At 45.2% G+C, this 274,650-nt stretch overlaps 30 protein-coding genes across 72 annotated transcripts in view; 16 read left to right on the top strand and 14 right to left on the bottom strand.

Annotated features, from left to right (window-relative positions):
• Nucleotides 1-14, top strand: part of proca (protein C (inactivator of coagulation factors Va and VIIIa), a) — a 2,383-nt gene extending 2,369 nt beyond the window's left edge. For both annotated transcript variants that reach the window (XM_054767331.1, XM_054767332.1), the window contains one exon: nt 1-14. This exon is cut by the window's left edge and continues 606 nt beyond it. The gene's annotated coding sequence lies outside the window, so the exon portion shown is untranslated.
• A 6-nt stretch (nt 15-20) lies between these two features.
• dusp28 (dual specificity phosphatase 28) lies at nt 21-2,719 on the bottom strand. 2 transcript variants are annotated; one of them, XM_054767338.1, is made up of 3 exons: nt 2,623-2,719; nt 291-653; nt 21-206 (listed from the first exon to the last, which is right to left on the bottom strand). In XM_054767338.1, the coding sequence occupies exons 2-3, from the start codon at nt 633-635 to the stop codon at nt 108-110; spliced, it is 444 nt and encodes a 147-aa protein (XP_054623313.1). In that variant the 5' UTR covers nt 636-653; nt 2,623-2,719; the 3' UTR covers nt 21-107. The 2 variants fall into 2 exon arrangements, with proteins under 2 accessions (XP_054623313.1, XP_054623315.1); XM_054767340.1 differs by having other exon boundaries at nt 33-206; nt 284-653.
• Nucleotides 2,720-3,032: 313 nt separating this feature from the next.
• Nucleotides 3,033-8,785, bottom strand: vcpip1 (valosin containing protein (p97)/p47 complex interacting protein 1). Its single transcript, XM_054769342.1, has 3 exons — nt 6,020-8,785; nt 5,576-5,662; nt 3,033-5,463 (listed from the first exon to the last, which is right to left on the bottom strand). The coding sequence occupies exons 1-3, from the start codon at nt 8,655-8,657 to the stop codon at nt 4,748-4,750; spliced, it is 3,441 nt and encodes a 1,146-aa protein (XP_054625317.1). The 5' UTR covers nt 8,658-8,785; the 3' UTR covers nt 3,033-4,747.
• Nucleotides 8,786-12,230: 3,445 nt separating this feature from the next.
• On the top strand, nt 12,231-14,215 carry LOC129177518 (transcriptional regulator Myc-like). The gene is made up of 3 exons (XM_054768742.1): nt 12,231-12,494; nt 12,676-13,180; nt 13,244-14,215. The coding sequence occupies exons 2-3, from the start codon at nt 12,685-12,687 to the stop codon at nt 13,684-13,686; spliced, it is 939 nt and encodes a 312-aa protein (XP_054624717.1). The 5' UTR covers nt 12,231-12,494; nt 12,676-12,684; the 3' UTR covers nt 13,687-14,215.
• On the bottom strand, nt 13,995-18,319 carry LOC129177517 (CYFIP-related Rac1 interactor B-like). 5 transcript variants are annotated; one of them, XM_054768736.1, is made up of 12 exons: nt 18,104-18,319; nt 17,794-17,890; nt 16,073-16,146; nt 15,886-16,007; nt 15,652-15,757; nt 15,448-15,584; nt 15,282-15,368; nt 14,982-15,191; nt 14,799-14,878; nt 14,588-14,714; nt 14,382-14,452; nt 13,995-14,307 (listed from the first exon to the last, which is right to left on the bottom strand). In XM_054768736.1, the coding sequence occupies exons 1-12, from the start codon at nt 18,228-18,230 to the stop codon at nt 14,238-14,240; spliced, it is 1,308 nt and encodes a 435-aa protein (XP_054624711.1). In that variant the 5' UTR covers nt 18,231-18,319; the 3' UTR covers nt 13,995-14,237. The 5 variants fall into 5 exon arrangements, with proteins under 5 accessions (XP_054624711.1, XP_054624712.1, XP_054624713.1 ...); XM_054768737.1 differs by having other exon boundaries at nt 15,291-15,368; nt 18,104-18,313; XM_054768738.1 differs by having other exon boundaries at nt 15,075-15,191; nt 18,104-18,306.
• A 12,384-nt stretch (nt 18,320-30,703) lies between these two features.
• Nucleotides 30,704-33,316, top strand: ptmab (prothymosin alpha b). The gene is made up of 5 exons (XM_054767028.1): nt 30,704-30,942; nt 32,235-32,300; nt 32,375-32,459; nt 32,541-32,626; nt 32,699-33,316. Exons 1-5 carry the CDS (start codon nt 30,898-30,900, stop codon nt 32,741-32,743), a joined length of 327 nt encoding a protein of 108 aa, XP_054623003.1. The 5' UTR covers nt 30,704-30,897; the 3' UTR covers nt 32,744-33,316.
• Nucleotides 33,317-37,938: 4,622 nt separating this feature from the next.
• On the top strand, nt 37,939-79,752 carry dlg1b (discs large MAGUK scaffold protein 1b). Of its 8 annotated transcripts, none has more exons than XM_054767847.1 (26): nt 37,939-38,338; nt 39,128-39,259; nt 43,500-43,666; nt 46,083-46,148; nt 53,779-53,946; nt 60,972-61,121; nt 70,266-70,319; nt 70,576-70,626; nt 70,766-70,890; nt 71,152-71,321; nt 71,397-71,533; nt 72,658-72,802; nt 72,941-73,079; nt 74,810-74,966; nt 75,040-75,142; nt 75,217-75,331; nt 75,416-75,592; nt 75,662-75,728; nt 76,320-76,416; nt 77,113-77,154; nt 77,236-77,286; nt 77,361-77,462; nt 77,532-77,704; nt 77,773-77,882; nt 77,950-78,041; nt 78,102-79,752. In XM_054767847.1, the coding sequence occupies exons 1-26, from the start codon at nt 38,320-38,322 to the stop codon at nt 78,206-78,208; spliced, it is 2,916 nt and encodes a 971-aa protein (XP_054623822.1). In that variant the 5' UTR covers nt 37,939-38,319; the 3' UTR covers nt 78,209-79,752. The 8 variants fall into 8 exon arrangements, with proteins under 8 accessions (XP_054623822.1, XP_054623823.1, XP_054623824.1 ...); XM_054767848.1 differs by having other exon boundaries at nt 37,940-38,338; nt 72,941-73,070; nt 78,102-79,749; XM_054767849.1 differs by lacking the exon at nt 76,320-76,416 and adding an exon at nt 76,666-76,699 and having other exon boundaries at nt 37,940-38,338; nt 78,102-79,749.
• Nucleotides 78,711-90,762, bottom strand: rasal2 (RAS protein activator like 2). Of its 5 annotated transcripts, none has more exons than XM_054767832.1 (17): nt 90,292-90,761; nt 87,379-87,672; nt 84,425-84,531; nt 83,937-84,049; nt 83,550-83,703; nt 83,374-83,472; nt 82,749-83,303; nt 82,535-82,679; nt 82,243-82,387; nt 81,893-82,132; nt 81,609-81,810; nt 81,138-81,340; nt 80,277-81,063; nt 80,065-80,217; nt 79,794-79,996; nt 79,651-79,738; nt 78,711-79,143 (listed from the first exon to the last, which is right to left on the bottom strand). In XM_054767832.1, the coding sequence occupies exons 1-17, from the start codon at nt 90,401-90,403 to the stop codon at nt 78,976-78,978; spliced, it is 3,768 nt and encodes a 1,255-aa protein (XP_054623807.1). In that variant the 5' UTR covers nt 90,404-90,761; the 3' UTR covers nt 78,711-78,975. The 5 variants fall into 5 exon arrangements, with proteins under 5 accessions (XP_054623807.1, XP_054623808.1, XP_054623810.1 ...); XM_054767833.1 differs by having other exon boundaries at nt 81,138-81,319; XM_054767834.1 differs by having other exon boundaries at nt 78,993-79,540.
• A 370-nt stretch (nt 90,763-91,132) lies between these two features.
• On the bottom strand, nt 91,133-113,642 carry lamc1 (laminin, gamma 1). Its single transcript, XM_054767831.1, has 28 exons — nt 113,036-113,642; nt 104,886-105,190; nt 101,970-102,100; nt 99,922-100,088; nt 99,644-99,835; nt 99,386-99,503; nt 99,220-99,318; nt 98,983-99,119; nt 98,562-98,684; nt 98,277-98,466; nt 98,074-98,186; nt 97,781-98,002; nt 97,510-97,698; nt 97,194-97,439; nt 96,969-97,122; nt 96,753-96,895; nt 96,475-96,653; nt 96,248-96,404; nt 95,940-96,145; nt 94,207-94,286; nt 93,988-94,125; nt 93,783-93,927; nt 93,560-93,709; nt 93,372-93,486; nt 93,096-93,295; nt 92,854-93,012; nt 92,682-92,781; nt 91,133-92,623 (listed from the first exon to the last, which is right to left on the bottom strand). The coding sequence occupies exons 1-28, from the start codon at nt 113,421-113,423 to the stop codon at nt 92,367-92,369; spliced, it is 4,803 nt and encodes a 1,600-aa protein (XP_054623806.1). The 5' UTR covers nt 113,424-113,642; the 3' UTR covers nt 91,133-92,366.
• An 8,791-nt stretch (nt 113,643-122,433) lies between these two features.
• lamc2 (laminin, gamma 2) lies at nt 122,434-133,950 on the top strand. Its single transcript, XM_054767846.1, has 21 exons — nt 122,434-122,597; nt 122,921-123,097; nt 123,177-123,294; nt 123,373-123,488; nt 123,582-123,713; nt 123,785-123,974; nt 124,403-124,515; nt 124,608-124,988; nt 125,073-125,306; nt 125,609-125,748; nt 130,315-130,471; nt 130,566-130,771; nt 130,869-130,948; nt 131,877-132,014; nt 132,093-132,237; nt 132,305-132,454; nt 132,533-132,647; nt 132,721-132,917; nt 133,016-133,171; nt 133,242-133,341; nt 133,412-133,950. Exons 1-21 carry the CDS (start codon nt 122,531-122,533, stop codon nt 133,663-133,665), a joined length of 3,366 nt encoding a protein of 1,121 aa, XP_054623821.1. The 5' UTR covers nt 122,434-122,530; the 3' UTR covers nt 133,666-133,950.
• On the bottom strand, nt 133,940-141,138 carry nmnat2 (nicotinamide nucleotide adenylyltransferase 2). The gene is made up of 11 exons (XM_054767857.1): nt 140,869-141,138; nt 140,383-140,471; nt 140,168-140,235; nt 140,035-140,113; nt 139,835-139,961; nt 139,693-139,773; nt 139,576-139,620; nt 139,434-139,510; nt 134,774-134,875; nt 134,635-134,702; nt 133,940-134,528 (listed from the first exon to the last, which is right to left on the bottom strand). The coding sequence occupies exons 1-11, from the start codon at nt 140,951-140,953 to the stop codon at nt 134,426-134,428; spliced, it is 924 nt and encodes a 307-aa protein (XP_054623832.1). The 5' UTR covers nt 140,954-141,138; the 3' UTR covers nt 133,940-134,425.
• A 261-nt stretch (nt 141,139-141,399) lies between these two features.
• Nucleotides 141,400-152,449, top strand: smg7 (SMG7 nonsense mediated mRNA decay factor). Of its 8 annotated transcripts, none has more exons than XM_054767840.1 (23): nt 141,410-141,580; nt 142,201-142,232; nt 143,540-143,669; nt 143,762-143,894; nt 143,956-144,127; nt 144,205-144,276; nt 144,349-144,499; nt 144,580-144,715; nt 144,823-144,967; nt 145,040-145,199; nt 145,275-145,345; nt 146,864-146,924; nt 148,249-148,368; nt 148,451-148,874; nt 148,950-149,091; nt 149,159-149,529; nt 149,614-149,922; nt 150,113-150,259; nt 150,361-150,447; nt 150,667-150,817; nt 150,904-151,074; nt 151,153-151,304; nt 151,372-152,447. In XM_054767840.1, the coding sequence occupies exons 1-23, from the start codon at nt 141,555-141,557 to the stop codon at nt 151,483-151,485; spliced, it is 3,477 nt and encodes a 1,158-aa protein (XP_054623815.1). In that variant the 5' UTR covers nt 141,410-141,554; the 3' UTR covers nt 151,486-152,447. The 8 variants fall into 8 exon arrangements, with proteins under 8 accessions (XP_054623814.1, XP_054623812.1, XP_054623813.1 ...); XM_054767841.1 differs by having other exon boundaries at nt 141,412-141,580; nt 143,552-143,669; XM_054767842.1 differs by adding an exon at nt 142,748-143,112 and having other exon boundaries at nt 141,475-141,580; nt 143,552-143,669; nt 150,904-151,304.
• Nucleotides 152,450-153,509: 1,060 nt separating this feature from the next.
• On the top strand, nt 153,510-162,011 carry LOC129177093 (cytochrome P450 7B1). Its single transcript, XM_054767856.1, has 8 exons — nt 153,510-153,791; nt 156,387-156,455; nt 156,532-159,156; nt 159,456-159,592; nt 159,664-160,263; nt 160,606-160,812; nt 160,998-161,176; nt 161,241-162,011. Exons 3-8 carry the CDS (start codon nt 159,074-159,076, stop codon nt 161,538-161,540), a joined length of 1,506 nt encoding a protein of 501 aa, XP_054623831.1. The 5' UTR covers nt 153,510-153,791; nt 156,387-156,455; nt 156,532-159,073; the 3' UTR covers nt 161,541-162,011.
• si:ch1073-184j22.1 (erythroferrone) lies at nt 161,683-166,458 on the bottom strand. 2 transcript variants are annotated; one of them, XM_054767858.1, is made up of 8 exons: nt 166,080-166,458; nt 165,813-165,891; nt 165,599-165,752; nt 165,377-165,504; nt 165,204-165,303; nt 164,994-165,075; nt 164,842-164,920; nt 161,683-161,984 (listed from the first exon to the last, which is right to left on the bottom strand). In XM_054767858.1, the coding sequence occupies exons 1-8, from the start codon at nt 166,190-166,192 to the stop codon at nt 161,886-161,888; spliced, it is 834 nt and encodes a 277-aa protein (XP_054623833.1). In that variant the 5' UTR covers nt 166,193-166,458; the 3' UTR covers nt 161,683-161,885. The 2 variants fall into 2 exon arrangements, with proteins under 2 accessions (XP_054623833.1, XP_054623834.1); XM_054767859.1 differs by having other exon boundaries at nt 165,395-165,504.
• Nucleotides 166,459-167,165: 707 nt separating this feature from the next.
• pex5lb (peroxisomal biogenesis factor 5-like b) lies at nt 167,166-175,670 on the bottom strand. Of its 3 annotated transcripts, none has more exons than XM_054768131.1 (14): nt 173,972-175,670; nt 173,575-173,670; nt 172,726-172,840; nt 172,468-172,614; nt 172,179-172,278; nt 171,992-172,061; nt 171,783-171,881; nt 171,500-171,619; nt 170,771-170,914; nt 170,624-170,694; nt 170,389-170,547; nt 169,797-169,962; nt 169,576-169,733; nt 167,166-169,495 (listed from the first exon to the last, which is right to left on the bottom strand). In XM_054768131.1, exons 1-14 carry the CDS (start codon nt 173,984-173,986, stop codon nt 169,297-169,299), a joined length of 1,659 nt encoding a protein of 552 aa, XP_054624106.1. In that variant the 5' UTR covers nt 173,987-175,670; the 3' UTR covers nt 167,166-169,296. The 3 variants fall into 3 exon arrangements, with proteins under 3 accessions (XP_054624106.1, XP_054624107.1, XP_054624108.1); XM_054768132.1 differs by lacking the exon at nt 173,972-175,670 and adding an exon at nt 173,761-173,962; XM_054768133.1 differs by lacking the exon at nt 173,575-173,670.
• sft2d3 (SFT2 domain containing 3) lies at nt 175,008-176,543 on the top strand. Its single transcript, XM_054768134.1, has one exon. It carries the CDS (start codon nt 175,069-175,071, stop codon nt 175,738-175,740), a length of 672 nt encoding a protein of 223 aa, XP_054624109.1. The 5' UTR covers nt 175,008-175,068; the 3' UTR covers nt 175,741-176,543.
• wdr33 (WD repeat domain 33) lies at nt 175,840-185,618 on the bottom strand. Of its 2 annotated transcripts, none has more exons than XM_054768129.1 (21): nt 185,536-185,618; nt 184,690-184,908; nt 182,847-182,915; nt 182,423-182,527; nt 182,235-182,330; nt 181,908-182,059; nt 180,466-180,563; nt 180,174-180,300; nt 179,932-180,086; nt 179,786-179,864; nt 179,591-179,701; nt 179,403-179,497; nt 178,509-178,595; nt 178,221-178,357; nt 177,991-178,143; nt 177,354-177,908; nt 177,217-177,274; nt 176,847-177,144; nt 176,632-176,783; nt 176,364-176,543; nt 175,840-176,161 (listed from the first exon to the last, which is right to left on the bottom strand). In XM_054768129.1, exons 2-21 carry the CDS (start codon nt 184,891-184,893, stop codon nt 176,028-176,030), a joined length of 3,045 nt encoding a protein of 1,014 aa, XP_054624104.1. In that variant the 5' UTR covers nt 184,894-184,908; nt 185,536-185,618; the 3' UTR covers nt 175,840-176,027. The 2 variants fall into 2 exon arrangements, with proteins under 2 accessions (XP_054624104.1, XP_054624103.1); XM_054768128.1 differs by having other exon boundaries at nt 185,426-185,605.
• A 2,556-nt stretch (nt 185,619-188,174) lies between these two features.
• Nucleotides 188,175-195,672, top strand: LOC129177755 (myb-related protein B-like). Of its 3 annotated transcripts, none has more exons than XM_054769200.1 (11): nt 188,175-188,281; nt 188,594-188,648; nt 188,750-188,843; nt 188,919-189,002; nt 189,072-189,292; nt 189,359-189,542; nt 190,333-190,434; nt 191,558-191,653; nt 191,725-191,889; nt 191,999-192,172; nt 195,211-195,672. In XM_054769200.1, exons 2-11 carry the CDS (start codon nt 188,620-188,622, stop codon nt 195,244-195,246), a joined length of 1,185 nt encoding a protein of 394 aa, XP_054625175.1. In that variant the 5' UTR covers nt 188,175-188,281; nt 188,594-188,619; the 3' UTR covers nt 195,247-195,672. The 3 variants fall into 3 exon arrangements, with proteins under 3 accessions (XP_054625175.1, XP_054625176.1, XP_054625174.1); XM_054769201.1 differs by having other exon boundaries at nt 191,552-191,653; nt 191,814-191,889; XM_054769199.1 differs by having other exon boundaries at nt 191,552-191,653; nt 195,211-195,671.
• adhfe1 (alcohol dehydrogenase iron containing 1) lies at nt 194,987-212,320 on the bottom strand. 6 transcript variants are annotated; one of them, XM_054769185.1, is made up of 22 exons: nt 212,135-212,320; nt 211,403-211,575; nt 209,531-209,711; nt 209,360-209,455; nt 208,844-209,077; nt 204,723-204,745; nt 204,533-204,657; nt 204,230-204,459; nt 204,087-204,169; nt 198,053-198,090; nt 197,926-197,966; nt 197,800-197,853; nt 197,581-197,735; nt 197,314-197,510; nt 197,173-197,250; nt 197,007-197,112; nt 196,778-196,930; nt 196,607-196,705; nt 196,461-196,539; nt 196,250-196,346; nt 196,006-196,163; nt 194,987-195,923 (listed from the first exon to the last, which is right to left on the bottom strand). In XM_054769185.1, the coding sequence occupies exons 1-22, from the start codon at nt 212,195-212,197 to the stop codon at nt 195,840-195,842; spliced, it is 2,547 nt and encodes an 848-aa protein (XP_054625160.1). In that variant the 5' UTR covers nt 212,198-212,320; the 3' UTR covers nt 194,987-195,839. The 6 variants fall into 6 exon arrangements, with proteins under 6 accessions (XP_054625160.1, XP_054625158.1, XP_054625157.1 ...); XM_054769183.1 differs by having other exon boundaries at nt 209,531-209,694; XM_054769182.1 differs by having other exon boundaries at nt 212,152-212,320.
• A 307-nt stretch (nt 212,321-212,627) lies between these two features.
• On the bottom strand, nt 212,628-213,924 carry LOC129177757 (dnaJ homolog subfamily C member 5-like). The gene is made up of 5 exons (XM_054769204.1): nt 213,595-213,924; nt 213,406-213,526; nt 213,127-213,340; nt 212,873-213,047; nt 212,628-212,764 (listed from the first exon to the last, which is right to left on the bottom strand). The coding sequence occupies exons 2-5, from the start codon at nt 213,510-213,512 to the stop codon at nt 212,667-212,669; spliced, it is 594 nt and encodes a 197-aa protein (XP_054625179.1). The 5' UTR covers nt 213,513-213,526; nt 213,595-213,924; the 3' UTR covers nt 212,628-212,666.
• Nucleotides 213,778-229,565, top strand: dhx9 (DEAH (Asp-Glu-Ala-His) box helicase 9). 2 transcript variants are annotated; one of them, XM_054769177.1, is made up of 28 exons: nt 213,778-213,940; nt 217,200-217,356; nt 218,082-218,222; nt 218,295-218,415; nt 218,579-218,706; nt 218,772-218,920; nt 219,556-219,602; nt 219,686-219,822; nt 219,890-219,979; nt 220,055-220,216; nt 221,313-221,390; nt 221,460-221,651; nt 221,717-221,858; nt 221,918-222,000; nt 222,074-222,230; nt 222,770-222,870; nt 222,935-223,148; nt 223,212-223,306; nt 223,371-223,444; nt 223,508-223,660; nt 223,748-223,908; nt 223,998-224,109; nt 224,185-224,346; nt 224,484-224,611; nt 224,690-224,919; nt 225,112-225,227; nt 225,289-225,489; nt 225,583-229,565. In XM_054769177.1, exons 2-28 carry the CDS (start codon nt 217,252-217,254, stop codon nt 225,923-225,925), a joined length of 3,822 nt encoding a protein of 1,273 aa, XP_054625152.1. In that variant the 5' UTR covers nt 213,778-213,940; nt 217,200-217,251; the 3' UTR covers nt 225,926-229,565. The 2 variants fall into 2 exon arrangements, with proteins under 2 accessions (XP_054625152.1, XP_054625151.1); XM_054769176.1 differs by having other exon boundaries at nt 218,292-218,415.
• Nucleotides 225,862-227,985, bottom strand: ttc19 (tetratricopeptide repeat domain 19). 2 transcript variants are annotated; one of them, XM_054769196.1, is made up of 11 exons: nt 227,895-227,985; nt 227,573-227,814; nt 227,430-227,506; nt 227,241-227,354; nt 227,149-227,187; nt 227,018-227,074; nt 226,886-226,947; nt 226,716-226,810; nt 226,488-226,651; nt 226,263-226,425; nt 225,862-226,188 (listed from the first exon to the last, which is right to left on the bottom strand). In XM_054769196.1, exons 1-11 carry the CDS (start codon nt 227,972-227,974, stop codon nt 226,058-226,060), a joined length of 1,224 nt encoding a protein of 407 aa, XP_054625171.1. In that variant the 5' UTR covers nt 227,975-227,985; the 3' UTR covers nt 225,862-226,057. The 2 variants fall into 2 exon arrangements, with proteins under 2 accessions (XP_054625171.1, XP_054625172.1); XM_054769197.1 differs by having other exon boundaries at nt 225,865-226,188; nt 227,244-227,354.
• A 5,801-nt stretch (nt 229,566-235,366) lies between the features above and the next one.
• On the top strand, nt 235,367-237,278 carry LOC129177533 (dynein axonemal heavy chain 17-like). Its single transcript, XM_054768769.1, has 6 exons — nt 235,367-235,708; nt 235,779-235,954; nt 236,080-236,266; nt 236,346-236,445; nt 236,504-236,589; nt 236,659-237,278. Exons 1-6 carry the CDS (start codon nt 235,367-235,369, stop codon nt 236,830-236,832), a joined length of 1,065 nt encoding a protein of 354 aa, XP_054624744.1. The 3' UTR covers nt 236,833-237,278.
• Nucleotides 237,279-237,674: 396 nt separating this feature from the next.
• LOC129177758 (dynein axonemal heavy chain 17-like) lies at nt 237,675-238,342 on the top strand. Its single transcript, XM_054769205.1, has 3 exons — nt 237,675-237,829; nt 237,900-238,016; nt 238,085-238,342. Exons 1-3 carry the CDS (start codon nt 237,731-237,733, stop codon nt 238,337-238,339), a joined length of 471 nt encoding a protein of 156 aa, XP_054625180.1. The 5' UTR covers nt 237,675-237,730; the 3' UTR covers nt 238,340-238,342.
• Nucleotides 238,343-238,356: 14 nt separating this feature from the next.
• On the top strand, nt 238,357-240,657 carry LOC129177753 (dynein axonemal heavy chain 17-like). Its single transcript, XM_054769195.1, has 11 exons — nt 238,357-238,590; nt 238,658-238,804; nt 238,885-238,990; nt 239,064-239,167; nt 239,238-239,357; nt 239,422-239,565; nt 239,628-239,801; nt 239,859-240,095; nt 240,151-240,320; nt 240,394-240,529; nt 240,601-240,657. Exons 2-11 carry the CDS (start codon nt 238,667-238,669, stop codon nt 240,604-240,606), a joined length of 1,335 nt encoding a protein of 444 aa, XP_054625170.1. The 5' UTR covers nt 238,357-238,590; nt 238,658-238,666; the 3' UTR covers nt 240,607-240,657.
• A 1-nt stretch (nt 240,658) lies between these two features.
• tmub1 (transmembrane and ubiquitin-like domain containing 1) lies at nt 240,659-242,957 on the bottom strand. The gene is made up of 3 exons (XM_054769202.1): nt 242,108-242,957; nt 241,329-241,774; nt 240,659-241,258 (listed from the first exon to the last, which is right to left on the bottom strand). The coding sequence occupies exons 2-3, from the start codon at nt 241,736-241,738 to the stop codon at nt 240,910-240,912; spliced, it is 759 nt and encodes a 252-aa protein (XP_054625177.1). The 5' UTR covers nt 241,739-241,774; nt 242,108-242,957; the 3' UTR covers nt 240,659-240,909.
• ubtfl (upstream binding transcription factor, like) lies at nt 242,413-247,861 on the top strand. Its single transcript, XM_054769193.1, has 20 exons — nt 242,413-243,088; nt 243,789-243,917; nt 243,978-244,153; nt 244,229-244,312; nt 244,417-244,572; nt 244,642-244,706; nt 244,770-244,890; nt 244,950-245,060; nt 245,125-245,252; nt 245,312-245,453; nt 245,534-245,575; nt 245,647-245,760; nt 246,115-246,258; nt 246,335-246,445; nt 246,520-246,605; nt 246,816-247,005; nt 247,083-247,130; nt 247,203-247,340; nt 247,403-247,507; nt 247,598-247,861. The coding sequence occupies exons 1-20, from the start codon at nt 243,022-243,024 to the stop codon at nt 247,664-247,666; spliced, it is 2,226 nt and encodes a 741-aa protein (XP_054625168.1). The 5' UTR covers nt 242,413-243,021; the 3' UTR covers nt 247,667-247,861.
• Nucleotides 247,450-252,638, bottom strand: fastk (Fas-activated serine/threonine kinase). Of its 3 annotated transcripts, XM_054769180.1 has the most exons (12): nt 252,347-252,541; nt 251,843-251,930; nt 250,952-251,696; nt 250,515-250,824; nt 250,227-250,414; nt 249,996-250,144; nt 249,703-249,919; nt 249,460-249,619; nt 249,304-249,395; nt 248,478-249,135; nt 248,300-248,414; nt 247,450-248,219 (listed from the first exon to the last, which is right to left on the bottom strand). In XM_054769180.1, the coding sequence occupies exons 3-12, from the start codon at nt 251,655-251,657 to the stop codon at nt 248,133-248,135; spliced, it is 2,682 nt and encodes an 893-aa protein (XP_054625155.1). In that variant the 5' UTR covers nt 251,658-251,696; nt 251,843-251,930; nt 252,347-252,541; the 3' UTR covers nt 247,450-248,132. The 3 variants fall into 3 exon arrangements, with proteins under 3 accessions (XP_054625155.1, XP_054625156.1, XP_054625153.1); XM_054769181.1 differs by lacking the exons at nt 251,843-251,930; nt 252,347-252,541 and adding an exon at nt 252,569-252,638; XM_054769178.1 differs by lacking the exon at nt 251,843-251,930 and having other exon boundaries at nt 247,451-248,219.
• A 135-nt stretch (nt 252,639-252,773) lies between these two features.
• afg3l2 (AFG3-like AAA ATPase 2) lies at nt 252,774-268,210 on the top strand. Of its 4 annotated transcripts, XM_054769191.1 has the most exons (18): nt 252,871-253,004; nt 253,090-253,108; nt 255,055-255,139; nt 255,220-255,282; nt 255,618-255,757; nt 259,872-260,024; nt 260,106-260,180; nt 260,358-260,482; nt 260,554-260,827; nt 260,911-261,048; nt 261,663-261,816; nt 262,173-262,280; nt 262,357-262,482; nt 262,553-262,663; nt 262,756-262,871; nt 262,942-263,142; nt 263,328-263,522; nt 267,181-268,210. In XM_054769191.1, exons 2-18 carry the CDS (start codon nt 253,100-253,102, stop codon nt 267,418-267,420), a joined length of 2,313 nt encoding a protein of 770 aa, XP_054625166.1. In that variant the 5' UTR covers nt 252,871-253,004; nt 253,090-253,099; the 3' UTR covers nt 267,421-268,210. The 4 variants fall into 4 exon arrangements, with proteins under 4 accessions (XP_054625165.1, XP_054625163.1, XP_054625166.1 ...); XM_054769190.1 differs by lacking the exon at nt 253,090-253,108 and having other exon boundaries at nt 252,774-253,004; nt 260,361-260,482; XM_054769188.1 differs by lacking the exon at nt 253,090-253,108 and having other exon boundaries at nt 252,774-253,004; nt 267,181-268,205.
• Nucleotides 268,211-270,538: 2,328 nt separating this feature from the next.
• On the top strand, nt 270,539-274,172 carry puf60a (poly-U binding splicing factor a). Its single transcript, XM_054769194.1, has 10 exons — nt 270,539-271,272; nt 271,435-271,521; nt 271,598-271,639; nt 271,732-271,893; nt 271,984-272,076; nt 272,337-272,550; nt 272,617-272,786; nt 272,930-273,014; nt 273,214-273,395; nt 273,708-274,172. Exons 1-10 carry the CDS (start codon nt 271,189-271,191, stop codon nt 274,005-274,007), a joined length of 1,419 nt encoding a protein of 472 aa, XP_054625169.1. The 5' UTR covers nt 270,539-271,188; the 3' UTR covers nt 274,008-274,172.
• Nucleotides 274,173-274,650: the final 478 nt, after the last annotated feature.

The raw sequence follows: 274,650 nt of genomic DNA, 5'->3' as shown, positions 1-274,650 counted from the left end.
ACTCATCTCATTAAGTGTTTGCTTGCTTTATTTTTTTATCACACCAACAGAAGGACGTTTTCTTCGAGTTCTTTGTCGATGCGCTCGGAGGGAAGCTTCCATTGGAATCATTGGGACTCTCGTCTCTTCAGTTCATCTTCGTATCGCCGCAGCTGAGCCATAAAGCCGGGATTAGGATCGATAACATGACGGGCCGCCTTCACTTCCTGAGAGCAGTAAACAAGTAAAGTGCTGATTCGCGCAAAGAATCAGGTGTCAAACAAAAAGTTCCGCCCACACACACTTGTCACCTGCAGGGCGTCGGTCAGCGCCGCTCGCTGGTGCTTCATCAGGTATGCAATGCAGATGGCGGCTGAGCGGCTGCGTCCGTTCTTGCAGTAGACCACGCTGCGTCCACCATGTTGGGCCTCCCTCTGGATGGCGTTGGCGCACATGTCAAAGTGAACATAGAGGTCTTCGCTGGGCTCGTCCAAGATCGGAATGCGCATGGTGGCGACGCTGCATTTGGGAAATGGCTGCTGCCTGGTGACGTTGATGCAGAGTGTCACCGCCTCCCGTTGGATGAGCTCAGCGCTACAGGCTGAGCGAGCGTTGCTGATGAAGAGTGTGCTGGTCACCTGACATAGTTGCAGCATCCTCTCCAAGAAAAATGGCTGACCGGAAGGGGAAGGACATGAAGTAAGATAAAGTCTGTGCGTCAATTTGCGCACTTGCGTACTTACACTTAGTCTTTTGAGTGCATAAGTGCGCTCACACTAGTACAATTCCATTTCACTGACTCCATTTGAGACACAGCAAAAATTGATGAAGCCAAGCTAAACACCAAGGCAGTGTCTCAAATGGAATACTTGCGTCAGTGCCCTTCATGATGTACACAGTTGACAGTGTAGTGCTTTCCCAAATCCATTACTGTCGTTACAAACTTAAAATTACGATCACAATATTTACCTATTTTATTTATTTACCTATATTTACAATATTTACCTTCTTCTTCTTCTCTCTTTTTAATTGTGAGTTGCAGCCACTCAAGTTAGTCCCTCCCTTTCTGCTACGTAGCCAAGATGGCGACTATTGAGGGCGATTAGCGATTTAGCATCCAGGTACTGACCAGTGGACGTGCAGTAAGGGGAAGAAGGTAATGATGAAAAATAAAAAAGCAAATGATGATAGCAAAATAAATATAGTATTTGTCTGTTGATCTGTATTGTGGCCACGAGGACTGGGACAATAACAAATGAAGTAATTAATCACACAGTAAATGAAAATGAACGATAATTTTGCTGGCCTTAGTATATTGCCATGTGCATGTGTGTTTGTTTTCCTTGTCTCCTACCTCCAAACAGGCAAGTAGGAGTTCACTCTGTGCATTGGTTTCAGAACCTTAGCATGTTTGTTCCATATAACAATTGCGTGAACAGAGTGAGCACTTTTGCCAGTCATACAGTCTCTTTGTCTCAGTGGGGGTTTATTATACTTTTCTTAGAAGTAATGTTAAAATCTTATCTCATCTAGTTCTCGTAGACCCAATACCATGTTTCACCTCGTCTTGTGAACTGACTCGGGATACCCTAGCACTTTCTGTATAATGCCAATCGCTTTTAACATTTTCTTAAGTAAAAATAGCACATTTCCTGATCAAATACAATGAAGAAACTAGGTGAGGCTTCCGCAAGTCTCTTCTCAGCTTAGTGTGCATGCCCTGCCTATCGTCTGAGTGCACACTGAGTTGGATCATCGCGCCTGCCAGTTTGTCATAATGTCGCCAATAATATAATGTTGCAGAAACATTTATTATGCACCGTGACCTTCTACAGCCTGTGTAATGTTTTTAATGTAAGTGTGACATCATTATTCTTGCTCAACGGACAATAAAATACATAGAAATCTCATACGAGAGGCACTTGTAGTACTCGTGTCATCCTGAGGGGTGGGGACGTGCGTGGTGGAAGGTGGATGTCACTGCAGTTTTGTTTTTTTTTTACAGCAAGAGAGCAGCAAGTCAAATGCAATATATTTTTATGCTCTGTTGAATTAATTAATGAATTTGACTGTCAAGATGGAGGATTATATACCCAAGCTCACAAGGAGGTTAAATCAAAGTATCAGACCTTTTCCTGGAGAAGGATAGGGGTGCGTGCACTTCATAGTCAGATAAAAGATAAGGACACAAATGTTTTCAGTTAATATACTACTTTATAGGTTATACAGCAGTACATGTTACTTGTCAGTGTGAACGCACTTATGCACTCAAGTGTCAGTATGGTAGTATGTGAATTCAGACAGCGCCTGAGAAGAAGCAAGGAGGCAAACAGGAAATTAGCTTGATGGTTGACATAGCAACTAGAGGTGACGACAGCCAGTAAACTTTCCAAGATGTCATTAATGCTTTGAGGACACACATTAATTTATTAACTAAAGTCTTTCTACACCAAATCACTTCTTCGCGTCTCTGCAACAATCAAAGTAGTCAATAAGACGTTAGTCCTGTTTAGACAACATGCCAAGACGTTTAGTTTAATAACATGTTAAAGTTTAAGATCAGTGAGATGTAAAACATGTCAAAACGTGTTAAGAAAGACGAGGAGCAAGTTTCGTAGTCAAGAACTTGGTAAACACTCTCACGTTCAGTCAGTTGATCTTGGGTTCTACAGCGCAGTCACGTGGTTTCGCCCAGGACGTTCTACGTGTCCTCCATCTTTCTTTTCCCAGCCACTCTGCTGCTGTCCCCTGGGTCCTAAAGCCCGTCTAAATTGAAAGGTTGTCTGGACATATAAATAAAATACTTATAGCATATAATACATCAGCATCATTTTTAATGTAACTTATTAATTGTATTTATTTTATTTAAAGTACTATAGATATATAGATATATATATATACTTTTTTATTATTTCTTATGTATTAATTATTGATTACACTTTGCGGACATACTGTAATGTGTGTGGGTGTGTGTCGCCTGTTGATTGATGGCTAGACTCCAGTTCTTTTTACAGATGTTTATTTCCACCACACCACACCGTGGAACATCGTAGGAATAAAGTACATACATAAATAAAATAAAACGACAATTATACATCAATTGGACAACAGCACTGTTTAGCATCGAGGCTAATATTGAATATGCATAGACACTGACCACTTTAGCATGCTTCTAAATCAACGGCAGTGTCATTCCACAGAGACAATCTGTTTGCATACAATGCTGTACTTTACAGTGTTGAGTCATTTTCTTCCTTTTAACGTCTTATAATGTCGTTTTTACTTATTGTTCTCTTCGTAAGTGTGCATAAGTGCCACCTAACCGTCGTCTCTGTACTAAACTAACGGAGTTAACAGTAAAACTTCCCATTCGGTACATTTCAAAACAAAATAATGCATTTCAAAATAAACTCAACATTACAGCAGCACTTTGTGTGTGTGTGTGTGTGTGTGTGTGTGTGTGTGTGTTTGGATGACGACACATTTCCTGAAAACTGACAAACAAAAACCAAGTAGTTCTTAGAGGTTTTATTGTAAAGCTTAGTGATTTTATTGTAAATTCACCAAACAAACAAGCGGCAAAAGCAGATCAGAGCTGCAGTGAACAACCACGTTTGTGTACAAATGACTTGTTGACTCATCAAACGAGAGAAAACCTTGAAAGTAAAACAGCAAAATATTCAATGTTAATATCAGGGCTGTATTGTCGTGAAGTTTATGCTAACATTAGCTGTACTGTTTCATGGAAGCAACAATACAAAGTAAATATATTAATTTCAGATAATGCTCATTTTGATTAAACTTCATTTTCATACCAGTGTTTACTTTCACTTTGATGTTGTCAGTGCCCCCTTTGGTGACCGCTGGATACTACAAGCATAGATTTGCATAGGACTGTGGAGGAGTTCAGTAATTCCAAAAAAGTTTTAATTAGGTAGCTTTGTCTTAGATAAGACTTGGCTAACAATAAAGGACATGTGTCACACCTTTAAGTCCTTAACAAGTCCTCATCTTTTCTTTCAAGAACAACAGCAGAACATTTGGTAACAGCCTTTAATGGTCTTTTTCAAGAGTGATTAATTCATTAACTCTGATGAGCCACCATCTTGCTTGCTTCTTGCTCGTCTCCATGACAACACAGAAACAAATGCAGATGCGCAGCAGGCAACAAAGTGAACAGGCTGAGCTCATTAAACATCAATGTGTGCTGATAATGTTGGCAACATTACATTTGACTGTGTAGAGCCCACCGATCATCACACTTGGAGGGCACGCTTCATGAAGCTAATGCTACGTCTCTTCGGCTGCATGCAGTGCAGTTTCCCCGCAAGCTCCACCCCACCACAGATAACGAAACTGCATTTGTTAACCTTGTCAAGAGGGAGGTGATGCTACCTTCCCAAAAAAGGCAAATAACTCTTTCACAAAGCAGGAATCAAGTGCTGAACTTTCACCTTCTGACAGCTGAGAGGCAGTCTGCCACACGCGCGCACACACACACACACGCTCGCTCACACACACACACACACACACACACACACACACACACACACACACACACAAACACATACACAGTGCGATGTCAGTGCGTTGGCGAGCATCAACGGCCATTACATACAGTTCACAGGCTCCGCCCCCAGTCGGCCATGTGTCATAGGTTGTGGAGACATGCAGACAAATGAAGAAAAGACAGCGGACCAAAGCAGAGCTGACCTGCAGTCTTTTCACCTGCAGGTGGCAGTGTGGCATTGAGGAGGCGGGGCTAAGATCAAGAGTGGTCCATGGGTTCTCCCTGCTCTCCATCCTGGCTCTCCATCTCCTCCTCGTCCGGTTTGCACGACACCAGAGCGGCCGCAGCTTCCTCCTCCTCCCGGTCACCAACCGTCCGCTCGGGGGTGGCCTCACCCCTCTGCTGCTGGCGCAGGTGGCGCTCCATAGACGCCTGGATGGAGGAGACCATCTCCTGCAGCTTCCTGCGCTGCTGCTCCATGAGGGCGGGATCCAGGCTGCGGCCATCCTTCACCGTCACAAAGCCAGGCGCCATGCGCACCAGCTCCTTGGTGGCATCCTTGGGGATGTCCGACAAGTCGGGCGGGCCGCGAGACACGCTGGCGCTGAGGTCCACGCCGCTGCTATGCTGGCGAGTGATTGGCCGGTGATCAGAAGGGGAGGACCCTCTGCTACCCAGTGAGTGACCTTTGCCCTGGAAGGCGGTGACAGCGTGCAGTGGCTCCTTCTTGCGCACCACGCCTCCGCTGCCCAGCCGAAGCATACCATGCGATGGGCTGCCCTCTCTGCTTCCCCTGGAGGCCGCTTCCGAACTCAGCTGCGCCAGTGCGTCCTTCACACGCTCCTCCACATCGGCACCCACTGCAAAGTGACCGGCAGCGTCCACGCACAGCTCCACACGCTCCTCGGCCGCATTGTACACAAAGGTCCGGCCTGTCAGGTGAGGCAGCGTGCAGTGCTTCCCATCCATAAGCCCTGCATACACAACGTCATTATAGCCACTTTGTTATGTACACATTGATACTGCGTCAAATACGCATAACCGGCTTCAATGCAGGGAGTACCTAATGAAGTGGCTTTAACATACCCATGTCCTTCTTGACAATGTTGTAGAAGACACCGCCCTGCTGGAACAAGTGAGGCAGCTTCTTAGCATACGACCAAACGTCCTCACCTGCAACAAGACACTGCTAGTCAGTGCTAGTTAGCTAACAGCTGTTTATCACAACAGCAACCTTTGACCCTGTTGGCAGGCCACACAGGAGGCATCCAGATGGCTGAGTCAGCACACACACACACACACACAAACATGGACACACAATGACATACACAAACATACATAAACACACACACAAGCACAGACACACACGCATACTAACACATACATACACTCACCAACACACACGTAGAGGCATAAAAGATCATTTAACAGCAAGATAATTTGCTGTGATGAGAAGTGTAAGTGATCATGAAGTCATACTAATGTCAATCAATCAAACATTATTGCTCATCACATGACAAACATTCTTACCCATCAAAGTTGCTAGGAGACAGAGGGACGACATCTCAAGGTCAATGCTGTCTTGAAGGTCGCGGCCGCTTGTCCTGCCGGATGCCACAGCATCCTGGCTCTTTGCCGCGTGCGACCCGGAGGCCCCAGGTCCGGTGGTCGTGGGGTTCTTGTCGCCAGGGCCCCTCAGTATCTCCAGCGTCACTCGGTCGCCGTGCTGCAGCACCACCGGCTCGTTCTCTTTGTTGGGGCCAGGTGGCAACAGCTCTTTAGGAGGGAAGCCATAGCGGATGCACTGCTGGGCGGGCGGCACACCAAAGTGCTCGGCGATGCTGCTCCGGAGTTCTGAGAAGGACGTGCGGGCCTGCAAGGTCAGCGTGGCCGTCCTGCCGTCGCTGGTGCTCACGCGGATCTTCTTCTGACTGGTGGATGAGGCAGGGGCGACAGAGGACTTGGTGGGAGTGGCTGGCGCCAAGGAGGAGGCAGAGGTTTCCTGAGGACCGCCGGGAGACATGGGCCTGCCGCGGTCCTTCTGGTCCTGCTTAATCTTCTCAGTCCGGCGGCGCTGCATGACAGAGGCCTGCTCACTGATGCTCTGCTGAAGGCTGCGCTCAGCCTGGCTCATGGTCAGCTCCTCCTTGTGGAGTGTCTTGGCCTTCTGACCTGTCAGGATGATCTTGGTGGGTGGGTCCTGTGCCTGTTGACTCTCTGAGGAGTCAGTGAGGCGCTGGACATGGATGCCGTCCACAGCCACCGGGTTGTACTCGTCTGGGTTCTTCTTGGCAGTGTGATGCAGGATAGTGTTGACCACTTTTTGTACCAAGATCTCGCTGCCGAACTCGCCCGGGAAGTGCTTGGTGACCAACTTCATAGCCACGTCGTACACATTGCTGTTCAATGCCGGATCGTTTTCATACTGGAACCAGTGTACCGTCTCCCGGACCATCCGACCCCCCCACTCCAGCGTGATGGGGAAGGCCTCTGGGAGGTTGTCGTACTCCTTCCCTTCCCAGAAGTGCTTGAAGCCGCAGCCGCATTTGCCACCCTGGGAGCGGGTGTTGGTTCGGTCCCCGTCCAGATAGACCACTAGGCCGTCCCCACGGATGTGGCGGACCGACGTTCCGTGGCACCAGTTGCAGGTGTTGAGGGAGCTCAGCTTGTAGTCTGGAAGGAGGGCGTCGCTGTGGGGGTCATAGGAGCACACAATGTTGTTGAGTGGGAAGCTATAGTTCTTGTCAGGTCGCAGCTGGCCGTGTGTGGACTTGGCCAAGTTGTAAAGCTTCCCGCCCGGCACCAGCCAGTCGGCTGGCACATGCAGCTCGGAGAGGGCGCCACAGATCAGGCAGCGATGCAAGCGGTTCTCCATCACAGACTTCCTGGCCGCTTCAGTCACTTCTTCGGGCTGGATGCCAATTACGCCAGTGCGACGATAGACCCACTGGTGCATGTCGGCCACCAGTGCCGGGTGGATGCTGTGCTTCTCCATGAACACCTCCTCCATGGCGCCCACCAGCCGCATCACATATTTGTCCTGCAGGCTGCGGTCGCCGCCAATCACGCAGCTCCCGTCTGCCTCCAGCTTGATGTACTTCCTGATGAGCTGCTGGGGGACACCCCAGGCTTTGGGAAGTAGGTGGGCCGGCAGCCTGGGCAGTATAGTGTTCTTGATTCCCACCAGCGGGATGTAGTGATTCCGGCCGGAGCTGCTCCAGGCAATGCAGATGGGTTTGTTGAGCTTCCCGTCTTTGGCCCTGCATTGCTCCTCAGCAACCAGGCCGGGCAGGAAGGTGGCCGAATAATCTCCAGAGCTCCTCATGCCGCTGAGGGAGTCCAGCAAGATGATGGGCCGGTGCAGGACGTTGGCTAGTCCAAAAATGTGGATGTTGCGGAGTCCCAGTGGGACACCTTCGGGCGGGACAAACAGAGGGTCGCACTCATTGATGATATCCTCCCACTCGGCAGCGTCGATGAAATCCTGAAACAAGGCCTTATAGCGGTCCAGGTTCTGCTTGAAGTTCTGCTTCAGGTTCTCACGCAAGGCATGCCAGAACAGCTCTCGGCCCACTAGTGCCCTGGACACGGCATGGACCAGGCAGTGGCCGTCTCCGTCGACATGAACAGGAATCAGACATTCCCTGTTGCCGTTGGCTCTCTTGACCTCCTCCAGGGTGTCGTGGAGGTAGATGAGGCTACCCGAGCGGTCCTTACCATAGCCCATTGTAGACACGTGGTCCGGTTCAATCAGAAAGGCCCTGTCCCCCAGCAAAGAGCAGTCAAACATCTCACCTTGGTTCATATCTTTTAGTAGCTTGGCTCTGCCGGTTTGTTTATCCATCCCGTAGCGGGTCAGAACGGGAGACAGCAGCTTGCAGTGGTAGTTGGACAGCCCCATCACCTTGACCAGCTCGGTGCCTTTCTTTGGGGCGCCCGTGACGCCCAGCAGTGCGTTTCGGAGAAGGTTGTGGAGCACCACATCTGGATCGGTCACCTCCTGGACGTTGAGTAGATTCTTCTGTTCGTGCCGCTGGCCACACTCAGTGCACTCGATGCTAACGGAGCCGTGAGCGGGGAAGAAGAGGCTCGCCCGACACTTGGGGTCCGGACAGGTGGCGGACAAAATACGTTTGTCTTTCTTTTTTGAGCTCTGCAGCAGCGACATTTCGGGACGAGAAAGTTGTGGAAGTGTCAGCTTCACAAAGGCATGCTAGTCGCGAAGCTGTCAGACGCTGCTAGCAAACAAGAACAACACGGAAGCGGCTGCTTTCTTCAGCCACCGACTCTTGCGAAACACGTGACGTCACACAGTTACATTGTGGGAGTTGTAGTTGTGCTCGGACATCGACATTGACACACCGGACTACGACCACTAACATTGTGTCTGTATCAAAATATAATACAACAGAGGAAAGACGTGTCACTCGTTGAAACGTGTTGTCGATGATCACTTTGTGAGATGAGCAATCACGAGTCGGCCTACATTGACCAGAATGCAACGCGGCGCCGTGACGTGTTGTTGTGTCAGGAAGTTAAAACTAGAACTAAGCACACGCCCGCAGTGTTGCCAACTTGGTCGCTCAACCTGGAGACATTCCAAACCCTCTCGGCGACATATTTTCTCAAATGCTACTAACGACAAATCCAGAGTTTGTGGTATTTGGGAAATTAAAAGTGAAAGCACGTATTGTTCTACAGCAGGGGTCTCAAACTCAATTTCACTGGGGGACACTGGAGGTAGAGTCTGGGTGAGGCTGGGCCGCATCAAGGATTGGGAATAAGGCTGGGAATCTCAGGGTACCTCACGATACGATACAATTCACAATACATGGCTCACAATAACGCTAAAGGGCCACCCTTCCCCCGGTCTATGTGATAACACCACTGTTAGTTCAGTGTTGGTGTTTACTTGCCTCTGTAAGTATGTAACACTGAGCTTGCCCGGATGTTGCGGGCTGCAGTTACACTACTCTGATGTCCAGTCGCAGGCCGCAAGATACGATTTGGTGGGCCGCAAATGGCCTGCGGGCCGCGAGTTTGAGACCTCTGTTCTACAGTTTCTGTTCTCACTGAGCAGTGGTGGGTGCTGCTGAGAGGCCTGCCTTCGCCACAAAGCAGTCTGTAGCCGTCAGTGCACAGTCAGCTTCTGCAGCACACTCACTGTTGTTAACTTCTCAGTCAGGAAAGTACTTATTGGCTGTCCTAGAAGTCGCAATTGGCCAATTTGCATATTTATTTGCATGTGATGTAAGAGATGCTGTAGGAAAAAAACATAACCTCCTAGGAGAGCTTTAGAACTACTAATAAACTTGATTCTTGGTTTGTAGCTGGATCTAAAACATAAACGTTTCTTAATCTTCTTTAAATTACTACTCATTACACTTAAGCCTCATTTGGCCTCGGTCATTTACATGTCAGTGTGTCAGAATGTGCGATGGAAGCGAGGCCGGATGTAATTATTATGCTGGCCAGAGATGAAGAGGCACTGGCCGAGATAAAATATAAAAATAGTTTTATTTTAATGAAGTGATGGCCAATTGCAAATGAATAAACCAATACTCAAGTTCATTTGTAGTTCTAAATGTAATTAAGGTGTTTTTACTCACGGCTGGACCACCATGGTAATGAGAAGGTTATGAGAAGGTTATGTCCAAAGTTTCAGCGTAAAATCGGCTATAAAAGCGCCGCTGTTTCACTGTGTAACTCATTCTGAGATGGTGTCACCATCTATTGAAAACCCAGTGGACCCAGTGGGAGCAAAAATAATTTGGGAAGCACTAAATCATGAGCGGCTTCTTCAAGATCACACTCATCTGCTAGCATTCCCTGTTAAGAGATTTTTAGCCAAGGGAATACGCCACATTTGCATTTTGAGCTGAGCGTCAGGACTAAAATGCAATAAGAAATATTAATTTGGCTAATGTAAGCAGATGTACAGTGGTGTGAACCCCCATTATTAGCTGAATTAAAATAATTCTGCAAAGATGAGTGGGTCAAAATTCCTCCACAGCGCTGTAAGAGACTCATTGCAAGTGGTCGCAAACGCTTGATTGCAGTTGTTGCTGCTAAGGGTGGCCGAACCAGTTATTAGGCTTACGGGGTCAAACACATTTTCACACAGAGCCATGTAGGTTTGGATTTTTTTCTCCCTTAATAATAAAAAGTTTCATTTCAGAACTGCATTTTTTGTTCAGTTGTGTTTTTATTGACTAATATTTAAATTTGTTTGGTGATCTGAAACATTTAAGGGTGACAAACATGCAAAAAAAAAAAAGAAATCAGGAATGGGCAAATACTTTTTCACACCACTGTTATGTGTCGCAACAGTCCTTGCGTGAGCACTCAGCGCTCAAAACACACAACACGTTTCATTCTAAGAAAATGGAAGACTCGTCACAAAACATGTCAACACTGCTACCTAGTGGTCACCACGACGTACAGCATATGGCACATTTATTATTTCGTAAAATATGAAAACAATACATATTCCAAGATGAAAAAAGACAACTCCAGTTTATTGTTTTTAATTGATATGGCTCAATGTATAAAAGTTGCACAATGTCAGAAATTAAAACACTAAGGGTGTAGTATAGTAATCAGTATTAACCTGCGCATTTTCACGGTCAGAAATTTTATACCAGCAGTCCTCACTCGCTCTACTGGCGGCGAAATTGTTGTTTTTGGCAGTGATAATCTTTTTGAACTCCTCATAACACTCTATAATAATTACTTTTTCCTTCTGTCTAAAATACACTGGTTGGGATAGCTAAATTTTTGCGCGGAAGTCGAATAATATGACCAAAAAAACTTTGATGTGACCGCGCACTGAGGACAAAGCCTCGAACCAGACTTAACAAAGTAAACTTATAACCACAGTCGCAGTAGCATTTAAATCTGACAAATTTAGGTTTTGCTGAGCTGCATCCGAGCAAAAAAAAAGCCACTTTCGAAGTACAGGCCTCTGAAAAGTGGACATGTTTGGTGTCAACTGTCTTCTGTCAGTTAGCAACAAACACCCACCGCCATGACGTCACGATACTCTTGGCCTCACGCCTTTGTAGCGTTTTTTGGACTTCAAAGCCAATGTTATACACGCAACAATTCTACTTATCATTCTATTTATAGTTATGTCGATGAGTTTATTTATTTACATACCTAGCTATAATTCCATCTATATATGTATCTATCTATCTGTATGCATGTACAGTATATGTGGTTAGTGAGCCAGTATATGTACAGTATGTCATAAATTGTCATCATGTGTTGCCAGTAATGTCCGATAAATGTCGCTGTATAGAGAAGGAAACAACTGTATTGTCATGGCAACCGTGATCAGCATCATCTACAGTCTTCATTATTATTCGTTCTAATATAATAATATATAATTTGTTGGTCATATTTAATGTAGTATTTATGTATTCTTATATCTGAGGTCATTTCAACACAATAGTTAAAATTAACATGTTAAAATGCATTAGAATACAGATCTATCGATCAAATCGTTGTATTAATGGTGTTATTGTTTGTCATTTGTGTTTTATTCTTGTTAATTCATCAATTTCATCAATTTACGGAGTTACCGGATCTGCGTGTTTGTCACTTACAGTCGCCTGTCGCTCCCATCACGCTCCACTTAGCTTGTAAATGCGCGGGGATAAATAGTTCACTTCGCTGGTAAAAAAAAAAAAAAAAAATACCAATAATAATAATAATAAATATTGACGGATTAATGTAAAACTTTTGTGACAGGAAACAAAATATGGGAATTTTCCTGTAAGTTAGCTCAAAAGTTTCGATGAGGTCTTCACATTTTTGTGGTGAAAGTTAGCGCATGTGCGGATGAATACACGGCGACCACTAGACGAGACTATATAAACGTCTCGCGAGGCCGCTGGCCGTTGATGGTTTTGGGAGTTCAAACGGTTTGACGTTGAACTCCTTTAAAGAAGTTTTTTTAAACACAGCAGCAAAAGCTCTTCTACGCTCACACATCACTCAAGTGGTGAGTTGAAATCATATTTTTTCCCTCCAAATCCTGCCAGTTTCAAACTGTTTTATGTATTGGTTTGAATGAATGAATGTTTACTTTGGCAACCATTCCTGAGTATTTGCTATTGTTGTTGGAATCTTGTCATCCCATCCCAACATGATTCCCAGTGATGGTGATGATGTTTTGTCCTCAGAGCGCTGGAATGGAGTTCAGCAGGAATTGTGATTCAGACTATGACGTGATGAAGCCTTATTACTTCCTGGATGGCGAGGAAGAGTTTCTGTCGGGCCCCAGCAAGGACATCTGGAAGAAGCCTCTGTCTCCTAGCTGTACATCATCGGAAACTGCGTGGGACCTGCTGGACCAGGGCTGTCCGTCTTCCGTCCTCCTGCAGTCCTTCATCATCCACGATTGCATGTGGAGCACTAGCTTCGCCGCTGCTTCCAAGTTGGAGAATGCAGTGTCTCAGATGTTGGTGTCTCTGCAAGCGCGCTGTGATTCAGCCTCCTCCACTACTGACATTGCAGGCGACTGCCACACCCACGTCTCCCAGGTGAAGACCAGCCACAACCTGGACTTCCCGACGACCCCGACGGTCTGCATTAACCCCTCAGAGGTCCTTCCATTCTGGACGCTCTGTAAGAGGAGCTGTGAAGTGAGCAAGGTGGCTGTGGCAGGAGTCAACGTCAGTACGTCAGGTAGGAGAACTTTTTATTTCTTAAAGTAGATGTCAGGCTGATGTGTTCTTGTGGGTCCTCCAGAAGGAGAACCTGTGGAGGATGACGAGGTGGACCGGAGGCCACTTTCCGATGTCAACATCCAGCAGCACAGCTACGCTACCCGACAGCCTAGCGCCAACCACCAGCAGCCCGCTGGTAAACAGGTCAGCATTGCTGACACCCACTGTGTGCCGAGTCACAGCGCATTTGCTCCTTACTACGGTCGCAGCAAGGTCAGACGGAAGAGACGATACGTGAGAGAGTGCCAACGCAAGAAGGAGTTGAAGAGAAACCTCCTGGCCCTGAGGGCTCACATCCCGGGCCAGGCCCACAACCACAAAGGCTCCAAGGTGGCCATCTTGGAAAATGCCACGGAGCTGATCACCACAGTCCAAGTGGACAAGAAGAGGTTGGTGGCCAAGAAGGAGGAGCTTATGGCTAGGAGGCGGGAGCTAAAGCACAGACTGAAGCAACTCGCCTCTTGAAGCCTCACTTCCTGTTGACTCTGCTCATCCCCCGCATTGCGGCATGTTGGTGGCCATCTCTCACTTTTATTATTGAGAGTATTTATTGATACCAAAAAGACTATGCACCTCCCACATCTCTTTTTAGCATTCTATGCCTGACCATGTGACCCTCCTATCCTTCCGGCGCGTCGGAGACATCAACATAAAAACCACAAAGTAGAATGTGATGTCACATGACCACCACTATGCTCTATGACCTTCATGCTCTGTGACCTTCAACATCTCAGCATACAGATCAGTTTTGAATGCCCATGCAATTGCAGATGTTGTAACGATGTGATTTTATTCATTGCTTTCATAGACGTATAAAATATGAAAAAGTTGACGAGGCCAACACAAACAGCAGAGCAGAGCTGACTCATTCATTAGCGCTTGAGCATGTATGTGAGCTCATTTGTTCAAAGTGCCTTAGTAGACAGGCCTGTTTGCGTCCAGTTGAGCTGGTCTCACGTTTACATTATGACATCACCAATAAACCTTTACATAACCTTTGGTCAGTAGTCGGATGGTCAGTTTGGCTGCAGCATGTTTCTGATCTGCTTGGGGGTGGTGTCATCATTCAGGTGTTTGGTTGTGTACCTGCAGGGATGAAAGGTTACAGCGTTGGCCAATGACGGCAAACGACCAAAGCCGAGCCGAGCGCCAAGTCTGACCTGAGAGCATTGAGTAAACCCTCCACGCTGCTAGCCGGCTGCTCCCGCAGAACCCGAATGCATCCTTTCATCTGTACACAAGTACACACCATTAACACACACGTTGGCTGTGTGTGTGTGCCTAGAGCCCCAGTGAGGAGGACTAGTGAGGCACTCATTCATTCATTCACGCGTATATAATTGTGTCTGTGTGTGTGTGAGCCTACGTCAATGGTTGAGGTCTTCACAAAGGCACCGGCCGGGTGCACATGGTCATAGAGGATGATGACGCCAACCATCACACGCAGACAGAATAAGACTGTCTCATCGCTGGTAAAACGACTTCTGTACTCTCTGTGCACGCACACACACACACACATACTCTGAGGATGTGTAGGAGGCAGGTTGAGGGAGGTATTGATGTGTTCAGGGACTTACGGTGTTTCCAGCATGACTTTACAGACACAGGCCATGGTGCTCAGACAGTCTGTGGTGTTCTCAATGGGAACGTCAGGGTTCTGTAGCATAATTATATGTATTCAGTATGTAGCAGAACCCCTTGAAAGGACTATAACCTATAAACTTGAGTTTAACTCGTTTGCAGTTTAGAAATAAACTTACAATTATAGTATATCCCTGACTTAATGCGGGAGAGCAAAATGTTGAAATCAATATGACAAATGATGTCATGATGACATCATGGGGAGCACTGACATCAGAGACAAACTTTGAGGTGGCGTCGCTCAGTGTCTTCAACATGGGCGTGGCGCAGGCGTAGAACAAAGACATACGGTTGGCCAGCTCGTTGTTCACCTCGTTGTCTGCGTCTGCCTGGCAGGTCATCAGTGGGAAAACGCTTTGACATCACATTCCTCCTCATCTAACATCAGTGTGTGTGTGTGTGTGTGTGTGTGCGCGTACACTTCTTACACACATGTTGTTGATACGCATGCGACTGATTGTACGCCTGTAGTAGCTGAAGTCATTCTGGATGGCAGGGATGGTCATCTGCAACGCACACGAGGAGGAAGTAGGTGAGGGAAGAGGCTGAGAATGAGGAGGGACAAGAAATGATGAAGGTGAGGACCTTGAGCTCGTCAAAGCGCAGTGTGAAGTGAAGGATAAGAGCGAACTGACGAGCCAAGGCCTGTTTGTGTTCTAGCTGCTGAGTGGGCGGAGCATCAGGACTGGTGAGGACGTCCAGGAGACACGGCAGACTGCACTCTGATTGGACAACACGCACACTTTATTTCACATGTAAAACTAATGAATGAGTGTGTGAATGAATTACCAAGCTTGTGAGAGAACTCATAGAAAGTCTTCAGTTTGGTGACCAGAGGAAGGACAGCAGACCATGCCCTCTCTTGTACCCCTTCCTCATTGGGGCTCTGGATGGCCTGTGCACAAACACACACACATTTATGCACACTTATGCACACGTCCTGTGTTGTAGACTAACAATTGAAATGTTCACATGCACCACACACACACAAACATCAAAGAAGACGTTCCCTCCCCACCTCACCTGTCGGATCTCCTCTCCCGCTCCCGTGTAGCCCTGCAGCTCCTCCAGGATGACCTGAGACTCCGTCAGGACCTGGTTCACATTCTCCCACACCACTTTCTCTGATGACGACGGCTGAGCATCTACACAGAAGTCAAAGGTTGGCACCTTTAGGCTTTGTGTGTGTGTGTATGTTTGTGTGTCTTACTCTCGAAGTCCAAAAAGAAGTTTCCGCCATTGTTGTCGATATCTCTGGTCAGCACTTTGATCAAGTTCCCCATTCTGCACAAACATTAGTATGTTGGCGCTAAGAAGCTAGCAGTTAGTCATCATGATGACATCAAATGACCAGTATTAGTTTGACTAGTTTAACACAACCAAGTGTTTTAGTGAAAACAACATGTCCGTGGAAGAGGAAGTGATGGCGTTTGTCCAAAAGAGAGGAGGAAGTGAAGCCTACTGATCTCAGGTCAGCAAGATGACATGATGAAGTCACTTCACAAAAAAACCCCACCAGAATTAATTTTTAATTAGTGAATGATGACAGCACAACAATAACATCAACAAATGTCCCACCAGTCACATGATCAAGTGTTTGTTATAGGGGGGTTTTCAAAAGTCTGGACAAATGCATACAACAGACCAACATTTTCGAGCCCACGATCCTTGGTGTCGGCCTTTTGTCATTGTGCCTTTTGTTCCATTTTTACAATTTTAGTTGTTTTTTTAAATTATATTTTGATTCTGCAGTGATTCAATGACAAATGAGCCATGGGCCGCGGACGGCTCCAAAGTCGCACTTTAGCCACCGCTACTTTTGTGGATCTTCGTCAGCTTCGTCAAGCCCGAGCTTGTGGTGTCGGCTTTATGAACAAACTACAACTCGGCTTGTTGGCTCAGCGTCGTGGGCAAGAGATGATGGTTGAGGGGAGAGAGACTGGTTAATGCATTATAACAGTCAGTCGTAACAAGCCGCAGCGCAAAGGTTTTTTTGGAGGTGCACGTCTATGTAGTTATATTTGTGCGTTAATTTTGAGGTAGCAAAGGCAGATTTTGAGCCATATTAACGTGCAATAACTACTGTTGTGTTCCCAGGCACATAGCTACGCTGTGTCACTCACTCTCTCTTTCGCTTGTCGCTGAATGCTTGTTGTTGCAGGGCGAGGAGAGCCGGTGTACGTACGCTGGTACCTCCGTTTGGGTTTTGGGGACTGGGTTCCTGGCTGGAGCTTGCGAGTTGCGTGCCTGGAGGGCGGCGAGGCGTACAGGCGTGTTCAGTGGTCAAAATGTGTGCCTGTTGGTCACTCTCCAGAAGGGGAAGGCACTGATGTAATAGTACATTTTTTTTCTAATATTCTTGCGATAGACTGGCAGAGTCCCAAAGATCGACAAGGGGCTCGCAATCAACGGGTTGGTGACCCCTGCAATAATCAAGTATTAAAAATATTCATATTTAAAGTTTTATTGCATACGTATCTATCATATAGTGAAATATTTCCTTATTTATCATTTCTTGTATAATTCTTAAAATATTTGATTTATATTATTATATATATTTTTATGGACTTTATATTTTAAAAGGTATGTATTTCTATTTTTTAATTCATTATATGTATATTATACTTACATTATATTATACAAGGAACACCTGTATTTGTACTACAAAAATGCCATTGCCATCTTTCATGACTTTCTTCATGACTTCTCCTCACACACACACACACACTAGTAATAAAGTTTACTAAGCATGGACATTTCCCTCAAGTACGTCCATCTGGTGGACTTATTTAAAAAATATAATATTTATTTATATTTAATATAAATAATAATATTTTGACCCTCTGGTGTTGCGAATGAGGTGGTCCAAATATTAGAAATCGTCAGTAATAAACACATTGTTCAATGAGTACATCTAGTCCAGATGATCACCTTTGTTTGTGTACCCAGTTAAGTTGTTCTGGTGGTTTATGTCCAGCAAGAGTTGCTGGTACCGCTACAAAAAAGTCGTCGTTGTGGATGTTGATGACTGAAACGAAACGTCAGTTAACAATCAGAACCAGCTTCTGGTTGAACTTTGGACCATTCGTCTGAATAGTAAAAACTTCCTGCTCGAACAGGAGCTGGCATGTCAGAAGCGCCAGGACCCACCCAGACCGAGACCTAGACCCCCTCCCACCCTCCTCGTACCACCTGCCAAGTAGTCCCCCGCCACCGCCAATCCAAAATGCTCAGTGCTCACCTTGGCTGAGAGCCGATCGATGGAGGATCGAGAGGTGCGTGTTGGTGGGTCCAGGTGATCCTACATGCCGACACTGTGAACCCGGAAGTGGCCCCCTCGGCGCTCCGTTATCTATAAAAGGAAACATTTCCTGAAGACGGAGCCAATCAGCGGGCAAATAACGTAACCTAACAGAACATGAGCGTCATGCAACTCGACCCAACAGAATCAGAACAATTACAGTTACGTCATTATCTATGTATTATTTTGCATTTGTGTATTGTTGTTTCCGGTAGTTATTCTAACCACAGCAAACTGTGTTGAATGAATAACAATATAATATAAAACTAATCATTAGTGAACAAATCTATAGGATTTAAAAACAACAACATCTTTGTCTCCTGGGCTATGCTGACATCTGCTGGACTGAACCGACGTTACATGACCTCTGTGAGGGTGGAGGACAGAAAAGACACTTCAAATTGAATGCATCAAATATTTCAAATACACATGATCAAATTACACTACCTATTAAATGTATCATAATAATAAATTAATACAAAGTCAAAAATTTAAGAACAGCAGACACTGAAGGTGACTGTGAAGCACTACTTTTCCCACACTGCACCTCAATCCCGGAAGCAGATCATGGTCTATTGCTCGTTTGACTTTCTACCGCAGAGGGAGCATACGAATAAAGAGCGTGAGTTGTTAGTCTTTACAGCTATTTTTTGTTTTAGAACAACCTGAGCCTATACAATAACAAACTGTCACGTTTCTTCCGTTAGTTCGCCGAATGAATCGCTTTGTTTCGCTCTCTTTCAGCGGCGTAACTTCAAATGCAAACTTTGCAGCAACTCCTCGTGAGCTTCATTAGCTAGTTAACACAATTAAGATGCCCTCTATTACTGTTTCACCTTCATTAAACGTGAACTTGTACAACTAAACCCAACCACACCCTTTGACACCCAACTTGCATGCCCATCCTCCACAATACTCATGTGAAACATGAGTCTGTGCGTTGTAAAGATATAAAAATAGTCAAAATAGACAGCACAATACTGCATGTAATGGGATCCAACTATGCCGCCTACAAAGACCACAGTTAAAACACTTCCAAAAACCTCCAACAAGGTTTTTAATGATTTTCATGGCTCTGACCATGTAGTAACAGGTACATTCATCATAACATTTCATAATTACAGAATTTTGTCTTATTTTGATTGGTTAAAAACTTCCCGGAATGTCTTTCCTAGGCGCATTGATTTCACATAGCCGATAGGAGCTACTTTTGTCAACAACAGCAGCAAACAGACAGCGTGTCTGTGCTGACGACCAGGATCCAGAACCTTATCTTTTGAGTCTGAATATATGGAGGGTGAGCTACAGGTTATCAGGTAGCCCCCTTACTCCCCTTAGCACTAGTGCTAATTGTCACTTACAATGTCCGGTCTCATTGGGATGGCTGTGTCATTCAGCACAAGACTTGTGCTCACCATGGAACTGTTAAATACAACATAGTCCACAGGTAAAAAATGCTGACAGCATCTTGTTGAGTCTTCGTTGCGAAGTTGAGAGCCAGTAGTATCCACTCTTTTGTCTGTCTCATGGTTTAGTTGGTAGCGTGTGCGTGTGTGTGTGTGTGTGTGATCAACTTTTCAGCTTATTGCAACGTTCTATAATACATGTGCGAGGCATGATTTATAACCTAGCGTTAATATTTCAAACTCAAACAACACGGGCAGCTGCAGTGGCCGCTTAAGGCGTTGTGTTACTCCATCAGAGAAATATAATTCTTTGTGTTAGCTGCTGTTGCTTGGTTAATACACTCCTGATCAAAATAAAAGACCAGTTGAAAAATTGCTAGAATTTGCATTTTGCACATTTGGATCCTAATGAGGTTTTAAGTAGAGTTACAATATGCAAAAGCAAGAAAGGGAGTGAGACAAAAAGCACTTTGAAAAGTAATTTATTGAAACCAACAATTAAACTGAAATAGGCTGTTTATCAGCTGATCAAAAGTTTAAGACCATCGCTCAAAAAATAACAAAAAACCCTCCAAACCAGAACAAAAAATGTTCTCAGTAGGACTCAGTAATGAGTAGCTCCACCGTTCTTGTTAATCACTTCAAGAATTAGTTTGGGCATGCTTGATACGAGTGTTTCCAGGAGGCTAGTGGGAACATTGCTCCAAGTGGTGAAGATGGCTTGAAGAAGGGCATCAACTGTCTGGAACTGATGGCCATTTTGATCAGCTTCCCTTGCCATCCATCCCCAAATGTTCTCTATGGGATTTAAATCAGGGGAACATGCAGGATGGTCCAAAAGAGTGATGTTATTCTCCCTGAAGAAGTCCTTCATCAAGCGAGCATTGTGAACTGCAGTGTTGTCCTGTTGAAAAATATGGCATAATAATGGGAGTACATCATATCAAAAGCAATCAACTTTGATTTCTCAAGCGTATTTAACATTGTAATTGAAATGTCAAGAACTTTCAAATAAATTTAATTCCATAACATAATAAACAAAACAAACAGTGGAAATAAAACAGACTCTGTTTCTTTTAGCAAAAATGTAACTTAAATAAAAATCACAATCATAACCAAAGACAATAATAAAAAAAAAAGAGAGACGCTGTCTCTATTATGAAAAAAAACGTTGGACAGGATGTTTGTGTTTGAAGTGTGCATACAAGTTGGTTGTATGTATGTTAGCGCATGCTCGCTCATGAGGCTAACTTGCTGCTAGCACTAGTAGCGCCGCCTCCACCTACTGGGACAAAGGGGCTAAGTGTCTTCGTTCATTCCGCTGTAGCACCAGCGCGCACAGACAGATGCAGCGTGAACCCTCTTGTCATCCAGCCTGTGTGGTAAAGGAGACGAGGAAAACAAACACGCATGCATGAAGATGTCAATTTGGCAAAATTATCAACTTTTTTTTTTTTTTTTTTTTTTTGATTTATCAATTATCATGATAGACCTACACAAGAGGTTTATTTTTAAGTTAAGTAAAACTGCACCGGTTTCTCTGAAAAAAAAAAAAATATATATATATATACAGGGAGTGCAGAATTATTAGGCAAGTTGTGTTTTTGAGGATTAATTTTATTATAGAACAACCACCATGTTCTTAATGAACCCAAAAGACTCCTTAATGTCAAAGCTGAATATTTTTGAAAGTTGGAGTGGGGCTTTTGTAGTTTTAGTTATTTTAGAAAGATATCTGTGTGTGCAGGCGACCATTAGTGTGCATAATTATTAGGCAACTTACCAAAAAACAAATATATACCCATTTCAATTATTTATTTTCACCAGGGAAACCAATATAACAGCTCAACATTCACAAATATACATTTCTGACATTCAAAAACAAAACAAAAACGAATCAGTGACCAACATAGCCACCTTTCTTTGCAAGGGCGCTCAAAAGTCTACCATCCATGGATTTTGTCAGTGTTTTGATCGGTTCACGATCAACATTGCATGCAGCAGCAACCACAGCCTCCCAGACACTGTTCAGAGAGGTGTACTGTTTTTCCCCCTTGTAAATCTCACAATTGATAAGGGACCACAGGTTCTCTATGGGGTTCAGATCAGGTGAACAAGGAGGCCATGTCATTAGTTTTTCTTGTTTTAGACTCTTTCTTGCCAGCCACTCTGTGGAGTACTTGGATGCGTGTGATGGAGCATTGTCCTGCATGAAAATCATGTATTTCTTGAAGGATGCGGACTTCTTCCTGTACCACTGCTTGAAGAAGATGTCTTCCAGAAGCTGGCAGTAGGACTGGGAGTTGAGCTTGACTCCATCCTCAACCCGAAAAGGCCCCACAAGCTCATCTTTGATGATACCGTCCCATACCAGTACCCCACCTCCACCTTGCTGGCGTCTAAGTCGGACTGGAGCTCTCTGCCCTTTACCGATCCAGCCACGGGCCCATCCATCTGGCCCATCAAGACTCACTCTCATTTCAGCAGTCCATAAAACCTTAGAAAAATCAGTTTTGAGATATTTCTTGGCCCAGTCTTGATGTTTCAGCTTGTGTGTCTTGTTCAGTGGTGGTCGTTTTTCAGCCTTTCTTACCTTGGCCATGTTTCTAAGTATTGCACACCTTGTGCTTTTGGGCACTCCAGTGATGTTGCAGCTCTAAAATATGGCAAAACGGGTGGCAAGTGGCATCTTGGCAGCTGCATGCTCAAACTTTTCTCAGTTCCTGGGCAGTTATTTTGCACCTTGGTTTTTCCACACGCTTCTTGCGACCCTGTTGACTATTTTGAATGAAACGCTTGATTGTTCGATGATCACGCTTCAGAAGCTTGGCAATTTTAAGAGTGCTGCATCCCTCTGCAAGATATCTCACTATTTTTTACGTTTCTGGGCCTGTCAAGTCCCTCTTCTAACCCATTTTGCAAAAGGAAAGGAAGTTGCCTCATAATTATGTACAGTAATAGTCGCCTGCACACACAGATATCCTTCTAAAATAGCTAAAACTAAAAAAGCCCCAGTCCAACTTCCAAAAATATTCAGCTTTGATATTAATGAGTCTTTTGGGTTCATTAAGAATATGGTTGCTGTTCTATAATAAAATTAATCCTCAAAAATACAACTTGCCTAATAATTCTGCACTCCCTGTATATTTAGTAAGTGTCTCCTTAACAGAAAAGCTGCAACAGTACATCCGCTTAAAGTTTCATATTTTCTTGTTATTATTGTAGCTGACATTGGGATTTGCCTGATTTTGTCACACAATTCCTCTTTTTGTTTACTTTTGAGTAAGGTCTCTGCAGCAGAAGCACTCCACAACACTCCCGTCAGTGAAGGATTTTTTTGTTTTGCTCCAACATCTATACAATCCTTATTGAACCCTCATTTGCACGTTGCTGTGCTATGAATGAATGTGTTTTGACCCTCAGAGATTTTTCATCTGGGGGATCTAAGCGATGTTATTTTCCGCACTCTCACATCGCACTTGTGGATACAGTGGATATTTCCCCTCGAATTATGTGTGTTTTTTCAGGTAATATCGCATCACATTTACAGTTTTGACCAGCGCTATGATTTCAGAGCATCGGAGGCACAGCGGTTTGGCACTGGATTCTGGAAGAATGAACATATATTGGTCCATCCAGTCACTTTTAAATGTTCTTTGTGTTTTTTTGTTTTTTTTTACTTTCGAGCAAGCCATGGTTCCCATTCACTCAGCAAGTAAACAAACAATTTCATTGGCTCATTTTGAGCGACGTCACGGCGTTTGCTGTCACGTAACCGTAATAACTCAAGTAATTACTGCTGCCGCGATGGTCCGCAAGCATTATTATACTGTTATTACATTTGCCATTGACTTTAATTGGTCACATGTCCATAAAGGGCCATCACTGGGTCCGTATTCGGGCCGAGGTCGGCCATTTGATGGCTGTTCTAGACAATCAAAGTATGTACTTGATGATGCTTTCATCATGTGACCTAAACGACACGTGTCTTCTTGGAAGTCTTTTTTTTCTTTTCTTTGTTCTTTACTTCCTGTGGTGCATTGTGTTTATTCGAGACCTTCACCTACATGTGTCACATGACCTTCATTCTGCCCCACCCCATTCCCTCTGACGCTGAAAGCAAAAGCAACAAAGATGGCTGCTGAGTTATTAATAGCTGCAGTGAGGGGGAGGGGCTCTGGTGTGTGTGTGTGAGAGAGAGAAACAGAAACACAAAGCTAGCTCTTCAACATAAAGATGAGAGTCCCTCCACCACAGAGGGGGGATTATGGCATAGGTGGGGAAATTTTCGTGAAGGGTGTTGGGGGGCTGTGAGTGCGATGAAAAACAGGATTGGCTGTCATTCACCGCCCCCTCACACCTTCCAGCCAGCCACCAATGAGGACCCTTGCTGCCATTTGAAAGATGCCGGGACTGAAGACACACAACCACATGCACACACACACTCTTGTTTAACTGTTACCTAGTGGCAGATGTCAGGACTGCAGGTGACCTTTGACCCTGGTGGTGCAGACATGGATGATGAAGCTTGATGATTGCTGTCCTTTCTGTCCTTCCTGCATCGGCACTGCAGCCCCACAGGCCACGCCCCTTGGCCCGCCCCCACTTCCTGCTGCATCCCTGACCTCCTTTTTGCTCCAATTCATCAGCACCTTTGATCTCTGCACCCCCCAACATGAGCAAAGCAAGGACAGATTAGCGTCTCCATGGTAACAGTGACATCACTGCTAACCCAAATCTGGGCCGCCTGCCGCGGGGGGGGGGGGGGGGGGGGGGGGGGGTTGCTTCCTGGCGACCAGCAGAGGGCGACCAAGATTACACAATTATACTTTATTACTACGATTACTGTTACTACTGTAATTACTACTACTTTTAGTATTACTACTACTGTTATTAGTGCCACTACTATTCAAAAACTGCTACTCGACTATTACTACTACTGTTCTATCACTATTGCTGTTACTACTACTGTATCATTCCAACTGTCAACATTCAGAAGTGATCTTGGTGTGTATAGTAAATGAAGAAACAATTCAGTATATAAAATTAATAAAGTGTAAAACATTGCTCAGTCATCAATAGCAACTAATTATCAATATTGTAAAGATAATCTTTCATATCTTTTATCTGCAGTGGATCTAAGCCACACCTTTGTGTCAGCAAGCATCAACCTAAGACCAAAAGTCAGAGTTCACAACGAATGATTGGCAGAGAAAAAGGCTTTAGGATGCGTGTGTGTGTGTGTGTGTGTGTGGAGAGAAACAGGAAGTGAAGAGCAGGTGGACTCACAACTTCCTCGCGCATAAAATAAATGTTGAATATCTTGATTTTTATTTCTTCTCCCACTTTGAAAAGTTGATCTGTTTGACTTCATTCCCTTTAGGACCACAAGACAATTGGACATGAGGACAGCGTGAAGATGACTGTCAAAGCATCTATGGAAGGGGGAACGCTCAGGCCCACCCCTCCATAAACACAGAACACGCGCGGTGTGTAGGGTCCCACGATCCAAAGGGGGACCCATTTTGCGGAAGGGGGTGAGTTCTCAGCAAATGCGCAAAGATGTGCATCGCTGCCATGAGGCATTGAGCACCAAGTCATAAAATTCTGCTTCGGGCCCCAATTTGAGTAGGGGCGGCCCTGGAAACGCTCACCTCTTTTGGGAAATTCCCAGCTCACACACACACACACCATGCCGTAAAGTAACAACAATAGACACAAAACAACAGACGAGAAGAATGTTGGGGTGAATTTAAAAAGTAATCAGTGTTTACTTCACACACAGTAAATACACACTTGCTGTTTGGTTGGCTAGTGACGAAATTAACTAACACGCCAAGGAGATGATGAAATCCTCGCAAACCTAGTGCATATACATGCTAGTATATACCTATATACATATGATGATATACAGTCTATATATATATATAAATGTGTACTGTATATACCAATATGTGTATACCTATGTACATATTCGTATATACAGTCCATGTCTGATATAAAAAATATCAAAGTTGGCAATCATGCTAATAAATACATTTTGATAAATAAATGTTTATCATCGTTTGATGGCGCTTCCTGACACTTGTTTGTCTTTAATGACGTGACTATTCAATCCAGTCCATGTTGGTGACTTGATCCATTCATGATCTTCACTCATACCTCCAGCCGCCATTTCACGATGCATATACAGGCGCACGCACACACACAGTGGGTTTTTGTCATGGCTGCACACAAGCTGCTCTGTCTTTGTTCGACGTGCACACACAATAATTGGAAAGCCGACACTTGTTTTTTAATGTTTTAACTATTTACTAAGTCAACATGGAAAGGTCGTACGGTGCGCGTGTGAGAAGTTCAAATGAAGTATTTTTCTGACCAGTCATAAGTGTACTTTTTATTGTATTATACATATATACTAATGGAGTGTACTTTAATGTGTAATGCATCTTTTAATGCCGCGTCATACAACAGATGGTCGTGCGTGCAGCATAAAAACGTTGCACTGTCGCCCATGCGCCCACGTTCAGGATAAATCGTGGGATGTGTGTCGCCATCCAGTGGCTGCTTTGTGCATTACACCATAACGATACTGTTCATCAAGAACGTTTTTAATCATTTCATTTATTTTGTTTGCTCTTTATTTTCTCTCGCGACTGTAAAAAAAAGTATAACAGTGTGTTATAGAAATAAAATGAAAGTTGTGAAAGAAAATCAAACATTTTAAACATGTTCAGTTGTATAATGTACAAGTATTTGAGTCTGAATACGTCATAAAATGATTTTAAGTGCTGAATGGGACCAGCGAGGGGTATCAAAGCTCCTTACGACCAAACAATCATGCACCGTCCTTGTACGTGTGAAGACAAGTCATGATTGATAATGAGGTTCATCAACATGTCACCGTGACAATCAGCCAGCAGATGGAGACGAAGTTTAAAACATGAAGAACGTCACGCTCGTACAAGTCAGTGTATCATGCACGCCTAGTGTATGGAGAAAGAGTACAACATACAATGCTAGTGTTACTACGAGTACTACAGTGAGGTACAGCACATAGAGTTGTGTAAAACAGCGATCCAGATGGCCACGAGAGCAGACAATGGAGATGAAGAGCTTAGACTACTTTTGTGGACCATCCAAAGCATACCACATCATGAAGCCATGTTAACTAAAGTGAAGCTTTTTCAATTCATCAAGACAAAATAATCTATCTCACTGTCCAAACATGTAAACGAACGATACCTGCAGGAGTCAGGTGAGCCCCTCCCCCATTGAGAACTTGTATGGAGGAACATCTCCTATTGTCATGTGTGCTCTTTTCATGCTAATGTTTCTAGCCACAGTGGTGTGTGTGTGTGCGCGCGCGCGCGCGCGTGTATCAGTAGAACAGTAGTAGATCTAACAAGACTACTGTTTACTTTACTTTCCTAGTTTCTATGCGCACACACTCCGCTACTACTTGTACTACATCTATACTACTACTGAGAGGCTTTCCAGGACTGTTATGAGGAACCAGGAGACAGTCTTGGAAACACAAAGTTTTAGGGACAACAAGGAATAACGGGGGGTGGGGCCCTGAAGGAAACAGAAGGTCTGAAGGAGATGGTCTGAGGAACAACAAAGAGGTCCTGAAGTGTAGAAGGAGGATAGCTGGAATGTGTAGCCTCAGGCTGAAGCAGCACTTTTGCAACGTTACAGAAGACAAAATTCTGTAATGAAGAGAAGAGCAGCAAGATGATGATGAACATTTACTTGATTTGTTCCCTGAGGACTGGAGGGATTGAGACCACAACAAGTTAGGACATGATGCTCTCCTCCAAAGTGCAACATACACAGTGTACACAATGTAACATATACACTGTGTACACAATGTACCATACACACTGTGTATAGTATACACCAGGGGTCACCAACGTGGTGCCCGCGGGCACCAGGTAGCCCCCCACGACCACATGAGGTGCCCGCAAGCCTGCTTTTCATTCAGGTTTTCAGTTAATAATGAAAGAACAGTAGAAAGAAATGCATTCTGAAATACAAAATGTGGACACCAGCATTTTGTTAATGTTCTGGTAAAACAAGCATATTCGCTTTGTTTGGGTTTAAAATAAGCTCTGAAAATAAATGTTACAAAAATTAGTAGCTCTTGGCCATTTTCATTTTGTAAAAGTAGCTCTCACAAGGAAAAACATTGGTGACCCCTGGTATACACAATGCCACATACACACTGTATACATAACATCACATATACACTGTATACACCATATAACATACACACCATGTACCCAGTGTATACATTGTGTAGGCCTATCGTATATACCAAGGGTCTTCAATTAAAATCGAGTGAGGTCTGTTTTTGCAATTTTTTCACAGCGACAGTCTGAACTTCATTTTGCCTTAAATTGCATCAAACAGACTAGCTCATATGACTATGAAATGTAATGAACGTCATCCTATTGTTTCAATACAATTATCTTGGCACCTAAATTTCATTTTAAAGAAAACAGGAGCAAGTTTCACATAAATAATAGAATGTGTGACTGTACAAACAATGGATAAACACAGGAGGCTTATTTTTAAGTTAAATGAAATTACACCGGTTTCTCTGAAAAAAAAAAGTAAAACAATTTAATAAGTGTCTCTTTAACAGGAACGCTGCAACAGTACACTCTCTTAAGGTTTCAGATTGTCTTGTTATTGTTGATGAGTTTGGGATTTGCCTGATTTTGTCACACAATTCGTCTTTTTGTTTATCTTTGAGTAAGGTCTCTGCAGCAGAAGCACTCCTTCACAACTCTCCCGTCAGTGAAAGAGTTTTTGTTTTGCTCCAATGCCCACACAATCCTTAGTTAACACTAATTTGCACGTTACTGTGCTATAAATGAATGTGTTATGAAATGAATGTGTTATGACTTTCGTAGATTTTTCTTACTGGGCTCTAAGCGCCATTATTTTCCATGCTCTCACATCAGACTTGTTGGATACTTGCACTCGAATGATGTGTGTTTTGTCAGGTAATATCGCATCACATTTATATATATATAATTTCAGAGCATTGGGGGCATAGCGGTTTGGCACTGGATTCTGGAAGAATGAACTGTCCTTAATTTTCAGCAAGCTATGGTTCTCTCATTCACTTCTCAGCAAGTAAACAATTTCACTGGCTCATTTTGAGTGATGTCACCGCGTTTGCTGTAACGTAACCGTAACCATAATAACTGAAGTAATTACGCCCGCAAACTGCCGCTGCGATCAGTACGCGAGCATGATTATATGCTGTATTTCCCATTCACTTTAATTGGTCACGGGTCCGTAAAGGGCCATCACTGAGTCCATATCCAGACCGAGGTCTGCCATTTGGTGATGACTGGTATATTCAATGTCACATACACACCATATACATAACATCACATATACACGGTATACACAATATATACCCTGTGTATACACAATGTAACATACGTGTATGTCACATATACACTGTGTAACAAATATACTGTGTACACAAACCAATATCCGAAGTATAAAAATACATACAACAAGTGATAAAGCCTCATTTTCAAAGTAATCCATTCCAGACCTCCAAAATTATTAACACAAAATCAAGATCTTGCCTTGGTTTCATGGTCAAAAAGGTTGGTGACCATGGGTGTAAACAATGTTTACACAATGCAATATATGCATTGCACATTTTAACATATACACTATGTACACGCAATGCAACACATGCATTACCCAAATTAACAAATTAACATTTACAGTGTGCACGTATGTATGTGTGCAGTATATAAATTATATTTGTAAAGAAATCATTATCTGGTGTCCCGAATTAAGATGTCGTGCCTGAATAAACTGAGTAAGAAAGTTAACATGTTTAGTAAACTAAATAAACAAAATGGTTCTTGAGCTCAGATTATGGCAGGTACAGAAAGTGAAGCTGCTGGTCGTTTAAAAAAAAGGAAAAAAAAATTGACACTCAGTTCAGTCCGGTTGAGTCTGATACAGCGCCACAGTTTACGGCACATCGGCGGAAAAAAAGTTCGAAATGATCGACGTCAGCAGCAGCCAATCGGCGCTCAAAGATGGACAAAAGTGCGTTGACATTGTTCGTTCTACCAATGGGAGTCGTCGTGAGCGGCCGACTGCGTCATCAAGGTAGAATTTGACTGTGGGTGTTTGTTAGCAGAGTATAGTGTGCCCCATCCCCCAACACCAGCGAGTAATGGCGGCTGCGTCTTTGACGCTTTGTCCTTCTCATGTTCAGCCTTTAAAAGCCATGTAACTTAAGTCGGTAAGGATAAATCCGTGTTTGCCCTTGTGTGTCATAAGAATGCGTCAGCTCACGAGCACAAGACTTGTTCGGCACTTGTCTCGTCGCATGTGTGTCAGGTCGCACTGTTCCTCCCTCTATTTCTTCAACAAAGGAGGAAACGAAGCCACTGTTGTATACTCTCAATGAGCGCGCTTACTCACTCCCACCGTTTGATGTAACCTTTTCACTCACTTAATTTGGCGTATGCGAAGGCAAACGTGACTAGCGCAAGTCGAATGTTTTAGGTGAAAAGACGAAAGTGACAAGTGCGCCATTCGGAGGCGAGAGAGATAGTTTCCAAGATGGCTGCTGGGGAGGGGAGGGGCTGTGAGTAGACATGGCGGCAGTGCTCCACTTTCGTCTTCACCGTTTTCAGGAATGTTCTGTTTTAGCGGCGACAGATGAAGAGATGGAGCGATAAACTAGGGCTCAGTGGTCTTTAAACGGCCCAACTTGTTAATGTTTTTCTGCGTTAGCGCCAAACTCTTAGCCTAGTACCCTCCATCTCAGAGGGCGGGACTGGCAGGCTGTAAGACACCGCCTGACTCGACCAGAAGAGCATCAATCAATCAAATCGTGACACACATCAACCGCGCTATAGTTCGTCGATATAGTTACTGCGTAACTCGACGAAGACTTGTTTATCTCGTCGTCCAGCTTTAGTAGATGTTAGTGCGGTGAAGCAGTGGTCCATTTTGAGCACTTTATTTGTTCACAATGGCATATTTTGTGGCCAAAAACTGATAGTAGCAGCATCTGAAAGAGGGGGCGTGGCCTCCGGGTTAGTAATTCTAGCCATTGTTCCACTCGGATGCGTTGAAAGAACACCTCTGCCGCGCCGTCTGCCAATCAGCGGCAGCAAAACTGTCGTGCGCCCCGCCTACCAGTGTATATTAAAGACCGGCGGTGGGCAACGTCGGCCATTGGCACAATAACACAGTGATCGCTGTTAAAGGAGGGAATTACTTTATTCCACCTTTCTTTTCTACCGTCCTTTATTTTATTCACCTGAAACAATGGCAGACACGAAAGTTGAGTCTGGCTCAGACATCTCGGCCAAGGTAAGACTAATTTCTTCTTTTTTCTCTGTCCTCGTCACCAAAAAACCTTCTTCGAAGCAACATTTTTTAAAAGCCTCTATTTCGGTCCACTCGGAGCGTTACGCACCGGCCGGGGTGTGAAAGTGTAGCAAAATGTGTTGTTTACAGCATCTGTGCTGCTTCCAGATGTCAGCAGAATCAAGCGGGTCTCATTGTCTGTGCGGCTTCTTTGTTTATACAAGCTGCTCGGTTCTCCTCGTCCGTTCTCTTCGTCCGAACCGGCACGTCCGAGCAGGACCGGAGAACCAGACTCCCAGCATACTCTTTTGGCGGCGTTTGGTTTAAGAGAGACTCTCACTGAACGCTGAGCGCCAAATGGGTCCGAGTCCAATCCTGCTCAGCACCAGACCAGGGTCCCGGACTTGGAAGATTCGACGCTGCGGTTGTTGCTTTCGATAGACACGACCCGGTTTGTTTACCGTGACGGTAGACTAGACACGGTGCTGGTTCTGGTCCGGCTCTGCATTGTACAAGATCGGCAGCTTCCGCTTTTTCTCTATGGCGTGTTGCGTGTGCGTGTTGGCGGCGCGCGTGCGTCTCGGGAGGAAAGTTTCTTTCTTTTTTAGTAATGCAGCCCACTTGTGTGCGTGTACGTGCGTGCGTGGAGGTGTGATTTGCGTGTTCGTGCTTTGTTTCTTAATCTGCTTTGGAACTGAACCACCTTGTAGACATTTACATTGCTTATACATAGTTACTTAGTTGCATATCGATATAAAAATTATTAACTATCATTTTTATTGAACCCACTCTAGTGATAATGTATCACACTTCCATTTTTATTTGTAGTTAATGTAGTACAATCCAAGTTTTCCGGTGTGATATCCGCCATGTGTCTTCGTCTTCTTCTATTGTCCTCCGTTACAAGCAGCCGCGTGCAACGCGCGCTCACACAGCCGCCTCCCCCGCCCCCCACGTTACCCCTCCCCCTTGCTGGGCGCCCTCCTGTGTGGTTTAAATGGAGCGTTGCATCATGGGTATTGCAGTACGTCTCCCGGGCGTGTCTGGTGACATATGGCGACTTGCACTGCAATACCCACAATACCCTGGGGCCACATCGCACAAGTATCACATTACCACACTTTGGAGAGGAGGGAGAGGCCTACAGGGACCAATAGAAAGCTCCCAGCATGCACCGCTGCTAGCATAACATGAACTATGAATGTAAATGTTCAATTTAACGTCATTAATCTAAATGTTCACTTTAATCAAACTTTCAAGTTAAGTGTCAAACTAAATGTTTCATTTTCATTCAGGACTTGAAGGAGAAGAAGCTGGTGGAGGAGAAGGAGAATGGCAAAGATGCCGCGACCAATGGAAAGGTAGGGCGGTCTGCTTGTGTATATACTAATGCAGCACCAAATACTTTTATTCAACTGAACCGCTTGTGCTCCAGGAGAATGAGGAGAACGGCGAGCCAGACATAGATGACGAGGAAGATGAGGAGGTGGATGAAGAGGACGAGGAAGATGACGGAGAAGGTACCTTTTTTATGTTTTGAAGCGTCCTTGTTCCCCAAAATCTCACAGCGCATTTCACCATGGAAATTGTCGTTCCTACAGGTGACGAGGAAGACGAGGAGGAGGATGATGACGAGCTGGAGGGTGGCACAAAGCGGGCGGCCGAAGATGATGAAGATGACGACGAGGTAAGGCGACATTCTTACGGTGTCACCTTCAAAACACAGTGCACCTTCTAAGGTGTCATCTTTCTCTTTCAGGACGACGTTGAGACCAAGAAGCAGAAAACAGACGATGACGATTGATAGGTTTTCTCACGCTGTGTCCTGCTGTGTCCCACTTCCCGCTTCTTCACCTCAGGGGGAGGGGCTGGAGGACAAAGAATAAAATAAGCAACATGGTCATTTAGCAAGTAGAGTTCAACAGCATCCACAAACAACCCCAAACTTAAATTCTCTTGAGGAACCTGACACCACCCTGGCGCCGAATTCTGACTTCAACAATTGCGACTCCAGAGGAGAATTAGTTTGTATTTTTATTTACATTTTATATTTTTGTACATATTGTTCAGAGGAGGGTTTCTCTCTCAGACAAAATCGGTGCTTCTTTAACAGAATCTTTGACCATGTTACACCCCCCAAACAACAAACACACAAAATCTCTTCAGCGGTTGAACTCTTGACATTCCAGTAAATTTAATGTATGTACTTTAGCTGTACCATAACTACTTTGTTTGTATGGGAGGGAAGGCCAAAGAAAAGAGCCTCTTTTCTTTTTTTCTTTTTGTCAGCGACTTTTTGTTTTCTGGCCGCCTGTTTTGATGTATGTGCGAAGTTTGTTGTTTGACAATAAACCTGACTTTTATTTTGTGAGTTCTACCTATTTGTGCTGCTTCCTGTTGACCAACACACTGAGGGAGATGTGTGATGTTTAGATAATGTGTTATGGACCTGTCTACATGGGAAGTTCGTGGGATTTTTGGTGGTTGGAAAAAAAAAAGAAAAGACGAGTCCACATTTGTAAATAGTCGCATCCATACGGGAACGCATCACTGGGGCGAAAAACTCATGAGGTGCTGTATAAGATATCAGGTCATATTAGCGGCAATGTGGAGAACACTACCACTAGCTTTATTGCGTTGTCATCTGCTAGCTGAACACTAGATGTCACTAAAATACCGCTTATTCAATTTCACCCGCTGAAGGTAGTCTTTCCGTTACGTAGCCAAGATGGCGACTTTTTGGGTTTATTTTTTACTATTGTAACTGTCCATCACTCAAGATGACTAAAAATGGCATTGCTGCATATCGTGCTTTCTTTTAATATTTTCATTTTTATATATCCCTGCTGTTGTATACATTTTATCTGCATATATTTATGCACTTTAGTGTTGAAAACGAAATAAAAGTCGATAGACAAAAAACTGTCCATCACGCATGCGCAGTATTTTGAGAGTTTTGACTCCCAACATTCTGGCGTTGACAGTATTTTAACGTGCTTCTCGGTGTCAACGCACTCAAAGGGCTACGTGTAAGTAAGCAATTGAGTTAATTTAGTGCGAGTGTTTGTTCTACACTGCCCCCTTGTGGACAAGCTCAGAGTAGCATAGTATTTCCTCGGCTGACATTTACAATTATCACGAATTCGTTTTGACAAGTTTGGATAAATATCTGTATGGGATGATGTAAATGTTCCAACAGTTTTTCACATTTATGAGAACATGTGTGTTTACATCATCTCACACACTTTGTTGCTATAGACCCGTCCCTCGTGACACTGGATAACAATCGCTGGGAGGTGGGGGCGCAATACGTTGGTCTCAACCAGAAACCTGCCTAGCAACAGATCGTGTCTTGACAGGCCTTCAAGGGAGCACCACACACACACACACACACTTCAAAATATCTCATGTTCGAGAAATGTCCTCGGGTTTCTGATTTGTGCTATGTTATACTTGTAGAATAGCTTTTCTACAAATGTCTTCAAACCACTTGAGTACTGGGACATAGTGCCTGCTGCCACTAGAGGGCACCAGAGGGCCAAGTTTGAACAAAAGTTTGAAGACATGATTTGGATTTAAGGGTTTTGTACAGATCTATGGTGTTTGGCTCTACTTGGTACGACAGAGGAACACAGCAACCTATTGTGCCATGATGACATAATCACGTCAGTGATATCACTTCCTGTTCATCCTTTGGTTAGTGATGGTGCTGACAGTGGAGTGGACAGGAGAGACACAGCAGCAAAATGTTGTGTGTGTGTTAATCCTCTTGATCCCGCTGACAGCAGCTTGGTGGCAATGCACCAAAAAATCCAACCAATTGGACCTCCCGTGGTTTTGAATACCTCGGACCTGCATCATCCATCCATCCATCTTCTTCCGCTTATCTGAGGTCGGGTCGCAGGGGCAGCAGCCTAAGCAGGGAGGCCCAGACTTCCCTCTTCCCAGCTACTTTGTCCAGCTCCTCCTGGTGGATCTCGAGGCATTCCGAGGTCACTTGAGAGACGTAGTCTCTCCAACGTGTCCTGGGTCTTCCCCGAGGCCTGTCCAGGAGGCATCCTGACCATTTCCAACTATTGAGGGATCACACTTCTCAGCTTTCCTGGTAAGGTTTATTCAGAGGTTCTGGAGAGAAGGATCCGCCGGATAGTTGAATCTCGGATTCAGGAGGAGCAGTGTAGTTTTCGTCCTGGTCGTGGAACTGTGGACCAGTCCTTAGGGTGCATGGTCATTTGCCCAACAAGTCTACAAGTGTTTGTAGACTTGGAGAAAGCATTCAACATTTTTCCTCGAGGAATTCTGTGGGGAGTACTCTGGGAGTAAGGGGTAGCAGACCACCTAATTCAGGTGGTTCGTTCCCTGTATAACCGGTGTCAGAGTTTGGTTCGCATTGCCGGCAATAAGTCTGACCCGTTTCCAGTGAGGGTTGGACTCCGCCAGGGCTGCCCTTCGTCACCGATTCTGTTGATCAATTTTATGGGCAGAATTTTTAGGCGCAGTCAGGGTGTTGAGGGGTTCCAGTTTGTTGGCTGCAGGATTGGGTCTCTTTTCGCAGATGAGGTGGTCCTGCTGGCTTCATCAAGCCGTGAGTTTCAACTCTCACTGGATCGGTTTGCAACTGAGTGTGAAACGGCTGGGATGAGAATGAGCACTTCCAAGTCTGAGTCCATGGTTCTAGCTCGGAAAAGGGTGGAGTGCCATCTCCGGGTCGAGGATGAGATCCTGCCCCAAGTGGAGGAGTTTAGGTGGAGATTTTGAACACCTCGGACCTGCATCACGACGACAGGAAACAGCTGATGGAGGTGCTTTGTTTTGTTTATCATGACAACGACTTTGTTATTGGCCAGACGGACAGAGGGAGCGCTTGTTACACACACACACACACAGAGTAGTTTATTGACAACAATGTGTGTGTGTGTGTGTGTGTGTGTGTGTCTATGTGTGCATGAGGAGCTGGTTCAGCTGCTGAGGTCAAAGGTTGCAGCCAGTACTGAGCTGTCCCAGCGTCAGTGATCTGCAGAAAGAACAGGGTGGTCTTTCAAATCGGTCATTGTGTAGAACAAAGTGATCTTATTGGTCATTTTGAAGAAGTTTTGTGTTTACATGACCCATTCAGAGGGTGTACAGCCACCTTCACAAATACCTTCTCCTCTGATTTCTAACCAACATTTACAATAAAAGTGTCTGACGTAACATATTGATGAGTTTCACCTCCCTTCTCTCTTTAATTACCATTGTTTGCTCGTGACAAAGGAAGCTAACAAGCTAATAAATAGTTGACAAGTGTCATGGTTTCTCACTAGTTGACTCTCTAGAAAACACCACGCCTTGCCGCAAAGAGACACTGTGGTGTTTCTCCATGTCAGATAGATAATTATGTGTTGCAGCTAAGATGGGCAGTACTTTTTAAAAATTGGCTTTAAAGACAAGCCTGTTTATTTTGTGTGTTTGGAGAGATTATCAACAATGAAAGACTTCACTACGACACAAATCATAAAGATAAGTAGTGTCTTGACATAATTATTCCTTTCACTTCATGCTTTGTTGGAGATGTAATGCTAATCATCATTGTGTCACTGTGAAGAGCAAGTTGGTCTTTTTCATGTTTCATAGGTCTTTGTGAGGAACGAGGTGGTCTTCAAGTAGTCCAATGTCATTGTGAAGAACAAGGTGGATTTTTTCTACTTTCACAGGTCATTGTGAGGAAAAAGGTGATCTTCTAGTAGTCCTACTGGGCATTGTGAAGAACAAGGTGGTCTTCTTCTAGTCCCATTGGTCAATGTGAAGAACAAGGTGGTCTTTTTTTAGTCCCATCGGTCATTGTGAAGAAGAAGGTCATTGTGAAGGGCAAGGTGCATGGTCTTCTACTAGTCCTGCTGGTCATTGTGAATAAGAAGGTAATTGTGAAGAGCAAGGTGGTTTCCTTCTAGTCCAATTGGTCATTGTGTAAAACAAGGTGCTCTTCTTCTATGTATATTGGCGTCTGCAAGCTGTTGTGTGTCAAATGTGTGCAGGATTTATCATTCATCTGTCAACATGTGATTAGAGCAGCACAACATGCTCACCATCTTGTCACTAAGCTCTATACACACACACACACACACACACACACACACACACACACACACGCACACACACATATATTAACATGCAATATTCAAGTAACATGAATGTGTTTTTTCAGAGCACATCAAATAAAATAGAACACTTCCTAATTCTAACCCTAGCACAGCCTTTTATTTTGAAGGGCAAATAACACTTCCTGTCACAGCAGGATGACAAGTAACTGAGCATTTCTACTCTCAGGACAAGTAACTAAGCACTTCTCTTGTCAGGCCAAGTATTTGGGTAATTCGACTCTCAGGCCAAATACTGAGTACTTCTACTAACTGAGCATTGCTCCTTCCAGGACAAGTAACTTAACTGTGAACTCAAACAAAACCACACATTTTGGGAAAATAAAGTTGCACAAAACCTCTTAAGTTTAAACCTTTTAACTCTTATTTGCTTTTTGGTTGGCTTTTTTGGAACGTTTCATCAAAAAGAAGGATCAGCCTCAAGAGGAAGAAGAAGCATCACTTGGTGTGTGATTTTGCAGCGCTTGACTTCTTTTTCCACTTGTGTGCCAGTTAAAAGATGAATAAAGCTGTTCTGTTGTAGGCAGCTAACATGAAGTGACGATAAACATTCATTAAAGGTGAGATGTAAAAGTAAAATTCATGTGACTGACAAGAAAAAGACCAGGAAGAGGAGCAGACTGCTTAACCTCTCACCTCACCTACTTCACACTTGACAGCTACAGGCACGCACACAGATGTTCCAAAGTGGGTCCCATCAGCACCAGCTGGACGCTGTCATAAAGAGTCCTAAATACAATAGGACAACTTCTTCCTCTTCTTTAATCCCTCCTCCCGCCAAGGTGGGCAGTGCGGGGTGGAGGGGTGGGGGTGGGGTGGGGGGGGGGTCACATGGTCGACGCCATTTTGGAGGAAAGTTTGAAATGTGAGGAAGAGAAGGAGGAGGAGGAGGAGGAGGAGAAAGAGGAGGAGGGATTTACTCGCACAACTTTGACACGAACGCACAGCAGGCGCGTGCACGAACAGTGGCGTGCGCGCGTGTCTTGGCTTTGCGACAAACAACTTCTGGTTTTGGTTCTTTTGGGCCGGCACACACACGGACGGGCGACCACAAGGTTCGTCCAGGACTGGAATGACTCGGATTTGGGACGTGTCACAGCCGAGTTAGTTTGTGTCGTCTTGACAGCCAGCCGCTGTAATCCATCGTCCTGCGGGGAGGGGAGCAGTGAGTGCTGTGCGGCTAGCACGGACAGAGCTCCGAACGGAACCGAGCAAAGCTGAACCGGAGCGGAGAGCCCGCGACATGCCCGTCAGAAAGAAAGGTAAGCCGCTTTCTCCACTAACTAGCAAGCTAGCATGCTAACTGCTACTCGCCGGGGAGAAAGTCCAAGTAACGACACCTGTTCCAGAACCGGGTAGAAACTAACTCGAACAAAGTGCCACACAGGCCCACACCAACCGCCCTCACTCAGACTGGACGGAACCGGGCCTGGCCGGGTCGCTAAAGTGACCTAAAGAAAAACCGCTAGCCTGTTAGCTTGTCGTGCTAAGCAAGTTGGGAATGGAGAAGCTTGTTGTGGAGGCTTAAAAATGATCAGACTGAAAGTAAACTATTCCTACCATCACCAACACATGTTGTACATTTATTACCACATATCTTCTCATCCTATGCGGTTATTCAGTGCTTTAATGAACTTATTTCTATCGCTCCAATAGCGTTAGAAGTAGCCTAAAAGTATTATTTCCATGACAACAACTTAACTCCATGGAACTAATCAATAGTTTACTGACCACTGACCACAGTGGGGACATTATTTAAATGGCAAGCATTTATTTGTTTTTAAAATTGGCTTTTCAATTTTTCAGTTAAAGCAACTAAAGTCAGAATTATTGATAAACTTGCCTGCTTCATGATCAATAAAGTGAATTAAATAGCCACCCGATACATTTAATCATTTGTATGGCTGCTAATTGCAGACACCTTTAAGTGGAAAGTAGGAATCTCCCCAGGATTAAGAGTGAAATCAATTACTTGTCAGCTTGTGTGGGACGTCCCGCCTCAGCGTCCTGTCCCCACACTCACCTGGCCACTTCTTCTTTTTGGCACACAGACGCACAGCGGGCGCTGTCCCTCCTGGAGGAGTACCGGGCCAAACTGAATCATGCTGAGGACAGACAGCTGCGTGTCTCCATCCAGAGGGTCATTGACATCTTCCAAAGTAACCTCTTCCAGGCGCTCATTGGTACGTCCCTCAGCCAAAGTTCTGCAAGCTTTTGGAAGGTTGTGTGAGCACTATAAGCAGAACTAAGCAGAAAGTGAATGAATGAATGAATACATGAATGAAACCAAGACTTGCTAGTTTACTGGCTCACTGCCCACTAACGGAAAGCAGCAGGAATGTGGTCCTACATGTCTCCTTCAAACTATTATTAGGCTGAAAGGATGAGCAGGGCTTTCTGTGCCTTCTAAATTGTTATTATTTTTTGCTAAAATGCTTAAAAGTCCTAGCCAAAGTAAATTTAGAGCTGTCATTGAGCCATTTGGAGTAGAGACATGGCTTTTGGGCTGTTTAGAAAGCTGAGGCTTTCTCCCCAGTAGTCAGCATGTGTCTAAGTGCTACTGACACTAACAAATAAGAATTTGAATTTTGGTTCATCTGTATTTGATTACTGTAATTTGGAGGTTATGACTGGAAAACCACATGGTTCCATATTTTAAGTCTTTACCTAATCCCATTTTCAATTTATTTGACAATAATACTACAAAAAATGGATAATTAAAGTTAGGATCAGGTGTTCTCAAGGTGCTCCATTTGTAAACCCTTGCTCACACTAGTCAGTCTTCACTAACTTCATGCAAACAGCTTCATGGCTGCCTGAAACTATCTTGTTTTTCCAAGACCCTTTTATGGTGACTGTTTGTAAAATATAGAGAAAAACATCATCACCTTTGCCCCGTTATGCAGGAGTCCCTTGCTTTTATGGCAAATGTCAACCCATCAAGTAGCATATCTGTGTTTTCACAATTTCTTGGCTATTCAACGTGTCAGTCATCATTAAGATTCAATGTAATTGGTCAACGCCTTGTACTTTAGAGGGTCTGCTACTTTTTTACGTACAGAATTTTGTTGATTGTTGAAACATTTATTTCATTCAAGAAAGAAGAAAACAAACAAACAATATTAAAACAATATGGCATACACAAAAGCAATTTTCAAACCAGAATGAAAGGGAGCAGAAAGACAAGTCTTATTAATTCTGCCCCTTTTTTCAGCTGCAAAGAAGGTCATATTTAAAAACAACAATATAAACAAAAAGTACCTATACATATAGCAGCCAGCAACGCAGATGGTTACGCATCTCCTCAATTACAAGTCAACCAATGCCATTTCCCACAATAAAAATAACCATAGTATGACAGTCAATCATAACTAACATATTTCATATTTCCTCAACATACTCATTTTAACCATTCTTTTAAATTTGATGTCAGACTTGGATTCTTTAGTTTCTTTATTCAGATTGTTCCATAAACTGACTCCTTTTACAGAAACACAACGTTACATCATTTTAGTCCTGAATTTTGTTTTTTTGAAGATCACTTTTCCTTTTAACAAATACTTGCTTTCTCTTTTTTCAAATCTTTTCTGAATATTGATTGGCAACGTTTTTTTTTTTTATAAGCTTTCAGCAAAATTAGCAAAATATTATAATCTAGTAATTCCCGAAATTTCAATAGTTTTAACTGAAGGAATAATGGATTTGTTGGCTCTTTGTATCATTTTCTACTGATTATTCTTATTGCTCTTTTTTGCAAAATAAAAATTGACTGAGTATGTTTTACAAGCATGGGTTGATTGGCTATTGTGCCACAGTACCCATGCCAGCTGAATTTATGATCAATAGTATGTGGGGAAATATGCGCATCTATTGAAAATGATGAAAGAATGCAGCAACAGTCAGTGTGTCTCTGTGGATGCAAGGCTTGGTGTGGACTAACTGTACATTTACTGGATTACTGGATACGTGTATCATTTTAAAATGAGACAAAATTAAATAAACAATTTTTTAAATAATTCATTGAATCTTTAAATAATTACATGTGTAATTAATTCAACCAATAAATGCATCTTTAAATAATTTAATGTGTCAGTAAATGTGTCATTAAATAATGAAAAATGTTAATCTAAGGTAAAAACATATATAATTATTTCACTATTTATTTCATTCTGTAGTTAATTATTTTGCTAATTAATTATTTCACGGACCTGTGATTAATTAATTTTATCTCTCACGTCCACCCATCAAAGTCTTTGGGCAAGTCTAACACGAATCTAGTCGAATGGTCTGAAGCCCGTAAGTCGGAGAACATACCCCAACTTTCTCAGGAGTTTGTGAGCTGTATTTTAAACCTTGCTGATATCGGATTTTTGGGGCCGATACCGATATTGGGGCTGAAAAAAGCCGAAGTAACCAAGTGGATTCATGACTGAAGATAAACATAATCATATCTGTCTCATATCTGTACTCAGAAGCATTGGAAAAGAGAGCAATAAATTAGCCAAACGTAGCCAAAAATAAGCATATATTTTGACTAATACTAGGCCGTACTGAATAACAATACACCATAACCGCGATAGGTAGCAGCACCCAGTGTATCACAATATGTTGACTGGCTCTGTTTAATTAATTAATTAGTTAGTTAGTATTAAGTATTAATATTGAAATAATTATTTATGTTTTTACATTAAATGTACTGGTACTTTAATTATTTAATAACACATTTAAGTAATTATTTTAACAGTTATTTATTGATTTAATTAATTAATAACACATTTAATACATTATTTAAAGATTTATTTGTTTATTTCATTTTGTCCCATTTGGTCCTCCATATCATTTAAAATCTCAACAAACTAAGATAGACAGGCTAGTCAGGAAAGCAGTAGACCGTAAATTGTTAACAACTGAACAAGCCTTTTATTAGACTTGCTATGTTTTTGACATGATTGCAGCAGGACAGCATGTGTAGTTCATACATTAAAAAAAAACAACAACCGTTATGTGATGTTTGTTCCCAAGCAGCATACAAAGCTGGAGGTCTTGATTTAGGAACACAACGGAGCCATGCAAGCAAATCACTTCCTGAATGAAATCATTTGCTAGACTCTATTAAAAAAAAACAACAAAAAAAAAAGATGAGAAAAAACACTGTACTTGGAATGTTATTCCCAATATTCCCAGCACAATAGGTTGTTGCTCCTTACTGAATATGGTTCTCCCACATGAAGCTGCTAGGAGCTTTTAGTCAGACCCTTCTCGCTAGTGATGAGCAATGCGGCCTTTCGGGCGGCCATGTTGATCCATCAAAGTGTGGCATGATGTTTGATGATCACAGGTGTAAATCTACATTAATGAGCTGCTTTTTTTGTGCCGTGCACCACATTGGCACGAGGTGGCGTTATCCAGTGAATGCTTGGCACATTTTAAAAAACATGCCAAAACAAATGCTTGACTGCATACACAATATACTGTAGGTTGATACATTGTTCTCACTTCTTTTTTCATGTAATATTTTCATTCATGAGTACATTTTCTCATTGTCCAAGTACAATGTAAATATTATATAAGGCAATACATGTTTTTCAGTGGTTTATGTTTTCCAGTCAAATATAATAGATGATGGATTACTTTCTTTTTAATTGTACCTTTTAAACAACTTTATTCTCCGTGCAGGCCGTGTTTGATGTTTTTGTTTTTTCCCCCCCAAATATGCCGCAGACCAACAAAATACAAGCCGTGGGCTACAAATGGCCCCGGGGCTGCTCTATGGCACCCCTGCTCTATGGCATTCATGTGAAAATTGCCCTTGGAACATGAGGTGCATTTGTGGCCCTCACCATGATGTCCACCCCAAATGTGAGGCAGCAGCCGGCAGAGCACATTGTAATCCCTCTGTGGACATGACGATTTGACGATTACCCCCCCCACCCCCCAGTCCCCTTCATAATCCACCTCACCACCCCAGCTGAGATGCTTCAGTTTGTTTTTCTTGTCCTTCTTTCCCTGGCCTGCTTTCAGACAAGCAGATGGCCTTTATGCACTCTCACTTTAATACTGCAGTGGGCGGAACCACTGGAATCATTTTGTTAGTGGTCCCCGTCAGGTCATGTGATCTCTCCCGCGTGTCCTCATGTTTGGACTTCATAGTTTTATTAAGGCTGCAGATCAAGTCAGGCTGCAATGGAGGTGGGGGCTGGCTGTTAGTATTTTTACATCAGTATCAGAGTGTTGTTAATCTTTCATCTATTTTCAGTCAACACTATCTGAAAATTGACTCTGTGTGTGTATAATGACTGTGTCAATGTCATTCATTTTTTGTCTGCTTTATGATAAAACAAAAAGGTCACCAAATAAAGATGGGGCTCACCACATTAGCTGCCATGACAACACTTCTGTAACACATGTTCTTCTTGCTGTCAGACATCCAGGAGTTTTATGAAGTGACCTTATTGGACAGTCAAAGATGGGTGGAGTCTTCCAAGCCAGTGGATGTGGTGGTGCCGCCCGTCAACCTGTGGGACTTCTCCAGCCTTCAAAGCACAACCGTGACCTCCGACACGCTGCCCAGCCTTAGCACCAGCATCGAGGTAAGATGGCCGCCACACTTTGTGTGCTCATGTGTATGTGTGTGTACGTGTGTCTGTTTGTGTGGGCTGTGTCTCAAATGGAAGATTTCTATATACTTCCATAATTACTTAGTTCCTGAGTGCGCAAATTTAGACAGTGTAGTGCTGTCCCAAATCCATTACTGTTGTGCACTTATCGATAGGGGTGTGTGTCCTCATCCGATATTGATAGCAGAAAAAACGAGTATCGGGTTCTATTAGCCTGTATCTAAAATCTCAGATATTGGCACTGCGATACAAGCAGTCGATTTCAGACGTCGCCCCAGCATGTCTATCCATCAGCGGCTGCAGAGAGGCCCACCTGATCACAACAACAGAGGGTGCTAGCGTGTTAACATACACTCAATTCATTGCTGAATTTACTTTATTACACAGCATGACCAACAATATTGTTTGGCTTTTGTAACAAACTCTGTGAGCCAGGTCCCTAATCCAATAAAAGTTCCAATTAAAGTCCATCCAATAAAAGATAAAATTGGAAAAAATGGATGTGCAAAATATTTTTAGGTTAGGGCTAATCATTTGACATGGTTATGGATCAATTTGTGTTGTGATTTAGAATATATGACATTTTTTTAGCAAACTATCTTTAACGCAATAGTTTTTTATTGACTGTCCCTAGTATAAACAACCAGCGGTTGAGTGGCACTTCCCGTGCGAGTTCCCCGCACCATGACACAGCAGTCCGGGCACAGTGAGGGGGAACTAACGCTGTAGATACAGAGCTGAATCTCCAACATGAAACTAACTTCACTACTATACACCACGGACGGTGGTGTTTAGTTTTCTTCTTCTTGCTGGTGGCGGGAGTCGAGTGGCAAACATACGGTAGCCGGATTGGCCTGATCTCGTGACGCCGATTTTATCCTGAAGATCGGATCGGGACATTCCTAATATATGTTAGGGTTGGGCGATATGGACCTTAGCATGTATCACAATATTTTTGGGATGAGTCACGATATGACGATATAATTAAATTCAGTGGAGTCATGTATAAAAAAATAAATATATCACAAGAGAAAAATATGCTTATCTGTCAACGGCACTTCACACGGGACTGTTTTTTCTGAACATCGGCCAATACGAAGCTGGACTATCCGCCAAACTGTTTCTGAAGTCTGATGCCTTTCCCACGTTACTTGGTCGTGTTAAGAGTCAGCAGAACACGGTGTAAGTAACAATTTATCACTGTCCTAACTGTGTTTATTTTGTGTAAGTAATCAGACAAAAGGGGTTCGGCAGCTGTCCGGAAGTCCTCTGGAGCGCTTGAGAGTGTGACCAATCACAGCGGAGTGGCATGGCAGGAGGCATACCTGGAGGGAGGGCGTAAATTACACAGACCGTTTGATCTAGAAAGCTTTCTGTGTGGGTTATCGTGTGTAGCTGCTCTATATGAGTCCCGAACTCAATACAAAGGCCCGAAAATTAGTCTAATAGGCCCCCTTAAATATTTGAGATCATCCGACATATTTAAATATTAGTTAATGACAACACAACTGAACACAAAATGCAGTTTTTAAATGGAAGTTTTTATTATTAAGGGAGAAAAAAAAATCCAAATGCTCCTAATTGTGGCCCAACCAGTTATTAGGTTTACGGGGCAATCACTTTTTCACACAGGCCATGTAGATTTGGATTTTTTTTCCTCCCTTAATAATTAAAACTTAAAAACTGTATTTTGTCTTTAGTTGTCATTGACTAATATTTAAATTTGTTTGATGATCTGAAACACTTAAGTGTGACAAACATTTAAAAAAAATACGAAATCACCAAGGGGGAGGGAAACTCTTTTCACACCACTGTATCTATAGTCGACTATTGGTCGACTAACAAAATCTAACACATCACATTCAAAAATGAAAATTGAAAATCCTTAGTTAAAGACAGCCCTATGTGAATGATTCAACCTGATATTGAATTGATATCTGTGTCGGCTGATATTCAAGGCTGCAATATCGGTATCGGATTGGAAATGAAAAATCGGGACGCGCCTACTGACCGGAAATGACGATTGCAGTATTTATTCATTTCTGGCGAGTATTGAGGGTGTCAATTGTCAATCACTGCACACTCATAATGCCTTGTGAGTGCAACATCTGGGTACTGACAGTGCATTGCTGTACTTCTCAGTGTGAATGCACTTATGCACTCAAAGGTCCAAGTGTAACCAATTCAGACGCAGCCTGTGTGTGCGTGCAAATTGCTTTCAAGAGTTCAAATGCTTCTCTGCTCACTTCTTGTTGGTGGCTGTCAATAAATCATTTGTGTTGTCATGGTGATGGTAAAGTATTCCAAAATTTCTTGTGACATCAAACATGATGATAATGATAAAAACAACACCCTGTTTCTCTCCCCTCCCCCCTCCAATGCCACTCAGGACTCCGCCCTCCTAAACGAAATCCTCCACACGTTGGCCAAACGCTTGCCAAAACATGACACACGTGTAAGTAGTGGCAGGAGTTCATCCACATCCGGGCATGGAGAGGGTGGCGTTTGTGCTGGCCGGTGTCAGTTACTGCAGACGCCCTGTAGATGTCGCCACATGCTAAGTAGTTAGCATGGTGTTTGCAAGTGCTTCATCCATCAGGTTGATTTTGGCAGCTGGGTCCACTTTAGGATGTTTAAAGGGCCAGTTGACTGGAGATGCACTTCTGCTCACCACCCTCATGCTTCCTGTGCGTCTTCATGCTTTGCTCGTCATCATGTGAGAGTGTCCGCATGAAGCAGCTCTTCGAAGCATCCCAGATGGCGGCTGATGTATGTGTGTATGTGGGCTACACATTTTCAACATGAGGAAGCAGCAGTGTGAGGGCTTCTATCGGAGAATAAAAAAGTGCATAATAATTGTGGTCTGTTTTGAGGATTTTGCTTTCAATTGAAGACTTTTCTGACATGGACTCTGACCTTGTCTTGAGTGTGAAAATGTTACTGGTACTTCCTCTGTCTTGGCGAACGCTAGCTGAGGAGGCAGTCCCATGTGTCGTCATGGTGACAGACAAGCGTGATCACACTGACTTTTAACGGTCGTCACATGATCGCCTGACTTGCTGATGATGCCATGTGCTGGGGGTGGGGCCTGCGTGGCAGATGGACGGCGTGTAAAGTATTCGTACGTGTGCTTGTGTTCCACCCACGCAGTTGCTGATGAAGCTGTGACCTCAGGCCTCCGCCTCCTCGCTGTTTGAGTCACACCAGCAGCAAACCTCTATGGTAATGAGTTTGTGGTTCTATGTGAGGAGTTATTAACAGAACAGAAAGTAGAATGTTTGACTGTTTTGTCATGAAAAGATTTGCTGACAAGTGTAGTTGTCATTTACTTGTGGATGTAGGTAAGTCCTCATTGACTGTTGAAACACCTGTTGGAGTTGTTGCATTAAATGTGATTAAGTGTACTTAGTTTTAATTAGTTGAACACTCAACAAAGACAGAAGGTCCAGTCAAACCTGCTGAGATGAGCTTTTCAAAGCACAGTAGCGACCTCACCGAACCCCTTTAGATTGGGACAAACGTTGGCTGAAGTTTGAGATTTTCCACAGCCCTCAAACATCTCATCACTGTGCAGGAGGGCGTGCGGTTCGGTGGCCTGTCCCTGCTCAGGATGACGGCGGTCCGGGGGAGGAATGGGGCGGCTCTCTGCTGAGCCCACTCATTGCTGTCAGTGACGGTGATTGTGTGTGTACGCTGAGCTTGTCGGGCTTTCTCCCGGCTGTCAACAATGGATTGCATTTGTATCGTCACCACTAAGGTAACCTGAGATAAACATCGCCAAATGCCAAGACGCACACAGGAATTGAGGTGCACTTTTTTGCTTTACATTCGGTGTTTAAAACTGCCTATATCTGCTTCTAGTATCGTATCCTGATTTATGAAAATATCACATTTTTAAGGCAGTTCGCCTTTGATTGTGTGTGTTTTTGACTTTTAAAATGGTGTATTTTACCAACGGAGGCTGGCTGGATTTGGTTTGCACAGTTGAAAAACTTCATCTTGTGTACTTAAAATTGCTTATCTTAATGGATATGAGAGGCGCCGATTGGATGGTGTATGTTGTTGATTGTTCATTGGAGACTGCTGACTGTGTCCTATAGGGGTGTAACGATTCATTCACTACATTGATGCATTGATTTATAATCCTACGATCCAACCACACTGATGTGTGCTTAGCAAGTTTCTATTCTTGTTTCACAGTCACACTGGTTGAATTTTGGCTAAAAAGTTACTGAATCGATTTAAAGTTACTTAATTTGTGTCGGATTGTATCGTTCTAAATGAACCCAAATTGTTCTTGAATTGTATCGGCAACCACAAATCATGATATGAATCGAATCCTTATTAAAACAAATACTTACACTCCTAGTGTCCTGTCTTTAGCAAACTGATATTCCATAATTGTTTCATATGTGGAAACTTATGAAAAACAGTTGTATTATCAATCTGCTTATTGTTAACCTTTTGTTTCTAATGTACACACAGTTATTCATCACTTTTCTAATGGAAGTGCATCAAGAGTAATTGTTTGACTATATACAGTAAATAATAGCCCAGTATGGTGTGACATGTTAGTAGAATATTGACATTTGAAAGTCGTTGCTTGACAGGAATTAGTGCTCAGTTCTGATGTAATGCCTGTAGTAAGTGATATTGACAGTGTAGTTCTGACCTATCAGTTTACACCATCGAAAACATCAGCAGAAAGTATGTGGCTGCTACAAAGGATACTGTTTCTACATAACTTGGTTTTGCTCTCTTAGCCCAGTTGATGATGATGTGAAGTTGAGCTATGACCTCAAGTGCCCCCTCCCCACTACCTCAAGGTGACACCATCTGGGTAACCGTCGCTGCCAGTCTCATGGGACAAAAATACTCAGTTGGGAAGGAAGGGGTCGCAAGTGCAGGTGAGAGAGACTGGCCCTGGTTGTCATGACAACAGCAGGTGAATGTCTAATCTTTTTCAACATTACTTAAAGCGACAACATATTGTGTTGCCATGGTAACAATCAAAGCAGAGCAACTTGCTCCTGAGAGAGGGCATATATCTCTGCAGCCCCCTGCTGCCCAGTCTGTGCTAGTGCACGGAGTCACGTGTCCAGCAGGTGGTGTCCCTCCATAGATCTTGTACATCCTAGAAAGTGACTCACTGTACATATTATATACATGTCATTGTACGCATGTCACGATCACTGATCTTACGTGTTTTGATCCATGATGGCCCGGGTCATGTGAGGTTTATACAGGCATACGCACGCGCGCCTGCACGCACACACTTGGGATAAATTTAGCAATTGGTCCTCACATCTGAACCTGTCAGCTGCTATCACTGTCACTGTGTGTGCATGTGTGCTCGCACATTGCGCTGGCCGTGCACATCTCTGCGTGCGTGCATGCGTGCGCATCAATGTGTGTGTAGCCTGACTCACATTTTGATAATGAGGCGCTCAGACAGCAATGTGCTCACATGGAAGCTAATTGCTGCAAACTTTACAAAAGTAATGTGTGTATGAGAAGAGATGTGCAGTACATCTCCCAGGAGCCTGAGCTTCTGTGGATGGAGGCAGTAGGCGACGTCTCAGGCAGATGCATCCTGGGATTTGGAGTGTGGTGTCAGTCATGGTCAGAAAAGGAAGTAAATTTCCAACTATTGTCTAGTTCACACTTTTGCCACTTCCTGTCCATTTCCTCCTCTTCTGGTCCACATCAGTGACTCTGTCCTACATGCTCTACCTTCCCTGAGGATACACCCCCACAACCCACAGCCCTCCATCTTTCTCTTGGGTCATGTGACGAAGCTCACTCCCTCCCCTCCCCCTGAAGACCGATCACACCCCCACAGAGGAACACAACACGCGCGCACACAAACGCACACACACATACAGAGTGAGGAGGCAAACGAAACCAGTGAGAGACGAGGCGAGCGCCTGTGAGGAGGTGGACAGCTGAGGACTACATTGTACCAGAAGAAGAAGAGGAAGGAGGAGGTGGTGGAGGAGGAGGAGGGGGGAGGTTCTCCCTGAATGAAGGAAGAGCTCAGGGAGTCGTTTCGTCCTCGCCGCCATGGAGCGACGCGAGGAATGAGGGCGGATGGTGAGAGCAGAAAGCAGCAGCAGCAGCAGTGGAGGAGGAGGTGGCGAGGATGGAGGTGGCGTCGGAAGAAGTGTGGGAGGGGCTGGGCAGCGCGGGAGGAGCCGCCAACGCTCCCGGAGGCGGCGGCTGTCGGCCAACAAGATGTCGCCCGGCGCCAAGAAGCTGGAGTGTTTCTCACCCATGTTGTGTCACTGCAAGGTGGCCTGCACCAACAGCGCTATCTCCCTCATGTTTGGATGCAAGGTGGGTGCATGCGTGCCTGTGCGCGTCCTCTCAGAGGGGCATCTGGGAACCCGATGGTGAGCTCAAGTTGGAATCTGCTACTTTTACATTTCTGCTTGATTCTGAACCATCCGGCTTGCCATTCAAGCTTGCTCATGGTGGAATCTCCATAGTCGAACGGCCAAAAGTGGTACAATTTGGAGTTTGGCCAAAAAAATCCTCAAAAGTTTAAACAATCATCGTGTGTGATATCACGCAAGGCGTCAGCAAATCTTGTCAGACTTCAGCTCTGTGAGCTTGTTTTTTTTGTTTTTTTTTCTGTGATTCCAGCACAGAAGCGTACCTGTGATGGCAAAGCGGAAAAGTGTGTTGATAAAATAAAATAGATGAAACCTACCGTGACATAAGCCTGTGTTGTGACGTTTGCTATTTTTTAAAAGACAACCCTTTTATTACCGGCCATTTTAGACGATTTTGACTGATCTTTCAAGGCACACAGAATATTGACTTCTATGGCTATGTAGACATGGAACCTACTAAAACAAATATTAGACTCCCATCTTTCATCAGAAAAAAAGTTTGTTTCTACCTTTTTCCGTTCTTGTGCATGCGCGTGCGTGCGCATGTGCATGCATTAAAATTTCCCTTCAGTACGTATTTTTTGTGTGTGTGGAATGCGTGAAGAGTTGTTTGAAGCACTTAAACAGGATCCCGAATTAACTCTTTAGTCTTTGGAGTGAATGGGCTTAAAATAGTTTGACTTGTCAGATCGTTGAAACATTTGTTTGAAGAGCAGTAAAGTGTTCCCATCAGACTGAGATGAGGGTTAAATTCAGCCTATGTTGTCTTTAAAGCTGCTGCATTGTTATTGGTTGACTGAACTGCTCATCAACTCCTCGTGGGAGGAAGGGGACATGCATGTGTGTGTGTGTGTGTGTGTGTGTGTGTGTGTTTGGGGGGGGAGGGGGGGGGTCAACGTACACACTGGTAGTACACACAGCAGAGTGCATGTGCGTCATGCGGGAACAGATTAACATTACAGTTTGATCACGATGACCACCAACATGAGGTTGCAATGCCCCCCTAATCTAGTCTTAATTAAGCATTGATCAGCTGTCATTGACTGTTACAACCACGGTCCATAGATTATTTCTCTAAACCAAATGTTGTGGTGCAAACCCACACAGGTGCCTTTTAAAATAAATAAATAAGTAAAGTCATTAAATACCTACGAACAACTAAGAATAAACTCAGTATGAGTTCAATGTCTGTAGTAACAATAGGACAGTCCAGTGTCTGTGCTGAGTTAATTGTCCGTTCTTTCGTGGGACATGTAGAGCTTGTGTTTGTAGCAAACATGCAAAATTTACTGGTGTTTTTTTTTTTTTTTTTCCTTCCAATCATTTATTTGCGGAAGCCATGTTTTTGTACGCACTGTTTGAGTTGAATGTTTTTCTTCTCCATTTTTTTCCCCATATTTGCTGTGTTCCTTTTCATTCTCTTCCTGAGCATCCTGTTACATCCGCTGACGATGCTATTTTTAGCATCTTTTGGCAGCCAGCACAGCACTGTGCCTCTTCGTGCTCCTCATGCTCTCTGAAAGCAAAGGAGAAAGAGGAGGAAGCTCTTCATCGGCCTCACTCTGTGAGGGTGACGTCTATTGGCGATCTTCCTCATTCATTTTACATCTTTGCCAATGCAGAGATAGACAAATACTTTATTAATCCACAACAAGGGAAAAGCATGTGTTTGGCAGTCTATAAAAATCACAAACAATATACACAAAAGACAATAAAAACACAGTACCACAATATCAGTTATACTAGTGATATTAATAAAGGGCATACACAGTAAGTGAGCTGTTGAACCTCTCCTGAATCTTGCTGTTCTTCAATGCAGAAAGAGGAGCCTGTTATTGTGTCTGCTTTTCTGAGCTGCAAGAGTCTCATGTAAAGTGTCTGCAGTTGTTGAGGATAGCCTGCATCAGACACCTCACCCTCTTTTCCACCAACTCCCCCACAGACACACACTTACTGATCATCTTATGAAGCCTCTTACAGTCTTGCAGTAATTTTCCTGACAAAGATGCACTAGCTCAGTCCTTTTTTGGTATGCAATATTTGAGTGTATAGACCAGTCCAGTTTGTTGTTGATGTGGACTCCCAGATATTTACAAGACTCAACCACGTCATTGTTCTCTCCGTCAATAATAGGCCGACACTGGAATTTCTTCCTGCCGAAGTCCACAGTCATCTTCTTAGTCTTAGAGGTGTTCATAATGACACCATTACTTTGACTTTAGACAGTTACAGTAGATCCTTTTATTTCCCCTTGTGGGACTAATAAAGGCATATTTTGTCTTATCTTTTGCTTCATTTCATCTGCTCCCGTTACGCATGCCACAAAAGCTGTATCGTGAATGTGGCAAGATGTTGAACTATTTGTAAAGTCACCAATGTACAGGGTGAAGGGGGCACCATTGTTTGTTACCAATGTCCCAGAGACATGGCACCCGAATCCGGCCTACTGTGGTCACTCTGTTCGGTCGTCATGAATCCAAACAATCAATCAATCCTCTTCAGTTTTTTTTTTTGTCCACAACTGTTGTCTGCACGTGTGGGCAGACTTACAGTGGACTGCTTCACACTGGTTCTATTCAAGTGGGCTCACTGGGCCGCAGCCTCTTGACGCTCCTCCATCTGCTACTGTGGTAGCTTCATGGCTGACAGGTCACACGACCACGTGGGCAACTTTGATTGAATATTTGTAAGAGTGAGTGGTTGTTTGTCTATATGTGCCCTGCGATTGGCTGGCAACCAGTCCAGGGTGTACACTGCTTCTTGCCCAAAGTCAGCTGGAATCGGCCTCCAGCATACCCCCGTGACCCTAGTGAGGACAAGCGGCATAGAAAATGGATGGATGGATTCCATTAAAAGCCATCCTTAGAGGGCATTATTTGGACTAGTTAAAATGAAAAAATTATTTGTGGCATCTAAATCAAGGAGCCCTCCACCAGTACTCCCCTCCTTTTGTATGGTGAACACATGCTCAGACTGACAAAGTTATGCAAGCACATGCTGACCTCCACTCAAGGTTCTCGACTGCTAGCATGTTAGCATCTCAAATGTAACCGTTGTACCAGGTGGGGTTAAAATTAATTACAAACCTAAGTGTGTCAAGCAGGATAGGAGGTGAGGTTGCCATGATAATGTTGTGTGCTGCAGGATGCTGTGCCTATAGAAGAGCCTCAAGAAGGTCTTACTAGTTACATGACTTGAGCTTGGCATACTTGTCGTGGCTTGTCACAGAAAAACTCGAGTGGGTTCGCGGCAGATGTGCCAGTTGCTGGTTGCTAGGCAACGGCTCTCCTCCAACTGACCTGTTCAGTGCAGGCGAGTGACTGCTCAGCCTCCCACTTTCTAGCTCATCTAACTTCTCAGTCAGAACATATACAACCTGCTCTGCCAATCTCTGTGGAACGTTTCAAACCTCAAAGCCCTCTCTAAAAAACGCATTTGTCTTCACTATCACATCAGCTACAAGTCAACTGATGAAGTCCAATGTCAGTGTGGTCCTGTAACACCAGAGGTTCTGGATGTCTCCACATTACTGTCTGTGGACTTGCTAACATAAGCGTTTGTAAAGGGCTTGAACAACAAACCTATGGTACTATTGGCACCCTTGCTGATGTGTACTGATGGAATGCAGCAGTTCAGATGGTGATGATCCATCCTCTCCATATATTGACTGTTTCCTGTTTGCTATTTCAGAAGTACCGGCACCATGATGAGGACTCGTCCCCTCAGGAGGACCAGAGCTCGCCCCAGCTCACAGAGGAGGCGGGCGGCCCAGAGCTGGTCCAGGTGTCTGAGAAAAATCTTTCCCAGATTGAGAATGTGCACGGCTACGTCACCCACGCTCACATCTCACCCATGAAGGTACGACGCTCGCCTGGCTCTTTAGGCTTCCTTTTTACTTCACTTGCGCACTCTGCTTTCGTGGTTACAAGACCCCTTTATGTAAACTTCCTGGAAGCAAAACCTGTGCCGGTCAAATGACCCTGCATCTCTTTGTGTTGCGTTGTGTTTTTATTCAGACCAATATGTATACATGTTAGACAATGAATGCACAAAAAGTGACTGCGACACCATCAGTCCAAATATTATGTCAAATGTAGTCCTTTTTTTTTTCTGCCGACCACAACAGGAATTTCAAGCTCACGACTTGAGTGATTTTTTTTTTTTTTTTTTTAGACAGATCTAAAGCAGTGGTCACCAACCAATGATTACAAATTTTAATCAGATTAATCACGGTTTTCAAATGATTAAGTCATGATTAATCACCATGTCACACTATGTTACCTTATATTACGTTATCATATTATTAAATTACCTTATCATTTTCCTATGCATTTTAAACTGGTGAAGAGTACATTTGGAATACAGGAAGTGAACAAATGTATTGCAATTGATGTCAAACATGGGGGGTAGGATTAAATAAGCTTTGCTTCTTCTACTCCTTTTTGGACATGTAGAACAGTAAATTGTACTATGTGATGTATTCCAATGTAACTTGTATGCACGTTCAAAATACAGTCAAACTTGTCTACAGCGGCCACTAGAGGGAGTCTGCAAAAGTGGCCGCTATAGACAGGTGGCCTCTATAGACAGGTTGGCGTCCAGTTTGAATGTTTACCAGTAGAGGAAAAAAAAGGGGGGGAAAATAATAATGTTGACCAGTAGAGGGCACTGCGGACTGCGGATAAGTTGTACAGCACTACTAGGCTTGTTATTATCATGGTTCATGGTTTTAATCCTGAATATGCATGAGTCAAACAGTAGCACATCACATAGTAAAATTCACAATTTTGCATGTCCAAAAAGGAGTAGGAAGAAGCAAAGCTTATTTAATCCTACCCCTCATCAGTTTCACATCAGTTGCAATACATTTATTCACCTCTTGTTCTTCCAAGTGTACTTTGTAGGTCTACATGACAATGTAGTGCAATCATAGCCAAGGTTTTTACTTACTAAAAGGAAGCTAGAGGCTTAATAATAACTGATAGAATATATCCACGACCCACAGAACAAAGCTGTGCTAGTAATGTCTTACGCATGTTTTTAATATTTTGCTTTTTATACGGCAGAGTTTTCATTACAGCTTTAGTTCATCAGGAAGTGCCGGTGGGCGTCCCGAGCAGGAGAGCTAGGCTCAGTGCTAGCTGTGCGTTTCAAGAGAGTTGGGAAGTGTGTTTATGTTGACGTGGATGTAAAGTCCTGCAGTGTTCTCCGCTGTTAATAAAGCCATTAAAGTGCATCGGCGACGTGAGTCTCTCCTTCCCCACAACAAGCGGCATTACAGTATTGACCAGTGCACACCAGGAAATAAACGATGTCATTTCTTACAGGCATTGGCTGGACAGCTATGTAGTGGGGCTTGTTTAACCTTTGCCTTGTGGGCAAGCAGGAAGGAGAGACGATGCTGAGAGATGTGTGTGTGTTCTGAGCTGCTGTCTGGTGGCCGCGTTCAATAAAGTTGGCAGAAGCAACAGGAGAAGTTTCCTTCTTTGCTTCGGAGCTGAATAACACTGACAAGTTAACAGACTAGTAGCGAACGGAAAAGAAGACGGCTTTTTTTGTGTCGAATACAGAAGATGAGGACTTTGATGGATTTGTGGATGAGGATTGATAAAAAATAACGTGAGTACATTCTAAAATACTTCAATTACGTACAACCGAACTCAGTTTTGCTCCCGCTGCTGCATGCATGCTAGCGTATGTTTTTTTTTTTTTTATTGTAGTGTCGCTGGGAGCACGTCCTGTTCCCAGCCTACTTTGCGGTAATGTTTTGGTGCAAATGCTCTTAAAGTTACATGTTTGACCAGGAAAAAGCAAGCTCAAAAGAAGACGGCTTTTTTATGTGGAACAAGTGACAGTTTGTGTGAATCTTGTGAGTGATTGTGACTGAGCTAGGACTCAGTAATTAAAGTCTACACACGACGGCTTCATTGATTGAAAAACTAAACTTTTTCGTGCATGAAGCTTCTACTTGAGTTGGTAATTTGGCCGCTATAGCAGTCAGATATTGACCAAGGGAGACAAAATGGGTGGCCGCTGGCCGCATTGGACAGGTGACTGCTATACACAGGGTCTATAACATGTAAATTTGCTGCGGGGGATTTTTCAGGGGCTGCTATAGGCAGGTGGCCGTTCTATAAAAGAGGCCGCTAAGACAGGTTTGACTGTATATGAAACTATTACCATTATCATGTCTGAAATTTGCCTATTTTTACTGTATTTTATTGAAAGAAAGATAAATGACAGGGCAGGATTATTTATATATATACATATACTGTATATACATATATACATATATGTAGTTGTTGGCGCTCTTTTTCTTCTGGGCCAGAATATTCTTATAAACAGGCATGCCTCTTTCGATTATATTTGAGAACTGTAATGAATTAAACATCAGAGGGTCCCATTCTTGTGTAGCTCATTGGAAGTTCATTGGCCATTCTCACCATGGTTGCCAAGCGATCAAGTGTTAGTTCATCCTCCTCGTCCTCGTCCTCTTCTCTCTCATCCCCACTTGGTAGATTCGTCATCTCTGCCATCAGTCAGCGGTTGTGAGTGGGCATCAATGAGGGCATTAATGTCATCAGGAGTCATATCATTAAAGCATTAAAGTCATATCGTCGACCTTATGAGTTTTGTCGGGGAGAAAACTTAAAGCACAAAAACAAACATACAGCACTAAAGATCCACACTGCTAGCGATTGAACAATTCTATAAATTATGCAGTCCCGACAGTCCCTTAGCCAATCGGGAAGCAGAACGCAATGCATGTTCTCCCTTAGCAAATCAGGACGCAGAACACAATGCGCATTCATACGCTGTAAAAAAAAATAAAATAAAATAAAATTGCACACAAAAAAACCCTGTGTAACAACTGTGTACAGACCCTTTCCAAAAAATTAGAATGTCATGGAAAAATTGTTTAATTTCCGTAATTCCATTCAAAAAGTTAAACTTTCATAGATTATAGATTCAGGGCCCACAATTTAAACGATTTCAAGTGTTTATTTGTTTATTTTTACATAATTTGGGCTTCCAGCTCATAAAACCCACGAAAACAGGAATTCAAAAAATTAGAATACTGTGAAGAAATCACCATTTACTTCTCAGTTTTTGCAGGAAAAAAAGAAAGAAATTAGGATCACATCAAATCAATCAAAATATACTTTGAAAACGATATGTCAATCTTCAATACTTGGTTGGGAATCCCTTTGCCTTAATCACTGCCTCGATGTGACGTGGCATTGAAGCAATGAGCCTGTGGCATTGCCTGGGAGTTATGGAAGCCCAGATTTCCTTGATGCTTGCTGTCAGCTCTTCTTTGTTGTTGGGTCTGGTGCCCCTCATTTTCCTCTTGAGAATACCCCATAGATTCTCAATGGGGTTTAGGTCTGGTGAGTTGGCTGGCCAGTCAAGCACTGTGATGGCATGGGCATCAAACCAGGTTTTGGTGTTGGTGTTTGAAGCCCCAGGTTTTGGGGCCAGGTCCTGCTGGAAGATGAAATCTGCATCTCCATACAGATCCTCAGCAGAAGGAATCATGAAGTCCTCTAAAACATTCTGGTAGACTGTTGCGGTGACCTTGGATTTAAGAAAGCAGAGTTTACCAACACCTGCACCGGACATTGCACCCCAAGTCATGACGGACTGTGGATATTTCACACTGGACCTCAGGCAGCTTAGGTTCTGTTCCTCACCCGTCTTCCTCCAAACCCTTGGACCTTGATTCCCAAATGAAAGGCACACTTTACTTTCATCGGAAAAGAGGACCTTGGACCACTGGCCAACAGTCCAGTCCTCCTTCTCCTTGAAAAAAATGATGCAGCAGACTGGTCCATTTTGCCAAAATGTCATTGTAGCAACTCAAAATGATTCTCAGTAGTTTGTGTGGCCCCCACGTGCTTGTACGCATGCCTGACAACGTCGGGGCATGCTCCTAATGAGACTACGGATGGTGTCCTGGGGGATCTCCTCCCAGAGCTGGACCAGGGCATCAATGAGCTCCTGGACAGTCTGAGGAGCAACCTGGCGGCGCCGGATGGACCTAAACAAACTACAGAGAATCATTTTGAGTTGCTACAATGACATTTTGGCAAAATGGACCAGTCTGCTGCATCATTTTTTCACTTTCATTTTTGGGGTGTCTTTGATTTCCCCCCTCTATAGGATGATCATTTTCATTTCTATCAAATTATGTGGCATCATTTTGTTACTAATACATCACCCACTTATTATCAGGAAAGATATTCAAGATCATTTTCCCCGCAGTTTAGATCTGATGTGTTTTCGAAGTGTTCCTCTAATTTTTTTGAGCAGTATATATATATATAGATGTGTGTGTATATATAGATATATATAGATATACTGTAGATATATATATATATATATATATATATATATATATATATATATATATATAGATATACTGTAGATATATATATATAGATATACTGTAGATATATATATATAGATATACTGTAGATATATATATATAGATATATATATATATATAGATATATACTGTAGATATATAGATATATACTGTATATATATATATAGATATATAGATATAGATGTACAGTATATATGTATGTATGTGTGTGTGTATATATATGTATACGTATATATGCACGTGTGTATATGTACGTGTGTATATAGTGTGTGTGTGTATATATGTATATATACCTGCTCAAAAAAAGGGGGGGAACACTCAATTCACACTCATTCTTCTGGTACACACTCAGTCAAAAGTGCTGCGCCATTATTCAAACTGTCCACTTAGGAAGCAACGCAGATTGACAATCATTTTCACAGTCTTTTGAGCTAATGGAATAGACAACAGGTGGTGTGTTTTTCCACTTCAATTTTGAGCGTGACTCCCAACCCAGACTTCCATGGGTTAATGAATTTGATTCTTTGATCATTTTTGTGTGATTTTGTTGCCAGCACATTCAACTATGTAAAGATAAAAGTATTTAATAAGAATATTTCATTAATTCAGATCTAGCATGTGTTATTTTAGTGTTCCCTTTATTTTTTTGAGCAGTATGTATTTATATATGTGTGTGTGTTTGTGTACAGTATATATATGTGTTTCTTGAAGTGCTTGGTTCGGTCAATTTTTGGTACAAAAAAGGAGGGAAAAAATTTGTTAAAATGCTTTTATTTAAAAAAAAAATGCTAACAGAACTTTTTAAAAATAAATAAAAGCAACTCATTTGGCTGATAATTCAAATAAATTATACTCTTGTGTTTTTTTAAATAGAAAAATAATAATAAAATAAACAGTTGTATTTAAACAATTGTTTAAACATTGTGGAGAAATTTAATGGACAGTTACAGTTAAATTACAGTTAAAGTCCAACCATCTGTTGTAATTGAAATAGCGGACACATGTGATAGCTTGTGTCAACATCACTTTTTCATAAAGTGCTTTTTCATAAAGTGCTGGTATAACTGTCTGGCTAAAGTGAGGACGGGATGGTATTTCGTAGCGAGGTTCAAGAACTTTAATCATATACAGTCATGGAAAAAATTATTAGACCACCCTTGTTTCTTCAGTTTATGGATCCATTTTAATGCCTGGTACAACTAAAGGTACATTTGTTTGGACAAATATAATGATGATAACAAATATAGCTCTTAAGAGTTGAATTTAAGAGCTGTTATCTAGCAACTTCCAATGGTTTTCTTGATAATAACCAAAATCGCTTAAGTTCTTACATGAATAGCTATAGCATTGTACTGCCAAAAGATTTAACTCTTATGAGCTATTTTTGTTGTCATTGTTATATTTGTCCAAACAAAGGTACCTTTAGTTGTATCAGGCATTAAATGAACAAAAAACTGAAGAAATAAGGGTGGTCTAATCATTTTTTCCCTGACTATACTTAAAGCCAGTTCTCAACAACTGAATATGGATGTAATCTTGTGGCTATACATGCTCCAATACCATGTGTTACTGCTTTGGCCCGGTCAGAGTTGCTTGCTCGAGGTTGTTTATATGCTGAAAATATCGGTGTTTGCACTAAGCTGGTTTTCTTTCTTGTAGATTTAACATTCACTGCCAAATGATGCTGCTTTAAGTGCACAAAACATGTTAGACGTGTTTCCTGCAGCATTTTTGCTGTTTTTTTAATTTTATTTTGTTTCTGCAGTGCTGCAATGACAAATTGAGCTATGGACCGCGGATGGTCCCCGAGTAGCACTTTGGCCATCCCTACTTTTGGGGATCTTCATTCTGGTCGAGATTGTGGTGCCGGCTCTGTGAGCGAACTACAACTCTGCTTGTTGGCTCTGTGTTGTGTGCGAGCGATGATGGTTGAGGAGAGAGAAACTGGTCATTACAGTCAGCTGTAACGAACCGCAGCTTGAAGTTTTTTTTTGGAGGTGTACGTCCATGTGTATTTGTGCTTTAATTTTGAGGTGGCAATGGCAGATTTTTGAGCCGTATTAATGTGCAATAGCTACTGATGTGTGCTCAGTCACATAGCTGCGCTCTGTCACTCTCTCTCTCTCTTTCTCTTTCGCTTGTCGCTGAACGCTTGTTGTTTCAGGGCGAGGCGCTTGTACCTCCGGCCGAGTTTTGGGGACTGGGCTCCTGGCTGAAGCTTGCGGGTTGCATGCCTGGAGAGGATTGGTGACCCCTGATCTAAAGTTACCTTAGGTGTTGTAGCTGTTGTCACAGAAGTACAACATCAACTATGTGCAGGCTGGCTGCCCCCATGGAGCTATGATGCCCCCTTGTGGAGGACAATAGTTGTAAACAGACAGCAGGCGTCAGTGACGCCACCCAACAGCTATCTATTTGGTGACATGTGAAGATGCTACTTCTCTTTTGTTACACTCTGTGAGACTCCGCCTTTACTGCTGCCTGTGTCCTGCAGGTGGCATCTCTGGAGTGCGTCTTTGATGGGTCATCATTGTTAGGACACAACCACCAGGAGCTCTCCTCCCCAACACTCTCCTCCCTCTACCCTCATGGAGAGGAGAGCCCCCTCCCATCCTGCTCCTCCAACCCCTACCCCCCAATCCAGGTAACACCCCCATACCCTCGCATGACGTTTATTGCTGTAGTAACCAAACTTGTCATTGTATACTTGTGCATCATGTTTGATTAGATGAACAGCAGACCTGCCAACATGTCCCCATTTTCGCTTGTGCGCTTTGCTGCTGTCCAGGGTCCTCATCTATAAAAATGTGTGTGGAAATCTGACTAAAAGTCTGTGAATGCCAGAAACCCAAAATGCGCATATGGACAAAAATATTCAGACCTATAAAAAGTGTTGTACGCACACATTCACGTAATTTGCGGTTTACAGTTTCCACCTTGTGTGTACGCTACTCCGCCTCAAGTTATGCCCTTTTCACGCCTCCACTTCACCATAGAAGGTCAATGCAAAGTCACTCATGAATGTGGCGTCCATATTTAAAGAGCCTTGATTGTATTGGAATCACGGCTAAAGGTGGATGCACAGACTCAAAACAGGGATGTAGTTATGTTGAAAATTACTTGCTGTAATTCCAGATGGATAGTTTAAAAATATTTAACTTAATGATGTTATTAACACCATCAAAATATTAGGTATATTCTAATAATTTTTTGAGGAACTAATGTTGTGTTATTTCAAAGCACAACAAAAGAAAACCCCATCATTTGCGGAAAAGTAAAGAGTAAGTTTGCGCACATGGCCCTGACACTGTGCACACAAATAAAAACTGCATGGCAAATAAATGTTGCTATTGATGACATACTTGACATATGCAACGAAAAACTGTCCAAAGAAAAGTGAGAAACTGAGCACTAAGGACATATTAGCTCCGTGTCTTACTTAAACTTAAATCCTAGAATTATTTAATTGACAACCTAATGTTTGTCCTAACTAATATTAATCGAACACATAATATTGTCATGATTATAAATTAAATGAAGTATTCAAGGGCTGCGTTGTGTTTTTTTAATTTATCATTTAGTCTGGATACAATGCACTCATGCGTAATGGTGTTTATGATAAATGACAAATAATATCCATCAGTCAAATAGCAACATTTTCCACAAATGTTTTAAGTCAATAACGGTGTGATGTATTCATGCAATGATGGATAAATCCTTATTTGCTTCAATTGTATGTTTATTTTTAACATATGATTTCACCACACAACTTAAAATGTTTGTCGTTTTTTTTTGGCATGTCTCCAAAAAGTGCATACACCAGCTGCAAAAATGGCATACCAGTGCACACATTTTCATGCCAGGTTCTGTTTTTATAGGTACTATACTTTTCGTTGAAAATGGTGTACGCAACTTTTCGGCACCGTTTTGTGTTTATGCAAGCTTTATAGATGAGTCCCCATGTACGCATTTTGTTGGATCCCGGCGGTTGCAGTTTTGAGTTCAGTCTTTGAAACCTGGATTTATGCCCCTGTGTCAAAACACCAGCGTATGCTACACCGACTCACTCTTTCCCCTGCAAAACCTCTTGTGTAGCGTGACATGCACCTCCAAGGAAAAAAAAAAAAAAAGTAACCTTGGGGAAGAACATCACCTGTGTGTATAAGACTTTTTCAGAAGCCCATGTCCGCGAACGCGAAGTGTGTGTGTGTGTGTGTGTGTGTGTAGGAATTAGTTGCACCAACTGCCAAGGCTTGATCAACCTCCATTTCTGCAGAACAGTTTTAAATTGTTGACCCATTTTGTGGTCTCTGGAACAGGCCTTTTTGTATAATTCTGAAATACACATTATTTTTCAGTTTTGGGTAACCTTACCTTTTTTTCAACCTCTGGCACCTACCTTTGTACCACTTCAAGCTATTCATTGGACTTGAACGACTTTAATTTTAATAAATAACTGGAAACATTGGGGTAAAATAACTTTATTTTACACTCAGCTCAGATCTAGTGCATGCATTGTACACTGTTGTGCGCCAGCCCCGCCCAGCTCTCTTGCTCACGATCATGGCAAACTTTCTGCTCCATGGCGTACTACACTCTTGCATGCATTTGCGACTGAGTGGACAGTTTCCCCCTGCAACATCTCCACATAGCAGGCTTCCGTTTGACACCCTTGTACAACCTGAAGCTCCATTGCTGCAATGAAGGGAAAAGCACCCCAGATCATGATGGCGCCCCTTCCATTTTGTGATGTGGAAAACATCTCAGGTGGAATCTTCTTGTCATACCAGTAATGTTGGAAGCCATTAGGACTGTCAAGGTTTCATTTTTTCTTCATCAGAGAATAACATATTCTCCCATCTTTTAATGTCCCATGTTTGGTGCTCTCGTGCAAATTCCAAACGGGCAAATTTGTGGCCCCAGGATCGTTCCGTGTCTTGACGGATATCAGATCCTCTGAAATTTTTGTTTTGGGTCTACGACTTACTTTTTTGTTCCATAGCCCTCAGGATCTTTCAGTAAGTTTAAAATGACTGTCTTACTGCGTCCAACCTCAGCAGCAATGGACCGCTACAAGAGGCCTTGCTTATGCAGCTCAACAATCCGACTGTGTTCAAAGAGAGATGCTTATGACATTGAATCCACATTTTTGTCAAGATTTTGGTTTTTAAAGGCTTTAGATCAGTTGATGAGCAGCCTATTTCACGTTCATGGTTGTTTGCAATAAGTTGCTTACTCTTTTTTTTTTTTTTTTTTTTTTTTGTCTCTCTCCCATTTTTTCTTTTTGCATTGTGAAGCTCTACTTAGAACCTCCTTAAGATTCAACAGTGGAAAATGTAAATTCTTGCAATTTTTCGACTGGTCTAGTTTAATCAGGAGTGTGTTAAATTTGTCACATTCTGTGTGTCCTCATCTTCTTACTTCCTGGATCCGAACATGCGCATTTGTCCTAAAATGTCCTCCTTGTGGACAGGAGGTCATCCAGTAGTCAGGGTCCAGTCTCCAGAGAATAACATGTGGCTTGTGTGCCAACAAGAAGATAAATTGAAGGAGGTGGCGAAAAGACCTGCTTGAGCTTTCATACTGCAGTGAACAAACGACTATCTCTCTTCGTCTGTCTCTGTCACTCTCTCTCTGCCTGCAAAGCGATGCTCTCTCGCTCGCCCTGGCAGATGCAGATGGACATGCTCTCAGAGGCTCATCTCACTTTTTTCCATCTGCTCCTCCTTTAAAGAGGAGGACCAGCTCGACGTTTCAGCCTTCATTTTACTGTCTCTTTGGAGGGCGAGGAGGAAGGGGGGGGTGCAAGGTGGAGTGAGGCCCCCCCTCCTGTCTCTTGTCTGCTCCTCAGCTGGCATCACCTCCGCCAGCTCAAGGAGTGAGGAGTGAGGCGCACAGGATCAGCAACAAGCAGCATGCTCAACTCTGTGTGCTATGCCAAAAAGATGGGCCGCCGCATCATGACCACCCTGAGGACCACCAAGCGGCTCCACCGCCGCCTACTGGTAGGTCATCCCCCCGACCTCTCCCTTTTAATAAGGTGAGCAGGTAGGGGAGGTGCTGCACTGACCCTTCTTGGAAGAACACTTGTACGTTCATCTGAGTGGCGTGTTACATGTGTGTTATATGTCAGTATGATACATGCCTGTTGACGGTCTTGTCGTTGGTGGATGTACGCACGGAGAATAAATTGGTGAGCAGAGCTGCTGCTGCGTCATGTGAGGCATCAGATCACTTTTCATCCAAAGTACACATCTTACACAAACTGATACACACACCTCTCTCTTGTGACACGCTGTGTTGGTGCTGTTGCTAGCAGTATTCCTTTTAAAGGAATCTCAAAGGTGAGGTGGTGTGATGTTCTGTAGTGCGGAATCTTCAGTAAATGCTGAAGTGTAGCAGAGATGATGAGGAGCAGCACCAGCTACAATCGTGCTTAAATAGTGTGCGGAAACATTCTCCTGCATAAACAGCAGCATCATGTTGTGTGCAGATGTCAGGAAGCCCTGCAATAGCACACGCCTTCCCCAGCGTTGCCTAGCAACCTCCGGGCTCCTGACATGCAGCACTGGCCCTCCACCCCACGTCTCCCTGTTTATTGCATAAAACACACACACTATGTAGCATACCGACATTGCAGTCATTGTGTAACAATAACATCAAGCGTTCAGTCACATTTTCACACTGTCCAGTCAGACTGGTGTGGTCCACCTGCAGACCTCCACATGTTTAGGGTGCATGAACGTGCTCGCCATCTAGCCACAAGACGAGTAGTAAGTTGGCTGTGCAAGGCACAAGAAGAAACTTGACTCTACAATCATTTACCACTTTGGGAGTGAGCTGTTAGCATGTAGCTAACTTTGTGAGTCAATAGCTGAAACTCAGCAGTCGGCTGAGTGTTAACATTCTGTTATTGTGTGAAAGTTGAAGAGCACTGATTGATGCATATGTTATACTCGTCTGTACCTAAATTCTTGAGTTATTTGACTTATTCCACCTCTCTTTTGACAGTCAACTACATTTCTCAATTGTTTCAAACCATTACGACATGAAGACATTCAGCTCATTGAGGACATGATGGCTTTGTATTGACACATTCCAAAAATTCCCACTTTTCCCAAAATTACACATTTTCTGTAACACAAATTGCCTTTTAATCCTGAGAATTCTTACGACTTTGACATTTCGCAAATGATTAACATTCCTACATCAAAGCATATAATGGAACAACTTTTTACATCGCAAAAATTCCCACTTTTCCCGTAGTTCCACATTTTTTTCATACAGCATTTCAGTTCAGGTTCAGCTCTTCTGCTTTCACACACAGTTTCTAAACAAATTGCCTTTTCTGGTTACAGTAATCCTTCGTCACTTTGCGCTTCAAATTTTTGCGGCTTTACTATATCACATTTTTAAAATAAATATATTAATTGAGCTGTCATGAGACACTCGGTTCGTAAGACGATACACGAGATTGTGTCTACGAGGACGAGATGAGATTTTGCCATTACTTGTAAGAAAAGTACAAAGAAAAAATATGACAATATATTTCAGTCTACTAATTTTATTTCTAATACGTTACATTTCTCCTCACGAGGCTACACTCTTTTGCACTCTGTGTGTATGCTAGTGGCCACACCACCACCCACCGAGACAAAGAGACTGCATGACTGACAAAAGGTTCACGGGGAGGCACGAAAACATTTCTGTCACCCAGTGGGGGCATGACAGAAAATAACTGACAACCACTACATCAATGTAACATTACTGATGCCTAGTGGCAAGAATACTACATATAACATGTCTTCAATATTTTTTGGCTAATAAGAGACCACAGTCAGCCACCAAACAGCGATCATTTATTAATTAATTAGTTTAAAAACAAACGCGATAGAGTGTGGGAGCGATGTTCGAACTGCGATGCAGCAAGGAATGACTGTAATTCCTAATGTGCTAAATGGGCTACTGTTGCGGCCTTAACCCATGCCACCTAAAACTCAACTCTGAATGTTTGACGTCACTTTCTGTCCCCCCCCCCAGCTCCTTCAGCACCACAGCACATTTACATTGTTGTGGTCATACAGAATATTTGTTATGAATAGGGATGTCCGATGTTGGCTTTTTTGCTGATAACCGATATGCCGATATATGTGTATATATTGTCCAGCTCTCAATTTCCGATTCCGATATCAAGCGATACCGATATGTGTAACATCACATATCTTTTTCTTGAGTAAAATTGTTCTAAAGTAACAATACTCTTAAATGAGTGCAGTTGTTTTGTTGGCTACTCCACCCATCTATGAGTAGATAATTCATGTATTACATATTTTATATAAGAATACATTTGTGTTTCTTGTGCCTTGATTTATTTTCCGAAAGATTTAATTTAGTTAAAGGGGTATTGTTTAAAATACATAAAATTGCTGATTAGTATTTTGATTGATAACTTTCATGTTCTTATTTTATATTCATATTTTATTGCATTAAAACTACCCAATGGGATCAATAAAGTTCTTATCTTAGCCATATGAGAAGTTCAAATACATTGTTTTTGGTGCCAAACTGTTCCCCCAAGTATATTAGTGTGTGTGTGAATGTACAAACAAGAGGAATTAACTTTAATTTTTTTGTAGAAAGACGCTTTATGAAAGTAAGTATACTAAGTCCCCAACTAACGAACACAATTGGTTCCAGACGACCGTTCTTATGTCGAATTGTTCTTAAGTAGGGGAAAAGGTAATATTACCAATGATATAGGTACTACATGTACGTGTATACATATACAGTATATGCGTATGTATGTAAATATGAGTTTGGATGCAGTAGTAATATTAAACAAGGATAATTAATGAAAAAAACAATAATAAAAATGATATAATAATATGTAATGATAAATGTTATTTACCTTTGAAGAGGAGTGGTCGAGCATACGTCGTTGTGGTGGAGTTGGAGGAGATATTGGGAAAAAAAGGACAAATCGTCGTCATCGTTAGACTCTTCTAAAAGAGGTAGTGTTCTGTGGGTGGTGTAGAATTAAGCAGGCCTATTAACTCTTCATAAATTTTAATCACACACTCTGTCCGGGTTGTATCATACAGCTACAATGTAGCTTTATCTCTCCGCCCCGCCTCCCCTCCTCCTCCTCTTGTTCTCCCGCTGTTGGTCCCATTAGCAGTGTCACAGTGCCCTCTGCTGGTCAAGCATGTAGCAGTATAAATATGGGCTGGCTGGTCAAGCATGTAGCAGTATAAATATGGGCTTATAAGGCAAAACACATGAAAATATAGACTAGTTGGCTTGTGTTCGTATCTCCAAAAGTTCGCACGTCGGATGTTCGTTAGTAGGGAACTTCGTGTACATATATTTGTATTCACTTACAGCGCAGCCTTGCCACATCCAATATGGCGCCGATGTTGACGTAAGGCTCGGCGCTCGATGCTGCGTCTACATGTGTGGTTTTGACAACGGCACTTCCTGTTTTCGAGTGTGCTTTGCTGTACTGTTGTTGTAAATGGCTGCTAAGTTATATGTTAAGGGCTCACATAGCGTTGTTAGTGTCTTGTCTGTTATCTGCCTATTACGTTGCTGTGTGATATTTACTTATCATTACTCTGCTTGCGAAATAAATTGTTACTACCGTCCTTCTTGCCAGGCTTGTGAGCGGCACAGTATTAACTACATGATTCAGTGTTGTTGATGCTGATGTGGCAATTCTGCGACGTTGACTGTAAAAGCTCTATATAAGCTTTCAATGTAGGGAAAAAAATGATACCGGTGTTGGCCGATATCACATTCTTATGTCAATATCGGGCCGATAATTATCGGTGGCCGATATTATCGGACAACCCTAATTATGAACGTTACGGTAGCTTGATGGCTTGATGGTTTGTGTCACATGAGATGTTACCATGCAGCCTGCAGGTGCCGCTGCAGACACACTGACTTCCTGATAAAGCTCTAGAATGATACTTGTTGGAAATGAGACCTCTATCTAAGAAGATGTGGAACGTGCAGAACATGGTTATTTAATGGTGTCCAGTCATAAGGATGTGGCAGTCTATGAATGGTACATGCACGTTTTAGACAATGAAAGACACGTGAACATGCGGCGGCTCCACTTGTCACGTTCCTACGCCGCAGTGCCTGAAACATTGATTATTCATGCAGTGGGTGGACCACCCCCACTCGTGCTGACATGTAAGTCCACTCACACTTCAGGGGACAGTGTCACACTGAGCCAGCGTGTTCTTGTGACCGTCCAGAAACTTCAAACATCGACATTGGGAATCTACTCCATGTCCGCACGGCAGGCCTTCACGTCCAAGGCTGTAAACGGCGACGATGGTAAGCCGAATCGCGTCGACGTCGGTCCACACAGGCAGCACGGCATCCAACATGGCCGGCCACAGGTACACGCATCGCTTGCCACGTTCACCGCCTGCACAGTGCCGGCTTCCTGCCGTGCTCGCAGACGCTTCCTCAACCTACGCGACAGCGTCAAGAAAAGTCCCACCAAGAGCACAGCCAAAGTGGAGACTCGTCCGGAGATTCCATGGGTGCCCTTCGCCTACGGCAAGGTAGACTGAGAGGTTAAAGGTACAAACCTCATTGCTCTGTCGTGAAGTTGCTGGCCTGAAACATTCCAAATGTTCCTAGTTGGATGTCTTCTGCAACTTGGTCGCTTGTAATTGAAACGTGATTGCCTCAGGAACAGGGAATGCATGAAAATTATGTATTTGTGGTAGAATGTTCTTTACTCACTCATCTACATCCAGCCCATCTTTATGGCATTAATTGCTCCAAAGATAGTTTGAACTGGAGCAAGGCACGAGTGGTGTTGAAACGTTTGTGAACATTCTCTGGAATGATGAAGTTCTGTGGTTTGCTGCTCAGAGCGTGGCCCAGTGGATCAATGTATGTGGTCAATGCACGCTAATTTTAGCCACACTGGGTTTTCCATGAGGCCTCTCTTGAGCAGAGCAGAGCAGCGCTTCCTGCTGGCGGCTTGGTGAGTTCCTGCTCTTTCATAATAGAGGTCACCGTGATGAAGGCTGTTCATCCTCATCCTGCTTTTAGGTTGACAAAGACAAACTGATACTTATTTAAAGGTGCCCAATCCTACATTTGCACATGTGTAAGTGCCATACCATGAGGTTGGTGTATTATTAATTTATTCCTGCTTTCATTTTAAAATCTTGGTGGGTACGAGAAATTTCTTCTAAATAGATGTTCTAAAACTTCAAGAACTTGCTAGGTGTCCAGCTGTTATGCTCTGTCCCGTTTCTTGCTTTTTCCTGAAAATGGCAGGCAGAAAGTGTTCTAAGATGTAAGAATTGTGTATAATGGGAAGATGTTGTTTTCGGGGGAGCTAATGACCTACGGCATGGCACGTTCAAGGCTCCTCGCCTCTCACCACTTCACGGGCAGCTGTTTTATGAACAAATCGCAGTCCGCCAGATTCCCCAATATTCATTCAATTATATCCAATTCTTCTTTACTGTTTGCTGATAACCATTAGCACGTAACTCCTTGAGCGGGGCATATCTCTATGCAGCTCGCGTGGAGTGTGGGGGGCGACAACGACTTCTCCTCCTCCCAGTCACATGTTAAGAGGGTGAACAAGTTCCATCTTTTATTCTGCATGTTGCCATGTAAGTCAGGACTGGAACTATGATGTCACTGCGCCAGGAGGTGGAGCATTCTAACCAGTGCAACCTTTGAACTTGATGTTTTTATTGTCCATCTGAGACATGTCCTCTGATGCCGTCATCTCCTCTCTTTTCAGGCCAATCCACCTCCTGTGATGGTGAACGCCGACAGTCTGGACACGCCCCCTTACGTGAGTGTGTTACCTAAACACAACACGCCCTGCACAGGAAGTACACCTACTCCACTCGGTAGATATACTTACAGGAACTACACCTACATCTAGTACAATCATAGTAAATACACTTACAGGAAGTACGCCTACATGTAATACACCCATAGTAAATATACTCTCAGGAAGTATACCTACATGTAGTTTACTCATAGTAAATATATTCACAGGAAGTATGTTGTGTTTGTTGTGCGTGTGTGTGCATATGTGTGCGCAGGTTAATGGAACTGAGGCAGACTACGAGTATGAGGAGATCACATTGGAGAGGGTAAGTGGGCTGCAGTTCAGAACAACACCTCTTACAGCAGATTCTGGAAGGTTCTAATGGACCATCTTGTGACTGTTGACAATTGATGTATGTATGTATTAATGATTTGGACTTTATCTTGTACCTCTGCTGTCATCAGGGAAATTCGGGTCTGGGCTTCAGCATTGCGGGTGGCATAGACAACCCCCACATCGGTGAAGACCCCAGCATCTTCATCACCAAAGTCATCCCGGGGGGCGCTGCTGCACAAGAGGGACGGCTCAGGTGAGAGGAAGACATGGTGTGTGTTACTCACAACCCCCATGGCAGCGTGCTGCTTTCACTGGCTCATTCATGATTGAATAGCCCGGTATCGGCTGACCTGGGTGCCACTGCTGCTGCTGATGATAATGATGTTCTCAGGTGTCTTGGTTAGTGCCGTGGAGAAGAGAAGCTCAATGAGACTTTTTTGTACACGAGCACTAGCAGATTAGTTTGTGTCCACCTGGTGAATGTGAACATCAGTGAGTGCTTCTGGTCCTTCAGGGTCAATGATGTCATCTTGCGTGTCAACGAGGTTGATGTTCGCGATGTGACGCACAGTCGGGCTGTGGAGGCACTGAAGGAGGCGGGTTCTCTGGTTCGACTGTATGTGCGCAGGAGGAAACCTGTCTCTGAAAAAGTGATGGAGATCAAACTGGTGAAAGGACCCAAAGGTGAAAAACTGCACCCACCCAAAAAGCCCACTGTAGTGGTCTGTGTGATGGAGCTCTGCTTCTGCTGCTTGTCAGGACTGGGCTTCAGTATAGCAGGCGGAGTGGGCAACCAGCACATCCCAGGTGATAACAGCATCTATGTGACCAAGATCATTGAGAGTGGGGCCGCCCACAAAGATGGCCGACTGCAGATTGGAGACAAGCTTCTGGCTGTAAGGACTCTTCTTCATCATCACCATCATCACACATGTTCAGTGTTGTATGCTGTGTCACGTATATACATTTGTGTTCAAAAGAATAGAAGGATGTTAAACTTCCTCTGCTCTTCTTGTTTTTGTCTGAGATTAATGTCACAAGTTTTCTAGGATTTTCTGAGATTAAGTCCTGAGGATTGGGTTTTTGTTGGTCTGGAACCAAGATGCTGCTCGCTTTCTGGTGTTTTTGGGTTGTTGTCTTGTTGAAAGCGCCCTTTTTTGAGGACATTTCCTCTTCAGCACAAGGCACAATGACTTCAAGTATTGTGATATATACAAACTGCTCTATGATCACTGTTGTGCGACAAATAGGCCCGACACCATAGCGAGAGAAACATCCCCATATCATGATGCTTGCACCATATGCTTCAGTCTTCAGAATGGACTGTGGTTTGAAGTCAGTGTTTGGGGATCGTCTGATAAACTGTCTGTGGCCCTTGGACCAAAAAACAACAATTTTATTTTCATCAGTTCAAAAAAATTTTTCTCCATTTTCTTGTGAGGTCCACTGTAGCTGATAGATTAGCTCCACACAGGCGTGTCCTAATTGTCAGAGTACTCGCAGGTAACTTCAGACAGTCTGATCACCTGGAGCTGATCGCTGATTATTTTGCTTTATCCATTCCAATGGCAATCTGCCCTCTTTTTCTACATCTCTCTGGTTTTAAAGCTTTGGACATTATGTTAGCCGAGCATCCTATTTTTTAATCAGAGCACGCTGTTTCTCTGTGGAACAAGCCATTTTGTCAAGTTTTCAGAGAGAAATGCATCTTATGTACAACATGTGCTGGCTTCCTCCTTAAATATGGGCCACCTGGTTGACAACTGTTTTTTCAGGCAATGAATGACCTCACGAGTGCAATTCCACACTGCTATTATTTTGAGCAAGTCCCTTTCAATGAATTATTCAATTACACAGATTCAGGATGGATGTTGGTTTTCTATGACTCAACTACACCTACTGGTAAACTATTTGCCATGTAGTTGTATCCTTTCTAATATAAACATTGATCTGGTTAGTCATGTTGGACTGCTATTAACTGTGCGCCTGTTTTTGTGGGTGGGTGTGTGCGTGCTTGCAGGTGAACAGTAGTTGTCTAGAGGAAGTTAGTCACGAGCACGCCGTCACTGCCTTGAAGAACACTCCTGACGTGGTCTACTTGAAAGTGGCCAAACCCAACAGTGTCTTCATCAACGATACCTTCGGTCCTCCAGACCTCACCAACTGTGAGCTGCTTTTTCTTTGGTTCTTCTCATTTCCTTCATCTTCTTTTTTTCTTTTTTTCTCCCTTCATCTTCTTCTGTCCTTTGACTTTCCTCCCCCTGCTCGCTGCCACGCTGTGACAACGCCTCTTTGTGTTGCAGCATTCTCACAGCATCTGGAGAACCATATCACTCCCCCTAACTTTCTGGCTCAACCCCTCCCTCTGCCGGCCTCATCTGGACGTTACTCGCCGACCCCGAAGGGCATGCTAGGAGATGACGACGTTTCACGGTATAAAATGTAATTAATGAAATGTGTGTATGTAAATATGAGCACCAATATTTTTATTTTGTTTAAGTTTTTCTGTGCAAATGAGCGCACACACACACACACACACACACACACACACACACACACACACACACACACAGTGACAGTGAGCTCCTCCTCCGTGTTTGTTGTGCGGACAGCGAGTGTACTGCATGTGTCCACTAGACGGTAGGTTTGGGTGTTGTTTACTTATTATTCGATACCAATGACAAATTGGTACTTTTGAAACCATGCCAATGCCTAAACGGTGCCCAAAACGGTACCTTAAAAAACGGAAAATATACATGGAATTTTGTGCCATGCAAGTTGAACAGAATCCTTCCCTACATCACGGTTCACCTTTTGCGGATTTGGCTGTTTTGGCCTGTACAAGCATATTAGGAACCCACAGTAGACAATAGCCGGCTAAATATAGAGCCACAACAGTCCTTATTGGCTAAGGGAGAACCCGCACATTGTGCTCTGCGTCCTGATTGGCTGTAGACCATTGTCAATCACTCTCCTTCAGCCCTCATTAGCAAACTGCACAAGCTGCTTGTTAACCGCCAATAAAACAATAGCATTGTATTGTATTTGTACTTTATTTATCCCACAGCGGGGAAATTCACTTGTTACAGCAGCAAGCAAGATACGCAAGTAAAGAATACAGTGTAAAGAATACATCTACAACATGGTTCAGGTGGTGCAGGTGTTGTAGAGCCTGACAGCGGTCGGTATGAAGGACCTGCGGAACCTCTCCTTCTTACACCGTGGGTGTAACAGTCTGCTGCTGAAGGAGCTGCTAAGGGAAACCACAGTGTCATGTAGCGGGTGAGAGGTGTTGTCCATGATGGATGTCAGCTTAGCCAACATCCTTCTCTCCCCCACTTCCTCCACGGAGTCCAGAGGACCGTCCAGGACAGAGCTCGCACTCCTGATCAGTCTATTGATCCTGCTCCTGTCCCTGTCCGTGCTGCCCCCTCTCCAGCAGCCCACAGGATAGAAGATGGCTGAGGCCACCACAGAGTCATAAAAGGTCCGTAAAAGAGTCCTGCACACACTAAAGGACCTCAGTCTCCTCAGCAGGTGGAGGCGTCTCTGGCCCTTCTTGTAGAGGGCGTGGGTGTTGACGGACCAGTCCAGTTTGTTGTTAAGGTGAACACCCGGGAATTTGTAGCTGTCTACCAACTCTATGTCCGCTCCCTGGATGTTCACCGGTGTAAAGTGAGATGTTTTCCTCTGGAAGTTAATGATCATCTCCTTTGTCTTGCTGGTGTTGAGTTGCAGCTGGTTAAGCTCACTCCAGCTGACAAAGTCCCTGATGACCGTCCTGTATTCCAGATCATTCCCCTCTGAAACACAACCCACAATAGCTGTGTCATCGGACGAGAAGAAGATGCCGCTAACCGGCTAAATTAATCTTCAGTTCAAGGAGTAGGACGAGGAGGACGACGATGGCAGGAGCGGTAACAATACCTGACCTTTACCCCAAATGCAGCAAAATGAGGCACTAACATCATCTTAGTTTTTCCGTGTGGTTAGTACCGTTTACGTTGGCAATGGTGTCATTATGGTACATGGAGTTTTGCTATGCATCCCTAGTAGTGATGCGATGATGAAAAAAAAATAAATAAAAAAGTGGACAAATGTAGGCTTTCGTCTTATTGTGATAGTCAAGTAAGGCAAGTAAACCAATGGAGATTTTTTGTTTGGTCCTCCAGGGAGCCCAGGAAGGTGGTGCTGCATCGTGGCGCCACGGGTTTGGGTTTTAACATTGTTGGTGGTGAGGACGGCGAGGGTATCTTCATCTCCTTCATCCTGGCTGGCGGGCCTGCAGACCTCTGTGGAGAGCTGAGGAAAGGAGATCGCCTGGTCTCTGTACGTTAGTGAAGACCTTTTGCTTGTGGAATGTGACAAACCCTGACAGCGTTGTGCATGTGCTCATTTGCAGGTCAATGGCGTGGACCTCCGCAGTGCTACACACGAGCAGGCTGCCGCAGCTTTGAAGAATGCCGGGCAGACGGTGACCATCATGGCCCACTACAGGCCGGAGGGTGTGTGGCGTGAGTGGTCACATGACTGTCACGGCAGAGCCATGTTACTGACGTGAAGGTGCGCTTGTCCTCAGAGTACAGTCGCTTTGAGGCCAAGATCCACGACCTGAGGGAGCAGATGATGAACAGCAGCATCAGTTCTGGCTCGGGATCCCTGCGGACCAGCCAGAAGAGGTCGCTGTATGTCAGGTGAGACCTAAACACTCCAGAATTTGACTTCCCCTACATCAGCGCATTGCCACTGACTGCTTGTGCCCCCCTGCCGCCCCACAGAGCTCTCTTCGACTATGACAAGACGCGGGACTCTGGTCTTCCCAGTCAGGGTCTGGACTTCAGGTTTGGAGACATTCTTCACGTGGTCAATGCCTCCGACGATGAGTGGTGGCAAGCCCGGCAGATGACGGCCTGTGGCGAGGCGGAGGATGTGGGCGTGATCCCCAGCAAAAGAAGGTGGGTTGGAGGTCAGGTGACCGCCGGGGCCTTGTGGACGCTCTTGACCTTTGATGATTGACCTGACAGGGTGGAGAAGAAGGAGCGAGCGCGGTTGAAGACGGTCAAGTTCAACCCAAAGTCCCGTGAGCGAGGGGTGAGTGTGCATGTGAGTGACGCTGATGATGTAACCGCATGTCGCTGACCTGTCAGCGTCTCTGCTCCGCCTCCCAGCGGCGCCACGCCGACATGATGCCAAATGCTACGCTAGCCCCCGACCAAAACCTGCATGATCCTTCTTTCGACTGTCTGCCCCCTCTTTGACACTCACCTGGAGCATGTGATGTGTGATGTCATCATGTCACAAGCCCGCCCCTCTCATCTTACCTTACTGACGCAAAGGTTTACAACTGTTGCTATGGCGACTCTCGGCTTATGTCTGTGTGTGTGTGTGTGTGTGTGTGTGTGTGTGTGAGTGTGAGAGAGAGAGAAAGAGAGTGTGTGTGTGTGTTGTGTGTGTTGTGTGTGTGTGTGTGAGTGTGAGAGAGAGAGAAAGAGAGTGTGTGTGTGTGTGAGTGTGAGAGAGAGAGAAAGAGAGTGTGTGTGTGTGTGTGTGTGTGTTGTGTGTGTGTGCACACGTCTAGCTGTTGCTCTTCATCACCTTCATCCTCCTCAGCATCCCCCCAACTGACTGACGAGTGTTTGACTTTGACGTGACCTTGACGTGCTCTTCCTCCACTTCCTGTAGTCGCTCAGTGACAAGCGTAAAAAGAGCGTCTTTCCCAGGACATTCCTCTTCTACAAGAGTCGGGAGGCGAGCGAGCAGGAGAGCAGCGATGTGGAGCGTGAGTATGGTGCCACCGGGGGGCGCCGCGTTGGCCGGCTGACGGGTCAGCGACAGGAAGAGAGTTCAGCTGGTGACCTGGTTGTCACGGCAACGGGGCCAGCCCTCAAATCTTTTACAATTGGACGAGCTGAAAGACCCCCACTTCCCAAAATGGCCACTGTGCGTTGCGTCTGCTCTCTCGCTCTGTCGCTGAGACGCAGTAACCTTTTCTTCTTCTTTGTGCTTCTTCTTCTCTTGTCGCCTTCAGGACATCACTGACGAGCTTCTCGCCAAAGGCCACAGTAAGTCCCCAGAGCCCTGCCCACCTGTCTCCACCAGGGACTTATTTTATGAATTAGTCACATGACTTGCACATGCTGTGTCTCAAATAGAATACTTGCATCAGTACACTTCAAAAGGTATACTGTGTACACTGTGTACTTTGTTTTTGAGTGTTTGAGTAATTATTGAAGTACTAATGCAAGTATTCCATTTGAGACACATCCATAGTTTCTGGTGGACACCCCCCTCATGCCAACACCCCGCCCACCCCCACCCCCCACCTCTTCCAGGCGTCGTCTTTGTGGTGTCGTGATGCTGTCTCCAGGATGTCCTTCAGGCTCCACCTCCTTCTGCAATATTTTGACACCCACCCTTCCCATGTTGACATGCAAAGCATGATGGGAGACTTGACTTGTCTCTGCTTGTCTTTCAGAACACGTCACCTCAAATGCCAGTGATAGTGAAAGTAGCTACCGTAAGTGTGGCGCCGCCAGTATCGCTTCATGCAAATGTTGACTGTGCTGATGTGTGTGCGCATGCGCGTGTGCGTTCACAGGTGGGCAGGAGGAGTGCGTCCTGTCATATGAAGCAGTCATTCAACAGGAAGGTAACATTGCCCCCCTTAGCTTGTTTGTGTGCTGCCATGTTGGACATTTCTCATGGCGTTTTATTGTCATGTAGTCGGCTACGCACGACCCGTCATCGTCCTTGGGCCCATGAAGGACCGTGTGAACGATGACCTCATCTCAGAGTTCCCTGACAAATTTGGATCGTGTGTTCCACGTGAGTGAAGTGACACGCTGCGCTTGTTTGTGCACCAGCGTCTGACAGCCGCTTGTCTTTGGCCAACAGACACGACACGGCCCAAGCGCGACTATGAAGTGGACGGTCGGGATTATCACTTCGTGGTGTCCCGCGAGCAGATGGAGAAGGACATCCAGGAGCACAAGTTCATCGAGGCAGGGCAGTACAACAACCACCTATACGGAACAAGTGTCCAATCTGTCCGAGAGGTGGCCCAGAAGGTAGATGTCTTCTGCTGTAATGTCGCCCTCTGCTGCTCAGACATGCTAACACACTCTTTGCCTTCCAGGGTAAACATTGCATCCTGGATGTGTCGGGGAACGCGATCAAGCGACTCCAGCTCGCGCTTCTTCATCCCATTGCCGTCTTCATCAAGCCCAAGTCGGTGGAGAACATCATGTAAGTGACAGCCACATGCATGCCCCAACCCCCCCACCCCCGATGTTTCAGTGTTATACTTCTGCAGGGAGATGAACAAGCGGCTGACAGACGATCAGAGCAGGAAGACGTTCGAGCGCGCCGCCAAGCTAGAGCATGAGTTCACAGAGCACTTCACAGGTAGATGAGCTTTTATTTTTGAAACTGTCTTAAAATGTTGTGACGTGTGTATATGTGTAGCCATTGTCCAGGGCGACACGCTGGAGGAGATCTACGAGCAGACCAAGCAGATTATTGAGGACCAGTCAGGTCCTTTCATCTGGGTCCAGTCCAAGGAGAAATTGTGAACGCCGTCCACTTTTATTTTGAAAAGTTCACCTGCCCTACACCCTTTCCCCTCATGGGACACTTTTGGGCACCCTCAAAGAACTAAAAAGACTGATCTTTTTTGTGTGGCCAACACAAAAAGCAAAAACTTTGCACGTCAGAGCTTTAAGAGGCTGTCTCCCTCCAATTCTCACCTGTTCTCTTCAAAGCACTCCTCTACAGTCGCTAGAGGGGGCTGCTTTTACTGCTCACATTAACCCTTTAATGAGGACAAAAGAAGGACAAAAGTGGTGGAATTGAACAATTTACTATAAAGTTTACTAATGAGCTCTTCAAAGTCTGTGGCTTTGTTATTGTTGCAGTGACCTACTGGTGGCGTCTCAGCGCAGGACAAGGACATTCTGAAGCTAAACTGCCTATTTTATTATTGAAAAAAAGTCTATATTGAAGTCAGCATTATCACTAATCTTTTCTTTGATCACTTCCTGTCTTTTTTAACCTAATAAAATCTGTTGAATCAGTTTCCATGGAGACAACAAACACATTTACTGGCAGCTTTTATTGTGAACAGACAGGTGTCACCTTTGACACCCCAGCACAGTGGAGTGTTTTCAGTAGCTCGACAACAGGAAGTGGAGAAATAAATTACAACTCAGAAATAACCCCATAAAAATATCTCCACTTCAAACCTTAAAAGTTAGAAAACATTTTGTTGCACGCACGCACATACACACAGAGTCCTGCAGTATTTACACACTAAGCCCGCCCCCTGCCTGGGGTTGGCCAATCAGCAGCTGCTGTTCTTGAACTCTCCGTTCTCAGTGATGGACAGCTTCGTGGGGTTGCCGGGCGACAGGCTGTTTCGGAGGTTGGCCGAGCCGTAACGCTCTTTCACTTGCGTCAGCGCCGCCATCAGACGTGAGTTTGTTGCGTCCAGAGAGTGGATCCGCTTCTCCTGATTGGACAAAGGACACGAGAGGGCATGGCAAGACTCAGACTGACAGATGAAACAAAGTGTCAGGTTTAGATCTCATCGCAACTAAAAGACAAATTTGTTTTCCTTTTTCCTCAGAGATCCTGAACGCATCTTTATCTGCTGCGATGTGGTTGGACCCGAAAGGAAGTAACTTAAATAGTCAAAACAAACTAGAAAGCAATACAAGTCAAGCTGACCATCTGAGGTGGGCGGGGCCAAACACAAAAGAACAAGCCCACACACCTGAAACGTGTTCAACCAACATGACACTCGCCACTAGGCTGCTCTGTGATTGGCTGAACAGGTTGGAGGCATGCAGGAAGGGGGTGGGATTTCAATTACTTGCCTGCTTTGTTTATTTTGATCCGTTACTGACCTGCAATCAGTACAGAGACAAAGCAGCACTGCTTCATCACAGGTATAGTGAGTACCTCAGACCGCCATGTTGTGGCAGGTCATGTGACGATGTAATTTCCTTTGACGTACCTGAGCGTCAATGACTTCCTGTTTAGCTTCAATCACCGTTTGCATCTCTGCGTGGTCACGTTTTAACTCCTCCTCCACTGCCATGAGCCTGCAAGCACACGCTGTTAGTCTGGCAGTGGGGTCGGGTGGGGGGCGGGGCCTACCTGCAAAGGATGTTCTTCATCTGCGCGTCCTTCTCTTCTTGCTGATGCCTGAGTCGTTCCTCACTGTCGTCGAGTCGTGACTTGTAGTCAAGGAGAAGCGTCTTCATGGAGAGTTCCTGGGCGACTAGACGGCGCTCGTACTCCTCCAGGCGTCGCCCTGACGCCCGCAAACGCTCCTTCAGCCGCCAGATCTCCAGCTCGTACTGCCGAAGGTGTGGACTTGCGTTCAATGATTGGATCACTTTGGGAAGTTCAGTCGCTTCCTGTTTACCTTCTCAGAATTCTTTCCCTCATCACGGCTCCGCCCCCCTCCTTCCTCGTCATCAAGGTGGTCCTCCTGGTACTGACTGTTATTGAGTACCCAAGCTGCTGTCCTCTCCACAGGAGACATGGCCGCCGACTCCGCTTCCACCGGAGACGCCACCTGTCACATTCCAACAAATTTCCTAAAGGTTCGACAACTTGACATCAATCAGTCATTACCTGCTGTTTGGTACTGCCCCTTGGAGGCGGAGCCATGGTGTCAGCGCAGCAAGGGGACGCTGGGTTGGTGGTGGGCGTCAGCTCCGTGTTGGTGCTGCTGCGACGTGAGGCACACTGTGTCCTGGACCCGCCCCCTCCCCGGCTCTGCTGCTCCACCTTCACGATGTGGGCTGTGCCCGTCGTCGCCGTGCCCTGCCGAGGTACGGCAATGGCTGTGGCAGCACTCAGCGGGAGGTCAGGGGGCCTGCGACAGCACGGCGTGGAGCTGCGAGCACTGCGCCTGCTGCCCGACCCGTCCAAGCTGCTGTCAGACGCCACCTGATCTTTCACCCCTAGCCGTTCGCCATCCGAGCTTGCGCTGCTCAAGTTCTCTGAGCTGGATGCGGAGTGGGTGGGGTTACTCAGGTGGTAGACAGGGTTCTGGAATGAAAGTGGCTGCAGACTGCGTTGATGCTTGACTGGAGGCTGCAGCGGACGCCTGGCCTGCGGTGCGCTCTGCGGTTGAGCGTCTCTGGGCGGAGCTTTGCTGTGGTGCACCACCAACTCGGAGGGGATTGCGGGGGCTACAGAGGCCTGAGAGCCCGCCCTGTTGACACTGGGCGGGGCATCAGGCATCCTCTGAGCATCCTGCAGGTCCCCCATAGAGACACTGCGGCTGCCCACCTGTGTCTCGTCTCGCTCATCCAGGTCCGAAAAACTGGTGGCGCCCCAGAGATGATGCTGGGCTGGCTGGCCGTGGGACCCTCCAGCGACTGCCTCCGTCACCTCGCCGCCAGGACACGTCAGGCTGCACACATCAGCATGATCAGCATTAGCCCAGAGTAAAGACGCCATCGCTTAACTAGCCAGCTGATTGGTTACCTGTCAGACGCGTCCTCAAAGATTCGCTGTAGGCCAGACGACAGGCTGCCACTCATGTTGTGGGCGGAGCTAAGGTGGTCCTGGAAAGGGTGCAGCTGCTGCTGGATGGGCGTGGGGGCCACCAGGCTGCGAGAAATATCGCCCAGAATTCTCGGCAGCGGACCCAGTTTGGCAACGGTGGCCTGCAGGAAGGAATTTTCACGCTGGGGTGTCGTAGTTTGCGTGTGCGTGTGAGTGGACAGCACCAGGATGCAGTGGTGTGGGCAGCGGAGCAGCGAGACCAACAGACAGGAAGTGCAGAGAAGGGAGGGGGGGGCACAATGAAGGAAACTTAATGCAAGCAAACTGAAAGGTGGTGCTTCTCCAACATGCTGAGTCAGGTCACATGGTGGGAGTGGGAGTGGAGTTGGGTCAAGCTTTGATGAGGTTAAATGAATGAAGAAATGATCAATAATCTGTGATTACACCCACCTTGTCCAGCTGAGAGACCACATCCCACAGAAGAGCGTGAAGGAGGGACAGCTCTCTGCCAAGGTCCACGTAACCCTCAAAGCCCGGCGTGCTGGACAGAGTGTCTGCGTTGGAGATTTTTGTCAGGAAACGCATCATTCCGGCCCACTCGTGCTCCAGGAAGTCGTTCATGAAGGCCATGTACTCTTCCTTGTTCCCGAACCTGTATGACACATGCAAGAAGACATGCACAGTTACCATGGCAACCACTGGACGCAACAGGAAGGCATTCGTAAGCAACCTACTTGGCGAAGTTGGCCAGGTTCTGGATGACTTTGGCGATGAGGGTGAGGGTTCGAGACGTGCGCTCGTCGGGATATTCCTGCATGAGCTGGAATAGCGATGGCGACATGATGGCTGGACACAGGAAGCGCAGAAAGAGCGAGGCACTGATCAAACGCTTGCTGATGTCCTGCTGGTGACCGCGAGCCACACACTGCTGCGTCCATGACGCAAACACTTCCTTCAACTCACGAGGGAACACACTGCAACACACAGGAAATGACCTTCTAACGCAGGAAATCAGGATCTAAAACAGGAAGTCAGGTCCTAACGCAGTCATGTATTGCTTCTGATGTCATGGCTGCCATGGTACCAGTAGGAGTTGATGATCTTGCAGAAGGCCAACTCGCAGCACATCTTCAAGTTACTTTGATGCTCAGACAAGTTGCTGCTGGAACATCGGCTGGGATCCACCTCACAGTTCTCGTCAGACTCGTACAACGCTTTGATGAACTCACCTGGACACACACAGGCACACGCTCTTAGCTTTTGTTTCATACAATAGCATTTAAATTGTAATGACCACAGCCAGCAATCATGTGACTAAACAACCAGCTTACAGCTGAGGTCATCCACACAAAGCATGTGCCTGTACATGTTCTCACCGAGCGCGTCATGCAGGTACTTGTGTCCAACCAGTTTCAGGTACTCCTCGATAGCTTTGGTGGCCAGAGTGTTTTCCCTGAAGATGAGGACGTGGTGGTCGGCACAGCGGTCCACTTCTGACATCACCAAGTCAGTCAGGAAGTCCTGAAGGAGCGAGAAGAAAATGATTGTTTGGCGCTGCTCAGCAGACAGGCTCTGGGGGTGGAATCTGACCTTGGCCCTCCCCGTGCTGTGCAGGATGTGTACGAGGGCACTGGCCATCTCCTCCTTGTTCTTCACGCTGATGACTGGCTCCAGCACGGAGCACAGCGTCCCGTAACTGTTGGTGATGAACTCTGCGAACTCCTTGTACTGCTCCATGGGGAGGATGGCGATGGTCTGGAAGCGTGACTTGATACGGACGGAAGGCCCGCCCCCTTTGACCTTGGCGGCAGTAGGTGTGCTCACCGGGTACCACCTCTCCACAAACTGCCGCCCCGTCACACTCTCCACAGGAATGTTGACAAGGCCCACATAGTTGTTCTTGTCCTTCTTCTTCTTCTTGTCCATGTCGCGGTAAACATGTACGGTGATGCTGTGTACAGCAGGCAAGTCGGCCAGGTGGAAGTACTCGCCCCAGAAGAGGCCATCTTGGCGAGGCTTGCTGGTGGTGCGTACGTACAACACGTCGTCCAGACAGAGCTCGCAGAAGTATTTCTTCTTGGGGGGCAGGTCTTTGGCCTCGATGATCCACAGCCGCAGAAGATGCTCCGCCCTGCGACAGTTGTCCTGGAGACGCAAACGCAGTTTTAGTGAAAGTCGGCAGAGGCATGCGCTGACAAGGACGTAGTGGACTCACCTTGTTCGGCTGGACAATTCTCTTCAGGTTCTCCATCCACTTGTCTCGCTCCGATGCAGATGGGCAGCTGAAGCACTTGGTCCCGCCTGAGTATGTCACCTGACAGGAACGAGGCATGGCAAGCAGCTATGACATCATCGCACAGTTGTAACGAGGGAGATGACATCATAGCTAACCTCAAAGCAGAAGTCCTGACCCAGAATGCTGCTGTGCACAGGCTTCACCGTCACCTCGTCTTCCATGTTGAGGTCCAACGCCTCTAGTGCGCCTCCAGGGCTCAGCAGGGACTCATGAGACATCCACTCCTTCACCCTGGGAGGTCCATGTGTCCTGAACCAACAGGAAAACAGCTTTAGAGCTCACGTGGCTTCCAGAGGGTGCAGCCGATGTACAAACCCAAGTGGGCAGGGCTCCCCGAGCTCACGCTAATGAAGGTCACATGACAGCACCTACTGCACTGCCATGGTGACACACACTGATGGGACAGTGACACAGTGCCCCCGCCCTCAGGGGGAAGGTGCCATTGCCAAATAACGTTTCCTGAAAGGGCCTAGTCGGCGTACCTGTCAGTGTCAGCAGGTCGCAGAACTGGAAGTCTGAAGTTAGTGTTCCTGTCCGCTTTGTTTTGACTTTTTGCCCTCTTGACAGACCCTTTGAGATGCTTGCTGAAGAAGCCCTGGCACACACGACACAGCACTTTTCTCTGTAAAATGACTCAGCATAACTCGGTATACAAGATCGCTGCATGTAATCTGATTACATATAGACTGATATCACTGAGATCTAAACAGTCGTCTTTGTTCCGCCCATCACGCCATCTGAGAATAAAAGCTCCATGCACAGCAGCGGCCTCATTTCCTGCGTTATTAATATCCTCAAACGCACCCTTCAGTCTTCTTACGCTGCAGTACTCTGATTACTTTAGATAGCCACTGAGGCCACAGTGAGTGCTGCTGTAATCAGATTACTTTCAGGGTGCAAGCAGGAAGTGTCTCCATGTGTTGCCATGGAGTGATGTGTGTGTGTGTGTGTATGTGTGTGAGAAACTCACAGGAACTTTGAAGGGAGACGAGCTGGTACTGTCCACGGGGACGCTCCTCTCCGAGTTCGACAGGCCAGAGAGGCTGCGCCTCCTCGGAGATCGGTCAGATGGCACTTCTGCAAAGGAAAGCATCATGATCATCAGCAGCGTTTTGTATGTTAGTGAGTTTGAAGTGAAAAGAGGGACAAGAATGTCCCGGGACGTGGTCTGAGTTAGTGTGAAACGACATTAGGATGAAGCAACTCCCCCTTCATTGATCCCCACGCTAAATTTAGACTCTCACTTCCTATCCGTCTCTGAGATAACTCGTGTCTGATGGTGACGGCGTCGCCGGACGTGTTTGGAAGACGGCATGAAATCTGCGTCCTGACGACAACCTTGCGTTAACACGGCGCCGCAAAGCTCAGCAAAGGAAGTCAGCCATGACAGGTGGTCACATGACACACTACCTCTATCGCAGCTGTTTCCCATCATCAGAGGACCCCCAAGGTCACATACGACTGGCCACGCCTCTGCCACCTGTCGGCCAATGAGCTGAAATAGTCAAACTGGATCTTGTTCCTGTCAGCATCCTTCAGCATGTGTCCCACTGGCGTCCTCCCTCCTCCTCTCTCTCAGGGTGCCTTGGTTTTAGCGCATTTATTCAATCAATGCCTCAGCTGCATGCCCCTCCTCCTCGCTCGCCCTAGCTCACTTCCTCACTTCTCATATGGGACAAGCTTTGCTTCACTGTGATGTTGTCAGCAAAGAGCATGATGGGGCATCTTTTGTCTGTCCCTGAGCTGTTTAACAACCTGTGTTAAAGACACAGGTTGTAAGATGAGACAGGAAGTGACGTCACAAAGTGACTAAGCAACAACAGCGTCCTTGTGTTCACTTCAGCTCTCCCAAAGGACACATGGACTGACTCTTTCTCAGCGACTCCCCGGGGAGACAGTCTGTCTTACTTTGAAGACATGTCTATGGAAAGAAACTCATGACAGCATTTAGCCAGCAGGGGGCAGCCCACAGCGCCACCAGGTGAGAAAGCAGTAAAATGACTGACAACCATTTAGCTCTTCCTGTTTCTCCATCCTTAGATGACGTTCAGCTTGACATGACCTTGAAAATACTCAGTACAACACACCAACTTAGTGAGTAAAATCTTGTTAAAGAACTTTGTAACACAGGACGTGTGTCTCATTACCTTCATGAATGTTGTTCTGTTCAAACTTGTTTTTTTTTACTGCACATGAGATAGTTCTCTCACATGTAAATTAAAAGTTTAAAAGATTGCTGTCCAAACTACTAAATTATATCAGTTCCTTTAGTCTTATTTTTCACATTTTAAAAACAAGCAAAACCTGCACAACAGGTTACACTGCAGGCCTGATTTGAACAAAAAAATAAAAAGTGCACAGCAGTATTTTGCTTTTGGGTCAGTCTCCTGAAAGGGGGCCCAAAAGCGTAACACAGCAAGCAAAATTTAAAATTATTATTTTATTTTTAACAACAAAGAAATGATTACTGAACGTATATTATTCAATGAAAGTTCAGTAAAATGTTATAAATGCTATAAACTTAACCTTAAATTGTCACAAAGACGCTCCAAAATGGCAACATTTCTTGCAGGGAACACAGAGCAAGTGGATGGATGCTGCTTCAAACTCAGACTCAACACTGTGTTCTTTAAAACATGGTTAGTTGACACTGCAGTAACACACTTCACCTTCCATGGAAGCGTGATGTAAAGACAGTTCCCCAAAATGTATTGATTAGAAAGAATAGATCAATAGAAATCCTGATCCTATCATGTATACTCTTGATTTTGAATCAGTGTCACTTTAGTTATCGTCTGAATTCTGACCAAAAAAAAAAAAAAAGGTGAGGGGCTGACAAAAGCAGGATTTTTCAGTTGGGAGGGGCTGAGTAAAAGTGGGAAAAGTAATCAACTGGACCTGGTGCCATTTTGACAGTGATTCAGCCAACGCATACATCTGCTCATTTTGCACATCGGTAGAGAAATGACTGCAATAGAGCGATGATAAAACGTTGAAAATTTAAAGATGTTGAGAAAAAAAAAATAACAACAACCACTTTAACATTGGTGTCAATGGGAGATTTTTCTGACTTTTGTCACTTCAAGTGGCGACATAAGCAAATCCGCACACATGACACTGACATGAAAGTGAATTTTTTTTTAAACAGGACGAGTATGTCTGCGTTTTCACCAGAACACATTACGCTAGGCTGAACAATGTGGCCAGGAGGATGAATTGTTTGCACACACAAAAAAAAGTGTTTTTTCTGCTTCTCCATGCTGAAGCGCAGGGGTTGCCAACCCGTCGATCGTGAGATACTAGTTAATCTTTGGGACACCACAACAGTCATTTATTTGGTCTCCAAAAATTTAAACAACAATATCGTTCAGCGTCAATTTGTGGGTCAATAATCATTTCAAAATGCACCTACATTGTTTTGTGAGTCGCTTAAATTAAAAAGTACTTTTCTTAAAAGTAATGTTAAAATCTCGTCTTGTGGACCCAATCTCGTGTCTCACCTGGTCTCGTGAGTTGGGTGTCTCGTTACACACACACATATTATATATATATATATATATATACATATACATATATATATATATAAGCTACGTATATATAAGCTATATATATATATATATAGCTTACATATACATATATGCATGCACATTGCATATATATATATATATATACACACACACACACACATATATACATACATACATACACATATATATATATATATATATATATATATATATATATATATACATATACATACATACACACATATACATATACACACATATACATATACATATACATATATATATATGCATGCACATTCACACATGCTGTACATACACACACCTGGTATAAATGTGTAACTTTGTGTAGTAACACAACAGCTTTTCACAATAGAAGCATGATTTTAGGGCGTTTTACCTGACATGGTGGCGCCCTCTGGCGGAACGCCGGGGAACTGTCCCTCCGTGGGGACACTGACGGTCCTCCGGAGGCTGCGAGCATTAGCTGCGTCCTGAGCCTCCTTCTGTGAGGGTGAAAGGTCACGTTCAATCAGACTTGACTTGAAGACAACATGATGTCTCACCTGATCATCCTTGCTCACAACAAGAAGCTGGCTGTCCGTCAACAAGCACAACTTCTTCTCCCACACAGCGCCATCCAAATATGGACTCTGACCACACGAGAGGCGGTGGGCGGGAGGACCCTTGACGTCTGAAACACAAACACCGTATTTAATGCACTCAAAGAGGTAAAAGGCTGCAGCCTCGCCTGCAGGTGGCGCATGTCTGAAAAGATGCCTTCACTTTTGCTGGGAATATTCAGGGTTGGCCTGACTGCTTCTCTCACTTGAGAACTAGACCTCAAGATTTCTGGACCTCAGAGTCCATGCAAGAGCCTGACCTCATGATTCGACATAAGAACTGAAAATCAACAGTTCACGTAAGAACTGGAGCTGTGAGTCCTTGTCGACAAAGACAGGAAGTACAGGCATGACGTGCCAGATGGTCGTATCCCTAGTCTTACGAAACTAGGTGTTGTAGCGTGATGCCATGCCCACTTCCTGAGGTGTAGACACGGCGCTTGATGATGACTGGGCACACAACATGTGATTGAAACCTGACTCTTCTCAACCTCGCTGGGAATGTTGGCCACCTGTTCTCACACTCAAACACACACACACACACACGCACAGAGGCTGTTTTGTGTGACAACCTGCAGCAAGCAGGTCATGTCTCCATAGCAACCTGTAAACACAGCAGATATCCACCAGTCATAGCACAGGGACATTACGTCACAACGTTATCAAGATGGACCCACAAAGGGAGGGGCTGGCTGTGGGGGAGCTAAGAATAGAGACCAGTGTGACCCTGACACACACACATGCGCACACACACATTAAGTACTTTTCAAATGTGAGTGGTGTGTAGCAACAAGCATCCTATTGATTGTTTTTTCTTGTGTGTTGTGTGTGAGCGAATGTCACACAAGTCGCGTCACGTGGCACGAAGGGCATTGAAGGTAAGGTCTGTGTTTCAAATCAATTCTGTCTTCAGCCTCGTTTAGACTCAAAACAGGAAGTGACTTCACTCTGCCTTTACATGCTACCAGCTCATCACATGGTGCGGAGAGGCGGGGTCAAGAGTTCAAAGCTGGGATTCATGACACACATCAAATGAGTCATGTGGCCTGACGTTAAAGCTATTGTCTGATGTCACTTTGCCGAGTCATGTTTCATAGCGAGCGGCTAGCATCAGTCTTAGCAAGTTGGAATAAGAAAGCGCCAACATGACGTGAGAAAAGATGGCTGTGGTCTACAGGAAGCAGGTCTTACCAGACGTTCCTCCATCAAGCTCCACAACTCTGCTGTTTATTTGCGAGAAGCAACAGATGGAGTGTTCATCCGGGTCTGACTGTGCCTTCTGGAGCAGCGTCCTCTCCAGGGCAGATGAAGTACAATGCTCTGAGGGGAGGACATTCAGGATCGCACGTAGACATCCGCCATTCAATCTTGGGGGCTCGGTGGTCACCCCATCATTTCCTGTGGTGGCCATCTTGGCACATGTCACCGGACATGTGTCCAGTGGCTGCTTAGAATGCGATACCCTACTGAATAGGCATCAGCACCACTTAGTCCTTCCGGGTCTCTGGACCGGACCAAAACATGATAAGGCACACACGCATCAGCTGTCTTCAAACTGCTTCACACCGACAAGTCATTTGCCTGCTGAACGAGACACTTCCTGTCAAGATGTGTGGCATCAAGTGGCCAATCAGGTTCCATCAGACTGTGGTTTCCTGTGTGAGAAGAATGTGAGCATCACTTGCTGTTGATTTCATGACAAGAATGAAAGAAGGCACGTCTAGCCCGTCACGCAAAAAGCTACTTCCTTGCATGTGAGCGTCATCAGAGATTCTGTGTGACCACTCTGCATGGTCAGCTAAGCGAGAACGCCATGTGAGGCGGCCTCTAGCACAGTGTAAAGTCAAACAGGAAGTCAACTTCACATCTGCAGCCTCCACAGACGAGCACGTGATGAGCAGTCATCTTAGTGTGACATGCGCATCTGCAAAGCATCCATGCATGTGACGCGGTGCCATTGTTATTTCCTGTCACTTCCTGCTCCAGGAAGTCCCCTTGTGGCGTAAGGAAACACCAGGAAACAAAATAGGAAGTGTTGAAGAAGTGTGGGAAGGACACCGCCCCCGCAGAGCACAGGAGGGTCCAAGACCTTTATCCTGTTGGAAAGATAAAAATAGCCATCAACAGGAGGACTCCCAGAAGTATTTGCCGACAGCCTGGACCACTGACCACATGGACAGGAAGTTCCTCTCGTGCGTCAAAGGATGGAGAAGGATGAAAACGATGGAGAATTGTCACTAACGTTGTTTTTTGTTTGGGAAGGAAATCCTATAGCAACTTCCTATTGACCACTGCAGGGAATTTTCCACTTCCTGTCACGTCTCAGCAGACCAGGAAGTGGACGCTTGTGGTCATACTGGTGTTGTCCCTGCCATCTGACGGTGACTCATGAGCTCATGAGCTCATGCGGTTCTGGTTTTATGTGAGGAATGGATCAGAGTCCGGAGCCAAGTGAGAGGGAGGGGCTACATCTTTGAGTTCATTCCCAAATGTGACTTTACCATGGAAACCAGACTAAACTATGAGGACACAAATCGGAGACATCACAGACGTCATGATGTCATCAATCACTGAATCCAAGGTAGCTGACCTTTGACCTAAGACTGACAAAGGGCGGGGGTGGGGGTGCCGACAGGGACTGCATTCGGCTCAATGAATCGGACAGGACTTTCTCGTCCAGGCTTTCTTACCGTAAACTCGGAGCCATCCCTGCTGCTGGGACACAGTATCCGCTAGGATCCGGTCCACTAGGGGGTCCACCAGAAGAGAGTCCACGTCGCCGGTCAGGGAGTCCGAGTCCATGACTTTTTGTTCGTCCAACTTTTGTTCTTTGGACGAACACTTCCAGGCACCAAACAACAACTTTACAACTTAACTTTTGTCTACAAAGCGCGCTAACACTTTCGCCTGCTCGCTCTTGCCAAGCTAGCTGCTAGCCGCTCCGGTAGTCCGGACTGCCGAGGTCCGGCAGGCTCCGCCTCATGGTTCCGCTCTTTCGGGTCAGCTTGGCGGCCTGGAGCCCCCAGCAACCCACAGCGACGTCTTGTCTCGTCCCCAGGAAAGAGTGGACGTATGGCAGCCGCCAAGTCCCGACTAACTCGCTAGAAGTGAACGCTATTCTGCGCGTCCCCGAGAGACGTGCACGAGCCTGCACCAGAGCGCGCCCCTATGTCCTGAGGGGCACGAGGCGGTGAGAGAGTCGACTGATCGATTAATGGTCATTGATTGTTTGAATTGGAATTCGTCTACATTGTAAGTCAAATAAAATGGCAGATTTTTTGTGAAAACGTTGACACTTATACAAGTAGTAAATATAACTTAAATAACTAATAATTTGTTTTACTAATATCAGAACAATTCACTTTTCTACTTTTACAAGTTTTTTCTTTGCACTCTGCCGCCACCTGCTGGCCTTTTTAGGACTGCACGTCTTCAACTTATTGAAATCAAAAACAGTAATTTAGTTGTAAGTAATTATTATAGTATCAAAGTATCAGCTCTGTGTTGACACAGCAGCACACAAGCACCACCTCCTGTAACAAACTTTTATTATTCAATGTTATGTTGGCGAGGTCACACTGGGTCAGGTCGTTAACAGGAAACAGGAAGTAGATGAGCAGCACCAACGACCGGTACATAACTTAGAAATACTGTTTATTATACACTGTGTATACATATACGTGTGTGTGGATGGAGGGAAAAGTGTTAGTGGTCCAACATGATAACCTGCTTCAGTACGGAGACGGTGTGAAGGACCACAAGGACACAGAGTGTGATTACAAGTTAATATTAAGGCACAAACACTCATTAAAAAAATAAAATAAAAGGTTAACTACTTGTTAACTTCAGTCATGTGACTTCAGACATGCCATCAAACGATACAACAACAATACTCAATAGTAAGCTTAATGAGAATCAACAAAACTATGACATTTTGCCACAGTGAGCGTGCACCTGCAGGTTCTGCTTGAGAGGCAGCTGCTCCAGAATCACCGAGGCACATATTTACACAAATAATTATAAAAAACATTCACACAAATATCATCATTAGCACCAGTGTATCAGATAGCAAAATGTACAAAAGTTGCATAGTGTCCGATTTGACGGGATGTGGACTCGATGGTGGGGTTCACGCTAGAACATGTTGAGGGAACGTCGGTCAGTAGAGGCAGGACGAACGAACGGGGGACATCCGTGGCCTGATTGCTGTCAATCATGCTAATCAAGTGAGCGACCAAACGTGTTTAGCTTAGCATCAGCTAAATGAAGGCCGCCTCAAGATGGCTGCCAGTTTGTTCCCGCAGGATGTGGCGTGTTGACTGAGTGAATTTGCATATGCAAGAACAACAAATCTTACGAGGCTGCACACGCAGTGGTGGAGCTTCCTCAGACGTCACTTCCTGTGCCAGCTGCGTTGGCTTTTGCGCACACTCGCCGACTACGTGAATAAACAGGCGCCACTACCAGTGGCGTGCTGCTTGCTGACACTCATGAGCAGACGTTTCCCGGGGCATGATGGGTAATGGCAGCTTACACGCAGGAAATTGGCAGTGGGAGGGACTTCCTGTGTGCAGCCAATGTGTGCAGTCACGTCGGGTTTGTGGTTCTGGTTCTGTGCACGGCTTCTCTCTGCCGCTGAGTTCATTCTAGCGAACGCACGCCCGCAAGACAAAAAACAACAAACCAAAAACAAAAATAAAATAAAAGACGAAGTTTAAAAACTGCTTTTGGTACAAGTGGGTGTGTCTGAAAGACGAGGGCTGGGTTAAGGCCTCTCAAGAGACGGCGTGTTGAAGCAGCCGTCAGGTAACGTGTTCTTGATGTCGTTGAGGTTGGCAATGTCGGCACGGATCTCGCGGATCTGCCGGTCGTAGTCGCTGATCAAGATGTCCTGTGTGCGCGCCACATCGTTCAGCTCCATCAGCTTCCGGTCCAGCTCGCTGTCGGCCATCTTGCCTTTGGCACGCTTCAGCGACTCATCGATATGGTTGAGTTTGCTCAGGTCCACTTTGTCGATGTTTCCTGCAGGGACAGAGCTGCTTGGTCATATGACTTCACGCAATGCTGCTGCCTGACTTACCGAGTTGATCCAGTAAGGCGGCAATGGTGCCCAGGACTGTCTTGACGGCGCTCTTGGCCTTGCGGGCATTGTCTTCAGCTTCCTTGGCATTGTCTGACGCCTGCAGTCACAAAGTCAGCATTTTAAGACATGCGGAGAACATTTGAAAGACATACTGGTGGGCGGGGCCTACCATGGCGGCCATCATCATATCCTGATCTGCCTCCGCCTTCTTCCTGCTCAGCTCCTGCTCAGCTGCACTCAGCTGATCCATCATGGTGTCCACCTGGCTCTCCAGCTTGTTGGCGTCCTCCAGGGCCTTCTCTGCATCTTCCTTGGTCTTGGCCGATCCCTGAGAGCGTCAGGGGGAAACATACATGTCATTGTCACATTATCGCTCTCACAACAACACTCAAGTTGCACTGTCGCGGCCACCTTCTGCACGTTGCCGGCAATTCGCTCGGCCTCCTCGGCCTTGCTCTTTGCATCACGGGCATCTGCGGCCGCGTTGCCTAGTGCCGCCTCCGCCTGCTGAGTCTTCTCGTTGGCGGCCACAATGGTGGCATTGATGGACGGGATCCTCTTTAGCGCATCCTCTGCAGCGGTTTTGTTGTCATTGACACGACGGTCGAAATCTGAAGGAAAAGTTCCAAAGTGAATCGTCACTACTTTGAAATTTCATTGATAAATGACAAGGGGCGTAGTTGGCACCTCTGAGGTCATCCAGGATGTTCTCGGCCTCTCGGAAGGTGGACTGGCCTTTCTTGGCTGCCTCCTCGGCGAGAGCCTTTGCGGCGTCAGCTCGGGCCAGAAGCTGATCTGCAGTCTGAAGGACAGGAAGAGAACCTCAACTCATGCGTCACAGCAGCTGTGACTTGTGGCAGGCGGGGCAGACGTACCTGCTGCTCGCTATTTCCTTTCTCCAGAAGTTTGCGGACTTCTAGTTCTTTGGACCTCAAGTCGTCTCGGAGGTCATTGTACTCCTTCTCAGTTTTATCAATCAACTTGTCCAGGTCCGACGCCTCCTTCTTGATCTTGCTAGCATCCTCCTGCACACAGAAAGTGGAAGTGTGTAGAAACAGCATGTGGTACATGGCGTTTATTCTGGGAGGTGGTCATGACCTCCAGGGCTTGGGTGTCAAAGGGCGGCAAACTGGTGAGATTGGCGAAGATCTTCAGAGCTTGGTTTCCTGCGTCCTCGGCCTCCGCCTGAAGCTTGTTGGCTTGTTTCTCCAAGTTCTTGGCCAGCTCTACCGCATCGTTGTACCTGAACAGAAAGTCGTTGTCAACAAATGTGTTTGGTCACCTCCATGTGCGGAACACGCACTTCCTGTTGAGCTCGTCTATCTCCTGACTCGTCTTTCCCTCGCCGTCCAGAGTCTTGAGCAGCAGATTGTAAGCTTTGGTGGACGTGTCATTGGCATCTTTGGCGATCTTCTCAATCTGGTCAGCATCCATCTTGTGCCTTCGGTCGGGTAGAGAGGAACATGGTCACCGCCTTTATTTTCAAATTCATTACTAGAACTTAAAATGTCGATCTTATTACTTGTCTGCCAGCTTGCGAGCCTCCTCGGCAAGCAGCGTCATGTTGTTGGGATCCCCGCCACCACTTGGTGCTTTGATATCCTGCACGGAGACAAACAATTAGAAATGGACGCTTCTAGCGAGAAGACTCAGGCTATGTCCACACAAACACGAATATTTTCAAAAACGCATTCCCTACTCTGGGTCTTGAAAAAATGTCTGTACACATAACATAACACTTTCACCGACTGTCATGCACATTTTGGCCAATCGGAAGAATGAAAAAGTTACCACAGCTGACTTGGTTGCACGTTATAATGCATCTGTTCATCAATAGTTTTTTGTTGTTGTTGTTGGTAGGACTTGATGTTACAATCCCACGATAATCAGTTCAGTTGGGGGTGTTTCTCCGGATGTGGATGGATTAGAGGTTTGGAGGTGATTGGCTGATGCCACCAGTGTGACACATCATCAGTTGTGTACCTCAAACTCACACACACACCACAAGACATCCTCCCATGGGGCTGTCCCACCGCTGATCAGGCCTGGGTGTATGTCGCACTGGGTCCCCAAACTGTCTCCTTTTGCTTCATCCACAGCTAATGAATGCTTCTTTCTGCGATGTTGGTGAGTTCCTTTATGGTCTTTTATAGTACCTTCCCTCTGATGCTGATCTCCGTTAAGAGCCTTATGATAGAACTAGCTATAAAGCCTCTGCAGCCCACCTCTACTGGGCAAACCTTTACATTCCAGACCCAATCCTTTGCGTCAGCTGCCAGGTTGGCATATCGCACTTTTTTTCTTTCGTTAGCTTCTTCAATTGCCTCTTCCTACGGGACTGTCAGCTCCACAATGAAGACCTGCCGGCAGGATTTTGACCAGAGGACCAGGTCTAGGCGCAGGTTAGTGGCTGTGATTTCAGGAGGGAAGGTGAGCTGTTGACAGAGATCAACTCGGATTTCCCAATCTCAGGCTGCATCCAGTGGGCTTGATTCTGAAGGAGTTGGTTTGGTCTGCTGCTTCTCTCCTTCCTGAACGAATGATGTTCGTAGGAGTGTTTTGTGGATTTTTGGGGGCAAGGCGTTGGTGGTTACTCTCTCCTTCTCAACTTCTGCTGCTAAGCATTTCAGCACTTGATTGTGACGCCCGGTGTATCTACCTTGGGAGAGATGTAGGTTGGTTGGAGAAGGCGTTATTCAGGTATGTGGCTTGATGATAAAACTGATGCCGGTGGACTCCATGCTCCACAGCTCGCTCCAGGTGATTTCCCTCTTCTCCACGCCTTCCCATTTCATCAAACAACCTTGCTTGACTTGACATCATGGAGTGACACATTGGCAACTTCCTCCTGGCCGCGGACCTTCTCCACCACCAGATGCCGGCGTTCAATTAGAGTTGCCTTCTGCCATGTGGGTGTTGTTACTCCCAAGCCAAGACCCCCTCTGACTTGTTTAGTACATGTACAATTATGTGTACGCCCGAGAAACATGTATGTTTTAATCGGCCTTGCATGTTATAAGGTGCGCGCACACCGCTGCACGAAATGAAACCAAGCCCAAACTATGTTTTGCTCATCCACACACATATGTTGAAGCTGGAGTTTCTTAAAGTCTCCACTTCGGCTAGATGTTTCTAAAAGCTCAGTTTTAAAGACAAAAACCTACACTTGTGTGTGGAATAGAGAACAAAACGCAGAGAAAAATATGTGTTTGTAAAATATTCATATTCGTGTGGACATAGCCTAACATCACGCACCACTTTGCCGATGGCGTCTTTGGCCTTGTCTAACTCCTGGCGGGCTCTGTCAATCAGGTTATCTGCCTGGCGGACTCTGTTGCGAGCACGGTCCGCTTGCCCGCCTGTGTCATCCACCGTGTTGCGGATGTTCTGCAGACGGTTCCACTGCGTGGTCAGGGTGTTATTGATGTTGTTCAGACGCTCCAAGAGGCCTTTGTCCACATCTATCAGGGTCGTTTAAAAAACATAGCATGGTGTTTGATTCTCTCAAGACATCGTCAAGAAGATCAGTCGAAGACTGTAGAACGTGCAACAGGCAGCGTTACCCTTGCTGGACTGGGCCTCCTCCAGGAGGTCTACAATGGCACGCTCAGCCTCCTTCAACCGGTCCTCAAAGGCCTTGTCGCTCACAGTCTCTTGTCCCGATCCGAGGTTATCGATGAGCGTCTGCAGCTCGTGGATCTTCTGACGTTGCTGGTTGACCTGTCCGCAGCATTCGCAGGTTAGTGCCACATTCAGGCAGAGTTTGTACGTGCTGGCGGCCTCGACTCACCTTGTCCCTGACCAGGCTGTAGCAGGAAGGACACTGCTGGCATCCCGGCGCTGAGCGGTTGTAGAAGTAGTTCTCCTCGCACATGTCGCAGCGAGCGCCCACAAAGCCAGGCCGGCACTCACAGCGGCCATCCTCTTTGCATTGACCCGACTGGGCGCCCTCGGGGTCACAGTCACAAGCTGCAGAGTCACATACAGGTCACATTCGGGTCACATACAGGTCACATTCGGGTCACATGCAGGTCAGTATCGATGGTATCCAGGTGGAAGTGCACATACGTTTGCACCCGGACGAGCTGAAGCCAAAGAAGTTGACCTCGCAGCGTTCGCAGCGCGGCCCGGTGATGCCGGGCTGGCACTCGCACTGCCCTGACGTGATGTCACACTGGCCGTTGGTGGATCCAATGGGGTCGCAGTTGCACCTGCGGGATTGTGAGGAGGCAGAGCGTGAGAGGTGAGAGCTGACTGGCTGTCAGCGGATACCCAGCGCCTTACCGTTCGCAGCCGTTGCCGCTCTGCAAGTTGAAGAATCCCGGCTGGCAGGCGCTGCAGTCACGCTCAATCACGTTGGGAAGACACAAACACTGACCCGTCACCTGGGAGCATCTCGTCTGCCGGTCCACGGTGCCAAGCGGAGAACAGGAGCAGGCTGAGGAGAGCCAACAGGAGACTAAGACGCTTTGCCCGTAAAGTCAGGCGGCCGCCGAGTGAGCGACTTACGTTTGCACTTGTCAGCTGTGTTGGAGGCCAGAGCATTGCCAAAGAATCCATCCTTGCAGCGGTCGCAAAAGAAACCGGCGGTGTTGTAGATGCACTTCAGGCACTCACCCGTCTCCCGGTCGCAGTTGCCCACCGCATTGGGGTCGATGTTGTCGCTGCACTTACATGCCCGGCAGGCCAGCACCGGACCGGCCTTGCCCAGCGGGTCCCCGAAAAAGCCGTCATCGCACACCTCGCAGCGCTTGCCTGTGATGTTGTAGGACAAACTGTTATTGTTGTTGTGTTGCAATGGAGATCTGGCAGAAGTAAGACATACCTGTGGTGCCAGCAGGACAGTTGGTGCAGACCACTTCTCCTGTTTTGGGGACCACAGCGCATGTGGCTCCGGCTGGACACGGACATGCCTGACAGTCAGTGGACGTCCCTTTGGTGGCGTCGCCATAGAAACCATCCCTGCAGCGCTCGCAGCTCAGCCCGGCCGTATTGTGTTGACACTCACATGCACCTGGACACGTGCACGCACACATGCACACATTAGCGACCCTGACAGGCACACATCAGTAGTTCGAGGTCAGCAAGAGGTTCACCTGTGTCCGGATGGCAGGCGTCACTGTGGCTGTTACAGTTGCAGAGTTCGCAGGGACTGAAAGGTCCGAGGTCGGGGCGGGCTCGGCGGTATCCCAGAGTGCACTGCTCACAGTGCTGACCCTGGTAACCTTGAGGACATGTGCAGTGCTCCACCCAGTGGGCCGGAACGCCTGGACCGCGCCTCGCCGTCACCAAGGAGACGTCATCGAGGTAACCAGCACCTGGAGAAACAGCATTGTTAGCAAGAGTTGTTATAGGGAGTGCAACCGGAAGTGCATGTAGCATGGCTTACTCCTCTCGCTGTAGGTGCCGCGGATCTTGATGGCGGTCAGGTTGTGCAGAAGTTTCTGAAAGTCCGAGTGGCTAATTGTCGGCCTCCAGGGGTAGTCGGTGCTGTCGTGGAGTCTGAAAAACATCACACAAAAGGTGTGAGTAGTGTCAGCAACACCTATGGGGCTGCTCTTATTCGGAAGGGGAAATCGGAGCAAGTGTCACCTGAAAACGTATGTCTGCATGTTCTCGCTGGGGTAGGCATTGCCCTGGGCGATAAGGGGGACGGCCACACGCAGGTTGGCACCCTCCAGAACCAGATCTTCGGCCGACAAGCGTGTGTCCCGCCGGTCGACTCGGAAACTCAGGCTCAGATTCTGCCCGTAACTCAGCAACTGGTTGCCCAAAAACTTGTCTGGGACACATAAAAAGACACGTGTATTACGACTTTAGTGTTGAGCACGTGTCATGGTTCATGGTTCATGGGTTCATGTCCACTTGGCAGAGTACCTGGTGCCACAAAGTACATTGGGAAGTAATCTTCTGAGATGAGAGAGATCTCCTGTCCGCTAGGAGACCACTGCACCGACACACCTGAAGCATCCCGCTGCTCACCCGTCCACTGATCCTCATCTAGAAACATGCACACGTACACGTGTACACACACACACACACAAGTCAGACTGGGAAGACATAGGCTGTTTCTCACACGGAACACTTGCGCCAGTACACTTCAATACTATATACTAGGGTGGTAAATGTCCATCACTGCACACTGAACATTTTGAGCCTTGACAGCACACTGCATTTTGTAGTACTTCTGAGTTTGAACGCACTTGTGCACTCGAAAGACTAAGTGTAAGTACGCCATTGCACCCATTGAGACACAGACTTCTTTTTTTGCGAGAGTCCAGCCAGTGGGCGGAGTTACCTTGAGAGAAGGAGGAGCTAACAGTGTGTACGCTGAAGCCGTCGGCGCTGTCACATACAGATGAGTGCTGGAAGCAGAAACAGGGAGTGCAGCCTTGAGGGTTGCTGGGGTCCAAGTTAAAGTACCCCAACTTACACCTGCACATTATACACAAGGGTCAAAGGTAAGGTGCTGTTACAACTTTGTGTGTGTGTTTGTGTATCACCATGTGACCCACTTAGAGTGTGTGAACTTTACCTGTCACAGGAGAAGCCTTCCACGTTGTCTTTGCAGCGACATTGTCCCGTGTTGACATCACATTCCTGTGTGCTGCCCGATGGCGAGCACGAGCACGGCCTGGCAGGAACACGCACTCTCGTGCTTAGTCAAACTGTTGACACGCAAAGGTGTGTTGTTGTCTTACCTGCATCCAGCCTCAGTCAGGCTGTGGAATCCCGGCTGACAGCGGTCACACTTCTCTCCCATCACGCCCGCTTTGCAAGCACACCCTCCTCTGTTGTCACACTGAGGAGACTCAGAACCTGCGCGCACACACACATGCACACCCACACACCACTGCTAAGTAGCATGTTGCTACGAGGCATGCTTCCTGTCAGCCACCAGGAGGCCAAGTGGTCATGTGGCATAGGTTGTGGTCAGGAGACAGGAAGTGTCAACTCACCTACAGAGTTGCACCCGCATGGCATGCATCTGCCTAACCCTAACCCATCCCTGTAGTGATGGTCAAGGCAGCGCTCGCAGTTGGGCCCATCCGTGTTGTCGGCGCAGTTTGTGCAGTGACCTCCGTGACCGGTGGCCCGGTACAGCTCAGGGTCAAAGTAGCATTCTGAACTCTTCCCATTACACTCACACGCTGACACACACGCATACACACACGTGAGATGAGTACAGAGAGATGGAGACGAGCGTGACGTTACCATGACGTTAGCGTGTTCTTACGCAGACACTCGTTAGCGTTGTCGGCGGTGGCCCTCCTCCAAGGTCGGTCATTGTAGAAACTCTTGCAGACGTTACAGTCGTCGCCATCTGTGTTGTGTTTGCAGTTACACACCAGATATCCTCGACTGTTCTTCACACACTCGCTGGCGTGCCCGTTACACTTGCACCTGCAGGGGGAGCGCACAACTTACTTGAAGAAAAAAATCTCTTGTTGATTTCAAAACTTTGGCTGCTTTGTATTTGATTGTAGTGCAGTCATGTTACACCACAGTGGAGTGTGTGGTTATTACGTCTGCCTCACATCCAAGAGGTTCTGGGTTTGAATCTTTTTTCCAAAAATACTCCAGCTCACCTTTGACAGGATAATCTGTAGAAAATGGCTGAACAATCACTGTGAGGGCTTATAGCGCCACCTGTTGCTTTGACATGAACATGTTTTCATTTACAATAGCTGTGTGCATAAGGGTGAGTTCACGGCATCATGTAGATGGTGTGCGCTGTTGGAAGAAAGCTTAGTCGCGTCTCACAGGAGGACAAGACAAGACGAGACTCGCCGGAGGAAAAAAAAAACATGACTGGCTTGTAGCCTTTGATTGTCGTCTTTGTGTTTTTTTGGCAGGCGTTGTGGAAAAAATTATTACAGGAAGTCAGCAGCACGGTCTGTTCTCACAAATGATCCCAAAACACACGTGCGCCAGTTTAAAAGCGGAAAATACAACACACACAGTGTTGCGAATATGCCAACTACTCATTCTGATTTCCTTCTCTATTACTTTCACACGGTGTATAATAATAATTGTGTAATAATTATTGTTATTATTACATACTGTACACTTACATCTCCAAACACATAATTCCCACAACCGTAAGTAGAAATGATGATTTCATGAAATTAGGGCTGTGTCTCAAACGGAATACTTGTGTCAGTTTACATCAATAAGTACACTGTACTTTTGTTCCTGAGTGAGTGAATTTCGACAGTGTAGTGCTGTCCTAAATACCATTACTGTTGTTGTATATTTACCGGAATTGAAAATTACTCACTTCTTCTTCTCTCCTTTTTAACGGTGAATTGCAACCACTCAAGATGGTCCCTCCCTTTCCACTATGTTGCCAAAATGGTGACTACTGCATGCGGTAAGTGTGCGTTTGTGTGTCTACTTGTCCATTTTGAATGTCCTATTGTTGTGGCCGTAACCCAAGATGAAACTCAACTCTGAACCTCCAACGTCACTTCCTGTCCGCCACTCACTCTGCTCTCCTAGGGAACACATTTATAGCAACACAACACACAAGAACAAGTCTTATTTGTATCTTAAATGGCTTATTTAATGTTATTATGTCTACTATATATTGGGTAATACAAGTGTAAGGCTGACTACAGTGGTGTTAGTTCATGTCTAGAGGTATTTAGAAGGTTGTGAACAGGTTTTCTATGCTCTAACTACAAAAATATTCCATCTATAAATAAGGAATCCTGCTTCGCACAAATTCACTTATTACGGTTGGGTCTGGAACCAATGAACCGCGATAAACAAGGTATTACTGTACACAAGTGCACCAATTTTGTTGGTGCACAAAAATGTTAGCGTTTCCGCTTCCCAATGTATTTTCACAATGTGGGGAAAAAAAAGGCTGACGTGGTGCAGTGTGTTGGTCAGTAACCATCATTATCATCATCAGTGCCGTGTGTGTGTGTGTGTGTGTGTGTGTGTGTATGTGTGTGTGTGTGTGTGTGTGTGTGTGTGCGCGTGTGAAAATGGAGTCAGTGACTGCCGTGACTAGACTTTTGACTGTCATGAAGAAGATTCAGAGATGATAAATTCATGGTGACATTCCAAGTTCAACTGAAACAAGGAGGACATGTGCTAAAGTCCGGACTTGTTCCTTTCTTCCGCTTGTCACACCGCTCGTTCCGCCCCATTCCGGTTCCCCTGTAATCCGGGCCTGCTTGCCAGGAATGCCAGGAATGCCGGCTGTGTAATGGAAATGTGCTCCACATTTCAAAGAGATTATGGAAGCACAAAGACAACATTCCCAGTGGTTACCTTCCGCCCACGGCGAAGTCAGAGATGGCGTAGTAGTAGGACTTGAGGACCTTGGGGTCGTTGAACACCTCGTCGCCAAAAGTGTTGAGCCTGTTCAAGGTCACCCTGATGTCAGTGGCTGTCACCCAGTCCTACGACACAGACACAACTTTGAGGAAGTGTCAAGGTCACAGGAAGCGCGCTAGCATGCGCTAATTGCTACGCTATGGGAAAGACCGCTGCGTTGGATTTATTTACTTGAGACTCGCAGTCTCGTCACAGACGATAAAAAGTTTCACAACATGAAGTGGGAGAAGGCCAAGACTGACGATAGCTTAGCATGCTATCAGCAGGAAGCTTATCAGACCTCAGGGTTTTTTTTTCTGCAGCAGAGTGAGCGTTCACAGCAGCTGCTCAGAGATAAACAATCAACGTCTCCCAGGATAATTCACTACCAACACTGGGGGGAATGTGCGAAAGAAACGGTCCTTCCAGTGTCTGTCCACGTCCAGTGACCACCATGTCTTTTTGCACGCACTAGCTAGCAAGCAAATACGCACTAGTGTTAGCTTTGTTTGAGCAGGTGTTTCCACACTTTTGTTCTTCAAACGCTGTCTAAATAAAGCTTTATACAAACACAGCTAAGGCTATGTTGACTCCTGGCTATCACACAGACATGTCAATCAGTAACTGTGCAGGTTAAAGGTCAGCAGGAAGTGAGCGTGTGTGGACGATGGCTGATGTGCGTGCACGTATGGGTCTGTCATCGTTAGACACTGCAGCTGCTGTAGCACGTCCTCACAGGAAGAGCCCCCCCCTCCAAACTGCAGCTGCGCCTCTTCTAGCTGTCTGGCTGCTATCAATCACACAACTTTGTGGAAGCTTCAGCTGGAATGGAGCTGAACCCACCCCGTGCATGTACACATGCACACAGAGTGAGCACAGCATCACATGCACCTCCTGTTCCCAACAGCAGGTGGTGATGGTGTAACAGTCTGTGCCTCATTTTTCAGACCCTTCAGGCTTTTGAGATGTTGCAATCATGCCAGTTCTGGGAAATTCAACCAATCGCCGCAAATTATGCACAACTTTGCAACTTGTCCAGTCGCTGAAATTTTTTGGCCAATTGTCATCATTTTTGCAAATCAACTTTGCTCCTTTGCTCCTGAGTAGCATATATATATATATATGTATATATGTGTGTATATATATATATATATATATATATATATATATATGTATATATGTGTGTCTGTATATATATATATATATATATATATATATATATATACACACACATACATACATATATATATATACATATATATATATATATATACACATACATACATACATACATACATATATATATATATATACACATACATACATACATACATACATATATATATATATATATATACACATACATACATACATACATACATATATATATACATACATACATACATACATATATACATACATACATACATACATATATACATACATACATACATACATACATACATATATATATATATGTGTGTGTGTGTGTGTGTGTGTGGGCGGACATGAAATGCAATGATTGTTACTGACTTTCCAAAGTTCCTGTACTTCACAAGCACCGTACTGTATTCCAATATTATCTGTGTAGCAAAAATTGTGTGATTGTATTTTGCAAGCAGCACATCAGTAATGACTTCCAAGTCATTTTACAGGATCCAATTTCTATCAATTTCAATCCTATTTTGTGTGCCCATTTTTTCCAACATCCAGGATTACAGTAAATCATCAATCAAGAAAAGACCAAATGTTATGCAAGATTCACTTTATCATAACTGCACCTAAATAATGTAACAATTGCAACCATGGAATTTCCATTTCACCTACCAATAACAATTTCAAAATACATATAGAATACAAGATCCTTTTAAAGATCTCTGCAGGTTTGGAGAACGTGTCGTATTGAAAATGACCTTATGACCTGAATATGCATATGTGCATATTCAGTATCTCAATTTTGGGGGGAAAAACCCTGCAAAATCGACACCTCCCCTGGAGCGGACTAGCTGTCCATGTTAAAAAATGTGCTCTTCACTTGAGTTATTACCCAAATAAAGCATATTTTGTTAGATTTGTTGAAACCCTGTGCTTTTTTTGGTCTGATGCTACGTTAACGGGGAAAAAATCATTGCAAATTTTTGAAAAAGCTGCCGCTAAATCAGGCATTTTAAGTCGCAACAATCGCAAAAGCTCGTGAAATCCCAGAGGGACTGCATTTTACATTTTTTTTAACAGACATGGATCTTGATTGACAGCAGTTTGTCTTTAATGCTACCATGTTTGTTACAAGACAATGTCAAGAAGCTAACCTGGCTAGCGGAGGATAACGGTGGCACAAGATGGAAGATTGTTTTGATGGAGCGTTTGCTAAAAGAGCTAACAGGTGACTGGAGTTCTAGAGAAGACTAAAGCCAAATCAACAAACGTCAAAACATCCTTGAGAAGAGACATGCAACAAAAGTAGGAGTGACTAGACGCTGACGATCAAGCTGCTGGTTGGTTAACAAACATGGCGGCACAGTGGCCAGCAGGAATGTCACAGTGAGACACAGCCGTCTGACGCCCCCGACAGGCCGCCGCCTCTCCAGCACTTGGTAAAAATAACTTCATGTAGACGGGTCAAGTAAGGAAGTTAAGAGCTATGCCGCTAAACGTGGAGACCAAATATTCCAGCTGATGACTTTCACTCACTTTACAGTATGTCTCAAAAACATTATGTTGTTAAGTGTGTCGTCATGGTGACAGTCCAGCTCGCAACCACAGTGCAGAGGACAGGCATGGCCACATGACCTCAACGTGATAAGTACAACACACATGTTCAGTGAGCGTCAACACGGGTGTCCTTCCTGCGTGTAGACATGCAACACCCACCTGCAGGACGGGGCTGTGGTCAAAGTTGTAGGCGCTGGGCCGTCCCTCCAGTGTGGAGAAGGCCACGTTCCCGCCAGTGAGTGGCGAAATGTCACTGAAGTCGTCAGTGCAAAGCGCCTGCTGCTCGTCTTCGCCCGTGCGGATGAAGCCGCGGTTGGTCTTCTGGTACGTCTTTTCACACGAGCCACTGTAGTACTGGTACGGCACCCATGGTCCGGCCTCGCTGCCGCGCTTGTAGATGGCAAAGCTTTCCGGGCGGCTCGTGTGGAACTTCAGCCGCACGTATGTGATGTCGAACGCCTTACCTGCCGGGAAGATGCAACAGGGTCAAACGTCACGAATCATCACACAGTTACGTCACATTTCAACATCATGTTCTCGCCACTGGCAGCCATCTTGTGAGGAAGAGCAGCCGAGACATACCTGACAAGTCTGAGCAGGCCCGAGGCTGCACTGTGTGTGTGGGAGGAGATGTGGGTGGGGGGTGGTCAGAGTCAAAGAATCTGCTTTGTAAACAGAGGGGGGGGTGCTCAGCTGAGGCCCCTCAATGTGGAGTGCAAATAAAACAGAAGAAGCTGAGTGGCTGGCTTTTTATTACAGGAAACTGTAGAAGAAAAAAACAGCACACAAGCACACAAACACCCCCCCCCAAGTAAAGTTAGCTGTTCAATTATCCGGTGGCTATTTAGACAGCGTTAAGCCTCCTATTGTGGCCCCCCTTCACACAATCAGGCCCCGACATGAATACAGCCTCAAGGAGCTTTTCTTCTTCACACTGGTGGGCAGGGCCAAGCTGACGGCATGACACGCTAACAGCAGGAATGTGGGACGCCTGGTGAGAGAGAGGAGCATGCTGGGACTTTTCCTGTCCCGATTTGGACTTTTGACAGCCAACTGAGCACAAAGGAGGCAGCGAGCCATCCCAATCAAACTTCCTGCGTCAGCAACAGTTAACAAGCACTTGGGAGGACACCCTGCCCTCCCAGAGAACATTTTGACACAAACTTCCTGCTTGATGTCAAAAAGACTGCACATTTTCCTGCCGGTTTCCACACTGCAGCAAAGCTGGTGTCCAAGGGGGGACATTTTACAGTGCATTCCTGGGAACGCTCTTCAAGCCATGGGGGCCAATTAAATTTCCTCCCATGACCTCATCACATTCTTGAGCAGCCAAACAATGACTGCTTTTGACTGGCGGCGTGGGCCTGCGAAGCCTCACTGCAGCTCGCCATCGCTGCTGCAGGTGAAAGGTCAGCTTGGCTGTGCGTGCCCAACGACACCCGTGATGACCTCACGGACACACGCCAACGCGCTTCATCACCGACTCTGCCTACAACATTCTTTGTGCGGCGGCCATCTTGATTTGACATCTGTAGACGGAGGATGCCATTGCCTCACTTTCATCTTTTGTTTCATAAACAACACGCCAGCGCTCTGATTGGAGTAGACCACATTAAAGTGCTTCAAGTGACTACAGGTGACAACCAGTCTAGTGTGTGTGTGTGTGTGTGTGTGTGTGTGTGTGTGTGTGTGTGTGTGTGGGGTTGAGAGAGAGATATGTGCTGTGATAATTACACAGACCACCAAAGAAGCCCCCCACACCCTCCAGGTGTCACCTCAGCAGGAATTCAGGAACAAACACCAGCGGCCTCGTTATAAGTCTCAGCAGGACGCCCTTATCAAGACCCTCTCCCTCTAAACAAGCAAGTCCATAAATCCTGAGGACCGACAAGAACAGGGGGATGCAGACAGACCCGCATCACTCGAGTGTTAACATGTAGACGCTTCAATCAGCTCACGTGAATCACACTTCAATAAGTATACGGTGTACACTGTGTACTTGTTTCTGAGTGTCAAATTTAGTGTCAACAATGTAGTACTATCCCCAGTCTATTACTGTCATTGTACACTTGCTGCATTTGTTAATAACTAGGGATGTCAGATATTGGCTTTTTAGCCGATAACCGATATTGTCCAACTCTCAATTTCCGATATCAACCGATATCGATGTGTAACATCACATATCTTTTTCTTGAGTAAAATTGTTGTAAGTAACAATACTCTTGAGTACAGTACAGTTGTTTTGTTGGCTACTCCACCCATCTCTGGGTAGATAATTACATACAGTATTGTATTACATATTTTATATAAAAATTAGGGCTGTCAAAAATAGTAACTGCAGTCACTAATATATTTCATTAATTGTGTTAAATATTTTAGCATAGTTAACGCACACACATCATGGCAAGCCACGGCTCTCTATTATGACGACAGACGTCGGCACAGCATAGCTCCCCACAGAGTTACACAGTGTCGGACACCCTTTTATAACTTTATTCTTACCTGAACACATCAACAGCAGTGCAATTCCAACACCATACATGTATCTCCAACTCCAAACAATCATGTCTCTAGTCCATTCATTGCGACAACACTTCCTCACTGTCACGAGACACACCGCGTTCACGGACACTCCAAACATCACAACAACGTCTTTATCATGCGTGTATGGGTGGTCTAAATAAACAGAAATGCAAAGAAAATCAATAAGGTGTAACTCTTAATGCGAAAGTACAATTTGCTGCATTTAACTGTGCTCGGAAATACCAGAACATTCACTCAAAACATGTGATTTCAACTTAAATGACGTGGTGTCTTTGAACACCACTCCTCATTGCTCATAATAACACAGTTAAAAGTCTGATATATACTGTGTGTGTGTGTGTGTGTGTGTGTGTATATATATATATATATATATATATATATATATATTCTGCTATATGTAAAAATAGTCTTAGGTAAATAGATTTTCAGACGTGTGCCATCTCTTAACTTGATATAAATTTTAAGTTAATTTGGCGCTGTTAATACATGCAAATACATATAATCCTGCCCTGTCATTTATCTTTCTTTCAATAAAATACAGTAAGAATGGGCATATTTCAGACATAATAATGGGAATGTTTTAATTTATTTTGAACATGCATATAAGTTACATTGGAGTACATAACATAGTACAAATCACAGTTCTACATGTCCAAAAAGGAGTAGGAAGAAGCAAACTTTATTTAATCTTACCATCCCCCATCCGTTTCACATCAATTGCAATAAATTTGTTCACTTACTGTATTCCAAATGTACTTTTTGCTAGTTTAAAATACATCAGAGAATGGTAAAGTAATATGATAATATGATAAGGTAATATAAGGTAAACCGTGATTAATCTGATTAAAATTTTTAATCATTTGACGGCCCTAACAAAAATACATTTGTGTTTCTTGATTTATGTTATTTTGATATATATAAAGCGTATGGTTTTTCGACACTACTTTGTGCTCTATACAGTAACTAATGTAATGTGAACTACTGTGTGGGATCAATAAAGTTCTTATCTTTGTCATTGAGAAGATCAAATAGATTGTTGATTTATTTTTTATTTATTTATTTATTAGGGACAATGCATATTGATGAACATCTGCAAACAATACAGATGTAAATATGACAGATTATAGCACAGCTGCTAGTTTCCATCTGTAGTCCTCTGGCAGGTAACAAGAGATAACAATAAACAATGTAAAAGCAATACACAATAAAAAATAAACACAGAACATGAAAAGGCTAAAAAAAAAAAAAAAAAAAAAAGGGGTAAAAGTGGTCACACACACTTGGTTTTGTTTCATCCACTTTTTGAGCTTGGTTTGGAAGATTGTGTAAGTCTGTGTAAGTTTTTGGTGCTTAACTGTTTCCCAAGTATATTAATACTTGTATGAATGTATAAACGAGAGGCATTAACTCAAATTTCTTTGTAGAAAGGCGCTTTATGACATTCACTTACAGGGCAGCCTTGTGACATCCAATATGGTGGCGACGTTGACATAAGGCTCAGCGCTCGATGCGGCATCTGTGTATATGGTTTTGGCAACAGCACTTCCTGTTTCCCAGCGTGCTTTGCTGTACTGTTGTTGTAAATGGCTGCTAAATTACATGTCACATAGTTGTTGATTATTCAGCATTATTCGTTGGTAGTGTCTTGTCTGTTGTTATCTACCTATTACGTTGCAGTGTGATTTTTTTTTTTTTTTTTTTTAGCTCTTTCTTTAAAAGACATCCTGAGTAAGAATTAGGGGTTGGAGAAATAATTGATTCATAGATGCATCGCGATGCGGACATTGACGATTATTCATCGATTCATAAATGTCAATAATCGATGCTGACGGAACGAAAAAAAAAAAACAAAAAACAAAAGGACAAAAAGACGAAGTGCCTAAGTGTAATGGGCGCCACACACGAGAGACGACAAACAACTATGATTGAATATACCATATTATATAACCATATTCAATTCCACATAGAGATGTCCTGTTTCACGTTGGATATTTGGCCCCGTAGCTACAGCGGCAGTTTTCCCTCACCGTGCCTGGACTGCTGTGCCATTGTGCGGGGAGCTCGCACGCAGTGGTGGAGCTACGTGGTGGCTGTGGCCACCCTTGGTCACTTTCCGGCCACCCCACTGCCCATCTAGACATTTCAGGTATCAACTTATTGCCACCCCTATGTGAATAATGGTCTCACCCTTGGCCACCCCAATGAAAAACTCTGGCTCCGCCACTGCTCACACGGGAAGTGCTGCTCTAACCGCTGCTTGTTTACACTAGGGACCGTCAATAAATTACTATTGCGCTGAAGACAGTTTGTTAAAAAAAAAAAGTCATATATTCTAAATTGCACACCAAATTGATCTATAACTATGTCAGGTGATTAGTCCTACCCTAAAAGTATTTTGCACTGCCATTTTTTCCAATTTTATCTTTTATTGGATTAGGGACATGACTCACAGAGGTTTGTTACAAAAGCTAAACAATATTGTTTGTAAGTGTAAGTAAATCGGGATCAGATATGCAAGACTATAAAAAAACAATTCATCGAAAGCCAAAAAATGTGGATTGGGACATCCCTAATTCCACAAATTCATGTTCGTAACAAAAGCGTATTATTAAAAAAAATAAAATAAAAAAAAAAAGGATTGGTGCCAGACCGGATAGGCAAGACTAAAAAAAACAGATGTGATTTTTTTTCCAACACACCAATAAAAAATAAAAACAGGAAAAACAGGAGTGGTCCTGTGTGAACACAGCCTTAGCATATGCACAGTCAATGCCAAGGATGTGTTATAATTAGTTTTGCAAGTGCGTAAGTGCATCAAATGACGCACAGAAACACACTAATGGTCACATGACCAGAGTAGGATTTGAGGCCTTGTATCATCAGTGATGTCACAGTGATCTCTTCTGGTCGGCCTTCACATCCCCTTCAACCAGCTGTCCCTAAAAAAAAATCCCACACAGACTGTTCTTCCCAGAGGATAGGAAGTCCCCTTCAAGTGGAGTCAGAAGTCAAAGGTCAGCCTTAAATCATGACAACCAAGTTCATATATAGTCAGACGGAGAAGGGAATACTCAATCCCACAGACATACCTTCCATAGAGGAAGCAGAGTCTGAGGACACAAACGCGGACAGTTCAATCACCGTGGCTGATGTACTATATGTGGGGTAATGAAAACGCTCCCCAGTTGCAAAGCTCTGGGGCTGGACGAGTTCCTCAAGGCTCTGGATGTTGAGGGACTGTCTTGGCTGACACGTCTCTTCAACATTGCCTGGAAGTCGGGAACAGTACCTCTGGATTGGGCTGGTGGTCCCCCTTTTCTAGGAAGGGTGACCGGAGGATGTGTTCCAACTATAGGGGGATCACACTCCTCAGCCTCCCTGGGAAAGTCTATTCCTGCTGGAGAGAAGGGTACGACCGTTAGTCGAACCTCGGCTGCACCCTTGCTGTACACTCGCAAGGGTACTGGAGTGTACATGGGAGTTTGCCCAACCTACATGCGCTACATGGTCTACATGCGCTTTGTGGACTTGGAAAAAGCATTTGACAATCCCATTTGACAATCCCATTTGACAATTCCCACTGGGGGGGGGTGCACCGGGAGTACGGTATTGGTGGCGTGCTACTATGTGCCATTTGGTCCTTGTCCAACCGGAGCAGGAGCCTAGTTGGCATTGCCAGCAGTAGGTCGAGCCTGTTTCCGGTGAAAGTTGGCCTCCGCCAAGGCTGCCCTTTATCACCGATTCTGTTCATAATTTTCATGAACAGGATTCCTAGGCACATTTCTAGGGAGTCCAGTCTAGGATCTTGTCTCTATTTGCAGACAATGTGGTCCTGATGGCCTCTTCGGGTTGTGCACTTCAGCGTTTACTGGGGCGGTTTGCACCTGAATGTGAAGCTTCTGGGATGAGACTCAGCAATTCCAAATCCGAGGCCATTGTTCTCAATCAGAAAAGGGTGGATTGCACCCTCTGGGTTGGGAATGAGCTCCTGCCCCAGGTGGAGGAGTTCAAGTATCTCAGGGTCTTGTTCACAAGTGAGGGAGAATGGAGCATGAGGTTGACAGGCGGATTGGCGCAGCGTCTGCAGTAATGCTGTCGCTGTACCGGACCGTCGTGATGAAGAGAGAGCTGAGGCGGAAGGTAAAGTTCTCAATTTACCCGTTGCTCTATGTTCCCACCCTCATCTATGGTCATGAGCTTTGGGTTGTGACCAAAAGAATGAGACAAGCGGCTGAAATTAGTTTCCTCCGTAGGGTGGCTGGACTCACCCTAAGAGATAGGGTGAGGAGCTCGGTCATCCGGGACGGGCTCAGAGTAGAGCCGCTGCTCCTTCACAGGATCCAGTTGAGGTGGCTCAGGCATCTAGTCCGGATGCCTCCCGGACGCCTCCCTGGTAAGACCTAGGACACACTGGAGGGATTATGTCTCACAGCTGGCCTGGTAACGCCTTGGCATCCTCCCAGTGGAACTGGAAAAGGTGGCCGGGTACCGGGAAGTCTGGACTTCCCTACTGAGACTGCTGCCCTGCGACCTGGACCCGGATAAGCAGAGGAAAATGGATTGATGAACCAAGTTCATCTTCATCAAGACTGGCAGCTGTGATGACATCATAGAACAACATCAGGACACTGCACGTGAGAAGTCTTTCCTGTCTGCCTTTGAGGACGAGTCAGGACTGGTGTCGTCATGACAACAGAGTGAGCAGCTTCTAATTAGCGCTCGGGAATGTGGAGTCTGCACTTCAAAGCCAGCAAACAGACGACCTGGAGAACCTGCGGAAGTGAAGAAGTTCGAGAGCGTGCTCACGTGACCTCCGTGGGCCGAGCGTGATGTGAAGACACGGATGCTCTTCACTTTGAAGTCTGAACACAATACATTGACGAGATGCCAGAATTCCTCAGAGGACAAAAAAAAATTAATGCGAGTGAGACTGCAGAAGAAATGCTGCAGCAACCTTTGACCCTCAAAACACATACTAGTAAACTGGTCAGCTGACCAACCATCAGAGATGCTCATCCAGATGTTCAACATTACATTCCCACGCCGCCGCCCTCCCCCCTCGTCTCCCAGGAGAGGAGTGCAATTTACAGCAGCTGCTTAGCCAAGAAAACTTTCCCACACATACGACTTCCTGTCAGCTGACACGCCACCTGCCAATGAAATGACTCCTTACCACTAACTTGTCACAACTGTAAAGAAGCACCAAGGGGGACCATTCCATTCCAGCTGTGTCATGGGACACAAGTGTCTGTGGCATATCTGTCACCATGGTAACAGGAGGAAGGCCAGCTCATGTTGGGGGCGTGACCACCTGAGGCGCAGAAATAGATGTCTTTTTTTAAACGAAAGATGAGAGCTCCAATGTGGGCTTGCGGGACGCAAATAGCGACGTTCGTCATGTTCACTCCGACAAAGGCCGCACTCGCTTGTGCGGGTTAAAAAGTCACAATGCGGCGAGAGAGCAGCTTCTCTATGCAAAAAAACAACTTCACAAGCACAAGCGCTGCGAGTGGACTACACACACACACACACACACACACACACACTTTCTTAGTTCATGTTTCACATTAACATATTGGCTTATTGGTATGACCAGTCCAGAGTGTACCGCGCCTCTCACCTGAAGTCAGCTGGGATAGGCTCCAGCATACTCCGGTGACCCATGTGAGGATAAGCAGCATAGAAAAAGGATGGAAGGCTATTGGCTGTATGTACACAATGAGAGCCCTCACAAAGTGATGATGGTGGTGAGGTGGGTGTCTTACCGAGGTGCAGGGTGAGGTTGATGGCGTTGGGGTACTGGACTCCGGCCAGCATGGTCTGACTCTGCCACCAGGTGGTGTCCTGCTGGTTGTTGTAGTCGGTCAGGTAGACGGCACCGTGTTGGTTCCTTGGGTCGCGCGCGTCACAGATGTGGCACGACTTGGTGACGCCAGTGGCGCCGGTCTGAACGCAGTACTCCTCCGGGGGTATCCCGCATGTGTTGGTGGCCACCACCGTGACGTTGAAAGCGGCGTTGACGAACTCGGGCATGCAGCGCTGCGCTCTCCCGTGCTCGTCCGCGCACTCGTCCATGGCCGCGCCGACAAGCGCTACCGCGGCGCTGAGAAAAGCGGCTAGAACCGGGAACAGAACCCGGAGCAGACTTCGCATGTTGGCGGTCCTCCGCGTCGTCCTCTCGTTTGCGCAAAGTTCCAAAGTAGTCAAAAGTTGCCCAAACTTGCCGCGAAATGACTGTCGTGAGACGGAACGAGCACCGACGGCCTGTGGTTCATGCGGAGAGGTTCGGTGGAGCTCCTGAGTGGGTCGAAGTGAGCTCAGCTCTTTGTGTCCACCGCCATGAACACGACCCAGCAGACTACACCCAGTGCGGCAGCGCGCATGCGCAACAAAGACCCGCGCCCACTTCCGTGCTAAAAAAAAAAAGATAAGAGACTCTTTGATGAACTTTGACCGCGCCTGACTCGTTCAAAACAGCTTGTTTCCTCAAGTAACCTTTGACTTTTACTTAAGCGCAAAGTTTGCAAAACCAGTTCCATATTTTTCTATCAGATGTTCACAAAAACAATACTGCAGTAGCTACAACATGCTAGCTTGGAAGTCACTGCAATCGCTACCTTATGTTACTGTATTTGGTAGTAGATTATTATACTTTCTAGGACAGGGGTCACCAACGTTTTTCCTTGTGAGAGCTACTTTTACAAAATGAAAATGGCCAAGAGCTACTCATTTTTGTAACATTTATTTTCAGAGCTTATTTTAAACCCAAACAAAGCGAATATGCTTGTTTTACCAGAACATTAACAAAATGCTAGTGTCCACAACTCACATTTTGTATTTCAGAATGCATTTCCTTCTACTGTTCTTTCATTATTAACTGAAAACCTGAATGAAAAGCAGGCTTGCGGGCACCTCATGTGGTCGTGGGGGGCTACCTGGTGCCCGCGGACACCACGTTGGTGACCCCTGTACTAGGAGATAGTTATAATCACTAGTATATAATTACTAGTATGCACTATATCATAGACAGTGAATTGTGACTTCTTAGCTAGCGTGTTAAATCTAAACTAACCACAAGGTCTGCTGCTTTTAACCAACAGATGATCAAGAAGAAGAACATCAACAGCAACAACTCAAGGTAAAAAAGTAAGTCACTGTTTCTTTGATTTAAACACGTGACAAGTTCTCTGCTCAGGTTACTGACTCTCTCTTTCTCACACACACACACACACACACACACTTACTTTTTTTTAGTGAACAGCAATTAGATGTGTTACACTTTTACTTTTAAAAGTCAAGAAGACCTTGATCAGGATCTGGTAAGAGGTCTCACTCAGTGTTACCAACTTGGTGACTTAAATCTCGCGACATTCCAAACCCTCTTGGCGACATACTTTCTCAAACGCGACTAGTGACAAATCTAGCGACTTTTTCTGGTGTCGATGGAGAATTTTCTGGTATTTGGGGACATATTGTTGTGCAGTTCTGTTCTCACTGAGCAGCAGCGAGTGCTGCTGACATATCCTCCCCGCCCCAAAATAGTCACAAGCGTCAGTGCGCTGCCAGCTCCCACGGCACACTGTGAGAGCATAGTGGAGCTCTATGCATCCATGAATCGTGCATGCGCAAGGTGCAATGCCGCTGAAGTGGATCTTGCCCTGTTTTACAGAGCAGGATCTAAAATGTAAATATTTCTTAATCTTCATTAAATTACTACTCATTACACTCAAGCCTCATTCGGATTCTGTCACTTACTTACCTGTCAGTGTGTCACAATGTGTAATGAAAGAACGTTGTGTGATAAATTAAACAAGTAACTGCAAGATAAAGGGTGGAGGCTAGAGGCGAGTTTGGATGTAATTATTATGCTGTCTAGACTTTGGAGCTGGCTGAGGTAAAATATTACAATTGTTTCATTTTGATTAAGTGATGGTCAATTTTAAATGAACAAACCAAGAATCAAGTTTATTTGTAGTGAAACTAACTAGCTAAACATAATTAAGGTGTTTTTACTCACTTTTTTGTCTCTCATATGAGGTTACACTTGTTTCCTACAGCATATTACATCATATGCAAATAATATGCAAAGTAGCCGCTGACGTAATCTAGCGATTTATAGGACAGCCAATAGCTACTTTTCTTACTGAGGAGTTGGCAACAGTGGTCTCATTCTGACTTTTGGAGGCCTCTGCTGAACAAAAACAACATGATAGTACCTTGGCACCCCCTGCAGGAAAGAATCAAAACAATCTACTGGCTAGCTAAGCAAGATGCTGTAGTTTCTAAGTACATAAAGTGATAAACGCTACCTATTTCAAAGCTGCTGAATCTTCCCAAATAAAGATTACATTTTTTTCTGACCGAAATATAAGAACACCACCACAGGCAAGCATATGTTACCAATAGTGGTTTAAAATAACATATTGAACAAAAAATGTCTTTATTTTTCACAATTACAAATTAAACTAGATAAAAATGATGGTGAAAATTGTCATTCGGCCCAAGTAAGATGACTGGTCACCCACAGCTGTCAGACAGTCACGTACATGTCCGTAACACGTACACACACACACACACAAACACACAAAAAGCAGTCCCAGAGAAGCGATCAACAATTTTCAGTCATGCGGTTATGATAGGCTCTACGTACAATGATAGCTAACATTAGTAGTTAAACTTTGTCAAATCTACAGTCGCCGGGAAGTGCAAAACACATTAACAAACTGTGAAACGCTTTAACATTTTTGAAAACAAGATAGACAGATAAATAGCTACTTTATTCATCTCCAAGAGAAATTCACAATTTCACATTCCAGAAAACAAACAAATGAGCATTTCAGGAAACACATTAACAAAACTCAAAACACATTAGCATTTCAGAAAACACCATAACAAAAGACAAAACAAATTGCAATCACACAAACCGGAAAGGGAATGTACCAAAGCCCAGACTGACACAATGGAGGCCAAGAACAGTGCATATCATTCTAATGATTAGCTCAAAATGTGTGAGTGTGCATGGTGTGTTCACTAAAGACATTAAGTAGTTTTAAAACAAGGCGACAGTGATAAAGAATGTAGCAGATGAAAAAGTGCTTCTAACATCTCCTTTTTTACACAAAATCAATCTGCAGGAATACATATGTGCACGTGTCCATCATTTTGCTGCGCTGTTATTCCAAGGGGTTGTCATGTATGAATTTTTATTTGTTGGAAATTTTATACTGTAGTATAGTACAGTCAAACCTGTCTATAGCGGCAAAAGTAGCCACTATAGGCGGGTGGCCGTTATAGACAGGTTGGCGGCCATTTTGAATTTGTGCGCGCACATATTAACATGTCTGTGATTAGAAGCTTGCTGTGTTTGCAGATACATATAATTATACTGTTACATGTTGACCAGTAGAGGGCACTGTGGGACTGTGGATAAAAGTTGTAAAGAACTACTAGGTTAATAAACCGCTGTTAATAAAGCGATTAAAGTGCATCAGCGACGAGTCTCTCCTTCCCCACAACAAGGGGCATTACAGTATTGACCAGTGCACGTTGTCTCACACCAGGAAATAAACGGTGTCACTGTCTGCAACAAGCTCCAAAGAAGACAGACGACTTTTTTATGTCGAACAACTGACAGTTTGTGTGGATCTTGTGAATAATTGTGACTGAGCTAGGACTCAGTAATTAAAGTCTACACACGACGGCTTCATTGCTTAAAAAACTAAACTTTTTCGTGCATGAAGCTTCTGCTTGAGTCGGCATTTTTGCCGCTATATGCGGTCAGATATTGACCAAGGGATACAAAATGGGTGGCCACTGGCCGCGTTAGACAGGTGACCACTATACACAGGGTCTATAACACGCAAATTTTCTGCGGGGGATTTTTCAGTGGCCGCTAAAGGCAGGTGGCCGTTATATACAGGTGTCCGCTAAGACGGGTATGTACAGTTCATACTTTCCACCAAAAGATGGCACTATTGGCACACTGATGTCACAGTCTAATTTGTATGTATCAATAAAGAAGTACAGTACTGTAGAGCATTTAAATGGCATCCCATCTCAGATTGAAGTCAATACATAAACACATGATTGCAATCCTAAATTCATTAACTTGTATTGCTTTGCCTAGAAATATTTGTTTTAAACTGGGATGTTCAGTCAGGGCCAGCAAGGCCTTCTGTGATGGCCTAAACCAGGGGTATTCAATTAAAATTGAGTAATTATGATTTTTTTCACAGCGAAGGTCCGAACTTTATTTTGCCTTAAATTGCATCAAACAGACTAGCTCATGTGAATATCAAATGTGACATAACCCTGCATATCACCCTACAACACAATTATTTTGCCACCTAAATTGCATTTAAAAGAAAACAGGACCAAATCTCACATGAAGAATAACAAGTTTCACTATACAAACAATGAATGAACACTAATGAACAATAGGGTTATTTTTAAGATGAATTAAACTGCACCAGTGTCTCTGAAAATATAATATAAAATCATAAGTGTCTCTTTAACACTAAAGCTGCAACAGTACACCCTCTTAACCTTTCACTTTTTCTTATTGTTGTAGCTGACATTGGAATTTGTCACACAATTCCTCTTTTTGATTAACTTTGAGTGAAATCTCTGTAGTAGTACTCTACAACTCTCCCGTCAGTGAAAAAATGTTTTATTTTGCCCCAATATCCTTACAATTCTTCCTGAAGACTCATTTGCACGTTGCTGTGCTATAAATTAATGTGTTATCACTCTTGTAGATTTTTCATACTGGGCTCTAATTTCCGTGCTCTCACATCAGACTTCGGTGGATACTTCCCCTTTAACGACCTGTGTTTTGTCAGTTTGTCGCATCACATTTTTGCTTCTGACCACCCCTACAGATTCAGAGAATATGAGACACCGCAGTTTGGCACTGGATTCTGGAAGAATGAACATATATTGGTCCGTCCATTCTCTTTTAAATGTTCGGTTTTCTCGATCAACTGTTCTTTTTGAGCAAGCCATGGTTCTCATTTGCTTGGCAAGTAAACAAATGATTTAATTGTCTCATTTGAAGTGATGTCACCGCATTTGCTGTCACGTAACTGTAATAACTAAAGTAATTACGCCCTGAAACTGCCTCTGCGATTGATTCGCGAGCATGACTATATGTTATTATATTTCCCATTCACTTTAGTTGGTCATGGGATCTCTTTGCTAAGGAAAAAAGCAGAACCCTGAAAACTCCAAAGCAAAAACTGGAAGAACATCTGGAAAAGGCCCACCATGACACGAAAAGGCATGAACCACTAGTCATCCCACATGATATCCCAACTATGCAACCTCCTGAATTCCATCTGGTGACTGGCCCTCCAAAATGGAAGGAAGTGGAGAACACAGTATGGCGCGCAAGATCGGCATCAGCCACGGTCCAAATGGAGTGCCGTATAAGCTGTATAAAAACGCACCAGATGTTCTACGTTACCTGTTGAGGCTCATGAGGATAGGGAATAAAACCCAAGGCGTGGCAAAGGGCTGGAGGTGTTGTAATTCCCAAGGAGAAGGATGCAGAACACATCAGTCAATTCCGGCCAATCTGCCTTCGCAACGTTGAAGGGAAAATCTTTTTCAGCATGATAGCACAGAGACTGTCCACCTACCTGCAGAAGAACAAGTGCATTGGTACATCTGTACACAAGGCCAGCATTTGATCTGTCACCAGATCCGAACAGCTAAGAAGGACAAAAGAGACCTCCATGTAACCTTCCTCAACTTGGCTAATGCCTTTGGATGAGTACCCCACAACCTCCTCTGGGAATCCTTCTTCCACGTTCCATTATCCATCACTGCTCTAGTGAAAGCCTACTTTGAAGACTTGCAACTGTGCTTCACAACAACCAACTACACAACATTATGGCAGAGTCTAGAGGTAGGCTTCATGGCTGGCTGCACAGTCTCACCACTGGCATTCACAATGGTCATGGTAGTCACCATCAGGGCCACTAGATGGGTGGTGGGGGGCAAGCGAACTAAGAACAGAAGCCGCCTTCCATCTATCCAAGCAGTCATGGATGACATGACCACGATCACCACTACTGCAGCATGGAACAGGCAGCTAGGTGGAAAGCTGCAGAAAAACATCAGCTGGGCCCGGATGAAAATCAAGCCAAATAAGTCACAAAGCATCTCAATAGTTAAGGGAGAGCTAAAGAATGTGAGTTTCTGCATTGGTAACGACCCGATACCAATGGTGTCACAGCAACCAGTCAACAACCTGGGTAGATGGTACAATGCGAGCCTCGGGGACAAAGACCAGGTGCAGGTACTAAGGCAGGACATCACCAACAGTCTGGACACCATCAACAAGACACTGCCGCCAGGGAAGCTCAAACTCTGGTGCCTACAATTTGGACTTCTACCTAGGGTAATGTGGCCACTCACACTCTACGAGGTCCCAATGACAACTGTGGAGAAGATGGAGCAAACCATAACTTTGTATGTAATGGAGTGACTTGGGGTCCATGTCTGACCAACATCAGAATCTACGGCAAAGGAGTCCTTGACTACCTATCACGAGCCTCACCGAAGAGTACAAGTGCTCTAAATTGAGACTATAGATGACACTGAAGGACTCCAGAGATCAGACCGTCAGCAATGCTCCACTGCCTCTGTTAACGGGAAGGAAATGGACACCATCCGTCGCAGTACAGCACTCTACATCAGCCCTGAAACACAACGACACTGTGGGACATGTCCAGCTGGGAAGAGAAGGATTTGGCGTTGCACTGAATAAACCAACTTGGTGCAAAGCTTTAGCTTCAGAAAGGAGGAAAATGGTGGTAGAGGAGGTGCGCCATCAGGAAGAGGCTGAAAGAAGCGCAAAGGCTGTCTCTCTTGCCAAGCAGGGACAAAGGATGAGGTGCGAGGGCGTGGAGAGGAGAAAGCTCACCTGGAGGCAGCTCTGGGAAATGGAAGCAAGCAACATCAGTTTCATCATAAGAGCTACATATGATGTGCTCCCATCCCCAAAAAACCTTCACCAGTGGTATAGCGAGGACCCAACCTGCGCCCTCTGCCCAACTCCAGCGACTCTCAAACACATCTTGACCAGTTGTAGGACCAACCTCACAAAAGGCCTCTACACCTGGAGGCACAATCAGGTCGTCAAGAGTCTGGCAGCAGCCCTTGAGAGAAAAAGGAACACCGTCAACTCCTTGCCCCTGATAGCGACCAATTCCATCTCTGTGCCAACATTCGTTCTGGGACAGAAACAGCCTAACCATCCCCTTTCAAACCAGAAGCTGGGCTCAAAGCAAAGGGGGGCACACCTGGGACGCCAGGTGTTGCCAATGAGCTCTCTGGAGGTGTCATAGGCCTATCAGTGGGCCTACCATCGAAACACCAATGAAGGAAGGTACCCACCTGACGACCCCAAATGAAGGGGGAGGCTGAGCGATGATCCGGTGGGTGCGGCAGTTTTAGGTCCAGGTCTCCCCCCCCCAAACTCTCCCTCTACCTTCAGGCATTACTTTACTCATGATTGGGCATGGGACAGAGGCTCAGGCTTGATCACCCTGTTGTTGGCCGCCTCTGATGAGGGTGTCTAGTGTTGAAAGGCCGAAACACCCACTGATTCAAAAGGTACACTACTAATGATGTGTCCCAAAATTTACATCCTTCCCATAGTTGAGATAAAGATCCACGCCTCATGTGATTACCATCCACTGGCACAAAGGACAGTTTCCATCAGGTCCTGTGTATCACGAAATCTTCATTTAGTACCATGTCTCTTGGCTGTACTGCTTCCAGTACATGTGTCCAACCAGATTTCAGCTTGTACTGTATGTGTTGCCTATCAATATAATCTGCCCAGGCCCTTCAAAATCAGGAGTGCTGGCTCATGTCACATACATACTATTAGCAATGGGGCTGTTTTTTAAACCAGTCAGATTTCAGATTCACCTCACAGGCCCATGTGACTGGCCCACAGTGACGTCAACATTTTTTTCATCCAAAGCTTATTCCCTAACACTCAAATTTAACAGTGCACTTGAATGCATCGTTACATGAACAGCGGCACTTAATTGATCCGTGGACTTGTACATAAGTCTGTGTGCATTACATGAACAGATAAGGGAGTACAGTATCCCAACAAAATGCAAATGCTAATAGCTGGCATACTGACAGTAAGCATCGCCACAGGTTCAAATAAAATGCCTTTGGGTGATTTTACACACACCTGCTTGTACTATTGTACTGTTATACAGAGCTATAGCATTATTTTAGTTGTTGAAAAAACTTTAAAAACTGTAGCCAGACAGAAAGTCCAGAAGTGTGTGAACAAAATAAATAGCGTTTTGCTGCTTGAGCGACATGGCCCGGAAAAAGAGGCACAGCTCATCCTTGTCTGAGAGCTTCCCATTCATTTTCAAAGCAAATTGTATCGAATGTTTTTCAGGAAGTAAGTTGCCATGATTACAGTGAATGTTACACAATATACAGTACACTAATCACCGTTGAGGCACATCTTTTGATGTAGCATGTGGATCTTCTTTGCACCCTGTGACCGCAGTTATTTGTTAAAAAAATGGATAATGCTAAAGAATGATACTAATAATACTGTGAGGACTACTATGGGGAATAATAATATAATTACCATCATAACTAGGGGGTAATACTGACGCAAACACAGGTGTCCTTACTGCCTTACCACGCTTTAATCTGCAGATGGCGCTAACAACATTGTTTCCAACTCAACACATCAGCTGAATACCTGTGTGTATGTGTGTGTGTTGGCACAGTAACCAAGTTGGGTGTGCCCATGTTCTTTAGGCTTGTGGAAACAGAGAATGTGTGTGTTAGAGTGTGTACGCATGAGTAAGTCTGAGTAAGCGTCTGTCTGTGTGTGTGTGTGCGTGTGTGTGTGTGTGTGTGTGTGTGTGGCAGGATGATATGTACAGTATGTATGCGTGTAACACATGCACACTCCTTGTGAGAATGTTTCAATGTAATGTAACTTCTTGTAAAGCAGGGCGTGCTGGTGGACATGCTACACTCATGTCCATGTCCATGTCCATGAAGGGCACATGCACTTGAACGCGTGGTGAACACATGCAGACATCTTGGTGTGACGAATGTGGCGGAATCATCCAGAACAACGCCCAGCACACACTCATGTGTGAGTATACGCGGCGTGTCCAGACGTGCAGCAGCACTCCAGTTAAAAGTCGACTGCGGGAGAATAACCAGGATTTTGGATTGGCGTGCGATGAGAGGACAACATGAGGGCCAACTGGATGTCACTCTGCACACTTTTCTTTGAATTTTGCATTGTCATGGCGACCGACAGTAAGTCATGTTACCTGTTACTGCGACCGAGGGTCAAGCTAACTGTGTGTAGGAGTAGGAGATGTTTGACTTTGTGACATTTATGCTGTCGTCTTGAATGTCTTGAATGCACCACTGGTAGCATCTTTATAGTCACATGACATCTTTTCTTAACATACGTGAACTTTGCCCCAGGGCTGTGGCAAACAGACGCTCCTTGAACTTAACGACAGGTCTGCACTTTGGACCGAGTCTGCCAGTTGTTGTCCCACGGTGTCACATGGGTTTCTTGATAGGGACCAGAAAGAGGCCATCATGGACATGTTTATGTTCTATTTCTCCAGCAGAGGTCCGTTGCATGTGCAGTGGCCGATCTGGGTGGTGTCTGCGGGATGAGCTGGGCCTGCGTTGCATCGACTGTGAGGGGAACAGCGAAGGCCGTCGCTGCGAGCGTTGCAAAGACGGCTTCTACCAACAGGGGGCGTCACAGAGTTGCATACCATGTGGCTGCCATGCCGCAGGTGAAACCCCCACATACAACTTAACTGACTTACATGAACGCATGACAGATAAGGCATTAACGTGCCTCTGTTCCCCTAGGTTCTGTTGGTACCATGTGTGACCACAGGGGACAATGTACCTGCAGAGAAGGCATCACTGGAGAAAAGTGCGACCGCTGCTCAAATGGACCAATCGGACATAACGGCTGCTTACCTAGGTTGAAAAAATAACTTCCTTGGGGACGTTTGACCAGGACCTTTCTTTCACTGAACTTCCTGTTCCATGTTGATTCCAGGCGCCGACCCAGGGAAGATTCTGGTGCTCCGTTGTGTTTCTGCTATGGTCACAGCAACCAATGTTCTCCTCAGGCCGCCTACACAGTCCACAACATCACCTCCACCTTTGCCCATGGTAATCTTTCACCTTCGCAACCTTTGTTTCTTGATTTCCCTGTCACAATAAAAGCCCACAGGAAAGGTGGTTGTGACATATTTGTGTTTTCAGGACCAGAAGGTTGGAGAGTGGCGACTTCACACAACCTCACCCCGGCAGATGTCCACTACCGCTGGTCCCCAAAGCACCAGGATGTGGAGGTCATCTCCAGAAACAGCCTGCCAGTCTTCCTGTATGCACCAGGTGCGAACAACATCCACCTTCATCCCACTTCCGTCTCTCCTTTTGACCCCAGTCTTGTTTTTCTCCTCCAGCCTCTTACTTGGGCAACAGGTTGCTAAGTTACGGCCAGAACTTGTCTTTCTCGTTGCGTCTGGACCGCGGCATTCCACACCCATCCATCAATGATGTAATTCTGGAAGGTTCCGGTCTGAGAGTGTCCGCCTCACTGGGCGACCTGCGATCAGAGGTTCCCTGCGGACAGAAAATCAACTACACTTTCAGGTCAGAGCTCCACCCACTCGGTCAGGTTCTCGCTGCCACATGAAGGTGTTGTGAGCGAACATTCCTGGCACTCCAGCAAGTAGAAACAAACCAGGAATCTGCTGCTCTCACATTGTTAGCTGCATGACTCGTGGCTCTTTGGAGCTGAGTCTGCTGCCAAAACCAGAATCTGGTTTAACCTGGTTTAACTTAACTGGGACTGGACTAATGGTGTACATGACATAAAATAATATGATCTGAACCTCATGACTCCCTGATGTAGGTCAGAACCTTTGGGCCATCTGGAAAGTAAATTGAGAATAATATCGTCTACCATCGAGGCAGGGATCAAAATGACCAATCAGCATATTATCAGACCCTGTTGACCTTGTTTTGGACCTTCACGTGTGAACAAAGATAAACCACTGAGGTTTCTCATGTCACTTCAGACTGGATGAGAAGCCCGGAAGCAGGTGGCGCCCCCAGCTCTCCCGCCTCCAGTTCCAAACACTCCTCCAGAACCTCAGCGCCATCAAGATACGGGCCACCTTTGGAAACAGAGGTGAGAGTTACAGCCTATGTTTATCCAGCCTGGACCGGGTGGTACCCATCAAGTGGTCGTTTGTTGTCAGATGAACTGTTGCTTGTCTCTAGGACGAGGTTACCTTGACAACGTGAAGCTGGTGTCGGCAAGGCGAGGGGAAGGAACTCTGGCTGGCTGGGTCCAGGTTTGTGTCTGTCCGCAGGGATACGACGGCGACTTTTGCGAACAATGCTCAGCAGGTTTCAAGCGCCGAAAGGCGATGGATGGTGCCTTCAGCCCATGTGAGCCCTGCAGCTGCAGAGGAGGCGACTGCGACCCACACACGGGCGACTGTTACCCGGCCGATGAGACGCAGAGCTGCTCGGATGGGTTCTATTGGGACTTCTGGACCCGAGCCTGCATCAAGTGTCCCTGTCCTGACGGAGCGTTGTGCTCATTGGTTGCTGGATCAGCACAACCTCAATGTCACTTCTGTCCACCTGGAACTACAGGTTAATCCGAAATCCTCTGTATCCCAACCATCTGGGGGCGCAATATTCACGCAACTAACAAGGTTTGTCTCTGTGTATGTTTAGGTGTTCACTGTGATGAGTGTCAGGAGGGGTTTTATGGTGCACCTGCGGGGAGCGCTGGAGAGCGCCGAGGATGCCGACCATGCGAATGTAACGGCCACATTGACGTCAGAGTGGCGGGAAGCTGCGAGCGCACGAGTGGCGAATGTCTCAAGTGTGTCAACAACACCATGGGACGGCAGTGTGACGTCTGCTTGCCGGGATTCTATCACCGCAGAGTGGCTGACGCCTGCAGATGTGAGTTGGCGCCAAAAAATGTGTCAAAATGTGGCAAACATGGAATTTTTTAAACGTGGAAATTAGATAGCCTGGATGTCTAGAATGAGCTGAATATTTTCATGATGTAATAGAATCAGTTAAGAAATGTGGATATAGCAAAAATTCCTTAAGAATTTGTGTTACGGAAAATGTGGAATTTCAGGAAAAAAAGGGAATGTCCTGAATGTGCTGAATGTTATGGTATGGTTTGAGAAATGTGAAAGAATGAGGCATTCACACTAAAAGATGATGCTAACATTTGCTGCGTGTTGGCTCTGCAGCGTGCAACTGCGACCTTCGAGGCTCAGAGTCAGCACAGTGTGACAATGATGGCCGTTGTCGCTGCAAGCCGGGATTTGAGGGGTCAAAGTGTCAGACATCTCGCGAGTGTCCCATTTGTTTCAACTCGGCCAGAGCCAAGGTGAGAGATTGCGTCAGATTGATCACCTTCCCCCTGCTGGGGGTAGAGATTTTATATATATATATATATAAAATATATAAAAAATCCTCAAAAAAATTTGAGGAACACTTGGAAAACATATCAGATCTAAACTGGGGAAAAATGATCTTGAATATCTTTCCTGATAATAAGTGGGTGATGTATTAGTAACAAAATGATTCCACATAATTTGATAGAAATGAAAATGATCACCCTATAGAGGGGGGAAATCAAAGACACCCCAAAAATGAAAGTGAAGAAATGATGCAGCAGACTGGTCCATTTTACTAAAATGTCATTGTAGCAACTCAAAATGATTAGGACACCATCCGTAGTCTCATTAGGAGCATGCCCCGATGTTGTCAGGCATGCGTACAAGCACGTGGGGGCCACACAAACTACTGAGAATCATTTGGAGTTGCTAAAATTACATTTTAGCAAAATGGACCAGTCTGCTGCATCATTTTTTCACTTTCATTTTTGGGGTGTCTTTGATTTCCCCCTCTTTAGGGTGATCATTTTCATTTCTATCAAATTATGTGGCATCATTTTGTTACTAATACATCACCCAATTATTATCAGGAAAGATATTCAAGATCATTTCCCCCGCAGTTTAGATCTGATGTGTTTTTGAAGTGTTCCTCTAATTTTTTTGAGCAGTATATGTATCTCCAACTCCAAACAATCACAAGACACAGTGCAAGATGCGTTCATGGACACTCCGAACATTACAACAAAATCTTTATTGTGCGTCTACGGATGGTCTAAATAAACAGAAATGCAATGAAAATCAACAAGTGGATATGGTTATCACTCACTTTGTAACTCTTAATGCTAGTACAATTTGTTGAATTTAAGTGTGCTTGGAAATCCCAGAAAATGTACTCAAAATGTGAAGTCATGACGTGGTGTCTTTGAACGCAACTCCTCATTGCTGATAACAACACAATTAAAGTCTGATTCAAATATTCAGCTGTTAAAGAAACCAGAGTTAGGTAAGTGTGCCATCTCTTAACTTGATTTAAATTTTAAGTTAATTTGGCGCTGTTAATACATACAAATACATATAATCCTGCCCTGTCATTTATCTTTCTTTCAATAAAATACAGTAAAAATGGGCATATTTCAGACATGATAATGGTAATAGTTTAAATTTCTGCATGCATACAAGTTACATTGGAATACATCACATAGTACAATTTACGGTTCTATATGTCCAAAAAGGAGTAGGAAGAAGCAAAGCTTATTTAATCCTACCTCCCACCCATTTCACATCAATTGCAATACATTTGTTCATTTTCTGTATTCCAAATGTACTCTTTGCTATTTTAAAATCCATAGGAAAATGATAAGGTAATATGATAATATGATAACGTAATATAAGGTAACATAGTGTGACATGGTGCTTCATCATAATTAATTCATTTGAAAACCGTGAATTTGTAATAATTTGACTGCCCTAATTAAAACATGACCTGAAAGAGCTGTAGAAAGTTATATTATCCGACCGACAGCTTCACAACTAGTAGCATGTAGCTAACCACTATATGTGCGGATCGATACAGAAATATTGATACCTCTGTTAGCAGATCGTCAGGCTCTAAAATTGATTCTCAAATCAAAATATTGATACTTTTGATACTTGAGTCATTTGAGGTAATAACGGAAAGTAACTAACTTATTGAGACCATACATTTTTTTAGTTATACCTTTTAATAACGTTGTCCTTTAATTATCGGCCAGATATTGACATAAAAATGTGCTATCAGCCAACATCGGTATCATTTTGTAAGCCGTCGCAGAATTGCAACGTCAACATCATTGAATTATGTAGTTAATACAGTGTCACTCACAAACCTGGGAGGAAGAAGTAACTACAGTCAAACCTGTCTTAGCGGCCACCTTTATAGAACGGCCACATGCCTATAGCAGCCACTGAAAAATCCCCCGCAGCAAATTTACATGTTATAGACCCTGTGTATAGCAGTCACCTGTCTAACGCGGCCAGCGGCCACCCATTTTGTCTCCCTTGGTCAATATCTGACCACATATCGCGGCCAAATTACCGATTCAAGTAGAAGATTCATGCACGAAAAAGTTTCGGTTTTCAATCAATGAAGCCGTCATGTGTAGACGTTAATTACTGAGTCCTAGCTCAGTCACAATCATTCACAAGATCCACACAAACTGTCAGTTGTTCCACATAAAAAAGCCGTCTTCTTTTGAGCTTGCTATTTCCTGGTCAAACATGTAACTTTGAGCATTAGCACCAAAACATTACTGCAAAGTAGGCTGGGAACAGGACGCGCTCCCAGCGACGCTACAATACAATACTATACTGCCTGCACACTAAAACCATGCTAGCATATGTTTTTAAAAAACAGCGGGAGCAAAACTGAGTTCGGTTGTACTTAATTGAAGTATTTTAGAATTTACTCACGTTATTTTTGATCAATCCTCATCCACAAATCCGTCAAAGTCATCATCTTCTGTATTTGACACAAAAAAAGACGTCTTTTTTGCCGTTCGCTTAACTTGTCAGTGTTATTCAGCTCCGAACCGTAGTAAGAGCGACCTGACTCCAGCAAAGAAGGAAACTTCTCCTGTTGCTTCTGCCAACTTTATGTATTGAACGTGGCCACCAGAGAGCAGCTCAGAACACACACGCCTCCAATCTCTCCTTCCTGCTTGCCCACAAGGCAAAGGTTGAACAAGCCCCACTACATAGCTGTCCAGGCAATTCCTGTAACAAGTGACATTTATTTCCTGGTGTGAGACAATGTGCACTGGTCAGTACTGTAATGCCCCTTGTTGTGGGGAAAGAGAGACTCACGTCGCCGTTGCACTTTAATTGCTTTATTAGCAGCGGAGAACACTGCAGGACTTTACATCCACGCCAACATAAACACACTTCCCAACTCTCTCGAAACTCACAGCTTGCACTGAGCCTCGCTCTCCTGCTCGGGACGCCCACCGTCACTTCCCGTCACTTCCTGATGAACTAAAGCTGTAATGACACTCTGCTGTATAAAAACTAAAATATTAAAAACAAGCTTAAGACTACTAGCTTAAGATTATTAGCACAGCTTTGTTCTGTGGGTCGTGGATAAATAACAAGCCTAGTAGTGCTGTACAACTTTTATCCGCAGTCCCACAGTACCCTCTACTGGTCAACATAAATTTTTCTTTTTTCCCCCTCTACTGGCCAACATTCAAATTGGACGTCAACCTGTCTATAGAGGCCACCTGTCTTTAGCGGCCACTTTTGCATTCCCCCTCTAGTGGCCGCTATAGACAAGTTTGACTGTATTAATTTAGCAAGCAGAGTAATACCAGAGCTCACAGGAAACTTACCAGCTCCAATGAGATCGGAGGGATTGGAGGGTGGAGGGGTTTATCTTTCCACACACCATTCTTACTCACGGTGTTTTTAAAGAAAGAGCTGAATAATCAACAGCTACGTGAGCCCTAAACGTGTAACTTAGCAGCCATTTACAACAACAGTACAGCAAAGCACGCTAGAAAACAGGAAGTGCTGTAGTCAAAACCATATACGTAGACGTAGCATCGAGTGCTGAGGCTTACGTCAACACCGCCGCCATATTGGATGTGGCAAGGCTGCACTGTGAGTGAATACAAATAAATGTACTTACTTTCATAAAGCACCTTTCTACAAAGAAATTTAAGTTAATGCCTCTAGTTTATACATTCACACAAGCACTAATGTACTTGGGAAACAGTTTGGCACCAAAAACAATGTATTCCATCTTCTCAGATTAGAACCTTATTGATCCCATTGAGTAGCCTTAATGCAATAAAATAAGAATAGAAAATAAGAACATGAAAGTTATAAATCAAAATAATAATCAGCAAATTCATGTATTTTAAACAATACCTCTTTCACTAAAAATAAATTAAATCTTTCCAAAAATAACATAAATCAAGGCGCAAGAAACACAAATGTATTCTTATATAAAATATGTAATACATGAATTATCTCAGAGATGGGTGGAGTAGCTGTACTCATTTAAGATTATAGTTACTTTAGAAACATTTTACTCAAGAAAAAGATATGTGATGTTACATATATCAGTATTGGTTGAAATCCGAATCAGAAATTGAGAGTTGGACAATATCGGCATATCGGTTATCAGCAAAAAAGCCAATATCGGACATGCCTAATATCCATCAATCCATCCATCCATCCATCCATCCATCCATCCATCTATCCATCCATCCATCCATCCATCCATCCATCCATCCGTTTTCTATGCCGCTTATCCTGATTAGGGTCACAGCGGTATGGTGGAGCCTATCCCAGCTGACTTTGGGCGAGAGGCGCGGTAAATATCTTATATTGAAAAATAAATAAATAAAAATAGTAAATGAACATTTATTACCACATAAACACACACAAAAGTACGGAAAATTGGTACTGTGGAGTACCAGTATCGATTCACAGGTACTGGCTATCGGTACCGTATCAGTCAAATGTGAAAAGGTACCCATCCCTAACTGGGGGCGTCCTCAACATGCTGTTCTTCTTAGGTGGAGGAGTTTGCCATCAAACTGCAGCAGCTGGAGGCGCTGAACTCGCAGATGGGCAGTGGCTTCAAACCCACCAACAATGCCAACATATTGGCCGTGCTGAGTGCCGCAGAGGCACTGGTCAAAGACCTGGAGGGCGATGCCAAGCGGCTAACAGGTGTGACATCGTGCATTTACAACTAGGCCAAAGGAAAACATATACGTATACAGAAGCGTTTGTGTGACGTTTGAAATGCTCTGCTGTCCAACAGACATGGACAAGCGGGTGCAGGAAAATCTGTCCTCCATCGGCAGAGCACAACTGTCTGAGGAGCAAGACGTCCAGAATATGGCTGACGCAACCGGCGACATCAAACAACGGCAACAGACCTATGTGGCCAAAGTAGCTCAGCTTAGGAATTTAATGGATGACATGAAAGGCAAATTGGACCAGGCCAAGGCAGACCTTCGATCGTTTGTAAGTGCTCTTACAGTCTGTTGGTATTAGGTGATCTGACATGTGTCAAGTGACGAAGAAGAGGATTTTCATGATGAATCTTTTGTCCTTCTCACAGGAGGTTGCAGTGGGAGATGCCTCGCTGGGTCCAAATGTTTGGACTGCGTTGGCGAAGACAGCTTCTAGCTTGGCTGATAAGTGCGTATACCAGACCTAAGTACAATGCATTTATATACTTAGATAATATACTGTAAATATAGCGTCAGTGTAATAAATTTAGTAGTGTCAATGTAGTAAATATAAGGCTCCAGCATACCCATACCAATACATGCAGAAAAGCAGTATAGAAAATGGATGGACTGATGTAGTAAATATGTCAATGTAGTAAATATACAGGGTCAGGCAAAATGATCTGACACATTTGCAGGTTAAATAAAAGGCAAATAAAGTAAAGAAACAAGAAAGTGTTTTTATTTTTGAAAAGTGCATATAATGCCATTCTGTTTCATTATGTTTTAAAAATGAAATCAGTCAAATGGGATCCATTATTGTCCACACACTCAATGCAGATACAGTAGCTCTGAAGTTGGTAACCCATAACAAGATCGTGTTTCGAGCTGGTACGGTATCATGTCTACCAAGATTGAAGTGTAAACAGAATACTCGCTGTGCTGCAGTTACAGATTCGTTTGTTTTGATAAACGTTTCTGTAATAAAAGCACGATGCTCACCAGTCCAATTCATGGCAGCAACTGAAAAAGAAACGAAAAACAATGTCATTATAAAGAAACAAAGCAAAATGGCATTATATAAAAAAAAATGTACTTTTCGAAAACAAAAACACTTTTTTGTTTCTTTATTTTATTTGCCTTTTATTTAACCTACAAATGTGTCAGATCATTTTGCCTGACCCTGTAGTGGTGACAATGGAGTAAATATAGTTTAAATGTCATAAAAATAGTAGTGACAGTGGAGTAAATATAGTTTTAAATGTAGTAAATATTGTGTCAAGGTAGTGACTATAGTAGCGTCAATATAATAAGTAAATTCAGTAAATATAGTGTAAAAGTAGTATTTTAAAGGTAGTGATATTTATGGTAAATATCCAAACGTCTGGCTCTGTCAGACATCAGACAAAGGCGGGTGCGGTGGATCGGAGCGCCAGCGAAGCTCTGAGTGATGCCCAGAAAGGTCTGGCGCTGGTGCGGACGCTGGTGAACAAGGAGAACAAAGTGAAAGAGCTGATTGGAGACGTGAAAAACGCGTAAGTCATTCAACTGTCCAGTAGTGTCCTCCATCTTCCTTCCATGCGGGCGTTTTGACACTGTGTGTGCATGCTCAGGTACGACAACATGGCAGCCCAGACAAAGAGCTTAGAGAATCTAGCGGCCCATGTGAGTCACGAGGCCACAGACGAGAGAAACTTGGCGGACGGCATGGTGGAAGACATTGCCAGGATGGAGAGAGACATCCCATCCGATCTGAAGGTAACGCTGCCGCCTAGATGTTAGCAAACATTCTTGTAACATCACCTTGACTTCCCATCCTGCTCAGGAGGGGACAGACACCATGGCTGCCAAGTTAGATTTTCTGAGAGAGGCGGTGGACGGGAACACAGCAGATTTTGAGGTGTTTCAGGATGATGTGCACCGAGACAAAGTTGCCACACAGGATCTCTTGGCACAAGGCAGAAGTGCTCAGCAGGTTGGTACTCTGACCTCCAGAAGGTATATGTCAGCAACAGGTCAGGTGTCTCATGAGTTTTCATGTGACCCCTGACAGGATGTGGACACGCTGATAAACAGAGTGAACGCCGCCAAGGCTGACACTGAGGGGGCGCTGCAACGCATCAGCAGCAACACTGACAAGCTGGATGCCGCACTCAACACTCTAAGAGGTGAACTGAAGGTCACAAACATGTAAAGGCGCTACAGCGGCAACTGAGCGTCTTCCTGCCTCTACATTCTCAGGCTTCGACCAACAGATTGCCACCAACAAAGCACTGGTAGACAGCGCCATCAAGCGATTTCCTGTCATTGATGCGACCATCCAGAAAGCCGACAAAAACAACGCAGAGACGCTAGCATTGCTGGAGGGCGTGTCAGAAGACTCCAACGGTGTGATGGAGTCCATCAACCTGCTGGAGAACCTGATCCCGGGTCTGGAGGTGCAGCATGATGCGCTTGCCTAACTTAGCAATATGTGTTAGCCTTGCTTAGCAAAAAGTCCCAGTTGCTCTGTGCCAACTCATGTTTGACTCGTCAGGGAACGTTGGGGCCATTGCTGCCTCACAGCCTTATAAATAATGCCACCAAATTGCACGAGGGTGCCAAAGAGCTGCACACGCAAGCCGGTGATTTCACTACAGACCTTAAAGGCAGGCTACACCACACCAGAAGACAGGTGGCGGAGGCAGATGAGGTGAGAGGTCAACTGTGACTGACAAGACAACATCTAGAAAGGTGACATGGTGGACACCTTTGATATGCAGGCTGCTTTTGGAGCCGACACGGCCTGGATGAACGCCAAACGGGCAAGAGATGCTGCAGGAAGAACACTGCAAGACATCAACAACATGCTGGCCAACATCAGTATGACATGCAACACCTGCTGTACGGTCCTCCCTGATGGTGACCTCTCATCTTTTCTTCTTGTCTGCAGACCAGCCGGGCACGCTGGACCTGCAGCGTCTTCAGCAGCTGGAGGACTCACTGGCCATCTTCCACAACAACGTGGAGACACATCTGAGGCCGGAGCTGAGAGAAGTTGAGGTTCAGGAGGCAGCTCGGCGCCGCCAGCTGAACGCTATTAGTCGGGACATCGATGCCATCTTAGCAGACATCACCAACCTGGAGGACATCCTGAAAGCCATCCCCAATGGCTGCTACAATGGCTCCCTAAGAGAGCTCCAGTGAGAGAGGCGATTTTGTGTCCGCTTGGCAATGGACTTTTCTCTTTGTATGACAACAGGAAGTCACAATCCAGCTTCCAGTGTTAGTGCGCATTAGTGGACATCAGCAGCTGTGTGCACATTTTCGTATTTTTCTATTTATATAATAATGTGTACATACAACTTTGTCGCTTCTGCCAACTTATTAACAGATCAATCAATATTTAATTTGTAACGTAAGCTAACAATTGGAACGTAACAAATAAACACCGGGTAGAAAGTTCATTGGAACACACATATTTGACAGAGACAGTGTTGTATTTTATTCTTGCAAGTGTCATCTACAAAGATCCATGCCAGAAGCAGAACCAAAAGCAAAAAAGTGTCTGAGCATGCACACCACTGACAACAAACACCATTGCACTTTTATTTTGGAAAAAGCTGATTCTCTGGGTCCTATATGTCTCCACGTCAAAAATACCGGTAATCGATGTTAAGTGGTCAAAATATTCATGTTCCACTTTTTATGGACTCAACAGTTACACTGTTATCCACTGGGGGGCTATTGTGCATCACCTGAACAACAGCTACTGTCGCGTTGCGTTAGCCATGAGGCTAACAAGCTAATGTATGTCAACATAAACATGGGAAGAGGATACTGGACTGCTGTCACGTTGGCGAGCGTGTTGCATGCATCCACTGACTTGATAAAAAACAGAAAGTGAAGTGACCCTCACACCCCACCCACCCCCCACCCCGATGGCAGAGTCACATGACCCAAAGGTTTATCCCGAGGCCTTGATGTACAGCTGAGTCTGCAGGATGTAGTCGATGACCGGCTGGTTCAGGTAGTCCACAACATGGCCGTCACCGTGCTGCAGGGCCAGTCTGTGGAGGCACGGCGGCACAACACAAAGGGACCGTTTTACCCACAATGCATTTCACATGAAGACAGGATACTGCCGTGACATCAGCAGAAAGTGATGGCACTCACCTGCTCTTGGTGGAGCTTACGACAGCCATGGGATGGTTGGTGGCATCCTTCACCACCATGATGTTGTCCTGCAAACGAGAGGGGGAAAAGGTCAGCGCGGGGAAAGACCACGACAGACTTGGTCATGTTCTGACAGGACCTTGTGCTTGCGGAGAACGGACGAATGGTTCATGATCCTCTCTGTGTCGGCGCCGTCACGAGGAACCACCACTATCCCAAAATCGCCCACGATTACCTCCATCTGAGGGCACATGAAAACCGGCAGATAGATGTCATACTGTGGTTTCAACAAGAACACTGCGGCTGTGTCGCAAATGGAATACTGTACAGTGGAACCTTGGTTAGCGTCATTAATTTGTTCCAGAAGGTCTGACTCTAACCAAAACGGAGGCTAACCAAATCAATTTTTCCCTTAAGAAATAATGTAAATCGAATTAATCCGTTCCAGAAATCGAAAAATGTTACCACGCAACACGTTTTTTTTAGTTTTGCAATTAGTTGTATTTGCATAAAACAAGTCAAAATGCATATAAATACATAAATGATAAATGAAAAAGATAAATGAACATTTATGTGCTGGCGAGATCAACATGGACACCACCTTCCTGTTTAACCATGAGTTATTTCTTGAATTCAATAGTGTCTCTCACCGCAGTAACCCAAATTGAAGCCAAAGAAAGTTGCAAATGCCAGCTGTTTGATCAAGAAGACGAGAAACACAATTGAATTCAATAATAGGTGGTATCTCCGTGGAAGACGTCTCTGTGACACTCTCCCGTTTTTTTTCTATTATTGCTAAATTTTTTTTGTTGTTGTTGTTCATTTTGGACATTCAACACACTCACGCAGTACATTACAATAGAGAGACACTTTTGAACATCGTCAGGGTTCACCATGAACTTTCATTTAGCCTCTCAGACTTTGCCTTTCTTCTGCGCCGGGAGAACGCAGCAGCCTGCGGGCCTGCTGAGCTGAATACCCGGCGAGCAAAGCATCCGAGGCGTAAACGAGGCAAGCGGGCCGGCCTGCATGCTAGGCTAAAAGCTAGAGCGACTAGGCCACCGCTACCAAGCCTGCTGCTAGCCAACGTCCGCTCCCTCGAAAACAAGATGGACGAACTAAAAGCAAGGATTACAGCTCAACGTGAGATCAGGGAATGCTGTGTACTCACCTTCACAGAAACCTGGCTGACGGAGGATCTACCGGACTCTGCGATCCAGTTGGAAACATTTGCTGCTTACCGGGGAGATCGGACTTTAGCGTCTGGTAAACACAGAGGTGGCGGCGTCTGTGTTTACGTGAACAAACGGTGGTGCACAGATGTACAGACGATGGAAAAGCACTGCTCTCAGGACATTGAGCTGCTGATGGTGAAATGCAGACCTTTTTATTTGCCTCGTGAGTTTAGCGCTGTGTATTTAACTGCTGTTTACATTCCATCACGAGCTAACACCGCTAACGCACTAGGCCTCCTGCATGACATCATTGATAAACACGAGACCAAACACCCAGACGCTGTATTCATTATATCTGGCGATTTCAACCACTGTAACCTCAGGACTGTTCTCCCCAAATATTACCAGCATGTGAGCTTTCCCACAAGGGAAAATAACATCCTGGACCAAGTCTACAGCAACATGAAAGGTGCTTTGAAGGCTGTTCCAAGACCCCACTTTGGAAAGGCCGACCACGTCTCCATATTCCTTTATCCAACATACAGACAACTTCTTAAACAAGCTCCCCCTGTAAGTACAGCAGTTAAAGTGTGGAATGAAGAAACTGATCAAGTACTTCAGGACTGCTTTGGCTGCACAAACTGGGATGTGTTTAAAACTGCAGCGGGGAGGGAAGATTGTACTGTTGATTTGGATGAATACGCGTCTGCTGTTACTGGCCACATTAGCACATGCAAGGGAGACTGTTACCACCACCAAGTACTACAGAAAATACCTTAATCAAAAACAGTGGATGAACTGTGATGTAAGGGCTAAGCTACGTGCTCGTTCGACTGCATTTGTCATGGGCACCGCTGATGACTACAAAAAGGCCAGATATGACCTGAGGAGGTCCATACGAGAGGCCAAAAGACAGTACAGACAGAAGCTTGAGGGCTACTATTCCACCTCAGACCCTCGGCGCATGTGGGCGGGGCTCCAGCACATCACAGACTATCGACAGCAGAGTAGCGTAGCCACATCCAGCCAAACCACACTTCCAGATGAGCTGAATGAGTTCTATGCCCGCTTTGACACCCAAACTCCTGATGAGCAGAGAGGATGGCTGGACTTGGGGAGCACACAGGACTCACCTCTAATGGTGACATCAGCTGATGTGCGCAGGGTTCTGAACAAAACAAACCCACGAAAAGCAGCAGGCCCAGACAACATCTCAGGCCGTGCGCTTCGGGTTTGCTCATCAGAGCTAGCTGATGTGCTTGCTGACATATTTAACCTGTCGCTTGCACAAGCATCTGTACCAACCTGCTTTAAGTCTACCACCATAGTGCCCGTACTCAAGAAGAGCAACGTGACCTGCTTAAATGACTATCGCCCTATAGCACTCACTCCTATTGTTATGAAGTGCTTTGAAAGAATAGTCATGACCCACATCAAAAAAAGCATCCCGGCGGCAACTGTGGACCCTCTACAGTTTGCATATCGCCAGAACCGGTCCACGGATGATGCAGTCAACACTGCCATCCACACAGCCCTTTCTCACCTACAGGGCCAGGACACATATGTCAGAATGCTATTTATAGACTATAGCTCTGCTTTTAACACAGTCAGCCCCCACAAACTCACAAATAAGCTCCTCACACTTGGCCTGTCACCCTCCCTCTGTAACTGGGTGTTTGACTTTCTAAAAGGCAGGCCCCAGTCAGTCAGAGTCCACAATCGCACATCCAGCTCAAGAATTGTGAGCACTGGGACCCCACAGGGGTGTGTGCTGAGTCCGCTCCTCTACACGCTCTTCACCTACGATTGCGTGGCCTCCCAGAACAACACAGCATCATTAAATTTGCGGATGACACTACAGTCATCGGCCTGATCACTGGTGGTGTTGAAACATCATACAGAAGAGAGGTGGCAGACCTCATAGCTTGGTGTCATGATAACAATCTCCTTCTCAATACAGATAAGATTAAAGAGATGATCATCAACCCAAGACCAAGGGAAAAGGAGCCGCATAGACCCCTGTTTATTGATGAAACTGAGGTGGAGAGGGTGAAAACCTTCAAGTTCCTCGGCACACACATCAGCGAGGACCTCACCTGGTCTCACAACACCCAACAAATTATGAAGAAGTCCCAAAGGAGACTGTACTTCCTGAGAAAACTGAGGAAATTTGGCATGTCCACCAAAATCCTGAGTTGCTTCTACAGATGCACCATCGAAAGTGTCCTTACCGCCTCCATCACTGTTTGGTACGGTAACTGTACAACACGTGATAGGAAGGCACTCTAGCGGGTGATCAAGACCTCACAGAACATTGTTGGGGCAGCCCTCCCCTCACTGCAAGACATTTATAAAACTAGCACACAACCTCATCAAGGACCGCACACATCCACAACACTCATTATTCACACTCCTACCGTCAGGCAGACGCTACAGGAGTTGGAAGTCCAGGACCACAAGACTGGCAAACAGCTTTTACCCACAGGCCATCAGGCTTCTCAACGAAGCACTCACACATGCCGCATGCAACACACGCACACGCTCATAGCACTTTTATTTATTTACTTATTTATTTATTCATTTATTTGTATTATTTATCTGTATTAATGTCTCTTCTGTTATTGTTTCTTAATTAATTGGTATTTATGTTTCTTATGTTCTTATTCTTTTTCTTGTGTTTTCTTTCTTTTCTTGGGAGAATGAACAGAATAAGAATTTCATTGCATAGTATAACTGCCTGTTTTACTATGCATATGACAATAAAACTCTTGAATCTTGATCTCGCTGCCACATCGTGTCTTTGGAAACGGTCACATCAAGAATAAAGGTAAAATGAACCTTAATTGTTCCTTTATCCCTTTCAGTCGTCATTTACATGCATTTAGAATTGTTTATGCATGTAGAACTATAATTGTAAAACTATAAAAACATTCTGGGAGCCAACTGCTGATGACGGCAAACGGGCGACACAGCTGACTCCCAGTTCCTCTTTCCATGTAGTGGCAAGCTAATACGATGCTATTAAAGACATTTTGTCATTATAAATATATTAAGAGTACAGATGGACTCACGCAGTGTATTAATAACACGACAAGACGCACGCCATATTGTATGCTATCCATAGAATGTACACAAACTGAGGCAAAATTGATGCCATAAATTTTCTACGTTACCTGAAAAGGATGCTAATCGAGGGGGACGCTAACCACTGTACTGCAGTACATTTCAATTACTATACTGTGTACACTGTGTACACTGATCCTGAATGCATAAATTTTGAGTGGGTAGTGCTGTCACACAGCCATTACTGTTGTTGTACACTAACTGGAAATGCCGATTACCTTCTTTCCTTTTTAATGGTAAATTACAACCACCTGAGTTAGTCCCTCGCCTTGCACTATGTAGCCAAGATGGCGACTGCTGAGTGTGGTAAGTGTCAATCACTGCACACTCACTATTTTGAGTGCAACATGTTGGTACTGACAGTGTACTGCATTTTGCCATACTTCTCAGCGTGAATGCACTCAAATGACTAAGTGTAAGTATGCAAGTGCACCAATTGAGACACAGCCTGTAATTATGATTATACGGGGAGGTGAGAGGATGAGGGGATGGGGAGCTTACATCACTGTCCTTCCACAGGCCAGGGATGCAGAAAGATTCCAGGAGATCACTGCCACACAGGAGCAAGATACGGAGTTCTGGAAGGACAGTAGGCGGGGTTACTTGAGACACACAGGAAGGACAACAAAGAAGACAAACTCACCGATCTCTTCATACGTCATGGCGGGCCCCAAGTTGGCGTTTTCATCTGACAGAGAGCACATGACCATCAAACACACACATATACACAACGGAAGTGACGTTGTGTGTCAGCACTCACCAACGAAGGTGAAACGTTCCATGTGAGGACGCACGCAGCAAACCTTCCCCAGACTCTCGCTCAGCTTCCCCCAAAGTTTAACTGGGACACGCACAAACAGGCTTAATCTTCATATTCATCACGTCCACCAGCTTGAACTTACCAGAAGTAGGCATGTGCTTCATGTTATTGTGGTTCAGGTAAACAGGCGGAGCCTGGTTTTGTGGCTGACCAATGACAGGAGTTGATGACGGTGTGTTGACATTGGACAAGATACAGCCGGTCACTCTCTGAAGACAACAACAACAACATGTGATGAAGGTGGACTGTTGTGGATGTGGCCACTCAACAGATGGTACTCGCCTTCATAAGGTCTCGGTGGTGTTCCAAAACGCTACAGGTGGTCTGCCAGGTGTCCTGGTAACACTCCCAGGGGTCCACCCTGCCACAGGAAGCACTTAGAACAGCCCACTTCAAGACAGGTCACATTACTCACCTGATCCAATCGGAGGACTGCACAGCCAGCTGACACATGGTCAGACGATGCCTGCTCGACACCAGACCCTGCCCACAAACACAATGTGTGAAATTCAGACATTAACCCGCCTTCATGTTCCAAGAACCTCCAGCCAGCCTCAGGTTTCATGGAACCATTGCTCCTTAGTCATGTGACCTGGCGTGTTTTTGTTAGCAATGAGGAAAAATACTCACAGGTTTCCCATAGGAATCGTGCACTGGCGAAATGATCCCTCCAATCACGATAAAACGTCCTGTTTTATGCAGGTAGTCTCTTGCTTTCTCTGCAGACACACACACCCCGCAAGTCAAAAGGTACTAGGTCCAAACACAAAAACAGAAGGGTGTAATAAAAATGCAATTTCAAGCATTAGCTATATCTATTTGTAAACAAAATTTAAAAAAAAGACACTACAAAACGCTTGGGTCGTTAATATGAACCCGTCAGTGTCGTTTCTGTTCATGTTTGAATGACATATTTTTATCTAGGCTACGCCACACTTCGGAAAAGGGCGGGGGATGTACAATGACGCGGTATACTAAGGCCTAGCCAAACAAACCGCGTTAACGATCGTTCCAGAAGGATTTTGCTACCGGTCCATTTCAGCACCATCCCCAGGACAGCATCATGGTTTGTTTTTTTTTACCGAGACGTCACAATGTGCCAGTCCAAACACTCACCAAACATATGAACATGTCCCTTGGTGATGGGATTGAAGCTGCCGCAGGACAGCAGGATCACGTGACTTTTGCTACATTCCGGCATGACTGCTCGACGGCTCTGCCGGTCCGGTCCTGGTGCTGGTCCTGGTCTTGGTCTTGGTCTTGGTCTTGGTCCGTGTCCTGTTGCTGATCGGCTCAGAGCTTGTTTGTAGCAGCAGGCGATGCAGAGAGAGGCGAGGTCGATGTGTCTGCGGCAGGATGCTGAAGGAAGTGACGTCACTGCTTGAAGTCATCACACAGACACCTTTGCAATATTTCAGCTCACCGGACACATTGTGCATCATTAATGTTCACTAGTGCCCGTTAACAACCTTATTAAAACTTAGTGTTCCTTAACAACCTTAATAGAAAGAGCGGAATGACGTAACAGCCACAACAAATAAGATGAGCATTTTGACGTCAAAACAGTGAGACACCTTAGTCGTTACTCTTGTGACTTATTGCTGATCAAACACTTTATTATGACAAGTGTGTTGCATTTCTTTTGGCGTCCCTTCGTGTTCAAACCGAAAGCTTCCGATATGTGCCGAACGTCCTCCTTCTCTCCCCCGCCCACTGTGTGCAGTCAGACAGGAACAATATGGCTGCGGCGGCGGAGTTGGCGTTTGAGCTCGTCGTAGCCTGAAAGCAGGCGAGCGGACAGGATGAGCCTCTGTTCCCAGTACTTACGGTAGGTTGTGTCTGCTCTCTTGTGTCCTGTGGATTCGGGCTACGACAGACAACATAAAGTGATCTTTGAACGCAACATTTGTCGTTTTGTCGGTGTGCATAGGCTAAAGCTAGCGGCTGCTAGCTAGCATCATACATCAACAAACCATCGATGCTGGCGCCTGTTATCAGCTTACACATTATTGGCCACTTATGACGATGCATTACAATAAACCACGTGGGTTTTTGCTTTCATTTTAACTATGACCTCTAATTGAAAACTCAACATGTGCGTTCCCCCGCGGGTGGTACGGATGCTACGTAGCTTTAGCCTGCTAACATTAGCGTTTTTGTACATACAAGCCAAGGTTGTCATCGTCTAAGCCATAGTTTGATTATCACTAAAGTCATATATGTTCTAACTATGTTGTCAAGACACGTGTGTTGTATGTACATATGATTGAGCGGTTTGAGCTTGCAGGCTAATGTTTTGAGACTTCTGTGTCACAACAACGCTTAAATGACGTTGTGGCGGGTGACGTCATCATTGGCCCGCAGTCAGAAGCAGGAAGTGTCTTGTTTGCTTCATGTATGTGACTGTTGTCTAACCAGTTACTTTCTTTTGTGTTGACCTGTGAGCAGACAGGCAGAAGCCCTGAAGGCTGACATGACCGGTGAGTCTTCTTTAACACTGCACAGTATCAACTATAAACTCTACCTGTATATACACTTGTCCTCAAAATTTTACATACCCTTCATAGTTTTTTGGATTGTACGTTATTGTGATTAAATCAATGTATTTGTTTAGTTTGTTTCTGACTTTCATGAGAAAGTCAAACAAGTGAAAGAATAATAACAATACACAAATGAAGAAATTATTCATTTCATGGCTATTTTGTAAATGACTTTTCAAACTGCGTCTTGATGATTCTTGTATGTTTCCACAACCTTCCTGCATGTCTCCTGTGATATGGTTGTCCTCTCTCTTTCTTGGTGAAAGCCTCAAGCTTTCTCATGATTCCATAGACTTTGACCAGGTTTTCTTAGCCACCTTAAGAAAAGCATCTCCATAACATGTTTCCACCACCATACTTGATGGTGGGCAGCTTGTATGTCTCACCTTTCCTTCTCCAGATGTACTCGGCATCATTATGGCCAATAACTTCAACTTCCCCTCATCATACCACAGGATGGTTGACCCACAGCTGGAATATTGCTTCAGATGACTTCTAGCAAAAGCCAGGCAGATGTTTGTTGCTCAGCAGTGGAGTTATTTGGCCATATGGATATTGAATATGCCTGGAGAAAGAAAGGAGACGTATACAAGCCAAAGACCACTGTGCCGACCATCAAGTATGGTGGTGGGAACATCATGCTATGGGGATATTTCTCTTCCAAGGGCACAGGGAACCTCGAGGAAAACAGCCAACCTGTCCCAGCTTGAGACTTTCGTCAAGGAGTTTCCGTATTGTTGTTTTTGAATTTGTTGATCACATATACCAACTGCACGTCATAAACAAACTTGACAAAATGCATTCATTTCATCACAAAAAAGTAAGTAAATCATATGAGAAAATAAAAGGATAGCGAGCGGTGTGTCTTCTACCATTATGTTATCAGCCACACAAGAAGGTAAAATGAATTTTATTTCATTTGAATTTAATTTTTAAGATAGCGCCAGATAAGAGAAGTCATTTAAGGATACTGTAATTGTGTGGTTGTGGTGTGCATGAATGCACCTTGGCATGACTGATTAGTGGATAAGGAGAAAGTGAGGTTGTTTGTGTCATGTTTCTCCGGTGGTTAAGGAGAAAGCGAGGTTGTTTCTGTCATGTTTCTCGTTTTTGTGTGACCTTGAAAATTCCTGTAATGGCTTTGACATGAAAATGTGGTTACCATGGCGACAGAACACACTGTCTCACAAGAAAAAAATTATTTATACTTCTAACCAAGCATATTTTGAACATGTTTGAACTGACAGTGTGTCATGCAGACTCCAAGTTGGTAGCAGCCGAGGCGTGGACGTCCCGTCAGGCCCTTCAGGACCTGTACCAGAAGATGCTGGTCACAGACTTGGAGTACGCCCTAGACAAGAAGGTGGAGCAGGACCTGTAAGCAGCCACACCTCCTCTGAGTCATGATGGACATGGGCCGCTCCACACAACCCCTGAGCTTTTGAGTCATTTTGTGTGTCCACATCTAGGTGGAACCACGCCTTCAAGAATCAGATCACCACCTTGCAGAGCCAGGCCAAAAACCGAGCCAATCCCAACCGCAGTGAGGTGCAGGCTAACCTGTCTTTGTTCCTCGAGGCAGCCAGTGGATTCTACACACAGGTGAGCCACACTTTGACGTCACTTGACCTCACCCTGCTGTGTGACGTTGTGATGTGTGCAGTTGTTACAGGAGCTGTGCACTGTCTTCAACGTGGACCTGCCGTGTCGCGTCAAGACGTCCCAGCTTGGCATTATCAGCAACAGACAGAACAACGGCAGCGCAATTGTCACACCGCAGCCCAGCTCATGCTCATACATCTGCCAGCACTGCTTGGTGCACCTGGGCGATATCGGTTAGGAAGAGGAGCGAACCTCTTTGCCGTGTGCTGAAGAAGACATCTAACGTTCACTCTTCTTTTCTGCCTTTCAGCGCGCTACCGCAACCAGACCAGCCAGGCTGAGTCATACTATCGACACGCCGCTCAGCTGGTCCCATCCAACGGTGAGTCTCAACTAACCATTAGATTTGCTCATGGTTTGTTCCTCATTTGTCTGGACGTGTTGCGTGTTGCAGGTCAGCCTTACAACCAGCTAGCCATTCTGGCATCCTCCAAAGGAGACCACCTGACCACCATCTTCTACTACTGCCGCAGTATCGCTGTCAAGTTCCCCTTCCCAGCAGCCTCCACCAACCTGCAGAAAGCGCTGTCCAAGGCTCTGGAAAGGTAATGGTCATCTTTGCCATCTGATTGGCTGAAAGAGTGGCATGCGTCTCACAATGCCATCGTCCGCCATGTTTATACAGCCGTGAGGATGTGAGAAGCAAGTGGAGTGTGTCGGACTTCATCAAGGCCTTCATCAAGTTTCACGGCCATGTGTACCTGGGTAAGAGTGTGGATCAGCTCGATGCTCTGAGGGAGCGCTTGGAGGAGAATTTCCAGGTACGCAGCTTATTCCCAACATGTGCATGCTGTCAGCGTGCATGCTGTGATTGAATCTTTTGTGTGTATGCGCGCGTGTGTGCATGCGTGCGCGTACGCGTGTGCAGAGACTGATCCTCCAGAAGGCCTTCAGCTCTCAACAGCTGGTCCACATTACCGTCATCAACCTCTTTGAGCTGCACCACCTCAGAGAGCTGGCAGCCGACGGCGCAGAGCAGCAAGTCAGCTGGTTCCAGCTGCTCGGCCTCTTCAGTAAGAAGCACATGACCGCCGTGATGACCTTCTCTTGTATGTAGACTTTTACCTGACTTTCTGTCTCCTCAGTGTCCTTCCTGGGGATCATGTGCAGGCGGGTTCTGCTCAACAAGAACCGCGATGAGGAGGTGGCTGGAGAGTGTCCTCTGCCAGCCATCAAAATTTCTCTGGACTGGCTCAGGCTGAGACCCGGCATGTTCCATGAGGCCGCCGTGGATGAGAGGCAGCAGTAAGATGGCGCTCGCAAGGTCACGCTCTCCTCACGAGGACCTGTTCTCACAACTCATTTCTTCTTGTCCGTCAGCGTCTGGCCCTGGCTGGTCTCCATCCTCAACAGCTTCCACCCCAAAAACCACCACGTGTCCAGCTGCTCAGGTACAGGAGTAGTGTGGTTCTGCAAATTGGGGTCTGGATTAGTAGGCTACAGCACTGATATGGTTTTGGACTACAGTCATCCCTTGTTTATTGCAGTTAATTGATTCCAGACCTGACCACGTTAAGTACATTTCCGCAAAGTAGGATTCAATATTCATAAATGCGTTTTCATATCTGGAGCATAGAAAACCTATTTATGACTTTCTAAATACAATCTTTACTATTATTAGATCCCCGTAGACATGAAATAACACCCCTATAGTCACTTTTACTATTATTTTGTTTTTCACCATATTGCTCAACTGTAATGCGCAGGCTTCGGGATCACTACAGGGGCACAAGACGGCCATGGCTTTAAACTAGTTAGCCTCCAATTTATTTACTGTATTCTAAACTTTAGAAAGGGTTTAAAACGGAGTGGCAGAAGGAGGACAAAGAAGTAAAAACTTTCCTCCTATTCCACACCGAATAGGAGGAGAACTTATTTTCACTCTTACCATGTTGGTCATGCCATGGCTGACTCCATGCAGTGTGGTGGTAATCCAATCTCATGTCTCAATAATGGAACATGACTGACCGCTAGTGGCCAGAATACTACATATACACTTTGTCTTTCAATATTTTTGACTAATAATACGCCATAGTCAACCACAAAACAGTGATCCTTTACTAATTCATAAATTTTGGAAAAAACGTAATAGAGCGAGGGAGCAATGTTCGAACCGCGATATTGCGAGGGATGACTGTTGTCGAGCAGTGATTCCCAACCAGGGGTACATGTACCACAGCAAATTGCAGTGGGTATGTGCAAACATTTCATTTCCAAGATAAGTATTCTCTGTCATTGCATATTAAGCCAGACAATAAAGTGGACTGTGTGCCGTACATAGAGTTTAAACAACCAGGGAGACAATATTACATTCTACTTTTGGAGCATTAGCAACATGTGTGAGTGAGTGAGTGAGTGAGTGAGACTCGTGGTATAACAAAAAGGCTCTAGGGGTACACATGACAAATAAGGTTGGGAAACACTAGTAGTAGAGTACAGGACCAGAGGGGTTCAAACGTGGCCCCCCACAACCTTGAATTTATTTTTATTTTTTATATGTATATTTTAATTTTTTTATTTAAGAAATGTATTTATTTGAGACTTACCTGTCAGTTGATTGCAATTGCATTGTCATGCTCCATTTTAAAAATTATTTCATATTAATAGTAAACAATAATGAGAGAATTTGGGGAGAAAAAGGCTTATTCTTTTTTTCCACACAAAAACGTACCGAAACCAAACTGAAACAATGACCCCAAAACTGAGGTTCGGAACATACTGCGGGTTACCTGTACCGTTGCACCCCTAGTGTATTTGTACAGTATTAACGTATATGTATAGTATTAGTGTGTCGTATATTTGTATTTGTATAGTATATTTGTATCATATAAGCATGAGCATGTATATCTGGCTGATGTTTAGCAGTTGTGAAATTTTAGACTTACCTGGAATCTTGTTCTTCTCCTCAGTGACCCCGCTGCCAGAAGAGTTTGAGCTTCAAGGCTTCCTGGCCCTCCGACCTGCTCTCAGGTACCGATTATTGCCTAACTGGCCCACATGAATCAGCCTGTTTCCGTTGTGACTTGAGTAGGAGCGTGACGAAATATCCACATATCAAACTTTTGCAATATTTACCCCTACGATAGCTTGATACGCTCTTGTTTTTTATCACTAATAAAATAGCTGCTTTAAACTTCTTTCACCGTTTTTCCTCGGTGAGTCGAGTCACCATTTTACATGTCATCCAGCAGGAGCTCTTCACGACAGTGGCAGAAAATTGGGAAGTCATAGAAGAAGAAAAAACAAAGCGTTGCGCGCCATGGCGGACTCCGGCGGTGAAGTTAAATGGAAAGATGTGCCAGAATAGTTAAACTCAAAAGTGTGGACTCGCTTTGGCTTTTATTTATTGGGCCAAAACTGGATAAAGACTTTGCAGTATGTAGGGTGTCTCATGAAAATGTGACTCACGGGCGACACAGCAAACCTGCACAGCCTGGTTCATCACCACGCTTGTGGAGAAAACTGTGCCTACAAAGAGAAATGTTGAGCTTTCTTTTCAAATGCCAAATGTTGTTGTTCAATCAAGATATATGTGTTTAATTTACTTCTTTTATTGTCAGCATTGTCCTCCACCTCATATCGGTCATTCTGTCTCTTTTCGGTGATTACATCACTACAACTACACTACACAAAATATTTAGTTTTGTTATTTGATCTACTTGAGTGACTTGAGGTGTGTTTTTTTTTTTTATTAGTTTAAAATAGTGTCACTGTTTGTCAGGCACCTCGCATAAAACCCTTGTTATAATTATGTTCCACTAATATAGTGTCATTGTTTTTGCACTACAGTCCTCCATAGGTACATCGTGGTTCGAACAGCGCTCTATCGTGTTTTTTCAAAAATTAATTGCTGTTTTGTAGTTGACTATGGCCTATTAGTCAAAAAATATTGAAGGGCAAGTCATATGTAGTGATCACTAGGTTTCAGTAATGTGACATTGATGACACATTACCTTAGCTTACATTACCTACACACTGCATGGAGTCAGCCATCATGGCATGTCGGACATGGTAGAGTGAAAAAAAATTTCTCTTTACATTCTGTGTGGAATTGGTACGTTTTTGGCTTCTTATTTTGTTGTTCTTCCTCACTCCGTTTAAAACACTTTCTAAGTTTAAAACAAATAAATTGGAGGCTAACGAGTTAACCTGCTCTATTGTATGAGCGGCGGCCGTCTCTTACCCATCCATCCATCCATTTTCTCTGCCGCTAAATCCTCCCGTCTCTTATAGCCATAGTATTGTATCTTGATATAGCCTAAGATTCCCAGCCCTACGTGTGACCTCCTTTCAGGTCTCTGGACTTCACCAAAGGTCACCAGGGCGTCCCGGTGGACCGAGATGTTCTGCTGCTCCGCACCAGACATCAGAGGCTCATCACTTTAGGAAAGTGGGTTGCTGATAACCAGCCGGGGTAAGCCTCCGCTAGAACATTGGCACCTTGGCATGTTGGTTCAACTGGACAGAGAGATCACTAAGCTCCTCCCCTCCTACAGACTGATACAGTGTCGTGTTGGCGATGACGATCTCCTATTCTTCATCACTGACATTCCCGAGCAGGCCATCGAGGAGCCTGCAGAAAAGGAGCCGTGTGTGCTGCAGGAGGCCTCCAATGGCGAGCAGGTTATCGGCGAGGGTGCTAACACTGGCCTCAAGTCCGTGCTCTCAGTGGGAAAGGCTCAGAACTCGTGGTCGGATGGTGCCGATAGACCTGTCGTCACCTTCAAGGAAAACATCAAACCGCGGGAGCAAAACCGCGAGTCAGCTCGCGGCCCTCATCAGAAAGATAGTGGTAAGGAGCGCCGTGACTTTGCCAAAGGCAATGGGACTTCTGGGAAAAGCGAGCTGAAGAGAGATGGAAAGAGGAAGTGCGAGCTGAAGAAAGTCTGCCAGGAGAAAGTTTCAGATGCTGGAAAACAGGTACAAATATGGAAAAATCCTTTTCACACGTTGAATTGAATTTGAAGGATTCTTCTTCTTCTTCTTCTTCTTCAGGTGAAAGCTCAGACAGAACTTAGGAAGACTCCGGTCTCTGAGGCCAAGAAGACCCCCGCTACTCAAACTCAAGCCACATGCTCTTCCCAGTTCATTCCCATCCATCATCCCGGAGCCTTTCCACCTCTGCCTAGTCGACCTGGTACAGACGCACACACACACACACACACACACACACACGAGTTCTGAACACTAGTGTGCTTTTCCAGGCTTCCCTGCATCTGCCTTTGTCATCCCTCCCCCGGTGGCGTTCCCGGGCTTGCAAGTGAATCCAGGCTTCACCTTCTCTACAGGGGTGTCCGTGCCGGGACCTTTCCTGCAGACTGCTGTGCACACACAGGCGGGCTCGCAGGTTCAGAGTGGGAAGCAATCCCACATCCCTTACAGCCAGCAGAGGCCCTCAGGTCCGGCTCAGGGGCCGGGCTCCTCAGGCCAGGGCCCCGTGGCCCCAGGCCCCCTCCAGGGCCAGCAGCCCCCTTCCCAGCTGCAGGTGCAGGTGGTGAGCCAGCAGTCTCCCACCAAGCCTGTCCAGCAGGTCGGGATGGGCAAGAGTCCGCCCCACCACTCGGGCCTGCAGCAGGTCAGTTGTGCCTTTGTGCTTGATTCCCATGACTAGCACAGGTGTACTGTGCCACAGTCCTGATATTGTGTGCATGTGTCTCAGCCGTTCCTGCAGCTCCAGGACCAGCAGATGTGGAGTCAAAATCAAGCGGCGCTACAGAAGATTCCAGCCATACCAATGTCATTGAAGCAGCAGCAGTTCTACTTGGCGCCCCAGGACCCCGTCAAAGTGTATGATCACCAGCTGGCACCGCAGACAGCCACCATGGACAAGAAGATGAAGTTCCCGCCCTACTGGGACCCTTCCTTCCGAGTGGGCGATGGGCCGGCCGCCATGGTCGACAGGATAAAGAGGCCTCAGATTGCGTGTCCAGAGCAAGACGTCGGCGGGCCCAGAGGACCTCCGTTTGAGGTGAGTTGATCCTCTGGCCTTCCCTGTCTTTGCTTCCTCACTTCAGTCTCTCCTGGAGGGTCTGTCCATCAACCAAAGATCTTTTGTGTGGTAAGATGCTCCACTCAGACACATGAGTACATGAATCTTCTTTCCTTTCCTCTGCTTCTGTTTTTCCTCTCCCTGCTCTTCCTGCTTCCTCTTTCACCAGGACAAGAGCTCGCCTCTTCTACCTCCTGACCTCTTAAAAACGCTTGCCGATTTTGAGGAGGAGGAGGAGCTCGTCTTTTCTAAGCCTCCTGATTTCTTCCAGGCTTTGGCCGGCCCTCTTAGTACACTTCCTGGACCAAATATCTTTGTATGTAGTCCTGTCTCCTCATCCTGACCTCTGCTGCTGACCCTCCATGCCACTGACGACACCATTGTAGCTTCATCCCATAATGTCCTTCTCCTCTGCAGCTACCAAACCAGACCAGGATGGAGAGCGGCCCGGAGGTGGTCAGCCATTCGTCTTCCCTCCTACCCATGTCTGGCCTCCCCTTGCAGGTTAGCTACGTCCTTTGACTTCCTCTCTTTTTCTGCTCAGTTGAAAGTCAGCTAGCTCATTGGAATTGTGGCAAACACGACATTCCTCTGTGTGACCACCAGAGGACACTCTGTACTTAGCAATAATGTGACCTCAGCTCGGTCACGTGAGCTCCTTTTATGACTGGCAAACACGTTCAAAACATATTTCTAGTATAAAAAAAATGTGTGTGTGTTCAGGAATACAACCAGAACAGTATCTTCAGTCAAGCCTACGGGAAGAACCTGGCAGCCGGCTCCAAGTCTGACGCTCCCATGATGCACCAGGAGCCGTCACTCTACTCGCTCTTCGAGTGGACACCCTGGTCCCCCTCCCTTCACACAAATTCAGGTACGTCTGACCTGCAGAACGCACACGCACTCTTCTTGTGGGTCAGGATCACAGGGATGTGACAGAAGCTATGCTGTGATTGGCAGATCACTCCACGCCGGCCAGCCAATCACCTCACTCGTCCAACCCCAGCAGCTTGCCGAGCTCACCGCCCACCCACAACCATGCAGCCACACAGTTTTCCAACTTCGGGCCCATCGGTACACCAGACAGCCGAGAGCGGCGCACGGTGGACCGCTGGAAGGCTGAGAAGACGGGTGAGGGCGGGGCCTCGACCTCAATGTGTTGGATACTCGGCCTCCACACCCTGACGGACGCTTGTGTATGTTTGTCAGGGGGTATGAGTGACTTTGGTCTGGACTACCTGCCAACTTCCTCCGCTTCAGACACAAGCTGGCACCAAGTCCCGTCTGCTGGCAGTTCCTGGACCAATCAGGAGTCTCCAATGGAAGAGTCATCCTCCACGGTGCTGCTGGACAGCTTCAAGGTCCCTAAAGTGCTCTTTAAGGGCTCATGTGTGCTAGCGGTGTGCTAACTTTTGCGTGTCCCTTCAGTCCATCTGGTCCAGCTCCATGATGCAGCCTGGCCCATCTGCCCTGGAGCAGCTGCTCCTGCAGCAGAAGCAGAAGCAGCAGCGAGGTCACGGTGCCATGAACCCACCTCACTGAGGGACCGGCGAGGCAGCGCTCGGCGCTTGGAGACCAACCCCTCAACACGAGTTTGAAGAAGACCAGCTCCAATTAACACGCTAATCATAGCTGTGCAATGTGGTGGACGCTGGGGAGGCCATGACTCTCCTCCCACAGCCGATCTGGCTGAAACTCCACCCCCACGCTCCCTCGACTGTCGAGGAGTGGGACGCGTCTCATGGATCGCAGGATGTCAGATCACAGCCTGAGATCCCACCACACATATACATACACACACACACACACACACACACACACACACACTGGTGGCACCGCCCCCACCTTTCTTCATCCTGGACGTCCCCTCAGTTTGTTGTTTAGCATCTTTGCTGCCACAGGCTGAAGAAGTGCGAGGGGGAGCGAGGACCCTGTGGTGGTCAGGTGACCAGGGGGCCGGAATTCCACACTGAACTTGTCATTGTTTTTTCTTGGTGGGGAGGAGGATAAACACATGAGTTTCCAAGATGGAGGAGACACAGCGGCCTAGAAGGCGGCGGAGCAAGAAGAAAAGCACGTAGTTAGTCATTTGTTTGTAAACGTTGTAGCTGATATAATCCTGCTCGCTAGCTTAGCCTGCGTTAGCTTTTGTTGCTCTTCCGCCATTTTAGCTCATGCTCTGACAGGAAATTGTCTCGGTTGCCTTTTTAATGACTTGTCACTTTTTAAGCAAATGATAGCAGGACGGAGCAAATGGCCTCCAGTCAGACCAGTCACATAACCAGGAGAACATCTTTATTCTGAAAGGATTTGACCAAGGAAATGAAAGCATCCACCAGAAGGCAGTGAGTGACCCCGCCTTCATTGTGCAGCTTTTTCATGCATGATGATGTCCACGGTTAGCTTGCTAATGCTTTCCTGCTGCGCTTGCAGTGCATAGGGAGGAATGTGAGGAAGACGAGCGTCTTGTTCTGTTTTGTGTCGTTGCTGCAAATAAACATGAGATCATGTTCCCCCTTTAACGCTCTTGCTCTTCTCTAGTGCTACTGACAAGCCGAGTCCCAACAATGTACACACGTGCACACATGGAGCAGGAAGCAGCTGCTGTGTCTCTGAAATGTTCCACTTTTTACGACGACGCTCAAACGTAGCACGGCAATATGACTAAGCTGACATGCCTCACTTTTAATCACCTTCCTAATTAGGATACCAACTGAAGGTCCATCTGACTTATGCTTGAGGAACGTGTGTTCCTCAACAACCAATGACCAGCTTCCTCACACTTAGACCACGCCCCCTTGAGGAGGAGCTAAAAATCAATGCAGTTTGTGCTGAAGTGGCGGTGCCTTGAGCACAGCCAACATGACATGCGTTGAACAACTTTGAAAAGTGATTTATTTTTTCTGAACTTTGTGTTTGTGCATATCATCTTAGATCGTGTCTGTGAGGTCGGTGTTTTTGAGTGGTTGTCTGACCGCTGCTGTGGGCTACAAGAACATCTTTGGCAGCAGCACCTGCTTGAAGGATGAAAGCAGTAAGTTTAATTTACAGTTTGCGTGAGCATGCAAAGGTTCTCATGAGGTTCTTGTTCAGTTCACAGCCAGTGTTTGTCAGGAGGAGGCTGGAGATTACTTTTTGGAAACGGAACCAAACTTACAGTGGAAGTCAGTTTTACTGTCATGCTAGAATGTAGAACAAAAAGAAAACTTGATATAACAAATTGAAGGAGTACAATTAATTAAATTAGTAAATTAATCTAATGTTCACTAAACAGGACATACAGAACCAAACTGACCTGGTGAGAACAGACATGTAAGTCAAAGTGGTTCTTGTTGAAGTCACAACCAGTGTTGTGTCTGGACTCAACAGTACTTTTTGGAAACGGAACCAGACTGACAGTTTAAGTCAATAAATTCTACTTTCATGCTAGAACCCAAACTAGCGGCAATAAGCTCTCCTCGGCTACTTTTTTTTATCTTAGCAAACTCGTTAAAGTTGGCGTATGACGAACACAAAGTAAGCGTGCACGTTAGTGTGGTTGGCATCTTTGCTGTTGCGTGTGTGTGTATGGAGGAGGACTTGGCGCTGTCCTACAAGCTGCAAGAGGGTGACACGACGGCTTGCCTCGCGACGGGCTTCAGCAGACACAACGCCGCGTAGAAGTCGGGAAAAAGACGTATTCAAAGAAACGCATGCGGCGCTGCTCTTGGCGGAGCACGCCGACTTGTGCAAGAAAGGAAGGGGAACGGTGACCAACGCTATGAAGTCATCACCATGTGACGTCTGCCTCCTTTTTGCCGCCACAGGTGAGAGCGGCCCAGGGTGGGGCAAGGACGCCTTGGCGCCAGGTGGGTATTGAAGGTGAAGGGAGTGAAGTCTGTTAGGGAATGAGTAAGACCTGTGTGTCGTTGGCACACGACAACGTGATATGTATTTCAGCCGATCTTCTCCCAGAAAGCGGGTGGTGTGGTAGTGAAGAACAAACTCCACTCATGCCACTCGTTGAACACAGATAACTTTATTAAGCTACGCAGTGAGCATCAGTACAGGCCTGCAGCGTCCCGTGAGAGGGCTAAGAGATTGGAAGTATTTCTAACGAGAGTTCCGCCAACCGTCAAACTTATGGTGCAGTCATGCTAAGTTCATGCGCGTGTCAACTTGTGCTTTTGCTTCAGTTAAAAAAAATCATTAAGGTCGATAAACGTCCGGTCAAAAGTTTTAGAACACTCCAATTTCTCTGGAGGAAAAGGCTACATTTTAAAGTGTTAAGATGGCCTGTCTCTCTTCCATTGTAATTCCCCTTTCTTACCATTTTTGTAGCAACATATTATTTTTTCCAGTACAGTGCTGTTCAACTGATGTTCACAAGGGTATAGTACCACAGTGTGTTCCAAACACTGTTTTTATGCAGAGAGGAGGTAGTAAGTACTCCAAAACTCGGAACACCTGTAGGAATTAGTTGCGCCAACTGCCAAGGCTTGATCAACCTCCATTTCTGCAGAGCAACTTTAAATTGTTGACCGAATTTGTGGTCCTATAAACAGGCCTTTTTGTATAATTCTGAAATAAACATTATTTTTCAGTTTTTCGTATCCTTGCCTTTTTTTAACCTCTGGCACTTCACCACCACTTACCTTTTGTACCATTTCAAGCTATTTATTGGACTTGAGCGACTTGAATTTCAATAAATAACTGGAAAAATTGGAGTGTTCTAAAACTTTTGACCGGTCGTGTATATATATAGGGGTGAAACAATTTATTCACTACATCGATGCATCGATTCATATTCCTATACTATTCAACTACATCGGTGGTGTCCAAAGTGGGGCCTGGGGGCCATTTGCGGCACTCGGCTGCTTTTGTATTGGCCCTCGGCATATTCTAAAAATACGATTAAACAATACAATTTATTAAAACAGCAAAAATTGAAAAAAAGCAGAGATTTTACAAGAATAAAGACAAAATATTAAGGGAGTAAAGTCATTATATTAACAGAAAAAAACTGCATAAAGTTGAAATATATTATAGGAAAAAAAATGAATGGGTGTAAATAGTAGCAGGCGTGCTAGGTAGCTCGTCAGAACACCGGCTAACGGCTAGCTAGGTAGTGCGTCTGCTACTATTTAAACCCATTCTCGTCTTCAGCCTTGGCAAGCTATGGCGTAAGCGTGACAATCCTTTCGCCGGCAGCTCAGACTCTCGTGTTTATCATTGATGTCTGTTACAAGTAGAACATTTGGAACATTGTCTTACAGTTATGAGCAACAAGTAGTTGTTTTGTAAATATCATGTAATTTGGGCTGCATGTGCATGTTTGGGTGCATTTTCTGTGATTTCCAAATGTCTGTGAATGCAGCAGCAACTTGTGCCCGAGGAGTAACGTGATGTACCTGAATGCCCCATTCTTAGAAAAAAGCTAGCTCAGCACTGATAGCAGTTTGCTAGTTTTGATCCAGCTTGTTGAGTATGAACTGTCCATTTGTTTGCGTTGTGTGACTCAAGACCATACACCACTCTTTGGACAAAACCCCTCCTTTGGACAAACCCACGCTCCTCTGGACACACGCACATACATTGCTAAAAGAGTCCACTTGCATAATAAAGATTAAATGGTTCTTTGACCAGAATCTTTCTATGGTGTCCCAATTTTAAAAGAACCACTACGCCCTTCTTAACATATCACTTTGTTCGGCGGTTTTGAACACACCATGTGTGACACAGACTGAGACTTAGAGTAGCTATGTGTGACCTCCTACACTGAGCAGACAGACGTGTATTTTCCATTCTTCCTTTCACCTCGTCCTTGTTCACAAATGTTAATGCCATGCATAAATGAACAGAAGTTAGGTTTAACAATGTTACCTCTGTGTTGCTGTGCATTTTCACTTGGTGCATAATCTCATGCTATAGTGCTCATATGTCAATTTGGCTCAGTAATAAACCTCGTATTTCATTAATTTCTGTACATTATGTGCCTTTCGTCTGTGTAGGCTCTCAGTCGTACAGGAGTTGTCCATCGAGGAAAAGGCTTCTTGAGACGTCATCGACACCTTCTACACAGAAGTACAGATGACGTCTCAAGAAGCCTTTTCCTCGATTATGTGCCTTTGTTTTCATAATGTACAATTATTACGTTTACATGTGCCATTAGTTGCGTTGCACTGATTATTCCCATGTTGTTGCAGACTAAAGCACAACCAGAGAGCTGAGAGATCACAGTTCACCACAGCTTGTCACCACTTACTCAGTACACATACATATAAATTCACCAAACAGAAGACAAAACTGCCAGGACATATCTTCACCTCTAAAGCCATCTCCGTTTGAAATTAGTAGCCTTTGTGTGCAGTAGAAAAATAAGATGTGATTTTTAAAATATGTCACAATATATGATATTTAATAATATATCACATATGTCTCATTGTGCATGTGTGTTTTTTAAGTGTGCAGAAGTTGGGGGTACATGACTTCCAGTCAGATGTCTGAAGGGGTACACGACTGTGAAAAGTTTGGTAACCACTGCTTTACACGTTTCACAGTCTTTTGTCCTCCAGCGCCCTCTAATGGTCCTGTTTTGTTTTTGTGCAGGCTGCTGCTGTTTGCTGCCACTGTTCTCATCATGGTGCAGCAGTATTAAGCGTTGTCGTCCATCGTCAGTCTTGTTATGGACACGTTGTCGACGTCCGGGTGTCGTAGCGACGTTCAGGAATGTTGTGCTGTTGCTGGTATGAACCGAGGAGGCTGGCGTTCTGATAGTCGGTACCGGTGTACGTAAAAGGTACTCGCTAGGGGTATCATAGTTACACCTGAGCATGACACGTTCAACCTCTCGTTGACGGACATCATCCGTGCTGGGACTGATGTACTCCGCTGCCAAAATTAGATAAAATAAAATAAGATGTAAGATCAGATCAGTCTGAAGCTCACCACAGACCAGAGCAGCAAGTCTTCATGTCTGCATGGAGTTCCTCAGTCAGTTTTTAGATGTGTTAGCCCCGCCCCGAAAGTCGGTTCATCCCTCCTTGAATGAGTGGTCTTCTCTGTGAGGCCACACCCCATTTGACCTGAGGGCTTCCAGGTTTTTTTTGTGAGTGTGCAGCAGAGTTGTCAATTATTGTGGTCTGCAGGGCGCAATAGAAGATTGAGTGGTTCGGCTGCATGTCTTGGATTTCCAGAGGAGCTCGCTGGATTTTGATGCTGCAGTTGAACCTCTCGTTGCTCTCAGTCTTGCCCTGACCAATCCTGAAGCAGCTCAGGATGAACTCTGGTGCCACCTGCCTGACTTGTTTGGTTTCTTTCTTTGGAAGCTGCAGTTCACGCCTTGCATGTCCCCCGCCAGCTAGTGCGCCGTCTGGCCACTACTTCCTGTCGGAGGACAACAAAGGGGATCAGACGTCATTTGACCTGACATAGTTCACCTCACGTGACTTTACCAAGCCTCCAGGAAGCCATTAGAGCGCACACACACACGTTTAGAGTGTTTCCCCCTAATGGAGGCAGTGAGGTTATTGTGCATACACATGCACTGTCACAGTCACTATGGGCCGCAGAGCACAGTAGATGACAACATGGGGGTGCAGGGAAGACCACCTCAGGTCCACATGGAACGTCTTTGTACTTGCATAATGTCTGATCAGAGCCGTTTTACTTCTATCTCCTGCACCAATGATAACACAGAAAGGTGTTTTGATGGTCAAATAATACAGTGATACTATATATGGCATAATAAACTGTTCAGTTGAAAAGCTAAAGATTAATTCAAAAACACAGTGAGAAGGAAAATGGCATGTTTATGCATGGCATGTTTATGCATTCTATACACATGCAAGTACTGCTCTCAAAGCAGTATGTGTATAATATAGTTTGATTTTAGTTGACGCCAAGAGGTGACTCCTTATAGTTTAAACAAATACCACTAAAACACAATCAACGCAGAGGGGCAAAGTCTCAAAAGTCCGTCAACTACAGTAACAGCCACTGACACCGATAGACGCCGCACCGAGTGGGGTTTTCCACTGCTGCGATACGTCAACGTCGCCGCCATATTGAATGTGTAAAAGATGCGCTATAAATGACTACAAGTACATGTACTGACTTTCATGAAGCGCCTTTGTACAAAGACATTTAAAATAATTACTCCCGCTTATACCTTCAAACACGCACTACTATACTTGAGAAACAGTTAGGTACCAAAAACAACCAAAATCACATTGTCCGACAGTAACTTAGGTTTAACATTAAGTTTAATGAACTTCGACGGTGGTGTGCATCATAATGCGGTACAGCTACAGTAATAGAAGCACACCACATGCTAATACTTGTAGTTCGTGTGCTACTTAGCGTTTGGTAACGTTGACGCTCGATAAACACATTTTCAGCCATGCGGTCATCTTACACCAGAAACGAAGCCGTTATATCACTGAATTCACTTATATTTGTATTTTCAGTTAGAAACAGCTACATTAAGCACGTTAGCTAACGCTAGAACTGCTAAATCGTCTCCCATTCAGATAACTTTAGGGAGGGCCCGAAAGTTGACGTAAAAACAATGGCAATAACATTCACAGCGAGTATTATGATAAATTAAGCGGTTACTTTTAATATTTTCCACGCTTCAAGATGCTGTTGGATATGCAGACTGTTCTCCTGATGTATTCAACTGTCTTTTGCCCACTGATGACGTCACACGCTGACTATAGTAATTTCAAATCATGGCGCGTTTGGCCAGCGCAGTCCACCCTTTAACAGCCCCGAACCAATAATTTAGACTGTCAGCCTGACTGCCAGGGCCGCAAACTGTACACATGCGTATGCGTGACTGCTACGCGATTCTGGCGACTTGTGGGCGGATCCGGCACAGTATCAGCTGCTGGGAAGTACAAACATCACACAGTTCGATACACAAAAGTAGCTTTCATTTTTTTACAATAAATCTAAAATGTTATTTTTCATGTTGCTTAACGATGCCACCAACGCCTTCTACAGCTAGACTCTTTGAAATTCTGGGAATGTTTAGAATTGTGGTCGTCACTTCCTGTCGGGGGTAACGTTTCAAGAGCCGCCTCCAAGTATCCGGAAAGGACACCACGCCTTGTTCCTTCGTGTCGCTTGCAGTGTGCTGGTACCCAAGATGTTCCCGCCGCTTCTTTGGACACTGCTGCTCGTGCTCGGGCTCGTGCTCGTGCTCGGGCTCTTCGTCCGGCGTCGTAGGAGGTGCGTTCACGCGCGCCGAACACTTGCTAACTTGTCACGTGATTTGTCTCCATGTCAGAGTAGCTTCTTTTTAAAAAGTTCATGACGTGATGATGTCAGACACAAAAAGATCAATCAGCAAGGAAATGATTGACGAATGACAGTAAATACATGCTGACTTGTTTTCACTGATAAGGACTTTATTAATCATTGACAATTCATTGATCATCAAACAGATGAAACAGCTAAGTTAATGTAAAAATCTATTAACTTTATACTATGCAATGCTACGCTGTGTTGGTTTCCTGTGTCATTCACAGACGTGATGGTGAGCCGCCGCTGATCAATGGCTGGATTCCTTTCATCGGGAAAGCCTTGGCGTTTGGGAAAGATGCTCACAAGTTCCTTGAAGCGCAGAAGAAGAAGTCAGGAGACGTTTTCACTGTTCACATTGCAGGTCGGTGGTCGTGGTGCAAAGCTACACTAGCGTGGGAGGAAACTTAACTTGTGAAGGTTTGTGGCGTGCAGGTCGATATATGACCTTCTTCATGGACCCTCTGATGTACCCCGCCATCATTAAACATGGCCGACAACTCGACTTCCACGAGTTCTCCAACAAGGTGGCGCCGTTCACCTTTGGCTACCCGCCCGTCATCGGCGGGAAGTTCCCCGGTCTGGCCGAGCAGATCAGACGCTCCTTCCAAATGCTCCAGGGAGACCACCTGACGGTGCTGACGGAGAGCATGATGGCCAATCTCATGATGGTCCTTCGCCAGGACCACCTGAGCTGGGGCACCACCTGGAGGACGGCCGGACTGTACGACTTCTGCGGGTCCATCATGTTTGAGGCCACCTTCCTCACCCTGTATGGACGCCCGGCGCATGCTGTCCGCCACAGCCGCATGGCGGCACTGAGGGACCACTTTTTCCGCTTCGATGCTGTCTTCCCGCTGCTCATTGCTCAGATTCCCATCTGGCTTCTGGGGCGCACACAAAGCATCCGCGACGAGCTGATCCGATTCTTCCTGCCACAGAGGACGTCCAGCTGGTCCCACGCCTCACACTTCATCAAACGTCGGTCTGAGCTCTTCGAGCAACAGCACTTATTGCGGGATGTTGACAAAGCGGGTACGACGCCTTGACTTGGACTGACCAACGACACTAGTTGCGTTAGCATGCTGATCATTTATTTCTACTGCTTTGCGGCTACTCGCTATCTACATGACCATCTACAGTACTAACTACACTGTCAGCTACATGACTAGCTACAGGAACAGCAACATTATCAGCTGCACCAGCTACATGAACAACTGCATGACCAGCTAGAGAACTAGATACATAACCAACTACAAGACAAGTAACACTACCACCTACACAAATAGTTAGCTACATGACCAGCTACACAATGCTACCTCAGCCTGCTTGTTACCAGCATCAGTGTTTGCACCCACGTTTTCTTTGCTTTTCCAGCACATCACTTCGCCATCTTGTGGGCGTCTGTGGGAAACACGGTGTCAGCCGCCTTCTGGGCTGCGTACCACCTGCTGAGTCAGCCGGTGGCGCTGGTGGCAGTCCGTCGGGAGATCCATGACGTCCTGAAGCAGGGCGGCATGGACGTCAGTGGTGATGCTGATGTGATGATCAGCAGAGATCTGCTGGACAAGCTGCTACATTTAGGTACGCTACTTTCTGCAACTTGGCTTGCTAGTTCCTCCCTCTCTACTTCCGGCGACCTTGCTCGCTACTTCATGCAGCCTCGCTTGGTACTTCCTGCGACATTGCTCGCTACTTCCTGCGACCATGGTCGGCATTTTCTGCCTCACTACTTCCTGCAGCTTCCTTGAGCTATGCATTCTCCTCAGAGAGCGCCATTAAGGAGAGCCTGCGCCTGTCGTCGGCGTCCATGAACATCCGCGTGGTTCAGGAGGACATGTCTCTGTGTCTGGACGCTGAGCGCAGCGTGTCGGTCAGGAGGGGTGACATCATCGCCTTGTACCCTCAGAGCATGCACATGGACGCCAACATATACGAGGAGCCGCAGGTATGGCAGAATGCCGGCGGATCATCAGCTGTAATTACTTTGATGTCTGCTTGTGTCCCGTCAGATGTTTCGCTATGACCGCTTCGTACAGGACGGCAGGGAGAAGGCTGACTTCTTCAAGGACGGGCACAAGCTTCGCTATTTCCTCATGCCTTTTGGATCAGGATCGTCCATGTGTCCTGGACGCTTCTTCGCCATTAACGAGATTAAACAGTTTCTCTGTCTCCTGCTGCTCTACTTTGACCTGGAGCTGGAAGCAGGGCAACCCGCAGCCCGCCTTGACACCAGCCGGGCAGGCCTCGGCATCCTGCAACCCGCCAACGACGTGCGCTTTCACTATCGGCTGCGAAGCAACATGTGTTAGCATAATTTGTTAGCATCGTGTGTTATCATCGTTTACACAACTTGGACTTGGCAAATACACAAAAAAGGGATAATTTAGTTTTGTGCGTTGACAAATAGAAATGTGAAAAAGCCATGTGGAAACAGTTTTAATGTTTGTTGTATGTAAAATGTTTTGAATTAACAAATATAATCTGAGCTCTTTAAAGTACAATTAAACGAGCTGCAACGCTAAAATAACTTAATCTACCATGCTTAAAAACCTGGGGAGGACATACAAGCTAAGCTAATCGAATGTTGCTAATGTTAGCATGACACGAAAGCGAAGACTTGAGTGGGAAAGATTCTTCCAAGTGAGAACAGGAAATCAAGCTCCCAGCAGTATTCCAGAGAAGAAAGAGTCTGTCAGGATGCTGATGGCCGAGCCGGTGCCGTTGTCCACAAAGACGGACGCATACTCGCCAGCCTACAACGCAAATAAAATGGTGTCTCAAAGAAATATCTTGTGATCGGTCTCAGCATGGATGACATAAATGATGTAATGAATGTGCAAACATTAGCATACTGTATGTTAGGGTGACCATATTTTGAACATCAGAAACCAGGACACTTGGCCCGACAATGAGATACTCAAAGTTTACTCAAAGCCTACGCTCACACTACAGGGTATGATGCTTAGTTTGTTCGTTTTGTTCTCTTTTTATGTAGTCCTTCACATTACAAAAAAAAAAAAAGGCGACTTGTATTTATGTGAAATGTGAACGCAACAATGGTGGGTGGTCATTTGGTACTTTCGGAGGGGACTTAACTGGACAGAATTTTTTCAGCAAACGCTTTGAAGGCCAGTATCATTAAAAAAATGTCTGCATTTGAGTTTGCATACCATGGTCTCCCATGTTAAGCGCAAGCATTACCACTGCGCCATGGAACTACAATACAATAAGTAACTGCAATACCAGTACTCTATGGGTAATAAGTAAGTCCCTTTACCTTTGAATACATAGTCACTGATATGCCTAACTTACATTACTGCAAGTACCTTCGAGCATTAGTAGCTCATTTTCACCGGTGATCAGCGGCATGTAACAAGCGTAAAATGGAACAAGTCTGTGATTATCAAATTAATTAATGGCTTTATCTAATAACATGACAAAATATAAAACATTTATAAATAAAATACATGTCCGTTGATTCCTTCTCCTCAAGTCAGGCATTGTGGGTGCAACTTGGCTTGTCACCAAACAGTTTTGCTCTGACTAACCAGTCAAAGATCAGAAAAATGCTGTCACTGTGGGGCAGCTCGCTGCCCATGAGAGGCAAATCTGAAATCTGATTGGTTAAAACAACCCCAAAATTGCAAATACAGTGGAACCTTGGTTCGCATCATTCATTTGTTCCAGAAGGTGCGACAAAATGGACACTAACTGAATTATATTTTTTCCATAAGAAATAATGTAAATCCAATTCATATGTTCCAGAAAGCCAAACATGTTAACAGAAAACCCATTTTTAGTTTTATCAATTATAGCGTTACATGCAGTAAACAATTGCAAATGCATATAAATTCATAAAAATGATGAATGAAAGGGATAAATGAACATTTCAGGTTAGTTTTACCTTCACCGAAGACGTGATTCTTGATGTGACTGTTCCCAAAGACATGATGTGAGACCACACGGACACCAACTTCCTGTTTTGCCATGAGTTATTTCTTGAATTCAATAGTTTTTCACCTCAATAACCCAAAATTGAGCCAAAGAAAGTTTCAAGTGCCAGCACTTTGATAAAGAAGGTGAAAAACACTATTGAATTGGACTGAATTTTAAACATGTACATAAACGGAGGCAAAATTTTGGCGTATATTTTTTACTTTAACTGAAAAATATGCTAACCGGGGAGGACGCTAACCAAGGTTCCACTGTTTTGTGTATGTGACATGGGCAAGCACTCTTGATTCTGAAGGCCCTGGGTAGATTACATTGATGGCAACACAAAGAAGCTGAAATCTTCCATCCATCCATTTTCTATGCCGTTTTTCCTCATTTGGGTCACGGGGGCATGCTGGAGCCTATCCCAGCAGACTTCGGGCGACAGGTGGAGTACACCCTGGACTGGTTGCCAGCCAATCGCAGGGCACATATAGACAAACAACCATTCACACTCACATTCATACCTATGGACAATTTAGAGTCGCCATTTAACAAAAATCTAACATACACACACACTACTGGAAGCCAATGAAGATAAAAGACTGTTAATAGTATTACTGTTAATAGTAGTACTGTTAATAATAGACTGTGGGGATAAATACAGTTTTATAGAACAAATAGTAGAATTTAAATGTAAATGTAGCTCAGCACTTCTGATAGTGTTTAGGCCAGCACAGAAGACCTTGCAGGAGAGAAAAGAAGATCACAAGAATGCAGAGAAGAAGAAGATGGGGAATGCTAGCCCAAGTGACACACATGCACACAAAACAGTGACGTCACATGCGCGCGAGGGTGTTTACGGAAGTAAACATGTCCCCAACTTATTTAAAGGATTTTGTACAACTGGAGTCAACGATTTCTTAACTGAATTATTTCACACAGGAGATTAAGAAGGAAGAGGGCAAGAATTTTAGCTATGGCAGTCTGTGGGGCACTTGCTGCAACTTCTGTTCCGAGGAGCGTAAACACATACGAAAGAGGCCTGGGTCGATATTGAAAAAAATCAAAATTCATACTGACATTAAAAAATCACATACAGCCAAAAAAATTGGAACTGACCTGCAATGTGAACATAGCCAAAGATGCCTTATATTTACATTACATTTAAAGTATGCCTCTTCTGTATGGATAGAGCATTCTTATATTACAAAATATGATCTATAAGCAAAGACACAAATTCCAAACGTTCAAATACTGATACCAAAAACAGAACAACACAGAAACCTGAGGTCAAATGCCTGTTACGTTTCGGAATGTAACCAATATTTTTGGGGAAAATGTGACCCGTAAAGTCACAGCAACATAGGCATTTGTCAGAGGATTAACTCCGTGTATATGTTTTGCTTTTTCTGTGGTTTTTTTTGGCAACATTTATTCAAAAAGTCGCCCACACAGCAGTCACTCAGGGATTACGTACTTGCAGAGGAGTACCCTTATGGTGCTGATTTGAATGGCCCAATGAGAAACAATGAAAACTACGACATTTTCATCACTTCAATTTTCAGCAAAAAGAAAAAAAAGAAACGGGACAGCCAGGACAGGACCTCAAAACAGGACTTGCCCTGAGAAAACAGGATGTTTGGTCAACCTAGCATATGTTAGCAGGAATGTCACCTGTAAGAAGAACGTTCCCGTGAGGAAGATCCTGAATGCTCCTCCCACACTGGTCATGCCCATCACAGACTCTATAGACCTGACACACACACACACACACACACACGTTCGCTCAGACACGAGTGCAACTGCGAGTCACGTGCTCGACTCACAAGTTACTCTGACAGAGGGAGTCGAGGCAGATGGCAGCTCTCACGCTGTCTCGAGGTCGCATGTGGACACGGTCACCTGACTCTGCAGTGTTCACACACACACACACATATATTTATATATATACTGTATATATACACACATATATTTATAAACACACGCAGAGGTCAGCAGTGGTAGTAATGACATCCATCCACCGTGTAGTGACTCACGTAGCAGGAGGTTGGCGCTCAGCTGGTAGAAAGCGGCGAACGGCGCCACGAAGCGGCCATCGCTGCCATTGAAGCTTTGACCTCTCTGGAAGCGGATGGCCTGCAGGGGTTATGGGTCACAGGGGTCACAATCGGGCCCACCTCAAAAGAGCGCTGAGGGTCGGCGAGGTCACCTGACTGAAGCCGCGCACCTCCAGCAGACTGCGGCGACGAACACTGACGGCCTGCAGGAGGCGGCCCAGGAAGGAGGCGGAGACTCGAGGAGGGCCTTCACACCGCACGCACGCCTTTGATGTCACATCTGCGTGTACACATTTATCATCATCATAACATCATCATAACATCATCACTCGTATTTACTGATAGCCTAGCCTAACCAAGCTTAGCTTGGCTACCTGCCAGTTTGAGATGACGCTGTCCAGGTTGGAGGAGTCCTTGTGGGCCTGGAGGTCCCTGATGTTTTCTGGTTGTGACCTTTGAAGTTCTACTAGAAGCTTCATTGTTGGAGTTCTTGAGGAACATCAACCAAGAGCTGGCAGGAGACACGTCCTGCACCACACCAAGTCCGTAAGTCATACAAACAGAAGAAGCAGCAGAAGTTCTTCCTACCTGAAACTCCTCATTCTGGACCACAACTTCCTGACTGCCGCTCATCAGCATCATCATTATTCCCAGGAGGAGCCACATGCTAGAAGATTAGCACATTTAATGTTCATCACACACTAACTTCTCATCCTGTCAGGTTTCTTTTTCTTCTGGCTTGTCTTTGCTTTTTGGAGTCTATATTTATGCCTGTCTGTCAAGCACAAACTCCTCCCATGCCCCGCCCCCTCTCTGGCATGTTGTCAGTAAGCTGACACAAAGAGGCATGGCTACCTTGGTAGAAAGTCACGTGATCTCCTGTTGCCGCACAGAGGGAGATAAGGAGGGTGTGGCCTCCAGTGTGCAAGGATGATGAAAAGACTACTAACACACCCCCTTTGTTGCATCACTCACATTTCGTCATTTTCTGCTGAAACGTAAAAAATATTACTTCATATCACGTCACACATGTTAATGATAACACACATACACACTCATGGAAGATAGTTGTTGAAGTGGTGCTGTCTACATGACCTTGACCAGGTGTGCATGTGCAGGACATCCTCAGCAGAGTGGCCTCTATCAATGACAGCTTGGCTCGTAGACGTATGAAGCTGACTTTTTGTGGCAGTTACGTCTTCCTTTGACCAACTGGGAAGCCTCATCATTGTGACCTGTCCCCGCTGTCCTCTGCGTCCCCCAGGACAAGTAACAGGAGGAGCACAGTGATCAACGCCATGCTGCAGGATGGGTCACACCACCAACTGCTTCCTGAGGGTGGAAGGAAGGAAGTGCTTACCACACTTATCTCACTACCAGTGTTGGGCAAATTATTTTTAAAAAGTAAATATAGTAATCCCTCGCCACTTCACGGTTCAAACATTGGCCCCTCACTCTATAACGGGCTTTTAAAAAAATAATTAATTAATAAATGATCATTGTTTCATGATTGACTATGCCCTATTGTTTGTCAAAAGTATTGAAAGACGAGTCATATGTCGTATTCTGGTCACTAGGTGGCAGTAATGTTACATTGATGAGACTTGACACTGCATGTAGGCATGGCATGTCCGACATGATAGAGTGAAAAAACTTCTCCTCCCATGCCGTGTGGAAGTGGTAAGCTTTTTTTTTAATGTCTACAGTAATAATGGTACAAACCAGGGTAATGCCCCAACTAATGCACATGGAGCGCTCTTTCATTGTGTGCAGGGGTGTTGCTTGACACCAGACAAGGCAGGCCACTGCTTGGGGCGCCAGCTAGAGCTGTGTCATTTCATTGTCAAAACAAAACTCACCAAGAATCTGATTTCAGATGAATCATCTTTGATTTATTTTACTGTGTGATTGATAGAAATGAAAAGATAAAATTTCAGGCGGCCATCCAGAAAAAGGAGACATCTCAACTTCTCATGGCTCTTTCCAAAGATGTCTGCCCGCTTTCAGCTTAGAATCATCTTTATACTGTCCCCACCTCCCTCGGATTGAGGAAACGGGTAATGGTAATGGTTTAATTTATTTTGAACATGCATACAAGTTACATTAGAATACATCACAGTACAATTCACAGTTCTGTATGCCCAAAAGGAGTAGGAAGAAGCAGAGTCAACTCACTCCAGAATTTCCCTGAGGATTTCTGAATGGTCCAATGTTGACCGAAATGACTGATGATGATAAATAGAGCCCACCTGTGTGTACTCAAGTCTCAGTATAAATGCACCTGCTCTGTGATAGGTCTGTTTGAAGCGCAAACGGCATCATGAAGACCAAGGAACACACCAGGCAGGTCCAAGATACTGTTGTGGAGAGGTTCATAGCGGGATTAGGATATAAAAAGATTTCACAAGCTTTAAACATCTCACGGAGCACTGTTCAACCAATCATATTGAAATGGAAAGAGGATCAGACCACTGCAAACCTACCAAGACCTGGCCGTCCCTATAAACTTTCAGCCCAAACAAGGAGAGCACTGATCAAAGATGCAGCCAAGAGGCCCATGATCACTCTGGATGAACTGTAGAGATCTACTACTGAGGTGGGGGAATCTGTCCATAGGACAACTATTAGTCAGTCGCACACTGCACAAATCTGGCTTTTCTGGAAGAGTGGCAAGAAGAAAGCCATTTCTCAAATAAATCCATAAAAAGTCCCTATTGAAGTTTGCCATGAGCCGTCTGGGGGACACACCAAATATGTGGAAGAAGGTGCTGTGGTCAGATGAAACCAAAATTGAGCTTTTCGGGCAAAATGAAAAATGTTATGTTTGGTGTAAAAGTATCACTGCACATCAACCTGAACACACCATCCCCACTGTCAAACATGGTGGTGGCAGCATCATGGTCTGGAGCTGTTTTTCTTCAGCAGAGACAGGGAAGATGGTTACAATTGTCGGAAAGATGGACGGAGCCAAATACAAGGCCATTTTGGAAGAAAACCTGTTGGAGTCTGCAAAAAACCTTAGACTGGGACGGAGGTTTACCTTCCAACAAGACAATGATCCTAAACATATCCAGGTGTTAGAATGGCCAAGTCAACATCCACACTTGAATCGGTGGAATGATCTGAAAACTGCTGTTCACAAACGCTCTCCATTTAACCTTACTGAGCTGAAGATGTTTTGCAAGGAAGAATGGGCAAAAATGTCAGTCTCTAGATGTGCAAAACTGCCACCTGCCACCAGAGGCCGTCAATTTGAGCAAAGAATCAACAGCAGCAGTTTGTGTAGTTTAATCGGTGATTATTAATTATTGCCAGAGTTCAAAAAGCAACATTAGAAGGTGTATATGTGTGCATGGGGGTTATTCTAAATAAAGTCAATCAGCTAGATTGAACAGAATAATATTTCCAAAACAAATTATTTTAAAACAATTCAAAGTATAAATATTGCACTTCATGCTCACTTTGTGAAAAATAACACACCTGAGGGCACTCAACCAAGAGCTGCTGAGCTGCTGTTACAGCTTGGCGCCACCTACAGACCTGCCAACCTTAAAATGTGCATGAGTTGATTATATGAGTATTTTTAATGAGTATTTTATTAGTTTATGAATATGAGTAAAAATGCATACACATTGGCAGGTCTGTAACCCGTGGGTCAAACTGAGTCATGATGACTGAAGCCGCTCTCTTGTCGACCTGCAGGAGGTGCCACTTGTATGGCTTTGCTTGGAAGAAAGTGAAACAAAAACATGACATCCCTGGTCATGTGTCATCATATCAAACATCAAACACATTGTTCTGCCTTCTCGTAAACTTGTTTGGTCATGTGACAAACTGCCCTTAAAAAGCTCCTTACTGTCTGAGCTGTGACATCATGGTGGGCATGTCTCAGAGTGACATCACAGTGGGCGTGTCTCTTAGAGGTGTGACATCAAGGTGTATGCTCTGTTGGTTGACAGTGTGTGTTTTATCAGGACTTTTCGGGTTGGCTTGTGTTGTATTGTGTCATCTTTGGTCCAACCTCCAGCTCATCCAGAACCTGCTTTGCCAATGTCCCAGCATCGGGACATTGTCACACGTCTTCCACGTGGAACGCCACCATAAGCTGGTCTAAGTCCTCAACATCGGCGGCCTGGAAAAATTCGGGTTGATCCATCATGGAGACGGCGATCCGTAAGGCGGCCCAGATATTGGCCGACATCTGGTTCTGACTGCAGCTCTGGCTTCGTCTTTGCTGGTTCAACGCGATCAGGAAGTTAGTGATCGCCTCCCTGCGGCCATACCAGTACCACATGAATCATCGAAACTTGTCAGGAGTTTATCATCCTGTACAGTTTTGAAGGGTTGGTACCTGTGGGCCCCCAGGTTGATGTAGCTAATGCCCAGGTTGTACCGAGAACGGATGAAACCGGGCTGCAGCTCTAGAGCTCTCGTGTACGCCTCCACCGCCTCCTCACTCCGATTCCCATTGGCCAGCGTAGCACCAAGACGGTTCCACAGCAGATAGTCCTGCCGAGCAAAAAAAACATTAGGTTTTGATGTGTTCTGACGGTATGTGTGTGCTGATGTCACCTGAGGCGTGACGGACAGCGCCTCACTGAATGCCTCCACCGCCTTGTTGAAGTCACAACTCAGATTGAACAGAACGCCGAGTCCTGTCTGCAGGTCTGGATCCACACAGTCCACGTTCAACTCAACTGCCTCCTGGAAGACAAGCAACACGTCTTGCAGCGAAGGACTGCAAGCACGCATGCACACACACACACACACACACACACACACACACACACACACACAAACACACAATATGTATGTGAATAGAAAGACACATTTACATGATATGAGGATGGTCAGATGCTTACGTGCTGCGTTTCTGTGAATGGACAGACACGTTTACGTGATACGTGTATGTGAATGGGAAGACATTTACCTGATGTGTGTCTGTGAATGGACAGACATGTTTACATGACGCATATACGAATGGACAGAAGCTTACATGATGAATGTATGTAAATGGACATGCATGTTTGCGTGAGGAGTGTGTGTGAATAGACAGACATGTTCTCGTAATGCATGCCTGTAATGTTCACGTCAGTGAATGGACGGACACTTTTTTGATGGTAAGCATGCTATTTGCTGAGGTCACATGACATGATGCTCTCACCTGGTTGCTGCTGAGGGATGGATGAGGTGGGCATAGCGAGGGTTGTGTCTCAACCATTGGTAGAGGGCGCCGCAGGCGTGGCGTTGCAGGCCGCTGTTGGTGAAGCTTACCGCCACTGCCATAAGCGCCTGAAGGTTGTCGGGGCGGAGCTCCAGACACCTGCAGGGAGAGGGCGCTCCATTAGCTGGCCTGAGGAGCTGGGTGGGAGGGGTTATCGTACAGACTGTAGACCCACCTCTGCAGCGATGCAATGGCGGCCTGTTCGTTCTCGTTCTCGGCCTGAGTTGTTCCCAGAACCTGCCATGCCTGATGGGGGGCAAGGTCAAAGGTCAAGTCAAACACAGAGAGGATGTGCGCATTCAGAAGACCCCGATCAGCTCACCTCGGAGTCCAACGGGTCCTGCAAGATGGCCGCCTCCAGCAAAAGAACGGCGTCATTCAAATCTCCCTCAACAACTTTCTCCTGAGCTTCAGCAAAGGCGGCGCCGTGGTCTTTGTATGGATTGTTAGCACTAAAACTGTAAGCCTGACAGAGAAGTAGTGGCATGCTTTTACTATTTGTGAAATGTCCACTGTTTCTGCACATCACAAACTTGCCATAACATTTAAATGTCCCAATCTTACTTCAGATCCTGAACCCACCACAGCACTTGAAACATCCCACTCCGAGGAAGCCTTTTGGATTTAAGGTGAAACGTCTTCAACAAACAAGAAGAGTCCAATTGTCTTGATTGAACCTTAGCGGATTCCCATGATCTGGATGACTGACAATCTACACACGAAATGTCCAACTGTCCCACTACAGACTTTGAATTCACCCCAGCATGGAAATTTCTCGCTGTTACTACAGACCTTGAACTCACCAAAACACTGAAATGTCCCTGTGTTACTACAGACCCTGCACTCACCACAGCACTGAAATGTCCCACTCTTACGGCAGACCCTGAACACACCACACCACTGAAACATCCCACTGTTACTACAGACCTTAACCTAAAACGTCCCACTAAAAGACTTGAACTCAGGACAGATGGCTGTCACATGACCCAATGACAGGCCTACAGATACGTGTCGCCATGGTGACGTCAGACATTGTTTACTGGCACTGTACCTCTCCCACAGGTGAGGTGGTGGACAGAGTCAACCTCTGACCCTGTGTCTCCTCCAGCCAGTTCCTCCGAGCAAGCTCCTCCCACTCGGCCTGCATCTTGTCCCAGAATTGTGTGTCCGACTGAAACATGCGTGCACGCGCACACACACACCCACACACACATTCACAGGGGAGACGTGGTGAGGCGATAAAGGTGACAGGAAGTACATCATCAGTGGTGCATGTTTTCTAACTAACTGACAACGTGCTCACAAGATGTGATGGTATGTGCGTGTGTGTGTACCTCCACAGCAGCCTTGGCTCTCACAAACTCGTCCTCCAGCGACTCACTTTTGGCCAACATGGAGCGAGTCCGTCTACGACACATGGATGTGCCGCTGTCCTGTACACACAAAGCCAAACTGCTTTGTCCTAGGTTCTCTAAACTACTCACAGTTATGGACTATTGTAGTCTTGTTGCCCAGGCAACCGGCTTGTATCATGTCATACGACCTGTCTGGACGACTCTAAGTCCAAATCATCCAAACTGCGAGCATCCAACAACTTCTTCATGTGAGGGTCGCTTTTAAATGAAGACGGGAAGACGAGACAATCTGTGTGTTAGCTTATTAGCCTGTATAACTAAAGTAGCATCTTTGTTTGCAGGTGCTACGGTTTAGATGAAAGTCACGTGTTTTACCACAGCAATTCGCCAGACGTATGGCAGGAACGGCCTCGTGTCTCACACCCCCTCCCGTCGTCATCCAGGTACGTGTTGGACTCATGCCACGTGTCCAACACTGAAAAGACAGCAGATTAGGAAGTGCTGAAGCGGAATGTTTTACCGTGATCTGACTAAAAGGGTTGTTTGTCACGGGCCAGCGAACTGAAAGCCGTGATTGGATTACTTCCTGTCTGGGACTCCTTCAAATACTTCCTGACCTGTTCCAATAAGTCACATCACAAGCTCTCCTCCAGTAAAAAGTTACCGGAGTCCGCTGAAGTCTTTTCCGGTGTTCCGTAACAAGCAGGAGGATGATCTGCCTCCAACCGGATTGGTTCGGCGCTTTCGACCCTCCTCAATGGGCTCCTCTTGTCATTCCCGCCTCCGTCCTCACCTTCGCTGAGATCCACAACTGTGGACATGAGCATATGACACTCTGCCAGTTCTAATCCTGCACGCCATCATTTCACAGCGACTGGTCACATAACATAGGCTAACCCACTAACAAGGACTCAAAACTTACCTGAGGTGTCGGAGGATAGGGGGCACACAGAGGTGGAGTCACCGCAGCTCTCCGACAGGAAGTCATCAATGGAGGGACTCAGCAGCGGTCGGCTCTCTTGATGCTCAGCGACCAACTGGAAGTAAGAAGTAGAATCACATCAACGACATTCCCAGACAAGCTAGCACTTCAGAGCTTGCAACCAAGTGGAACAATAACCAAACTTCACTGTGAATCTTCTTGGGTCAGTGCACTAGTTGACTTTCAAAAGGATGTTTAGATGTCCCTGTGAGCCTGGATGAAGTGGCTGACTGGTCATGAGGACGGGGCTTCAATCATCAAAACAAAACTGTGAATGTTTGCCAAATGTTTCATCTCTGGAGCTCCTGGATGGAAGTTTAGATGATTCCTGATGGTCTAAAGTTGAGAAGGCCGACAAAGACGCAGGTCACCTTGCTCGTGACACACAAGTGCTTCAAAGTCTGTCCACATGGAGACAAAAATCTTCAACATAGACGATTTTGTGTGGCGAGACAATAAAGTCAGCAAAACGAAAACAGCAAAGACAACAGAGGACGGAGACATAAAAGTGTGTGTTGCTCATCATTTTCTTCTTCTTCATGTTCTTTTGCTTATCCTTGACAGGGTCAAAGGTGAGCTGAAGCCTTTCCCAGCTGACTGGTGTGGGGGAAGTGAGTGACATATGGACAGACATGTGGACAATGAGGACTGGCATCCAGTCAAGCTAATGTGTTTTTGTACATGTTAATCATCTGAGTGATGAGCAGAGGAATCATGCTATTTGCTAATCCACCTTCAGTGCAGAAAATGAAAGAGGAGGACGTTAAACGATGCTGTTGTCATGCCAACCTTGGTTGTCCCGGCGAGGAGGGGGACTCCTTCTGCAGACCTCTTTTTAGCAGGACGCTCCATCAGCACCATGGCAACGACACGTTGCCCTTTCCCCTAGACACATGGACACCACCCATCCGTTTTACTATGCATTTGACAATAAAACTCTTGAATCTTGAATCTGTCTTCACGTATTTTCTTGACCTTGTCCGGGGGCCCCGCGCCCCAAAAAGCAATGCAGACAGCGACAGGAAGTAATGACACCAAACAGGAAGTAGGCTCAATGATTTCATCACTAACGTCATGAACTGTGACTCCTCCCACGCACGGGAGGCGTGGCCTATTATCAGCTGATCAGCGAATCAAGTGATCGATTAAAGCAAACATCGATAAAGTCATGTGATGATGATCTCACCTGGACCTGGTACATGGTTCTGTTTCACGCGAGCTCATTCATTGAAAGCGAACAACCTTTCCGTTCTGGTTTGTGAATCCCACGAGGTGCACTCTAAGCCTTCCGTTTGGTTCCGAGCTGTTCAACCGCGCCGATTCTTCTGCTCTTGCTCGGCTGCGGAGGGCGGGATGCCAGCAAACCGACAAGAGCCGAGTTCTGCCGAACTCTGTCGGAAAACCCCGCCTCGGTTCGTAGCGTCACTTCCTGTACGGAACGTCACAGTACAAAGTACTGGAATGCGACGCAATTAGAAGCTATTTAAAAGATGTACAGTCATAGCAAAACATTTTGGAAGAGACTTAAATGTTTTTGTGAACCCCACAATTTTGTTTTTTAACAGACATGTGAAATCTAACCATCCATTTTCTTTACCGCTTTCCCCAATTCCTGAAAGAATACTGAGGAATACAGAGCTATTCAAACATTTAAGTCAAACTACTGCACGTTCTTATTTACATATTAAATACACTGCTCAAAAAAATTAAAGGAACACTTCGAAAACACATCAGATCTAAACTGGGGGAAAAATGATGTTGAATATCTTTCCTGATAGAAAGGGGGTGATGTATTAGTAACAAACTGATGCCACATAATTTGATAGAAATGAAAATGATCACCCTATAGAGGGGGGGAATCAAAGACACCCCAAAAATGAAAGTGAAAAAATGATGCAGCACACTGGTCCATTTTGCCAAAATGTCATTGTAGCAACTCAAAATGAATTAATTTAGCTTTCTGCCGAAATAAAATCTGGCCAGGTAAGTCTCCACTGAAGGCCCAGGTACACAATGTGCTGCCCACCACTGCATTTAAATATAATTTAGGTATAAATTCCAGTTTACACTAAAACTCCACTTTCATCGCTGTTGCATGCATGTCAACAAAAAATACGATAAATGAAAAGCTGTGATAAATGATTTGAGAAAGGAGCTGTAATGTTTCTTCCATCCGCTGGAAGTCGCCAAACAGAATGTCTTTAACCTTGTAAAAGATTCCACGAAAAAGAAGCTGAGCGGAAGACGTTAGCAAGTTAGCTTTCCTGCTTGTCTAGACGCGTCATGGCGGAGTTGAACCGGCAGCTGCAGGAGTATTTGGCCCAGTCTAAGGGCGGCGGTACCGCCAAGACAATCTCCCAATCTCGCTCCAGTACCACGGTGGACCTAGACGACCCGGAGCCGGTCCCTGGGAGTTGGTTCGGCCGGTGGTCAAGTACTTGGTCGGGAAGCCGCGGTAGTACCGCTGCGGCGCAGAGCGGCAGTTGGCCGTGGTCTGCCGAGCCGGACCCCTGCCTTCCCGGCATGAGCCGAAGCCAGCGGCTGGTGATCTTCGGGATGTGCGCGGCATTGTCGGCGCTGTGTTTCTGTCTGTCGGTCTTCTACGCGCCTTTGCTGCTGCTCTACGCGCGCAAATTCGCGCTGCTCTGGTCGCTCGGTTCGCTTTTCGCCATCTTGGCCGCCGCGATGCTCCGCGGACCCAGCAAGCTGGCCGCCAGTGTGCCTACTTCACCCGGGGCTGCAGTCTACTTGTGCGCCCTTGGAGAGACTTTGTACGCCGCGCTGAGCCTCCACAGCACTGCTCTGACAGCGCTCGGAGCCGCCGTGCAGGTCACCGCCATCGTCTGCTACCTGGTGACGCTGCTGCCCGGAGGTAGCGCCGGCATTCGCTTCGTGGGAGGGATGGCAGCGTCCGCCATCAAAAGGACCGTGAGCGGCAAAACGATACCGATATGACGTCACAGCGGCTCAGAGTTGATTTGTGCACAACCAGCAGTGGATATTGGACTTTTTCGATAGTTGACATTTGTGCTTCCAGAAGTGTGAATGTTTATTACGTCATGAAAACATTTATTACAAAAAGCAACAAGGAAAGAGGAGACTGACTGATAGCTCAAGATAGGTTTGACCAGTCACATGATCAGTGTCACATGACCTGCCTTCAGTCAGCTGATTTCACAGCAGCACATTGACAGTCACATAAGAGTCCTTTGTTGGACCATGAAGGAGGGGGGAGTCCATGACTACCGACCTCGGCTACCGCCCCTCATCACACCTCTGGGTGGGGGGCCTCCTCTCCTGAGTGCTGGAGCCCAGCCGCCCCGTCCACCCCTCCCTGGTGGACCGTAACTGTTATCATCCCTCTGAAGAGGTCGCCCTAGCGGGGGAACAAGGCATAGCCTACGTCAACACAGTCTTTATAAGATTGCTATCTATGGTTATCATTATTGATCGTTATTATCAACATTATTAATGAGTGATTTATGATGGAATTAAATGACATGATTCTCAGCTGTGTATGTATTTCTCAGTCAAGAGCACCATTCTAAATGTATTGTGTAAACGTAAACAAAAGTTACCTGTGTCGGAAGCCGGCGAATCTCTCTCTCGAGGGTCTGCAGTCCCCGGGCCGTCCTGCCACGGCCTTTTTCGTGGAGGCAGAGACGCCATGTCCATCCCCTGAAGGGATAAAGAGCGTTCACGGCCTGCAGGGGATGTCCCGTCATGCATCTGGGGTCCATCACGGTAGCCGTCATGACCTGAGGACATTAAATATGTTTCATTGACATGGAGGTTGTGGTGTGGGCGTGGCCAAGTCATGTGACTCTCAGCTAAGTGGGACTGTACCTCCTCCCCTGGGGGGGCCTCCGCCTCGTGGCCTGCCCCGACCTCCAGTGTCCCAGCTTCTCACGTCTTCAGGGTTGTCAAAGACCTCCTCCTGGCCTCCATACTCATCGGGGTAACCTCGACCTCCGGGTCGACCTGGACCACCTCTGAACCTGAAGCATGAGAGTTTTTGAGTGCTTGTGTCCCCAGTCAAAGAAGCAACAAGTCAAGCTCACCTGTCATCTCGTCGTCCTCGGAACTCCCCTGAGTCTCGAGGGGGCCTGTCATCAGTGCCCCAGTTCCCTCCGCTGCCTCCTCGATGACCACCACCAACCCGATGCCCCCCGCCTCCCTGGTAGGCGTGTCCGTGTCTCCATCCCTCCTCTCCTCGGCCATGAAAGTCTTGGCCCACATCAAAGTCCTGTGCCCCATGTCGGCCCTGCTGCTTGTCCCCCCAGTAATGCCCCTGGTCGGGCCCCCCACCTTGACGGTCCGGAGGTCCCATGTGGTGGTTTGGTGATGGCCCCCGGGGGTCTGCTAGGACAAAAGAGACACCATGACCGTGTTCTTCCTTTGATGCTTCTTTGACTCTGGAATCAGACTCACCTTTGTTGTTGGGGCCTTGCTGGCCCCTGCCATGCATGGGAGGGGCTGAGGTCTGACCCTGTGAGGACCATGGCAAGTCACAAGTCAGGAGGAGAACCAAGTCAATGTGTATAATGTCTATATACACGTTGACTTACCTGGTGCTGCATGTATGGGGGGCCCTGCATGTTCCCTGGAGGCCCGTGCATCCCTCCTGGGGGACCCTGTATGTTTCCCATTCCATAGTTGTTTGGCATGTTGCCTTGTGTCCTGGAAGGGGGCCCTATCATCCCCCCCTGAGGTCCAATCATACTTCCTTGAGGTGGCATCATGCCCCCCTGAGGCGGAGCCCCCTGTAGGTCTCGAGGACCCATTCCTCTAGAGGGGGGCCCCATCATCCCACCATGGGGACCCTGCATTCCTCTGGGTCCAGAACCCATACTGTGAGGTCCTTGGGGGCCCATGTTCCTGGGGGGTGCAGGATGTCTCTGCATATCCATAGGTCCCATCATGCCCTGAGGGGGCCCAGAGGGTGTCCCCATCTGACCAGGGGGCATGAAAGAAGGTTGCATGCCTCCAGGGCCCATGGGGGGCCCCATGCTGTTGGGCATCTGCTGAGGACGAGGGAAGTTCTGTTGACCAGAAAAGGGGCCAACAGGGCCTTTGCCTTGCATGTTCCCCTCCGTACTCATCATGCGGTCTATCTTCAGCTGCTACTCCAACAAGCAATAACAGCAGCCAATCAGCATATGACCAAACTGATACCCTTCAGACACCCCACCAACATGCACTCACCTCCAAAAGCATGGGATTTGTGTACTGGAGAGCTGCCATCTCCTGCTCAATCTCCGCCTGAGTTTTCTTCTTCATATCCAATTTCTCCACGTTGCGCTCTTTGGGCCCATCTCCAGCAGGGGGCATCATGGGAACTTTATTCTCGGCCCAGGCCTGCAGTGCAGTGCAAGGTGGACCCACTTTAGGAATCCTGACAGGTGTGCATTGTTAAAAGCTGAGTGAGCACTCACCTGTTGGAATTGGGCTGGGATGGGTTTGGCGTAGGGGACTTTTTTCTGAGGGACCTTCTTGTTGTCCTTGCCCATGACCTCGTCCATACCCCAGTCCAATCCTGGGATAGACATCTCCTCTGAAGATGCCTCTTTATCTGCACACCACACAACTTCCACAATCACTTTCTAAATCAAGTTAAATGTTGATCAATAAAAGCACATCTGTGTTAAAATGTCACTTTTACATTTGAAAATGCGCCATGCAAGACTGATGTCACCTGGCCTACAATCAGGAAGTGGACTTACGGCTCTGCTCCTGCTCCATGGCGGCCTTCAGCTGTTCGGGGATGCCCATTCCAGGGATGGCGGCCACGCTGTTTGGCTCCAAATCATCTGTCATCACAGACACTTTTATGTACGCACCCACATAAATACATATGTACATACATACAGTATACACACTCAACAAAAATATAAATGCAACACTTTTGTTTTTGCTCCCATTTTTTATGAGATGAACTCGAAGATCTAAAACTTTTTCCACATACACAATATCACCATTTCTCTCAAATATTGTTCACAAATCTGTCTAAATCTGTGATAGTGAGCACTTCTCCTTTGCTGAGATAATCCATCCCACCTCACAGTGCCATATCAAGATGCTGATTAGACACCATGATTAGTGCACAGGTGTGCCTTAGACTGCCCACAATAAAAGGCCACTCTGAAACACACACATATACATACATACATACATACATACATATATATATATATATATATATAGATATATATATATACACACACACACACACATATATATATATATATACATACATATATACACACACACATATATATATATATATACATATATACACACATATATATATATACACATATATACACACACACACATATATATATATATATATACATATATACACACATATATATATATATACACACACACACACACACACACACACACACACACATATATATGTATATATATATATATATGCGCATATTAAACCCTTTGAAATGAATGATGGCATCTAGACTAAACTAGCGTATATATTTTTTTGGGAAACCTTGTTTAATACACCTCTATAGAAGTGAAAGACCATTTATCATTTAATTAACAATTGAGTAGTCCAGGTAATTACTGCCATTTAAGTAAGTTGTCATGTGACTCACCGTACTCCACGCCATCTTCTGACATTCCAGGTAGCAGGTTGAGGTTATAACGGTCCCTCATCTTGTCACCAGGACGATTCCTTGTCCAGAATTTACTGTTAATCACAAACATGGAGGATTTGTTTTTTCCAACTACACTATATGTGCAGTAAGTATGTTGCAGACATGTTACACACACACGGTGTTACCTGGTGTGGTCATTCGATCCAGAGCACAGGATGTGACCCAGCGGGTGCCACGCCAGACTCCAGATCATTCCCTCGTGAGCCATCTCCATGCCTCCCACCTCCTTCTCCACTCTGACAACACCCAACACCTTATTTGCACACATGCTCAAACCTTCCTAATAAAAGCATCACTCAATTCTCCTGTGTTGTTCCTACCCTGTGTGCCAGAAGAGCAACGAACCATCAGAACCTCCACTCGCAAACAGGCCTTCATGGATGGGATGCCAAGCCACCGCTGAGGAATAGGAAAGAGTCAGGACATGGTGTCACATCTGTGTAGCGTCACGTGTTGTGGTGTTCACCTGTGGCTTCCTTCTTGTGCCCTCGGAACACCTGCAGCTCCTCCTTCAGGTTTCGGATGTCAAACAGTTTACAAAGGTGGTCACGTGAGGCGGTCAGCAGCCAGTTTCCGTTTGTGTTCCACTTGACCTCCATCACCGTGTTCTTGTGGGCATGTCTGGGAACATGTATGGGTAAAATGTCAGGCACTCACTGATGACATATGGAGGTCCCTGCCAATGTCCCACGTACGATTTAGACTCACAGTGTTGCCAGACTCTGTCCAGACTTTGGGTCCCAGAATTTGATTGGCTGCTGACTGTCTTTGCTGCCAGACACCACCAGACCTTTAGTGGGATGCCAGTCCACACACTTCACATCAGCACCATGACCTACACATACACACACACACATGCGGTTAGTTCATGCATACATGTAGACAAATGAAACCTGTTTTTGTTTTGTTCATTGCGCTGCACAAGATTAGCTCGCTCATTAGCACAAAGGTGGAAATACTTAAAAAGGTCAAAGGGGGCGTGGCTAGTGAACGGTCCTACCTCGAAGGATGCGCTCCTCATGGCAGCGCTGGAAGTCCCAAATCCGAACAGTTCCGTCATCGGAGCATGTGGCAAATTTACTATCAGTGGGTGAGAAACTAGAGAGGACACACAGGAAGTCATAAGTCAACCTGAGAAAAGACTATGTCCTCAACCCCGGCATTCCAGCCACAGCACAGAAGGTCCTTGGAGACCAGTGGGAACAGTGACAAAGTGTCCATGTTCTAACAACTTTCTATGCCATTGAACTTTTTCTTTAAACTCAACTCATAGTCAAACGTCGTGTTTACTCAGCTATATTTACAATTGTGTGAAAAATGACCGGTGAAGTAAAGCTGCCAATCAATCAATAAATAATCAAACAAAAGATAAAGTTGTGTGACAAAGTGAACGTTTGACTTACACGATAACTAGCACCCCCTGCTGGACGCCAACTATAAATCACCTCATATTCATACTTTTTCTGTTAATTTGTACAACTATTTTTGTACGTTCCCCCATAATAAAACAACTGCATCATTAAGTGGATAATCAGTGTTTTTTTTCCAATAAAAAAAAAAACTCAAACAAAGCCCAACAATCCTTGTTGGGATCATCACCACAAAGACACACTGTCCTTATAAATTTGTCATTAACATTCAGATATTATTCACAGAGGAATTAAATAAATAAACAATAAGACGTTATTATGTACTGGACACATGAAATCCTACATAGACCTCATTCAAAATCTTATTTTGGGCATTTGTTGCTTTTTCAAGTGAAAATTATGGAATTTCTTTCAAATTAATTATATGCAACGACTGTGACATCTCAGCACTAACATTTTGGTCACTGCAGTCAAAGGCAGGGATCACACAACTTGTGATGGCATGAAACAATATCAAGTACACTCAATTTACTCAGAAAAAAAGTTGAGTGTCACTCAGTTTAGACGACATAACACGCTAAGGAAGGTCATTGTGGTGAGGAAGAGCTAGTTTTCTCTGCTGGGAGTGATATACACTCACAGCTCGGTGGCAATCTAACTGGTGTGCATGATGGCAAATGTAGGCTCTGGGCTTCAAACAGGAAGTCTCCCATGCTTTTAAAGAGTCACCGTCCAAAATTCCATTTAACACCTAATAGTGCTGCTTGTCTTTCTTCTCCACCTTTATTGATCCTTGATGGAAATTTATTGGTTGAGAGTGAAAGCCTGGGCCTTTATTGGTTTATTGCAAGTCATCATGCAGCCACATGGCCTGGCCAAAGCACTTTAATCCATTCTAGATGACTTTATTAGGACACAAATCAACAACACATCAGTGCAGTGTTGCAACAGCACACACGTACATCTGTCATCAAGCAACCAGCGCCCCTGCAAGGCCGCAGCCTGGTACTGCAAGGTGGCCAGTATGCAGAGAGTAGACAAAACTACAGAAAGGTTGAGATTGGGTATAAACCTGGCTTCTCTAACGGCCTCCTTGTGAGCCTGGAACATCTTCACGTTGTTCATGTTGGACTGCCAGTACTTCACATAGCCGCCATGGTCCGCCGTCAGCATCCACATGTCGTTGTGGGACCACGTCATGGCACGCACTGGACTGTCATGGGCCTGCGGCATGAGGGGGAGGGCAGAGGACACATGTTACCATGCCGTCACATGGACGTGGCAACAGCTACAACAAGTATCATTTAAAGAGCATCACAGTGTAAAGCACACCACTTCCTCTTTACATCTTTATATGTTCAACTGACATGGATTCTACCACAAAGACACACGTGTTCACCTGTAAAATGGTCTCAAAGTTGAAAGTCAGTCCATTCCACAGCGTAAACTCGCCGCTGGATGCTCCAGTGACTAGGCGACGCCCCTCAGGAGTCCACTGGAAACACACACACACAATAATCAATAATGTCATAGATCACACAAAAAGTTGGATGAATTTCAAATAGAAAGTGACACACAGCAACTCACCCGGATAACAAAGACGGGACATTTGACTTTGTTGGTGGACGTGCGCACAAACTTTGTGGTGACAGCGTTCATTGGATTGTTCATCATTCCAATGGGAGGAACCAACTGTGGGAGATAACTGTAGGCATCAATTGGATTTCTTTATAAATGTTATCAGGACACACATTAACGTGCATTGTAAACAACTCTAACCAGGTTTTCATGACAGGTCTGTCTTAAACCAGTACTAGTAAATGGTGACAATAAAAGAACTACACACACACACACGCACGCACGCACGCAATCAGAACACAACAGAGGTGACTCTCTGACACCCCCCCCCCCCCCCCCCCCCCCCACACACACACACACACACCACCCATCCCCACCTATCCCAACCAACCCACCTAAATCAGTGGGACAGAAAAGTGCAGAATTCACTCACATCATTGTAGCATCCAGCATCAGGTTGGATGGCTCGCAGGTCACGATGATCTCGTTGCCACTGACGATTCTGTGAGCAAAGAGAGGTGGCAGATGGTGACCACTTGACAAACCAGTCCAAAGAGATGGACAGGAACAAGAAGATGATGTGATGTCTAAGGTTGGGTATCTTTTACATATTATCCGATAGTGCTGCAAAATCTGTATTTTTGAAACAGTCAGTATGTTTACATGCACTAAAAACACACTTTGACTGAGCTTTCATCGGAGCAAACTTGCACCAGTCTTTGTGTAGTGTGATGACGGCGCTCTTTACAACATAATTCACAAGCAAATAAGACGAAACCAGAGGGAGTGGGGTTGTTTACAAGAAGACAAATGAAAGATACAGAAGATAAATAAAGCCAATATTATTGCATATGGATGCAATATAAATTGTTGAACAAGTGTTGTTAGCATGTTCTCAAAGAAGACACTTTCAATATTTGACATGACGTTTGAATGCTTCCCGGTGGGCAGAGTAGTATCAAACAGTATTTTAAAACCAAAACTCAATTTTTGTATTCCTGATTAAATCAAAATTGCCAAAGAATTATACGTGTGCATTTCATTAGTCAGTGATAAGTACACAGTAACATAATCAACCTCTATATGGTAGATAACATAAAAAGTATGTGAAAAAAACATTAACAAACCAAAATCCTTAAATCATACTTTATTTAGTAAAATAAGAATGGAATATCCATACACAACAATTTAGATGTTATTGACATGTAATCCAACAATTAAAAATATTTCACTATGTACCAGAATTTTTGTATCACAGTGGCAATTTCTTTTCTATGCCTCGGAGGTAACCACAAGGAACCGAAGGAGATGTAATTTAAAAACATACTAAAACATTACCGACAACACAAAGGTGTTGTGGAAATATATATTGTAAGTTATAAGAGATTATATTTCCCTACACTAGCATCACTGCACTGGCTTCCTATAACATTTAGAATTGAGTTTAAAATTCCCCTGCTCACATACAAAGCACTCCATGGCCAGGCACCAATGCATCTTTAACAGCTTTCGGTGCCTTATCAAACTAGTAGAACGCTAGGCTCCCAAAGCTTACATTTACTTTTGATTCCAAGAATTCTAAAAAGTAGATTGGGAAGAAGCGTCTTCAGCTATCAGGGTCCTCTCCTGTACAACCAGGGTGCACAAAACTGAAAACTCAACTCAAAAAACTGAAAACTCGCTTTTTGCCAAAACTTAGTCAGGGCTGACTCAGGCATGTCCAGGGTCATATTATAGTTATGTTGCCATAACCACAGACGAGGGTTTGACAACCTTTTTGGCTAAGACAGCCGCATATTAATTGAGCAAACTGAAGTTACTGACACAATATCACCTTCAAGCACTTGTTGCAGGTGGCTGAGTCTGCATTGCTTGGTCCTGAGTATTTTAGCTAGATGCTCACCAACGGCTGTGCAGGTGAAATGCTAATGTCAAGCACAACATCTTCAGGAAAGTTGACTCAGCGGTAAATATACCTCATTTTTCATTTCCTCATTTCAGTGCCACTAAATTAATAGTACACATTAATTAACAGTAACTATAAATTAGCACCAAAATCAGGCACCAAAAGTTACTTAGTTTTTCGGTCCTGTTACTAACGTTTATGTCAGCACCAGTGCCATTATGATACCAAATGTGACTTATCAGTACACTTAGTTGAGCTTTTGATAGCCACAGTTTGACCCTGGAACCCTGGAGTTATTATTATCTATAGTTTTGAAATCTGAGCAAAATGGGAGATGGTGCGGTTTGAAGACATTAAAAAGTGAAGTTACCTGCAGGTATCTGATGACAGACGGGTTGTAATCGATGGTTTTGCGGTTGACGGCCTTCCTCATGCGTTTTCCATCGAAGGTGAGCTGCTGCATGGCTTGCTGCTGAGCGAAATCGGGTCGCTTGTAGAACACCTGCCGCGGCGCCTGATGCTGGAAGCGCGGCATGTGGAAAAACCGCTGCGGTGAGCTGACGTCCGTCGCCATGTCGACTGGCTAGATCTGCAGAAGAGAGATGTTTTGTGGCACGTGTGACTGAAAGCAACTTTGCTAGCACCAAACTAGACCTAGATGTGGTCAACACCTCGTCAAAACACTGCTCCTGAAAGCCCGAACGGCATAAGCCGTATGCAAAATTATTATTGGACAATGCTTAAACTGTATGTTTTGCTGTACCAATGACCTTACAGACACTATAAATACAGATGTTGACATGGATGTTTGTGTACAACAGCACGTCGACATTCCTTCTGGTCACAGAGCGCCTCATTAGCTAGCTAGCCGTGTTAGCATGAGCGACTAACTTTGATACCAAACTAACAGCGAGTAAAAGAGTGCTGCTAACGACTAAAACAGTCAAATGTTTGCGGAGCGGGTGCATACTATCTTGTTGCGGTCCTACACAATGAACCTCGTGAGCTTTTTGTTTTGCTTGTTTTGTCCTGTTAGCTAGCGTCAATGCTAATGGGGCCCATTGACACAAATGCTGCATCCAAGTAGTTTGATCTGAGCTACTCACCAAACGTCTCCACAGCACAGTTAACTCGTAGGCTAGCTAGCAGACATGAGCAGCTTAATCACCCAAGATTTTCTCCCGATAAACACGTAAACTCCACTAAAATCACTCACGTTTGTGCCGCTTTAGCCACTAGCTAGTCACTAGCTAATATGAGCCGCGACTCAAACATGGGGTCTGACGTCATCACGTCAATATGTGGCGACGTTCCGCCCAGAGTACGCACACGTCTTTTTGCTCGGAAACGTCACTGAAAAAGTAAACACTAGACATGTGTACATTACAATCGCACGTGGAAATGGGAGGTTTTATTAGGCAATTACAATATTAATAATGTTTCTTATGTTCTTATTCATTTTGTTTTGTTTTCTTTCTTTTTGGGGAGAATGAACAGAACAAGAATTTCATTGCATAGCAGAACTACCTGTTTTACTGTGCATATGACAATAAAACTCTTGAATCTTGAATGTATTACCTGTTTAATTACATTAAACTACAAAGCATTGTGAGTGTTGTACATAACTAACATTTCTCTTTAAATATAACATCCACCCATCCATTTTCTATACCACTTCTCCTCTTTAGGGTCGCGGAGGGTCGCTTTTAAAGCCTGAATTACTCTATCTGTGCTGAATCGCCGGTCATCATTTTTTAGAGACAACTGATTGGTAGGTAGGCGGGGCTTTTTTAGGATTTGATCTCTTATTGGTCAGTGGACTGTGCTGTTTTTGGCTCTTATCTTGCCAGCGTATAAATTACCGTAGATACCATGGTGGTATCCTGAAGTGAACCAGCTTCGTGGTACAGTATGGCATATGCAGACTTAATCCTTAAACTCATCCAGGATAAGGAGAAACCCTGCTTTGTAGTACTGGCCCCTGTTGTAAAGCAAAGCTGTTCTTGCAAAACAATCATACAGTTCAAACAATCTAACAAATTAAACAATCATGGATGACTAAGCTGCTATAAACTGCCAAACAGAACTTTTTTTTTTAAAGATATGTTATATTCTAGTGGTTAGCATGTTGGCCAACACAGTAACAGCCTGGAGATCGGGAAGACCTGGGTTCGATTCTCCTCTGGGCATTTCTGTGTGGAGTTTGCATGTTCTCCCCGTGCGTGCGTGGGTTTTCTCCGGGTACTCCGGTTTCCTCCCACATTCCAAAAACATGCATGTTAAGTTAATTGGCGACTCTATGAATGTGAATGTGAGTGGTTGTTTGTCTATATGTCACTAAATTGTCAACACAGTTCTATTCTACGTATGAGGTGTCTTATGAGTTGTGGTCGCCACAATACGATTATTAATGAAGAAAGACACCCACTTAACCCCTTATCTTCCAAAACGTAGTCACCAATACACCTGGCTTACATTTCTGCAAGCAACGTTTAGAGTATTAATAACTAACTTTCTCTGGCCATTGCCAATGCTTGCAAAGTTGGCGCTCAGCCAAATATAATGAGTATAAATCAAGTGGCTTGGTGATAAAGTTAAGACAATGCCAAACCTCCAAAACGTATGGCACAGTTCAGAATCAACATTTATGCAAAACATGACAAAACCCTAAAAATAATGGATGTCAACACTGATGTCAGCACTCTCCAGTACTCCCTCTCAGGACTCCAAAAAGGGCGGGTATTCTGAACTGCTGTTCGGCGCATAAGCACAAACAACAGTCAGGACCTGTCCCCCCACCCTAAGGCGAAGGGAAACAACCCTCTCGTTCATCGGGTTAAACTTCAACGCACAGGCCCTGAGCCAGGGGGCAACAAGAATTGCCACCCATGCCCGTGCAACGCCACAGTGGAATAAAAACCAACCCCTCTCAAGAGTACTAGTTCTAGAGACATTGCTGTGCGTCGAGGTGAGTCCGACTATATCTAGCCAGAACTCCACCTCACGCACCAGCTCAGGCTCCTTCCCCACCAGAGAGGTGACATTCCACATGCCGAGAGCTAGCTTCTGCAACCGAGAATCGGACCACCAACGCTCCCGCCTTCAGCCACCACCCAGCTCACTCTGCACCCAACCCCTTTGGCCGCTCCCACGAGTAGTGAGGTCATGGGAAAGAACATGGTTAGAAGGATGTCAGACAATAAAAACAAGAGAAGAGAGAGAAAAGACATAAGGGCACATCATCAACTGTGATTGGAGTCTGAGTGGGGGATATTGGGGAAGGGTCTGGGGAAGAGAAGGGACCAAGATGTAATCACAGATGGTGAGAGCATCCACTTCATTGCCTGTAGAAGTAGTGATGGATGGGGCATATAGTCATCGGGTGCAGGAATAGCAACTTTACATTTCTGATGATGACCTCAAACAGTGCCAACCTTTGACCACAGTGTGACCTTTAACCTATTAGCTGCATTAAATATGGTATACTAGAAACTGCTGTCAATATAAAAGATATAGACATCATAGAATTTTAGACTAAAATGATTATTTTTCTAAAGGCATTTTGGATATTGATCTCATTAGATTGCGTAGCTAAAGAGTATGTAAACAAGATGAAATAGAAGAGAATATGAATAATTACACCAATTATATGTGTTTCACTCTAGTCTGTTACTTCCTGAACCATAATTAATTACACATCAGGAGAAACAATAATCATATTCGTATTCGAGATGCAGCTCCTCAGTTTGCTTGTTTGGAAATGGAAAACATCAAAGCTTTTCAGCACCTTCGTCATAGAGCCTACGTGACGTCGAAAGGATGACGTTACGCACTTGGCTGACCAATCAGGGAGGTCCTCTTTCAACCTGCGGAGGTTGAAGGCATCCGTTAAACGGACATCAGTTCGTGCTAACAACGTCGTGCTAACAGCTAGCTTAGCCAAGACCTGTTGGACTTTACAGGTGAGTCAGGTCTTTGTCCAAACGTCAGACAATTTGAAAATGTTGAATTAGCTCACTAATCACTTCAAGAGAAATTAGATGCACTTTTTCATTGGATGTTGATGGTGATTCATTGGCTCAGATACATTCTAGTCCTCTTAAAGGACAAAATACAATTTAAACTGACGAGTAGATCCTACATTCTAGTCCTAGTTAAAGGACAAAAGATTAGTACATCCTACTGTGAGGATGTAAAAATGTGAGGAGTTGTTTTCTTAGTTTGTTTATTCTTTATCTTTGGTGACATGATGTCATTGTTATGTTTACTTTCAGCACCACTGACCAATCTCACCTCTCAAATGATGAGCGCGAGAAGCCACAGATCCTGGTCAGACCACACACGCGCACATACACGCATACACACACAAATGTGTCACATCCTGTGATGTCATCAATCTATGTCACGTGCGTTGTGTTGTCGTGTCATAGCACCAAGCGATGTTGTAGCTGCGCACAAGTGAAAGACGTGCATGGACGATTGTCGAGAGTGACAGTAGACAAGACAGCATGGATCAAACATGAGGTAACGATAATCAAATATGAAGTATCACAACTAATTGTATTGATAAGCTTGTTAAAGATGTTTGTATGCCCACAGGGTGAAAGGTCAGATGTGGACTGGCAGCGGGACAAGAGTCCAGAATTGGTCAAAGGTCCGTGGACCCTGGAGGAGGATGAGAGGGTGAGTTCCGCCGTGGTCGGCAGCCTGTTAGTCGGCCGTGACGCGGAGTGACGCGGTGGCGTGTCGCAGGTGGTGGAGTTGGTGCGCAAGTTTGGAATGAAGCACTGGTCGCTCATTGCCAAGCACATGCGCAGCAGGAACGGGAAGCAGTGCCGCGAGCGCTGGCTCAACCACCTCAACCCCCTGGTGAACAAGAGCAGGTGGACCCCTGAGGAGGACCGCATAATTTGCCAGGCCCAAAGGCTGCTGGGAAATCGCTGGGCCAACATCTCTAAACTGCTGCCTGGCAGGTACGTGCTCAGCCCCGCCCCCGCCTGCGCCTTTCTCACCCCAACTGGCATGCCGGTGTCTCTCAGGCCCGACAACGCCATCAAAAACCGCTGGAACTCCACCCTCAAGAGGAAGATGCAGAAAGAAAGCGGGCGACTCTGTCTGCGTCACACTGACTCCAGCAACCTCCTCGACACCACCTCCAGCTCTTCCTCAAGCTCTTCCTCCAGTGGCCCCGCCTCCAGCACAGCTACCGCCACCACCACCAAGGTGTGTGCATCTCTGCTTTCCCACATTTAACATTTGAAGGGACTATGCAGCAAATTGCTGTATCAGCCTTATCTAAGTATTATATCCCACTGTCTTCCTTTGACAACGCTTTCAGAACATCCTCTTCTTGCTTTGAGTACAAAAAGTACACCCCGTGTAACACACGCACGTGTATTAGTTTTGTTTGATGTCAGCTAATGATAGAGATTTAACAAAGTTTAGCTGCTAACGTTAGCTACTGTATAATTGAATGTACAGTATAGCCTATCGTAACAACAACATGACTGCAAATGCTCTCTGCTTCTCTCTGTGTGTGTGTACGCGCTCCGACATGTACATGAATGCCAGACAGCTGTGAGTGACAGCCATGACAGCCAGTTGTTCAAGGCGAACAAAAATTTACAGGAACTTTTATGCAGTTTTATGCTGTTTTAACTTCTAATTGCATTAAATACAGACTTTTTTGTACAATCTGTTCTTTTAAACCACTATTGGTAACATGTGCTTGCCGGTGGTGGTGTTCTCATATTTTTTGTCTGAAAAGAAATGTAATCTTGAGCGAGTTGCTTGCAGTCTCTTTGACATGTTACTGCTGACATCTGTAACAATTGACATAACATTTAGCATGTAACATGTTACATTTAACATGTACCAATTAGCATGTAAGCTGTAACATTTCTAACATTTAACATGTTATATGCAACAACATGTAACATTTAACTCTTAAATGTTACATGGTAAATTTTAATATGTAACATTTAACATGTACAACATCATGTTTGTTGTGAAGGATCAGCTGATGAGCAGTGAGGTTCTCACCATGTTGACTGACTGGAGCCCCACCCACAGCAGCGAGCACAAGGAGAGAGCTGCCATGCTGTCACGCTCAGAGGTAAACAAAGCTCCACATTCCACATAAGCGTCACACAAGTTGTGTGTGATGCCCATCAAGACCTGTGATCCATTGCTTTTGTCTTAACAACATGCTGTGCTGATGGACACACACTTTCTTTTGATTTTATTTCTTTCAAATTATGAAATGGAGGCTGTCTGTACAAAGTGAATGAATTGCTAAATTGACTCACACATTACTTGTTAATGCTAAGCATCAATAACCTAACTGGACATGTAGCAACAGTGGTGCCCAAAGTGCCGCCCAGGCGCCATCCGTGGCCTGCAGCTAGGTTTTTATTGGCTGCTGACACATTCAACAGACAAAATTAAACACAGCCCAAATGACAACTTTACAGTCTCCCCAAAAATGGCACCTGCAAACCAAAATGGCCAACTACGTTTGTCTTACAAAGTATGTAACCTTTGATGGTTTTGGTGCAGACTGTTGTGATAAGTGTGAACAATTTTTACCAGGATACATATGCTCACAAGATTTGCCAAATTTTCCAGTTTGTTCAAGCCTTCAAAAGCGTGATTTGCCAAAACAATAATACTAATAATGGTAACTAATAATAATAATAATAATACAAATAATAGTAAAGAATAATCGGAAGGCTGGTGATTCAATCCTCACTCCCTCATTGTAGTCACCGTCGTTGTGTCCCTGGGCAAGATGCTTCACCGAAGAAGATGCGTCCAGTGCCCACACTGGTGTAGGAATGTGAATGAATGTTTGGTGGTGGTCCAAGAGGCCGTATGCATGAATTGGCAGCCACGTTTCCATCAGCCTACCCCAGGGCAGCTGTGACTACAGATGCACATTACACATCCAATGAATAATCGGTTCACTTCATTGTAAAGCGCGTTGGGTGCCTTGAAAAGCGCTATAAAAATCTAATCCATGGTCATTTATTATTATTAACAATGTAAAGAGTGTCACTTATACCACAAAGCTGAGATGTTTTTTTAAGATTCATTTAATACGTTAGCATATCTTCTACAGTGTTTTTAATGAATAAAAATGTATAAAATATCACAGTGGCGCCCACACCCTTCACCCCTGCTGTCCAACACACACATTATGTGTTCAAGTGACGCAGTGTTGTCTTGTCAAGGATCAGCTGATGAGCAGCGAGGTGTTCACCATGTTGACTGACCGCAGCCCCGCCCACAGCGGCGAACACAAGGACAGAGGCGCCATGCTGTCACGCTCAGAGGTAAACACCAGTCGCACACAGCTCTGCAGTGATTGACAGATTGATGGATTGATGGATGGATATGGCATCAGTTCTTCAGTCGAGGGGGCGTGGAGGACATGAGGATGGGGCCTGTCAGCTCCACCCCCACTGAGGAGTTGACCTCTCGTGATGTGTTCAGGACCACGGAGATGAGATTGTTATTGACGTCAGCTCCCAAGATGGCCCCGAAGACGGACAGCGTTCATCAGGAGGAGGTGAAAGGGACCAACAGTGCTGTGTCAGCGTCGTCTCCCTTTTGTGACCTTTGACCTGCTGTGGCACACACAATACAGCAGATCATTCACACATGGCTGTGTTGTCCAGGTGCACGGGGACAGTCCACTGAGCAGTGTGCAGCCAGTGCATCGGTGTCTCGGCTGGGTTCTAGACGACGGCGAGCCAGGCTGCTTCCCCATGGTGGGACAAGAAGTGTGGTGGTGCCTGCAGCCACTCGACACTGCCGAAGAAAACCTTCAAAACATAAGCAACCCTTTTGAGGTGAATGCCAAAAACTAATTTTGACCTACAGTGCTGTTGTCACATAGAGAAATTGAACAGGGGGGTTACTAGACAGAACACTACCTACCATCACGGTGCTAAAACAAGAATGACAGCACAACATGTAACATGTAAGTAAACACATATAGGGTAACTACTACTATAGAGAACAATTAAAAAAAAAAATTCTAAACTAGGGCTGTAATAAATAACGTGTTAACGCCTGTGAGTAATGTGACAATCGTAAAGCATTAATGAAATATTGCAATTTAATTTTATCACTAAGCTTGGCCACAACGTTATCCCGTAGTCTTCCTGCGCGGATGTTTACATTCCTCGAGTTGAAAGGTGGGGCAAATGCAGCCAGCAGCGAAGAATGAGAAGGACTCGGCTCTGCTTCATGGCGAATTTCAGTTTAAAAAGCTACCAAATGGAAGTCTGGGTAAAACCAAAGTGTACATACTGCGGTGATGAACTGCTTTTTCATCGAAGCACAAGTCTGAAGTACCATCTTCGGGCGAAGCATATCTTTGCTAATGTTAGCAAAGATGCTAACAACGTGGGATCGAGCTGTGGTCGTCAAGCTACACTCGCTATTAAATTTTGAATAAAGAAATATTTAACAAAACAGCATTTTGAAACTTTAACAGCTATACACAAAGACAATAGAATGTCTTTATTTGCTGAGCAATGCACACAAGTTAAGTGCCCGTTTGGGACATTACTGGTTGCTGCCACCATATTTGGAGCACTATCTGTCCCTATAGTGGTAACCTTGTCTATTATCCCCATTCCTTAGCAACATCAATAAACTGAGGAGCACATGCTTCGGGTAAATGTCTTTCGTCTGATTTCACTACACCTAGTGCAACTGAGTGCAACCGCTGTTACCTGCTGTTATCTCGAGGTAGTTAGGGTTGCTTACTGCTGTTCAGTGGCCTGTGAATGCAGCAAACGTAGCTTTGGCCAGCTGGTCCAACTTTGTTGCCTTTTCGTACAGTTCGTGAATTCTTGTGATGACAGTTCCCCTTGAAGGAGTTCTATATAATGGGCCACCTGTGGCTGTCTGAATGAGGTCATGAAGCCCCTCGTCTTCAACTATGTTGATGGGTCTGCAGGCTCTGGCAACCTATTCAGCAACTGCATTATTTAAACTATTTATCTTTTTGTTGATAAGTCCGAGCCGGGTGCATGGGCAATTGTGTAATATAAGGTTTTCATATTGCTATTAATATACACTGCTCGAAAAAATTAGAGGAACACTTAGAAAACACATCAGATCTAAACTGGGGGAAAAATGATCTTGAATATCTTTCCTGATAATAAGTGGGTAATGTATTAGTAACAAAATGATGTCACATAATTTGATAGAAATGAAAATGATCACCCTATAGAGGGGGGAAAATCAAAGACACCCCAAAAATGAAAGTGAAAAAATGATGCAGCACACTGGTCCATTTGGCTAAAATGTCATTGTAGCAACTCAAAATGATTCTCAGTAGTTTGTGTGGCCCCCACGTGCTTGTAAGCATGCCTGACAATGTCGGGGCACGCTCCTAATGAGACTACGGATGGTTTTCCTGGGGATCTCCTCCCAGATCTGGACCAGGGCATCACTGCGGTACCGGGACGCATGGAGGAGATTCCAGGAGACGGGTAGTTACTCCAGGAGAGCTGGACAGGGCCGTAGAAGGTTCTTCAACCTTCAGCAGGATCGGTATCTACTCCTTTTTGCAAGGAGGAACAGGATGAGCACTGCCAGAGCCCTACAAAATGACCTCCAGCAGGCCACTGGTGTGAATGTTTCTGACCAAACAATCAGAAACAGGCTCCATGAGGGTGGCCTGACGGCCCGACGTCCTGTAGTGTGCCCTGTGGTCACTGCCCAGCACCGTAGAGCTCGATTGGCATTTGCCATAGACCATCAGAATTGGCAACTACACCACTGGTGCCCTGTGCTCTTCCCTGATGAGAGCAAGTTGAACCTGAGCACATGCGACAGACGTGAAAGGGTCTGGAGATGCCGTGGAGAACGTTATGCTGCCTGCAACATCATTCAGCATGACTGGTTTGGTGGTGGGTCAGTGATGGTCTGGGGAGGCATATCCCTGGAAGGACGCACAGACCTCTACAGGTTAGATAATGGCACCCTGACTGCTATTAGGTATTGGGATGAAATCCTTGAACCCATTGTCAAAACCTACGCTGGTGCAGTGGGACCTGGGTTCCTCCTGGTCCACGACAATGCCAGACTTCATGTGGCTAGTGTATGCAGGCAGTTCCTGGAGGATGAAGGAATTGATACCATTGACTGGCCCCCACGTTCACCCGACCTAAACCCAATAGAACTCCTCTGGGACATTATGTTCAGGTCCATCCGGCGCCGCCAGGTTGCTCCTCAGACTGTCCAGGAGCTCACTGATGCCCTGGTCCAGATCTGGAAGGAGATCCCCCAGGACACCATCCGTAGTCTCATTAGGAGCATGCCCCGACGTTGTCAGGCATGCGTACAAGCACGTGGGGGCGACACAAACTACTGAGAATCATTTTGAGTTGCTACAATGACATTTTGACAAAATGGACTAGTCTGCTGCATCATTTTTTCACTTTCATTTTTGGGGTGTCCTTGATTTCCCCCCTCTATAGGGTGATCATTTTCATTTCTATCAAATTATGTGGCATCATTTTGTTACTAATACATCACCCAATTATTGTCAGGAAAGATATTCAAGATAATTTTTCCCCCAGTTTAGATGTGATGTGTTTTTGAAGTGTTCCTCTAATTTTTTTGAGCAGTATATATTGACAGTTACAAGTGGCCCTCTGAGGATAGCCATAACCTTTTAGCGCTTTTGAGGGAGGGAAAAATTATGTACTGTAAATAATGTAACATTTTAAAAAGCCGACCAATCACAGCTCTACAGTTTCCATCACCTTTGATGCAAGGTTATAATTTTTTGGTCATTTACACCTGCGGAGCGATGCTGAAGCATAATTCAGCCTGGACACTAATTATCATTTTGCTAATTTTTTGGCAGAGGAACACAGTGGGAGGAGCCAGCGAGTCATCGTGAAGTTTTCCTGCTTTTATTTCTTGAATTTGACAGCTGGAGCTCAGTTTTACCAAGTAAAGACTTGAATTTTTACATTGAACAGAATGTTTATTGGAAACTCAAAAGGACTTTTATTGATTTCTTGTCTTCACTTTAAACTGTTAGACATTTATTGATTGGAAGTGGTCATTTATTGATTGGAAGTGATCATTTTAACTTGCATACTTTTAACTTGAAGGTGAATATTTTAATTTACTCCACAGAAACATCTTTTAATGACAATCTGAAAGAAAATTATAATTCTGTAATAAAAAATCAGCATATCATTTATTAACATGAACTATGTTGTAAAATGAGGGCCATCTTTGATTATTAATTTTAAACTTCTTTCTTGGTGTTTGTCTCAAAGTGCACTTAAACATTTGCTGCTGTTTGTTATGTATGATTATTTTCGAATTAAAGAACATTTGTATTTGTTGTTGTTAGCTCATTCATGTAGTAACAGCATTAACTGTTAGTACTGATTCACATTTTGTCTTTTTGTCTCATGAGTAATTTAAGGTGTCAAGATGCTTCTCTTTAGCAGCCAGTAGGGCTACTACAGGAGTAGTATGTCAGTACAGCTTCATGGAGGCCTCAAAGAGACGGGTCAAGTCGTCCTCGCTGTGCGCTCGAGGAGAAAGTTTGGTCACTCGCTCCTGAAAGAGCAATCATAACGACTGCACATCAAGTTGAACCTTCTGATGGGAACCCAAAGCTAACCAAGGAGCTGATAAGAACCTGGGGGATGGTTCCTTGGACCAGCGCCGGGATGTCGTCTTTGTTGTAGCCCACAGCGGCCAGGCCATCCTCCACCTGCAGCTCAAACAGGATTTGGCGCAGTACGTCGGCCAGCACGGCACCAGCGTCTGCCCTCTTCACATGTCTGATGTCTGCACCTGAACACAACACATAATTTCCTGAATGTCTGCACTTGAATGCAACACAGTCCTGCAACGTTGAGGTGGTCGTGATTGATCAGTACCAAGAATGTGTGCAGCTTCCAGGTGACGTTCAGGACACATTGGAGCTGTGAAGGTGAAGACAGCCGGCGCCGTCAGAACCACAGAAAGGCCGTGAGGCTGAGGACGTGCATGCACGTGCAAACAGACAAGTTTTCATTAGTGATAGCTGCTTTGTGATCGAATTCATTCCTTTGAGGACATCACAGGAGGTCATGGCGGCGCCTGACTCACCACAAGGGGGTGGTCCACATTGTATCCCTCGGCTTTGTGAGTCTTCACATTCCCAGCGATGGGATAAGACATCCCGTGACTGCAGAACAAATGGTGGGTTTCGTTTCAGATGTCAGCTCATCCCCAAACCCACAAGAATTCCTCACCACAGATGGACGCCGGCGTTTCCGAATCCGATACCAGCAAACACGCTGGCTAGGTGCATGCTGGAGCGAGCTTCCAGGTCCTCGGGATCCTGCACCGCACTGCCGCCACACGCACATTAAAGATCATACCCACAAAGAGGAACTCCACACACAAGAATGAAGACGTTTTACCGTTTCATGTACTTGGCGACCACGTGGAGGGCATGGCGCGACCACACGTCACTGATGGGGTTGCTGCCCTGGTAGGCAGGCCGGTTGATGGGGTTGGTAGGGCAGGGGGCACGTTGGTGGTACGGCAGAGCGGTGTACGACTCCAGGGCATGGCTGTGACAAGCACACGGTAATCGTGTCAAAATTGTCGGCACAAATACGAGACCATTGTTTACGAGCGACCACTGACCAGAGCACATCGAAGCCGCTGTTGGCTGCAACTCTGCTAGGCATGCTCAGTGTGTGTTTGGGATCCACCACCCCCAGAGTGGGTCTGATGGCTCTGCTAGCGATACCTGAGCACAATCAGCCAATCAGAGACGTGCTGGTCGCAGGTGGCTACATGTGCACTTTACCAGTTTTAGCCCTCAGAGGCTCGTAGTCAAAGATTGCCACGCCTGTGGTCTCGCTGCCGGTGCCGGCGGTCGTAGGAACTGAGGGGCAAAAGAGATCAAAGGTTGACAATGTCCCACTGGTCACCATGACATTGCTGTTACCTGCAATGAGCGGCTTCAAAGCGCCTGTGATGGGTTTCCCTTTGCCAATGGGAGCGTTGACAAAGTCCAGGAAGTCTGCATCAGGGTGACATGAGTACAGATTGGCTGCCTTGCACGTGTCAATCACAGAGCCGCCGCCCACTGCCACGAATACGTCAAATGAGTCGTTTTTGGCAAAGGAGATGGCGTCTTTAAAACTACAATGCAAATGCACCTCGTGATAGTGGCCAATCAGAAAGCAGGGCGGCAGCAGTGGATGTGCCTCACCTGCTGTCAGTCGGCTCCACACGCACGCTGTCATAGATTTTGTACTCAACGCCGTTCTTGGCGAGAGACTCAAGGACCACCTTGACTGGCGGGAGGCAGGACAGATTCTTGTCGGTCATTACACACACGTTCCGAGCTCTGAGGTTCTGCAAATCCTGCACGAGAACCGCGGTGATGCAAACTTTGTGGAGACGTTGCTGATGGAGATGTTGTGGTTACCATGCCGATTTCGCTGCTGACTCCATCTCCATAGCGGATGTTGGAACTGGCCATCTGAAACACAGACACATCCAGTCACCGTAACAACTACTTTGTTCATCATCAAGCTCAAATGGCATCAGCTACCTCGAAGGCGTAGTCTGTTTTTCGGGCGCTGCAGGTCACAGCTGCAGAAGACCGAAGTGATCAATGTGCTGATGATATTTCAATGGCTGTCATTGACTCATCGATTGAGCAGAGTGTGCATGTTTACCTTGATGGAATGTGTGGGAGTGAGCAGGGCACCTGCACCTGTACACACGCACACACACAATAGACCTTAAAAACATTATATATATATATATATACTGCTCAAAAAAATTAAAGGAACACTTCGAAAACACATCAGATCTAAACTGGGGGGAAAATGATCTTGAATATCTTTCCTGATAATAAGTGGGTGATGTATTTTGTCTTTGTGCCAAAATGATGCCACATCATTTGATAGAAATGAAAATGATCACCCTATAGAGGGGGGAAATCAAAGACACCCCAAAAATGAAAGTGAAAAAATGATGTAGCACACTGGTCCATTTTGCTAAAATGTCATTGTAGCAACTCAAAATGATTCTCAGTAGTTTGTGTGGCCCCCACGTGCTTGTACGCATGCCTGACAACGTCGGGGCATGATCCTAATGAGACTACGGATGGTGTCCTGGGGGATCTCCTCCCAGATCTGGACCAGGGCATCACAGCGGTACCTGGACGCATGGAGGAGATTCCAGGAGACAGGTAGTTACTCCAGGAGAGCTGGACAGGGCCGTGGAAGGTCCTTCAACCCTCAACCCTCCACATTTTGTTACTAATACATCACCCACTTATTATCAGGAAAGATATTCAAGATCATTTTTCCCCCAGTTTAGTGTTCCTTTAATTTTTTTGAGCAGTGTATATATATATATACATACAGTAAAAACATTTATATATACGCAACAATAGGCTCCAGCATACTACATGATCCTGATCTACATTTTTTTTCCCTACAATGAAAGCTGATATAGCCCTTTTTATGTCATGCTCTGTGTTGTCGCTCTGCTGCCGCCTATCTGCCGTCTCTTGCAGTGCATGCTGTTCCCTGCAGAAGCGGAGCCACCGTGGCACACCTGCAGCTCCTTAGGGCTCCTGGCCTTCTTAAACTGGTCGTCGGCTACAGCTCGGTGTCAGATAGTTCCCTGCCCCTCGCCTGCTTACTGTATTGCTATGCCTTATATGTGTTACCTTATCGTGCGTTTAACTCACTGGTCAACCTTAACTGTACTGTGAGTATACTTTTTCCCCTGCCTGGCTATTTCCAGCAGTGGCACAGTAGTACTCTCGCTAAAGCTACTTGTTTGCTCATTTTTCATTAGCGCCTTTTGTTTTCACACCTTTTTTGTTATCACGGACTGTCTCCTCTGTCTGCTTCACAGAATACGCAAAACACTGCTTGAGCCAATCGTGACACTTTTAGTGCCAAAGTTGCAAAACATTGCTGAACTTGCTGCCTTGTGTAGTTAATACTTTACACCAGGAGATAGTGGAGATCTGTAACTTCCAATCTGACCAACATTTGTGGGCATTTCTATGCAAAGTTTAGGAGTTTACAGACTTTGAGCCCCGTGTGCCTGCAGCTGCTGCAGCAGAGTCCATTCGACATAAAGTCCACACGCAGCACACACCTGTACTTGAGCCCATGCTTTGCTGAACCGTGTTCGGGGTGGCAGGACGTGATGGATTGTCAAAACACCGCTAATGGTGAGGAGGGTAGAGGGAATATAACAAAAACGCAGAAATAGCGCCAGGCAGACATGGCAGGCTAGACCATAGACATAGATAGACGCCGCATCGAGTGGGTTTGTCCACTGCTGCGATACATCAACGTCGTCGTCATATTGGATGTGTCAAGGCTGCTCTGTAAATGTACTTACTATTTAAGTTAATGCCTCTCGTTTATACATTCATACACACACTAATATAATAATTTTTGAAGTGATTAACATGAACGGTGGAGCTACTCATTACCGAGTCCTACTGACAACATTTTTTGTTCTGGTTTGGAGAGTTTTTGGTTATTTTTTGAGCGATGGTCCGAAACTTTTGATCAGCTGATAAACAGCCTATTTCAGTTTGTTTTCAATAAACTACTTTTTCAAAGTGTTTTTTGTCTCACTCCCCCGTCTTGCTTTTGCATATTGTAGCTCTACTTAAAACCTCATTAAGATCCAAATGTGCAAAATACAAATTCTAGCAATTTTTCAACTGGTCTTAAGATTTTGGTCAAGAGTGTATATGTTTATGGGCTAGACTCCTCGCCCACACTTTGCCATGCCCGATTTCAAGTATTTCTCAGATGTTTGCTTACACGAGTTGTACAATCTTGTTTACAGCCACATCGAGAAGCTAATTGCTGATGCTGTATCCATTAGCTTCACAGCAGATAGATACTTTATTAATCTCAAAGAGAAATTCACATTTCCAGCAGCTCTCTTTAAGTCCAGCCCTGTCCTTCCACGACAGGAGATATGTGATGTTACACATATCGGTATCAGTTGATATCAGAATCGGAAATTGAGAGTTGGACAATATTGGCATATCGGTTATCAGCAAAAAAAAAGCCAACATCGGACATCCCTAGTGATAAGTAACATTCAAATTTTCTGAGATACTGAATTTGGGATTTTCATTAGTTTTCAGTTATAATCATCAAAATTTAAATAAATAAACATTTGAAATATGTCAGTCTGTCTGTAATGAATGTATACAATATACAAGTTTCACTTTTTGAATTAAATTACTGAAATTAAAATTTTTGGTCATATTCTAATTTACTGAGCAGCACATGTACACATCCACTACACACAGAGTGATATATTTCAAGAATGTATTTCTTATAATTTGGATGATTATTGTTGTTTCCAGCTAATAAAAAACCCAAATTCAGTATCTCATAAACTTTAAAGTATCTCATAAAAATGTTCAAAAAGTTTAACTTTGTTAAAAAATGAACTGCAAAAACTTTGTGTCTTTAATTAGTCTATTAGTACTACCTACTCCTACTGAAATCAAAATAACTTACTCTCATTTATTGAGATGCGCGTGTATAATGCACTTTATGCCTATATAAATGCATATACAATATAAACACGCGTATCAATGACGGTCACGTGACATTAGAAGTTACTTACGCCGCATGCTGGAGCAGCGTTAGGAGACGAACGACTCGGTCATGTGCAGCCATCTTGCACTCTTCTTCGCAGTACGTACCCGGAACGCAATCGGTCACGCATACGTCACTTCCTACGTTCGGTGGTAGTTATTATTTTTTAAATGTATGAACATAAATGGTCAATAACCACACTTTATATATGTAATATGTTGGGAGGTTATTTTATAAGTGACTCTTGTTAAAACACTTCGTTAGCATGGCGATGTTTCTATCGTCTTATGACTGTCAAGAAAAACGTACGGCCAGATGCTTAGGGAATTCCTCTTTCATGTGTTATTGATACAGTAACTAATCTAAATCTACCCACAAGCATGAAACAAGGCATTATAACGCTAATACCAAAACCTGGCAAGGATAATAGGATACTGGAAAATTACTGCCCAATTTCGCTTCTAAACAATGATGATAAACTTTAAACATACATCTATACCAATAGATTACAAAAGGGACTAGGTCAAATAATTAATGAACACAGTCGGGAATTGTAAACAAAAATCAATACATAACATAAGATTAGTACAAGACACCTTGGAATACAGTAACCTCATTGAGGACAAGATCTTCATTTTATTTCTTGACTTTAAGCTTTTGATGGACAACATATTATTTGGGGTGAGCCTGAAGGAATCGCAAGCGGACTATGTTATAAATAACTACACTCGAAATATTTCATTGATTGCTCAAAATGGAAAAAAGTAAAGCCCCTTTTCACAGTGTTAAAAAAACATCTTGCAAAAAATGTAACTGCCTTGAAATGTATGAAAGGTACAAAAGCAATGTCACTCTTGAATGCTTTTGAAAATTTGAAAATATTCGAAGACCTCTAGTGTTTATCATACAATTGTGTGAATGTGTTTTTGTTTTACCTTGGGCCTGAAGTTGGTGCCAAATTGTATGTATATACTTTTTGTTTGTTTGATGTGTTTGTTCAATTCTAATAAAAATGTAAAAAAAATCCATCCGTCGATCTATTTTACGGCAGCAAGCGTGTGGACAATTAATAAGCCGTCTTTTCTTTGTTCCATAAATTATTTCACAAAAGCATTTGCTAATAAGATATGTTTGGATGGATGGTATTTCCCCATTTAGAAAAAAAAACTGAAAAAGCTGACTCCTGTAGGTTAATCTACTGTATGCCCTCTACTTATGGTTGTTTACATTTAAATATAACTGCATTTTATGTGTTTTATTCTATTTATTTATGTGTGTTACACGTAACCGGATATGATGTTTATGTCTGCGCTACGTGCATTGCGTAGGTTTTTACGTAGGTCAGTCTTGGTGGATGTCGTAAGACGATTGAAACATCCCCATGCTATCAAAGTATTTTAAGAAGGGTTACTTATAAAATAACCTCCCAACATATTACATATATGAAGTATGGTTAGGGCATAATACGAAAGTGGTGTTGCATCGGTTGTCCCATTTTAACTCTAGAGTCCTTGGCTGCAAACTTCTCAGTAAGAACTGTAGCTATTGGCTGTCGTAGAAGTTGCTACATGACGCCATTTTGATTTTTTTTTTTATCCCTTCATAATAAAAAGTTTCACTTAAACGCTGCAATTTGTGTTCAGTTGTGTTCATCCATCCATTTTCTATGCTGCTTATCCTCATTAGGGCCGCGGGGTATGCTGGAGCCTATCCCAGCTGACTTCGGGCGAGAGGCGGGGTACACCCTGGACTGGTCGCTAGCCAATCACAGGGCACATATAGACAACCATTCACACTCACGTTCATACCTATGGACAATTTAGAGTCGCCAATTAACCTAACATGTATGTTTTTGGATGTGGGAGAAAACCAGAGTACTTGGAGAAAACCCACACACGCACGGGGAGAACATGCAAACTCCACATAGAGATGCCCAAGCGGAGATTCAAACCCAGGTCTTCCCGATTTCCTGACTGTGTGGCCTTGCTAACCACTCATCCACCATGCGACCTTGTGTTGTCATTCATTAATATTTAAATTTGTGTCATTGTGCTCCCTGGCTATCTGTTGCAGCACACTGCTGACAGGCATGGGAGGAGCTACCAGTACACATCTGCCGGCAATTACTCACCTGGGCCATTTAAGCTGTGCTGTTTGGCATACTCATTGCCAGATTGTTTCCTGATCTGTGCCTGCGTCCTGTCTTGTGTATTCTGCCTAATTTGTTAGCTTTCTGGTCATACCTGCCTTTATTGTGAGTATTTTTTATTCCCGGCTTGGCTACCTCCAGCAGCGGTTTACTTTGCACTTTGGCTTATGCTTACTCCTGCTTGGTTTTCAGAAGCGCTTTTGGTTCTTCTAATATTTTTCCCTGCTATCTCCATGCCCAGCAGGGCTTTGTGTTCTTTTTTTGTATTTTTGGCTAGGCCCAGTGTGCTTGTGTTGTACTTTTACCTTTTTAGTGATTTTTGTATACTGTTTTGACTCCATTTGTGGACACTTTATGTAATAAACTTTTGTAACATGGATTGTCTCGCCTCTGCATCTTGATGCCTCTGCATCAAATTGTCACGAGTGGCCAAGGCCAGTTTTAAGTATTACTGGCCTTGGCCACTCGTGCCAATTTATTTGTTTGATGATCTGAAACATTTAAGTATGACAAACATGCAAAAAAATAAATCAGGAAGGGGGCAAACACTTTTTCACACCACTGTATGTGCCTGCTATGTAGGCTATACAGTATACAGGTATGTACATTTTATGCTGTACTATCACATATTAATTATTCTCTACTTAGGGTGACTGATGTATGTTTTCTGTGGAAAAAGGCCTATTTGCTGAGAATAAATAAATACAAATTTGACCAAAAATCCACAAATTTGGAGGGCCGTGATTACTGAATTGCATCCTCTTCAAAATAAAACCTTGGAATGATTCATAAAGGAAGTTTGTTCTGTACAATTGTGTGATTCCAACATAGTGTGTGTTGTTGCAGTGTGCGTGAAAACACATGAGTACAAAATAAATGTATTGACATGAAACAAGAAACAAAAGTGTCATTTTTGTCTACTTAAAAAAAAAACAGCAAGGAGGAAAAAGAAGAGAAAGTCACTTGTGGTTGAGCCAGCTGAAAGAGAAGACATGTTTGCATCCGTCTTCTGTGTCGTGCGCATTGTTCTGTTGATCAGATGACGCCTGGACAAGAATATGAGGAAGATGAGAAAGATGAGGAACATGTATTATGTGATGTCATACCTGTGGGGCGGGGTGAGCACTGGGTAGGGTAAAAGGGGGTGGGGCCTGGCTGTCTGGAGAGGGAACTTTGGCCTGTATGGTTGTAGGGGCCAGGTCCTCTAAGGGTGTAACAACATGTGACTGTGAAAGAGCAGGCTGATGATTGGCAGACAGTCCTGGTTCTCTGCCCACTTTTGACCCTCTGACTACCACCGCTATATCCTCTTCATCGTCGTCATCATCCTCCTCTGCTATGAGACAAGGTGTTACCACTTGAGTCAATCAGAAGCACACACCAGCAGGAAAGATGTTTGCCTTTCTTACGTTTGAGGAAGTCCACGCTCATCAGCGCCCTCCTTTCGCGTTCAAAGTTAGCTGTCAAGTGGTCCATCTTCTCGTATCCGGGCTGGACTTTGTCTAGGTGGGAAGTGTCAGTTGCCACCATGATCCTGTATGCCCAATGAGACCACTCAGGAACCCATTTCACACCACCTACTAAAGTGCACCTACTTACTTGTGCAGCAGCGGCTTGGCAGCCTGCAGGAACAACAGCGACTTAGCGTGATAACATGATTGATTTATTATAGACTTTTTACCGTAATTTCCGGTGTATAATCTGCTACTCTTTTCTTAAACTTTTCTTAAACTTTTTATGGCTATGTTCTAATATTGTGACATCTCATCTTCAGAACTACGACTAGTCATTTAAATACTGTGCCACTCATGAGTCAGTGAGAAAACATTCGCTTTTTCTTTGGCAGGAGCCAACCATGAGCAGTGAAATCACGACAAGCTTGTCAACCCACTGGAAATCGCAGGAGGTCATTACTAAATTTGATAATCTGATTCACGGTGTTATCTTACAAAGAACGCTAAACTCATCACACAGCAACTTAAAGGGATAGTTCGGATTTTTTTAAATGAAGCTGTATGCCATCCCCATCAGCAGTGTAGTACATCCACGGTGACATACTCCCCCACTTGTTCCTGTGAGTCCATTTGTGGTAGAGGAATGTAGTTCCACTTAGTTGCTGGGGCCACTTAAGTAAAGAGTCTGGCTTCTCAAAACAATACGCATTCAAAAGAGTATTTGCATCAGAAACATGCCTCCTTGAAAAAAATCAGACCTCACAAATCGCTCTGTGTTGTATGCGCACTGTCACCTCTCCATTCTTGTGTATGTGATGCTCGCAACTTCTACGGAGTGTGTGTTCCAAGATGCGCAAAAAAGATGCAAGCGTCTTCATCACATACACAAGAATGGAAAGGTGACAGTGCGCAGGGATACAGCGGGAGACAAACAACACAGAGCAATTTGTGAGGCCTGATTTTTTAAGACGAGGAATTTTTATGATGAAAATGTATTACTCGTTTGAACACATATTGTTTTGAGAAGTCAAACTGTTAATTTAAATAGCACCAGCAACTAAGCAGAACTACGTTCCTCGTCACGGAAATCCGACCAGAAATGGACTCGGTAAGTCACTGCTGATGCGTATGTCATACAACTTCATGTAAAAAAAATCCTTTTTTGTCATTCAAAGCATTTCATTGGTTATGGCTGCCGGAGTGCTACAATGGTGTCAGCCTCCCTCTGGGTTATAGGCTCCTCTGGCTCCCTCTTGTAGACAGAGGCAGCATTGCAGCGCCTCGGCAGCCATAACCAATGAAATGCTTTGCTGGGGCGAAATGCATTATGAGAATACATTAAAATAGTTGTTTTTTTTTATTTTAAACTCGTATTGGTACTTGTATATTTCTTAGCTACCTTTGCTACCTTAGCTACCTTTGCTGTGTGATGATTTTAGCCTTCTATCTAAGATGACAGTGAGTCAGACTGTTATATTGAGTAATGACCTCCTGTGATTTCCAATGGGTCGACAAGCTCGTTGTGAGTTTTCATAGCTCATGATTGGCTCCTGTCAAATAAAAAGCTGCCTGATCCTCACAGACTCATGCGCGCCACAATATGCCATTTTATGACGTGGACATGTGTGGCTTATAGTCCGATGCGGCTTGTATATTTACAAATCTGTTTTTCTCTCTAAATTTTGTGGGTGCGGCTTAAGCACCGGTGCATCTTATACACCGGAAATTACGGTATTTGCTAAAAATTATTGACTTATTAATTTAGCATGATTGATTGAAGTTACGGCTAGATGTAGTTGGACTCACCTTGATGCACAGCAAGGGCTCTGGAATCAGTCCTCTCGAGAGGGGCTGGACTGTATTCCACTCTGGTGTTGCCAGCAGAGAGAGGCAAGGGGCAGGGGTGGCAATTCTTGTTGCACCCCAGTTCATGGTCTGTACGTTGGAGTTTAATCCCGTGAACGAGAGGGTAGTCTCCTTCCACCTTCGACTGGGGGGACGGGTCCTGACTGTTGTTTGCGCATATGCGCCAAACAGCAGTTCAGAATACTCACCCTTTTTGGAGCCTTTGAGGGAGTACTGGAGAGTACTTAAGGCCCTGGATGCTGTGGGGGTGTCTTGGCTGACACGACTCTGCAGCATCATGTGGACATCAGCGGCGGTGCCTTTGGAATGGCAGACCGGGGTGGTGGTCCCCCTTTTTAAGACTGGGAACCGGAGGATGTGTTCCATCATGTGATCACACTCCTCAGCCTTCCTGTTAAGGTCTATTCAAGGGTTCTGGAGAGGAGGATCTGCTGGATAGCTGAATCTCGGATTCAGGAGGATCAGTGTGGTTTTCCTCCTGGTCATGGAACTGTGGACCAGCTCTATAGTCTCGGCAGGGCCCTTGAGGGTGCATGGGAGTGTGCCCAACCAGTCCACATGTGTTTTGTAGACTTGGAGAAGGCATTCGACCGTGCTCCTCCTGGAATTCTGCAGGGAGTACTCCAGGAGTATGGTGTATCAGACCACCTAGCTCAAGTGGTTCGCTCCCTGTACAACCGGTGTCAGAGCTTGGTCCACATTGCCGGCAAAAAGTTGGACTCATTTCCAGTGAGGATTAAACACTCCGCCAGGGCTGCCCTTTGTCACCGATTCTGTTCATTACTTTTATGGACAGAATTTCTAGGTTCAGCCAGGACGTTGAGTGGTTCCGGTTTGGTGGCTGCAGGATTAGGTCTCTGCTTTTTGCAGATGATGTGGTCCTGCTGGCTTCATCGAGCCGTGACCTTCAACTCTCACTGGATCAGTTTTCAGCCGAGTGCGAAACGACTGTGATGAGAATCAGCACCTCCAAGTCAGAGTTTATGTTTCTTGCCCGGAAAAGGGTGGAATGTCATCTCCGGGTTGGGGATGAGATCCTGCCCCAAGTAGAGGAGTTTAAGTACCTCTGAGACTTGTTCACAAGTGAGGGAAGGATGAAACGTGAGATCGACAGGTGGATTGCTCTCAATTTACCAATATACGTTCTTACCCTCACCAATGGTCATGAGCTTCGGGTAGTGACCAAAAGGTTTTACCCACAAGATCGTGGGTAAAATCAGCCAAAATGAGTTTTCCTGCAGGGTGACTGGGCTCTCCCTTAGAGAGAAGGTGAGAAGCACTGTCGTTTGGGAGAAACTCGGAGTAGAACTGCTGCTGCTCCGCATTGAGGGGAGCCAGATGAGGTGGCTCGGGCATCTCGTCAGGATAACTCCCGGACGCCTCCCTGAGGAGGTATTCAGGGCACGTCCAACCGGTAGGAGCCCTCGGGGAAGACCCAGGACACGTTGAGGAGATGTGTCTCAACTGGCCTGTGAACGGCTTGGGATCCACCCGGAGGAACTCGACAAAGTAGCTGGGGAGAGGGAAGTCTGAGCTTCCCTGCTTGCTGCCCCCACGACCAAACTTCGGATAAGCGGTAGAAGATGGATGGATGGATGGACTTATTATTGACTTAACATTATTGACTTCACATTGTTGACATTACTGATTTGACATTGGCTTAACATTATTGATTAACACTACTGACTATTGGCTTAACATTATTGACTTAACATTGCTGACTTATTATTGACTTAACATTATTGATTTGACATTGACTTAACATTATTGATTAACACTACTGACTATTGACTTAACATTGCTGACTTATTATTGACTTAACATTACTGACTTTATATTATATATTCTATTGACTTAACTTTATTGACTTTAACTTTTAAGAAAAGTACAATGAAAAAATGTAAAAAATATATGACAATATATTGCAATGTACTCATTTAACTTCTACTATGTTACACTCTCCTGCACTTGGTGTGTATGCTACCTGCCCTGCCTTCACCTACTGAGACAAAGAGATTGTATGACCGACAACAAGGCTCACTCCGTTCATGCCGTTGTTCTATGAAACAAATGCACCAAGTTGCTGAAACCAATACACAGAGTGAATTCTCTTCCTGCCTCTTTAAAGGCAGGAGATGAGGAAAACAGACACGCATGCACATGGCAATGTATTTTGGCTGGCAAAATTATTGAGTTCAACTTCAATTATAGTGTGATTAATTCATTTATTTAGTCCCAGGCCTAGTGCCCACAAGACAGTTTTTTTTCTGAACAAAAAATCTTGTCACTTTTTCACGCAAGATCTTGTGACACCCCTATTTAACACGATAGTGTAAGTGTGGTATCACCCGGGCCAAAAAGTAAATGTTGATGATGATGACAAACACTGATCAGGCTCACCTGTAAAAAGACAGCCATCTCAGACGTGTCCATGGTCTGGATTGCATTCTCCAGGAGCTTTGCAGCGTTGTCCAGATGTTCACTGTATTTCCTCTTCAGGCCTCTAATGTAGTCCATCTTCTCGTCCTGCTCGGCGCTGATCCGCACGCTCATCTGACTTTTTCGCTCCTCCAGAACGGCAAAGAGGTGGTCAAATGATTCGCAAACCTTGGACTTTTGTCTGCGACCGTTGTCCTGGAAACATGACAAAAACTTCCTGTTCATTGGCATGATCGGTCACACTCCTTGGATGTAGTATCTTCACTGACAATAACGACGATGAAGTCAGGAAAGCACGCTTCCTCTGAGGATCCGAAATGCAAACCTCTAAGGGTGTGACCTGTACTGTGACATCACTGGTGGGTGTGGTCAAAGTGAGCCTTCAATCCAGGAGCGTTAAAATTGTTATTGTTTTAGGTGTGGTATATGATGTAAGTATAAGATGAAAAAAAAAGTTTCTGATGAAGATTAACTCACGTCCACGACTCTGCAAGTTTCCTCAAGCTGAGCGGTAACAGCCTGAACCCTCTCGTTGGCACCCACCAGCAGTGCGATGCACTCGCTCAGCTCGGCCTGTCAAAGAAGACATGATGTCACCACTGTTGCTGCGTCACCACTCGCATGATACTTTCCGGGGTTGAAGCCAACCTTCTGCTTGCCGAAGACAACGTTGAGCGGTGCCACGTCGCAGTCTTTATGCGCTCCAAACACCTTGCACAGGGAACACGTGGGGGTGGCACAGCTTACACAGTAGATGTTGATCTTTTCATTTTCATGCTGCTCACACGTGGGATGTTCCACCCTCTCTGTCCCTGGAAGCATTGCTTTGCTGACACATATAGCATGAAAACACAACCAAGTAATGAGAAAACCCCTTACAATCAATGACAACATGTATGAGAACATTAGAATGAGCTCATGAGTGAGAACGTTAAATGGGGATGACAACATGAGAATGCCAGTGTGAGAGAATGACAGCATGAGAAATAACAGTCCATAATGTTAATACTAGATTGCTAGTGTAGTCTACTGAGTGGGTAAATAATTATTACAAGTAGATTTTATAATAACTGGTTTCATTGGTGTTGAATTATGGATGACTGCCTTACAATAAGTACAGTATAGATATAACTGTTTGATCAATTAATCCAATAACTGAATGAGTGATCACAAGTATCTTACAGAAATGATGCTTTGTTAAACTGTCAGCTGAACAGATGGACATTGGTTTAAGTAGGTGAAAGGGAAAGAGGGAGCATAAAAGATATCAATGTATAAACAACTTGCACCAGCCAGGGCCAGCAGCCAGATATGGTCCAGTATGTAGTCAAAACAACTCGGCACTATCACCTGTTGGCGTCACCCTACTTCGTCAAGGAATCTGGTTAACTTTGGAGAGACTGGTGCCAATGGTCTGAGCAAAACAGTTATAAAAGGGAAGATGAGACGATCGATCGGGACTCTCTCTCATTCAGCCGGCGGACCAGGGAACCGGTGCATGAGACCGGGTCCGGAGCTATGTAGCTCCGAAATTATTCTGTCTGATTTCTTTTTGAATACATTTTGTAAATCTAATTTGGTGTGTGTGTCTTCTTTCCTTCTCATAACTGGAGATTAACAAACACGTAAGGGGGAGGTGAAATTGGCTTAATTAATTTTCCACAGTGGTTCTTGTGGAGAATTTCATCTACAACACTCGCAAGCAGTGATGTCAATACAGGTTCCTCATTAAAAGGTTAACAAGAAAAATATATATAGAATAATGCACTTTTGTTCAAAAAAGTTTTTAAACACTTCTTAGTCCCATTTATTTATTTTTTTGTCCTGTCCAGCCATTAGGGCAGATTGTTTGTATTGTTGATCAAAATGCCCTTACGTGTTCAACTAATTTGCTCTGCCAGGGAAAAGTGTGAAACACACGTCCCCCGTTATACAAAATGCTTTGATGTTTTGTTGTTATGCAAATTTGGAAAGTAGGAGCAGGAGCAGGAGGAGATATAGAACAAAGTGGACGAAGACACATTATTCGTGAAAGCATAAATGTAGTTATGTGTGCAAAACTGGGTGCTTTCTAACACAGTCTGTGCATCCAGTCAACAAACAAATGACAGGCAGCTCTGAAAACGCAATTAGTGACAGCACCACATAAGAAGACCAGCTCTAATTTAACACACAACATAAATGAGCTGGAAAAATCACACTTTTAATGCACAACGTCATCATCAAACTTACTTCTTTGTTCATCTGATGCACATAGAACAATGAACAACTTCATGCAGTCAACTTTCTTCTGCACTGTACTACTGGCTGTTACTGTTCACATGAGGCGTTTGAGCGCATTACGTAAATCTCAGAGTTGGGCACCAATGCAGTCAAACAGTTTTTAATTTTTATTCACGTACACCCTACGGCAGTCTGCATACCCCTATGGGTACGCGTATACCACTTTGGGAACCTAGGTTCCTAGGTTGGCCACTAATGATTGCATGCGAACAGGCGGCTAGTAATGTGTATGTGTACCTGCTGGTTCCTTGTTTGTACATGTCAATAATGTTCTCCACCAGAAGGTTTCTCTGCAGTCCATACACTCCATGGCGATCCAGAGACACCTCATGACGGCAGGATGGGCAGCGAAAGCGACCACTGGATGCCACGGTGGAGCTACCTCTGGCTGACAGATAGGGGTTGGATGCCTGCACAGACAATGTTAACTTTAACTTCATGTTCATAATTTTCATGTGTAACGGATGCCAGCCTATGTGGCTCTGCAAGAGTGGGTAAAACTCACTCTCTGATACCTTAAGAGTCGCGCTAAATATTGAGATGACAGTCTGGGCTTTCAGCTCAATGGCTAGCACTGTTGACTATCATTCTGTGCACCCTTGTTTGAGCCTGGGTGGAACGCGGGGCTGGCTGGACCAAGCAGATTACACATATTCTTCACATTCCTCACGTTCAGAGTGGCGGGGGTGAAGCTGTTTCTTGCTGATTTAAGGTGAGAGGTGGGGTCACCCTGGCCTGATTACCTGTCAATCACAGGGCTATGAACTGTGCTATGTGAATCGCTACTACTACTACTACTACTACTACACTAGCAAAATGCAAATGTGTCATGTTCAGCTGATCACTTTGATTACTTATCTTTATTAGCAGACAATACTCTATGTGCTTTTCCACACTGTCCCACATGTGTCACGTGTGTGTGTCACACATACACACACACACACACACACACATTGTACATGCACCTACCTGAGGCATGCACTGACCTGGTAGACGTCGTTGGCACACTTGCGACAGAGGTTGTGTTGACATGGTAAGATGACCACAGGTTTAGAGAACATCTCCAGACAGATGGGACAGACGAGCTGCTTCTCCAGACTCTCCATGACACTGGGAGGACACGGTGGACATGAGGACGTGGTGGACAGGGCGTCCCAGAGGACAAAAAGTGAAGGAGGCAGCAAGAAAAGAAAAAAGCAGTGCCACACTTGAGTCTATTTTTAGACACACACGTCAGCTGTTACCATGCCGACATGACCATATCTGTCAAAGGTCAACAGGTGACAAGACAGCGCAGTGTGTGTGTGGATTAGGTGGGGCTGGGAGGCACTGCACTGAATGTGAGCGGAAGAAGGCGCCCCTGCTGTCGACTCCCTCAAGTCTGGTTTGTTTATTGAACACCAACAACGTGTCATCACATTAAAGACATTTTATTTCATGTGAGAAGAAGAAAAAGAATCTGAGTGAGTCAGCCGTCACGGTAACAGGCGTGCTGACGTCATCATGTGTAGGTGTCCCCATATCTGCGGCGTCCATCAGAGATCAGCTGAGTTTTCTCGCTGGCGTTCACTGGCTGATGAATGACGGTTGCCTCGACATCTGCTAACACACATGCCCATACCTGAAAACGACTTCCTGTTTGTGTGTAAACATTAAAACAAGTGCTTGGGGCCTCCAGAGGTTTAAAGCGACAGACATCCTTCTCACCGTTGCTGGGTTGGTCACTGGTCTCCTCTTCCAGGTCGTCAGGGGACACATATTGCGGTTCCGCCCCTTCGTCGGGAGGTGTGGCTTTAAGTTGTCCACAGCAGCAGTTACAGCAGCAGCAGAGGCAGCAGCAGCAGTAAAACCCAGTCAGGACGCCACAGAGTGCAAACAGCCCCTGAAGCGGAAACACAGCCAGCTTCACTTCCTGTCTGCATTTCAACCACACGTGTGCTTGAAGACCAAGCCCCGCCCACCTTGGCCCACCAGGTAGACAGCATGAAGTAGGTGTTGACGTTATCTTCTCCAAATTGCTGGGCCACATAGAGCCCCAAAGAGCCGTAAGAGTCATAGATGTTCCTCTTGGTGGGGTCAGACAGGACGGCATGTGCACTGTTCACCTCCTTAAATTTCTCTGCCGCCTCTGGGTGGTCTGGGTTCTTGTCCGGATGGTAACGCAATGCCAGCTTCCTGACGCACAACAGACACCTGGTACCCTGAACCGCTGGGCACATATGAGTGGATGGGGCTTTTACCTGTACGATTTCTTGATGTCATCATGGCTGCACCCCGGCTCCAGACCCAAGAGCAGGTACAGGGACTCCCCTGAGGCTGACATTGCTCGCTGCCTTCCTTCTGACATCCTGCAACCATCACCTGGAAATCCACGGCCAGGCCATATGAAACAGAACAGACCACAAGAGAACAATACACAAGAGGCGTACCTGTGTGCTACAGCTTTGTCTAGGTTCTGCTGGTGGAGCGTGTGTCCCGGTCCAGGTTCTGGTGCTGTGTGAGTCCATTAAACATTCAGCTGCTCAGCTCAGGTGACCAAGAGGAGGGGTCATGTTTCCCATTCCCATGGACACGATGTCAGGGGAGGAGGGGCTCACCTAGACGACCAGGTGAGCAGTGTGGAGGCTCCTGTGGCTACGTTCACTCCTCCGGAGCACCAGGAGGCGCTGTTGTACTAACAAGATGGGTGCCTGCCTGGCATGCCGCCATTGCAGCAAAGAAAGACAAACACTAGCGTTTAGAATTGGATTATTCCTCGGCTGAGACCTACTAAACGTGAGTATCAGATACAACACAGCTATGCTAAATTGCTCCGGTGGTGTTTCGCGTTGGAAGCCTGATACAAAAGGGTAGCAATTGAAAATAAGAGCCTCGCTATGAAAAGGCTAACGTTAGCTCGATTAGCTTGTGTTTAAATCATTGGAAGTCGCGAGTGACGACATAAATTAAGGCTAATGGCATGCCAACGTTCATTTTAAATCAGCTTTAACATGCATTATGGTCATTTATTGGAAGATTGAAAAGTGGTTTTCATCTGGGCGACACTGATAGAAATAGGTACGTCCCAATCCTCGCACTGCGGTGAAAATCCTGTCAACGTGTATGCGTGTTTGTATGAGAGAGTACTGAGGATTTCCTAGCATGTGTTCTCGGATACTGTTTTATTGTGTTTGTTAAACGATCCCGTTCAATTTGGTTACTGAAGCAACTGTATGCAGCAAGAACAATAGACTTAAACATAAGTGGTGATTTGTCATCCACGTCCGTAGTACTGTATGCTCTGCGCGGGTTTGGCCACCATGATAGAAAACATTGCATTGTAAACATGTCCTCGGCACACTTCTCAGCCATTAATCCAGTGGTCTCCAACGTTTTTTTTTCTTGGAAGGCTACTTTTACAAAATGAAAATGTCCAAGAGCTACTAATTTTTGTAAAATTAATTCTCTTAGCTTCTTTCAACCCAAACAAACCTAATGTGCTTGTTATACCAGAACATTAACAAAATGCTGGTATCCACAACTCACATTTTGTATTTCAGAATGCATTTCTTTCTAGGGTTCTCACATTAAGTGAAAACCTGAATGAAAAGCAGGCTTGCAGGCACCTCAAGTGGTCATGGAGGGCTAACGGTGACGCCTGCATTATTTGTTCTAATAGACCAGATTTGTAATTTTTCAACTTCCACAAAAACAAAGACAGGTATGTGTCATAAAATTGTTGGAGATTATAACACTGGTTGTAAATAAACAGGACAGTGTCCAAGACTCACAAAATGTATATTGTTTGGGACTGTACACAATATAGCATTCAAGCATTAGTTGAATTCATGACAAGTCAGTAATGATGATGATTTAGGCTATAGTCTATCAAATGTATGAACAATGCCATTACTGAAATAAATGTTGCGTTGTGTAAATACTTCCAGTTAATTATCCATATAATATGATTATTTTCTATGTTGATTACACGTTGGTAACACTGTAAAGATGTAAAGTAAAATAAAGAAGGAAAAAGTTTTTCAAACTGCTGCTCAGGTTTTAATTGACATCTAGATATAGGTCATATTTCTGCAGTACAATCGATTTTTAGTAGGGCTGTCAAATGATTAAAACATTTAATCAGTGTTTAAATTAATCATGATTAATCATGAGCATCAGCCATATCTTGTGGCGGAAGCTGATATTATCCGGAGGATACACCAGATTAGCATCCGATCCCAATCCTGAAGATCGGATTGGGACATCCCTATTATTATACAGGTATATGTTTTAAGGCTGTGACACTTTTCTCAGACAGGCATTAACATTTTGTCACATTTCTCTCGTTTAAAAACTCTCCAAGTTTAAATGTAGTTTGAATGTTAATGATCGACCTACTAGGTTGGACACAAGAAATTAAGTGAGTCACACATATTTCACTCCTCTGACCATGACTTGTCCTGCCGCCTTTCGGCTGCAGTCTATAAAACATATTGCTCCTGTTGTCATATTTTCCGGTTAGCTAGTTTGATAGCGACCATTGACCACAACAGGAAACGGCATGAAGGAGATTGATTTACAATGGTCTACAGCCAATCATGATGCAGAACACAATGCGTAGGTTCTACGTTAGCCAATCAGGACTGTTGTGGCTCTATATTTAACCAACTATTGTCTACTGTGGGTTCCTTATATGCTCGTACAGGCACATATACAGTACACATACTGAGACGAGGTGGAGGGGCGACATCTTTCCTGCAGCTGCACAAGTCTTCAACTCTCACATGAATATACCCCCTCTACTGGTCGCAGTAGGAAATGCAATAACAATACATACAACAGAGCACTGATAGATCGCTCTAATATACCACAAGGACGCAGAATACAATGCGCGTTCATACGCTGTTAAAAAAAACATGCAAAGTTGCAAAAATGGACGAAACAGCAAGTCCGCGAAAGTTGAACCGCGACTTAGCGAGGGAACACTGTATTAACAGCTCCAAATAAACTGAATATGTCAATCAAGCTAAAAGATACCACACAAGTCTGAAAATGTATTTGTCTAACACTAGTCTCTGTTAATAGTAGCAGAACATTTGAGAAAGCATGTTATTATGAACAATGGGGGTTGGGGTTGCCTTCAAAGACATCATGTAATTTAAGGTAAATGTACTTGTTTTCAGTGAGAAAGTGAGTGATAAGATTATCCACTTCATGTTTATTTACACACACACACACACACACACACACACACATTATAAAGCCATTTTTGTGATTTTCGGAGTGTCCCTGAATGCGTCTCGTGTTCTTATAAGGAGAATGAGGAAGTGTCGTTCCCAGGATGTGTTGTGTTCAGTAAATAACATTCATTCATTTTATCAAAGTGTACGCACGGAGTATAACTTTATTTTATACTCAGCTCAGAGCTTGTGAATACTGTACAGTGTACACGATTGTCCACTTAGCACCGCCCACCTCTCTTGCGCACCATCATGACAGACTTTGCCGCTCCATAGCGTACTACACTCTGTTCCATTTATTTGCGGCCTAATGGTCAGTCCTGTTTTAAGTCTAGTGTCCTTGGTATGCAGTGTGTTCCTCCAGTTGCCAACATTCGAACGTTTGCAATCAATGTATCGCGCCCCTTTCCCACTTTGACGTAACACGCACGCGCATTAGTTATGTTTGTTGTCAGCTGATAATAGCAGTTTGACAAAGTTTAGCTACTAACGTTAGCTATCATTGAATGTATAATCATGCAATGACTCCACATTGTTGGTCGCTGAGACTGCTTTTGTGTTTGTGCACACCCTATGAACCGCGGTAAATGACAGCCTTTATTTGTTTTGGACTGAACAAAACATTTCTTACCATTTTTAAGTAATTTAATTTGTAATTGAAACATATACAATGTTGAAAAATATGGACATTTTTGTACAGTCTGTTTTTGGTAACATGCTAGCTGATGGTGGTGTTCTTATTTCAAAGTATGTAATTTGGAGCAAGTTGCAACCAATCCCTGTAAGTGTTTCCTAATCATTCCTAATCATTGTAGTGTCAAGTTTGGGAGACAAGGAGACAAGAGAAGAGGTGGTCTTTTCTTTGCCATGGCGGACATCAAGAACTTCCTGTATGCTTGGTGCGGGAAGAAAAAGTTGACCCCAAACTACGACATCCGAGCTGCAGGCAACAAAAACAGATTCCTGTGTGAGGTGTGTGTTAATCTTTCACCAATTCAGAATTGATTATTGAAGTTCCTACATATTTACCTGTACAGATTGATCAGGATAATAGCTGACATCATACAGTGCCCTCCAGAAGTAGTCAAACTGTGAGGTCAATTTCTTTATTTTTGTTTGACATCAAAAGATGATTATGAGGTCCGAGAGCAACATTTCAGCTTTTATTTCCAGGTATTTACATCTGGATTGGTTGTAATAGCACTGATGTCTACACTCCGTTTCAGATTGGGTAGGTAGGTTTTGGTTATACTGCATCTACAGGCAAAAACAACATGAAAACCAGAGGGCTGTTTATGGGTGAAAAACAAGCAGTCACGCTGATCACATGAGAAATAGGATGGGTTCAAACAAAAGGTGATATTTTCTAAGCTGTGCATTCGATCAGATATAAATACCCCAAAATAAAAGCTGAAATGTTGCTCTTGGGTCTTGTATTGGTCTTTTGATGTCTTCAGCAATGTTTTCAGTCTACAGAAAAAATAAAGAAATGTACCTGACTTTTCCTATACTTGGAGGACACTGTGTTTTTTTTGGGACCACAGCACCTCTGCTGGTTGCAGCCAAGTTGTGCACTCCACCTTACATCTTTCAATATAAATCAATAAAGTACATACACCACATCGAGTGTCATGAACCAGACAACTTTCTCTTGCACTTGACTTTGTACAGGTATGTGATAAGTGTGTGTGCTGCAGGTGCGAGTGGATGGCTTCAACTACACCGGCATGGGTAACTCCACCAACAAGAAGGACGCTCAGACTAACGCTGCTCGAGACTTTGTCAACTTCTTGGTTCGAGTTGGGGAAATGAATGCGGCTGAGGTGCCGGCTGTGGGCGTGAGTCACCGCAGCTGTACAGAATGCATCATACGTACGTGCGCAGATCTTCAAGTCTTGTTTGTTCAGCAGGTGGGTGTGGTTGATCATGTGGGTGTTCGCGAGCAGACTGAAGGGGGAGCCAATGTCCCATTTGGAAATCTGCCATGCGGTGGTCCTCTGCCTCCTCACCTGGTGGTCAAGGCGGAGCAAGGTAATGTGGGCACGTGACCTTTGCAATGAGCAGTGGGGCGATGTTATTGTCAGGACTGACCACTAGCTTGGGGGGGGGGGGTCGTCACAAGGAAAAACACTGACCATGTGACCTTCTGGAGTCTGAATGAGCGAGTGGCCAACACTTTTCTTGTGTGTTGTAGAAGAGTCCAATGCTGGTGTGGTTCCAGGCGTGACTGAACAGGTCTGCCTTGGAGGAGGTGCTCAGTGGGAGCGAGGTGCCAACTTGAAGGAATACTACGCCAAGCGAGACGAACAGGAAGCTCAGGCGGTAGGATGCCACTCAAGTCCTGCATGGACATCTACGACTGACCTGACCTCTTTGATCCCCTGCAGACTCTGGAGTCAGAGGAGGTGGACCTGAACGCAAGTCTCCATGGTAACTGGACACTGGAGAACGCCAAGGCCCGTCTGAACCAGTTTTTCCAGAAGGAGAAAACCAGCGCCGAGTATAAATATAGCCAAGTTGGGCCGGACCACAACAGGTCTGCATCATGATGTTCTGAATTAAGTCCAGAACAGACGAGCAGCAATTAAGTATTTTACTGAACCAAGGGGTGGTGAATGGCTTTTGTAAGACCAAGACGACCCCCTGGTTCTGCTCCACAACTTGGCTGATGCTGTCCGTCTGGTTCTGGAGAGCCTTGACCGCTTGCTAGCTTCTGTGTGTTTTTCTGCTGGATTGCTATGAGGTCACAGAGGTCTGAAAGTTTGCAAGGTTCGCTTTGACCTCGAGAGATGCAGCGAGGCAGACAGGAAGTGTCCTGTGGGGGCGGGGCATCAGAACTCACACGGAAGGAAGACATGAGATAAGCTTTAGATGTGCTAAAGTAGTCTCATGGTTCAGCCCGCTTGCTTTGGAGTCTGCTTGTGAGTTCTGGTGTTGCTGTCCCCACAGACCACGAAGTAGCTGGGCGACCCCTCCCCCCACTCCTCACCGCTCAAATGAACACTGCTTTTTAAAATCTGGCGGAAAAACACACAGAAGTCAGGTGAGTTGACTACCTGAGCTGAGGACAGCTCGCTGACATGTTTGCTAAAGCTGTGTGTGAGCATGCTCCTGTGTGTGTGTGGGTGTGGGTGTGTGTGTGCGCGTGTGTGTGCGTGTGCGTGTGCGCAGGAGCTTCATCGCTGAGATGCAGCTGTTCGTCAGACATCTGGGCCGACGTAAGACGTGCATCACTTTAACGCACTCTGGATGTTGTGATGTCAAGGTCATAAAGATGACCCGTTGCTTCGCCCCCTTGCAGATGTGACTGCTCGAGAGCATGGCTCCAACAAGAAGCTAGCGGCCCAGTCATGCGCCCTGTCTCTGGTTCGCCAGCTGTACCACCTGGGAGTCATTGAGGCTTTCTCTGGAATCACCAAGAAGAAGGAAGGAGAAACTGTACGACCACAAGACCCCTGACCCCCTATGGTCAACCTTGTCTCACCTTGCTTTTTTCTGTCACCAGCTGGATGTGTTTGACGTGTTCGTGTCTCCAGAACTTCAGCAGCAGCTTAGCGGGGTCGTCCAAGAGCTCGGAGTCCAGATACCCCCACCTGTGAGTCATCTGATACCCCCACCCTGTTTCAGCTTCAGTTGAAACCACATAACTGACAGTTAACTTCTTGTCCAGCCTGCAGACCCCAGTGGCACCGTGTCTTTGGTTCAAATGAAGATGGGGACATTCGAGCCCTCTCAGCGGCAGAGCGGCGCCGGTGTGGTGCCGTGGTCGCCACCACAGGTCAACTGGAACCCGTGGACAAGCAGCAACATCGACGATGGGCCACTGGCCTTTGTGAGTCCTGCATGTTCTTTTACGTATTGTTTGGCTTCTGTAGGCGCTGACATTGTTAGTATTGTTCTGAAGGACGTTCTACTCTCCTGCCTCCTTGTTGGAGTGTACGCTGTTGGTTAATACACTGTGTTACAAATTATTATGCAAACAGGATTTAAGTATCATAAAAATGTTTTGGTTTTCAATGAGACTCATGGATGGCACTGTGTTTTGGGGCTCTTTGGATTACTGATATCAATCTCGGACAACTGTCATCATTATTTTGCCAGGTGAGCCCAATTAAAAGAAAATTACATAAAAATGATGTCCACATTATTAAGCAAGCAATATGGGAAAGACAAAGTATCTCTATGCTGACAAAAAAAGTGTCAAATATTGCAATTGCAAAACCATTCAACAATTCACAAAAATCTAAGTGTGATCATTATACGGTGAATACGTTTGTGGCTGATTCAGACAGCCGGGATTCTGCTGATAAAGACATAATGAGAGGTTTCTGCCAGACAAATGTATCGAATCAAGAGAGTACTTGCAGTACGCCAATAAATACATGAAGATTTTTTTTCAGACAATCTTGTTTACTGATCAGGGCCATGCAACCTTGGGTGGTCCGGATGGATGAAGTATTGTTTGGCCAGCATATCTCGACAAGCGTGTGATGTCAAGGAGGTGGCTGAGTCATGTTTTGGATCAGAATCATTGGGAGAGCGGCAGCTCTGGGTGGCTATTATGACACCTTGCAAAGAAATTCAAGCAGAAACGCTCCCAAAACACACAAGTTCAATGTAAGAATTGTGAAGGTTATATCAAAGAAGGGATCTTATGTTAACATATAACTGTAACTTGGCCTAACAACTAGTGAAATGCTTTGATTTAAAATTATTATTTTTTTTTAATACTGTTTAATTGGGAGGTTTGTTAAATAACATTCCAATTGTACTGTAAAGGCCTGAAAGTTATGATGGCTGTAATTTATAGTGACTAGCAAAATCTGAGAAAAATATCATTTGCATAATAATTTGGAACGCAGTGTATGCTAACTTGTTTAGTCACTAATGTCTTTTTCTGTTTGTCTCATTCACACCAATCGGACCAGTGCACTCCGGAGCAGATCAGCAAAGACCTACATGAAGAGCTGATGCATCAGCTGCAACATGATGACAACCTGCAGAAGGTCAGTGGGCCTTTTTGGCTTTTTGACATGTGATTGGGACACATGGACGAGTCAGTGTGTTTTGTGCAGATGCTGATGGATCGCAACCAGCTGCCCGTCAAACAGTTTGAGGATGAGATCATGGCAGCGGTGGACAGGAACCCGGTGGTGATCATCAGAGGAGCAACTGGCTGTGGGAAGACCACGCAGGTCCCTCAGTACATCCTTGATCGCTTCATCAAGGCGGGCCGAGCGTCCGACTGCAACATTGTGGTCACACAGGTAACGCTGGACCTTGTGGGTGAGCTGCTGAATGAGCAGTCATGCCTCTTTCTCGTCTTTTTCAGCCCAGACGCATCAGCGCCGTGTCTGTGGCCGAGCGCGTGGCCATGGAGAGAGGGGAAGATTTGGGGAAGAGCTGTGGCTACAGCGTCCGCTTCGAGTCCATCCTCCCTCGGCCTCACGGCAGCATCCTCTTCTGCACCATCGGTATGTTTGGAGATGCAAGCTCAGCTTTGATGTCGCCAACACACTGCTTTCTTCTCCAGGTGTGCTCCTACGAAAATTGGAAGCGGGAATCCGAGGCATCAGTCACGTTATTGTGGACGAGATCCATGAAAGAGACATCAACGTGAGCTTGTCTTCACCTCCACCCTCCACCGACCACACACCTGGATGACCTTTGACACTGTGTATACTCGCAGACAGACTTCCTGATGGTCGTCCTCAGAGACGTAGTTCAGGCTTTCCCAGACGTCCGCATCATCCTCATGTCAGCCACCATCGACACCAGCATGTTCCGAGACTACTTCTTCAACTGTCCCATCATTGAGGTTTTTGGACGCACCTTCTCCGTCCAAGGTAGCGTGACCCACACTGCCCCGCACCCCTCGCCCAGCCTTTCGACCAGGGGTCACCAACCCGTCGATCGCGAGCTACTAGTCGATCTTTGGGACTTTGCAGGTCGATCGTGAAAATACAACAAGCCGAGTTGTAGTTTTGCTCATAGAGCAGACACCGACAAAGATCCACAAAAGTAGGGATTGGGGGCCATCCACAGCCCGTGGCTTATTTGTCATTGCATCACTTCAGAAACCAAATAACATTTTTAAAAAAACAGCAAAAATGGTAAAAATAGAGCAAAAAGCACAATGAGAAGAGACTGAAATGTTGAGTTCCACAACCAATAATAACAAAGCTTTATAACGCAAAAAAATAACACAAAGCTGTATTTAAAAACAAAGCTTTAAATATGTATTACTTTTTACTTTACTTTGTACAAAATAAATCTTGCGCAAGTTCACGGCCGAGACCAGGGATCTTAGCCTCAAAAAGGTTGGTGACCACTGCTTTAGACAATAAGGTTCTTTCTTTGACATTTTGGTGTTGCTCCGGTACAGAGTATTTCCTGGAGGATTGCATCCAGATGACAAACTTCATGCCCCCACCACCTGACCGCAAGAGGAAAGACAAAGACGAGGAGGGAGGAGGGGAGGACGATGTAAGTCCAAGTGCGTCCAATCACGGCTAGCTTGTCACTTTGGAGCTGACACGTTTCTGCACAGACCAACTGTAACTTGATGTGTGGGCCCGACTATTCGGAGGAGACCAAGCGTTCCATGGCGCTGATGAACGAGAAGGAGATGTCCTTTGAGCTGGTCGAAGCTCTTCTCAAGTACATCGAGACTCTGCAGGTGTCCGGAGCCGTGCTCATCTTCCTTCCGGGGTGGAACCTCATCTACGCCATGCAGCGCCACCTGGAGTGCAATCCCCACTTTGGTATGCGACCGTGTCATTGTTCACACATGTACAATGAGGACTGAGCTTGCGCTTGGTTTCCAGGAAGTAGCCGGTACCGGATTCTCCCATTACACTCCCAGATACCACGAGAAGAACAGAGGCTGGTGTTTGAACCCGTCCCAGACAACATGCACAAGGTGAGTGCTGCTATTGTCACGGAAACGCAACTTAATGTGACAATCCTCTGTGACCTTGTTGCAGGTGATCTTGTCCACCAACATCGCAGAGACCAGCATCACAATCAATGATGTGGTCTATGTCATCGACTCCTGCAAGTAGGTTCTGTCACGATGTTGCTCTATTGCGCTCCATGTTCTTATGGTGTGCTTGCTGTGTAGACAGAAGGTGAAGTTGTTCACATCGCACAACAACATGACCAACTATGCCACCGTGTGGGCCTCCAAGACCAACCTGGAGCAGAGAAAAGGCCGCGCAGGCCGAGTTCGACCCGGATTCTGCTTCCACCTCTGCAGTCGCGGACGATTTGACCGGTATGATCCCCTCAAGCCCACCCACCCACGCACCTCATAGAATCTCATCTCCTGCTCCTGTGTGCTTGTGCATATGTGTGTGCACAGACTGGAGACTCACATGACTCCTGAGATTTTTCGGACACCACTGCATGAAGTCGCTCTGAGTATCAAGCTGCTGAGGCTTGGAGCCATCGGACACTTTCTATCTAAAGCCATCGAACCACCGCCACTGGATGCGGTCATTGAGGCTGAACACACTCTTAGAGGTCTCTCTCTCACTCACAGACACACACACACACACACACAGTTCAAGTGATAGAATCGGTATAGTCTGAACCACTTTGTTTGCACACAGAACTGGACGCACTGGACTCGAATGATGAGCTGACTCCACTGGGTCGAATCCTAGCCCGGCTGCCCATCGAGCCTCGTCTGGGGAAGATGATAATCATGGGCTGCATTTTTCAGTCAGTTTCTTTCACTTTCTCTTGGCCAGCTGCTGATTTTGCTGTGTGGCCTCATGTGCGTGTGTCACCCTCTAGTGTTGGAGACGCCATGTGCACCATCGCTGCCGCTTCTTGCTTCCCGGAACCCTTCATCAACGAGGGCAAACGTTTGGGCTTTGTCCACAGGAACTTTGCAGGCAGCCGCTTCTCAGACCATGTGGCGCTGTTGTCAGTCTTCCAGGCGTGGGACGACGTCAGGTGGGTGTAATGTCACTAGCAGTCGCACATTGAGAGCATTTTCATTGCCCCCACTGCTTTGTTGTGAGACAGGTTAGTTTTACCCTACTGATGTGTTGTTGCAAAAGTAATTCTTGCTCTGATGTGGTTGATTTCAGAATAAATGGCGAGGAAGCTGAGAGTCAGTTCTGTGAACACAAACGTCTCAACATGGCCACCCTGAGGATGACCTGGGAAGCCAAAGTCCAGCTAAAGGAGATTCTGGTCAACTCTGAATTTCCTGAAGGTACCTAATGATTGTGCCAATCTCTGGTGGTATGTACTGCAGGCTTACCACCACTGTGTTGTTCTTGCGTCCCGCCAGACACTTTGATGACCCAGATGTTCAACACAGTGGGACCGGACAACAATTTGGATGTGGTGGTGTCCTTACTGACGTACGGCTCCTATCCCAACGTATGCTTCCACAAGGAGAAGAGGAAGATCCTGACAACGGAGGGCCGCAACGCCCTCATCCACAAATCATCCGTCAATTGCCCCTTCAGTAACCACGACTTGGCCTACCCTTCGCCATTCTTCGTCTTCAGCGAGAAGGTAAAGCCTCCCGAACAATAGATGCAGAATTGCGTGACAGTAACCACCACCATCAGGCTAGCGATTTAGTAGTTAACCTTAGCATGAAGGTGGCAGCTCACCAGGACTAGCCGTTTGCATTAGCATTGGGTTTGAACTCTGTTTGGTGGCAGGCAAGCGGCACGTGTGACATGTTTTCCGTGTTGCTTGCAGATTCGGACACGAGCCATCTCGGCCAAAGGGATGACGCTCGTCAGTCCGCTGCAGCTTTTGCTCTTTGCCAGCAAGAAGGTCACCTCTGACGGCGACGTGGTCGAGCTGGACGACTGGTGAGAATCCACTCTGCGTCAAGCTGACAACTCGTGGGTCATGTAAAATGGTTGTGTGCAGGATCAAGCTGCGGGTCTCTCATGAGGCAGCAGGCAATGTCCTAGCTCTCAGGGCAGCACTGGAGGCTCTGGTGGTGGAAGTGACCAAAGATCCCAACTACATCTCTCAGCTGGATCAGACCAACCAACGACTCCTCAACCTCATCCGACACGTTTCCAAACCATCCGCCGCCGGAATAAACTTGGCGGCCGGCAACCAGAGGTGACCTTGGTGTCATAGCCACACCAGTCGCGGTTGACAGGCTGTTACCATGACAATGCTGAGATCTAACAGTGGTCTCTCTACTGTATGCAGGATGGGTGATGGTCCCCGACCGCCCAAAATGGGCCGCTTCGACGGAGGAGGCGGAAGAGGTTTCCAGGGAGGAGGCGGAAGAGGTTTCCAGGGAGGAGGCGGCTACAGAGGGGGTGGTGGCTACCGGGGGGGAGGCGGTGGCTACGGAGGCGGGGGTTATCGAGGCGGGCGAGGAGGATACGGGGGAGGCGGATATGGAGGGGGCGGACGAGGCGGATATGGAGGTGGTGGACAAGGCGGATATGGAGGGGGCGGATATGGAGGGGGCGGACGAGGCGGATATGGAGGGGCTGGGTACAGAGCAGGTCGGGGCGGGGCCCGAGGAGGCTACAGAGGTTATTAAGACAACAAATGCTTGGTTTCTGATTAATAAAAGTTCAACTTTGAACTACTTTATTTATTCAACAACATGCACAAATACTTTTAAAACCACACTTGTCTAGACATGGTCAGCCAATCAGAGACCGGCCCAGCATCACTCATCCTCCCTCCTTTTTCTCACTTCAGTCAGCCCCTCTCTAATGCGCTCCATGGCCTCCTGATCTCCAGCTTGCTGGGCCAGACTCAAAGCCTCCCCATACAATCGGATGGCCTCGTCCAACTGACCTGAGGACATAAAGTTAGCCATCAACACCCACAAGAACCCCAACAGATCAGCGAGTGACCACGGACCCCCTGACCTGTGTGCAGTAGGATGCCAGCCATGTTCCCCAGGAGGACATGTAACTCTGGGTGTGCCGAGGAGCGACCCAGATCTACTGCCTGCCGGATCAATGTCAGGGCATTGTCATGGTGACCCTGCATATCCAAGATGGTGGCCAGGTCACTCATCAGGACCAGAGTCTGGCAAGGACACAGATTGTGAGAGAGTCTGGCCAACGTGCTCGCAGCTTTGTTGGACTCACCTGGGGGTGGGATTCCCCCTGCTCCTGGCAGCAGATGCTCAGAGCCTTCTCGTAGTCAGCGGCGGCCTGCTTCAGGTGTAGCGTGGCCACTCTGTACCGAGCATGAGAGTCCAAACACAGACCAAGCAGCAGGCGAGTGTCCTTCCTCAGAGCCTCCAGCTCGTCTGGACACATTAAGGTTAATTGCGGTCATTAACAGTATTTTATTGCACATTTCACACCTCTCACCTGTCCATTGATCTTTTAGCGTCTCTTGGAGCTGTTGCACTTTGACCTCCAGAGTTTCTAAACAGAACCTGAAACCATGCTCAGCAAGCTCCACCCTCACACACACACACACACACACACACACACAGTAAGACAGTGACCTGAGCTTTGTGAACAACGCAAGGTCTTACTTGTTCTGTTCCGCATATATGGTGGCGAGTTTGAGGGACATCTCAATGAAGGCGTTGTCATCCTGAAAAAGGTAAGCTGGTGTGCGTGTGCTCTCGTGCGATGGAAGTACGGCAAGGGGTGATGGCACTGACCTGCTGCATCCCGCCTGCCAGCATGAAGCTCATGGCCGCCTTGAAAAGTTTCTCAGCCTTTGAACACCAAGAGTCAGGATGCCACCATCATGTGAACGTAACAGCACTGCCACGTGGCGAATGATACTCACGTGGTCCAGCTGACCTTGGATGTAAGCTAGGTTGGCCATCTGAGTAAACAATGACAGGTCAAACGTTGCAGATAGCTGACGACGTGCGAGACTACCTGGCTGTATGCATACACCACAGCCTGATGGTTGTGCGTCTGGTGAGCCAGCGCGACGGCGGCATGCAGAAAAGCAGACGCAGCCTCCAGCTGACCCCGTAGGATGCTGAGCTGCAGGTGTGTTCACATGACAACTGTAGGTCGCGTGACACGGTATGTCAAAGTGACAATGTGGTCGTGCAGTACCTTGGCTTTCTTCAGCAGTAGAATCATCTCGTCTTCTTTCACCTGAGCATCTTCACTCGAACTCAAGAATGACAACGCTGAGCAGCAGGTCTGCCCGTTAAATAAGTAAAATTGTCGATGGTGGCACGTTTAACGTCACGTACCTGCCATTGCGCACATGGCTCCTCCTCTCCAAGCAACCTTCGCCCAACCTCCCGGGTGCTTTGCTGCCGAAGGCGTAGCAGCACTGCTCATCTGAAGCTCCATCCATCCATTTTCTATGCCGCGTCTCCTCATTACTGTTGCGGGGGTATGCTGGAGCCTATCCCAGCTGACTTTGGGCAACAGGCGGGGTACACCCTGGACTGGTCGCCAGCCAATCGCAGTCATCTGAAGCTCAATTACCCTAAAGATCAACGTGACGTCATTTGGGCAACGACGAATTACATTCGCGTATTTGACGATGCATTTTCAATCAAGTCTCACCTGTGCAGTCGAGTGAAGGTCACAGAAGACAAAAACCTACTGACATGTAGGAAGCCACGGTGTACCCATGACGCCGCCATATTTAATAATGGTGACGTATCGACGGAAGTGACGTCAATTTTGCACCTGACCGTGCCTGGATTCCAATGTACTGTACTCACGTGAGCAGTTTTTCCCTCCCCTTTCCCTAGCAATGTTAGAATATGTTTAAATATGTAAATATAAAGACTGTGATTAATTATATCTGATAAAGCATGACGTCAACCGAAATGTCATACCTCCTTCACTTCTCTACCACAAATATTAAAGAAGTTACAGCAGATTTTATACCGGAAAATAGTGCCTTTGGTTCCCATTGCTTTAACATTGAGTCAAGACAAAAACTGTGATCGACCCACGGACCTTGGCAAGTACAATAGTACTTGCAAAATATATAACAACTTAGGCTGTGAAAATCTGTTTTAAAAGTCGTTAGCCATTTACGTTTTTTGATCAAAAAAAGAATAAATCAATTGTCATATTTTCCATGTATATGCCTCACGCTGCCGTGCAGCAGCACGCTGTTCGTTTTCACCCCACACTAACCACAAGAAATACCTAGCTATCATCAATGACAGGAATGTAGAAAATCCACCATCCACTCCATATTTGAGAAAATCAATGTTTTTTTAGCACGATTTTATCATGAAATTTAGCATCGAATTATCCATACTGTATTTGCCTTTATATTTACAATCAAGGCATCTATATTGAAAATAGGACAGTGCAAAGGCGACATGTAGTAATTCCGGATAAAAAAAACATTTCACAACATCAGATTTTAATTAAATTTCATCTGCAGATAGATATTAAAGTGAATTAATATCCTATATACCTTGTATCTTGTCCTGAAGCTCCGATTCACGAGTTTGAAAGGCTTAACGTTGATAGATATTAAAGTGAATTAATATCCTATATACTGAAGTGGTAGATTATTTTTATTGTGCCTAGTTCACATGTAGTTGCATTATTTAGTTGACTTGCATTGCTAATGGAGGTGTATGAATGTTGTATCACCTGCTTCTTCTTCCTTTTGTACTGTTAATTTGTATCTGCATTGAGACGTAGTGGTCGCCTTGCAGGTACACCATCCCCCCTGTTGTGCATGTCTGTTCTGGTATCGTCACTGGCTTCTTCTTCCTTTTGTATTGTTAATTTGTATCTGCATTGAGATGTAGTGGTCGCCTTGCAGGTACACCATCCCCCCTTTTGTGTAGGTCTGTTCTGTTGTCTTATCAAAGTAGGAAGTGCTCGGGGCTTTCGAATCCAGGCGCCACATTGACGCTGCAGACACGGAGATAAATCAGCATGAAAGGAGGCGATGGCAGGAGCTGATTGGTCTACGTCACGGTCGATGTCACCAACCCCCTCCAAGATTGGTCGCCGACTTCCTGCAAGAGCTGATTGGTCGACGTCAACAGCCCCCTGCACGAGCTGATTGGTCCACGATCGCCAGACTTCCTGCATCCCACACAATCTCAAAATGTATAGAATGCCGGGCAGGGAAAGAAAGGGTGCTTATTCCAGCTGCGCTGTTGTAAGACCCGCTTAGTAGTAGGCATACAGGGACTGTTATAGGCCCGGACGTCTGTAGTAGATCTTTTTGTCAGGAATAAATCTCACCGGTTCATATTCTTTGGTTTGGTTATTTAGACTCCCATATCCTCAGATAGAAACTCACGCTTCAATACCTTGTATCTTGTCCTGAAGCTCCGATTCACGAGTTTGAAAGGCTTAACGTTGGACTTAATATTCGAAGCATTCGTATGAGTCGATGTGGTCCAACACTCCGATACAAAATTGAAGAGGAAGTAGTAATCTACCTTACATTTATAGGAAAAAATACACCCAACATCCCATGAAAAAAAAGCATTTTTAAGGATGTCCCCGCAGCCTCTCAAAATCGAACATGCATGCAGTGTCAGATTTTTCCATCGCTAAAATACGGCTTAACTCAAGTGTTTGTTTTATTTGATGTACATTGTAACACATTGTGTAAAGCGTGACAAAGTAAATATTTATGTTGACATGGTGCAGCTTTAAAAATGTCACAACTGTAGTTTTATTCACTCAGTCGGTCTTTAGTTTAAAAATGGATGGATGGAAAAAAGACCCACACAAACTTCGGATGTAATTTTTTTATTTAGAAATCTGCTACATCTACAGAGGGGAGCCTGCTGGACAGAGGGTGCTGTGATCACGTGACCAGTCCATCACAACAGTATAAGCTAAAAAGAAGAAGAAAAAAAACAATCAGACAGCTGACCATGCCCTGCTGATTGCACACCACATGTCCACAGGATCAGAAACGCTTCGGTCGATCTTTGTCACAGCATCCCTGAGAACAAACTGCTACAGGATGCTACAATTCGGCCTTTTGTTCACATCATCTCCACTCATAATGACCTGGCCCATGCATCACATCACTCACCAACACGTTCGAGCCAGGTGGCATGACATCATGTCCTCAATGTGTCCTGTGGGGTCCAAATGAGACAAATGTGAGCCTGCAGGTCACAGACAGAGGACTAAACATATGACATACTTTTTGGATCAGAACACGCCTCGGTTTAGTGACGTCATTGCCACCCCCAATGTGAACAGACTGCCGGGGTGGGGGAATCAGACGGCCTTTTGTGTCATCACTTCCAGCAGTCAAACAAATCATGAATAAAAAGTCAACTAGAGCAGTATTTAATTACAAATGTGTATGCAGTACCCACTGCTGATCAAAATTTTAAGACCAGTTGAAAAATTGCAAGAACTTACATTTTGCACTGTTGAAACTTAAGGAGGTTCTAAGTAGAGCTTCAAAATGCAAAAAGAAATGGGTGTGGGACGAAAAAAAAAATAGAGTAGGCAATGTATTGCAAACAACCATTAAAGTGAAATAGGCTGTTGATCAGGTGATCAAAAGTTTAAGACCACAGCCTTTAAATTTGGCAAAAAATGTGCCTCAATGTCATTTTCTGTCAGGTATTCATGCTGTCATGAGCTCTTGATGGCAAAGGCAAAAAAGCTTTCTCTCTTTGAAAGGCAGTTGGATTTTGAGCTGCTTAAGCAAGGCCTCTCCCAGTGTGCCATTGCTGCTAAGGTTGGACGAAGTTTAAGACAATCATTGTAAAATTCTTAACATCCTGAGGGTTATGGAACAAAAAAAGTCAAGCGGCAGGCCCAAAACAAAATTTCAGCAACCCAGAGCTGGAGGACCCGATTGGCTGTCCGTCAAGACACAGGACAAAATCACGGTTGTCATTGGTGCAGAGTGCAGTCCAATAACTATCATAACGTCTTCAAAGGCCTTGTTTCTTCAACACTACAAAATTGGCCATTTGGAATCTGCACAAGAGCACCAAACATGGAACGTAGAAAGATGGAAAAAAAAGTTTTATTCTCTGATGACAAAATGTAGTCTTTACTGCCCTGATGTCTTACAAGGTAACTGGCATGACAAGGAGATCTCACCAGAGATGTTTTCCATACGGCACAGCGGAGGGGCCGCCATGATCTGTGGTGCTTTTTCCTTTAATGGAACAATGGACCTTCAGGTTGTGCAGGGCCGTCAGACGGCTGCTGGCTATGTGGAGCTGTTGCAGGGGGGCATCCCTCATGACTGAAAGCCCTCATCTGTGGGTTTTTCAACTGGATAACACTTCAGTTCACAATGCCCGCCTACAAAGGACTTCTTCCATAAGAATAACGACCATACTGCGTGTTCCCCTGATCTAAATCCAATTGAGAACATTTGGGGATGGATGGCAAGAAGTTTACAAAAATGGACATCAGTTCCAGACAGTGGATTCCCTCCGTGAAGCCATCTTCACCACATGGAGCAACATTCCACTAGCCTCCTGGAAACACTGGCATCAAGCATGACCAAACCAATTTTTGGAGGTGATTAACAAGAATGGCACAACTACTCATTACTGTGTCCTTTTTTGAACATTTTCATTTCTACTTTAGGGGGGTTTCAGGCTGTTTTGAGCTATGGTCTTAAACTTTTGATGAACTGATGAACAGCCTATTTAAGTCTAATGCTTGTTTGCAATAAATTGCTTACTCAAATTTTTTTTGTCTCACTCCCGGAAGCCGGAAAATAGGTCCTAAAACGTCACTTCAGTGTCTCCGCCAAAAGTTACAAAAAACAAAACCATCTTCTACTATGTTGACGTCAGCTGATAAAAGTTATACCGTTACGTTGGTGCTTTTTTAAATATCCTAATTTCAGTTATTTTTATCGGGAAAAACTGCAGCCCTCCCATTTACAGGCTAGCACGGACCAATGTGACGTTACGCTAACTTTAAATTAACTTATTTAAATAAACTTATGAACAGTGACATATTGCGTCAAACTACATGCAGACATATATTATCACAAATTTAAGACAGAACAGTAATAACTTACCTGTGAAATGACCGTCGTACGTGCTACACCTTCCTGTGATCCTGTAACTTCCCGAGCCAGTCCTCTCCTGCTGTATTGTGCAACTGCCAAATGGTTTGGAGTTTTGTCGATGTTATTTTGAGAATGTAACCAAGAAATTTGCCAAACTGATGGAGAAAAACTCAGTGGAGATAGGTGAAGCACTAGAACCAAGCGGGAAATGACAGCTTAAACTGAAGCCTGTTTTGCTTTAGACCACCCACAAGTTCGGTGCTGCCTAATCATGCTAACATGTAATTGGCCATCCCTGTTGGACTTGCATAACGGTGTTTTGATAATCTGCTACAGTAAATTGTTCACATCAGCTTGCAGGAATTTTAATATCATAATTATCATTTAATATCATACAATAACATTTGAATCTGTGTCTGTGTGCATGACTATGTATGCCACCACCCACACAAACACCCTTAAAATCGTCCATGCCTATGTCTTAGGCGGTGCGTACTTAAGGTACTCTAAGCAGGTAGAGGGGTGCCTGCAGCACATTTGAAAGTTGGCGCCCTCTTAAGCAGCAGGGGAGCCCGTTGCATACGGCCACTTTAAAATAAAAATGACCTACTACGTCCAATATGCTGAAATGTACACGTGTTGGAAATTTCATCGATCTCGGATAAGTAATAAAAGAGGTAGCAAAAGAAAGGAGTTTTGCATTGTTGAGTCACTTCAAACTGATCTCGTTCACAGCTTTTATCTTACATCAATGGTAAAATAGGGAGCGAGAGCATAATATCTGCAACAGGTTACCGACGTGCGTTTGGTATGAAAAATGAAGGTTTCTTTGATGCTTTATCTGCTTAGATAGATTACAGGCATGATACACATCTCAGCATTGTCTAACATAACTACAATCTTACCTGCGCGCCAATGAATGTGTCGGTTCGGTCTCCGCTTCAAAATATTGGCTCACAAAAGTTTACCTAACATTGAACTTAATTCACAAAGTAGATCGCTAACATCATCTCCATTCAACGCAGAGAACAAAGAATACCTAGAAGAAACATAATTGATATCGTGTCCTTGTACTCGCGCCACGAGCCCAAGTAACTTTTCTTCTTCTTCGTCGTTGTCGTCTTCTTCTTCTACCAGAGGTTGATCAATGTGACTGCAGAGTCACTGCCCCCACTGGATGAAGCTTGTTACTACATGGTGTGTGACCCACATTAACAGGCAAAGAGGAATAAAAAATAAAACAAGAGCAGTCACTGAGTATGTTAAAACTGTTTACATGAGAAAAACACGTAGTCTGTCTGTGTTGGTTAATGTACTACATTACCCATGAGGCGTAGCGCAGGAGAGGAACCCGGAAGAGTGTGCACAGTCCTGAAGGCAATGAGTGAGAGTGTTGTGCTGAACGGGCAATAAAAGAGTTGGTATACACTAGGTCCCCAACTTACGAACACAATTGGTTCCAGACGACCGTTCTTATGTCGAATTGTTCTTAAATAGGGGAAAAGGTAATACTACCAATGATATAGGTACTACATGTACGTGTATACATATATACATATATGTGTATGTATGTAAATAGGAGTTTGGATGCAGTATTAATATTAAACGAGGTTAATTAATGAAAAAACAATAATAAAAGTGATATAATAATACATAATGATAAATGTTATTTACCTTTGAAGAGGAGTGGGCGAGCATACGTCGTTGTGGTGGAGTTGGAGGAGGAGTTATTGAAAAAAAGGACAAATCGTCGTCCTTCTAAAAGAGGTAGTGTTCTGTGGGTGGTGTAGAATTAAGCAGGCCTATTAACTCTTCATAAACTTTAATCACACATTCTGTCCGGGTTGTATAATTTAGCTTTCCATTTAGCTTTATCTACCCAGCTCTGACGCTGCCGCTGTTGGTCCCATTAGCAGTGCCACAGTGCCCTCTACTGGTCAAGCATGTACAGTAGCAGTATAAATACTGATTGAGTAGACTGATTTGACTACAAGGCAAAATAAAATATAGACCAGTCGGCTTGTGTTTGTATCCGCGAATGTTTGCTAGGCGGGTGTTCGTAAGTTGGGGACCTAGTGTAGCCGGTCTGTACTGACACTGGCTAAAAATTAATTCTGCGTTGTGTTCTTTGACGTGGTGAATGATGAGGAGAGCTGCAGCCTGCAGTTCTCTTGCCATCCAGAGGGGGCGTTTATTCTCTGTGCACAACACATAAAATGTACAGCAACCTGAATAAGCTTCATGCACACGTCTTCTCTCCTCAGCAGTCCAGAAGGTGACTGACGCATTTTAAATAAAATATACAAAAAGAGGGAGCCGACATACCTGTGCACAACACATAAAATGTACAGCAACCTGAATAAACTTCATGCACACGTCTAAAAAAAAGAAAACCACATGAAAAACGAACTCCCCAAAACTAGCTTAATTAACAGCAATAACTTTCGTGAGTTGTCTTCAAATACTGTACATAATACAGAGTACACAATGGCATGAAATGTCTCCTATATTCACATGAACACATTCAAACATTGTTGCCACCAGACTAACATACCTCTCCTCAGCAGTCCAGAAGGCGACTGAAGAGGAGCGCGCCAGAATGGCAGGAAATGACATCACAGCAATGTCAAAGTTCACACAACAAAAAGAACACAAATAAAATAAAGACTGCCCATAAAAAGGTGCTTATATCAACAAATACAAACGTGAGAAATGAAAAATGAATTTTTGGTGAAATTAAATTAACAGAATTAACACATCGGTTACACTAGTGTATATTGCTACACGCTGCTGTTCCTGTCTTGTTTATAAAGGACAAACATACCATGGTGTCAGAAGTGGGATGGCAATGCTGACTGAAGTATTCCATTTGAGACGCAGGCAAAGTGACTTTGATGATGTCACACAATGACGTCACAACAGTTATCGGATGATGCGGTTCTGTGTGACAAAGAGTGATGCTTAATTTCTTGTGTTGTTTACTAAGTACAAGTAAAGGTGTGTGCATGTAGAAAGAAGCAATAGAAAAGAAAAGAAAATGGAGGCGAACGACAAGCGCCTGGACTTGGTGAGATGTCTGCTTTCAGAAAGTTTGTGTGTGGACGAGGACAAATGGCGAGAGTTTGTGAGCGTGAAGAAGAACCTGCTCCTCTTCAACACTTTGTTCAACAGCAAGGAGCCGGTGAACCTTTTCCTATGGATCAACGAAGAGTCCAGCATGTCCATGAGTCTAGACTTCCCAGCAATACATAACAAAGTGGTGTGTGTGACTAAAACGGAGCAGGAGGCCATTACTGTGGACAGCGCCTCCAAGGTGTTACTGATTGAAGACGTTCATGGAGAAGACGTGCTACCCTTCATCACTGCACTCACTCAGGAGGTCCGCTTACTTATGCTAATGGAACCGAGAGCTCCGTGCAGGATAAACATAGACATCTTTGTCCACACAGGTCGTCTGCCCGTTGCTTAGCAACCCAGCAAATGATTGCGACTGGGCGCCCGGTGCGGCTGAAGAGACGCTGAACTTGATGGAGCGGCTGAAGAACGAAGCTCTGGTGATGAAGGCTCGGCAGGAAGGATGGACATTTCTCCCGCTTCCCAAAAATCTCCATGACAACAAGCAGAGGTAGTGCAACTTTCTTTGAAAATAATGTTTTTCTTCTTTTTTCTCAAGCTGCTGTACTCAGACTTTGAAAGCTCTGACTTACACAGCTGAACGCCACTTTGACAGCGTCTTCTTTCCTCTGACAGGAAGGCACGTGACGTCAAGCTACTCCATGCCTGCGAGTCAGTCATCATTCAGTGGGCGGGGCTTGTGTCAGAGTTGCTGCAGCAGAACCCGTCTCAGCCGCTGTTGGATGGACTCAAACCGCAACCTTCAGAGGAGTTCCACTTCTGGAACAACAGGCTGAAGAACCTGCAGCTTATCCAGCAGCAGGTGACTATGGGTCGACACAGGCGATGACATCACACTGACACATGTGATGTCAGCACGCTGACATGTTGTTGTTGATCAGATGACGAGCAGCAAAGCCCAGCAGGTGGCGTCCTTCCTTCAGTCAGCTGAGGGTGCATACAGCTTCATCTTGAAACAAATTTATGGAGATGTCCAGAAAGGTAAAAAAAAACACCCAACACTAGCTGATGTCAGCTCAGCTAATCTTTGACCCTGTAGGTCTCCTAGAGGCCCAGGATGCCACCCAGAAGCTGCAACCTCTGCAGGAAAAACTGGAGCAAATAGAGCATCTGCAGTATCGTCAGGTAGCAGCATTGGTCACATGATGTCTGACATCACAACCAGAAATAATCATCTGTGTGTGTGATTAACAGCTGAGAGACAAAATGGCCGCTGTCATGGAGAAGGTGAACCAGGTGTGGCTCAACTCACACTTCCACTGTAAACCCTGCTGGATCGTGGTGCTCCTGCAGGAAATCTGCAATCTCTTTATAGACTGGGTACGGACCAAATCACTCAATGATGTCATGCCTGTCCTACTGATGTAATGACCCAATCCCTGACTTAATCATCTAATCAGTGACTTAATGTCTGATTTAAAGACCCATTAGTGACTTGATAACTTAATCAATGACTTCATCACTGAGTTTACGACCCAATCACTCACTTAATCAATTAATTAAGCACTGACTTAATGACAAAGCTTGTTCTGTTGCAGAGCAGGAAGTTCCTGCATGGCCAGGATATAATGCAGGGTCTGCTCGCAGACCCTGCTCAGGTTCTTGATGATATCCGAGTGGTGATTTTGACGCTGCAGAGTCTCAAGGACAAGTACAATCAGTACAGGACCCTCTTGGAGAAACAGGTGTCTCGTCACATGACCTTAATGGAATGTAACACATCACAACCTTGTTACCATAGAAACACATGACTACAAGTCAGTGGGCAGGGGAGGAAATTACCATAGAGAAAGGGTGTCAAACTTGTGCCATGGAGGGCCAAGACACCACCGGTTTTCTCTTCAACCAGTTTCTCCAGCAGGTGATTTAATTGATGACCTGCTCCCCTCAAATTCAAGCAGGTGTTGCCCACCTGCTTTAATGACCGGCTGGAAGGAAAACCTGTGGTGTCTCGGCCCTCCATGGCACGAGTTTGACACCCCTGCGGCGTAGAGTAAATGATTTTGTGTGTGTATGTGTGTGTGTGTGTGTGAACAGAATGGAGGCTCAAGCAGATGGGAATTTCCCTCACATCTGGTCTTCTCTCAGGTGGATGACTTCCTGACACGCCTGCTCAGCATCCAGGCACGTGCGCACTATTTCTCTCTCTATCGCACACACACATACACATCTATTTAGACCCGCCCATTGCCCCCAACAGGAAGTGTACAGCGTCCGTCTGCAGTTTCAGTTGGAGCAGGTGGTCCTAGCAGGGGGACGTGGCAAGATGTGGACCGGCGCCGTGGAGGAAGTATACCAGGACTTCCTGAAACAGCTTCACCTTCTGACTGACTGTCAGTACGACGCCAGCGAGCCCACAGATCAGGTGACCATCACCTGTCTTCCTGATATAATGATAACTTAATGATAATAATAACCTGTCATGTTTTCCGCAGAGCTTCCCACTGCAAGCCTGCTCCTTCCAGGACCACGTGCTGGATCTGGAAGCCAGGCTGGTGTCCATCATCAGAGGAACTCTGGAGGACTGCTGCGTGTCGTCGTCTGCAGTCAAGGTGTGGTGTGCGCTCGCACACACACACGCACACACACACACAACTGAGGCACTCGGTCAATGTTTCAGATACTTAACATGTTCGGCCCAGTACTGGAGCGTCCTCTGATCCAGGAGCAGCTGCGTCCTCAGCTTGTCCGGCTGGTGGACATGGTCATGACAGAACTTGACCAGGTGGAAGCACTGGTCCAAAGAAAGAGTTTGACGACTGAAGTGTTGTCCAAATTCAGGGCCAGTCCGTCCGCCACCCTTAGGTGGACTCAACAACTCCTGCTGAGGGCTCACAGTGTTTTCCTGAGCTTCCAGACGGTCCAATATCTGTAAGCGCACGCACGCACACACACACACACACCTTGCGTTCATGTCACTTGTGTGTATGTTTGTTGAGATGTGGGGACTCAGGTGAGCTGGTCGTGCAAAAGTTTCAGAAGATTGTAGCCTTGGTTGTGGAGCTCAGAAACACGGTCAGACAGGACTGGAGCTGCCAGCTCGACACAGACTCTGCTTTCATTCTGGAACATCCTCTGATTGAACAGCAGGAGCAAGGCACGCTGGAAATTCCCTTCAGACACGAAGTCAGTCAAGATGCCATGATTTATGCCACCTGTCACATAACCCTTACATACATGTGTATGTGTCCAGCTGGAGGCGATGCTGAGTGACATTAAGCAAGTGAGCTGGGAGAAGGATCTGGAGCCCCGCCCCGAAGCTGCTCAAGTATTGAAGTTCAGACGTGACATCACAAAGAGTTACCTGTGTCTAAGTCACATGGTGTCATGCTACAACCAGGTCCATGCACGCACAGATGTGCACACACACGCACATGCACACACAGTGTCCTTGTGACACTCACAGTGGCTGTCAGTCAGGTGGTGGGCGAAGCTCTGGCAGTGGAGCTTCCTCTGATCGAGGATCAGCTGCAGGAGCAGAGGCAGAGTTTGTTAGAGCTGCACAACAGCACATGGAGGAGTGAAGGTGACGAGACACATGACACATCACATGACTAGCAACAGGTGACGTATATTTGTGTGTGCATGTGTTCACTCAGGTGTGCACCAGTTGATTGCGCAGAAGAGACAAAGCATCACAGCTTTCTTTGCCTCAGTGAGTGAAGCACGTGCCAACATGGCTGCCATGTCTCGCATCACGCAGGTGAGCTGACCTCAATACGTTGACATTTTCCCAGCACGCATTGAGAGTTTAACCTCCAGCTGACCCTCAGGGGTGGGCAGAGCTTCCCCTGCTGCAACGCGTAGGTAACTTCCTGGAGAGGGGCGAAGCTACAGAGCAGAGCTACAGTCGTCTGAGAGAAGACAGCGAGGAAGTGCTCAGGCTGACTCAGGTGAGGAGGAGGATGGGGAGGGGTGCACAGGTGGAGGCCGAAACTCACAGTCAGCGGTTGTCAGGAAAACCGCAGACTGTACGTAAAACAAGACACCTCCCAGTCCTGGTCTGCCTACCTGGACCACGTGGACCAGCTTGTCCAGGATGGACTTTTACAGCTGCTGCTGCGCTCGCTACACTTTCTGACAGACAACATGAAGCCAGAGGTGAGGGCACTCTGTCAATTGCATGCATGATTGGCATGCTTACAGTGTGTGTGTGCGCACAGAGCTGCGGGGGAGCCTTGTTGCAGGTCTCACTGCATCTGCAGTCAACAGAAAGTGTTTTTGAGCCTTCTCTGGACACAGACCTCGCTGACCTGTTGAAGTCCTTTATCGATGACGTCTACTCGGCCGCCAGCTTGCCACCGAGGCTGTCAGTCAGTCACCATGGCAACCACCAGGTGAGTCAGAAGACAGGCGGCTGAAAGGTCAGTGACAGAATGAACACTGCCCCTCAGGAGGCGCTGCGGGAGAATGCCGACCTTGTGGCGCTAGAACTGGAAGTGAGGCAACGCCTGCTGGAGGTGAGAGAGGAGGCGGAGCTTCTAAGGGCAGACCTGGACAGGTTCTCACCTCTCTGGCGAAGCCACAAGCGGGGAGTGATGCAAGAATTCCTGACCTACGGCCGGAAGCTGGAGCCTGAAGAGGAGGAAGTGGAGGAGGCCCCACCCACCCTGACAGACTTTCAAAGAGAGGTGAGACAAGATGCATTTCCTGTTTGAGAAACTCTGACACACTCTGCTTGTGAAGATCCATTCCCTCCAGAAACAGATGACACACGTCAATCACCTCAACGAGAACGAGCTGCTGCACGGCTGGCTACAGGTTGAACTACGACCTTTCAAAAACGCCCTGCGCCTGTTCATCCACAACTGGATAAGCATGTACACGCAGCACCTGCTCAAACTGGTGCGACACAGGTGAGAGCCTGAACGCCTCACCCTCTGGACACGTGCTAACTCACCGAGTATGTGCGTTTGTGTGCACGCTCAGCATGTCTCAACGCAGTGTCGATGAGGAGCATGATGACAATAGTAGAAAGTCTTCTTCCAGCTTCCCTCTAACAGAAACCATCATGCTGCTGGAAACCGTGGGAGTGGAAGTTCCTGAACTCACCACGTTGCTGCAGGTAGGATAACGGCATTGCCGATGTCACGCTGACTTAATTGCCGTGTAAACATGTTGTTGTTTTCATTTCAGAGCTGATAACCATGCCAGATGTTCATACAGTATACACGTGCACATGCTGGTGTGTTTATTAACCAGTCACATAAACAGTGAAGATAAATAAATGCTTTAATATCATCAAAAGTGGACAAACATATCCATGCATCCGTCAGCCACTCTCAGCCAGTCTGACCTGTTTCATCCACCAGAACCAAGCAGAGAAAACAGGAGGCACAATGACCTAAATGTCGATCTGGGCTGTGGCGCCACGCCGACTTTCCACAGGAACAGAAAGTACGTAGAATCCAGTGAGGAAACCGAGCCGGACCAATCAGGGAGCATCTAGCGGCGATAAACGCCAAAGGCCACCAGGCTAAGAAAGATGGTGATTCCCACCAGCGAGGCAGTGGCAGGTGCCGTGAAGAACTGACGGTATTGGATCTGAAAGTACCAAAGCACTGACAGCATGAGGACCAGCAGCGGGACCATCAGGCTGCCCACATTGAGAGCCACCTGCACTTGGTCTGCAGGCCCTGGCCCCATAGCCGCACGTGGGGCGTGCTGAGAGATGTGACAGTGCAGCACGCAGTTGTGAGTCAAGTGGAGCGACTCCAGTGTGACGGTGTCGTCCTGCAGCAGCTGCCCCTGATAGATGAGACGCACCTGCTGCTCCTGACCAGCAAAGTAGGTCCTGCAGAGGTCAGAGAACAATTAGAAAAAAGCTTGTCCGTGTCACCTGAGCGGATGGCGCAATCTCTTACCGCTTGATATATCCAATGGTATCCTGAGGTTTGACCAGCGCCGTTCTCTCCGTGTCGTTCAGGAACTTCAGTCTAACCACCATGTTTCTCTGAGAGTCTTCACCACCGTCGCTCCTCCCCACATCTCCATCATTTGCCGCCGCCTCCTGTCTGCCTCCTCCGCCTTCTTTATCTTCCTTTGTAGAGACTGGGGGCTGAGTCTCAGTCGCACTTCTCTCACTAGCAGAGGTGGAGGGTGTGTCATGGTGGGGGGTCCTCTGGGAAAGGGCGGACCTCGTAGAGGATTCCAGCGGGTGGTCCAGTGGTTCTGCGGTGCGGGTGGAGATCCAGGCCAGCAGCAACACCAGTAAGAAAATCAGCACCCCAAATAACAGAGTCACTTCGTCCCCCACGCCCTCGATCAACGCCATTGTCCACGCCCACTCAGGCAAACACGGCTCAGGCACCTGTACGCAAGGGGGCGGAGCAACATTTACTCCATACGTAGAAAAGATTCTACAGTCCATTTGTGACATTTAATGTCACCATAGCAACACAACTAGCCCCACCAGACAATCATAACGGTTTGGAAGTTTCATGCGAGTAGGCTACTGCGCGTCAACGACAGAGGGGCAAACAACAACACGACCATTAAAGTCCACTAAAAAAGGCTACAAGCTAACAGGTAACTGTGCTGCCCAAACGAGCCGGAAGTGAGTCAGAGTTTGAGGTAACAACGTCACCTCTCCACCACCAAATAAAAATTGAAATATTGTTTATTTGTGCAGAGAACAACTTACTGTTCAGCTTGTACACGTCATGTCAGGAATTAGCCTCCAGGCTAATCAAGCTAATCTGCTGCTCAGTCCTCATACACTTCCGGCGCGAGTCGTGTCTTCTTTGGTGGTGGTCTGTCGGCGCCCCCTGCTGGTCACCTTGTTGGACCCCCTGCAATAAACATTGCGTTTGAATTGACATTTATCTAATGTAACATTTTTAAAATAACATGGCAATGTTAAAAAATACAATTTAGACTTTGGTGTTTTCTCTCCAGCCAGAATAAATACATTGATTCTCCATGCCAGCAGGTGGCGCTAAGGAGATAGCATAGCAGTGCGTTAGTATTTAGTGTTTAATTGTACAACTCTTGTGGCTTTCTCTCATTTTCAAACTGACACCAACACTTGGCGGTTCTGTCTCAGCTGACCAGTGAGCCGGTAGGTGGAGACCTGCAAGAGCCGTCTCCTAAGCGGGTAGATGTCACTAGGATGCGGGTCGCCTCATCGGCGGCTCGTACGCCGAGGGGGAGGTCCTCATGACGGCCGGCTTTCCGACGCTGTTGTCGGGTCCACCTGGAGCCACTGGCCGGCCTCTCTCGTAACGTCACACCTGCCGCTGGTCGTGGGTCGCTCCCGGGCACAAGTAGTCCTGTCAGGCGGCTGTAGTTGGTCGGTGCGAAGCCGAGGTCGAACATGTGGTTTCTTGTTGGAATGACAGAATAAAAACTCAAAAAGGTGATTGTGGCGCCTGCTTGGATTGTGTCGTAGCCGCCGAGCGTGCTGCTTTCCTCCGCCTTTGTGCTCATGTTTGGCCGCGGAGGTCCTCCCCCTGCGGCGCTGGGCGGAGTTTCATACCGGACCAGGCGCTCCTTTTGTCGGATCTCTTTCGACCTGACTCCCCGGGGCTTCGGGGACAAAGAAAATACACTTTTTCTATGAGCACAGCCACCAAACGGACGCGGAGTGTGCAGGAGTGTGCGGACTGTGCATCAGAACCACAGGGTGAGTCCAAACTGACTTTTTGCACACATTCAACTGTTTGTGGCCTCGTCGCTGCCGCCGTGTTGTCGTGCTTCATGGCGGCCTCGCAGTGGAGGCTTGTGGGCTGCAGCGAGTCACGCGGCCCGCTCGCACACGATCACAATCAAAACTAGAAGAAAACCCAGAATCAGTGGTGCTTTCAACAATATAACCTGTTTTTAAACTCATTTGAGTCCAATTCACTTTTATTGCAAATTGAATGAAACCTGCCTTTATTTTGACACAAACGTCATCTGTTGTACCACACGTGACTTGTTCAAAGATCAAATCAACTTCATTTACTTTTCATGTTATTTAAATGATTGAAGAATAAGAATAAAACATTCAGGCGGCTTTCAGGTGCTGTTTGTGTGCCAGCGGAAGCTGCATGCTGACTCCTGCCGGAGAACAGGCGCCATTATCGGGCAGCCAACACGTCATGAGGCCGTGTACCATGTATTAACGTTTTTACTATAATAAAACTTGTATATAATGTTATGTTTTCACATACATAAAGCTCATATCTGGACTACCATATACACGTTATACACATGCATATACATGTTTTTCTTGTATATGACATCTGTTTTAATGTAACATTGTATACAGTTATGTTTGCAAACATAATTATATGCATGCTTTTATTTATATGCAAACATAACTTTCTTAACTTTAATAATAGTAATCAGTACGCGTGTGTGTGAGCGAGAGAGAGGACGTTCAGTGGGCGGAGTCAGCTCGAGCAGACGCTGCACGATGAATGGCGGCGGGATCTCTGCGCCTCAGAGCGGCAGACTCAAGATTGTGACAGGTAATGTACACATGATGATGATGATGATGATGGCGATAATGATGGTTATAATGTGTGTAGACGAGTGGCGTCAGGAGGATTGTCTGACGTTGTTGGAGAGGATTCGAAGTCTTCTTCCAGACGGAGACGCGATGAAGTACAAGACGACAGAGTCTCACTTCGACTGGGACAAAGTGGGCTTTGGAAGCTTCACGGGAGAAATGTGCCGCCAGAAGTGGAACAAAGTTTCATCGGAGGTGAGTGGACGTTCTTCAGTGTGGAGATCATCAAAAGGGGACGTTTGAGGCTGACACTGAAACTGGGTTTGTCAGGTTCGCAAGTACAGAACCATGACGGAGCTCATCATGGATGCCATTGAGTTTGTGAAATATCCTTACAAGGGCAAGAAGCTGAAGGTGAGCATCTTCTGTGCTCTCTAGCATCACCGACAGTTCAGGAGACTAAGCTGAAGTTAGCATGGTAAATTTATCTTACGCTGAACCCCTTTGCGTCCAAACAGACACATCCTGATTTTCCCAAGAAGCCGCTGACTCCGTACTTCAGGTTCTTCATGGAGAAACGAGCTAAGTACGCCAAAATCCACCCTGAGATGAGCAACCTGGATTTGACTAAGATCTTGTCCAAGAAGTACAAAGAGCTGCCGGACAAGAAGAAGGTGATGCTCCAAGCAATTTCTGACATGATGGAGATCCATAAAACCATATGCTCTTGTTTGGTGTCGTAGCAAAAGTATGTCACAGAGTTCCAGTGCGAGAAAGAGGAATTTGAGAAGAACATGGCTCGATTCAAGTAAGACACACAAAATGAACGTGAGGAAGAAACGTGGCAGTGAATGTTGTGTGGGTCTTGCAGACATGACCATCCTGAGCTGATGGAGGAGAGCAAGAAGTCAGACCTTCCTGAGAAACCAAAAACTCCTCAGCAACTTTGGCACAACCACGAGAAGAAGACCTACATGAAGCTCCACCCGGAGGTGGGCGTGCACACACACACACACGATTATAATGATGATAATGATGATGATGGCTGCAGGTGACTCAGAAGGAGATGAAGGACGTGTTGAGGAGACAGTGGTCTCAGTTGTCTGACAAGAAAAGACTCAAGTGGATCAGCAAAGCTTTGGAGCTCCAGAAGGACTATGAGGTAACACATACAAATATCAACTACACAACATACACTGCCTGACACTGCATGTGTGTGTCTTCAGGACAATATGCGAGCGTATCATGAAGCCCATCCAGATGTCACCTCAGACGATCACGTGCGCTCCGTCCTCACAAAAGCAGAAAGACAGCTGAAGGACAAGTTTGATGGAAGACCGACTAAACCTCCACCGTGAGCGACATGGTTTCAACTGCAGTGGCGTAGCAAGCAGCTAATGATATTTCCTGCAGGAACGGATACTCTCTGTACTGCGCTGAGCTGATGGTCAACATGAAGGACGTTCCGAGCACAGAGCGCATGGTTCTGTGCAGCAAACGCTGGAAAATGATGACGCAGAAAGAGAAGGACATGTTTCAGAAACGCTGTGAGCAGGTTTGTACTCTCCACTTCCTGTCGGCACCTGATGGTGGCGCTGTTGTTGTTTACATGCTGCTTGTGTGCGTCTCCTTTAGAAGAAAAAGCAGTACGACGTGGACTTGCAGAGGTTTCTAGAGGTAAGTTTCTGCCCCCTTGAAAAGTAACCCTGCCCACTGCCAATCATGCTGAAGATGCCGCGGTCTTCTAGAGCCTTCCAGAAGAAGAACGAGACCGTGTACTGACTGAGGAGAAGCTGGGTGGAGCCAGGGGGCAGGTGGGCGTGGTCTCCAGTCCCCACAGAGCCAAGTCGCCGCCCATGAAGGTCCAAACATTTCAACACAACTTGGATTTCTTTTCATACATCATACACAGAACCTTTCTTCCTTAGGACCTCAAATACGGACATCAAATTAGACTGTTAGATGGGGGTCCATGTTAGAGAGGGTCCAAATTAGATCATGTGAGACAGGGCTCCGAGTAAAACAGTCCAAGTCAGCCGGGGGTCTAAATTAGACTGTTTATGAGCATATGTAGGACCTGTTGTGGAGAGACTCATTCCTGGCCGGGTGGGTTCTTGTTCTTCTCAAATTAGACTTTTGGATCACAACATTGGTGTTGAAATTACAAAATTAGTGGTTCTGAATGTGATTGTTTATATTCTAACATGGTGGGCCAGGAGGAGGAGCCGCAGCTTTGGGTCTCCCCGGGCGCCAACGAGCGTCGCGACACCAAGAAGACTGCCAAACTTCCCGAGACACCCAAAACAGCAGAGGAGATGTGGCAGCACAGCGTGACTGCTGACTTCCTGTCCAAATGCAGAGTGTGTCCCCTGTAGCTTGGCTTCAAAATTAGACCTTGATTCCCTTCACAATAAAAGCCTTTGTTTATTTGCACAGAGCGACCGCAGGAAAGCTCAAGCGGCCATGGAGGCTGCCTGGAAGTCCATGGAGAAGAAGGAGAAGATTCAGTGGATCAAGAAAGCGGCCGAAGACCAGAAGCGCTACGAGGTTCCCTCACAGTCAGTGTAGTCTCCATAGCAACGGATGTAATCAACATGGTGTCTGTCGTCCTTGTCCTGCAGAGGGAACTGTTGGAGAGGAGGATGCCGCCAGCAGTACAGAGCCAGAAGAAACCTAAATTTGATGGCGAGCCAAAGAAGCCTCCAGTGTAAGTGGACAGGAAGTGAGAAGCCAAAACAGGTTGATGCGTATGTAAGAAAAATGCCATCACTCGTGGGTCAAGGGGTTTGTTCTTTTCCACCATGTCTGCTCAGCCAATTGGGCAGCAGTCGACGAATGTGGCCAAAGTCATCATCTCATGTGCCATTACCTGCTTGAAAAGTGCGAAGACCCGCTCACTGTGCTTGTCATTCAATAGGAGCGGCTATCAGATGTTCTCGCAGGAGCTGTTGACCAATGGCGAGCTGAACCACTTCAGCCTCAAGGAGCGAATGGTGGAGATCGGCAAGCGTTGGCATAAACTGACGGCGTGCCAGAAGGACAAGTACAAGAAGCACGTGGATGAGCAGCAGGGCGAGTACAAGGTGGAGCTGGAGGCGTGGCTGAAGGTACCTCTCCCTCTTCCGGTGGATGCTAAGTTTTACCGCTAAGCACAGCCCAGCTGATGAGCGTTTCTTCTCTTTAGTCTCTGTCTCAGCAAGATCGGGATGCCTACAAAGAATTCTCCTCCTCGGTGAGTCACGTGACTATGACCAATGTTCAGAGGTCAAAAATGTTTATTTCCCTCGTGTGCGTCTCTGTTTAGAAACGTCGCAGCACATCAAAAGTTGGCAGCAGTCGTGGAACAAAAGTACACGTGACAGCGAAGGGTAAAGCTGTGAGCTCCAAGATCCCGCCCCTTGGAGTGGGTGTAGGCAAACGAGCGATGGCGTACCGAGCAAAGGTAACATACCAACCTTGGTTTGTTGTTTTTGGTGTGGAGCTCACGGATTGGTCATCCTCCAGCAAGACATGTCCGACTCTGACGACGACAAGAGCGACTCGTCCGACTCTGACGACGAAGAGGATGACGAGGAGACATCAGGAAGCAGCGACAGTGAAGATGACGAGGTGACGCTCTTAGGATTATTACACTTTTACATCACATCCAATCAGAATTAAGCACCCACTCACCATGTCAACCACATTTATTCTACTCAGAACGACGAGGATGATGATGATGATGATCAGACATCTTCGGAGGAATCCAGTGACTCTGACTCTGACTAGCCCCGCCTCCTCTTTGGAGAGGACAGGCTGTGCTGGCCACGCCTCCTTATGTGACAAGCATTGGGGGTGGAGCTTAAGGGAGCATTTTGTTATTTTTTTTTTATCAGACAGGTGGGCGGGGCTTGTCTGAAAACATTAAGAAATAAATGCACTTTTTCTCATCCTGACAAATAAAGTTTATCTACCACGTTAGAACTGTTTGATTTATTGAATAGAAACAATTCTTCCATCACCTCATAAATAAATACTCTTCATCACACACGCGCACACACACACACACACACACACACACACACACACAATTACCCATCAGCCCCTGTCGACATGACTTAATTTTATAAAAACTTTGAGTGTTAACATAAAAATTACTGGTTTAATTTTCATGTCCATTGAAGAGAAGCAACGTTATCCCATTCTAAAACATTAACCATGCACACCAACATTCATCACAGAAATACACACACTGTCACCGCGGGATGTTTTGTAGTTTGCCGTGCAGGTACGTCTTCACCTGTTCAATGCCGTTTAGCTTCTCCAGCTCGTGATAGGGCAGCTGAAACAACACATGACACATTAGTCTAGCTCAGCAGTGCCAATAGCATCATGTGTTGGTGATATGACGCGCGGGGGGACCTGTAGGATAATGTATCCCAGCAGCTTCAGGTGGCGGTCCCTCATGGCACGGGACCCCACCAGGACGTCCGAGTTGTGGCAGTAGTGCCACTTGTCGTTGACGGAGACGACGAGCCTGCAGTGAATAACCTTGTGTCAACTGTGACATCACAGAGCAGATCTGATCAGGCAGGCCTACCTTCTTATGTGCTTCTCTTCTGCCTCGTCGGGGTCGGGCAAACCTGTTGGGCTGAGTCGCGCTGGTGACGGACACCCCCCATCTGCCTTGGACCCGTCGTTTCGCTTCACCTCCTTGCAGAATTCCTCCCCCTGATCATCAGGGAGCCTCGTGTCCGCCTCATCCTCCAAGATTTTCCCGATGGAGAACTGGAAGATGGAGTTTGGAGCAGCATCACCTGTGGATCCTGGAGCCGCTGGTGGGGGTGGCCCGTCAGAAGGGGGGCTGCTGAGTGTGGAACTGTCCTGGCTTTCCAGCGAGTGCTCCTTGGCCACGCTTGAGTAGTACTCCACTACAGGCACACAGTAAGGACCATAGTCTGAGGGCACACCGCCATCACCAGGACAACGGGGCCCTGAGGGGACCGTCGCCTCCGCTGTGCTATTTATGTGCTGAGACTGAAAGGGTTCTTGAGCGCCACCTGTCGTTTTGCCAATCTCCTGTGCCTTCTGACCACATTCCTCTGGCAGTGCAGAAGAAGAGAACTTGTGGATGTGGTCCGGAACCTCGGGAACACGCTTGGAACATCCACAGGCCGCAGGTGTGGAGCCCAGAGCCAAAGGTGCACTTGACTGGATCGGCAGAACCCGCCCGGAGGAGTCCATCCACAACACAAAGTCTGAACAAAAAGGACAACCTGTGTACTTACTGAATACTGTGTACAACATGTTGTAGCACCTGCTAACTTGCTGTATATCGTGTGTGAACTTTCTGACTACTACCTGAGTACAACCTGGTGTAGCACCTGTACACTTGTACGTGTTGGACATGTGTACTTGCTGCATACCTGTGTAGTATCCAGGAGGCAGAACTTGGTCCTGCTTGTAGTGGTGCTGTCCAAGCAGCTGTCTGAGAGCCTCGCCCACCAGACCTTTATAACTAAAAGTAAGCCAAGCAGTCAGCATAGTGCGTGTCAGCGTACATGTGAGCGCGCGTGTGTTACCTGTACTTGCGATTCACTTCGTCTGCAGTAAGGGCGTGGTCAAACATGAGCACCTTGTGAGAGTGCTGTAGTCGTGGTCCGGTGTAGTCGTGGTACTCCAGTTCTACGGCGGCATCCAACAAAGACAGGTAGCGGCGGACGATGAGGGCGCAGGGACTGTCTGTGTGGGGATTGAGGGTGGAGGAAGACAGTGTGAGAGTCATATCGCCACCAGGGGGCAGTCATGTGTTGAGCGGTACCGACTGGTGACATTGCTAATGAAGGCTGGGGAGAAGACACGGTGCAGGATGAGGCTCGGGAAATGTCCCAGTTGGAAGAGGGACATGAGGATGTTGACGGTGGCGAGCGGAGCGCTTAGCGCTTTCAAGTCCACCACTTCCTCTAATCGAGAGAAGAACTTTTCCTCATTGGATGGACGATAACTCATCCTACTGAATGGGAAGACCAGCTTCTGGATCACCTGCCCAGACAAACACACACAACAATATGACATCACATCAAGGTCAGAGGTCCCACACCCACACACCCTGCCTCACCTTGCTATCCAGATACTCTGCCCTCTTGAGCAGGAAGTCTGCGATGGTGTCTAGCAGCTGCGTCTCTCTCAGGCGGTGCCGTGCAATATATTTGGCAATCAGTGCCATCGTGTACGCGCTGATGCTCTCCTCCTTTTTTGGCAGCTCCTCTACAAGAAACAACACACATCACACACATGAACCTTAGCGATGCTATGCTAGGTGACCTTTAGCAATGCTAAACTAGCTGACCTGCCAAGCTTCGGATGAACCTCTCCAGTCGGTTCTGGTAGAAAAGGTGTGAGCTGAAGATGAACTCCAGACTCTTGTTGCTGGCCTCTTTGGCACATGCTGCCAACATCTCATCCAACAGTGCCATCTCCTGGTCACGAACGCCACTGACGCTGGCAAGAGTGTGTTTGACCAGACGTAGGATCTTTCTGAAATAGAATGAGTATTTCAAAATGAAAAGAAGATCTAAGTACTGTATTGATTCAGTTAAGCCATGATGCATCGGTTAACTGATCACCAAGCTGCCACCTGTTAGCTAGCAGCTGTTCGGGGTTAGAGGTTGTGTTGTCGGCGGCGGTTGTGGCTCCCTGCAGCTGCAGCGAGTGCAACTTGAGGCGGTAGTATGAGAGCAGCAAGAAGAGGGTCTGCGGGTGGTGCTCTCGCTCCAGGTTCTTCTCCAGACCAAGCAGGCAGGCCTCTGTGAGAGGGTGCTGGCTGCCCGGATGCAGCTTCATGCTAGAGCTGAACACCATGGATATGTCCTTCTGATTAAACTGGCTCAGTCTGGACTGAGATTCAGCCTCCAGAACCTGGACCACCTGAGAATCGCTGCGGAGCCCTAAGGAGGTCATACACACATGCACACACACACACACACAAAAACAGTTTGACTCCCATCTTTGGACTCAATGTGTGTGCATCATCTGATTGTGATTGTGTCAGGTACTTGTCCTTTCTGGACTTACCAAGTGCCGCCACGGCATAGAGGCAGTTGACGATGCTGAAGTTGTCAAATTTGGAGCAGTCGTTGATGATGGCGTCACACAGCAACAAGAAGTCTGGATGCTCCAGGACGTGGCGACCACACTTTGTTGCAGTGGCGGCGTCATCTACGGGCGGTGGTGGTGCAGCCTGCAGAAGCTGTGCAATCTTGTGTAGCGCGATCGGGTAATGGTTGTGGGAGATCTTAGCTGGGTTTTGGGTGAGCCAGCGCAGAACTTCGTCGGGTCGCTGTGAGCGCTCGATCAGACGCTTCATAGTGAAAAAGGTGTCGTAGCTCATCTTCTCGTGGATGAAGTTCCATGACTTCTTCTTGCCGCCTGACCTAGTAACTGGAATGCCCACACTGAGGAAGTGGCCGTGGTGTTGGCAATGGGAGGGCATTGGGGGCGGGGCCAGGGGGGTGTGCTGTGGGTGGTAATGGTGGTGTAAGTGTGCTCCCCGGTGGTCGCCGGGTCTGCCCTGGTACAGGGAGTATTCAGGGGGGGGCAGGGGCGCTCGGTGCTGGTGAAGGTGCGGGGTAGGTGCTTCAAGCACAGTGAGCCCTCCCCTTTTTCCTGCCTTGACTCCGCCCCCTCCTCCTGCGGCGCTGTAGAGGCGGGTGGCATACATGGCTTGGGATGCAGCGGCGACTGGGCTCAGGAAGCACCACCTAGTGGACCAACACAACATGGTCCAAATGCCAGATTTCCTTGACACCTAGTGGTACTCCTACACAAGAAAAACAACACACTTCCTGCTTAGATACATCACAGCATATCATATCAACCTAGGTGCTGACTCAGCAAATCGATCAAATCCAGATAAAATGTTATCTAAATTCTAGCCAGAACCAGCTAACTACTGTTGGCTTTGACCTTTTGTCAAGGAAGTTGTCTTGTCTGCAGGATGAAGTTTGGACACGTACAGATGCACTTGTATCCTTTTTTAATTCATAGGTAAACACTGAAAACAATTTGAAAGAAGATTGTTCACACTAGCAAGCTGCAGCAACACAACATAACATGACATGACATGACAGTAGCAACATAACATGACATGACATCACGCACTTCAGGAATACGTCGCATCTTACGTCAAACAATTACATCACATCTGACAGTTGTCTGCTAGCCATTGGCAGCAGCTAATTGCAGCGTGACACTCTAAACACCAAACCAACAGTTAGCGCTGAAGCTAACAACATATAGAAATGTCAACAATGTGACACAAAAAAGTGAAGTCATGTTAGCTGCTATGAGGCTAAATCGTTGACATGTTAGCATGTTAGCATCAGCCTCCCCCTGTGCACAGCAACAACAACCAGAAATAAATCGAGTTCGTGTCCCGCCTGTTTGGCAGGGTTGGCATAGAAACATTACCTCATAGCTTCGATCAAACACCGGCGGCCGCTGACACAGTTCGTTCACCGCAGAGGCAGGCAGCGGTCAATCGTTTCATTCCTACACACAAGCCGCACACAGCCTCGGCTACCCGGCATGCAATGGCTGCAACCCAGTCAGCTCTATAGACGACGTCCCCGGGAGTTCATTTAAGGGTGAAGTTTAAATTTTTCAAGTTTTTAATCCCCGCGCGGCACTTACAGTCAGGATTCTTTTCAATCGTCTTTATTCAGGCAGTTTAATTTTCCAATTCTGCTCACTTCAGCCTGGACTCTAGTTGACGTTACTGAATACAAGTGAATTGTGGGAAGTGTAGTTCATAGTAGTTGGAGGCCAGGGACGAACGTACATGAAGTGTTTTGTTTCCGAGAGAGGGCGCTGTTTACGGTTGAACATTACTCCCACGAAGAAGACGAACACGTAAGCGAAGAAGAGGTAACCTAGTGCAGTAAACATGGGGGAGTAGAATGATTCCGGAACATTGATGTTTTACCTGAGCTGTTTTTAAAGTTGCCGTCCTTGTGTTGCTGCTTTGTTGGTCAGTGTGACCATGGCTCACCGCTACTTGCGGTTGTCGGCGGGCTGCATTAACAATTTGCGGCTTCTTCTGGCACCTTCCTTCGCCACAAGGAGGCTGGTAGGTGGACTAGCTAACTGCTATCTTAGGTAACAATCTCCTAAACGAACCCGATTTATGACCCTTCATTGTTTTTTTTTATCAGTGCGCTCGACATGGACTATGTGAGTGACATTCTGAGTAGTATCGTCAACACGTACAGGATTTGGAATTTAATGAATGTGGTTATGTTTAAATTAATGTACCGTTGGGGGCATGCCTGCACAGATGAAACTTAAAACGTTGTCTTGTTCACATAAAATCACATCCATAATAATATAATGTAAGGATACCATACTGCCTTTCATCCAAGCAGGCTTCATCAGTTCATGCTGAAAGACTAGGTGGGACACACACCTGTCAGCCTAGATAGATAGGACAGCTCTCGTCTCTCTTTATTTTGCTGCTATTTGCACCAAAATCAGGACAACTAACATAACTTTGAAGGAAGCGTTTTTTTTTTTTTTTACAATTTATTTTACAGTTAATGTGACAGTGTTCTTCTGTTTTATTTGTGTGACTGCTAGCAAGAGAGCAGATGGCCCCTCAAAAACACTGAATGAATGTACTGTAAAGTCTTTTTGTTATGTTGTGTTGTCTAAAGACATGTTCATCATGTTTCATTTAAGACTTTATGACACACAAACGGTGAGTTTTTGGAGAGCTTCCTGTTGGAAACCTCATCTACTTTGACCACACAATGCATCCAAACCATCACCCACATTGTCTGGTGATGCATCCTGCAGGTCACCCTGGCCAAACTTTGGACTGTTAGACATACTGCACATAGAGTATACAGTACCTGACAAAAGTCTTGTCGCTTATCCAGGTCATAGGAACAAGAAATAATAAATTCACTTTTAGGTACTCGTTTGTAATTAGAAATTGCTTATATGAAAGGCAAAAGCCTCTAGATTATGCTTATTATATTATACGATAGTGTAGTATTATTTAATATAGTCTTATATCTTGTATTTGCTTGGACAATCGCATACCAAAATAATGTAAGAAGAATTAATATTGTTCGAAAAAAAATATTGTCTATGACTTCCAGCTTGGAGGACTCCATCCATACATCTCAGCAGTGACTCAAATAACCATCCACCCAACTTCTATGTGTCTTATCCTTAATAGGGTCGTGGGTATGCTGGAGCCTATCCTAGCTGAATTCGGACAAGAGGTGGGGCACACCCGAGACTGGTTGACAGCCAATCGCAGGGAACATATAGACACACTCCTATTCATACATGTGGACAATTTAGAGTTGCCAATTAACCTAACATGCATGTTTTTAGAATGTGGGAGGAAACCGGAGTACCCGGGAACTTTGATGTGGAGGCTGAAGTGTGAAAAGGAGCGCCATTTTGCTGAAGAATTTGCCCTCTTTTGTAATTTCGAAGATAACGGCGCCGAGAATTTAGAGGGAGCTAAACAATGGTGTTGCATTTGCCAAGGCCCACAGCTTGCAGAAAGGATGGACATTGGAAAAGTGGCAGAAGGTTGATTTTTTTCAGAGGAATTATTCATTAAACTGTATCCCAATCACCACAAATACTGTTGGAAATACTGTTGGAAGACCTGTTGGAACCCGCATGAACCCAAGATTCACCCAAAAAATTGTCAAGTTTGGTGGAGGAATATCATGGCTTGCGGTTACATCCATTATGGGGGTGAGCAAGAGATCTGTAGAGTGTATGGTAACATCAACAGCCTAAAGTATAAAAAAATATATGCCGGCCATTACCTTCCACATCACAAGAAAAGGCTAATTCTTCAGCGGGATGGCTCATTCTCATACTTCAGCCTCCACATCAAAGTTCCCGATAATGAAGATGGTCAAGACACCAGACATGAACATCATTGAGCAAGTTTGGGGTTAGATGAAGGAGGACGCTTATTTTGCTATAATAAGCATAATCTAATGACTTTTGCCTTTTCATATAAGCAATTTCCAAATGAGCAACTAAAAGTGAAGTTATTTATTGTTCCTACAGCTTGGATAAGTGACAAGACATTTGTCAGGCACTGTACATACATATAGGTGCTGAACAGTTGTGACTTTGTCCGGCAGGTGACAAGACAGGTGGCGAGTGGGCAGATCCTGCTGAGTGAGCTGCTGGTGGCATGCAGGAGTCTAACCTCCAGACCACCTAAAGGTATGTCTTCTTCTTCTCTGTCGTCACACTTTCTAAAAATACAAACATTTATGGACATGTGTGTTTGTGTTTGTGTGTAGGATTTGAGAAGTATTTTCCCGACAGTCAAAAAAACTCCAAAGAGAGCCAATCCGAAGCCAAAGGTGACACTTGATTGACTTGACACCAAGTCAGGAACCATAAAACTGCCAATGTGATGGCATCTCTTCACTAAGGGGACACAAGGGTGTATGTACATCCAGCTAAACTAATCCCCACACTAAACTAACCACGAGCTAAGCTAACTCCGATGTAAGATAACAATGCTAACTAGTTGCTAGTGGCCTTCTAGCAAGTTGGATGTCAGAATCACACAAATGTGACACTTTAAAGTTTGTCAAATGTGCTGCCATGGTAACACTGACTCCATGCAAAAAGCGTATTTTAAATCTTCATTTAAGTGGGAAACTTTTGTCATGTGCACATTTTTTGTTGACAGACGGCAAAGCTGCCGACGCTCCTAGAGTGACGGGAAAGTCAGAAGGAGGAGGAACTGGGGGGGAAGGAGCAGGAAGTGGTGGGGGAGGAGGAAAACAAGGAGGTCGAAAGGAGTCACACTGGTACAGCCGCTTGCAGAAGGTCAGTGTGAAAGAGTGCCACCACCTGAACAGTGTGCTGTACTGCAATATCATATGGCCCTTGATTGACAGCACATAAAATCTGAATCCTGTCAGCCAGTTAGCTGAAACTGCAGACGTCTCTAAAATAAACCTGAAACAGTTGGGACGTAATAGTATATTATTGCTACCTTCACCTGATCTTGAATGGCACCTCATGGCCACATTTTGGAGTTTTTTTTTTCCTTTTTTACATCTTCCAACAAACAATGTACAGGAAGTCATTGTGGTTGTTAACTTCATGCTCCAATGTCCTTCTGTAATGCGCTCTCATTCGGACTCAGCGGGAATACGCTGTGAGCAGTGTCATGTACTTTACGGAGAGCTGACTGCATGCAGACTTCCTGGACCATAGCGCATCAGTACCCGGCTTCAAGACCTTATGGGCGGATAGAGACACGCTCCTGAGCGGCGGGATTAATGTTTTGGTGAATGAGAGGTGGTGCAATTCCAGACATATTACTGTTAAAGAGTGTGTCTGTATGCTGGACATTGAACTTTTGGCTATGGGAATGTGCCCTTATTGTCAAGGGAGTTTACTTCTGTGATCTCCATTGGCGTTTACGTCCCTCCCTCAGTGGACGAGGCTGCGGCGTATGATATGAGCCACGCCACTATTGCTAGGCAACAGGCCAAACACCCAGAGGATCACCAGCCTGCTGAAGGATCTGCTGAATAAAACAAGCAGACCTTCAGATCTTTAGATAGAGATACAGTGGAAGAGGATACAGTGGCCACTTTAGGTCAAGCTTAGGGAGTATAAAGATGTCTACAGGAGGAAGCTAGAGGCCAATCTCCAGCAGAACAACACTTGGAACGTGTGGAAGGGCATGAAGATGATCACTAGCTTCAGCATTAAGGCCAAGCCGCAGGATAGGGGTCCAGAGCCAACAAGCTGAATGTCATGAGCGCATGTCATGAGGATCATATTCTTTGATTTCTCCAGTGCCTTTAACACAATCCAAACCTTTCTGATGAGCGAGAAGCTGCTCAGGATGGTGTCAGCTCATCCACTGTCTCCTGGATTACTGATTACTTGTCTGACAGGCCCCAGTTGTGCAGCTGGAGAGCTCCCTGTCTGATACTATGGTCAGTAGTGTAGGGGCACCGCAGGGGACTGTCCTGTCTGCATTCCTGTTCACTCTGTACACCTATGATTTCCAGTACAGCTCTGGGTCCTGCCACATGCACAAGTTCTCTGAACACCCTGCAGTGGTTGGGTGTATCAGAGATAGACAGGGGGTGGAGGACAAGACAGTGATCGCTGACTTTGTAGAGTGGTTCCAGGCAAGCCACCTGCTCCTGAATGTGGACAAGACCAAAGAGCTAGTGATCGACTTCAGGAGGAAGGTCACTCCAGTGGAGCTCATCACCATTCAGGGCCGGGAGGTGGCAGTAGTGGACTACAACAAGTACTTGGGAGTTCACATTAACTGCAGACTGTACTGGAAGGACAACAGCAATGCTGTCTACAAGAATTGCATGAGTAGACTCTACTTCCTGAGGAAGCTTAGGTCCTTAAATGTGTGCGGCAAGCTGTTGGAGATCTTCTATCAGTCTGTGGTAGCCAGGGCCCTGTACTTTACTGTGGTTTGTTGGGGGAGCAGCACCAGCAAAAAGGACATAAACTGGATGGACAAACTGATCCAGAAAGCCGAACAAGTTATAGGCACTCATTTAGAGGCCTTTGTAATAGTGAGCGACAGGAGGACACTGGACTAACTGCTTTCCATCATGGACTACCCCACCCACCAACTCCAGCAGACAATAGAGGGGCAACGGAGCTCATTGTCCAACAGACTCCTCCAGTTGCGTTCCCACAGTGAACGCTACAGCACTTCATTCAATACCTCACCTCTGTCTGTAAAAGACAATTCACAACATTATTATACTTGTGTTTACTTATATTTTTACAGACTAGTTGTAAATGTGGAAAGCTTGTTTATCTTATATTCTTTTTTATTTTATTATATTTTATTCAAATTACACTGCATTTTATTTAAGAGTGTTTTTCTTTTTCTCCTGCAATTGAGCTACTGTAACCAAGCAGTTTCCTTTGTGGATCAATAAAGTCTGTCCAAGTCTAATAAAGTACATAGATTATTTTAATGGTAATGGTAATGGTTTGATTTTATTTGATCATACATATGTTTTACTTCGGAATACATCACATATCACAATTCACAATTCCACATGTCCAAAAGGAGTAGGAAGAAGCAGAGTTTATAGAAGCCTACACCCTCTTTGTTTCACATCAATTGCTAATACATTTGTTATTTTCCTGTTCAACATGTGCCCTTTGCCAGTTCTGAAATAACATGAGAAAATAATAAAGTAATATAACAATGTGTTAGAATAAAGTTGAGGTTTATAAATCTGTATGAATAAAGTGCAGTGGTCATATGACATAGCTTTGTATTTCCCTGTGATTCAGGATTCTTCTACCTTATGGTTTGTAAACATCAACTGCTTGTACTGTTTCTTGAAATTTGCCATTTTAGTGGATTGTTTGAGTTCGTAGCTCAAACCGTTCCATAATTTGATTCCACATACTGATATGCTGAAGGTTTTTTTTAGCATTAAGCGAGCGTGTACGTGTTAAGATATTAAGATTTCTTCTCTCTTGATGAGAGGAATTGTATTACGATTTTTGGGTAGCAGGTTATTTTTTGCTTTATACATAATTTTAGCTATTTGAAGGTTTACCAGGCCAACAAATTTCAATAATTGTGATTTTAGGAATAAAGGGTTTGTGTGTTCTCCTATAAGTAGCATTATGGATTATCGTAACTCGTCGTCAATCGTTAGTGAGTGAAGTGTACTTTTATAGCTATTTCCCCACACAATAAGTTAGTTATGGTAAAACCACAGAACAATGGAGAGTATGATGTACTTTTTGGTCCAGAACAAATTTTGCTTTATTCAGTATAGAAGTATTTCTTGCCACTTTATGTTGTATATTGTTAATGTGGGATTTGCAACTGATTTTGTCGTCTATTATAAGGCCTAGAAATCTCAGTGTCCACACCATCTATTTGTTTTCTGTACCCTTTCTGCTATTACGGAATAACATTATTAGGTTTTACTTAGGTTAAGGGATAGTCTGTTTTTATCAAACCATCTTTATCAAACCATCTTTTTAGTATAGTCATTTATTCTGTGATTTTTTTTTTTAAATCAGCAAATAATACTAGCTTTAGGTCTTTTGTGGCTTTACAAATGTCATTAATGTATAGGTTGAACAGTTGTGGTCCCAGTATTGACCCGTGGTGTACGCTGCATGATATAGTTATAGCAAGCAGATATATATTCTCCTAGCTTCACATATTGCTACTAGTTTGCCAAGTAACTTTTATCCAGTTCAAGACTAACCCTCTGATTCCATACCTTTCCAGTTTGTTAATTAAAATGTTGTGATTATCAAATGCATTTGTTAAATCTACAAATACTGCAGCTGCGCACTCTCTGCAGTCTATAGTATTGGTAATTTCAATTAATGCCATGGACGTTGAAATGTTCGCTCTGTATCCACATTGGCTGTGTGTATCTAACCTGTTGAAAGGTTTTTAAGTGATTTTTTGAAAATTGAAGCACTAAGAAACTGATCGCTGGTTAGTGAATTAATGTTTGTTTCGAGTTCTGAAAATTGGTACTACTTAGCTATTTTAATTTTGTTTAGAAATATACCAGTACCAAATGATAAATTGCTGATGGACGACAATGGTTCTGTGATCTCGTAAATGACCTTTTTTATTGTGTCCATTTCGATTCCATTACAATCAATTGATGTTTTTGCTTTACTGTTATTATAATAATATCAATAATATCAATTATTTATTTTTTTGTCACACCAGTGAGGAACTTAGTTGGGATTCCTGTCTATAATTTCATTCCCTTCTTCCACTGACAAGTAATTTGGGATCCTTTCTTCTGTAATCATTCCGTAATGATGAGAAATGATCAGGATCGGCCCATAATAAAACAAATACATGAGAAATAATTATGATCTCCCTGTAATAAAGTAAATAGATGAGAAAAGATAATGATAAAAGTTTTAAACTGGACTTTGGTTCTAGGGAGACATTCCCTGGGATGAAAAGGAGTTCCGGATGTACTTCTTGAGTGGAGTGGCCTTCTGGACTGCCGTCACTTACTACTTCCTTTTCAGAGATGGAGGCAGAGAGGTCACATGGAAGGACTTTGTGAACAACTTCCTGTCCAAAGGAGTGGTGAGGCCTTAAGCAAAGTGTTTTTAACAACAATAATGTCAACAATGATTTGCAAGTGATGTGTGGCTCCTCCCCCTCCAGGTAGACAAGTTGGAGGTTGTCAACAAGCGTTACGTCAAAGTGCTTTTCTCTCCGGGTAAGGCACCAGCAGAGGGGGTGAGTGAAACAAGCCAACCTTTTTTCTTTCTTACTCCAAACCAGCAAAGGACAGAGTTGCTAATGTTATTTTGAACCCACTGTCCTGTTCAGCACCAATTGAGACACAATAATGATTAGTGGCTAGTTAGATAGGAAGTAATCCATGATCTGTGCCTCTGGGTTTTGGTCCTCTAGCAGTACGTGTGGTTCAACATCGGCAGTGTGGACACGTTTGAGCGGAACCTGGAGAGCGCCCAGTATGAGCTCGGCATTGAGGGCGAGAGCCGCCTACCTGTGGTTTATTCCACAGAGAGTGACGGGTGAGGACCCTCTTCACCTCTGCTCAGGCTTTTTGGCCCCACTTTGCTGTTGACTGGTCTTTGTGCTTCAGGACCTTCTTACTGAGCATGCTCCCCACTGCTCTCATAATTGGCTTCCTGCTCTTCATGCTGCGCCGTGGTCCAGCAGCAGGGGGCCGACCAAGCCGCGGCATGGGCGGCCTGTTCAGCGTCAGTGAGACCACTGCCAAAATCCTGAAGGATGAAATTGATGTCAAGTTTAAAGACGTCGCCGGCTGCGAGGAAGCCAAGCTGGAGATTATGGAGTTTGTCAACTTCTTGAAGAACCCCAAACAGTACCAGGACCTGGGTGCTAAAATTCCCAAGGTGAGCTCAGGGGTCAGGTCGGGGTCAGATCTGGAATGGGGTCATTGGGTCACACCTTTGACAACACTCCTCTCCATTCCCAGGGAGCCATCTTGACGGGGCCCCCGGGGACAGGAAAGACTCTTCTGGCCAAGGCGACAGCGGGCGAGGCCAATGTGCCCTTCATCACCGTCAACGGCTCCGAGTTCTTGGAAATGTTTGTGGGTGTGGGCCCTGCCCGGGTGAGGAACACAAACACACATACAATATACAGTAGTACCTCGCATAACGTAAACCTTCTTTTACGTAAATTCCACTGAATGTAAAGAATTTATGTAAAGTTTTTGCATCGTATTACGTAAGAAATTCCATATAACGTAAAGCATCAAGTCGGTGCAAGTTCAGAAATTAGATTTGAATAGCTCGTGCGACAGAGAGAGGGAAACATTTTCCATGACTAACGTAGTACACTTGGTGACGCCTTCTGACGCTTCACGCTCTCATTGGCTGATTATCGGGCACCGCCTACGCTCTCATCTCATTGGCTGACTTATTCAGCGCGTACGTGAGTTTGTGTGAGAGACAGGCTTCTCCCTTCAACCTCCCTTCCTCATCGTAGTTGCCCTTAAACTAGTCCGCACGCACTGAAATCTCTTCTTGAATGTTTTCAAGGGCCAAAGGGGTGAGTTTGGGAAGATCTTGGAACGGATTAGGCTATATACATGTATTTTCTGCTTTGCATAACGTAAAAACCCTATAACGTAAACGTTGTTGGAACTGATTATTTACGTTGTAGGGGCATCTACTGTACTGGACTTCCTGTCTTGCAGGAATGTTAAAGTCATTTTCTGTGCAGGTCAGAGATCTGTTCATCATGGCGAGGAAGAACGCACCCTGTATCCTCTTCATCGATGAAATTGATGCTGTGGGCCGTAAGCGGGGACGAGGAAACTTTGGGGGTCAGAGCGAGCAGGAGAACACGTTGAACCAGCTTCTGGTCGAGATGGACGGTGGGTTCGCTGGTGGTCTATTTTCATTGTGCTGTATACAGTGTATATTTACTCTGCATGCTTTACAACTCACGCATGCATGCATACACGCACACACACTTATAAGTAAGGAGAGATGTCAGAGAGGTTGTCAGTGTCCCGCTCAGAGGAACATCTCTCCTTAAGAACTGAGATACCAGTCTCAAGCCCTGCTCTTGCTCCATTATGCATGGGGCTTTTAGGATTGTTACTACTTGTATGTTGTTGTTTTTTGTGTGTGTGTGTGTGTGGGGGGGGGGGTGTGGTTGAAAATTGGCATAATAATGAGCATGGTGTGAGGATCTGTTTTTAAAATGTGAGGTCCTTTGTGTTGCCAGGGTTCAACACTGCCACCAATGTGGTGGTTCTGGCAGGGACCAACCGACCGGACATCTTGGACCCAGCGCTGCTGAGGCCCGGGCGTTTTGACAGGCAGATATACATCGGTGAGCTGGCAGGCAATTGTTGCCTGTGAAAATTGGGGTGAGGAGAAGAGGTACTTAGTATTTGATGTTGTTTCAGGTCCTCCTGACATTAAAGGACGAGTGTCCATCTTTAAAGTCCACCTGCGTCCTCTTAAACTGGACCCCATCACAGATAAAGATGCCCTGGCCCGCAAGATGGCGGCACTCACACCTGGTTTCTCAGGTAAAAAAATATCTGTGTGCACACGCGGGCACCTTGTGCTCTCAAAGAGTCACCTCAGTGTTGTTGCCAGGCGCCGACATTGCTAACGTTTGTAACGAGGCGGCTCTCATCGCCGCTCGACACCTTTCTGATGCCATCGAGCAGAAGCACTTTGAGCAGGCCATCGAGAGAGTCATCGGAGGTAAGGTGCCGTCAGCCCATGACCTCCAGCACGTTCTGGAACTGTTCCTCTAAGCCCACCTGTTGTGCCACTTGTTCTTTGCGCTGCTTCAGGCCTGGAGAAGAAGACCCAGGTTCTTCAGCCTGAGGAGAAGAAGACTGTGGCGTATCACGAGGCCGGCCACGCGGTCGCTGGCTGGTTCCTGGAGCATGCCGACCCGCTGCTGAAGGTTGGCCGGTGGTCCGCAAACTTTCCGTCGTGTGAGAGAACATCTTTGGAAGGTGTCCAACTCTGTCCAGGTGTCCATCATCCCTAGGGGGCGTGGCTTGGGTTACGCACAGTACCTGCCCAAAGAACAGTTTCTGTACACCAAGGAGCAGCTAATGGACCGCATGTGCATGACGCTGGGAGGACGAGTGTCTGAGGAAATCTTTTTCGGCAGGATCACAACCGGAGCACAGGACGACCTCCGCAAGGTCACCCAGAGCGCCTATGCCCAGGTCAGAGGTCACAAGGTTGAATTAATTGCATGATTTATTGCCTCTGTGGGCGTGGCAAAGACTGAGGTCACAGCTAGCCGTAAGTATGTGACTACTATGTCAACTTGTAGTGTGTTAGACACATCGAAGTGTGTTGACCAGGCTGGGACTTTGTCGTCATTCTTTTAACCCTTGTCTGTTGGCAGATTGTCCAGTTTGGGATGAATCCCAAAGTTGGCCAGGTGTCGTTTGATTTGCCTCGGCAGGGCGAGATGGTTCTGGAGAAACCTTACAGTGAAGCCACTGCACGCCTTATCGACACAGAGGTCCGGAGCCTTATCAGCGAGGCATACCAGAGAACTCAGCACCTTTTGACTGACAAAAAGGACGAGGTAGAAAAGGTATTTGTAAAGGTTCCTGTACACAAAAAAGTTGCATCAGCAGGGGTGAAACATACTTAAGCATATTTCACGACAAACATTGTTATTTGCAAGAAAATTCTATGCAATTTAATCCGCATTCTTTCACCCATGCATGGAACTCACACCAAGTTTTTCAGATATGGGAATCAGCGACCACCAGGGGCGGACCCACCATTAGGCAAACAGGCAATTGCCTGGTGCTGCAAGATTTCCAGGGGGCCCCAAACTGGGGCAAGGGGCAGGGGGCAGCGCTCTCCTAAATAAATGGCTTGCACCCCTAAATCAAAATTTTAGAGATGAAAACTCCACCAGAAAAAGCACAAGACAGCACCCTTCATCTGTCATCTTCGTGGCTGTGCTGCATGTATCTTCATAGCCCAAATCGCCCCCTCAGTAAACATCCAATCACTGTTAGTATGCAAATGAGTCAAGACGCAGCCATGCGTCAGGTTTGTAGACAGAGCGGACTTTAAGGAAACAGAGAAAGCGACCCGTTAGACAGTAACTACAGAATTCCAAACCAGGAAAAAAATTGGCCTAAATTACATACTCACATTTTTTTAAATGTAAAAATGGGTGACATTTACGCCGTGTCAGCTTTTTCAGCTTATTTAATGGCTTGAAAAAATCTATTGTTTACGCGAATGAGCGCTTCACAACAGGAAATCTTGGAAAATAATGCAGATAATGTGACAGAAGTACGACATCAGCTGAAAAACTTGCAAAAGTACATTGAAGCTGTAAACCTGCAGAACGACAGTCTTCAAGAGGAGGTTTAAACACCCGAGTGAGGAAAATAGAGAAGAGCGCAACAAAATCGAGGTATTAAAGGATAAAAATACTGCCTTGAGCGCCGCTCTTTAAGAAGACGAAGCAGCAAATTGACAACTTTTTACATTCAAAGGAGGTAGACGTAGACATCCACACCATAGATACTTGCAACCCAACGTGTGGCAGAAACAACACCACATCCGTCATTATCGTTAAGTTCACCGACAGGAAATTCAAAGCTGCACGGCTGAAACAGGGAAAGAAGCTGAAAGGAAGAAACGTCTACGTCAGCGGTCTCCAGCGTTTTTCTTGTGAGAGCTACTTTTACAAAATGAAAATGGCGGAGAGCTACTCACTTTTGTGACATTTATTTTCATAGCTTATTGTAACCCCAGCAAACTGAATATGCTTATTTTACCAGAACATTAACAAAATGTTGGTCTCCATAACTCACATTTTATATTTCAGAATGCATTTCTTTCTAGTGTCCTCACATTATTAAAAACCTGAATAAAAAGCAGGCTTGCGGGTGCCTCATGTGGTTGTGGGGGGCTACCTAGTGCCCACGGGCACCATGTTGGTAACCCCTGTTCTACATGAATGACCATCTGGCAAAATGCAACGCTGACATTGCCCACAAAAACTCCTGCAAAATTTACATCAAGTTAAATGGAGGACCAGAGGCCAGAGTGCTTGCTGTCAAAGAAATCAAGGACCTGGAAAAAATACTAAAGATCGTATCACCAAGACAACAAGGAAAAGGGACATAATTTACAGACAAGAATGATACAGAGGGAAGGATTACATTCATTATCATTTGACAACAGCACGTCTCAAGGTACTGATCAACAAGAAGCGCTGGATTTAGAAACCCATTTATCTACATTTAATGACACTCAAAATACAACACAAAAGTTTGCTGGACAAGAAGATTTCCAATTGGAAACCTTTTGCTTTCCAGACCACAACTAACTGGAATTGGAGAAAGATATAGATCCGGACACAAGCTTTTTTTTCTCATATCAGAAATGACTGAATGAGAAGAACAATACAATAATAACCTTAATATCGACAATAAGTTGTCAATTATCCACATAAACAGCAAAAGTTTGCACGCAAATTATAACAACATCGGACAATATTCAGGTCAGTTCAGGGAACCCTTTAAAGTAATGTCAATATCAGAAGCTTGGATTGATGCTGAAAAGGGCATGGATTTGGAACTGGAAGGATATAAAATGAACTGCATCAACAGGAATAACAAATGTGTAAGAGGAGTGGCTGTGTACGTGTTAAAGAACATGTCATTTGTAATTGATAACATTTTAGAATGCATAACGATGTAAATCTGTAAACAAAAAAGCAAAAACGTATTACTAAGTTGTTTATATAGAACACCCAAGTTAAGCATTGAATTCTTTGAGGACTGGATCAAAGCAACCTTCACAGACATCAGCCAGAAAATAATATTTTTCGAATAAGCCTCTTTGTGGAGACTTCAGTATTGATCTTCTGAATCCAAATAAGCAAAGGATAATACGTAGATGACTTCATAGATACAATGTACAGTTTGAGTCTAAAGTATATCCTAAAATCACCAGACCAAGCAGAGTAACAGACCATTGTGCAACGCTAATTGATAATATATTCACTAATGATTTTGATAACAACACAACTAGTGGTCGGCTAAATAATTATATCAGTGACCATCTTCCAATGTTTAGCGTTTACAATGAACACTATAAAAAGAGAAAGATGGAAGACAAAAGGACTTTCCAAAGACTACTCACCGAGAAAAGCATACATCTTTTAAGAAACATTTGGAAGAACAATGATGGGAGTGTGTGTACAGTGAAAATTATGTGGATGAAGCATATGAACACTTTGTAAATATTTACTGGAAGTTCTACGATAAGCACTGTCTTTTTAAAGAGGTGGAATCAGCCACAGATGACAAAGGGCCTGCAAAATGCCTGTAAAAAGAAAAACATAGGAGATATAGGAGATTTATTACTCAAAAAACTAAAGATGCAGAAAAAACCAGAAACACTGCTCAAAAAATTAGAGGAACACTTCGAAAACACATCAGATCTAAACTGGGGGGAAAATGATCTTGAATATCTTTCCTGATAATAAGTAGGTGATGTATTAGTAACAAACTGATGCCACATAATTTGATAGAAATTAAAATGATCATCCTATAGAGGGGGAAATCAAAGACACCCCAAAAATGAAAGTAAAAAAATTATGCAGCACACTGGTCCATTTTGCTAAAATGTCATTGTAGCAACTCAAAATGATTCTCAGTAGTTTGTGTGGCCCCCACGTGCTTGTACGCATGCCTGACAACGTCGGGGCATGCTTCTAATGAGACTACGGATGGTGTTCCATCGTTGATAGTACTGCACATGCTCCTTCAAAGCTTCTTGTGTGCAATTCACTACAGGTGAAATTTATAATAAGAAGACTGCGTACAAGTGTGCGCTGCATGGTTTTATAGATTTGAATATTTTCTACCATACGCAGATTCTGAGGTTTGCGAGAATGCAATGTTTTAGGATGGAATCCCTGCAAAGTTTTATGAGTGAGGCCCTACAACAGAGCAGAGCACCCAGAATAAAACAAACGTTCCAATCCTCAGTCTGTGGCAGGGATGTCCAAACTTTTTTATTTTATAAAAATGCTTCTCAAAAAAAAAACTATTTACATATATTTAAAGTCAAAGCTTTGTGTTATTATTATTATTGTCAACATGTCAGCTTTTGTCTTTACATTGCAACTTTTTTGCTTTATTTTTCCCATTTTTGCTGTTTTTTTTAGTGTTTAATTTTATTTCTACAGTTTCTATGTTTTTGTGTTCCTGAAGGTGGCCTTGCGGCTGTTGGAGAAGGAGGTTCTGGACAAAAACGATATGATAGAGCTGCTGGGCAAACGCCCATTCACGGAAAAGTCAACGTACGAGGAGATGGTGGAGGGAACAGGAGGCGAGGACGAGGACACCACACTGCCCGCGGGACTCAAGGACTGGAACCGGGAGAGAAAGGACAAGGAGGAGAGCCAGGATGAGCAAGTTGCCCGCCAGATCTCTGGAGGAATGCCCTTCTAGAACCACTTCGGGCATGGACCATCTCCCTCGAAAGGCTAAGAATCCTTTCATCGTCTCCTAGAAGTCTGTTCTAAATCAAGGTTCTGACGTCTTTTGCTAGATGAGTGAACACTACAGTAAACAAGCTTTTCTTTTTGCTCCAAAGCAGTTATGAGCTCTAGAACCCAAAAGAACCTTTGAGAACCTTTAACACTGAGCAGTCATGAATTGATGCACTTGGAAGGTTCTTTCTGCTTGTTCTACTTGATGGTTTTGAAGAAGAAGAAGAAGAAGAAGAAGAAGAAGAGAACATGTTAATTTATGCTAATGCTGTTTCAGTGAGGTTTGCTAACCAAAGCTTTTGCAAAAAACAGATAAGACTAATCACATGTTCCTGAAACATGCTAACCAGCATGTGTTATTGTAACATAAAAGGTCAGTTATCTGTCAGTCATTAAAAGCTTCAAGAAAGCAAGTTAATTTTAAACTTAAAACGATCATGCTTAGTATTTGGCAGAGATATATTGGCTAACATGAAGCTACATAAACAACAAATCACCATTGCTGGGCAAATTACTTTTAAAAAAAAGTATTAAGTTATAGTTACTAGTCACTTTCCCAAAAGGTATTTGAATTAGTAATCCAAATAGTCCTTCAGAAATGCAATTACTTCCCAGGAAAGAAATGCCTTACTTTTTTTGAAAAACTTTGAAATATGTAAACATCCGGATTTAGCGTTGCAGCGAGCTTGTGACTTGCAATTCTCATTTCAGGATCAACCTAGAATGTTTAACTTGAGCTTCTCTAATTTTGAATGCACATGTCCAGCATGTTCAATTCTTAACACATTTAACACACAACAGTTGTGCATAACTTTTTGTGAGTATAAATAGATTACCAGTTACTGGAAAACAATACGACGTTAGTAACTATTATGTGTGAGTGCCTTCAAAGGCATTCACACTTATAAAATTCTGCACCAATTCTTCTTTTTTATTCCTTCTGGTTTTTCAGCCGCTTCCACACGCCACATTTTTCAACTTATCCCAAATATTTCAACACAAAAATGTTCCACTTACTCACGCAACGTGTGCTCTCTTTTCTCCGTGTTTCTATTTCTCAACCGATTCAAGCCATTCCAGCATCAAACTGTTCAACACGTTGAGGACATTAATTCTATCTATTTTTCAAATGAAAACATTGTTAGTATTTCACAAATTTTTTTTTTTGTAACACCAGTTACCTTTATCAAGATGCTACTATTTCCACATTTCTCATTCGATTCACCTCATTCCAACATCAAACTATTCAACAAAGTCAGGCCAATCATGCCACAGTACGAAAAATTCCAAATTTTTGCAAAATTTAAATGTTTTCCTCATGCTGCTTTGTTACAATGGGCTTCTTCCAGTGGATGGCCAATTCAATTTCTCAACCGAATCGAGCCATTCCAACGTCAAACTGTTCAACACGTTCACGACATTCAGACTCCTGATATTTATACTGAACAAAAATTCAAAGTTTTCCCAAAATTCACCCTTTTTGCTAAAACCTGCTACTACTGCCACACTTCTTGAACGATTCACCTCATTCCTACATCAACTCATTCAGCAAAGTCAGGACAATTGCGCTATTAGCCAAAACACAAAATGCCTTTGGTCTAAAAAGTTCTAACTACTTCCACATTTCTCACCTGACTTACACCATTCCAACATCAAAGCATTCAACTAATTAAGGACAATCATGGCATTTTCCTCATAACAAGAATTCCCACTTTTCTTGACATTCCAGTTTTTCGGAATGCGAAATGCCTTTGATTTAAAGACTTCTATCTACTTCCACATTTCTCAACTGATTCCGACCGTTCCAAAGTCAAACTTCTAAACTCATTCGGCACATTTAGCAGCCCCGGTATATTGTGTTATCATGCCAGGTGTTAATGCTAGCATGTTAGCATTGCTAGCACGCTAACATTAGCAGAGTAGCATTATTATCAATTTTCATAGATAGACCCATATATAAACACTTAGCGCTATCATGCTTGGTGTTAGTATGTTAACGTTAGCATGTTAGCATTACTAGCATGATAACATTTAATACGTTTAGCCATTTAATATGTAGCTTGCTAGCATTTGTTTCTATTTTCATCGGTAGACACATATATAAACACTGTCATGCTAGGTGTTAGCATGCTAATTTTAACATGTTGGCATTGTTAACGTGCTAATATTAGCATGTTAGCTTACATGTTAATGTTAGCATACTAACATTTGCTGTTATTTTAATGGTTAGACATACATCAACACTTAGCAGTATTATGCTAGGTGTTACCATTTTAATGTTAGCATTGCTAGCATTCTTTAAGTCATTCACACTCTTCCTGCGCTCATTTTACATTCCAGCACAATTCCGCATAGACTACAAAATTTTACATTCATTCTACATTCTACTACCGTTTTTCCAATTCTTTCTACATTTCCACTCATTTCTACCTTCATGTAACAAATTTAGACATCCATGCTCCATTTGAACATTCATACATTTCAACACCATTTAAGTTCGGCTTCAGCTCATCTTCTAAAATATTTGTACACTCATTCTACATTTCAACAATCATACATTTCAACAGCATTTCAGTACAGCTTCAGCTCATCTTCAGCTTGACGGAGTTGAAATTGCATTCTCTAGCTAACTATTATTTTTAGCACTGTTACTCCCAACACTGCACATCACAACCTGACAGCGTTAACAATTCCAAAAATACCCCAATGTATGATATTTTGACTCCTTCAACACATGGCTAGTAGCCCCGATTCACGTGCCTCTTTACAGCCAAGCGGGGGCGCTGTTCTGCCAGTAGCAGGTTTTTTTTGTTTTTTTTTTACAACAGTGCTTTTAGTTTATTTAGATGTAGAACTGCATTATAAGGTATACAATACACGGTCTGTGGTAGTGATTCACTGTGGCAGATGGTTCTGAGCGACGTCAAATCAAGTATGTATCGAGTAATTCCTCAAAATGGGACAATTTTAAGATCTGGTACGACAATTTGTTATTCCCCCACATGGCAACATTGCAATCTGATGTTATGACAGATACTATCTGTACATACGAAGCTAAAGTGAAATATTTAAATTGTAAATATATTAAATCCTAAACCTATAAAAGAAGACAAAACGTATGGAAACAAGTAATAAGTAAGTTGATGAAAAGTCTTTTATTGAGAAACTCCAGACAACGGAAGTAACGTAGTTGCTTTGGTTGCTGATCACGCTTGTCCACTTTGATGCTCACACGGCAGATATACACGCCTGTTTGGACAGAGCACACAAAACTGAGTTCGGCTGGAATGAAGGAGAAGTTTATGGCGCCAACGGTGTGTCCGATAAGACTACCAGACTGGTTCTCTGTGGACGTTCCTCAGACGGAGACATGCTAAGCTAATGCTAACCTCACCGACAGCCAGCTCGTGCCGTGCATATTGTCTGAACATCACTTTTAAACATCCAGAACACAAGGATTCCAATAAAGAACTGCTGCTTTGACGGACTGGTCCGCTGGAAAGAATGTTTGAATACTGCAGCGAAGTGGGTGACTCTGTTAGTTGCGGCTCCTCGACAAGGTTTATGTTATTGGCATGTGAACAGGTGCTGTTAGTATGTTGAAACTTGGTAAGTTGACGGAGTGGAGCTTCCCTCACATGAGAGACCGTTAAAAGTGTAAACGGAAGCTGGGGAAAAAAAGACTTCCACGTTGTGGCATTGCCATGGAAACTTGGTGTGTCTGCGCATGCTCGTAATGGAGAATGGACAGGGCAACACAAGGCTGGGCCTGCCTACGCTCACACCCAACCAGCAGGAGGCGCTGCAGAAGGTAATTTTGTATATACTGGATTATTTATTAGCCGGCACGTGGGAATTCAATTCATGCACACTCTTGAATGACTTGTCACTGTCGTTCACAATGTAATAAAGTAGCAAAGCATCAACATCAGCTGGGTGTACAAAGTGTGCTCTGGCTGATTTCTCTCATCAGGCAAAGAAGTATGCAATGGAGCAGAGCATCAAGAATGCTCTAGTCAAACAGACGCTGGCTCAGCAGCAGCAGCTCACCAGCCTTCAGGTACGTACATCCACCTGTACACGCACACCTGTAGCAACCAGCTGTGAGAAAGGCTAACAGTGCTCTGATGTCTCAGATGTCATCCATGGGTTTAGGAGAACTTTCTCCTCTGCAGTCAGTAAGTTTGATTTTTTTTTCCTCCTTGTCAATCAAATGTTTAATCATATTTGATGTAACAGAACAACAGTATCACTATGTGTTTCTGTTGAGGTGGCGGCACAGCGTCAGCGGGCCCTCGCCATCATGTGTCGTGTGTATGTTGGTTCCATCTACTATGAGCTGGGAGAGGACACAATCAGGCAGGCCTTCATCCCCTTTGGACCCATCAGAAGCATCGACATGTCCTGGGACTCTGTCACTATGAAACACAAGGTCGGCGCCAATATAGCAACTAGTGACAGTTATGAAAGTAGAAAATAAAACAATTCAAATGAATCTGACAGAAATTCTTAATGTGTACAGGGTTTCGCATTCGTGGAGTACGAAATGCCAGAAGCGGCTCATCTGGCGCTCCAGCAAATGAATTCTGTGGTCCTTGGTGGACGCAGTATTAAGGTCTGATTTCAACTACTCACCATATTGTAACTAGTCGCCTGAGCAACATTTGAATATTTAAACAGTATTGTTAACAACATTTGAACTAGTTTCATTTTAATATTTGAACTGGTCTGCTTAACAACAGTCGAACATTTGAACAGTATTGTTAACAACATTTGAACTAGTTTCATTTTAATATTTGAACTGGTCTGCTTAACAACAGTCGAACATTTGAACTTGATGGTCTCCCAACTGTGAGGTGGTCATCTTTGCCGCAGGTGGGCCGGCCCAGTAACATCGGCCAAGCTCAGCCAATCATTGACCAGCTGGCGGAGGAAGCGCGGGCCTTCAACAGGATCTATGTGGCATCCGTGCACCCCAACCTCTCAGAGTCCGACATCAGGAGCGTGTTTGAGGCCTTCGGGAAGATCATGTCGTGCATGTTGGCTCGCGAGCCGACCACAGGCCGCCACAAGAGTTACGGCTTCATTGGTGAGACGCGTGAGACATCATCACCAACAAGGCGGTTGCATGACATGTTGGCCATTTGATCTCCAGAGTACGAGAAACCGCAGTCTGCTCTGGATGCCGTGGCCTCCATGAATCTGTTTGACCTTGGTGGCCAGTTACTCCGCGTGGGGAAGGCCGTGACTCCACCTTTACCGTTACTCACACCCACCCAACCTGGAGGCCTCCCCAGTGCCGCCACTGCCAAAATCACTGCACAGGTAATGTCTTCAGGTGGTCTTTGGAGAGGGGAGTCTGGGGGAGACTACAGGAAGCCCGGTCCTGTCCAGTTCAGTGCCTTCTGTAGTTCTGATTCTGGTTCTGGCTTGTCCTCAGTATTTCACATGTCGGGCGTTGCTTTCAGGATCCATTGGGAGTGTCGGTATTAGGAGCTCTGACCGGACTCCCTCAGGCTGTCATGGCGGCTCAGGCTCCAGGTGTCATCACAGGTGGGAACTGTGCCCCGCCCCCCTAGCTCACAAGCACATCATGCGACGCTCTCTCCCATGTCATCAGCTCATTTGAAATCAAGGAAGGAACATACTCTTTCATACTCTTCCATTTGGCTTGTGTTCTACTGGGGTTGGTGGACCTGATGTTCTGGTTCTGGCCCTGTAGTCCTGTGGTGTTTAACCATAAATGTTTCAGGCGTGACTCCAGCACGACCTGGATTGTCTCACGTGGGTCTGGTGAATCCAGTCTTGGCGGTGCCACCACTGTTTAGGAAAGAAGGTCAGGAGGTGCAGCAAGACGGCGCCACAGAAGCGCTCGGCCAGCAGGAGCACGGCACCAGACACGTAGTGATGAGGAAGATGTTCCACAAGCAGGAGGTACTTGTCCACCTGGTCTTTTTGGTCCAGAGGTTGGGGGCCATTGACAAAGCAGTACAAACTGAAGACAATACAGGAGACAAATTCTTCTGGACTACAGAAGTGGTAGTAGCGCTAGCCTGACGACCAGGCTAAAGGCTAGACAGTGAATCCAGTTCTGTTTGGGACTACATTGGGATTATATTCAGTATATATTGGGAATGCATTGGAATCATATTGGTTATACATTGGGAATGGTTGGACCGTTGATACTTGCATGGGAAAGTTGAAGCTGTTGCATAATATGATGTGTGATCCGGTCTCTCCCTTTAGTCCCGTGTCATGGTTCTGAGGAACATGGTCGGGCCAGACGATATGGACGATGACCTGGAGGGCGAGGTCACTGAGGAATGCGGGAAGTTCGGTCAGGTGAAGCGGGTCATCATCTACCAGGAGCGTCAGGGTGAGGAGGATGACGCTGATGTCATCATCAAGATCTTCGTGGAATTCTGTGACACAGATGAGATGAAGCAAGCCATTCGGGCCCTGGACCGGCGCTGGTTTGGTGGTCGCAGAGTGGCGGCCGAGGTGTATGACCAGGAACGCTACGAGAACAACGACCTGACGGCGTAGACCAGGAATAAAGTAATGAAGAATGGAAGTACTAATGGACATTATTCTGTGACATTTAGAACAGGCGGCCATCTTTGTTTTCACCCGTAAACACTTGACTCATAGAAGTTGGGGTTTTAACAGTGTGAGGGGCCTCCCCTGAGAGGTGCCAGCTTGAGAAAAATAAAGAAAAACATTTTTCAAAATCACTTGATTTTTACTTCCTGCATTGAGAGTGCAAACAGTGTCTTGGGTGAGAAGAAAAATCATCAAAATATGGTCCAGAAAGTAAGTGGATCCCCAGTCGTATTATTTTTACACTGCTCGAAACCTCTGAAGTAGAAGAAAAGAATTTAAATTTGACATGTTTGTAATCACTTTGACGATATTGGTTTATGTTTAAAAAATGAAAATCGAGTCCACAGACCTTGCTCTTAAGGAAGCTAAAAACCCTATGAAAGAAAATAGAGCATTATGCAAGGATGTTAGGGCTCTGCAGGATGACAAAGCTACCTTGCACGCTGCTCTTAAGGAGGAAAACCCATGGGAGAATAAATTATGGAAGGATGTCAGGGTTCTTCTACATGATGATATGAAGGCACTATTGATAATAGATAATGCTGCTTTGTGCACTATTCCAGGAAGAGACAGAAGCAAATGGAAA

Source organism: Dunckerocampus dactyliophorus, chromosome 2 (assembly GCF_027744805.1).
Source record: "Dunckerocampus dactyliophorus isolate RoL2022-P2 chromosome 2, RoL_Ddac_1.1, whole genome shotgun sequence".
In the NCBI taxonomy this organism is placed as follows: Eukaryota; Metazoa; Chordata; class Actinopteri; order Syngnathiformes; family Syngnathidae; genus Dunckerocampus; species Dunckerocampus dactyliophorus.
Note: the sequence above shows the minus strand (reverse complement) of the source record. Positions and strands in the feature narration are given on the sequence as shown.

Coding starts and splice junctions, on each gene's coding strand:
- rasal2 (XM_054767832.1), bottom strand. CDS start 90,403: ATGGACTCGGACTCCCTGACCGGCGACGTGGACTCTCTTCTGGTGGAC. Junction 83,473..83,549: donor GTCAGGACTTCTGCTTTGAG/GTTAGCTATGAT, acceptor CGTTCCTGTCAG/GTGACATACTCAGGCGGGAC. Junction 83,304..83,373: donor GAATTGTCCAGCCGAACAAG/GTGAGTCCACTA, acceptor TTGCGTCTCCAG/GACAACTGTCGCAGGGCGGA.
- puf60a (XM_054769194.1), top strand. CDS start 271,189: ATGCTCGTAATGGAGAATGGACAGGGCAACACAAGGCTGGGCCTGCCT. Junction 271,522..271,597: donor AGCAGCTCACCAGCCTTCAG/GTACGTACATCC, acceptor CTGATGTCTCAG/ATGTCATCCATGGGTTTAGG. Junction 273,015..273,213: donor GGCTCCAGGTGTCATCACAG/GTGGGAACTGTG, acceptor TAAATGTTTCAG/GCGTGACTCCAGCACGACCT.
- sft2d3 (XM_054768134.1), top strand. CDS start 175,069: ATGGCGGAGTTGAACCGGCAGCTGCAGGAGTATTTGGCCCAGTCTAAG.
- LOC129177518 (XM_054768742.1), top strand. CDS start 12,685: ATGGAGTTCAGCAGGAATTGTGATTCAGACTATGACGTGATGAAGCCT. Junction 13,181..13,243: donor AGTCAACGTCAGTACGTCAG/GTAGGAGAACTT, acceptor TGGGTCCTCCAG/AAGGAGAACCTGTGGAGGAT.
- LOC129177758 (XM_054769205.1), top strand. CDS start 237,731: ATGTGGACCGGCGCCGTGGAGGAAGTATACCAGGACTTCCTGAAACAG. Junction 237,830..237,899: donor CCAGCGAGCCCACAGATCAG/GTGACCATCACC, acceptor TGTTTTCCGCAG/AGCTTCCCACTGCAAGCCTG. Junction 238,017..238,084: donor TGTCGTCGTCTGCAGTCAAG/GTGTGGTGTGCG, acceptor TCAATGTTTCAG/ATACTTAACATGTTCGGCCC.
- dhx9 (XM_054769176.1), top strand. CDS start 217,252: ATGGCGGACATCAAGAACTTCCTGTATGCTTGGTGCGGGAAGAAAAAG. Junction 222,871..222,934: donor AGGGAGGAGGGGAGGACGAT/GTAAGTCCAAGT, acceptor GTTTCTGCACAG/ACCAACTGTAACTTGATGTG. Junction 223,307..223,370: donor TCCCAGACAACATGCACAAG/GTGAGTGCTGCT, acceptor ACCTTGTTGCAG/GTGATCTTGTCCACCAACAT.
- nmnat2 (XM_054767857.1), bottom strand. CDS start 140,953: ATGCCGGAATGTAGCAAAAGTCACGTGATCCTGCTGTCCTGCGGCAGC. Junction 139,774..139,834: donor GAAGCACATGCCTACTTCTG/GTAAGTTCAAGC, acceptor TGCGTGTCCCAG/TTAAACTTTGGGGGAAGCTG. Junction 134,703..134,773: donor CCGTTCTCCGCAAGCACAAG/GTCCTGTCAGAA, acceptor TCTCGTTTGCAG/GACAACATCATGGTGGTGAA.
- ttc19 (XM_054769196.1), bottom strand. CDS start 227,974: ATGGCGGCGTCATGGGTACACCGTGGCTTCCTACATGTCAGTAGGTTT. Junction 227,075..227,148: donor TCCAAGGTCAGCTGGACCAC/GTGAGTATCATT, acceptor TGGTGTTCAAAG/GCTGAGAAACTTTTCAAGGC. Junction 226,948..227,017: donor TGGCAGGCGGGATGCAGCAG/GTCAGTGCCATC, acceptor TACCTTTTTCAG/GATGACAACGCCTTCATTGA.
- LOC129177093 (XM_054767856.1), top strand. CDS start 159,074: ATGTTCCCGCCGCTTCTTTGGACACTGCTGCTCGTGCTCGGGCTCGTG. Junction 160,813..160,997: donor GGACAAGCTGCTACATTTAG/GTACGCTACTTT, acceptor CATTCTCCTCAG/AGAGCGCCATTAAGGAGAGC. Junction 161,177..161,240: donor ACATATACGAGGAGCCGCAG/GTATGGCAGAAT, acceptor GTGTCCCGTCAG/ATGTTTCGCTATGACCGCTT.
- LOC129177755 (XM_054769199.1), top strand. CDS start 188,620: ATGATGAGCGCGAGAAGCCACAGATCCTG. Junction 190,435..191,551: donor CCATGCTGTCACGCTCAGAG/GTAAACAAAGCT, acceptor TGTCTTGTCAAG/GATCAGCTGATGAGCAGCGA. Junction 191,890..191,998: donor ACAGCGTTCATCAGGAGGAG/GTGAAAGGGACC, acceptor TGTGTTGTCCAG/GTGCACGGGGACAGTCCACT.
- adhfe1 (XM_054769183.1), bottom strand. CDS start 212,271: ATGGAGAGTCTGGAGAAGCAGCTCGTCTGTCCCATCTGTCTGGAGATG. Junction 211,576..212,134: donor CAGGTCAGTGCATGCCTCAG/GTAGGTGCATGT, acceptor TTGTCTGTGCAG/GCATCCAACCCCTATCTGTC. Junction 204,746..208,843: donor AGATGGCTGTCTTTTTACAG/GTGAGCCTGATC, acceptor TTGTTCCTGCAG/GCTGCCAAGCCGCTGCTGCA.
- lamc2 (XM_054767846.1), top strand. CDS start 122,531: ATGAGGGCCAACTGGATGTCACTCTGCACACTTTTCTTTGAATTTTGC. Junction 123,489..123,581: donor CACCTCCACCTTTGCCCATG/GTAATCTTTCAC, acceptor TTGTGTTTTCAG/GACCAGAAGGTTGGAGAGTG. Junction 132,238..132,304: donor ACATCCCATCCGATCTGAAG/GTAACGCTGCCG, acceptor CATCCTGCTCAG/GAGGGGACAGACACCATGGC.
- lamc1 (XM_054767831.1), bottom strand. CDS start 113,423: ATGCGAAGTCTGCTCCGGGTTCTGTTCCCGGTTCTAGCCGCTTTTCTC. Junction 98,003..98,073: donor CGGCACCTACAGCGAGAGGA/GTAAGCCATGCT, acceptor CTGTTTCTCCAG/GTGCTGGTTACCTCGATGAC. Junction 94,126..94,206: donor GCTCGCAAGCTGGCAGACAA/GTAATAAGATCG, acceptor ACCCGACCGAAG/GCACAAGATGGATGCTGACC.
- fastk (XM_054769181.1), bottom strand. CDS start 251,657: ATGTTGTGTTGGTCCACTAGGTGGTGCTTCCTGAGCCCAGTCGCCGCT. Junction 250,145..250,226: donor GTTCATCCGAAGCTTGGCAG/GTCAGCTAGTTT, acceptor TGTTTCTTGTAG/AGGAGCTGCCAAAAAAGGAG. Junction 249,396..249,459: donor GAAGTGAATCGCAAGTACAG/GTAACACACGCG, acceptor GCTTACTTTTAG/TTATAAAGGTCTGGTGGGCG.
- wdr33 (XM_054768129.1), bottom strand. CDS start 184,893: ATGGCGACGGACGTCAGCTCACCGCAGCGGTTTTTCCACATGCCGCGC. Junction 179,865..179,931: donor GCACAAGAAGGAAGCCACAG/GTGAACACCACA, acceptor CCTATTCCTCAG/CGGTGGCTTGGCATCCCATC. Junction 176,544..176,631: donor AGGCCCCCCCAGGGGAGGAG/GTACAGTCCCAC, acceptor TAATGTCCTCAG/GTCATGACGGCTACCGTGAT.
- ptmab (XM_054767028.1), top strand. CDS start 30,898: ATGGCAGACACGAAAGTTGAGTCTGGCTCAGACATCTCGGCCAAG. Junction 30,943..32,234: donor GCTCAGACATCTCGGCCAAG/GTAAGACTAATT, acceptor ATTTTCATTCAG/GACTTGAAGGAGAAGAAGCT. Junction 32,627..32,698: donor ATGATGAAGATGACGACGAG/GTAAGGCGACAT, acceptor TTTCTCTTTCAG/GACGACGTTGAGACCAAGAA.
- vcpip1 (XM_054769342.1), bottom strand. CDS start 8,657: ATGTCGCTGCTGCAGAGCTCAAAAAAGAAAGACAAACGTATTTTGTCC. Junction 5,663..6,019: donor TCTCCTAGCAACTTTGATGG/GTAAGAATGTTT, acceptor GTCTTGTTGCAG/GTGAGGACGTTTGGTCGTAT. Junction 5,464..5,575: donor CATTGTCAAGAAGGACATGG/GTATGTTAAAGC, acceptor TTGTGTATGCAG/GGCTTATGGATGGGAAGCAC.
- ubtfl (XM_054769193.1), top strand. CDS start 243,022: ATGAGCACAGCCACCAAACGGACGCGGAGTGTGCAGGAGTGTGCGGAC. Junction 244,573..244,641: donor AGCTGCCGGACAAGAAGAAG/GTGATGCTCCAA, acceptor TTGGTGTCGTAG/CAAAAGTATGTCACAGAGTT. Junction 245,454..245,533: donor TTCAGAAACGCTGTGAGCAG/GTTTGTACTCTC, acceptor CGTCTCCTTTAG/AAGAAAAAGCAGTACGACGT.
- LOC129177753 (XM_054769195.1), top strand. CDS start 238,667: ATGCTGAGTGACATTAAGCAAGTGAGCTGGGAGAAGGATCTGGAGCCC. Junction 239,168..239,237: donor CCATGTCTCGCATCACGCAG/GTGAGCTGACCT, acceptor GCTGACCCTCAG/GGGTGGGCAGAGCTTCCCCT. Junction 239,802..239,858: donor GTCACCATGGCAACCACCAG/GTGAGTCAGAAG, acceptor ACTGCCCCTCAG/GAGGCGCTGCGGGAGAATGC.
- tmub1 (XM_054769202.1), bottom strand. CDS start 241,738: ATGGCGTTGATCGAGGGCGTGGGGGACGAAGTGACTCTGTTATTTGGG. Junction 241,259..241,328: donor ACCATTGGATATATCAAGCG/GTAAGAGATTGC, acceptor TGACCTCTGCAG/GACCTACTTTGCTGGTCAGG.
- LOC129177517 (XM_054768736.1), bottom strand. CDS start 18,230: ATGTTTCCTTTTATAGATAACGGAGCGCCGAGGGGGCCACTTCCGGGT. Junction 16,147..17,793: donor AACTGGGTACACAAACAAAG/GTGATCATCTGG, acceptor ATGTTTGTGCAG/AATGGGGAACTTGATCAAAG. Junction 14,453..14,587: donor TGAAGACCTCAACCATTGAC/GTAGGCTCACAC, acceptor ACTTGTGTACAG/ATGAAAGGATGCATTCGGGT.
- pex5lb (XM_054768131.1), bottom strand. Junction 171,620..171,782: donor GAGCCAAGGCTGCTGTGGAG/GTACACACACAC, acceptor CGCATGTTTCAG/TCGGACACACAATTCTGGGA. Junction 170,915..171,499: donor CCACCTCACCTGTGGGAGAG/GTACAGTGCCAG, acceptor CTTCTCTGTCAG/GCTTACAGTTTTAGTGCTAA.
- dlg1b (XM_054767847.1), top strand. Junction 43,667..46,082: donor GCCTTAGCACCAGCATCGAG/GTAAGATGGCCG, acceptor AATGCCACTCAG/GACTCCGCCCTCCTAAACGA. Junction 72,803..72,940: donor TCCTCCAGACCTCACCAACT/GTGAGCTGCTTT, acceptor TTTGTGTTGCAG/CATTCTCACAGCATCTGGAG.
- si:ch1073-184j22.1 (XM_054767858.1), bottom strand. CDS start 166,192: ATGCAACAAAGGGGGTGTGTTAGTAGTCTTTTCATCATCCTTGCACAC. Junction 165,753..165,812: donor TCCAGAATGAGGAGTTTCAG/GTAGGAAGAACT, acceptor GGTGTGGTGCAG/GACGTGTCTCCTGCCAGCTC. Junction 165,076..165,203: donor GAGCGCCAACCTCCTGCTAC/GTGAGTCACTAC, acceptor TGAACACTGCAG/AGTCAGGTGACCGTGTCCAC.
- dusp28 (XM_054767338.1), bottom strand. CDS start 635: ATGCTGCAACTATGTCAGGTGACCAGCACACTCTTCATCAGCAACGCT. Junction 207..290: donor CGCTGACCGACGCCCTGCAG/GTGACAAGTGTG, acceptor TACTGCTCTCAG/GAAGTGAAGGCGGCCCGTCA.
- LOC129177757 (XM_054769204.1), bottom strand. CDS start 213,512: ATGTCAGAAGGAAGGCAGCGAGCAATGTCAGCCTCAGGGGAGTCCCTG. Junction 213,341..213,405: donor GACATCAAGAAATCGTACAG/GTAAAAGCCCCA, acceptor GTTGTGCGTCAG/GAAGCTGGCATTGCGTTACC. Junction 212,765..212,872: donor CAGTGACCAACCCAGCAACG/GTGAGAAGGATG, acceptor GTGTGTTAGCAG/ATGTCGAGGCAACCGTCATT.
- LOC129177533 (XM_054768769.1), top strand. CDS start 235,367: ATGGAGGCGAACGACAAGCGCCTGGACTTGGTGAGATGTCTGCTTTCA. Junction 236,267..236,345: donor TGCAGCTTATCCAGCAGCAG/GTGACTATGGGT, acceptor GTTGTTGATCAG/ATGACGAGCAGCAAAGCCCA. Junction 236,590..236,658: donor AGCATCTGCAGTATCGTCAG/GTAGCAGCATTG, acceptor TGTGATTAACAG/CTGAGAGACAAAATGGCCGC.
- smg7 (XM_054767837.1), top strand. CDS start 141,555: ATGAGCCTCTGTTCCCAGTACTTACG. Junction 149,530..149,613: donor ACCACTCGGGCCTGCAGCAG/GTCAGTTGTGCC, acceptor CATGTGTCTCAG/CCGTTCCTGCAGCTCCAGGA. Junction 149,923..150,112: donor CCAGAGGACCTCCGTTTGAG/GTGAGTTGATCC, acceptor CTCTTTCACCAG/GACAAGAGCTCGCCTCTTCT.
- afg3l2 (XM_054769188.1), top strand. CDS start 252,918: ATGGCTCACCGCTACTTGCGGTTGTCGGCGGGCTGCATTAACAATTTG. Junction 255,140..255,219: donor AACCTCCAGACCACCTAAAG/GTATGTCTTCTT, acceptor GTTTGTGTGTAG/GATTTGAGAAGTATTTTCCC. Junction 260,483..260,553: donor TATTCCACAGAGAGTGACGG/GTGAGGACCCTC, acceptor TTTGTGCTTCAG/GACCTTCTTACTGAGCATGC.